The sequence below is a fragment of the Gopherus evgoodei genome, chromosome 3, assembly GCF_007399415.2.
Source record: "Gopherus evgoodei ecotype Sinaloan lineage chromosome 3, rGopEvg1_v1.p, whole genome shotgun sequence".
In the NCBI taxonomy this organism is placed as follows: Eukaryota; Metazoa; Chordata; order Testudines; family Testudinidae; genus Gopherus; species Gopherus evgoodei.
In genome coordinates this window covers 195,994,966-196,283,323 of record NC_044324.1, presented here as the reverse complement: position 1 = coordinate 196,283,323, position 288,358 = coordinate 195,994,966, and the positions used below count along the sequence as shown (strand labels likewise).

The window sequence follows — 288,358 nt, the reverse complement described above, 5'->3', positions numbered from 1 at the left end:
TCCCAATGAATGTAATAGACCTGAATCTGCAAAATAATGCGCAACTCCCGATGAGGTCATGAGTGCTCTCAAATTCCACTGGCTTTAATGGTAATTAAGGGTGCTCAGAACCCCAGAGAACTGAGCCCATATGAATTGGCAGTTCAGTTGTACTGCAGATTTGTTGTTGCTGAAATAGCATTAATTGATTTCTCATACTTTAGAGCATTAATTATGTTGTATAGGTTCAGCTTTGCCATTGCAGAGAAATACTTCTTTTTCCTTATGCACAGAAGTGATTGGTTTAGAAAAACCAAACCACCTTTACAATCTCAGGCCTCGCAATAAAAGTCTCTAGCTGGAAAAATTGTAGAGTACCCTTCCAGCTGATTTAAAATCAAAGCCTTAGATACCATTTTTGAGGGAATCATTTTACTTTAAAGTATCTTGCTTGTGGTACATATTAAAATATGTTTGCTATAATGTACCTTCTATACTTGCCAGCACAATCTAAAAGAAGGCATGATGCAACGAGTGCACTGACCCGATATATCTGCCATCACCTTACCATACTTGTAAAAGCCAAATGAAACAAGTGTTTTCAATACTATGTAAATAAATATGTATTTTAATAACACCTAATATCAGGAGAAAGCACAGACCTTCTTGAAGAAGAATAGTCTCAGTGCAATGGCCTTTGACAGCAAGGGCTCAAAAACAAAATAAAAAACTCAAAAAAAAAAAATTAAAAACAACCAAAAAAACCCAACATGCAAAATGCAGTCTGCAGTGTACAATAAAGTTCCCAGCTCCACTTTGCTCTTTCTCCCTTATGAAAGGTTGGAAGTGGAAAAGCATTATTATGGTATATAAATCACATTTTTGTGGGACCTTTATTGCATAATATTAGCATTTTATACAGTATTGGCAATTTCCCTTCATATTTGTTTATGTAGTGCATCAAACTAATGTCTGTTTTTCCCTATGTGAAAGGTATAATAATAATTTTTAAAAAGCGCAGGCCTTGAATAATGCATGTTCACAAAGGGCTTTCTGATACTTCAAAATTATCCACTTTTGGCAGACTTGTAGTTGTTAAATTTTCATCACAGAGAGATGGAGGAAGATCTTTTTCAGCATGTCTTTGGGATATACAGCCATTGGGAAGCATTTACGGACAGAAGACTGTTCTCTTGGGATGGACTTCACCTGAGCAAGGAGGGAAATAGACTTCTAGGATGGAGGCTCGCCGACCTGATTAAGAGAGCTTTAAACTAGAAATTTGGGGGAGATGGTTGGGAGACGTTCGGGAGATCTCCACGCCGGAATTTAACCTTGAGAGGGAATAAACGACGGTAAGAGGGGATGCAGCCATGGACGGAAGATTTGGCATAAGGAGGAAGGGTAGTGTAGATAATAGACTAACAGGTGATGTTGGTGGTAGAATGTCTGTGCCTAACAGGGTACAGAATGTGAGTGAAGCCAAACGGCAAAAATTATGATGTCTGTACACTAATGCGAGGAGCCGAGGGAACAAAATGGAGGAACTAGAGCTACTGTGCAGGAAGTGAAACCGGATATTATAGGGATAACAGAAACGTGGTGGAATAGTAGTCATGACTGGAGTACGGGTATTGAAGGCTATGTGCTGTTTAGGAAAGATAGAAATAAAGGCATAGGTGGTGGAGTAGCATTGTACATCAATGAGAAAGTTAACTGTAAAGAAATAAGAAGTGATGGAATGGACAAGACAGAGTCTGTCTGGGCAAAATCACACTGGGAAAGAAAGGTACTAGAGCCTCCCCTGAGATAGTGCTTGGGGTGTGCTACAGACCGTCGGGATCTGATTTGGAGATGGATATAGACCTCTCTAATGTTTTTAATGAAGTAAACACTAATGGGAAATGTGTGATCATGGGAGACTAACTTCCCAGATATAGACTGGAGGATAAGTGCTAGCAAGAATAGTAGGGCTCAGATTTTTCTGGATGTGATAGCTGATGGATTCCTTCACCAAGTAGTTGACCAACCAACAAGAGGGGATGCCATTTTAGATTTGGTTTTGGTGAGCAGTGAGGACCTCATAGAAGAAATGGTTGTAGGGGACAACCTTGGTTTGAGTGATCATGAGCTAATTCAGTTCAAACTAGATGGAAGGATAAACAAAAATAGATCTGGGACTAGGGTTTTTTATTTCAAAAGGGCTAACTTTAAAGAATTAAGGAAATTAGTTAGGGAAGTGGATTGGACTGAAGAACTTGTGGATCTAAATGCGGAAGAGGCCTGGAATTACTTTAAGTCGCAGCTGCAGAAACTATCGGAAGCCTGCATCCCACGAAAGGGGAAAAAAACCATAGGCAGGAGTTGTAGACCAAGCTGGATGAGCAAGCATCTCAGGGAGGTGATTAAGAAAAGGCAGAAAGCCTACAAGGAGTGGAAGAAGGGTGGGATTAGCAAGGAAAGCTATCTTAGTGAGGTCAGAACATGTAGGGATAAAATGAGAAAGGCTAAAAGCCAAGTAGAGTTGAACCTTGCAAAGCGAATTAAAACCAATAGTAAAAAGTTCTATAGCCATATAAATAAGAAGAAAACAAAGAAAGAAGAAGTGGGACTGCTACACACTGAGGATGGAAAGGAGGTTAAGGATAACCTAGGCATGGCCCAATATCTAAATAAGTACTTTGCCTCAGTCTTTAATAAAGCTAATGGGGAGCTTAGGGGTAATGGAAGAATGACGAATGGAAATGAGGATGTGGATATTACCACATCTGAGGTAGAAGCCTACCTTGAACAGCTTAATGGGACAAAATCAGAGGGCCCGGACAATCTTCATCCGAGAATATTAAAGGAACTGGCGCGTGAAATTGCAAGCCTGTTAGCAAACATTTTTAATGAATCGGTAAACTCAGGGGTTGTACCGTACGACTGGAGAATTGCTAACGTAGTTCCTATCTTTAAGAAAGGGAGAAAGAGTGATCCCAGTAACTATAGGCCTGTTAGTTTGACATCTGTAGTATGTAAGGTCTTGGAAAAAATTTTGAAGGAGAAAGTAGTTAAGGACATTGAGGTCAATGGTAATTGGGACAAAGTACAACATGGCTTTACTAAAGGTAGATCGTGCCAAACCAACCTGATCTCCTTCTTTGAGAAGGTGATAGACTATTTAGACAAAGGAAATGCGGTAGACCTAATTTACCTCGATTTCAGTAAAGCATTTGACACGGTTCCACATGCAGATTTATTAGTCAAATTGGAAAAGATGGGGATCAATATGAAAATTGAAAGGTGGATAAGGAACTGGTTAAAGGGGAGACTACAATGGGTCATACTGAAGGGTGAACTGTCAGGCTGGAAGGAGGTTACTAGTGGAGTTCCTCAAGGATCAGTTCTGGGACCAATCTTATTTAACCTTTTTATTACTGACCTTGGCACAAAAAGAGGGAATGTGCTAATAAAGTTCGCAGATGACACAAAGCTGGGGGGTATTGCTAACACGGAGAAGGACCGGGATATCATACAGGAAGATCTGGATGACCTTGTAAACTGGAGTAATAGTAATAGGATGAAATTTAATAGTGAAAAGTGCAAGGTCATGCACTTAGGGATTAATAATAAGAACTTTAGATATAGATTGGGGACACATCAGTTGGAAGCAACAGAGGAGGAGAAGGACCTTGGGGTATTGGTAGATCACAGGATGACTATGAGCTGCCAATGCGATATAGCCGTTAAAAAAGCTAATGCAGTTTTAGGATGCATCAGGCGAGGTATTTCCAGCAAAGATAAGGAGGTGTTAGTACCGTTATATAAGGCACTGGTGAGACCCCACCTGGAATACTGTGTGCAGTTCTGGTCTCCCATGTTTAAGGAGGATGAATTCAAACTGGAACAGGTTCAGAGGCTGGCTACTAAGATGATCCGAGGAATGGAAAACCTGCCTTATGAAAGGAGACTCAAAGAGCTTGGCTTGTTTAGCCTATCCAAAAGAAGGCTGAGGGGGGATATGCTTGCTCTTTATAAATATATCAGAGGGATTAATATTAGAGAGGGAGAGGAATTATTTAAGCTTAGTACCAATGTAGATACAAGAACAAATGGGTATAAACTGGACACTAGGAAGTTTAGACTTGAAATTAGACAAAGGTTTCTAACCATTAGAGGAGTGAAGTTCTGGAAAAGCCTTCCAAGGGGAGTAGTGGGGGCAAAAGACATATCTGGCTTTAAGATTAAGCTTGATAAGTTTATGGAAGGGATGGTAGGAGAGCCTAATTTCGGCAATTGATCTTTGATTATCGCCAGATAAGTATGCCCAGTGGTTGGTGATGGGATGGGATCTGAGTTACTGCAGAGAATTCTTTTCTGATTGCTGGCTGGTGAGTCTTGATCACATGCTCAGGGTTTAGCTGATTGCCATATGTGGGGTCGGGAAGGAATTTTCCTCTGGGGCAGATTGGCAGAGGCCCTGGAGGTTTTTCGCCTTCCCCTGCAGCGTGGGACATGGGTCACTTGCTGGTGGATTCTCTGCAACTTGAGGTCTTCAAACCACAATTTGAAGACTTCAGTAAATCAGGCATAGGTGAGGGGTTTGTTATAGAAGTGGATGGGTAGGGTTCTGTGGCCTGCTTTGTACAGGGGGTCGGACTAGATGATCACATTGGTCCCTTCTGACTCTAGAATCTATGAATCTATGAACCTTATGATTACTCTTGGTGAGCACTCCTCCCCACCCTTGTCCTGAAATTATACAGGCGCCTCTTGTGATGAATATATAGTGTAGAGGTGAATGTAGAACAAATTATAGGTACACAGATAACTAATGTGCAAAAAAGTCAAGACTGGTTGCACTTAGAGATTGGCCCGCATCACAAATTTCAGATCAAGATCTGATCAGTTGCAAAGTTCAGAAGTGTTTGGACCCTGGATTTTGATTCAGGTCATTATAGAGTTAGGGTCAACCCACAAAGTTTGGCTCCAGGACCCACCTTCTCCAAAATTGTTGTTATATTTATAATTTGCACAGCACCAAAAATATGCATAGTGAGTAAATGCATCATTATGCTGTGGTGTGTACTGTGACGTTACTGAAAAGGCCCTGCTAGCCAATCTAAACATTATTTTGGCTAATCCATGTCCTCACTTATTCTCTGATATGGGTTGACTACTGATATTGTGTTTCCATTTTTGGAACTTCAACTTCTTGGATGGTACTCCTGTAAGTCTCAGAAAACTTCTGTTAAAACATACCCACTCCATGTTAGAAGTGAACAGATGACATTATGTACTGAAGGGGAATGGAGGATTCAGGAGCAGTGAGCCCAATTTCCAGCTCAGCCACTGACTTCTTGTGTGATCTTGGGCAAGTTATTTAAGTTACTTGTACCCCTATTCACTATCTGTAAAATGGAGATATCCCTTCTCTGCTCTATAGGGATGCTGTGAGGATAAAGTCCATTAGTGATTGGGAGGTGTTCAGATATTAGGATGATGTAGGTCACAAAAATTCTACCTTGTTTGTAGTTTTGTGAGGCTAGACACTCCTCGCCATGGTTACCCACTAACCATCAGAAAACTCTCCAAAGAAATATGGAAAAATCAAATGTAAGACTATTTTTGAAAGAAAAATCCTTACATAACCTAAATATTCAGCACAAGCTTCCTGTGGCTACACTACCTCATCAATGTCAGAATACAACTCTGCATCCTGAGAAGAACAACAATCTTTGGTGCACTAATACATCATTAATGTGTCTGTTCCTCACTCAGTGAGATCACAGTTATCCTGCAGGGGGCCTCTGTCAGACCGTACAACAAGATTACTCTCCGAGAGGAAAAGCCTACTGCTTTATGGCTCTCTGGTATTGCAAAGCAGACTTAGGCTGGGCTAACATCTGTCCTAAAATAGTAGCTATTATATTGCATCATGTGTCATATATGAATGATATATATTTAAAAGATTTCTCTTGACATGACTCACTTAATGACATTGAGTCTTTGCAGCAATCTGGCAATGGCAGTGGTGGTGCTGGGGTGGGGGTTGGGGACTTGTAAAGGCTATTGCCACCTCAAAATTTGTCTTAGCCCCCCCACATACCCTCCTCCCAGTGCAAAGGCCAAACATTATGCAGAAGTAAGGGTGGTACTGCTACCCTTTCTTCTCCACTCTGCTGGAGGTAGCACTGCATTCAGAGCTGGGCAGCCAGCTCTAAAGGCAGCGCCGCTGCCAGTACCAGTGGAACCACCCTTACTTCTGTGCTGCTTCTGGTGGCAACGCTGCATTCAGAGCTGGGCGCTTGGCCAGCAGTCACTGCTCTCCAGCATTCAGCTCTGAAAGAAGAGTGGAGAGAACAGTGGCTGCTGGCTGGGCACCCAGCTCTGTAGGCAGCAGCACCATCACCAGCAGCACAGAAGTAAGGTTGGCAATGCCATACCATGCCATCCTTACATCTGCAGTTCTGACCTGCTGCTTTCAGAGCTGCCAGCAGCTATTGCTATTTGGCTGCCCAGTTCTGAATGTTGACAATGTCCAGGGCTGGCCTTAGGCGAAATGGTGCTTTGGGCAAACAGGGAATGGAAGGGGGAGCTCCCCATACAGTGACCCTTCCCCCGTTGGCTGAGGAGTGATGGGGAAAGGAAGCGGGGAGGGGCATGAGGAACTTCCTGCACTCAGGGGAGGTTCCCAGAAGTGGGTCTGACCTGGTCCAGGGAGTGGCAAATGTAGGGGAAGAGGAAGTCCCATCCTTCCCCAGCCTGACTGGGACTAGCAGCTGAAGCCTGGAAGAAAGTAGGAGCCTCTGGCTGGGGTATCCCCAGTCCTGACCCTCCCCAGCTATGGGCCCAGGACTCAGAGGTTAAAGGGCCTGTCAAAGATGCCAAGGATTGGCTGTCCTTAAGAGTGAGATTTACACCCCAAAGAGTGAGATTCAAGGGGTGAGTGAGACTTTCCAGGTGGAGTGTTAGGTCACTGCTTAAGACAGGGATTCTAATCTTTGGTCCTTGGTGACATCCAATAGTCCAGGTTTTTAAGTCAACTAGCACATAATATCAGAGGGGTAGCCGTGTTAGTCTGGTTCTGTAAAAGCAGCAAAGAATCCTATGGCACCTTATAGACTAACAGACGTTTTGGAGCATGAGCTTTCGTGGGTGAATACCCACTTCGTCAGATGCATGTAGTGGAAATTTCCAGGGGCAGGTATATATATGCAGGCAAGCTGGAGATAATGAGGTTAGTTCAATCAGGGGGGATGAGGCCCTGTTCTAGCAGTTGAGGTGTGAAAACCAAGGGAGAAGTAACTGGTTCTGTAGTTGGCAAGCCGTTCACAGTCTTTGTTTAATCCTGAGCTGATGGTATCAAATTTGCAGATGAACTGAAGCTCAGCAGTTTCTCTTTGAAGTCTGGTCCTGAAGTTTTTTTGCTGCAGGATGTCCACCTTAAGGTCTGCTATAGTGTGGCCAGGGAGGTTGAAGTGTTCTCCTATAGGTTTTTGTATATCCTAATATCTGATTTGTGTCCATTTATCCTTTTCTGTAGAGACTGTCCAGTTTGGCTGATGTACATAGCAGAGGGGCATTGCTGGCATATGATGGCATATATTACATTGGTGGACATGCAAGTGAATGAACCGGTGATGGTGTGGCTGATCTGGTTAGGTCCTGTGATGGTGTCGCTGGTGTAGATATGTGGGCAGAGTTGGCATCGAGGTTTGTTGCATGGAGTGGTTCCTGAGCTAGAGTTCCTATGGTGCAGTGTGCAGTTACTGGTGAGAATATGTTTCAGGTTGGCAGGTTGTCTGTGGGCGAGGACTGGCCTGCCACCCAAGGCCTGTGAAAGTGTGGGGTCATTGTCCAGGATGGGTTGTAGATCCCTGATGATGCATTGGAGGGGTTTTAGCTGGGGACTGTATGTGATGGCCAGTGGAGTCCTGTTGGCTTCGTTCTTGGGTTTGTCTTGCAGTAGGAGGCTTCTGGCTACACGTCTGGCTCTGTTGATCAGTTTCCTTATTTCCTCGTGCGGGTATTGTAGTTTTGAGAATGCTTGGTGGAGATTTTGTAGGTGTTGGTCTCTGTCTGAGGGGTTAGAGCAGATGTAATTGTACCTCAGTGCTTGATGATAATGTCAGGGTGGTTATCATTATCATCAAAGAGGCTGATAAAGGAGGTGCTGTTGTCATCATGAACAGGTCTGACTACCAAAAGGAGGCTGCCAGATAACTCTCCAATACCAAATTCTACAGGTCACTTCCCTCAGATCCCACTGAGGAATACACTAAGAAACTGCACCATCTACTCAGTACACTCCCTACACTAACACTGGAACAGATCAACATACCCTCAAAGCCCTGACCAGGGTTATTCTATCTACTACCCAAGATCCGCAAACCCGGAAATCCTGGATGCCCCATCATCTCGGGCATTGGCACTCTCACTGAAGAACTGTCTGGGTATGTGGACTCTCTACTCAGACCCTATGCCACCAGCACTCCCAGCTATCTCCGTGATATCATTGATTTCCTGAGGAAACTACAATGCATTGGTGACCTTCCAGAAAACACCATCCTAGCCACCATGGATGTAGAGACTCTTTACACAAACATCCCTCACACAGATGGAATACAAGCAGTCAGGAACAGTATCCCTGATGATGCCACAGCACAACTGGCTGCTGAGCTCTGTGCCTTTATCCTAACACACAACTATTTCAAATTTGATGACAATATATATCTCCAGATCAGTGGCACCGCTATGGGCACCGGCATGGCCCCACAATATGCCAATTTTTTATGGCTGACCTGGAACAACGCTTCCTCAGCTCTCGTCCACTCATGCCCCTTCTCTACCTACGCTACATTCAGGGCAGGCTTTAGGCTGATTTGCCCGATTCCCCCGAATCAGGCCCCGCTCCTGAAGGGGACCCCGCGCTGGCAAGCTGTCTCCTGGAAGCAAAGTTCTGCATCTCCTGGAAGCAGCAGCTGTTGCTGCTAGGCAACGAGGGACGCTGGCTGGCAGAAGGCTGAGGCAGAGACAGCCGCTGGGTGTTGCAGGTCAGGAGGGGGGAGAAGGCACACGTGCTTGCAGCCTTTCTCCCGTCCCCTCCCCTCTCCCTGTCATAAACAGATAGCTAAGGGTTAATGTCTTTTTCACCTATAAAAGGGTTAACAAACTGACCTGAAACACCTGACCAGAGGACCAATCAGGAGACAAAATACTTTCAAAACTGGGTGGAGGGAAGTTTGGGTGTGAGTTCTTTGTTCTTTGTCTTGGTTCAGTGACCCTCTCGGCTCTGAGAGTGATCTTTCTATCTCCAGGCTTTCTAATCTTCTGTTTCCAAGTTGTAAGTACAAAGATAGTAAGACAATAGGTTTATATTGTTTTTTTTTTTGTATTTACATGTGTGTAGTTGCTGGAATGTGTTAAATTGTATTCTTTTTGGATAAGGCTGTTTATTCATTTTTTCTTTTAAGCAGTTGATCCTGTATATTGTCACCTTGATACAGAGACCATTTTATGTCTTTTTCTTTCTTTTTATATAAAGCTTTCTTTTTAAGACCTGTTGGATTTTTTTTTTGTGGGGGCTCAAGGGGATTGAGTCTGCAGCTCACCAGGGAATTGGTGGCAGGAAGAAGACAGGAGGGAAGAGAGAATCTCTTTGTGTTAGATTTACTAAGCCTGAATTTGCATACCCTCTGGGTGAGGGGCGAGAGAGATTGATCTCTCGGTACTTGTGTTTCAAGGACTTGAAGCAGGGAATATTCTAGGGTCCCCAGGGCGGGGAAATCTGGGAGGAGGTAAAGTGGGAGAAGGGAAGTGGGTTATTTCCCTTTGTGGTGAGACTCAGGGCATCTGAGTCTTGGGGGTTTCCCAGGGAAGGTTTTGGGGAGACCAGAGTGAGCCAGACACTCGAATTCTGGCTGGTGGCAGTGATATCAGAACCAAGCTGGGAATTAAATTTGGAGGTTTCATGCTAGCTTCTCATGTTCTGAACTCTAAGGTTCAGATCTGAGTATGACAGTTATGACATCCCCCAGCAGTCACCTGGAGGAGACGCCGAGGGAGCTTCTGGTCCGGTGGGAGACACAGGAATCTCTGCAGTGGACCTCACTCACCTGAACAGCTGCTGGGACTTTGGTGTGGCAGAGGGCTTGGCTACACTTGCAAGTTAGAGAGCATTAAAGCAGCCCCACACACCCTAACTCCCAACACATCCACACTGGCAAGGCACTTAGAGCACCTGGATGCTGCAGCTGGAGCGCTTCTGGTAATCCACCTCCATAAGAAGCATAATGCTTGTTGTGCCTAAACTGAAATGCCCCAGCATCAGTGTGAATGAGGTGTTGCATTACTGCACTTTGATCGGCCTCCAGAAACATCCCATAATCCCCTTAAGTCAAGTGGCCACTCTTGTCATTGTTTTGGAATCAGCTGTAGGAATGCGGATATCCCATTTAAAGCTTTGTTTCTGACAATCGGCATGCTTATCTGCTCTGGGACAAAGCAAGCCATTAGTCTGGAATATTGCTTGCTGTAAGTGTGTGAGAGGGGGGTCTGAACTTACAAGACAGCATGCTGACACATTCTCAGCACCCCAAAAACCCACTCTCTCTCCCCTCACATACGCACAACACACTGTCTGTCACACTCCACCCCACCCCCCACATTTGAAAAGCACGTTGCAACCACTTGAACGCTGGGATAGCTACCACAATGCACTGCTCTTTGTGGCGTTGCAAGAGCTGCTAATGTGGCCATGCCAATGCGCTTCCAGCTGAGAGTGTAAACACTTGGCAGTGTTTTCCCTGCTGCGGTCTCTGAAGGTTGGTTTAACTCCCAGCACCCTTCATTTGCAAGTGTAGCCATGCCCACAGTATCGCTTACTTGTTTCAGGATAGATTCAAGCTTATGTTAAGACTATGTCTACACTAGAGAGTTTACAGCAGCACAATGTACAATACAGCGGCACCGCTGTAAGATCTTTTGTGTAGTTGCTCTATGCCAATGGGAGAGAGGTCTCTTGTCGACATAATTAAACCACCCCTAACAAGCAGTGGTAGCTATGTTGGTGGGAGAAGCTCTCCCACTGACATAGTGTAACTTCTAATTAGTTTTTACAAACAGAATTATTATTTTTGTAAATATCTAATGAAGCAATTAAAGAAGGAAGGAGGATTTTCTGAAAATTATTTCTGGCCTTAGTTGTAGGTTCAGCCAGTAATTTAACCTCTAGATAGAAAATGTAGTGGGAGAAGTACATTGTTTTTCATTTGTTTATAAAGCACCATAAACATAAGCAATATTAATAATATAGTACTTGACTGTGCTGTCCAGACTTCTCAGCTTATAATTAAGGCCTCAAACATAGTCGCAGCAGCAGAAGCTCTAAGACATTTTTATTCCATGTATACTGGCTAATGTTAACTTCATCTACAGTTCCATATGTACAATATCTTGCCAATCCACAAAACCTATTATTTTCACATAAATAAGCCCTTTTCCATATCTCAGGAAAGACTGAATAGCAAAGACAGTGTTGTACTGAGTTCCTGTATTACCAAATTTAATTATTTTTACAAAATTTAGGGCAGAGCATTTAGTAGGCAGTATTACCAAATAACAACCTGACCACTACTATTCAAAACAGAGCATATTTGGTGTTGCAGTTGTTAAACTGCTCCCTAATTCACAGAATTCCTCAATTTGCAATGCAATAGGTCTCCTACTCTAAGGAGCAGGGAACTGCTGTAATTTCATTTTGCAGGCCAGAATCCCCTGCCATTCAGGAAACACAGCAGGTGCTAAAGTAAGCAGCAGCAACAGCCCTATTTTCAATCCTCAGTGACCCTATAACTGGTTGTCTAGCTAATAATTGCATTTCTAAGTGGAAAATATTTTATTTTGCAGGCTAGAGTACCCTGCCTGCTGTCAGGTCACACATAAATAACTATTTAATAATACTTGCAAAACAATAATATTAGTAATAGATGGTCAGTAGCAATAATAGCAGAGTTAGCCTTTCAAGTTTAAAAAACCCTCACAGGCTATATTCCTCAGAAAGGGAACATGCCATGAAGCAGAGTTTGGGACTGTGACTTCATCATTGCCTTCCTCCCATTCATGCTGTTCTGCCTCCAAATGTCAGAAAATGTTGCATTAGCCTTAACATCTCTAAGGGTATGTCTACACTACGGGATTATTCCGATTTTACATAAACCAGTTTTGTAAAACAGATTGTATAAAGTCGAGTGCATGGGGCCACACTAAGCACATTAATTCGGCAGTGTGCGTCCATGTACCGAGACTAGCGTCAATTTCCAGAGAGTTGCACTGTGGGTACCTATCCCATAGTTATTTCATAGTTCCTGCAATCTCCCCCGCCCATTGGAATTCTGGGTTGAGACCCCAATGCATGATGGTGCAAAAACAGTGTCGTGGGTGATTCTGGGTAAATGTCGTCACTCATTCCTTCCTTCATGAAAGCAAAGTCAGACAATCATTTTGTGCCCTTTTTCCCTGGATTGCCCTGGCAGATGCCATAGCATGACAACTATGAAGCCCGTTCAGCTTTTTTTTACTGTCACCATATGTCTACTGGATGTTGCTAACAGACGCGGTACTGCAGCGCTACACAGCAGCATTCATTTGCCTTTGCAAGATAGAGATGGTTATCAATCGTTCTGTACCGTCTGCTGGGCCATTGTAAATTGGCAATGAGATGATGGTTATCAGTCGTTCTGTACCATCTGCTGCTGTCATGGGTACCCCTGGCTGAGGTCGGCTGGGGGCGCAAAGACAAAAATGGGAATGATGCCCCGAGTCAATCCCTCCTTTATGGTATCTAAAAATAGTCAGTCCTGCCTAGAATATGGGGCAAGTGTACCAGAGAGCACAGCTGCTGTGTGTCAGATCCTGCAGAAATGATGAGCTACATGCCATTCTAGGGGATGCCCCTGCAACAACCCCACCCTTTGCTTCCCTCCTCCCCCAACCCTGCTGAGCTACCATTGCAGTGTCCCCCCATTTGTGTGATGAAGTAATAAAGAATGCAGGAATAAGAAACACTGACTTGTTAGTAAGATAAAATGAGAGGGAGGCAGCCTCCAGCTGCTATGATAGTCCCGACAGGACATTAAACAGTTGTGGGGAGAGGAGCCTAGCATCCCGCTGCTATGATAGTCCAGGCAGTACAGAATCTTTTCTTTACACATGAAAGAGAGGGGGCTGATGGAGCTCAGCCCCCAGTTGCTATGATGAAGACAGTTACCAGCCATTCTGTACCATTGACTGGGAATGACCAGGAGTCATTCCTATTTTTACCCAGGCACCCCCAGCCAACCTCACCTGAGGCCAGCCAGGAGCACTCATGGGCTGATGACAAGGACAGTTACCAGTCCTACTGCACTGTACCATCTGCCGCCAGGGAAGGAAGGAGAGAGGATGCTGCTGTTCATTGCCCCAGCACCGTGTCTACCAGCAGCATGCAGTAGACATATGGTGACATTGAAAAAAGTCAAACAATGATTTTTTTCCCTTTTCTTTAACGGGGGGGAGAGGGGAGTAAATTGACGAGCTATACCCTGAACCAACCCAGACAATGTGTTTGACCCCACAGGCACTGGCAGCTCAGCCAAGAATGCAAATACTTTTGGAAGACTGCTGGGGACTGTGGATAGCTGGAGTCCTCAGTACCCCCTCCCTCCCTCCATGAGCGTCCATTTGATTCTTTGGCTTTCCGTTACGCTTGTCACGCAGTGCTGTGCTTTGGACTCTGTATCATAGCCTAGAGATTTTTTTCAAATGTTTTGGCATTTCGTCTTCTGTAACGGAGCTCTGATAGAACAGATTTGTCTCCCCATATGGCAGTCAGATCCAGTATCTCCCGTACGGTACATGCTGGAGCTCTTTTTGGATTTAGGACTGCATCGCCACCTGTGCTGATCAGAGCTCCATGCTGGGCAAACAGGAAATGCAATTCAAAAGTTCACGGGGCTTTTCCTGTCTACCTGGCCACTGCATCTGAGTTCAGATTGCTGTCCAGAGCGGTCACAATGGTGCACTGTTGGGATACTGCCCGGAGGCCAATGCTGTCTATTTGCGGTCACATTAACCCTAATCCGATATGGTAATACCGATTTCAGTGCTACTCCTCTCGTCAGGGAGGAGTACAGAAACCGGTTTAAAGAGCCCTTTATATCGATATAAAGGGCCTCGTTGTGTGGATGGGTGCTGCGTTAAATTGGTTTAATGCTGCTAAAATCAGTTTAAACGCATAGTGTAGACCAGGCCTAACTAGCCATTGAGGAAGCAGGAGTAAGATGCTGCTGAAGTGGCCAACAGAGTGATTCTGGTGATGTCTTTGTGTCACTGAATGAACAAGACATTACCTTGTATTACACAGGGAGGGTGTAACTTTGGGAAATAATACTGCAACAATGAGGACCCGCAGTGCACACCAGAGACAGAGGAAGGAGTACAAAATAGTACTGCACTGAAGGAACAGGCTGAAACCATGAACCATAATGACTTTCACTACTATACCACCAAATGCAAGGGAAGCGGCTGGCAGCCTTCTTTCCTGAAGACTACACCTGTGGATCTGAAGGGAGCAGGATGACCATGTAGGCCCACAAAGATTCCATATGTAAGTGGGCTGGCCAGCCAGCCTCCCACCACAAATATGTTGGAAAGGTTGTTATTATGATTTATTTTTTCTATTACTATAGTGCATATGATGATTGGGGGAGGGGATACAGACCTTCAAGTTTACCCAGAAGTCAGCCAAAGGTAATTGGGAGAACAATAAAGGCCTGGTGGTGGATAGTGGTCATGCTTTCGGGTTAAAACTAGTCCAAACTTAGCAATTTCAGCTGAATTTAACTTTGAATGCTTAGGCTCTTCTGAATCTGGAGCTTTAGGTATAACCAAAGGAAAACACAAGCACCTGCTATGAAATGAAACCAGCAAGGTAAGCATAGCTCTGTCTGCCAGTGAGACCTTTCCTGCTAACTGTCCTTACAGGGAATGGAAGAGTATCAGGAAATACCAGCAATGCCTTTTTCCTCTTGCTGTTGTATTTTACAGTTTGTTCCTTTGCTGAAAAAACAGCGCTATTTTTGCCAGTAACCTTGCAGCTGAGAGCTGTCAGTCTTGTACATTTTGCAGTGGAAGTAGCAGCATTTCGCTGAGCTTTGTCATTTTGGCTATCAAAAGATAAAAATATTTTCCAGAGGTTCTAGTAATTACACCTAACAAGCTGCATATTTTATGCTTTGTAATGCATCTCCCTTTTTTTGAATGTACTATTGCATTTAATTGAGCAATGTGAGAATGTTTCTGGTCTGTGTTGAAGAGAGAGCTTGCATACACTCCCTCCCAGGGATTTCACATAAAAATAATAAGCTCTCCAATAATAGCTCAAGGAACACTGGAGGGTTTGTTGGTTTCGTTGCTGTGACTGACCATGATTTTTTAAAAAATGTACCACCACCACTACCACCAACAAAAGCAGTGTTTTTATGTCAGGACATTTCTCAGAACACTCAGAGAAAGCATATCTATGCCCCACTATGGCTCATAAAATAAGAAACATGAGAATGCTGGGTGGATATATGATGCTTAAGCATTAAATTAATGCTGTTCTACTGGAGAATAATAAAGCATTTAAATGCTAGACTTATGTTGGAATGATATACATTAAGCATAAAATATTACTTTATTTTTAAGGAGGTTTCATCCTACTTCTCCCAAATTACCCCCATATACAATTTGATATCACTGAATCAAGCGTGTGAGGATAAATCTTCTTTAGAGAGGATTGGCTCTATGAGTGATGCACTACTGATTCTTGTAAAGTTCAACAAATATTTCCCTTCCTTTAAAGCATCTCTTCTGATCAGCACTCACACTGTAGACTACCAATTTTTGGCCGTGGAGAATTGGGTACAGCTCATTTCAGAACTCTCACAACAAAAGTTTTAAAGTCTTCTCTGTTCTTAAAGTGGCAGTTTGATATTGGTGGGAGTTGAGGGTACTAAGTACCTTGTAGGAGATGTTCAGCACCTCTTAGCACTGGATCCTTAAATGGGAGTAGTTCCGCTTGCAGATATAATGCCTGATGCAAAGCCATTGAAGTCAATGAGAGTCTTTCCATTTAATTAATTGGGCTATAAATCAACCACTCCCACAACCCCTAAAATGTTTGAAATAATTTGCATTCTAATTGAGAGGCAGAAAACTTTTGCAGCTCTTCACTGATCAACAGAGTTTTGCTGAGAATGTGGAAGTGCTCAAATTTCAATCTGAGCAAGAAATAAAATTACCTATTATCTTGAATTCTAATTTCATTTTTCCTTCTAATTTCATGCATGGTCTCCTTGCCTTCAGAGTCTCAGTTTCCTTGCTGATCCTCTGCTTGTGTCCCAGCATTTTCAATGCCTTTGCCTTCTTAGCTGCTGAGATTATCTGCAATATAAATTCTTCTAATTCTCATCGATGTTCTTGTTGACCTTATACTAGAGGTCCATTTCATTCACTTCCTGTGCACATGCCTTTTCACTGAAGTGCCATTTTGCTTCAGTTTCTGGCTTCTCTTGACTCAATCTTCGTAGACATTATCAGTGCATAGTTTTGAGTGCAACATATGATGGTCTGAGCCTGTGCAAATGATTTGTTCTCCTATTATCGCTACATTACTGAAGATTCTTGTATCCATCAATACATAAGCAATCTGATTCAGTGTGACTCCATGTGGGCTTTTCCATATCCACTGCCGACATTGGTTTTTATTTAAATATTGTGTTCATTATCTGGAGATGGTTTTCCTCTGCAAATGCAACCCAAGATGAAATTAGAATTTGCCTCATGATGAAATGTCTCCTTTTTTGGGTAGCAAACTGACAAATTTTAGGCTGTGGAAGCCAGAAAATATATTAAGGTGAATACACTTTCCAAAGTAAATAATTACAAGAAGAATGAGATGGCTGGTTTTGTTGGTAAGTGAGATTTTTCTGCCAGGCTCTTGTAAGAGTCATTGATATGTGGTGGTATAGGGCTCATTGTTACATCTGATAAGAAGCATATTGCTTACACAGATCTCCTAGTTCCTGCCAGCTCCAGGAAGGAGAGATACAGTACAGAAACAGAATCTGAGTATCTTTCACACAGCACAACAGAAACCACCACTCCCCACCTCAGCTGCACCGTGCTGTCTCAGTCTGGTCATTTATTTGTTCTTATTCACTTTTTTTATTCCTTTCAGATGATGTTAAAAGGTAGAAAACAAAAAATGCAGAATGTTTCCTATCCAGAGGGAATTAAATTAGTATATATAGAAAAAGGATTAGAATTAAAAAATACATATTGTCCAAAGTGTCAGTTGTTTTGCTGAGGAACGTATATGTCTTCTACTGCATTTGTAATGATTTACATATCTGCTCAGTTTTTTGTGAGTGCCCAAGGGAGAATGGGTGCAAAGAACTTCCCAAACTTACTCCCTTGAAAAAATCCAGGGCACTATGTCCTTTCCCTATCACCCATCAGTCAGAGTGGAACGTGTGCTGCGCCTTCTAACAAAATGCCACAGTGGCTGTTCTCCCTTTGCACTGGTCAGGCCTCTAGGAGACATTGCATACCCTTTTGTTTTTTTTCCAATTATCATGCACATTTTCACTCTGCTGGTCTGCTGAGCTACTATAGGTAGAAGTACTGGAAAATTCTGCAGGATAGTTCCTGGCTACTTACTGACTCTATAGAGCTTTGTTTTCAGTATACGGTAGTTTATTGATTCTCACCCATTCAAGGGAGAGTTCAGGGGAGACGGAGGCACCATGTAACTTCCCCCCAAGACACATATGCACACACCTGATGATTGATTTTGGAGGTTCCCATTGGCAGTAAGCAGAGAACAGTATGAGTAAGATCATTACCACTCTTATTGAAGGAACCCTTAGACATAAGAACTACCTATTGGTCTAGGTATATTTTTACCATATTTGTTGCAATAAGTTTTCTGTTGTTCTTCTTAACAAAGAAAGAAAGTGTCTCCATCTGGGCATTTAATTTTGCATTTTACACATAATAAAAATAGAGATTACAGTTTGCTCAAATAACAGCTATGTAGCTAAATTACGTGGCTCAGTCTGCAACTGTGCATGGGAGAGAGCAGTTTGGAATTTCATACTTCGAGTAATTCATTTTCAGGTTTGCCAGGAAACAGCACTGACAAGGAAACTCCCCATATTACTAAAGCAAAGGCCCCAGTGGCTGCACAGAAAGGCATGGGACTGACACTGGACTGTGATGGATAGCAACCACCCACAATGCCTGTTTATCTGGGCGATAGTGTCATGTCAAAGGTACTACCTATTAAATAGAGCCTTCAGCTGTGGTTCTTACTGGGACCATCCTGACCACTTCTGATGGCATAGGAGTTGATTCAGCATCCATCAGCAGCCCAGTGGATTAGCTCCTCTCCATTCCCCCCCAGTGCTTCCCACCCATCGATAGCCCTGCCGATAAACTCCTCCTGCTCCCGCTGTGTGCGTGCCATGAATCAGCTGCTCAGTGGCGTGCAGGAGGCACTGGAGGAGGGGGAAGGGGAAGAGCAGGGGCAGGAAGAGGAGGGAGGGGCAGGAAGAGGTGGGTTGTGGTGGAGTTGGGGTGGGGCCTGGGGTGGAGCAGAAGTTGAGCACCCCCCAGGAACAGAAGAAGTTGATGCCTCTGGCTGACGGCAATACCTAATAGGCTGATTTAAATGAAATGGCCAGACCACCTTGTACAGAGAAAGTGATGGGAATACCACACCAGGGCCATGGCACAGTGACACAGCCATGTTTACTATGTCCTGTTCCTTTTGCCTAAGCTCCCACATTTTCCTCCTGAGGCTAATGGAGTGGGACATCTCAGGAAAAGGGTTGAAGAGTGATTTATCCTACAGTCTCTGCATGTCCTTTTCTCCTACAGTTCCCCAGGGTTGGGGAACAGGCAGCACATGGGAGTCTTCAGCACCAAACCTCTGTCTGCTGGCTTACACCCCCATTTCTGCAGCTCAGACACACAAGCATGCCTGCATGCCTCTGTGCAATGGAAATGGTGTATTGGGCATGCTTCTCCTGGCTTCGGGCCATGGGGAATGGTGGGACAGATCCTAATCCCATTGAAGTCAATGGCAAATCTTCCATCAATTTTAAAGGGAGCTGTATCAGGCCCAATATATCCTGCAGACTTCCCCTGATGTTTGGGAGTGCGCTTTAGGCCTGATCATCTTAGGTTTGGAGCACTCACCTTATCCACTAACTTCAGTGGCAGTTGGGGGTATCTCTGACATCATGTCATTTATGAACAGATGGCCCAATAGACCGTGTGCTGCCAGGGCATGATTGGCATTTGCACTCAAATTTTCCTTGCCACGAACTCTGTTGTATTCCCAGAGGTAAAATCTTTGAATTTTATTTTAAATAATTTTGTTCATGCAAAATACATCTTATAAAAAGTTCTGAAGTTTTAACTAAAACTAAAAATTCTCTCATCTGCTACTGTCACAACCCTGGCTTCCATGTCCTTCTCTGAGCCTGAATCTCCAAAATGAAAGACTCACGTTGTGTTGCCAGAAAGAAAGCCTAGAATTTATGATTATTATTTTACAATTATAAAGTGACTCCTGTGAAAACCAATCATAATAAATTCCTCTGAGAGGTGATAGTCTGAATGTGATTAAAGAAACTTGGGAAGCACACCTGTGAGGGAACACTTTTAATTTGCTCACATGTGGAATCAATCACCATATCTCCAAGGACCATATTACTTCATCTGCATGGTCCTTCAGATAGAACAATAGACTTACAGCAATATACTGTCAGCATGCCTGCATCACAAGAGAGAAAGAGATGGTTGCTATGGAAAGGGCTGTAGTTTTGTAAGCACAGTACATAAAAGCACTGCAAAGTCAGAAGTTCTTCAGCATAATCAACATACACTTGAAGCATGAAAATGCATTGGCTATATAGAATCATAGAATATTAGGATTGGAAGAGACCTCAGAAGGTCATCTAGTCCAATTCCCTGCTCAAAGCAGGGCCAACACCAACTAAATCATCAAAGCCAGGGGTTTGTCAAGCTGGGCCTTAAAAAACCTCTAAGGATGGAGATTCCACCACCTCCCTACATAAGCCATTCCAGTGAGACACCACACTCCTAGTGAAATAGTGTTTCCTAATATTCAGTCTAGACCTCCCAAACTGCAACTTGAGACCATTACTCCTTGTTCTGTCATCTGCTATCACTGTGAACACCCTAGATCCATCCTCTATGGAACACCTGAAGGCTGCTATCAAATTCCCCCCTCAATCTTCTCTTCTCCAGACGAAATAACACCAGTTCCTTCAGCCTCTCCTCGTAAGTCATGTGACTCAGCCCTTTAATCATTTTTGTTGCCCTCCACTGGATTCTCAACAATCTGTCCACATCCCTTCTGTAGTGGGGGGACCAAAATTGGACACGATACTCCAGATGTGATCTCACCAGTGCTGAATAGAGGGGAATAAATACTTCCCTCAATCTGCTGGCAATGCTCCTACTAATACAGCATAATATGACATTAGCCTTTTGGGCAACAAGGGCACACTGCTGAATCATATCCAGCTTCTCATCCACTGTAATCCCTAGGTCCTTTTCTGCAGAACTGCTGCTTATCCAGTTGCTCCCCAGCCTGTAGCTGTTCATGGGATTCTTTCTTCCTAAGTGCAAGACTCTGCACTTGTCCTTGTTGAACCTCATCAGATTCCTTTTGGCCCAATCCTCTAATTTGTCTAGGTCACTCTGGATCCTATCCCCACACTCCAGCATATCTACCTCTCACCCCAGCTTAGTGTCATCTGGAAACTTGCTGAGGGTTCAATTCATCCCATCATCCAGATCATTAATAATGATATTGAACAAAACCAGCCCCAGGACTGACCCCTGGGCCACTCCGCTTGATACTGGCTGCCAAGTAGACATTGAGCCATTGATCACTACCCGTTGAGCCCAACAATCTAGCCAGTTTTCTATTCACCTTATAGTCCATTCATTTAATCCATACTTCTTTAACCTGCTGGCAAAAATACTGTGGTAGACTGTATCAAAAGCTTTGCTAAAGTCAAGATATATCATATCCACTGCTTTCCTTATATCCAGAGAGCCAGTTATCTCATCATAGAAGGCAATCAGTTTGGTCAGGTATGACTTGCCCTTGGTGAATCCATGTTGATTGTTGCTGATCACCTTCCTCTCCTCCAAGTGCTTCAAAATGGATTCCTTGAGGAACTGCTCCATGATTTTGCTGGCAACTGAAGTGAGGCTGACTGGTCTGTAGTTTCCTGAGTTCTCTTTCTTCCCTTTTTTAAAGATGGGCACTATGTTTGCCTTTTTTCAATAGTCTGGGACCTCCTCCGATCGCCACGTGTTTTCAAAGATATTGGCCAGTGGCTCTGTAATCACATCAGCCAACTCCCTCAGCACCCTTGGATGCATTCGATATGGACCAATGGACTTGTGCATGTCCAGCTTTTCTAAATAGTCCTTAACCTGTTCTTTCACCACTGAGGGTTGCTCACCTCCTCCCCATACCGTGTTGCCCAGTGCAGCAGTGTGGGAGTTGACCTCGCCTGTGAATAATGAGGCAAAAAAAGCATTGAGTACTTCAGCTTTTTCCACATTGTCTGTCACTGTGTTGCCTCCCCTCATTCGGTAAGAATCCCACACTTTCCCTGACCTTCTTCTTCTTTAAAAGCAGCAAAGAATCCTGTGGCACCTTATAGACTAACAGACGTTTTGGAGCATGAGCTTTCGTGGGTGAATACCCACTTCCTCAGATGCATCTGAGGAAGTGGGTATTCACCCACGAAAGCTCATGCTCCAAAACGTCTGTTAGTCTATAAGGTGCCACAGGATTCTTTGCTGCTTTTACAGATCCAGACTAACACGGCTACCCTCTGATACTTGATTTCTTCTTCTTGTTGTTAACATACCTGTAGAAACCCTTCTTGTTAGCCTTTACATCCCTTGCAACTCCAATTTTGTCTTGGCCTTCCTGGTTATACCCCTGCATACGCTAGCAATATTTTTATACTCCTCCCTATTCATCTGTCCAAATTTCCACTTATTGTAAGCTTCCTTTTTGAGTTTAAGCTCACCGAAGATTTCACTGTTAAGCCAAGCTGGTTGTCTGTCATATTTGCTATTCTTTCTGCACATTGGGATGGATTGTTCCTGCGCCCTCAATAAGGCTTTGTTAAAATATTGCTAGATCTCCTGGACTCCTTTTCCCCTCATATTAGCCTCCCAGGGGATCCTGCCCATCAGTTCCTTAAGGGAGTCTAAGTCTGCTTTTCTGAAGCCCAGGGTCCATTTTGTGCTACTCTCCTTTCTTCCTTTTGTCAGGCTCCTGAGCTCAACCATCTCACGGTCACTGCTGCCTAGGTTGCCACCCATTTCTACTTCCCTTACCAATTCTTCCCTGTTTGTAAAATTTATAAATGGCAACCATTAGCTGAGCACTTGGGAACCTTCTGTTTAAAGAACAAAAATATCATTAAGAAAATGGAGGTCAAAAGAGATCTTTGCCCCTCAGACACAGGAGAACAATTCTCAGTGGGACAAAAACTCCAAGGTCCTGAGTAGCTGCTTTTCCCACTGGCTTTTCTTTACATGGATCCTCAAGGCAGGAGCTCAGGAGCTCTTTCACTTATGGGACCACTGAGCCCAAGAATCTGAGTGCAGAACTGAGACTGCTCTGTAGAAATACCTGTATATCCTGTCCCTAAATTGCCCAGAGGTCTGTTAAGAGTTTGGCCCAAACAAATGCATTTTATGTTTCACCCTGAAATGTGCCAGACTTTATAGCTGTAAAGCAAATATAACTGCTACATGCTGATTATTAGTTTGCATGTTTTCATTGTGTATCACACAAATATCTTACCATTATTTTGTTATGAACAGGAAAAAAGAGTACAGGTGCAAGAGCTAGAGTGTGTTTGTCTTAATTCCCACCCTGAAGAGGAGTAGAGTGGAGAGGGGAGTCTCAGTCAAGGGAGAAAGAACGAGTAATCCATCACTGCATCCCAGGATGGAATACTTCAAGGGCAGAGGAGGAAAAATACCCAATACCTTTTTTTGGAACCTCAGAGAAGAAGGGATAAACCACTGAAGTTCCTCCCATGAAGACCTTGAGGTTGAGTCAAGAAAACTTAATGATCAGAGTATAAAAAATGCTGAAAGATGAAATAAAATCAGCATCATACCAAGATGTACTGTTAAACGGTGATAATCAGTTATAGATAACTCTACCATCTTTGACCCAGCACTGGATGCTATGGAAATCTAGGAAACCTGCTTCTTGCTTTAGGTGACCAAGCGAGAATTTCTTTTTATTCCTGTGATGGGTTGATGTTGGATCCTCCACATCACTATGGAATATTACTTTTACGGGACACAACTAGAAATCTGGGTGAGTGCTCACAAGTCAAATGCATTTGGTCATCTTATTTCCCTAGTTCTGAGGGGATACTGTTCCATACCACAAAATCACCACATAATATGTCAAAATTATTCATAACTGGAATCTGATTCAAGAAAGCCATAGGAAGAGAACAAATAGGAAATTCCCACTAAGTGGAATTTAGCTCACTTTACATACTGTACCATTCTCTAACTCTCATTTTTATATAGTTACCAAATTAACCACCAATTCTAAAGAAAATGTATAAGAGAAATAATAATTTCTGGAGAGAAAATTGGATCTTAACCCACTGCATCCCACACTTGGCGTTGCAGAAATATTTCTCATTTCCAGAAAAGCCTGTTAATAATAACAATTTATAAAGATTCCTTTCTAGAGTGTTCTGAGATACTCTACTTATTAATCCAGTGATGCTGAATTCAGGGAAGTATGTTGCCCTGTGGTGCTACTTTCTGAATATGATCATAAAACTTAGAAGATTATGGTACACTGGTATTTGTCTTTGTTAAAATTGGTAAATTACCATAATGTAATTAACAGTTTCAATAATAACTTATAATTACAGTAACTGGATTGGACTTAATCTCCATAAGCCGATGAACTCTTCCGGAGGAACCATATTCTTTGGTCACAAAAGTCCCTTCCAAATCAAGAGTCTAAACCCTGCAGGGTTTCTCTGTGCTAGACAAATGTGTCTCCATTTTGGTCTTCATTCTAACCTTCTGGATTGAGTTTCTCCATGCGTCCATCTCTTTGCTTCTGAATGGAACCATGAACAGGCTCCTGGTGAGGCATCCCTCCCAACAAACCTTCCTGACTCTGATTATTGTATCTATTTGAACACCATTAGCTCAGTGTTTGCTTTCAGAACTGAAGTGTCTCAAAGTTGGCACCGCTCCTCAAAGGTGAGTGTCTAAAAGTCACCACCGTCGTGGAAAAATGAGAGTGGTAGGAAAGTGAGGGATCAGAAAGGGAGAGAGAGCAGAGCTGCTCAGGAAATGAAAAAAACATTGCGTGAAATATTTGGAAATTTTGAATTTGTTCCCATTTCTCAAGGCTCATTTCTTGGCAGGTTTTGAGGTACATGAAAATGTATATCCATTTTTAAAAAATCCAAAATGTGATTGTTCTCATTATTAAAATGGTTATCAAAATATTTCACTTGCCGAAAAAGCCAGTTTGTGGTAACTGAAAAATGTCTAACCATTTCATAACAACTTCAAGGTAATTTTGGATAAAAATATTGATAAAAATCTTGCAAAAATTTCACAAAACCAAAAAATTGGGGAAAAGTCAAGTTTTTCATAAAAATGTTTTTGAAAAAAGATCATACTTCAATGAAAAGTTTTTCATTTGAAAAATTTCAGTCAGTTCTAAAAGATATAGATGGTCAGAAGGGAGAAAAAGTGTGCACTGGGGTCAGAGGAGAGCCCTGAAGCCAAATGTATCAGGAAGAGATTGGACCTGAAATGGGGACAAAAGGAAATGGAAAGGTTGGTGTGTAAAGGTTGGTGGAGTGAGGAGTATGAGAAAGAAAATATTGAGAGGAAGTACAGACAAAGGAGGTGGAGAGAAATTGGTTCTGAAAGTGGAGTGTGTGATGGACTATATGAGAAAGGAGGTCAAAAAAATGAGTGAAGTATCTGTACTAACTAGCAAAAAAATATTTTTTGCTGTTACTGACTCACATGGCTACCACTTTGAAACCTGTACTAACTAGATGACTTTAAAACCTTAGACATAACAATTCTCCAGCAATCAAGGCCCCTTTGTTCCTACTCTGCACAATAATAAATAAATGGAATAAAAAACTGTGTTGTTTTTAGCTCTCAAGATTCTTCCCCTACTACACACATATGTACAATGTACAAAACAGGCAGGAATGCATGGAGGACAGAGCCTGCAAATGCTACAGAGGTCAGGTTTCTGTGGGAAACTCTGACTCAGACCCTCAAATTCTAGGCCAAAATGTCCAGACGGTCTCTCATTCAAGAACTTTGATTGAGCAGCAGCAGTATAGTGGTCTCCTGCTTATATTAGCTTTGGCTACTAGCTACTTTCTGGGAGACTTCTAATTATAGAATAATGGAACTGTAGGGGTAGAAGGGACCTCAAGCAGTCATCTAATTCATCTCCCCATAACACAGTGCTGATCAAGTGCTATCTTAATTTTTTGTGTTTCAGCACTTAACAACACACAACAGTAGAGAACAAGCCACGTGGCAGGAATCCCTGGCTTCATCTTTGCTCCCTGGCCACATCTATGTAGATGTTAATATCCATGTAGATGTTTTGCAGAAAGACAGAGAAGGCTACATGGTGTTGGAGGAAATATTCAGCCTTCTGGCTTCTCTCCTCCTTGCAGTCCTTTGTACTCTATCAGACATTCCCTGGTTTTACTCCCTACGTACCGCATAGCAGAGGGCAGATTGCAGGCCCAATTATTTCACATTAATAATAGCTTACTCTCATACTTTGTATGGAGAAGACCAATTTTGTAAATACACTAAAGGCTTAGTCCTGTTTTCCAATATATAGAACATGTTGATAGATACCTTGGGAAATCATTTAGTACATTTCTATGCACAAGTTCAGGAGCTGATTTGCTAAGATACACAGCATTGATAACACTGAGGTTTGGAGACCAGAAATGAGATTTTAGTCTACAAACACATCTGTAATCAACCCCCATTCACCCACTAACATATACATGTTTAATAGCTACAACATTTTAATAAGGATCTACTGTATGTGGCAAAGTACCTGTTTCTCCTCTGCTGGCTCAGTCCCCTTTTTCCTTGGAGACATAGGTTTGGGCAAAGTAAAGTCCTTCCCAGTCACGCAGGGTCTGGCTGATCCTTTTCTCAGGCAGTCTCTTGCTCTGTTTTTCTCCCCTTCTGGGAAGAGTGCAAGTCTTCCTGGCTGGAAGAGTTCAGAATCTTGCTGCACCTACTCACTGGCAGCTTCTCTCACACCCCCTCCCCTGCTTCCCTGCCAGAGAGGGTTTAAAAAGGTCTCCAGCAATTTGGGCCAACTGAACCTAATTAGTTCCCTGGCAACCCCTGTTCCAGCTGAACCTGATTTCTCCATGGCTATCTCCCCTCAATGAATAGGGAGAGGCCTTTTAGCCCCTCTGGGACTAATTACTATCCCTCCTTTGGTAGCTATTTGTCCTGGGTTTGCCACATGTACAATGGCTACTTCTTCCAGTTCCTGGTCATTTTTCTCATCAGAGATGGGAAAGTGTGTGTTCCCTTAACTCCTCTCATAGAAAGTTGCAAAAAGCATCCCCAAACTCAAGGAGTTAAACATTCAATGACATCACTTACAAAGATTGTTAAAAACATTATGGTGTTCTGAACGATACAACAAGACATTTGTGCAAATCCCACTATCTATAAGAAAAATAACTTTTTTGCTTTGCTTTTAGGCAAAATGTATATATTTTCCTTGATTAAAATAGATTAGATTTTTCCAGTTATGACAATATAACAGTTCCATTCTAGGAACCTCACCTTCAGTTTGGCCTCTCTATTGGCTATGCACTTGCTCTGGGATGCCTCCTTTTCCATCAGATTAGCCAGTTTCCTGCTTGTACCTCTGATTTAAACAAAATGTGTTTACTTGGAAAGGCCAGAAAATGGTACAGTGGATTCTAACCTTCTGTTCTCTTACCCATGTTTTTATTGCTCTGTCTAGTTTGGCAGGCTGCAGGGCAATGTACAGGATTCATGGTGTCTGGCTGGCTTTTAACTGGAACTTTCAGCTCTGCCTGTTCTATGTTGGGGAGGTCACTAATGGTGTGCTAGTAGTGTAGCTTTTGTACAACAAAGATCTGATCCATCTTCCACTGAAGTCCATGGAAATACTCTGACTTCAATAAGAGATGGATAGGCCCTCAATTTAGTGAGTAGGTGTAACATTCCCCAGGATATAATCTGAACTACTGAAAGGCTGTGTCCCCTCAATTCTACAACCTGAGATGCCTTTTACACTGCTTCTCTGTGAGAGCTACCACTCCTGGCCTGCTCACACACAGCCTCTAGTATGTAAAGTAGTCCCTGTCTAGTTATATGAGTTCTCTTAGCCAGCTATTCATGAATTATATTTGAAGTGACACCAGCAAATTCCCAGTCCCAGACTTGTCCCCAAAAATGTGTGTCTTGTACTGCCCAGCTCTTTCCTTCTGGACACTATAAGCTCATAGAAAGTTCATCATTTTATTAATAGAAAATGATATGCATGAATCTTGTTATCCCAAATGAAGTTTCCCGAACACTTCAGTCCAAACACACACTGGTTTAGATTAAAAAAAACCCACAAGTTTATTAACTACAGAAAGATAGATTTTAAATGATTAAAAGTAACGAAGCATAAAAATTAGATTGGTTACAAAGAAATAAAAGGTAAAATGCAAGCTAATACCTAATTTAACAAGGTAAGTAAGCTTCAAGAAAAAGGGTTTCTCTTAGCACATGCTTACAGCAGCGTGGCCAGATACCTTCAGCTAGGACCCCTGGGTTGGAAGAGACCTCAGGAGGTCATATAGTTCAACCCCCTGCTCAACGCAGGACCAACACCAACTAAATCATCCCAGCCAGGGCTTTGTCAAGCTAGGCCTTAAAAACCTCCAAGGATGGAGATTCCACCACCTCCCTAGGTAATCCATTCCAGTGCTTCACCATCCTCCTAGTGTTTCCTAATATCCAACCTAAACCTCCCTCACTGCAACTTGAGACCATTGCTACTTGTTCTGTCATCTGCCACCACTGAGAACAGCCAAGCTCCATTCTATCTGGAACCTCCCTTCAGGTAGTTGAAGGCTGCTATCAAATCCCTCCCTTCCTCTTCTCTTCTGCAGACTAAACAAGCCCAGTTCCCTCAGCCTCTCCTCATAAGTCATGTGCTCCAGCCCCCTAATCATTTTCATTGCCCTCTGCTGGACTTTCTCCAATTTGTCCACATCCTTTCTGTAGTGGGGGGCCCAAAACTAGATGCAATACTCCAGATGTGGCCTTACCAGTGCTGAATAGAGGGGAATAATCACTTCTCTCGATCTGCTGGCAATGCTCCTACCAATGCAGAGCAATGTGCCATTAGACTTCTTGGCAACAAGGGCACACTGCTGACATATTCAGCTTCACTGTAATCCACTGTAATCCCGAGGTCCTTTTCTGCAGAACTGCTGCTTAGCCAGTCAGTCCCCAGCCTGTAGCATTCTTCCATCCTAAATGCAGAACTCTGCACTTGTCCTTGTTGAACCTCATCAGATTTCTTTTGGCCCAATCCTTCAATTTGTCTAGGTTCCTACCCTCCAGCATATCTACCACTCCCCCCAGTTTAGTGTAATCTGCGAACTTGCTGAGGGTGCAATTCATCCCATCATCCAGATCATTAATAGAGATGTTGAACAAAACCAGCCCTGGGACTGACTCCTGGCAGAGGCAGCTCTAGGTATTTTGCTGCCCCAAGCAAGGCAGGCAGGCTGCGTTCAGCGACTTGCCTGCGGGAGGTCCCCGGTCCAGCGGATTCGGCGGAATGACTGCGGGAGGTCCGCCAAAGCCACAGGACCAGTGCACCCTTCCCAGGCATGCCGCTGAAAGCAACCTGCCTGCCACCCTCACGGCCACTGGCAGAGAGACTCCCGTGGCTTGCTGCCCCAGGCATGCTCTTGGCATGCTGGTGCCTGGAGCTGCCCCTGACTCCTGGGGTACTACGCTTGATACCATTGGTACTACACTGCCAACAAACATCAAGCCGTTGATCATTACGTGTTGAGTCCAACAATCTAGCCAGCTTTCTATCCACTTTATAGTCCACCTTGTAGAGGAGGAAGGGGGAGTGCCTGTTTTCTTTGAAAAAATTTTAATAGGCCATAGGTATTTACTCTTGGAGACATTCACACTTGTGCACAGAGTCAACACATGGCTTGTGCATCACTTATGCCCTATTTTCAAAACCTTAAATGGTGCATAGGTCTTGTGCTAGCTCTCTGACTTTTACCTCCAGTGCAGAACATCACAAAAGTTCCTAAGCTCTACATTAACTTCGCTTAAGAAAAGTAGGGTTTAAGTGTTGCACTGAGGTCTTTGAAAGCCTTCTGCACAGGGGTGAGTTTTATTCTTCTTGAAAAATGGATTTCTTGAACTTGCTACTGTTTCATTTCAAATTGCAGAAAGTTGCAGAGAAATTTCAAATGATCTTTTTCCTCATTGATTCATTGTTTTCAAAATTACCCCAGTATTTAAAATAACAAATATTTTAAAAAAGATTTTAGAAGTCCCTATAGGATTGCCCCAAGATCCTCTCCTCCTCTTGACAAGCTGAGGTTCACAGCCCCTCCAGCTCATTCCCAACAATGTCTGTTGGGAAAGGAGATACTAGGTTAGGCACTGGAATTATCTCCTACCTACAGGATCTTTAATTGCCTACGGAGTAACTAAAAGCCATTTAGACTTGGCAAGAAACTCAAGACTAGAATTAACATGGGACAGTTATAAGACAAAAAATGTTTGCTAATGAATTATTTCTAAAGAAAGAGCAGATTGAGACATTCCTGAATAGTTCTCTCTCTGCTGGAAACTAGTGGACACTCTTGTTCATGCTGAGATATTTAGGGATCACTCCTTCCACTACTGAAATGCTGCCATTGCTCGGGTGAAAGATGGCTGGAGTGAAACAATGCAACACTTTACAAGAGCTTGGGGTTAGGGAGGTAGCAAAAGAGTAACAGATCCAGTTGAAACAATGGTGAGAATTTAGGGAAGTAAAACATAATTATACATCTTGTAATTTGGCAACTTTGCCCTTAGGATGACCCTGAGCAGTCAGGATCCTAGTCTTGTGTTTTCTGAAAGGCAGGACTTAAAACAGCAATGGGGCATTGCTTCAGTATGGAGGAGAGGAAGGAGTGTCTCTACTTTCTCATAACTGCCAAATAAAAGGAAGTAGTTCTTCACACAGTGCACAGTCAACCCGTGGAACTCCTTGCTTGAGGAGGTTGTGAAGGCTAGGACTATAACAGGGTTTAAAAGAAAAGAGAACTAGATAAATTCATGGAGGTTAAGTTCATTAATGGCTATTAGCCAGGATGGGTAAGGAATAGTGTCCCTAGCCTCTGTTTGTCAGAGGGTGGAGAAGGATGGCAGGATAGAGATCACTTGATCATTACCTGTTAGGTTTACTCCCTCTGGGGCACCTGGCATTGGCCACTGTTGGCAGACATGATACTGGGCTGGATGGACCTTTGGTCTGACTCAGCATGGCCATTGTTATGTTCTGATGTTCTTATGTAGTCCTTGTGTCATCTTTCTCAGGGACATAAGCAAGCCACACAGGGGTTGTTGCTGGGAGGATAGGGATGCCAGGGACAGAGTAGGGGCTGCTGGTTGAGTGGGGATGCCAAGAATAATGGATTGTCAAGGCTAACACTCCACTCTGGCACTTTAAGTGCAGAAGATGGGGGCCTGAAAGGATTCTAAAAATTAATACTGGCCACTCCAGGCTTGTATTAAACTCCCAAGGTTAGAGCTTTTTCCGGATCTTGGATTGGTAGATGCTGCCACTGCCCAAGTGCAGAACCACTTTGAGAGCCCAGGAAGGCACATTTGGAAATTCCTTCCTGTTGGCTACCTGCAAGCCCTTTCATCCCCCTCTAGGGAAGAGCTGAGAAAGAAAAAAAAAGGAAATCAGATGTTGCCACCAGCTAATTAAACAACATGCACAAACCTCTTAAGACACAAAAATCCAATTATGTTCTAAAAAAGGTAAATTTTATTAATAATAAAAAAGAAAGAAAATACATCTGGGAACTCAGGCTATTGCTAGATTTTAATAGAGCAATTACAAGGATTAAGCACCAAGAATAGCTTTCTTGAGGGCCAGCTTAAAGATGACAAGAAAAACAAAAGCACCTGGGGTTAGCACAGAGGAATCCACAAGCCATAATGAAATAAAAGAGATAAACCTAGTTGCATCTCTGTAGACATTTCCTGAACTACTTACATATCTGGGATAAAACAACGAGGAGTTCTTGTGGCACCCTACATACTAACAAATTTATTTGGGCACAAGCTTTCGTGGGCTAAAACCCACTTCATCAGATGCCTGGAGTGAAAAATACAGTAAGTAGTATATATATTACAGTATATGAAAAGATGGGAGTTGCCTTACCAAGTGGGGGGTCAACGACGTCAAATTCAATGTCAGCTGCAGCATTGAGGTGGTGAACAGAGCGGCTAACAGGGGAGTTTCAGTGGGAGTTTCCAGGGGGAGGTTACAGGGGAGACCAAGGCAGAGGAACCAGGAAGGCAGACTAGGGAAGAGGCAGGGGTCTGCCAGCAGCCCAACGCTTGTTGGTGACCTGCGGTGCGGTGTGAGGCGTGGATTGCCAGGCACAGAGTTGGAGCGCTACGATGGAGGCGGAGGTAGCAGGTGCAGACACACTGAGGATGACCGGATGCGGTAGCTGCGGCATGTACATGGTCCTAGAGGGAGCACCTGAAAGGAGTTTCATCTGCATGAAGTGCCGCCTGATAGAGCTGCTGGAGGAAAAGGTAAGGGGACTGGAGATGCAAGTGGAAACTCTGGCTGAGTTTAGAAGGGGATTTGAGCATATGATGGAACACAGACATGATGAGGCACAGGGGACAAGCTCAGACGAGCTGATAGAAGCAGGACCAAAGAACTCTGAGGAGGGGCTGCTGGGTGAGGAAAGTGGACGATGGAAGCAAGTGACTAGGAGAACCAGGCAGAGGAAAACACGGGCCAGCGATGGAGAAATAGAACTCATGAACAGGTTTGCTGAGTTGGGAAATGAAGATGGAGCACAGCAGGCTGCTGAAGGAGAAAGGGCGAGGAAGAAGAGGCGAGCAGCTAGTCCTGCAGAAGGAGGGGAGGAGTCAGTGGAGGCGACACCAAGTATGAGCCCTAGGAGGATTGTAAGGGCGAATACAAATCGAAAGGAATTGCGACCACCTGCTGTGGGGGATAGACCGCAGAATCGCACTGTCGCCAGGAAAAGGCAAGTCTACGTGATTGGAGACTCTTTACTGAGAAGAGTAGATAGGCCTGTAACTAGACCTGATCGGGAGAACAGAAGGGTGTGCTGTCTGCCAGGGGCTAAGATACAGGATGTGGACCTGAGGCTGAATATGATCTTAGCGGGAGCGGGAAAGAATCCGTTGATTATCCTTCATGTGGGAACGAATGATACGGCTAGTTACTCGCTGGACTGTATCAAGGAGGACTATGCCAGACTGGGGAAGAGGCTCAAAGACATCGAGGCTCAGGTGATCTTCAGTGGGATTCTGCCGGTTCCTAGAGCGGGGCGACGAAGGAGTGACAAGATTATGGCGATCAACAGATGGCTTAGGGAGTGGTGTTATAAGGAGGGCTTTGGGATGTACGGTCACTGGGAAGCGTTTACGGATAGACGACTGTTCGCTCAGGATGGATTTCATCTAAGCAAGGAGGGAAATAGAATTCTAGGATGGAGGCTCGCCGACCTCATCAAGAGAGCTTTAAACTAGGAAGTTGGGGGAGATGGTTGGGAGATGTTCGGGAGATCTCCACGCCGGCATATAACCTGGAGAGGAAAGTAAACAAAGTGAGAGGGGATACCCTTGCGGTCCCAAGATTTGATCCAAGGAGGAATAGTGGAGTAGAAACCAGAGTAACAGGTGATGCTGGTGGTAAAAGGTCTCTGCACGACGGGGGAAAGAATGTCACTGACGCCAAATGCCGAATATTAAAAGGTCTGTACACTAATGCGAGGAGCCTAGGTAACAAGATGGAGGAACTGGAGTTACTGGTGCAGGAAGTGAAACCGGATATTATAGGTATAACTGAAACCTGGTGGAATAGTACTCATGACTGGAGCACGGGTATTGAAGGCTATGTGCTGTTTAGAAAAGACAGGAAGAAAGGCAAAGGTGGTGGAGTAGCCTTGTACATCAATGATGAAATTAACTGTAGCGAAATAAGAAGCGATGGAATGGATAAGACAGAGTCTGTCTGGGCAAAAATCACACTGGGTAAAAAAGCAATTAGAGCTTCCCCTGAGATAGTGCTTGGCGTGTGCTACAGACCGCCGGGATCTGATTGGGATATGGACAGAGACCTCTTTAATGTCTTTAATGAAGTAAACACAAAGGGGAAATGTGTGATTATGGGGGACTTCAACTTCCCGGATATAGACTGGAGGACGAGTACTTGCAAGAATAATAGGGGTCAGATTTTTCTGGATGTGATAGCGGATGGATTTCTTCATCAAGTAGTTGAAGTACCTACGAGAGGAGATGCCATTTTAGATTTGGTGTTGGTGAGCAGTGAGGACCTCATAGAAGAAATGGTGGTAGGGGACAACCTTGGTTCGAGTGATCATGAGCTGATTCAGTTCAAACTAGATGGAAGGATAAACAAATGTAGATCTGGGATTAGGGTTTTTGACTTCTCGAGGGCTAATTTTAAAGAGTTAAGGAAATTAGTTAGGGAAGTGGATTGGACGGAGGAATTAGTGGACTTAAATGAGGAGGAGGCCTGGTATTACTTTAAGTCGCAACTGCGGAGACTATCGGAAGCCTGCATCCCAAGAAAGGGGAAAAAAACCATGGGCAGGAGTTGTAGGCCAAACTGGATGAGCAAGCAACTCAGAGAGGGGATTAGACAAAAGCAGAAAGCTTACAGGGAGTGGAAGAAAGGCAGGATCGGTAAGGAAAGCTACCTTGGTGAGGTCAGAACATGTAGGGATAAAGTGAGGAAGGCTAAAAGCCGCATTGAACTGGACCTTGCAAAGGGAATCAAAACCAATAGTAAAAGGTTCTACAGCCACATAAATAAGAAGAAAACAAAGAAAGAAGAAGTGGGGCCACTATACACTGAGGATGGAATGGAGGTTAAGGATAACCTAGGCATGGCCCAACATCTAAACAAGTACTTTGCCTCAGTTTTTAATAAGACTAGTGAGGAACCTTGCGATGATGGAGGGATGATAAACGGGAATGTGGATATGGAAGTGGATATTACCGCAACTGAGGTAGAGGCCATACTTGAACAGCTCGATGGGACGAAGTCGGAGGGCCTGGACAATCTCCATCCGAGGATATTAAAGGAACTGGCGCGTGAAATTGCGAGCCCGTTAGCGAGAATTTTTAAGCAATCGATAAACTCGGGGGTTGTGCCGTATGACTGGAGGATTGCTAATGTAGTTCCTATTTTTAAGAAAGGGAATAAAAGTGATCCGGGTAATTATAGGCCTGTTAGCTTGACGTCTGTAGTATGTAAGGTCTTGGAAAAAATTTTAAGGGAGAGAGTAGTTAAGGACATAGAGGTCAATGGTAATTGGGACGAATTGCAACACGGATTTAGTAAAGGTAGATCGTGTCAAACCAATCTGATCTCCTTCTTTGAGAAGACGACGGATTACTTAGATAAAGGAAATCCGGTAGATATAATTTACCTAGATTTCAGTAAGGCGTTCGACACAGTTCCGCACGGGGAACTGTTAGTCAAATTGGAAAAGATGGGAATGAATACGAAAGTTGTAAGGTGGATAAGGAACTGGTTAAAGGGGAGACTCCAGAGGATCGTATTGAAAGGTGAACTGTCAGGCTGGAAGGAGGTCACTAGCGGAGTCCCTCAAGGATCGGTTTTGGGACCGATCTTATTTAACCTTTTATTACTGACCTTGGCACAAAGAGCGGGAATGTGCTAATAAAGTTTGCGGATGACACGAAGCTGGGGGGTATTGCTAACATGGAGAAGGACAGGGATACTATTCAGGAAGATCTGAACCACCTTGTAAACTGGAGTAATAGAAATAGGATGAAATACAATAGTGAAAAGTGCAAGGTTATGCATTTAGGAATTAATAATAAGAATTTTGGATATACGTTGGGGGCGCATCAGTTGGAAGCGACGGAGGAGGAGAAGGACCTTGGGGTACTGGTTGATAGCAGGATGACTATGAGTCGCCAATGTGATACAGCTGTTAAAAAAGCAAATGCGATTTTGGGATGCATCAGGCGGGGTATTTCCTGCAAGGATAAGGAGGTGTTAGTACCGTTATACAAGGCGTTGGTGAGACCCCATCTGGAATACTGTGTGCAGTTCTGGTGTCCCATGTTCAAGAAGGATGAATTCAAACTGGAACAGGTTCAGAGACGGGCTACAAGGATGATCCGAGGAATGGAAAAACTGCCTTATGAAAGGAGACTCAAAGAGCTTGGCTTGTTTAGCCTGGCCAAAAGAAGGCTGCGGGGGGATATGCTTGCTCTATATAAATATATCAGGGGGGTTAACGTTAGGGAGGGAGAGGAATTATTTAAGTTTAGTACTAATGTAAGCACAAGGACGAATGGGTATAAACTGGATATTAGGAAGTTTAGACTTGAAATTAGACGAAGGTTTCTAACCATTAGGGGAGTGAAGTTCTGGAACAGCCTTCCGAGGGAAGTAGTGGGGGCAAAAGACTTTCCTGGCTTTAAGACAAAGCTTGATAAGTATATGGAGGGGATGTTATGATAGGATTGTTAATTTGGGCAATTGATCTTGGATTACCACCAGATAGGTCTGCTCAATGGTCTGCGGGGAGATGTTGGATGGAATGGGAACTGAGTTACTGCAGAGAATTCCTTCTTGGGTGCTGGCTGGTGACTCTTGCCCACATGCTCAGGGTTTAGCTGATCGCCATATTTGGGGTCGGGAAGGAATTTTCCTCCAGGGCGGATTGGCAGGGGCCCTGGAGGTTTTTCGCCTTCCCCTGCAGCGTGGGGCACGGGTCACTTGCTGGTGGTTTCTCTGCAGCTTGAGGTCTTCAAACCATTTTTGAGGATTTCAATAACTCGGTCCTGGGATAGGGGTTGTTATAAAATTGGATGGGTGGGGTTCTGTGGCCTGCCTTGTGCAGGAGGTCAGACTAGATGATCAGATTGGTCCCTTCTGACCTATGAGTCTATGAGTCTATGAGTCTATAATGACGTTCTATTTAGCAAGGCAATTCCCATCTTTTTGTGTGCTGTAATATATATCCTGCTTACTGTATTTTTCACTCCATGCATCTGATGAAGTGGGTTTTAGCCCACAAAAGCTTATGCCCAAATAAATTTGTTAGTCTCTAAGGTGCCACAAGGACTCTTCATTATTTTTGCTGATACAGACTAACATGGCTACCACTCTGAAACCTGTTACATATCTGGGGTTTTAAATGAGTAGGTTCTAGGTATGATACTGATGATTTTTTATCATACCTGACCCAAGCTTCTCACAGCATAGCTGCTGCCCCTGTCCCCTCTCCCCAGGAGAACAACCACAGACAGACAAAAAGGGAGTCCTTTTCAATTTTAAAAAGTTCTAGCCTTCCCATTGGCTCTTTTGGCCAGGTGCCCACTCACTTCCTTTTACCTATGCCTAGCAGTGAGACTTTTTAACCCTTTACAGGTAAAGCAATTAGAGATCAGCTACTAAGAGGGATTGTATAGCTACTGGCTGTCTGGGTGTCCATAAAATGGAGCTACCCCCCCATTCCATTTATCACAGTGTGCTAATGGTGAAACAGGGGTCTTGGGCTGTTGGATGGGTAGGGTTGGTAGCACCGTGCCTGGAGGGGGTTCCTGGGGCAGCTATGTGTTTGTGTGTGAGGAGAATAGTGGCTTGTGCTGTGTGTTTACAGCAGCTAAGTGGGGTGGTTGTCTGTGACCAGGTGGGGTTGGGAATAGTTGTGATGGGGGAATCTGTCACATAGGGGTTGGTGAGGGAGTGTTGCTGGGTGGGAGCTGGCTGGGTAGAGCAGCAGGACTGGAGGATTCCTAGGACAGCTGAGGCTAGTGCTCTCTCTTCACCTTCTGTCACTGCTGCTGTTGGTTCTACTGCCTCAGTGTTCCCCCTGCTTTACAGCTGGCAGTGGCGAAAGTGAACGTCAGAGGCATCCCCGGGCCTACCTACTGTTCTGATGGACATGGACGATCCCAGTGGGGAGGCAGGCAGGTGCGAGAGGGCTGGTAGGTATATGAATGCCCTGTAAGCTGCATGACCCTTGGCAATCATGGATCTTTTGAGGTGTTCCATTCAACCACTAACCTAGCCTAACCCTGTTTAGTTTGTCAGTTCAGAAGGAATCACACCACAGCTTAGTACTGGGGACAGAGGTGTCAGCTGTGTCACATACTGGTGTCTTTGCCTAGTTTAAACAGACTTTGTGTATGGCACCTAATCCTCCACCTGGATGGTTGCTAAAGGCACCTCTACTTACCACTTTGTCTGAAGGATGGGCCTCCCTATCTCCCTTCCCTGAAGTAGTAGCGTCAGAGATGAGATCCAGTTTCATTGTGGAACTTGAAGTTAAGGTTTCAGAATCTGAGATGCACAAAAACTATTTGGGAATATCCGTTGTGAGGTATGACCCTTTATCAGTAGGAGGCTTTGGTTTCCCTCTCTTAAGCCCTCTTTCTCTCTCTCTCTCTAATTCTAGCTATCAGAAAAATAATCACAAAAAATTAGCCTAAAAATGCACAGATCTGCAGGAACAAAAAGATTTTAGGGAGGCTAAGTAACAGTGGCATCCTGTTACTATAGCAATATTATAAACAGTATAAAGTTGCAGCAGAAATGGATATTTAACAAAGCAGGGTTATGAAAAAAATCTGCTTACTGAAGCAATTTATTAACTTCACTATTGCTGAATGTGCCAGGTAACCCTGGCAGCAAGCTGTGCTAATGCTGCTGGCTCTACAGTACTTGGCACTGTGGTAAGACCCAGGACTGGACATTATGACATTTGGGTTCTAGGACTGACTCTACCACACCCTTCTTATATGCCCTTGAGTAAATTATCTATATTTAAATTTTCAAAAGTCCTCTCTAATTTTGGGTAGTTCAGATTTTGGTGTCCAGTTTGACACATTTAGGTCTTGTCTGCTGTAGAGAAATTGGTCATGCTTACCACATTTGGCATACTGGTAACATGCCATGTGTCCTCATACATGAATGCTTCCAATGGGGACCAGGTGATCATACCAATGTTTACATTAGATTTTGAATAAGACTAAGTACCATGTGAACCTCCAACATTACAGCTTTCATTGGTATAGTATTGGTGTGGCTAGAAAGCACTGGCTTAAATGCCCCAACAGTGTAAATAGTCATTTCAGGACCAATCCCCAGGGCATAGTCACTGCCTAGGTGACCGGTCTGATTTGCCATCTGCACTCAAGTTTGGTGGAAGCCACTTATTTGCATAAATAGTGATGAACAAACTATGAAGATCATATGAGTGCCATTTTGCCTGCATTAGCATCTTCTGTATTGATGTCCATTCATAGCAAGCGTATCTCAGAGGAAGCAGGAAGCATGCTACCAGCTGGGGAGAGGCAGACATGTGGACACTCAAGATTTTTCCACGCTGATCAATTCTCTCAGCCTCATGGTCTGGTGTTGCAATGCCAGGGAAAGCTCACCAAAAAGGTACAGAAGAGGTTCCATCCCCATTCTAAAGTGATGCAGCTACTACTGGTGATTTCAGATTTTAAGATCAACTTGACCTCCATCACTCTGTGGTCATGTTTTGGACCCCAAAGTGTTGCTGCACCTCATGACACTAATCCTGAATCAGAATCAGTCAGTCCATGAAGGGGGATGACCCTTGCATCAATAAATCCTTTATTTGCTGGTCGCAGGCTCTGGCTTCTGCAGATACTATTGGAATACCTTCCACCATCTCTTTTTTTAAAGCTCTAGACTCTCTTTTCTTCCTGCATGACAGCTGAGCATTCATCCTGACCTCTATTTGAAAATAGAACTGGGCATGGTGCTTGTTCCTAGGATCCTAGGAATTGTGGGAGAGTTTGACCTCTTCTCCCACAATCTCTCTGGCCTCCCTGAAAACCTTCAGAAATATCCCACAAATGCTTATTGCAGGGAGCTGTGTTAGGACCTGTAGTCAGAGGACAGAGCAAACACAAGATGCAGTCAAGTGCTAGTGTGGACATGGCTGAGGTAGAACAGCACCATTAGAATTCACATCCCTGCAGTGTTTCTGGTTCAACTGCAACAGTTTCATTCTCTAGTGTAAAGAACTTTTGAGTGCCCAACTTAAAGCCTGAGTTTCAGAGAAGCAACAGCTCCTGTACAAGTCAATAAGAGCTTCTGAAAGTCAGGCCCTCACCATTTACATTTTTGCACCCCAAAATCATGACACCTAAAATTAGGGGCCAGTTTTGACATTCAGAGGATAATGATGCTTGCTCACAAACCCTTGCTCACAGGGTTTCTGAGGTATTGAGAAGCACAGAACAAAGGTGCTATCTAGGTGGCAAATTCATTTTTTAAATTGCACTATTAATAGAATGCAGCAGTGCAGACTCTGGACCTGAGGAGCAGCAGCAAATATATTAAATGAATGGAAATTGTTCTGTAGGCAATGTGCGACTGTGCAGTAAACAACACCTGAATGTGAAAAAATAGAACATGGCCTCCTTAAAAGCTTCTTCAGCAACAAATGAGTGTCTGTTGTGACCACATTGGAGTCATGGGATTAGAATACGTGAAAAGATGTCACCTGCCATGCAGCAATGACAACTGATATTGCTCTGGGTGTTAAAGGAAGGCTGGCACCAGGGCCGGTGCAAGGATATTTTGCGCCCTAGGCGAAACTTCCATCTAGCGCCCCCCCACTCCCCCAAAATCACATACATTATACACAATACACGGTCACAGAGTAACATGTTATAATTTAGAATTTATGTTTCCGTGCTTTAAGTTTAGCAAATTTAGAAACAAGTTCCTCCAAGTCAATGCTGTGAGCAATGTCATGTTCTATTGACAAGGTAGATAGCCCAACAAGTCTTTGTTGCAACATTGATGTTCGCATATATGTTTTCATCAACTTGAGCTTCGAGAAGCTTCGCTCACCAATGGCCACAGAAACTTGGAGAGTCAAGAGGACGCGAAGGGCAATAACTGTGTTAGGGACACTATCTGTCAGCTTATTTTCCCATATGAAGTTCAATACATCTTGCGGTGATGAACTCCTTTGGACTCGTCTTGCAATAGCTTTCAATTCACTGTACAAGTCAAAGGCATCAATATCTTTGGATTCATCATGTTGCAAAGCTTTCTCCAGATTCAAGCAATGTTCCATAATTTGCTTTGGTGTTTTATTTTGCAAACTGTAAACAACATATATGAAGCCAAATACTGAACTAATTTGCTGCATCAATGTGAATCTTTCTTCAACCGAATGTATTGCTGTGTCAATGACTGCAACGTAAAAGTTCACTTTGAATTTTTCTTTCGGATCATAAATAGGTTCGTCATCTGCTTCATATGTGAACTGCTTTCTCTTCTTTCTAATACGGATTGGATCTGGTTCAAAAAGTGCCGGTACATCCAACTCCTCCGCAAGTTCACCTGCATCTACCAATGTTTTCTCAAAGGCTGCGTCACTTCTGCGGCCCACAAGAAACTTCTTGGTTTCTCCAAGTTGATTAATGGCATCACATATATCAAATTCTTTTGCCTGAAGTTGTTTGCTAGTTATGTTGATCTCAAACAATATGTCATACCACAAAACAAGAGAAACAAGAAACTTGAAACTAGAAATGGCTTTTGTAAGAGCCTTTGCATCAACTCGTGACGTATTGCCAGATGATCCTGTCAGAGTATTGTCTTCATAGATGTCTACCAGAGCATCACAGATGTCACCAATGAAAGCAAGATGGAAAAGCTCCCCCCAAGAAGACTTAAGACATGATGGCTGGATACATAAACAGACACCTGTCCCTCACAGGCACTACCTCATAACATGCCAATTTTGCTCAGGACAGAACATCATAGAGGAATACTATGCATTCAGTGGTCTCTACACTGGCCAAGCAACAGCATGACAACTAACCTAACCAGTCCATCCAACTTTTTTGCTGCTTCTTGGGCACTGGTGAAGGGTAGCGGTGCCAGACTGAGCCCGGTGATGGGTGCACTACAAATCTACAAACTGAGGCAAGGTGCTGGGCCTAGAGTCCTGCTGAAACTGCTGTCCTGCACCAAGTGGAGCACAGCCTCCATGAGGAGAGAACTCAAACAAATATCACGCTCCTTCTGCATGATTCCCCCAAGCACTTCTTCAGGCAGCTGCTATGGGAGTCACTCACAGGCTTAGGCCTGCCTGTTGCAGGCAAAACACAGCAGCAGGGCTTAAAACTCAGACAGGGCCACCCAGAGGACTCAGGGGGCCTTGGGCAAAGAAAATCGGGGGCCCCTTCCATAAAACATTTGCAATACTATAGTAACATGTATTAGGAAATGTAAAAAATAACTAGTGAAATACATTCAAAAATTAATTTGTAATAATTTGAAAATAAGCTAAATACATTATTTAAAAACATTAAAAGCTGTAATGGTATGTATACATTTGCAATTACATAATGGGCAGTTGCTGGGTGATTGTGATAGTTGGTACCAATGGGCTGTCGTTGCCTGGGGGTGGTGCTGTTGTTGCCCATGGCTGGGTGGGGAGCTGGGCTCTGGGTTCAGGGGTGCCCAGCTCACAGGGGCTGGGCTCAGGGATGTGGGGAGATAGGGTCAGGAGGGTGTCCAGCTCAGAGAGGCTGGGCTCAGAGCTGGGGGTCAGGGCTGTTGGGGGGATGGGGTCAGGGGGTTTCCAGCTCAGAGGGACTGGGCTCGGAGCTGGGGGTCAGGGCTGTGGGGGGGGATGGGGTCGAGGGGGTTTCCAGCTCAGAAGGACTGGGCTCGGAGCTGGGGGTCAGGGCTGTGGGAGGGATGGGGTCAGGGGGGTGTCTGGGGGCACTGGGGCAGCTCAGCTCTGCAGGCTGCTGTTCTCTCCAGCTGTCCAGGCACAAGGGGAGCGGGAGCAGGAGCAGGGACCAGCCAAGGACCAAGGGGGCAGGAGCACAGGCACCTGAGGCCGACCTGTGGGGAGGCACTTGCTTACCTTGCCCAATGCATGAGCGTTGGGGTCCTCTTTCTTCCTCCGCTCCACCAGACCACTGCTGAGGCTCTTTTCTTCCCCGTGCCCCTCGCTGGGGCTGACGTGGAGGCTGAGCCAGGGGGTAGCTGTGGCTTTCCTCCAGAAGCGAAGCCCTGGTGTTGCGCCGCTGTCGCAGGGCCCCTGCCACGTGCCATAAGCAGAGCTGCGCAGCTCTGCCCAGCCGCCGGCGCCCCCGCCGGCAACTAGAAAAATTGCAGAGGCTGGAGCCCCTGCTTTGGGAGGGAGAGGGCTTCTGAGCCTCTGCCTGCAGCTCAGGGATTCCCCTGGGTCAGCGCAGCCGCTGTCAGCCCGAACCTCTGTGCTGCCGCGGCAGCGCCCTGACCCGGGGGACGTCGTGGGCTGCCGGGATGCCGCGGCGGCTCCCTGACCCCGGGGGGGCCCCGGGCTGCTGGGCTGCCGTGGCAACGCGCTGACCCCGGGGGCGCCCTGGGCTGCCAGGCTGCCGCAGCAGCTCCCTGACCCCGGGGGTGCCGTGGGCTGCCTGGCTGCCGCATCGGGTCCCTGACCCAGGGGGCGCAGTGGGCTGCCGGGCTGCCGTGGCAGCGTGTTGACCCCAGGAGCGCCCTGAGCTGCCGGGCTGCCGCTGCGGCGCGCTGACCCCGGGGGCGACCTGGGCTGTCGGCCACAGGGCGGCTCAGACTATCTCTCCAGGAGCAGCGGCTGCAACCATTTAAAAAATTTTGGGGGGTGCCGCTTTTTGGCGCCCTCAAATCTTGGCACCCTAGGCAACCACCTAGTTCACCTAAATGGTTGCACCGGCCCTGGCTGGCACAGAGTGAAAAACCAATTCAACACAGTGGTGTGGTGGAGAGAAGTACAGTAGAAGGAGACATAATGGAAGCAAATAGAAGAAACAATCAGACAGGGTTTATAGACTAGGGTAGAATTAATCCCTGGGCTAGTGCACAGCCTGACACAGGGGCTGAGAGGGGAGGATCTGTGTCTCCCCATAAGCTGCAGTCCCTAGAGCACATTGGTGCAGTTTGAGGGCTGATCTAACTTGCCCTTCCCCACCCCCGCCTCCTCCAGCAGCTGCCATAACCTTATGAGACTTGCAATGCAAAGGAAGCACTGGATGTAGAACCTCACTGGCTTTACCTCCTGACTGCTCCAAACCACCCCCAAACCTGCCTCTGGCACACTCTGGACTGCCCTATGCCTTGAGTGGGTCTATGGAGACAAAGCAGAGCCAGCAAGAGGCTGTTCCAGAGGCTATTTATTGGGTCGGGGCATGCAACTATTTGCATCCCCTTGCTGTTAGCTCTATGGGGATAAAAACTATTTAAATACTTAAAATAGACAAGGACAGACCATAAAAAGCTGGCACATACAGTCCAGTGCACATAGAAGCAAGAAGGGTATTCTGTATTGCCATTTAGTACTGAAGATCTGGGTGCATTTTGCATAGGAATGTTTTTGTCTGGAGCATAAACTAAGTACGGGGAGCATGTACCCCACCACCTGCTCACAGCTATATAGCTTGAATAGACTAAGATGAGATAAGCCTAACTTGGAGGTTAAATGCTAGGGGTGTCTGATTACAGCAAGAGCCTGGATAATGGGAATAGGGCCAAGCTTGAACTTGGATATAGCAAGAGTAAACTAATAACATGAGAACCACTCAACTCAAGCGCTGCCAACCTGCTTCCTCAAGCCTCTCCGAGCTAATTCATATAGCATGGCAGGGCAGAGGGAGCAGCAGACAGCTAACTGGGTTCTAGGCTATTTAGGGCTTTGTGGATTATTAGCAACACCTTGAATGGCACCCAAAAGACAATGTGGTAGCTAGTGCAGAATGTGGTGCAGATATATGCCAGTATATGGTGTTCCCATCCTTTAGCCAGATGTGGTATACGCACTCATCCACCTTCCTTCTTGGAGTTTGCCACTGTTGTTAACACACTAACAATGAAATAGAAATCTTGGCTTAAGCTTTTTCATGATGTTAAATGAAGGTCTCTGCGGGTTTCTTCTACATGTTTTCTGCCTCAGAAAGAGGCTCCAGTTCCTCTTATAGCCTTATATTAAGATAGACCAAATAGGGCCCTTCTGGTATGAGGCAGCAGAAACAGCTCCATGATACAGCATTATACCACAAGCCACTGGGATGACTAAGCAGAAAAGCCTCACATTCCTATATACAGTCATAGAATCATAGCATATCAGAATTGGAAGAGACCTCAGGAGGTCATCTAGTCCAACCCCCTGCTCAAAGCAGGACAATTAAATCATCCAAACCAGGGCTTTGTCAAGCCTGACCTTAAAAATCTCTAAGGAAGGAGATTCCACCACCTCCCTAGGTAACACATTCCAGTACTTCACCACCCTCCTAGTGAAAAAGTTTTTCCTAATATCTAACCTCCCCTACTGCAACTTGAGACCATTACCTCTTCTTCTGTCACCTGGTAACACTGATAACAGTCTAGATCCATCCTCTTTGAAACCCCCTTTCAGGTAGTTGAAAGCAGCTATCAAATCCCCCCCTCATTCTTCTCTTCTGCAGACTAAACAATCCCAGTTCTCTCAGCCTCTCCTCATAAGTCAGGTGCTCCAGCCCTGTAATCATTTTTGTTGCCCTCCACTGGACTCTTTCCAATTTTTCCACATCCTTCTTGTAGTGTGCGACCCAAACCTGGATGCAGCACCCGAGATGAGGCCTCACCAATGTGAAATTGGGAATGATCACATCCCTTGATCTGCTGGCAATGCCCCTACATATACAGCCCAAAATGTTAGCCTTCTTGGCAACAAAGGCACACTGTTGACTCATATCCAGCTTCTCATTCACTGTAACCCCTAGGTCCTTTTCTGCATAACTGCTGCCTAGCCATTCAGTCCCTAGGCTGTTGCAGTGCATGGGATTCTTCCGTCCTAAGTGCAGGACTCTGCACTTGTCCTTGTTGAACCTGATCAGGTTTCTTTTGGCCCAATCCTCTAATTTGCATAGGTCCCTCTGGATCCTATCCCTACCCCCCAGCATATCTACTATTCCTCCCAGTTTAGTGTCATCTGCAAACTTGTGGAGAGTTCAGTCCACGCCATCCTCCAGATCATTAATGAAGATATTGAACAAAACCGGCCCCCAGGACCGACCCTTGGGGTACTCCACTTGATACCGGCTGCCAACTAGACATGGAGCCATTGATCACTGCCCGTTGAGCCTGATGATTTAACCAGCTTTCTACCCACCTCATAGTCCATTCATCCAGCCCATACTTCTTTAACTTACTGGCAAGAATACTGTGAGAGACCGTATCAAAAGCTTTGCTAAAGTCAAGGAATAACATGTCCACTCCTTTCCCCTCATCCATAGAGACAGTTATCTAGTCACAGAAGGCAATTAGGTTAGTCAGGCATAAATTGCCCTTGGTGAATCCATGCTGACTGTTTCTGATCACTTTCCTCTCCTCTAAGTGCTTCAGGATTGATTCCTTGAGGACCTGCTCCATGATTTTTCCAGGGACTGCGGTGAGGCTGACTGGCCTGTAGTTCCCTGGATCCTCCTTCTTCCCTTTTTTAAAATATGGGCACTATGTTAGCCTTTTTCCAGTCATTCGGGACCTCTCCTGATTGTAAATGGCTCTGCAATCACATCCGATAATTCCTTTAGCACCCTTGGATGCAGTGCATCCGGCCCCAGGGACTTGTGCTCTTCCAGCTTTTCTAAATAGTCCTGAACCACTTCTTTCTCCACAGAGGGACGGTCACTTCCTCCCCATGTTGTGCTGCCAGGTGCAGCAGTCTGGGAGCTGACCTTGTTTGTGAAGACAGAGGCAAAAAAGCATTGAGTACATTAGCTTTTTCCATATTCTCTGTCACTAGGTTGCCTCCTTCATTCAGTAAGGGGCTCACACTTTCTTTGACTTTCTTTTTGTTGCTAACATACCTGAAGAACCCTTCTTGTTACTCTTAACATCTCTTGCTAGCTACAACTCCAAGTGTGATTTGGCCTTTCTGATTTCACTCCAGCATGCCTGATCAATATTTTTATACTCCTCCCTGGTCATTTTCATTGTTCAATCTTCCACTTCTTGTAAGCTTCTTTTTTGTGTTTAAGATCAGCAAGGATTTCACTGTTAAGCCAAGCTGGTCGCATGCCATTTTTACTATTCTTTCTACACATCGGGATGGTTTGTTCCTGCAACCTCAATAAGGTTTCTTTAAAATACAGCCACCTCTCCTGAACTCCTTTTCCCCTCATGTTATTCTCGCAGGAGATCCTGCCCATCAGTTCCCTGAGGGAGTCAAAATCTGCTTTTCTGAAGTCCAGGGTCCGTACTCTGGTGCTCTCCTTTCTTCCTTGTGTCAAAATCCTGAACTTGACCATCTCATGGTCACTGACTCCCAGGTTCCCATCCACTTTTGCTTCCCTACTAATTCTTCCATGTTTGTGAGCGTCAGGTGAAGAAGAGCTCTGCCTTGAGTTGGTTCCTCTAGCACTTGCACCAGGAAATTGTCCCCTACACTCTCCAAAAACTTCCTGGATTGCCTGTGCACTGCTGTATAGCTCTCCCAGCAGATATCAGGGTGATTGAAGTCCCTCATGAGAACCAGGGCCTGTGATCTAGTAACTTATGTTACTTGCCAGAAGAAAGCCTCGTCCACCTCATACCCCTGGTCTGGTGGTCTATAGCAGACTCCTACCACAACATCACCCTTGTTGCTAACACTTCTAAACTTAATCCAGAGACTCTCAGGTTTTTCTGCAGTTCCATACTTGACCTCTGAGCAGTCATACTACTCTCTTACATACAGTGCAACTCCCCCACCTTTTCTGCCCTGCCTGTCCTTCCTGAACAGTTTATATCCATCCATGACAGTACTCCAGTCATGTGAGTTATCTCACCAAGTCTTTGTTATTCCAATAGACACTTAAGATAACTCGCTGATTGTCCTGCTTTCTCAGTATGAGGCAGGACTCCTCCCCTCTTGTGCTCTCCTGGGCCTTTTCCTTCCAGTGGGAGGATGGACGAGAACACCACTTGCACCTCAAACTCCTTTATCCTTCTTCCCAGAGCCATGTAGTCTGCAGTGATCCGCTCAAGGTCATTCTTGGCTGTATCATTGATGCCCACGTGGAGAAGTAGGAAGAGGTAGAGATCTGAGGGCTTGATGAGTCTTGGTAGTCTCTCTGTCACTTCATGAATCTTAGCTCCTGGCAAGCAGCACACTTTTTGGTTTTCCCAGTTGGGATGGCAGAGAGATGACTCAGTCCCCCTGAGAAGGGACTCCCCGACCACCATCACCCACCTCCTTCTCTTGGGAGTGGTGGTTGTGGAACCTGCATCCCTAAGACAGTGCTTTTCATGCTTTCCAATTGGTGGAGTATCCTTCTGCTCCCTTCTCTCAGATATATCATCTAGTCCACTCTCCACATTAGCACCTGTGGAGAGAACATGAAAATGGTTGCTCACCTGTATCTGTATTGCTGGTACATAGATATTCCTATTTCTTCTTCTGAAGGTCACATACTGCCAAATTTCTTCACCGTCCTTCTGTTCCCACTGCGCAGCCTGCTCTGATTCTTCTTTTGTTCCCATAGAAACATATTTTGACATTTGTCCCAGAAATATTCATTTTCTCTTATGCAATGCAGGGTTGATACTTGTTTCTCCAGACCTTGAACCTTCTCTTCCAGTATGGAGACCAGCTTGCACTTTGTACAGAGGAAGTCACTTCTGTCCTGTGGAAGAAAGACAAACATGGCACATCCTGTGCAGGTCACAACAGCTGATCACTTACATCCATATTACCTTTCTTCTAAGAGCTTCCTCAGCTGTTGCAGTAACTACTCAGAGAAGCCTGCAAGATGAAAGCCTAAGTGGTCTCTCCCCAGGCAAACTCCCAGTAAAACTCCCTCTGTTAGCATCTTCACTGTTTGCCGCTCAGCTGGTTCGCTGCTGGCTGCCTTTTTATAACAGTCAGGCACACTCAAGGCCCACCTGGAACAAAGCACTCCCAATTCACACTTTTCAAACAATCAAGCACATGGTCAAACTGATAAACAGACAAACTATCCCCGCTACAGACACTCAGATACGCATCAACACAGCCCCCTAATGCAGCACTTAGTGTACCTCCTCTCAGACAGATCTCAGTCAAATTCCCTCTGTTAGCCTCTCCGCTGTTTGCCACTCAGCTGGTTCACAGCTGACTACCTTTTTATTACAGTCAGGCCCACTCAAGTCCTAGAATCTGCTACCCTTTTATGAAGTTTAGCATGTGCTTATCAGTGCACCTTGCTCCTTTTGCATTAGCTAACTCTTCCATGTGGCCTTTCCAGTTAGCCCCAGGTACAGCTTGTTGCAGTGATCCTTCCTGTGGGTACAATGTCATGGCTGACAAGTGACACGATCTTCATTAGACAGAAAAGGGTGCACTTTTTTGGTAAGCTGAAGTAAAGCACTTCTCAGTTTTTAGCTCAGAAAACATATTTTTAATCACATTTTGCATCAATTCCCTTGGAAAATCAATGTTTTCTGAAAAGGTGCTCCATTGATTTTTTTTTTGAAGAGTCCTCTGTAATTTCTTAAAGCTTAAAATCTTTTCTGAGTGTTTCTGTCCCTAATTAAAGGTCAGCTACTGGTTAGTGAACAATTGTTAATGAACAGTTTCATTATGCAGATGACAGCTCTAAAAATCTTGCTCCTATGCTTGAATGCTTTAAAGAGACAAGGCCTGAAATTTCATATAGGTACCTGGGCCCAAGTAGTATTAATTCTAAAGCCAGCTGCAGGTAGCTATATGTATGTGCAACCCAGCTTTTCATGCACAGTTCAATGGTGCATGCACTCACATTAAGAGCTGTGACATACTGGACCTCAGAATGACACCCTGCAACCCCCATATTCATCATTCATATATGGTTATGCTATTTCATACAAAACATGCCAGGTAAGGAATCATATGAAAGGTCATAATCTGCTGAAAAGCAGTTTTCTGTCCAAATATGTATATCATTAGTGTGCATAAAGTTATGAGATTGTGCTATGTGGTTATTACTGAAATATGCTGTAAGTTTGCTAGTGGCATGCAAAGGGTCCCTGCCCAGATGGGTGCTGAGCACCCATTAATCAACTGTGTGACTCAACTATGCAAGCACCACACACTGGGAACTGAGCGATCACGGTGACTCAAGGGCTGCTTGCTCACTGTGACTCAGCAAAGCCCCCTGCCCCAGACATCCTGGGGCTAGTGTCAGCGAGGCACATGGGCTAAGGGAATAAAACAAGGAACAGCTGCAGCATGAAGGGGCCTTTCTCCTCCCCGATCTACGCTGGAAACAACTGGGAAGCCGAGAAGATGGAGATCATCTGAGGATACTGGTCCAGACTTTAGAAGGGAAGTATGTTCAGTAAGGACTGTAGCATCCAGTGGGGTGAGAAAACTACTCGCTCTAAATACTGCCTAGTGTAATTAGGTTTAAGATTTAGATTGTGTGCTTATTTTTATTTTCTTTATTAACCATCTCTGTCCTTTTATACCTCGCACTTATAATCACTTAAAAGCTACCTTTCTGTAGTTAATAAACTTGTTTTATACTTTATCTAAAATAGTGTATTTTGCTTGAAGCACTTGGGAAATCTCTGCTCAGTGTACAAAAGTCAGTGGTTGTATAACTGTCCTCTCCTCATTGAGGGAGGGGTGGACCGGGTCAGGCTTCTGACTAGGGCAAGACAGTGCAGCTCTGGGGTCCTAGGCTGGGGAGCTGAAGGAAACTGGCTGGTGCCTTTATCTGTGTGATTCATGAGAGCCTTTGGGTGCCTTCATGCAATCTGGCTGGGTATGGGGCTTCACATGCTGTTGTGCTGAGTGATAACAGCTCCCAGAGGGGTTTGCTGCTTGTCACTAGCATAGCATTGTGAGAGTCAGCTCATACAGAAGAGTTAAGGGGAAACAGTGGTATCCCAGTTCCAAGTTGTATCCCGGGGATCCTATCACAAGAGTGTAAATAGCTGTGTCTGTGTGTGTACACACCTTTAAACATTTGAGCTTGAATCTCTTCTTGTGTACAGTACATTCTTTTTTTAGAATAATCACTTCTGAATATTATTGCCACCTCTTGAAAACAAAGCTGTCTAAATTACGAAGTAGGATTGTCTCCTAGGTCCACAACAGAATTATCAAGAGGGAGCCCACAGAAAGGAAGTGGAGTAAGATGATTTGGTATTGGGTTATGACACCTGACTTGCATTCAGATCATCAGTTCAGATCCAGACCACCTCTATAATGAATATACTTTTTCTGTACACACACACCCTCTCTCGGAAAATGTTTAAAAAAATGTTTTGTTAAAAGACATCTGCTAAAGAGCCAATGATATTTCATAGAGAATTCTGGAAAACATTCTTTTGTGTCAAACCGACCTAATAGCTTTCTTTGACAGGGTAAGAAACCTCAAGGATGGGGGGAAATGGTAGATGTGGGATATCTTGACTTTAGTAAGGCATTTGATAGTGTCTCACATGATCAGCTCATAAACAAACTAGGGAAATACAACCTGGATGGAGCTACTTTAAGGTGCGTTCATAACTGGTTGGAAAACCATTCCCACAGAAGAGTTATAAGTGGTTCATAGTCAAGCTGGAAAGGCATATCAAGTGGGGTGCCAAAGAGATCAGTCCTGGTTCTGGTTCTGTTCAATATCTTCATAATGATTTAGATGATGGCATAGAAAATACACTTACAAAGTTTGCAGACAATACCAAGCTGGGAGGGGTTGTAAGTGCTTTGGAGGATAAGCTTAACATTTAAAATGATCTGGACAAACTGGAGAAATGATCTGAAGTAAATAGGATGAAATTCTATAAAGACAAATACAAAGCACTCCATTTAGGAAGGCACAAACAGTTGTGCACATACAAAATGGGAAATTACTGCCTAGGAAGGAATATTGCAGAAAGGGATCAGGGTCCTCTCATAGTTAATCACAAACTAAATATGAGTGAACAGTGTAACACTGTTGTAAAAAAAGCAAACATCATTCTGGGATGTATTAGCAAGAGTGTTTTGGTAAGCAAGACATGGGAAGTAATTCTTCTGCTCTACTCCACGCTGATTAGGCCCCCAACTGGTATATTGTGTCCAGTTCTGGGTATAAGAAAATATGTGGATAAATTGGGGGACCATCCAGAAAAGAGCAACAAAAATGATTAAAGTTAAGAAAACATGACTTTTGAGGGAAGATTTTAAAATTTGGGTTTATTTAGTCTGAAGAAGAGAAAACCGAGAGGGGACATGATAACAGCTTTCAAGTACATAAAAGGTTGTTACAAAGAGAAGGGAGAATAATTGTTCTCTTTAACCTCTGAGGATAGGACAAAAAGTAATGGCTTAAATAGCAGCAAGGGAGGTTTAGGCTGAACATCTGGAAAAACTTTTTAACTGTCAGAGTGTTTAAGCACTGGAATAAATTGCTTAGGGAGGATGTGGAATCTCCATCATTGGAGATTTTTAAGAACAGATTAGACAAACGGCTGTCGAGGAGGGGGGGTGTTTTGGGTGAATACTTAGTCCTGCCTTGAGCGCAGGGGACTGGACTAGATGACCTCTTGAGATCCCTTCCAGTCCTATGATTCTATGCTGCTATGATTTGTGCTTGTAGACCATATTATGGGCAATATTGCTTCCTGAATTTTTTATTAATGAGAGTATGCCTGACTCAGAAAGACCTACTTTTAAAGAATCCAGCTGATCCCGCTATATATGTATTCATCTGAAATGTTTATTCATAAATTCTAAGTTAATTGTACAGAAAGTATATCCTCGCTTTCTTTTTAAAGTTAACTTGGTGCCAGTGAAAGGTGCTAGATTACCAACTGTGCTATAAAGACAGATATTCTACATTTATCCAGAGAAAAATGTCACATAAGAAGTGTGTACTGTGGTGCTCATGTTGCCCCAATGGTGTGTTTGAACCTTGTGTGACACTGAGTAATTTATCCTTCAAGTCCCTTCTTGGCTTTTGGTGACACTTCACGCCAATGGTTCCAATTGCCCTTAACAGTGCTTGTGTTTTTTTTATGTGGGCATTTGTCCACTGGAGCTGAAGCTACTAGTCCATTTCACATTGTCTACTAGAGTATGACAATGGTATATTAACTCATTACCAACTTGGATCATATCTGAACCTGTTGTTTCTCAAAGTAAGAGGTTCTATATCTTTTAACCAATCCCTTAAACATTCCACTCCTGAGGAAGTTATGTTGTCAAAAATACAAAGACAGTTTTATAATGATTTTAAAGGAGGCAGATTTGCTGCCCCTTCAGCCCCCTTTTGCCACTCAGCTGGTGAAAAGGGAATGGAGATTGACCACATCTAACTAACCGGGAATTCCCATGACATGGGGGAGTCTCCAGCAGGCATTGATCTGGCATAGCTGGCTCATATGCCCCAATCAGGGGACATGTCAGGGAAGGGAGGAAATGTAACCAGAAGGCACTGCAACTCTGGTCATCTTCAGCTGGCAGATGGTCTCTTGGGGCCCATTGCCAGCTGGCACAGGTTACAGCGGCCACTGGGCCCTTCTAACTTGAGCCAGAGATTGGCAGAGAATCAGGTCCATCATACCCCCCATCCCTTCTTCTCTGAGCTTAAACTAAGCAAAGCAGAGAATCTAGTCCCTTGTTTTTTAAAAAAGGAAGAAATATATATAAGTAGAACTGCTTTTAAGTAAAGCTCTTTTTAAAAGTTTTCCATGAGGAAAAAAATGTTCTTATTCCACAAATGAAAAGATTAAACCAACTAAAGTGAAGACATTTTGGTGCAACTAAGTCATCCGTTTCATAACTTTCTCATGTATGTTTCCATGTTTCCTTAGTGTTTCACAGCAACTATATAGAGAGTTATCTTCAGAAAGAAGCCTTTTGTAGAGTGAATTCTACAGTAGGTCCCAATTACCCTGCCTGTGGAGGATGTGATGGATAAATTGAGCTACAGATAAGTGATAACGTATATTATATCAGCATATCTGTCTTGAGTTGTGCGCTTCTTCTCATGACGTTTTGTTTTTTACATTAATTTTCATAAAATAGATTTCAGAAATAAAAGTGTAAAGTAATTTAAAGATGACCCATACAAGCAGATTATTCAGTGCTGAGAAAGTCTGCTCCAGGTACCAACAGGCTGTTGATATCATTCCTCACTGCTTGACTGAAATGTGTTCTATTATTTAGTCTTAGTTATTTTTCTTAAAATAAAATTTTTAAAATGTAGATTTTGTAATAACTACTATCAGGGTCAATGTTCCATACAGACAGGAAGACACAGAATATGACATCTCTGATCCATGTTCCAATTTCAGAAATCACTTAAAATTTAAATGCAAAGATTTGAAGTATGCCAAAAGGGATGGAGAGCTATGGGCTATACTGTGTGAGGTTCCAATTTTTTTTTCAGAGTTTCTTGTTTCTAAAGTCTATCTTTATGTTGTCTAGATGGACCCTGATCCTGCGAACATGTATGCAAGTCCTTAACATGAAACATGTAAACAGTCCTACTGAAGTCAAAGGGACTACCCAGGGGCTTAAAGTATATGTATCAGAGTTTGCAGACCTGGGACCCTAGAATGTATATTTGCCTGTTTAGAGTTTTTTTTGGAGGAAGGAACCTTGCATTTATTCTTGTCTTAAAGTCAATACTGTTGGCACAATACAAAGGGGGCCAGATTCAGGCTCAATGGTACCTTACTCCCTGGGTGGTCCTGTTGATTTCAATAAGGCTGTTCATGGACTAACATATAGTCCAACATACGTGTATTAGAATCTGGCCCAAAATAATTATTAACAACTACTTCCAAACCAAGGCTGTATGAAATAGTCACAACAAAACACAATGTGTTGTGAAAATTGTCTAGTTTAGCTAAAAATGTGCAATATTCTGCAGGATATTTGCTTCAGAAGTAGGATTTATTAATAAAAATAGGCCAATATGTGCCAAAAATCATCATATTTTTAAAAACCACAATCTTACATTTTCAAAATCTCAAAACTCAATACACCTCTATCCCAATATAACTTGGTCCTCGGGAGCTCACCACCTTATAGGTGAGACCATGCTATATCGGGTTTGGACCGGTACGGTGTACCAGCAAGAGCCAGTGTGCTGTGCCGGACTGGACCAGCTTCCCCGGTGATGATATAAAGGGCTCTGGCTGCTGCGGGGAGCCCCTGGCCCTTTAAATCACCACCGAAGCCCAGCTGCCAGAGGCCTGGGGGGTGGGGGTTAAAGGGCCTGGTGCTCCAGCTGCTGTAGGGAGCCCCGGGCCCTTTAAATCACCACCTGAGCCCAGCTGCCAGAGCCCTGGGGGGGATTAAAGGGCCTGGTGCTCCAGCTGCTGTGGGGAGCCCTGGGCCCTTTAAATCACCGCCGGAGCTCTGGCAGTGGGGCTCGGGTGGTGATTTAAATGGCCCAAGGCTCCCCATGAATTCGGATATAACACGATAAAGCAGTGGGGCTTGGGTGGCGCTTTAAAGGGCCCAGGGCTCCCTGCTGCTTTATCGCTTTATATCTGAATTTGTGTTATATCGGTTCGTGTTCTATTGGGGTAGAGGTGTATTTGCATTGAAATATGGGGAAATCAAAATCTTGTGAAGACAGCCAATTCATGACAGGAAGACTTCTGGCCCCAAAAATGGCTTAGAAAGAATTGCAAATATAGTGTTAAGCTAGGCCTCTTCAAGGCAATTAGATTATAACATTTAAAAAGGCTGATTGGTCTAACCTCAGAAATTCATACATATTTTGAAAAAATGCTGTAAGGACTATGGTTTTATTGTGGGTCTACTGCGTGTGAAACGTGATGGAACTGTTCTTTATAGCTAACTTTGGATTATTAATATTACTGCTTAGCACTTATATAGAACCTTCTGTCAGAGGATATCAAAATAATTTACAAACATTAATTTACTCTCACTACATACCTGTTGACATAGGAATTTTCTCCATTGCACAGCTGAGAAAACTAAGACACAAATGTGAAAGAGACTTGCCCAAGATCACACAATCTAAGACAGAAAAGAAAATTCAGCTTTCTTGTTTTCTTGTCTTGTGCTTTAAACACAAGACCATTCTTTTATTATGAGAATTCTGATTATATAGTCAATGAAGTTCCTAGTGGACAGTATGTGCACGTGAAGCATTGACCAGTCAAGCTGACTATTCTGCAAAATTTGATTAATTTTCCTTTCTAGATAATTTAGATACATTATATAAAATATGATATATATAAATGGAAGGAAAAAAAGTAAACTTCTATCCTACTCACAGACGTGTTGGGATCCCCTGATACCGTCTTCCACTCAATTCCCAAAAAGTCTGTTTGACTGTGGAATTCATGACTTGGGTACTATTATTTGGCATGCAGCAACATTATGGCCTGTCAAGGTTCTGTCCCCACTCTGGACTTTAGAGTACAGATATGAGGACCTGCATGTGAACTTCTGAACTGAATTACCAGCTTAGATTTGGTTTTGCTGCCACCACTCCCAAATACTAACTCCCTTCCCTGGATAGTCTTGAGAGACTTCTTCTCCAAGTTCCTGGTGAACACCGATCCAACCCCTTGGATCTTAAAACAAGGAGAATATAACCATCCCCCTTCCTTCCCCCACCAATTCCTGGTGAGTCCAGATCCAATCACCTTAGATCTTAAAAGAAGGAAAAATTAATCAGGTGCTTAAAAAGAAGGCTTTTAATTAAAGAAAGAAAGATAAAAATCATCTCTGTAAAATCAGGATGGAAAATAACTTTACAGGGTAATCAGATTCATAGAGCCCAGAGGAACCCTTCCTAGCCTTAGGTTCAAAGTTACAGCAAACAGAGGTAAATCCTCTTAGCAAAAAGGAACATTTACAAGTTGAGAAAACAAAGATAAAACTAACATGCCTTGCCTGGTTGTTACTTACAAGTTTGAAATATGAGAGACTGGTTCAGAAAGATTTGGAGTACATGGATTGATATCTGGTCCCTCTTAGTCCCAAGAGTGAACAACCCCCAAAACAAAGAGCACACAAACAAAAGCCTTCCCCCCACCAAGATTTGAAAGTATCTTGTCCCCTTATTGGTCCTTTGGGTCAGATGTCAGTCAGGTTACCTGAGCTTCTTAACCCTTTACAGGTAAAAAGATTTTGGTGTCTCTGGCCAGGAGGGATTTTATAGTATTGTACACAGAAGGGCTGTTCCCTTCCCTTTATAGCAGTGGTCCCCAACATGGTGCCCATGGACGCCATGGCGCCCACTGGGGTATTTATGTGTGCCCGCCTAGTGCCCAGCAGGGAACCTGCCGGGGACAGAGAACTCAGGCTGCGAGAGTGGCTTTCTCTGTTCCCAGCAGGTCCGGGGCCTGCCTAGTTCCCAGCAGGGGAGAGAAGTTGCGGCCCCACGCCTTCCAGGGACAGAGAACTCTGGGGCTGTAGATTGCAGGCACCAGTGTTCTCGGTCCCTGAAGGTGCGGGGCCGCAGCTTAAGCCGGAGAGAAGCCATGGCCCTATGCCTGCCAGGGACAGAGAACTCTGGGGCTGCAGGCGCTGGTGTTCTCGGTCCCCCACCTAGTGCCCAGCAGAGAAGAGAACCTGGGGCCCCGCGCCTGCTGGGGACAGAGTACTCCAGGGCTGCAGGCACTGGTGTTCTCTGTCCTCATGGCTTTTCTCCAGCTTCTCTCTTCTCTCTGGATTCATATATAATGTAATATTAAATTTTTTTTGTATTATTTAATGTACAAATACAAAATAAGCCTTGAAAAATTGTTGGCGCCTGCCACACTCTTCTGAAAACATGAATGTCCTACTGGTCACAAAAAGGTTGGGGATCACTGCTTTATAGTTATGACATGGCCAAACTGGCCAGCCTGAGACGCAGGAGGTGGATACAGGTCTGTCATGTCCTCCATCATGATCGCCTTGTTCCTCACATTTGGCCACAGGGCATGGGTCCCAATCCGAGTCAAGGAAATGAAGTTCGGACTCGCCTGACACAGTGCTGTCCTAACCAAAAAGTTGTGGTTTCTCAAAGCACATACTGCATCTCCAAGTTGTACCGCTTCTTTCATTTGCTCCTTAATGACTAATAGGGCCCAACCTCCCTTGCCTGTGGACCAGTTCATTTGTGCTGAGCACGACCCATCTGTGCTTTATTTCTTTACAACAAGATGTGTTTATGTAATCTCCTCCTTGCATTGCTGTTTTCACACTGGGATAATGCTATTTATACATCCCATTCTCCATCGTATCCAGACTGTTAACATATGCCAATTTTTTTTAGGATTCCCTGTCCATCTAGGAAGAGCAATCATTATTGACACAGTCAAATTATTAATTTCATGTGGTGCCCAAGGTCCAGGACCTTCTAGCTTTGCAAATTGCAAATTTTCTTCCCCAGTGTGGTCCAGATCAGCGTGCTGTTTAATAGTCTTGACCATTCCCTCCCCCCGTCCTATCCCCTGGAATCTCTTGCCTCTGAGGTTGGATTCCACTCAAAGAATCTTGGCTTCTGGCATTAAGACTGATGTCTTATTTGACCCCCACCATTGCTCGACTCTTGCTAACAAATCCTCCAAATCATGGGGACTAGGTGGCCAATAGTAGAATGTACTGTTTGCATTCTAGGGGCAGCACAACTAACGATATTTCAATATGCATTCAGTCTTCTCTCATTAATTTATTAAGTGCATTTTGCTCTTGCAGATTCCACCTATGAAGGAGACAATCTGCTAGTTCGCGCAGACCCTCAAATTATACAGCACCCTTGATTAAAGCTGAGTCTTCAAGGGTGTGCCCTAAAACCCACCACATACTTCCCCAGAATCTCTGCAATAACTTGTCTCAGTCTTTCATAACCATGAGTTCATTTCCTTCAAAGTCATTCTGTGACATTGTCTAATTAAATATGATCATGTATTTCATTGTAGCTACCACTAAAATAATGAGGAGTCCGGTGGCACCTTAAAGACTAACAAATTTATTTGGACATAAGCTTTTGTAGGTAAAAAACCCACTTCTTCAGATGCATGGAGTGAAAATTACAGATACAGGCATAAATATATATTGGCACATGAAGAGAAGGGAGTTACCTTACCAGTGGCGAACCAATGTTGAAGACCAATTTAGTCAGGGTGGATGTAGTCCACTCCCAATAATTGATGAGGAGGTGTCAATACCAGGAAAGGGAAGATTGCTTTTGTAGTGAGCAGCCACTCCCAGTGCCTATTCAAACCCAAATTGATGGTGTTAAGTTTGCAAATGAATTGTAGCTCAGCAGTTTCTCTTTGAAGTCTATTTTTGATTTATTTTGTTGAAGTATGGCTACTTTTAAATCTGTTATTGAGATTGAAGTGTTCTACTTGATTTTGTATGTTATCATTCCTGATGTCAGATTTGTGTCCATTTATCCTTTTAGGTAGAGACTTTCTGGTTTGGCCAATGTACATGGCAGAGAGGCATTGCTGGCACATAATGGCATATATCACATTAGTAGATGTGCAAGTGAATGAGCCTTTGATGGTGTGGCTGTTGTGGTTGGGTCCTATGATGGTGTCGCTAGAGTAGATATGGGGACAGAGAAGGCAACGAGGTTTGTTACAGGTATTGGTTCCTGGGTTAGTGTTTCTGTGGTGTGATGTGCAGTTGCTGGTGAGTATTTGCTTCAGGTTGAGGGTTTGTATGTAAGTGAGGATTGGCCTGCCTCCCAAGGCTTGTGAGAGTGGGGGATTGTTTTCCAGGATAGGTTGTAGATCGCTGATGATGCGCTGAACAGGTTTTAGCTGGGGGCTGTATGTGATGGCCAGTGGTGTTCTGTTATTTTCCTTATTGGGCTGTCCTGTAGTAGGTGATCTCTGGGTATCAGTCTCGCTTTGTCAGTCTGTTTCCTCACTTCCCTAGGTGGGTATTGTAGTTTTAAGAATGTTTGATAGAGATCGTGTAAGTGTTTGTCTCTGTCTGAGGGATTGGAGCAAATGCAGTTGTATCCTAAGACTTTTCTGTAGATGTGTCCTGGATGGAAGCTGGAGGTTTGTAGATAAGTATAGCTGTCAGTAGGTTTCTGATATAGGGTGGTGTTTATGTGGCCGTCACTTATTTTCACTGTAGTGTCCAGGTAGTGGATCTTTTGTGTGGACTGGTCTACCACTATAATTGCAACAAATCTTGCACAAAGTATGTCAAGTAATATATCTATGAAAAGGTTATGATTTGCTAAATATGGTTATGCTGGGAAACTTTTGCAAAAGGAGGAGCCTATAAGGAAGGATGGGCTCCACCTAAACCAAAATGGAACCAGATTGCTGGCACTTAACATTAAAAAGTTCGTAGAGCAGTTTTTAAACTAAGGTCTGGGAGAAAGCCAACAGGTGTGGAGGAGCACATGGTTTGAACATCCCTTAGAGGAGGATCTATTAATAAAGAATCTCTACGTCCTAGTGAGGACAAGAGGATGGAAAATGATAAATACAGGCAAGGTCTGATCAGAAACTGTCAAATAAAAAAAAGCCCCATTCAGTTACATAGTGTAATGGCAGACAGCTAAAAGGAGACAAGTTTTTAAAGTGTTTATATACCAATACTAGAAGTCTAAATAATAAAGTGAGTGAACTAGAGTGTCTCGTATTAAATGAGGATATTGATATAATAGGCATCACAGAAACATGGTGTAATGAAGATAATCAATGGGATACAGTAATACCAGGGCACAAAATATATTGGAAGGGCAGAACAGGTCATGCTGGTGGGGGAGTGGCATTATATGTGAAAGAAAGCATAGAATCAAATGAAGTAAAAATTGTAAATGAATCAACTGTACCATAGAATCTCCATGGATAGAAAATCCATGCTCTAATAATAAGAATATAGCAGTAGGGATATATTACCGACCACCTGACCAGGATGGTGATAGAGAATGTGAAATGCTCAGGGAGATTAGAGAGGCTATAAAAATAAAAAGCTCAATAATAGTAATGGGGGATTTCAATTATCTCCATATTGACTGGGTACATGTTACCACAGGACAGGATGCAGAGATAAAGTTCTTGACACCTTAAATGACTGCTTCTTGGAGCAGCTGGTCCTGGAACCCGCCAGCGGAGAGGCAATTCTTGATTTATTTCTAAGTGGAGAACAGAATCTGGTCCAAGAGGTCAATATAGCTGGACCGCTTGGTAATAGTGACCATAGTATAATTAAATTTAATATCCCTGTGGCAGGAAAAACACCACAGCAGCCCAACACTAGCATTTAATTTCAGAAAGGGGAACTACACAAAAATGAGAAGGTTATTTAAACAGAAATTATAGGGTACAGTGCCAAAAATGAAATCTCTGCAAACTGCGTGGAAACTTTTTAAAGACATCATAATAGAGGCTTAACTTAAATGTATACTCCAAAAGAAAAAATATAGTAAGAGAACCAAAAAAGAGCCACCGTGGCTAAACAACAAAGTAAAAGAAGCAGTGAGAGGCAAAAAGGCATCCTTTAAAAAGTGGAAGTTGAATTCTAGAGAGGAAAATAGAGATGGGCATAAACACTGGCAAACGAAGTGTAAAAATGCAATTAAGAAGGCCAGAAAAGAATTTGAGGAACAATTAGCCAAAGAGTCAAAAGGTAATAGCAAAAATTTGTTTTAAGGACATCATCAGCAGGAAGCCTGCTAAACAACCAGTGAGGCCACTGGATGATCGAGTTGCCAAAGGGAGCACTCAAGGACGCTAAGGCCATTAGGAGAAACTAAATATTTTTTTGCAATCGTGCCTTCATGGCTGAGGATGTGAGTGAGATTCCCAAACTTGAGCCATTCTTTTTAGGTGACAGATCTGAGGAACTGGCCTAGATTGAGGTACTCCATTAGAAGAGGTGTTGGAACACTTGATAAATTAAATAACAATAAGTCACCAGGATGACACAGATGTTATTCCACCCAAGAGTTCTGAAGGACTCTAAAAGTGAAATCTGCAGAACTACTACTGTAATCTGTAACCTATCATTTAAATCACTTCTGTACCAGATGACTGGAGGATAGCTAATGTGACTCCAATTTTTAAAAAGGGCTCCAGAGGTGATCCTGGCATTACAGCCTGTAAACCTGACTTCAGTACTGGGCAAACGGGTTGAAACTATAATTGTCAGAGTATATAGATGAACATAATTTGTTGCGGAAGAGTCAACATGGTTTTAGTAAAGGGAAATCATGCCTCACCAATCTACTAGAATTCTCTGAGAGGGTCAACAGCTTATGGACCAAGGGGATCCAGTGGATAGAGTGTACTTAGATTTTCAGAAAGCCTTTGACGAAAGTCCCTCACCAAAGGCTCTTATTTAAAGTAAGCTGCCATCGGATAAGAGGGAAGGTGCTCTCATGGATTGGTAAGTGGTTAAAAGATAGGAAACAAAGGGTAGAGTATAAATGGTCAGTTTCAGAATGGACAGAGGTAAATAGTGGTATCCCTCAGGGGTCTGTTCTGGGACCAGTCCCGTTCAATATATTCATAGATGATCTGGAAGAAGAGGTAAACAGTGAGGTGGTAACATTTGCAGATGATACAAAATTAGTATCTGTATCTGAGTGTCTGTAGCGGGGACAGTTTGTCAGTTTAGCAGTTTGATCATGTGCTTGATTGTTTGAAAAGTGTGAATTGGGGGTGCTTTGTTTCAGGTGGGCTCTGAGTAGACCTGATTGTTTATAAAAAGGCAGCCAGTTGTGATACCAGCTGAGCAGCAAACAGCGAAGAGACTACAGAGGGAGTTTTACTGGGAGTTTTGCCTGGGGAGAGCCCACTTAGGGCTTTCATATTGCAGGGCTTTTCTGGGTTAGTGACTGCAACAGCTGAGGAAGCTCTTAGAAGAAAGGTAATATGGATGGTGAGCGATAGACTGTGTGTGACTTGCACATGATGTGCCATATTTGTCTTTCTTCCACAGGACAGAAGGTGACTTTGGACTGTACAAAGTGCAAGTTGGTCTCCATATTGGAAAAGAAGGTTCAAGGTCTGGAGAAACAAGTATGCAACCCTGCATTGCATAAGAGAAAATAAATATTTCCTGGACAGATGTCAGGATATGTTTCTATGGGCACAACATTCTGAAGAATCCAGAGCAGGCCGTGCAGTGGGGACAGAAGGATGGTGAGGAAAATTGGAAGTATGTAGTCTCAGAAGAAGAAAGAGGAGCATCCATGTACCAGCCATGCAGATACAGTTGAGCAACCATTTTCATGTTCTCTCCACAGGTACTAATGCGGAGAGTGGACTAGATGATACATCTGAAGGAAGGGAGCAGAAGGAGACTCCACTGATTGGAAGGCAGGGATGGGGGTTCCACAACCACCACTCCCAAGAGAAGGTGGTGGGTGGTGGTGGTCGGGGAGTCCCTTCTCAGAGGGATTGAGTCATCTCTCTGCTGTCCCAATTGAGAAAACCAAGGAGTGTGCTGTTTGCCAGGAGCTAGGATTCACGATGTGACGGAGAGACTGATGAGACTCATCAAGCCCTTGTATCACTACCTCTTCCTACTTCTCCACGTGGGCACCAATGATACAGCCAAGAATGACCTTGAGCGGGTCACTACAGACTACATGGCTCTGGGAAGAAGGATAATGGAGTTTGAGGCGCAAATGGTGTTCTCGTCCATCCTCCCACTGGAAGAAAAAGGCCCAGGTTGAGACTGTAGAATTGTGGAAGTCAAAGAATGGCTATGCAGGTGGTGTCAGAGAGAAGGCTTTGGAGTGGTTCCAAGAAGAAAGAGTGCTAGGTCGAGATGGGCTCCACCTAATGAAGAGAGGGAGAAGCATCTTTGCCAGAAAGCTGTCTAACCTTGTGAGGAGGGCTTAAACTAGGTTCACTGGGGTAAAGAGAACCAAAGCCCTGAGGTAAATGCGGAAGTGGGATACCAGGATTAGAGTACAAGCAGGAGAGCGCAAGTGGGGAGGAGTCTTGCCTCATGACTGAGAAAGCAGGATGATCAGCAAGTTATCTTAAGTGCCTGTTCACAAATGCAAGAAGCCTGGTAAACAAGAAAGGAGAACTGGAAGTCCTGGCACAGTCAAGGAATTATGGTGTGACTGGAATAACAGAGTCTTGGTGGCATAACTCACGTGACTGGAGTACTGTCACGAAGGCTATAAACTGTTCAGGGAAGGACCAGCAGGACAGAAAAGGTGAGGAGTTGCATTGTATATAGAGAAACAGTCTGACTGCTGAGAAACTCCAGCATGAACCTGCAGAAAAACCTGAGAGTCTCTGGATTAATTTAGAAGTGTGAGCAACAAGGGTGATGTCATGGTGGGAGTCTGCTATAGACCACCAGATCAGGGGGATAAGGTGGACAGCCCTGGTTTTCATGGGAGACTTCAATCACCCTCATATCTGCAGGGAGAGCAATACAGTAGTGCATAGACAATCCAGGAAGTTTTTTGGAAAGTTGTAAGGGACAATTTCCTGGTGCAAGTGCTAGAGGAACCAACTAAGGGCAGATCTCTTATTGACCTGCTGCTCACAAACAGAGAAGAGTTAGTAGGGGAAGCAAAAGTAGATGGAACCTAGGGGGCAGTGACCATGAGATGGTCAAGTTCAGGATCCTGACAAAAGGAAGAAAGGAGAGCAGCAGAATATGGACCTTGGACTTCAGAAAAGCAGACTTTGGACTCCTTCAGGGAACTGATGGCAGGAACCCCCCACGAGAACAACATGAGGGGGAAAGGAGTACAGGAAAGCTGGCTGTATTTAAAGAATCCTTATTGAGGTTGCAGGAACAAACCACCCCCGATGTGTAGAAGGAATAGTAAATAGGCAGGTAACCAGCTTGACTTAACAGTGAAATCCTTGCTGATCTTAAACACAAAAGAAAGGCTTACAAGAAAGTGGAAGATTGGTACTGAAATGAACCAGAGAGGAGTCCTAAAAAATATTGGTTCAGGACCATGCAGCGGTGAAATCAGGGAAGGCCAAAGCATTCACAACTTGGAGTGCAACTAGCAAGAGATGTTAAGAAGTAACAAGAAGGGTATTCTTCCGGTATGGTAGTAACAAAGGAAGAAGGTCAGGGAACGTGTGAGCCTCTTACTGAATGCAGCAGGGAAACCTCATGGACAGAGGATATGGAAAAAGCTAATGTAGCTCAAGCTTTTTTTGCCTCTGTCTTCACAACCAAAGTCAACCTCCCAGACTACTGCAGTTGGCAGCACTAGCATGGGGAGGGAGGTGATCAGCCCTCTGTGGAGACAAAGAAGTGGTTCGAGACTATTTAGAAAAGCTGGACAGCCAGCAAGTCCATGGGCCCAAATGCACTGCATCTGAAGGTGCTACAGGAGCTGGTGTATGCGATTGCAGAGCCAATGTCAATTATTTTGAAAACTCATGGTGATTGGGGGAGGTCCTAGATGATTGGAAAAAGGCTTCTGTAGTGCCCATCTTTAAAAAAAACGTAAGAAGGAGGATCCTGGGGAACTACAGGCCAGCCAGCCTCAACCTCAGTCCGTGGAAAAATCATGGCGCAGGGCCTCAGGAATTACAATTCTGAAGCATTGGAGAGTAGAAAGTGATCAGGAACAATCAGCATTATATTCACCAAGGGCGAGTCATGCCTCATCAACCTAATTGTCCTCTATGACGATATGGATATGGGGAAAGCGTGAACGTGTTATTCCTCAAATTGAGCAAAGCTTTTGATATGGTCTCCCACAGTATACTTGCAGCAAGTTAAAGAAGTATGGGCTGGATGAATGGACTATGAAGGTGGATCAAAAGCTGGCTAGATTGTCAGGCTCAATGGGGTCACAGAATGATCACGGCTCCATGTCTAGTTGGCAGCCGGTATGAAGCAGAGTGCTCCAAGTCAGTCCCTGGAGCTGGTTTTGTTCAATATCTCCATTAATGATCTGGAGGATGGCATGGACTGCACTCTCAGCAGGTTTGCAGATGACACTAAACGGGAGGAGTGGTAGATATGCTGGAGTGTAGGGACAGGATACAGAGAGACCTAGGCAAATTAGAGGATTGGGCCAAAAGAAATCTGATGTGGTTCAACAAGGACCAAGTGCAGGAGTCCCTGCACTTAGGATGAAAGAATCCCGTTGCACTGCCTCAGACTAGAAACCAAGTGGCTAGGCAGCAGTTCTGCAGAAAAAGACCTAGCTGGATATGAGTCAACAGTGTGCCCTTGTTGCCAAGAAAGCTAAAGGCATTTTGAGTTGTATAAGTAGGAGATTGTCAGCAGATCTAGCGATGTGATCATTCCCCTCTATTCGGACATTGGTGAGGCCTCATCTGGAGTAATGTGTCGAGTTTTGGGCCGCACGCTACAAAAAGGATGTGGAAAAATTGGAAAGAGTCCAGCAGAGGGCAACAAAAATGATTAGGGAGCTGTAGCGGATGACTTATGAGGAGAGGCTGAGGGAACTGGGATTGTTTTGTCTGCAGAAGAGAAGAATGAGGGGGGATTTGATAGCTGCTTTCAACTACCTGAAAGGAGGTTCCAAAGGACGATAGAACTAGACTGTTGTCAGTGGTACCAGATGACAGACCAGGAGTAATGGTCTCAAGTTGCAGTGGGGGAGATTTAGATTGGATATTAGGAAAAACTTTTTCACTTAGAGAGTGGTGAAGCACTGGGAATGGGTTGCCTAGGGAACTGGTGCAATCTCCATCCTTAGAGGGTTTTTAAGGTCAGGCTTGACAAAGCCTGGCTGGGGACTGTTTTAGTTGGGAATTGGTCCTGCTTTGAGCAGGGGGTTGGACTAGATGACCTCCTGAGGTCCCTTCCAACCCTGATATTCTATGATTCTATATTCTGTGATACTAAAGGACAATTAAAAACCCAGGGAGACTGAAAAGAGCTACAAAAGGATCTTCAAAACGGGTGACTGGGCAATAAATTGGCAAATGAAACTTAATGTTGATAAATGCAAAGTAATGCACACTGGAAGGATTATCCACAAGTATACATATAAAATTATGGAGTCTAAATTAGCTGTTACCACTCAAGAAAGAGAGTCTTGGATCATGTGGATAGTTTTCTGAAAACATCCACTCACTGTGTGCAGCGGCAGTCAAAAAAGCAACACGAAATACTGGGAATAATTAAGAAAGGGACAGATAATAGGACAGAAAATATCAAGTTGCCTCTATATCGATCAATGTACACCCACATCTTGAATATTTGTGCAGATATGGTCGCCCCATTTTCAAAAGAGATATTTGGAATTGGTTAAGGTACAGAGATAGGGCAACAAAAATGATTAGGGTATGGAACGGCTTCTGTATGAGGAGAGATTAATAATACTGGGACTTTTCAGCTTGGAAAGAAACTGGTAAGGGGAGATATGATTGAGGTCATACAATCAGACTGGTGTAGAGAAAGTAGTTAAGAAAGTGTTGTTTACTAGTTCTCATAACACAAGAACTGGGGGCACAAAATGAAATTAATAGGCCAGCAGGTTTAAAACAAATAAAGGAAGTATTTCTTCGCACAATGCACAGTCAACCTGTGGAACTCCTTGCCAGAGGATGTTGTGAAGGCCAAGACCATAACAGGGTTCAAAAAAGAAACTAGATAAATTCATGGAGGATAGATCTGTCAATGGCTGTTAGAGAGGATGGGCAGGAATGGGTCCCTAGCCTCTGTTTGCCAGAAGCTGGGAATGAGTGACAGGGATGGATCACTTGATGATTACCTGTCCTGTTCATTTCCTAAGGGCACCTGGCACTGGCCACTGTCAGAAGACAAGATAGTGGGCTAGATGGCCCTTTGGTCTGACTTATAGGGCAATTCATTTTGTTATGTTAAGCATGCATGGACATGCGACTTGCCCATATAACTCCAAACACCATCTTGTTTCCTTGTAATTCTCCACAGTGAGAACAATGTGTTTAGCTTCACTTGGCAGAAGCTATAAAAGGCCCTGGAAACATCTCCATTTTGCCTCTTTCCTGCTTAAATTTCTGGCTATGGGCTAATACTAATGGGAGCATTCTACCCACAGGACTGAGGACCTTCCCAATGATTTGGAAGCAACCAGGAGACTTAACAAGCCAGTAGCTTATTCCATTGCTCCTACAAGCCTGATCCAAGAACTTTACAATTACTGTACGTATTTGATTCCTTTAACTAATTTAACTCCCACTTTTTTTTCTTTCTATACATAAATCTTTAGATATTAGATCTAAAGGATTGGCACAGCGTGATTATTGCATAAGGTCTGAGTTATATATTGACCTGGGTATGTGGCTGGTTCTTTGAGATCAGGAGCACCCTCTTGTTTTGATTAATTTTGTTTTTAAATAACCACTCATCAAGTCTAGGGTCTGGTATTGAATCCAGGACTGGAATACCTACGGAAGCTGCATTTCTGACTTCTGTTAGCCAGTGCGGTGAGCCAGAAGTTTACTTTTGTGCTGGTTTGGTATACTCATGAAAAATAACCACTAGTTTTGGGGGTGTGTCTGCCTTTTTTCCCCAGCAGCTTGTCCTGAATTTGGTATTCTCAGTTGTGACCCACAGAGGCCACAGTGACACACTCCCTCCAAACATCCACTGAGTAAATCTATTCCATCTAGCACGAGGAGGGTGTCCGAAGCGACCTTACAAGGGATTCCAGCTTCTAGATGCAAAGGGAAGGGTCTCAGTAGTAACCTTGTAGGAACCTGCATGGGCCCTGCTGCACAATTACATCCCCTAGTTATGAGATATAACTGTGGGAAACCCGCTAGGATCCCCTGCCTCCCATCATGCTGGCATTTCTACAACTGGTCCTTGTAAGTTTGCCACTTGTTTTACAAGCTGGTCGCATTCCTCTCTGATTGCCTCACAGCCTATCATTCTTTTCCAAAAATGTCTCATTAGGTTATATTAGATGTAGTTTGTATATCTCCTTTTGCTTCTTCCAGACAATTTCTTGCCTTTCTAATTTGTGGACCCTGACTATCACAGTCTTATCTGCTGACTTAAGGCTCCAATTCCCAATAGTAAGCTTTGTAAATAACAGCTTTTGTTTTCCCCTTTTTAATTTTCTATCCAGCACTACTTGTTGGAGTTCCTTTTAATGGAACCTTCCTTGCTGTCACACTCTTGGGAGAGGGCTGGAATTCAGCTTCCATTTTTAGGACAACAGTTTAATCAACCTTGGAAATAATGTAGCTGAAACTGAATGAAATCTAAATACTTTTTGCACCAAATGATATCAATTTTATCTGTGGCCATTACACAAAATACTGTAAAAGATGTTCATTTGGAAAAAAAACATATAGTTTGAATACATACTTCTGGTCCAATAACCTTAAATGATAGTGTAACACCTCTCTGGGAAAAATGTATTTTATCTCATGTGTTAACTTCTGGCAGTTTAAGCTCCTTGGTAGTTTTTTCTGAAATGCCATGAGAAAGGAAATACCCGGAAATTAGTTAACGCTAATCACTATAGTTTTCTGAACAGTCAAACATATATTACTTTCGGCTTAATAATCCTACTGGGCAGATGAGAAGGCAGGATGAGGACAGCAGCTTCGTGCTCTCTGAAAGGTGAAAAATACCTAGCAAAAAATAGAATGTTTTATGAAGATCAAATGAAAAGGTTTTTTAAAATATTCAAATCTTTGTCTCTGCTATTAAACAGAATAATAAAGCAGAGAAACACTTTTCCATGGCTGGAGATGGAATGCTGGACAGTGTGGGCCAGGGCTCTGAGTGGCACTGAGGCATTCTCTCTCTCTCCTGTCCTTGCTGCTGGTTTTTGCTCACATGCTCAGGATCTAAGTGATCACAGTATGTAGGGTAAGGGAGGAATTTTCCTCCAGGACAGATTGGTAGTGATTTTAATCTTCCTCTGCTGCATAGAGTGCAAGTCTCTTGCCAGGATTATCTGAGTATAGCTCACTTAATCATTTTGCTGCCATTGCAGGAGCCTTGGGCACTGATGTACCTTGGTCCCTCAGAGTCTCTCTATCTGTGGCAAATAATAGCTTGGTGTCTTGTCGACTTTTGTCTAATTTTGGTTGTGAGATTTAGTGTGTGGGTTCTGGGTGGTGTCGGTGGCCTGTGAAACACAGGAAGTCCGATTAGATGGTGAGGCGTCATCTGGAGTACTGTGTCCAGTTTTGGGCTGCACAGTACAAGAAGGTTGTGGAAAAATTGGAAAGAGTCCAGCGGAGGGCAATAAAAATGATTAGGGGGCTGGAGCACATGACTTATGAGGAGAGGCTGAGGGAACTGGGGTTGTTTAGTCTGCAGAAAAGAAGAATGATGGGGGGGTTCCAAAGAGGATGATCTAGACTTTTCTCAGTGGTACCAGATGACAGAACAAGGAGTAATGATCTCAAGTTGCAGTGGGGGAGGTTTAGTTTGGATATTAGGAAAAACTTTTCACTAGGAGGGTGGTGAAGCACTGGAATGAGTTATCTAGGGAGGTGGTGGAATCTCCTTTCTTAGAGGTTTTTAAGGTCAGGCTTGACAGAGCCCTGGCTAGGATGATTTAGTTGAGAATTGATCCTGCTTTGAGCAGGAGGTTGGACTAGTTGACCTCCTAAGGTCCCTTCCAACCCTGATAGTCTATGGTTCTACAGATATTCTGGGGTGGTCCCTTCTGGCCTTAAATTCTATGAACTCTGGGCAAGTTATAATCTCAGAAAGACTAAAGTGTTGAACCTGCACTACACAGGTATAAAGTTTTGCAGTTATAAAGCAGGACTTGGTGCATGAGGGGAACTTGCTCTTACATTAATGAGAATACTGATGTGTGGCTGCTAAATTACTCTTGCCAAGTAGCAGGGGTATGGTTTAAGAAGAAAAGTAGAATTAACCATCTCAATAACAAGATGAGGATTGCACCTAAGTGTAGGTCTCTGTCCAGTTTCCCTTATTGACATTTCACACTTGTGAGTAAGGAACCAAGTGCACAGTGGACTTGAGACTAACTACAGCTCAGTGTGGAAGATAGCAGACTTACTGCTGAGAAAATTTTCAAAAGGGATCTGTAATTCTGAGTATGTCAAGACACCTTAAAGAGCCTGATTTTCAGATGGCAGATACCCAGCACTTTCTGAAAATCATATCCTTTTAAGGTTTCTTAAATTGGGAGTCAAAAATGAAAACACCTAAAAGCACTAATCACTTTTGAAAATGTAGGTTCTAGTGTTTAACTTAGCTTGTACCTTTAGCTTCTCATTGAACTTGTGCTGGAGAACAACCATCTTGCATTCACTCTTGAGCACTGTTTCATGTACTAAGTGCTGAATAATAACATGAGAGGACTCCATGTTTCTAAAACAAAATTGGCTCTTTATTAAGAGAAGTATGTACAGTGATGCTGCAATTGCAGCTTGCATTCAAATCACATGCATACAGATTGGCTGTTGCCTCCTCCAAACTCTGTCTTCCTGCAGCCTGTGCTCTTCCCTCCAAGTTCAATGCAGCTTGCTACAGGTGCCCACAGGGACTTGAAGGATCAAGGTGTTTGTTCATTCACGTTAGAACCTCGTGGTACAAGGTCACAAATACTCTTAATCACCAGATTCACCCAATGTTGTTTTGAAATGAGAAGTACTTCTGCAACTACATTCAGCTCACTAACGAAAAGTGTATCAACCATTTGCTAGTGGACTTCTATGTACACACCAGGACACTTCCCACCATATGGATTTGAGTCAGAAATGGACCAGTACTGATTTAAAGGTGACTTTTAGCCCCCTGCTTTGGTGATGGAAACAAAAACAATGTGGACCAAAATCTCCTCTTCCGATACCATTGTGTGGGGGTAAGTGAAAATAATCTTGCACTTTAGCTTATGTCAGCTGAATGTGTAGTAATATTACTACTTTGTCAAGTTATTGTACCCTTAACAAGATCTCTAGTATGTTTCACAGCAAAACATTTTAAATTCTGTATTTTTTTCTTTCAGCCATTGATAGTCAACACTGAATTCTCAAACACATGCATTATATAGCCTAGGATAACTTTAGAAAAGTGTGGGGGAGAGAATACATTCTCCAGAGTTATGTAATTCTTGAGAAATTTTTCAAAGAATGTTAACTGAAGTTTTGTGGTTGTCCTTCAAAAACTGAAGATAGATGTCACTTTTGCTGGCTGTTCATAAAAATAAAATGTACAGCAGAAATAAAAATGTTTCTCCATTGAAAATATAACTTTACATGTTATGTTAAAATCATTTTACAAATTCACAGTTAAAAATAACCATGCTGCCCTATACGTAAATCCACACAAATATTTCAGTTCAAGTGATTCAGAGGAACTAATGAATAAATAGTTCCATCACTGGTTTTAGAAGCTGGAGTACAATGGCCATTTCTCATATGGGAATTATGAACAGATGAGGAAGTCTCTGTTCTATAAATTTGGGCTTGCATTTCGCAGCAACCAAACTTGCTCAGTAAAATGAAGAAATCTCTGCGGAAGGTCTTTGTGAAAATTGCATACAAGAAGGGATTGGCACATGAATTGATAGGGTAGAACAAAACCAGGAGGATCTTGGATTTGGACACAGTGATGAGAGGAAGCTTGAGTGATGCCGATATTGCAAAAAAAGATATTGGTGCCATGCACAGAAAATCGGTGAAGATCAGTATAGCCATGCGCTTGGCAATTTTGGTGTCACTGTTTGAAGCGATAACATTAGGGTTTCTCACTGTAAAGTAGATGCAGATGTAACAGGCACAGATGATCATAAATGCAAGGACATTCAGTACTAAAAGGAATATGATATAAGCCTGGGAAAAGGGTGTTTCTATATCCATGGGCAAGCAAATGCTGACTTTCATGTAGCTGCTGACTCCAAATATGGGAAGAAGGGCCACAGTGAAGGCAAACATCCAACCAAAAATCATAATAACCATGGCGTGCCGAAATCGAACCTTGCGGTCCAGTTGCATGGCATAGGTGATTGTATGCCATCTTTCCAGAGTGATCACAGTCAGTGTGTAAACTGAAAGTTCGCTCGCAAACACAGTGAAAAACCCTGCAGCACTGCATCCTGCACCAGTTTGCCAGTCTATGGCATAGTTGTAATACTGGCTTTTAGTCTGTATATCTACAGATGCAATCAACAACAGGTAGATGCCTATACATAGGTCCGCAAATGCAAGATTACACATTAGAAACCGAGGGACAGTGAGTTTATACTGACTGCTTATTAAAATAACCAACACAATGATGTTCCCAGTGATAGCTAGAATGTTGATAAACCATATCAGGACTCTGAGGATATTGTAGCCCATGATATCTTCACAAGGATTGAAGGCATCAGGCTTAGGAGAGCAAGCCACATGTACTACTTCATTACATAAGCCATAGTCAAAGTCAAATTCATTTTCTAATGAGTCAAAATCCATGTAGCTGTTGGGAAAGTAATCCTCAACTACAGATCTTCTGTGCACCCTGTCCGCAGGCTGCTCATCAGCGTCTTGCATGACATCAGATTTATTACATATTGGATGCAACGCAGAACTGGAATGGAAGAACAGAACATAGTTAGTGCCTAAAAAATATAGCAGAAGAAATACAATAAATAAGGTTTCAGAGTAGCAGCCATGTTAGTCTGTATCCGCAAAAAGAACAGGCGTACTTGTGGCACCTTAGAGACTAACACATTTATTTGAGTATAAGCTTTCATGGGCCCACTTCATCACTTCTTTTTACAATACATAAGAGCTATCATGCAGTTCCCATTAACATCTCTGCCCCTCTTGTTAACTGATTATTTACCCCAAGTCAAGATTTGAGGCCCCAGTCCTGCAAATCTTATGCACATGCTTAGCTTTACAGAGATGATTAATCCTATTGGTTTCAACAGTGTTATTGTCATGCATAAAGTTAAGCACATGTATAAGGGTTTGCAGAGTTAGGGCCTATAGGTGCTAAAGTATAGCTTGGGGTGAAATCACATAAACAATGATAAAATATCATTGCAAAACATACAGCTTGTTGAAAAATGGGGCGGGGCAGAGAGAATGCAAAAAAAATTGAGAATGTTTTAGTTTTTCATTGACATTTTCCAATCATCACTTTTTATGCAAAGGGACTGAAATATGTATTCTCTTCCCAGAATTTGGTGTGCATCTCAAGAAACAAACCAAGGAAGCAAAGGGGTAGGGAAGGTGTATAATGATCCAAAAGATGGTGCCAAAAGTAGACAAATGAGACAAGATGCTCCAGATAAGCAAATTACATTCACTGCCATCTTTTCCTCAATTTATGCAGGTGAATTACTTCCTATGCTTACAGATAGCAGATTTGCATGTCTGCTAGTAAATCATGTTGCTTGTATTTTCTGAATACAACTGATTATAAAACTTGTTCTAGCACCCAGTAAGATTATTTATGTGGTTAAACATATTTCTGAATCAGGGCCTTAGATATCCCCATTAAAGTACATGTTACTGTTCTATTGATGATTAGCAAGTCTTCCTTTATTTTATACAATTAATCAATCTGCTTTCCTTGTCTCAAAATATATTCTGAATCCACTCCAGAGACTTATCTGTACAGTAATATTCTGTTAATTATTTATGTACCAGTAGATGAAATCTATGAAAGAGTATGGAAAAATGTAAGAGTGTGGGCTCAGTTATTTGTTTTCCTCTCAGTCTGTCTCAACACGCAGATACACAATTTTATCTTATGGTTCTTTTCACAACGGGATGGGCAAAATTTGAAGAATGCTGTGCAAACAACATTCAAATTACATGATTTCATGCTGGCCTTTGAGGAGTGTTTCATCAACCAAGTATTGAATCCTTCTTTTTTTTTTTTTGGTTATTATTATTATTATTATATATTGTAAGGGATCCATTCTAGTTTCCAGTGTGAAGAGGGGGCACATGTTAGCTCTGCATATCTCAATTTTAATTTTTTTTCCTAAAAACAAAACTTATTTAGCATGAGAAAAGATCAAATAAGACTGCCAGCACTCTGTAAGACTGGAATCACAGACATTACATCTGAGGGTAAAAAGTTCAAGTGCCTATTGACGTTGGCAACTAAGTATCATTTTCAAAGTGACTTCGGGATGGCCTAAGGGCCATGGGACTTAGGAACTTAAGTCACTTAGGCATTTTGAAAAAAAAATTACCCTGTGTCTGGAATTATTTTCTGTACTTTTCATCATTGCAGTGCCATAGAGTAACTGATCATTTTAGTTCTCTTTCATGGTAATAAAAATCTGCTTTTTAAAGGAAAGGGATTTGACTCGTTCTCTGAATTGCTCTTCCTTAAGTATTCAGGGGCATTTCCATAGTGAAATAGTTTATAAAGTCAACAATATCTTGAAAGACTTAACTATAATTACAGAATCAGTAATTTTCCCTTCCACAGTACATTCATAGCTACCTGTTCCTGTACAATAAAGAGCAAGAGTAAGTTTCTCTTAGAAGACACAGGATCCTTTAAGGAAACGTGAATTGAGCACAGTCAGATTAATATTTGCTCAAGGTCACAAAGCCAGCATCAGAACTTAGAATGAGAACTCAGAAGTCTTGTACTAAATTGGCTCATGCCAACATAATGTCTCTCTATGTCCCTTTAGTACACCACCTTCCTGAGCATCAGGGTAGATACTTTGTTTCTTACGTTGACTGTTATTGGTCTTCAGAAGCCATCTCACAGTGCCCCACACGAACAAGTACAATCAATATAAGTGCTCCTGGTGTGGACACACATTGTGACACAAGGACCCAAGTGTGCACACACACAAGTGATTTAATAACTGCGATGTGCTGTAAGTTAGGTCAACATAATTTCATAGCGTAGACAATTTCAAAATGTAAGAAGAAAGGACATAGCATCATGATTCTTTGAGGATAGAAGCTAATCTTTATATCATAACGGAATCAAAAACGATTGAAGTTCCTGCTGTGGAATTGTCAGCTTCAGGACATGTAGGACAGGAGGAAATTATTTTTTGAATCACAAATGAAGGAGGTCCTCAACATAGCCTGCAAGCAAACTCTATACCAAGTTAGTATAAAATGTAGTGTATCTTTTAACTAGATCAACATCAGACTTGTTAGGAGGATTTCGATAGACCAATGTTATAACCATAAGCTCTAAAAAATTAGATCGTAGGGCCAGAGCTTATGGGCCAACTGAGCCATGTTTTGTGCAAGACCAGGAGCGTTGGGTGGGAAGGACAAAGCTGATTATCTTTAATGTCATCTTGACCAAGTCCTGGAATCCTGAGGTTGGTCCATTTTGACCAGGATCAAGGAACACAAGTTAGAAACAGCCACAGGGCTCCTGTAACTTACATTGGTTGCCCATGGCCCCAAGGGGTTATTCTGGGAGCCAGGGATCACTGACATGTACGGGTGCTTTGCTGTGAGAAGGATAGCCTAGAGCCACTGTGGCAGTTTTCACCACCTAAAGATTCTCCAGTAGAGCAGAGATTTCTCAGAGTGTTGCTTAACTGCTGTTAGGTAGTTTGAATCACTGGAGCAGCCAGATAGGCTGAGGATCTGACCCTGAACATCCTCTGAGAGTTTTGTGTGTGACACCATAAGGCACAAACATCCGTAAAAATGGATAATCCAGGTATGAGTAGATAATTTTTATGTCCCCTAGACAAATCACATTCTAGATCGATCTTGAAAGGAGAAATAATAGTCTTTGGATAATGTATGATTAAGTCAAGTGACACCAGTAACGCTCATGATGATGATAATGATGAACAATCTCTCTTCTACTTATCAAGGTGTGTCCTTGATCAGACAATCATCACAGTGGGGGTTAACACGTCATTAAGTACTCTTCAAAACAATTGAACAGTCTTGAGTACACACAGAGCTTGTGTCAGACACAGAAAATGCTGTGACATGGAAGCAGGTGTATCTACTACATCCTATATCCTATATCTAAGCTAACATGCATGCAAATGACTTTGAGGTTTAGATTCAAAGTATATCACTACTTTCCTGAATTAAAACTTTTCTGTTATTTCAATCTAAGGCTTGACTTCAATAGAATCCCTTCTCCGTGTTGTCTCTGCTTGAATGACTTGCTCCAGATAAGCGTTCTTGACTTCTCAGTAGCTTAATTAAAAATAACAATTTGGAGAAAGTTTGAAAATTAATGTTGTGTTCCATTTTTTTTAAAATTATAAGCGTCTTGATTATGAAAGAAGGAATAGATCCTAGAAAGACGCTAATGCCACTATCCACTCATCACCCTCTGCTGCTAGGAGCTGTGGGAATGGATTGTGGTGCATTATGGGGGCATCCTCACTGTACCATGATAAACTTCTTTCTGTTCCATCATTTCATTGGTTAGTTTCACGCTGTTTTTAACAGTCCATGTAAACTGTGTGCCCGCCAACTCTGCCTGAAAGCATGGATTCTGAACTGCTGACCATCTGGTGATGAGCATGATGAACACAGTGTGACTGGTCCTGAAGTATTTCATGAGCTCCGAATCAAAAACTTAATCAGTAGTGCCTGCCCTACTGTGTACCACTGAAAGAAATAATTCAAGATTGCTTATGGCATTCAGAGAGTAGCTGGACTGTCAGAACTGGGCTCAGGAGACAAGCACTGAATGGTGGCATTGTGATGCATATATGGGATGATGAGCAGTGGCTGTAGAACTTTTGGATGTGCAAATGCATCATCCTGGAACCGTGTGCAGAGCTTTCCCCAGCACTGCAGTGCAAGGACACCAGAACAAGAGCTGTTTTACTGTGGAAAAATGAGTGGTGATCGCTGTGTGGAAGCTGGCAACTCTGGAAAGTACATTGTGGGGGCTATGATGATGCAAGTGTGCAGGGCTACTAATCAACTCCTGCTATGAAGGACTGTGACTCTGGGTAATGTGTAGGAAATAAAAGATGGCATTGAGGCAATGGGATTCCCAAACTGCGGCTGGGTGACAGATGGAACGCATACCCAATTATGGCCCCAAACCATCTTGCAATGGAGAACATAAACCAGAAGGGTTACTTCTCCATGGTCTTGCGGGCACTGGTGGATCACCAGGGCCATTTCACTGACATCAGTGCAGGGAGGTCAGGGAATGTGCATGTGTGCATCTTTAGGAACACTGGACTGTATAGAAATCTGCATGCTGTGACTTTATTTCCAGACCAGAACATTCAAACTGGGGATGTGGAAATGCCCATAGTGATCCTTGCTCCTGCATACGCCTTCCTCCCATGGCTCATAAAGCCTTACAATCAGGAACTAGATAGCAGCAAGGAGTGCTTCAACAACAGGCTCAGCAGGTGCTGAATGATCATTGAATATGCCTTTCACAGATTATAAGGTCACTAGCCCTGCCTTTTTGGCAGGTTAGAGCTCAATGAGGAAAATATTCGGATGGTCACAGCAGCCTGCTGTTTTCTGTATAACACTTGCGAAGTGAAGAGGGAAAAGTTTCCCCAGGGATGAAGCACTGAGGTAGATTGGCTGGCTGCTGATTTTGAGCAGCTGGATACCATGGCAATTAGAGGGGCACAGTGGGAGATTATTAGAATTAGGAAGGCTTTGAAGGAGCATTTTGACAATTCTCAGTAATGTGTCTTTATGTGATGCATTCAGCCAGGCAATGTTAGCTTGCTCCCTTGAATGACCCCTGTAGTGCCTACTTCCTGAGCGTTAATTGTACTGAGAAAACATTCCTGCCTATAGCCACTGTGTTTGAATGTCAGCACCAACTAATATGTGTATGACACAAATAAAGACTCATTTTATTTCAAACTAAAGTTTAATAGCAGGACAATACAGAAACATTTTATCAGATGGGACATGGTAATGAGGAAAGTCTCTCGGTTACTGTTCTCACAGCTGCTTGTAACTCCAGGGATGGAGTGCACAGAGTACTGCAAGGGACTGGGAACATGTGAGGAATGTGGTGGGGGAGTTTGAGGAGGGCCTAGAATCATCTAGACCAACCCCCTGCTCAAAGCAGGGCCAATCCCCAACTAAATCATCCCAGCCCGGGCTTTGTCAAGCCTGACCTTAAAAACTTCTAAGGAAGGAGATTCTACCACCGCCCTAGTTAACCCATTCCAGTGCTTCACCACCCTCCTAGTGAAAAATATCCAACTTAAACCTCCCCCACTGCCACTTGAGACCTCCTTGTTCTGTCATTTGGTACCAGTGACAACAGTCTAGATCAGTGGTTCGCAAACTTCTGTACTGGTGAGCTCTTTCACACAGCAAGCCTCTAAGTGTGATCCCCCCCCCCTATAAATTAAAAATACATTTTTATATATTTAAGACCATTATAAATGCTGAAGGCAGACTGGAGTTCGAGATGGAGGGGTGACAGCTTGTGACACCCCGTGTAATAACCTCATGACCCCCTGAGGAGTCCTGACCCCCAGTCTGAGAACCCCTGGTCTAGATCCATCCTCTTTGAAACCCCCTTTCAGGTAGTTGAAAGAAGCTATCAAATCCCCCCTCACTCTTCTCTTCCACAGACTAAACAATCCCAGTTCCCTCAGCCTCTCCTCATAAGTCATGTGCTCCAGCTCCCTAATCATTTTTGTTGCCCTCTGCTGGAATCTTTCCAATTTTTCCTCATCCTTCTTGTAGTTTGGGGCCCAAAACTGGACACAGTACTCCAGATAAAGTCTCACCAATGCAGAAGAGGGGAATGATCACGTCCCTTGATCTGCCAGCAATCCTCCCACTTATACAGCCCAAAATGCAGTTAGCCTTCTTGGCAACAAGGGCCCACTGTCAACTCAAATCTAGCTTCTTGTCCACTGTAACCCCTAGGTCCTTCTTTGCTGCCTAGCCATTTGGTCCCTAGTCTGTAGCAGTGCATGGGATTCTTCCATCCAAAGTGCAGGACTCCGTACTCATCCTTGCTGAACCGCATCAGATTTCTTTTGGTCCAATCCTCTAATTTGTATAGGTTCCTCTGTATCCTAACCCTACTCTCCAGTGTATCTACCACTCCCAGTTTAACGTCATCTGCAAACTTGCTGAGGGTGCAATCCACGCTGTCCTACAGATCATTAATGAAGATACTGAACAAAACTGGCCCCAGGACAGACCCTTGGGGTACTCCGCTTGATACCGACTGCCAGCTAGACATGGAGCCATTGATCACTACCTGTTGAGCCCGACGATCTAGCCAGCTTTCTATTCACCTTATAGTCCATTCATCCAGCCCATACTTCTTTAACTTGCTGGCAAGAATACTGTGGGAGACCATATCAAAAGCTTTGCTAAAGTCAAGGAATAACATGTCCACTGCTTTCCCCTCATCCATAGAGACAGTTATCTCGTCATAGAAGGCAATTAGTTTAGTCAGACATAACTTGCCCTTGGTGAATCCATGCTGATTGTTCCTGATCACTTTCCTCTCCTCTAAGTGCTTCAGAATTAATTCCTTGAGGCCCTGCTCTATGATTTTTCTAGGACTGAGGTGAGGCTGACTGGCCTGTAGTTCCCCAGATCCTCCTTCTTCACTTTTTTAAAGATGGGCACCACATTAGCCTTTTTCCAGTCATCCGGGACCTCCCCTGATCGCCATGAGTTTTCAAAGATAATGGCCAATGGCTCTGCAATCACATCCACTAACTCCTTTAGCACCCACAGATGTAGCTCCCAATGGACTTGTGGTTGTCCAGCTTTTTTAAATAGTCCTGAACCACTTCCTTCTCCACAGAAGGTTGGTCACCTCCTCCCCATGCTGTGGTTCCGAGTGCAGAAGTCTGGGAGCTGGCCTTGTTTTTGAAGACAGAGGCAAAAAAAGCATTGAGTACATTAGCTTTTACCACATCTTCTGTCACTAAGTTGCCTCCCCCATTCAGTAAGGGGCCCACACTTTCCTTGATCTTCTTCTTGTTGCTAACATACCTGAAGAAACCTTCTTGTTATTCTTAACATCTCTTGCATCTCGAAGTGTGATTTCACTGATTTCACTCCTGTATGCCTGAGCAATATTTTTATACTCTTCCCTTGTCATTTATCTTACTTCTTATAAGCTTCTTTTTTGCGTTTAAGATTAGCAAGGATTTCACTGTTAAGCCAAGCTGGTCGCCTGCCATATTTACTTTTCTTTCTACACATCGGGATGGTTTGTTCCTGCAACCTCAATAAGGATTCTTTAAAATACATGGAAGAGAGTTCTGTATTGGGTGCAGGGGGATTCATGAACGGATGTGCTAAGACTGCAGCGTAATAGGGGACTTGAGCACCTCTCTCTGGCCCTTCTTTCCAGGCTATCCAGCCTGAGTCTTTCATTGATTGTATCCCTCCAAGTTCTTGTTTCACTATCTGCTACATCTGTTGACTGCAGCAGTTTGCAAAACATATCCTCCTTATTTCTAATGGTTCGCCACCTTATCTGGTGGAGGAACTCCGTCAATGTGGGGGACTGGGTCCTCAAAGATAATCTGCTGAAGCCAAAGATACAATGAACAGAGACAGTATTGTGAGTTCTCTCACAGCTGTGAATCACAAAAGTTACATTTCTCATTGTCCCTTTTCTAGCACACAGCTTGGTGAGAGTCTGAAATATGGTGAGTTTGGCTGGGGGGGCGAGTTGGGAAGGGGGAATGGGCAAGAACGGACAAAAGGTTGTTTGCAAAGAGAGACATTACACACGCCTAGGGAGAGTATTCTGAATATTGGCACTGTTGCGGGATGGTTACCTGCTCCTGGCCTGAAAGGGGTTAAAAGCTAGCCCTTGGAGAGGGCTGAGGCTGGGAACCTTAGGCTGGGCTGATTGGGAGGCAGTCTCAACTGTGGCCATGCTCCCAAAAGACTCAGCTGGCCCTATGAAGGCAGGGAAGCCGGGGCAGACACATACTCTCTCTCTGCATTCAGAGTGAGAAGGGCCTGTCTGCAAGGAGCTTAACTAGGTACCTGGAGGGGAGCAGGGCTGGGGACAGGCCAAGGGATCCGGGGAGGTTCCAGCCTAGGAAAGCCCCAGGCTGCAGGCCTGGTGAAGCCTATTAGATACCGGGGTTGCAAAGGGGCAACCCACAAGCAGGCAAAGGCAGCAGGTCCAACCCTCCTTGCCTATGATGAGTGGCTGATACACTGCAGTCTGCCCCAGTGAACGGGGGCTAGATGAGGACTGGCAGTAGCCAAGACTGAGGCGAAGTGGGGATCATGGGTGGGGGTTCCTCTGGAAGGGGGAGACCCAGAGCTGTGAGGGGTTACTGCCAGGGGGGCAGCACCCTAGACAACAGGGCACTGGGTCCGGGAGGGACACAGGGACCAGAGTGAGGTAATGCGGATCACTGGCCTGCAGAGAGTGCTCCTGGCTGGAAAATGAGCTAATTCCTGAGGACAACCAGCAGGAGGCACCGCAGGAGTGAGTCTGCACCCTTACAGGCACCCTTTTCCCGGTGCCAATTAGGGTAATCAAATCAATATCTCACTCTTGAGGGAACCCAGAATGCAAAAGTGCATCTCCTGCACATGTGCAGCTTCTGACCAGGTCTGTATGCTGTTTGGTCCCTGCAGAAATATTGCTGGTTGCCATGGCAAAGTTTCTTTCAGGGAAGAAACAAAGCAGCTCTGCCAACGGACCTTTGGCATCGGATTGCAGAATACCTATAGGAAAGTTTCCTAGATATCACTTTGGAGGATTCCCGAGACATCCCAGTGTACATTAACAAACTTTTCCACTGCATAGCTGCATAGGATTATTTGTTAATTTCTGTTTCTTATCCCTCCTCTGTCATATAACAAAGTACATGGAGCTCAATCTCCCCTCACCGTGCAGCATCAAAGCAAAATGCATGCTTACCAGAGCTTGCCTCCCTTGCTTCATGTACACCAGAGCTGGACTGCTGGGACTGGCTAGACCCCTCCGGAGTCAAAAAGAGGTCCTGATGCACCATAACAATGAACGACCCTCTCATGTGTTCCACCACCTCCTCCAACTCGATTTCCTCATCTATTACTTTGTCCTTGGGGTTGACTCCACTGCCGCTACCTCTAGTGCCTCCCAAAGTGTCCACAGCGCTCTTGGTGGTCAAGATTGGGTCACCACCAAAGATGACAGGCACTTCCTTGTGGAAACACCATGTCTTCGGCACCACACCAGATCAACGGTTGGCCTCCCTTGCCTTCTGGTACGCCTGCCTCAGCTCCTTGATCTTAGCACAATACTGCTGTGTGACCCTTTTTATGCCCCTTTTCTTGCATCCCACTATCGATGAGCCTGTAGCTATCAAATTTCCTACAGCTTGAGTGAAGCTGTGACTGCACAGCCTCCTCTTCCCACAGACCCAGCAGATCCAGGTGAAAAGGCGTCCACTGCTGAAAGTTGGCATGGTTAGCTGGGAAGATGCAGTGTGAACGGTCCATGCTGAGCAAACAGAAAGAAGAATTTTTAAAATTCCCAGGCCTTTAAATGGGGGAGGGGTACATGGCTGTGTAACTTCAGGGCAGCGATTTCAAACTGCTGACCAGAGTGGTTATGATGGGCATTGTGGGACACCTCCTGGAGGCTAATTAGAGTGACATAAGCAAGCGCACTATTTACACTGACACTGCATCTATCAAACTTTGTTGCAAAAAACTCTATACCTCTCATTCGGGTGGTTTTATTTTGTTGGTGTAGCAGGAGAGTTAAATCAGTGGGAGGAGCATTGTAGTCTGTACACCTCCACTGTTTTGTTGACGAAAGCTGACTTTTGTAAGAAAAAATGTGTAGTGTAGACAAAGGCCTTAATAACACCAACTTCCTGAGGTGATATGAAGGGTTTTGAGCTGCTGTATTTTGTTGCCAAGCACAGCAGTCAAAAATTAAAAAAAAAACTGCTTTGCCATCATTAACTGAAAAGGGGAAAAATCAAAATAGGGTGGCAACAGAAGACCGTAACAGTAAGAGTTAATAAATTCAGTAACTCCTCACCTAACATCATCCCGGTTAATGTTGTTTCATTGTTACGTTGCTGATCAATTAGAGAACATACTCATTTAAAGTTGTGCAATGATCCCTTATAACGTTGTTTGGCAGCCGCCTACTTTGTCCACTGCTTGCAGAAAAAGCAGCTCATTGGAGCTAGCTGGTGGGGGCTTGGAACCAGGGTGGACCAGCAGCCCTCCCCATCAGGTCCCCAAAGTTCCCTGTGCGGTAGCTGCCCAGCAGGCTATCAGTTGCCGGGTAGTTCAGCTGTCCCTTCCTCCACTGCCGTGTGTTTCTCCTGCCCTCTGTCTTGGAGCTGCTCCCATGAGCCTCCTGCTTGCTGTGCAATGGAGTGGGGGAAGAGGGGAGCTAATATCAGGGTGTCCCCCTCCCCAGCACTCCTCCCCCCTATTCCTGCACCCCATCTCCACAGAGCTGGGGAAGGGGAGGGACACAGGTCAGGGCTCAGGGAGCTTGCTGGGAGTAGTTGCTGTCTCAACTTGCTGATCTACTTAAAAAGGCAGTGTACTTAGAGTGCAGTCAGCATACTTAAAGGGGTAATGGACGTCTCTCTCTCACACACATATGGTCTTTCTTTCTCTCTCTCTCTCTCTCTCTCTCTCTCTCTCTCTCTCTCTCTGCCATGCTGTGTATCCTCCCTCCATTGGTGCTGCCTTGTAGAGTGTGATGCTACATTCATAACGTGTTAACCCTTGAGGGCTCAGCAGAGTGCTAATTCATCATTCAGCAATAAGGCATTCCCTAGGAAATATCTACCCTCTTCCACCCTCTGACTGCACCACTTCAACCAAGCTTAAAAAATTTCCCTGGAACCTAATCTCCCCAATTTACATTAATTCTTATAGGGAAATTGGATTTGCTTAACATTGTTTTGATTAAAGTGGCATTTTTTCTGGAATATAACCACAACATTAAGCAAGGAATTACTGTAAGTATATATTAAAGAAATAAGGTGATGATTTATAGTTTTATAAGTCTGGTAATTTTAAGGGTGCAGTCAATGTTGACATACAGCCAAGGACAGTGAGCTGGTAGTTTTGAACAGTTCTGCCAGTGACTGGTGTGTTGGTAGGCAGGGTGTGGACTGAGGTTAGGTAAAAGTCACTCCAAAACCTGAAGGGAGGGGTCAGTCAAGCATGGTGCAGGTTTTCAGTCAAGTCCGGCTTTCACTGACAGATGAGTTCAACGGCTGTGATTGCTTCATAAGAACACGGAAGGCTTAAAGATGACTGATGGATAGGTTTGCTAATCATAATGACTGAGTAAACAACCAATCAGAATAGCCCAAGGGATTGAGAAGACAACCTGTATATAAAGATTGAGGAAGCAACCAATCTGAATATACCAAAACCTGTATATAAGACAGAGAGCTGACAGGCTTGAGTCACTCAAGATAATAGCCTGCACAGAAGCAGGAGAGGAAGAAGAAAGATCAGAAATGTGCTGAAATCACTGAAAAAGGGAGGAGCTGCAGCAGCAGTAATAGTTCAGAAGTAGCCGTGACAGAGCAAAAGGACTATAAACAGATGAGAGGGAAAGAAGATTGCGGATAAGTAAGCATGATGACCATAGTATAAGGAACCAATAGGATGTATGAGTGTGTATGCTTGAGATAATAAAGTTGGAAGTTTGTGCATGTATGTTTGTTATAGGGCTGTCGATTAATAACAGTCAACTCACGTTATTAAGTCAAAAAAATAATTACGATTAAAAAAATATTTTTTGTGATTAATTTTTTTAATTGCTTTACAGCCCTCGTTTGTTACTCTGTATACAGTTTTAACATTTAAGTAAGAACTTGCTGTCAGCATTCTACATGTGACTGATAATTGTACATAGAATGTAACCACCTGAAAGCCATTTCCAACTCTGTGGTATTGCAATATTGGGTACTTTGATATGCATACCTGTGCTAACAGAATTGCTTCTTGATATATGCTTTTAAGGTTTATTGTACTGGGGAATATAGGTATATTGAATAAAAATTATTTTGTTTTTTGAAGAGTTAATGCCTGTGTGTCAATACTTTGTTTGGAATGCTCTATCTGTGTCCTCCTAAGGTTCATCAGAGTTAGTATATCCTGGGGAAGTTTTCCAAAGGTCAGAGGAAAACCCTCAATAAAACCCTGGCAATTTCCCTAGGGCAGGCCATCCTCTTTCACCTGCTGTGACGTTATTGATATAATCTGGGACCATAAAGAATATGGTTGTAACCAAGGTCCTGTAGTGGCACCAAATCTTATGTAAAAGGAGTTCAGAATTTCACTTTGTTGTCTCTCTGGATGCCTCTCACAACAGGTTAGAAAGTTGTCTCCCCTGCAAGGGCTTCAATGTGGCTCCTGAAGGGCCCACCTGAGCAAAGCCCATTGGGCCTTATTGCATGTACTGCAACTAACTACTGTTAATGCAGGTGTCATAAACAGATAGTTAAGGGTTAATGTCTCTTTTACCTGTAAAGGGTTAACAAGCTCAGTGAACCTGGCTGACATCTGACCAAAGCACCAATCGGGGGACAAGATACTTTCAAATCTTGGTGGAGGGAAGTCTTTGTTTTGTGCTGTTTTTTTTTCTTTGTTCTCTCTTGGAGCTAAGAGGGGCCAGATGTGCAACCAGATCTTTCTCTAATCTTTCTGAAATAGTCTCTCATGTTCAAAATAGCAAGTACTAGATAGATGGCGGATTAGTCTTTATGGTTGTTTTCTTTATTTGCAAATGTGTATTTTGCTGGAAGGATATTTTACCTCTGTTTGCTATAACTTGTATCTTAGGCTAAGGGAGAGGGAGTCCCTCTAGTCTATATAAGCTGAAGACCCTGTAAACATTTTCCATCTTGATTTTACAGCGGTAATTTTTATTTTTTCTTTCTTTAATTAAAAGCTTTCTTTTTTCAGAACCTGATTGATTTTTTCCTTGGGTAAAACTCAAGAGGATTGGGTCAGAACTCACCAGGGAGTGGTGGGGGGAGAGAAGGGGGGGGAAAGGTTAATTCCTCTTTGTTTTAGGATCCAAGGAGTTTGGATCAGTGCATCTCTCAGGGAAAGTCTGGGAGGGGGAAAGAAGCGGGGGAGGTTAATTCCTCTCTGTTTTAGGATCCAAGGAGTTTGGATCAGTGTTTCTCTCAGGGAAAGTCTGGGAGGGGGAAAGGAGGGGGAATGGTTTATCTCTCTCTGTTTTAAGACCCAAGGGATTTGGGTCTTGGGTCCCCCAGAGAAGGTTTTTGGGGGACAGAAAGTGTACCAAAACACAATATTTTTGGTTGGTGGCAGCACTATCAGATCTAAGCTAGGAATTAAGTTTAGAGGGGTACATGCAGGTCCCCACTTTCTGGACGCTAAAGTTCAAAGTGGGAATAATACCTTGACATGCTGTGCAGCAGTGGGTTTAAAAACTAAAGCCAGTGAATTTTTTTTTCTCTCCTTCCTGGCTGATCGGATGACAGCCTGAGGGCAGAGGTGTTAAAGTTCTTTAACAAGGGTCTTTGTTAAAGAGGCGGCAAGCTGTGAGCCAGCAGACACCAACAAAAGGCATTTGCAAATGAATTGTTAACAAAGCAGCCTGGGTTGCAGCATTCTAGGCAGTAAGCAGCAGAGGGCACAGCCAGCACAAGAAAGCAGGAACAATGAGTTCCAAGGAACGGGCAAGACTGGCTACAGAAGAACAAGCCAAAGAGGCAGCCCACAAGAGAGACATGGAGAGGAAACAAAAAGAGATAGAAATGAGAGAAAAAGAGATGGAGATAAAACAAAAAGTGATAGAAATGACAGGAAAAGAGATGGAGATAAGAGAAAGAGAAGAACAAGCCAAAGAGGCAGCCCACAAAAGAGAACAAGAAGCCAAAGAAGGCCCACAGAAGAGAGATAGAGATCTAAAGGGAGGCCCACCAGCAGGCCATGGAATTAGCAAAGACTAAGCCAGATGTTCCAGCCAACCCTAACAACCCTTCTCCAGGTACTGTTCCCCATCCCAGGAAATTTCCCACCTACAAGGCAGGTGATGACACTGAGGCCTTCTTAGAAAATTTTGAAAGGACCTTCCATGGGTACAACATCTCTATAGACCAGTACATGATAGAGCTGAGGCCACAGCTCAGTGGACCCTTAGCAGAGGTGGCAGCTGAAATGCCTAAGGAACACATGAAAGATTATAAACTTTTTCAAACCAAGGCCAGAATCAGAATGGGGCTAACACCTGAGCATGCCCGTCGGCGGTTCAGAGCCCTAAGGTGGAAACCAGATGTGTCATTCACCCGACACGCCTACCACATTGGAAAGAATTATGATGCCTGGATATCAGGAGCAAATGTTAACTCTCTGGAAGAGCTGTCCCTCCTAATGCAAATGGAGCAGTTCTTAGAGGGTGTTCCTGAGGAAATAGAAAGGTACATACTAGATGAAAAGCCCAAAACTGTAATTGAGGCGGGGGAGATTGGAGCCAGATGGGAGGAAGTAGCAGAAAAGAAAAAAGCTACTAGCAAGGGGAGCGAATGTCACAGGGGGCAAACAGACAATAAACCCTATCACTGAGGGCAACCCAAGACCCCACCTACAACCCAAGGAAGGCCCCAGACTCCCTATTGTCCCACCTCACCAGTCTCCAGCAACCCACCTCGGCCCAGTGACCAGTCAGCTGGGCGATGCTTTAAATGTAATGAACTGGGACACATAAAGACCAACTGCCCCAAGAACCCCAACTGAATGCAGTTCATTACACCACCATCACACCAAAGATCGCCAGGCCCAGATGCCTCTCAAATACCCTCGAAGCGAAGGGAAACTTTGAGAGTGGGCGGAAAGAAGGTTATCGCGTGGAGAGACACGGGGGCCCAAGTGTCAGCTATCCACCAATTCTTAGTGGACCCCAAATTCATCAGCCAAGAGGCCCAAGTGACAATTTACTCCTTCATGTCAAAATCTGTAGACTTGCCTACAGCTGAACTGCCTGTCCAGTACAAAGGCTGGTCAGGAATGTGGACTTTTGCAGTCTATGACAATTATCCCATCCCCATGCTACTGGGGGAAGACTTGGCCAACCAGGTGAAGCGGGCCAAGAGGGTGGGAATGGTTACAAGCAGCCAAACCAGGCAAGCTTCCAGATCCATCCCTGTTCCTGAGCCGTCCACAAGAGCCCCGTCTGTGTTACTAGAGACCCAGAGAGAGGTGGTGGACCCGGATCCCCTGCCAATGACTGAAACAGCCACAGTGCCTCCAGTCCCAGACCCGGAACGGGAAAAGCAACCAGCACCAGAACCGTTGCCAGCATTGATGCCAGCGCTTGCAAACCCGTCTCCAACCCCAATGCCAGAGGGCGCCAGCGGGTCTGAACTGGCAGAAGCAGCAGACAACCCTACCAAAGAGGCTCAGCCAGAGCCCGAAATATCACATAGTGCACCAGCGGAAAGCAGTTCCCCATCCACGAACACAACCCCATCACCTACCTCACTTCCAGAGGGACCAAGCCCAAGTCCACAGTCTAAGGAGGAACTAGTGTCTCCAGCCTCAAGGGAAGAGTTCCAGACTGAGCAGAAAGAAGATGACAGCCTTCAGAAAGCTTGGGTGGCAGTACGGAGCACCCCACTGCCTCTCAGCTCTTCTAACCGATCCCGGTTTGTTGTAGAACAAGGACTTTTATACAAGGAGACTCTTTCTGGTGGACACCAGGAAGACTGGCATCCTTAAAAGCAGTTGGTAGTTCCAACTAAGTACCGGGGAAAGCTCTTAAGCTTAGCCCATGATCATCCCAGTGGCCATGCTGGGGTGAACAGAACCAAAGACCGGTTGGGGAAGTCCTTCCTCTGGGAGGGGATGGGCAAGGACGTTGCCAATTATGTCCGGTCTTGTGAGGTGTGCCAAAAAGTGGGAAAGCCCCAAGACCAGGTCAAGGCCCCTCTCCAGCCACTCCCCATAATTGAGGTCCCATTTCAGCGAGTAGCTGTGGATATTCTGGGTCCTTTCCCAAAAAAGGCCCCCAGAGGAAAGCAGTACATACTGACTTTCGTGGACTTTGCTACCCGATGGCTGGAAGCAGTAGCTCTAAGCAACACCAGGGCTAAAACTGTGTGCCAGGCCTTAACAGACATTTTTGCCAGGGTAGGTTGGCCCTCCGACATCCTTACAGATTCAGGAACTAATTTCCTGGCAGGGACCATGAAAGATCTGCGGGGAGCTCATGGGGTGAATCACTTGGTTGCCACCCCTTACCACCATCAAACCAATGGCCTGGTGGAGAGATTTAATGGAACTTTGGGGGCCATAATACGTAAATTCCTCAATGAACACGCCAATGATTGGGACCTAGTGTTGCAGCAGTTGCTTTTTGCCTACAGGGCTGTACCACATCCCAGTTTAGGGTTTTCACCATTCAAACTTGTATATGGCCACGAGGTTAAGGAGCCATTACAGCTGGTGAAGCAGCAATGGGAGGGGTTTATGCCTTCTCCAAGAACTAACATTCTAGACTTTGTAAGCAGCCTACAAAGCACCCTCCAACACTCTTTAGCCCTTGCTAAAGAAAACCTAAAGGATGCTCAGAAAGAGCAAAAGGCCTGGTATGACAGACGTACCAGAGAGCTTTCCTTCAAGGTAGGAGACCAGGTTATGGTCTTGAAGGCGCAACAGGCCCATAAGATGGAAGCGTCATGGGAAGGGCCATTCACGGTCAAAGAGCGCCTGGGAGCTGTTAACTATCTCATAACATTTCCCAATTCCTCCCTAAAGCCTAAAGTGGACCATGTTAATTCTCTCAAGCCCTTCTATTCCAGAGACTTAACAGTTTCTCAGTTTAAAGCCCAGGGAGAAGATGACGCTAAGTGGCCTGAAGGTGTCTACTATGAAGGAAAGAGTGACGGTGGCATGGAAGAGGTGACCCTCTCCACAACCTTGGAACATCTGCAGCGGCAACAGATCAAGAAGCTGTGCACTAGCTTCGCCCCATTGTTCTCAGCCACCTCAGGATGGACTGAACGGGCATACCACTCCATTGACACAGGTAATGCTCACCCAATTAGAACCCCACCCTACCGGGTGTTTCCTCATGCCCAAGCTGCTATAGAATGGGAGATCCAAAACATGCTAAGGGCTTCAATGTGGCTCCTGAAGGGCCCACCTGAGCAAAGCCCATTGCGCCTTATTGAATGTACTGCAACTAACTACTGTTAATGCAGGTATGACCATTTACAGCAGCAGATTATCTGGCTCCTAATATGTACTTTGCTCTCCGTATATACAAATGTATTTGTATTATAAATACTTGGGAAAAAACTCCATACCTAGCTTTAATCTCTTTTCCATGAATTAAGTTTAATTATTTGATTCACCATCAACAGTCAGAAATGCAAAGAAAAATGAAATTACTCACATTTGTCTTTTCCAATTTGTGAATGCACAGCAATGGCTAGGATAGGTGAGGTTAGCCTCAATCAGTGCAACAAACTTCTCTAAGGCAGGCAGCTTTTTTAAATTGTAGGTAGATCGTGCTCTTAGCTTCTTAATATTTTCTAATCCAGAGGCAGGCAGGAAACTGATTCTTGTCTTTGAAATATCCCTTTAAGACATATAATAATCTCAGCAAAGAGGTAAGTTAACAACCCTCTCCCACCCCTCAATTTAGAGACATTTTTGACTCCTGCACATTGTAAGAGGCTAGTGATTGGAAAGAAGCTGTCTGGATAGCCACATTGAAAACAGGATCAGAGGATGACGTTGTACTTTCTCATTTTGTACATCTGATGTCTGCTTTGGAAAGATTCTAAAAATCACTGATGTGAAACAAAATAAGAGAAGATTTGGACAGGTACAGACATCAAAGACAGTCATGGCTTGGTCTTTGAAGGGGGAAAGCATGCTTAACAAACAGGATTAATTTCCTTGAGATGGTGACAATAAGAGTCAACAAGTGTGAAACAAAAGACCATATAACTGGGCTTAAAGAAGGGTTGCAACAGAGCAGTACATAAAAAAAAGAATGAAAGAAACTGCTTATAACATTAGAAAGCAGCTATTGATGGTGAAATTCTAGCCTGGATAAAAAAATTGCTTTAGTAACCAAAGTTGAAATATATCAGCACATAGATACAAATCAGGTGAAAGGAAAATGCTGAGAAGGGAAGATCAGTAGCAGACATTAAGTCCAATCTTTTTGAAACTATAAATCAATGAAAAGGAAGAGGAAACAAACCCAAAAGTGTGCCTGCTTGTAGATGATGAAAAAATTATTCAGTGGGTCAGTATCAAAGAAAAAAGAGAGACTGGGCTTAAAGTGGGAGAGCCGAGTTGATGTTCATTGAAGACTATTGTTGAGTATTATAGATTCATTAAAAATAGAAGACAAATAATCTACACTCTCTAGTAGCAATAAAGGATCTGGTACATAACAACTGAAAACCATTAGCTCTTTGTGAGGCAGGGTTTAGGAAATACTGAAATGCACCAATCAGTGAGGAAGATTATTATGGCACTGTAAAAAGGGCTGATGAAATCACACCTGAATTAGTATTATGGACAATCCTGGACACCTTATTATGGGAAGGAAAATGAGGAACTGGAACAAAATGCAGAAGGCAACAGATAGGTACATGCAGGGTAACAACTGTGTGGAAAGGTTGGGAAAATTATGTTTTTGTTCATTAAAAAAATGAGCTTTAAATTTCTAGGTGTGAAAACAACAAAACATTTCCAGAGGGTAACAGGTTCAAAAAGGAGAGAGAGAAGAGACTGAAGGTAAGAAGAGAGCAAGCATTACAGAAGGTGCAAATAAATGTATTTATGTGGAAGGCAGTTACTTTGTGAAATAGACTATCAAAGGTAGTGATGGAGGCTGCAACTATAAAGTTATTATAAAAAGAACTAGACTGGCAATGAAAGGGAAAATATCCTGTGATGCAAATACAAAATCCTTCCTCATGCTGCACAGATACTGGAAGGAGGCCAGTGGCCCTTCACCTGCTGTCAAGGAGCAGTGCAGGATTTCTCCTCTGTTCTAGAGAATTATAGTTGGCATAACACATCTCATATAAGGCACTGTCTGCTAATGAGGGGGCATGCCCGGCTGGGCCATCTGCCTACTGTATATGCTGTGTCCATCAACATGGGAAAGCAGAGAAGCGTGCTGCTTCCTTTAACAATAGGAGTAAAATGAACCAAGCAACATGTTGCCCAGTTCTTCCTGCAGTGTCAGATATGTGCCCCACATTGTTATGTTCTCTGTCTTGTGTTATCAAAGAAAAGAGCTTGCCCTAATAAAGTAGATGAGTTGACCTAATTTGGAAGAATAGCTTTTCTCCATCCTCAAAACATTCAGTCTCTATTTTATTGATAACTTTCCTATACCATGGCAATATTTCATTTGATATAAATTACACAATAAGCACAAGTTATTTTTATTATGAGATACATCTAGTGGCCACCAACTGTTGGGGAGATCAAATGTCATACAATTGGTGTGAATGACATTCACACTTAGAGTCAAATAATCTGTGAAAGGCAAAACAAACACACCTGTAAAAGAATCATGGCCAGAAAAGTTTGCATCTGAGCTCACAAACAGCGATTTGTATGCACCCACTAGGTAACCACACCCCTAACTACATTTCCTCAAGCAATTACCCAAGTTGCATGAGCAAATATGGTTTTTGGTGGTAGCAATTTTTGTGTCCAGATTGCACCTATGGCTGGAAATGTAGAATGACAGCAATGAAGACACTTGATACTGAGTGTTGCAGAACCTAACTTTTAAGCACATAACTTTTAGGCATAAGACACAATGCAATCAACAAAGTCTGTGATAGGCACCCAAGCTCCTGTATGGTGAATGGGATAGGTGCCTTGGAATAGGATTAGCAAAGCCAGAATGGTAGGCAGCGAACCACCTAAACTAGATGACAATCAAAATGGTGTGCGCTAATCCCCTTATCCCCCATGGAGATAAGATTGCATCATTACCGCCTGAACTATCTCCGCTTCACAGTGCACAAACTGGGGAAGATAGGTGTTTGGCAACCTATATTGAGCATGGGATCCAAATCAAAACAACTGGGGTGGAGCAGGATCTCCTTCATTATCTTTAGCCCAAAGATTAGGGTACTCATTCAGGATGTGGGAAATCCCCAGTTGAAGTCCCTCCTCCACCTGAGGGGGAGAAGAAATCTGAATAGGGAGCAGCCACTTCTCAGATGAGTGCCCTAGTCACTGGGCTATGTGATATTCTGATATGGGGCTCCCTCAGTCTCTTGTATTGAAGTTGTTCCACTTTAATTAAATAATTGGGCCAGAGAAAGCATTATCACTCTTTAGTTCAGTGGTTAGAGCACTCATGGGAAATGTTTCAAATCAATTCTCCCACTCTCAGGTGAGACACCTAGCACTGTGCTAAAAGTTATAGGGAAGGCCTTCTCTTTCCCAGCTGTTGTGTGAAGTTGTTTCAGGTGTCTGACCTGGTAGGTGGCATATGAGCATGCCTACCTGAGTGGCTCCCACATGCAAGTTAGGTGGCTGAATTATTATCTTTCCTTGTTTGTGAATCGCTCCTTGAGTGAGGCAGCAGTGAGCATGCCCAGAGGCAAAAACATACATGGTTAGGGAAATTTTATTGCAAACATTTAAGGGTGAGTGAGTTTCGGAACCTACACTATTAGGTGGCACCCAAGTGTGAGTTTTGTGGATCACAGTAGTGCCTAAAATGGGACTTAGGGGCCTAAATACCTTCCTAGATTTCACCCTTAGTCCTTAATGTAACAGGTAACAAAAGCTGTTATCATGAGTAATTTACTGATCAAACAGGAAACTTGTAGGTTTCTGCTCAAACCCATATGCAGTATCTTTCATTGCATTATTGAGATCCACAGCACTTCATAGTGCGTCATAACAAGGATAGGAAAAATATCTTTCTTTGGCTTGAAAATCTTTAGCGAGACCAATCAGTTATTATCCTGGTTAGAAAATGACAGAGAAACATGAATTAGAATGCTGCCTATACTTACAAGTGGCAAAAATATCACTGTGTTTTTCATAAAACAAAATGATTTCATAACCATTTAAACATCTCCTTGTGGATGCAAGGAAGACCTTTTAAATAACTTTATATTGATTATGATCATTAATGCACATGAACATAAGCAAATTCAAGATCAGGGAAAGTTGTATTCCATAGTAACAGAATATTTATTTGAATGATCTGTCTCAGAGACCGCTCCCTTGACAGCAGACACTGACAAGATGCAAATGGTTCATTCAGTTAGTTAGGCCTTCAGTTACCAGCTAGGAAATTCAGGTTCAGAATTTCCTTGGGAGTTGGTTCTCTAGTGTAGGGGTTTTAGTGAAAAACAAAAAGCAACTGACTAGGCTAAAATGCCCATGAAAACAAAAAGGCAGTAAGAAACTTATCTAGAGAGCATATGGTGACTAATCAATTGGAATGGATAGCTACTGTCCTGTTCCTGTTTGCCTGCAGACCTTAAGAGAACCATTGGGGCAGCTCTGCATCAGGCTTAGGCTTTGTCTACACTGGCACCTCCCTAAACGACAAAAGTTTTAATGACGAAAAGTGCTGGTGTGGACAGGGTTTCGTCAGTAGGAGCCATGCTCCCAGAGATGAAGCTACTACCCTGCATTGGAAGTGGAGCTCTCTCCTAGCAATGAAGAGCAACTACACAATGCACCTTACAACAGCGTGGCTGCAGCAGCGTAACCGCACCATTGTAAGGCCTGTCAGGACTCAGGAGCCAATGTAGAAATTGCAGGAATAGCTTGTCCCTTCCCCCTTGGTTTCTTATTCTGCTCAGCAAAACCTGATGAAAGAAATAGTGCTGTCAGCTGATTATCCTTTTCAGATCTAAATAAGATTACCCCACCCCACCTTCAGAATTGTAGTTAGGGATTGGAGTAGGGCGTAAGAGGGGAGTATGTGGTTGATCTATGGCTCATAGAGAGGTAGGGATTGGGATACCCCTCAAGAGCCTCCTGTGACTCATCAACCTGGTAGCAAGAAAGCTTCACTGCTAATGCCATGAATTGGGTGAATGTTGATGCTGGAAGCATTCAACTGGAAATAAAGTGCACATTTTTAACAGTAAGGGTGATTATTCATTGGAACTTACTTAAGGATGTGGGGGATTATCTATCACTTGAAGTCTCAACATTGGATGTATTTTTAAAAGATATGCTCGTGCAACCAGACATTGTGGGCTTGATGCTGGAATTATTGGGTGAAATTCTATGGCCTGTACTATACAGGAGCTCAGATTAGATGATCACAATGGTCCCTTCTGATCTTAACATCCTATGACTCTATGAACCTTTTACGTTATTGCAATATTTTGAGATGTAAGATACAAGGAGATGCTAATTGCCAACTAGATACTGGTTCAGGAAGAACAAGAGATAAGACAACTAGATGTACCATCTAATAAAATATTGCAGTCTTCACCACAAATTTGATATGAACAATTCTGTTTTTCCCAGCATAGATGTTATTACAGGTCAATCATTTCCATAAGTGAAAATGCATGTCTGGTGTACACTATGGTGACAGATGACGTGAAGACCTTTCTTTCATGATTCTCAGTCAGGATAAAAAGGCAATATACCATTCATATAATTGTGGATGCATTATTAATAGAACAGAATAATTCCTACACAAATAATTCAGTGTCTGAATTTGAACTATCAAATGAATCCGAACTACAGCAAATCAATTTGATAAACCATCAGAATATGATTGTATTGGCTTCAGCTTGCAAAGGAAACATTATCTTTTCCCCCAAAGAAAGAGCAATTGTGTTGGTGCCAAAAAGATGCTTCAATAAGAAGTTTATCCAAAGGTTAAAGGCATGTATAGGGACTGGTAGCTATCCAGTGTTGAAAGTGGGAGGAAAAAATATGGAGGAACTCCTAAGGTAGTACTTTATACTAGATCTTCATTGAGCATCCCAGCATGGAGGGAGGGTATGGCAAGCACAGATATAAGCACTACAGAAGAGTTCTTATCTGATTCTGAAGTTAAATGTTCTATTTTTCTCTCTCTTTTTATGTTTTCTAGCCACACTAAAATCTTTCGTGACACTGAAATAATAAAATTTCCTTCCCCCAATTCTAAGGGCAGCTGTTGCTAATATGGGCTAGGGCAGGGCACAAGGAGCTTGGCAGCACCCATGAGCATTGCCAGCCACAATTGCAGCCCTTCGACCCCGTTTCACTCACTTGAGTAACCTATGCCTCTCTCCTGCCAGCCTGAAGTATGCCTCTCTCCTGCCAGCCTGAAGCATGCTGGATGTGAGCCCTGAGGGAAGAGAGTCCGATACATAGATGGGCTGGTGCTGAAAAAGGAATCATGCACCTTTTGTTGCTGGTCACATGAAATTGTGAATAGAAGCATGAGCAACGGCTCACACTTGCAAATAAGTCTCAGATCTGTACTAAAACTGGGTCTGAGCTAATGTTACCAGCTTCCCTCTGCTTCTCAGTGTCAGCCATGTATATGACAATTAATAATATAAAGTGTTACAATAAGAAGTAAAAGCAGTTGAGCACAATGTTTTAGGGGTCACACAAAGAGTTGATAAAACAGTGAGTACTGCTGCAGGACACTTGATGACAGTTTTGGGGTTGCAGAAAATTTAGAAGAAGTGCATTGTTAAATGCATTAAAAAGAATGGACAGAGATCTATGAGAATTCTACTGCTATGGAATCTTTCTGCATGTGTTACTTTTCCCTAAATAACATGTGCAGAGAAGAAAAGATTAGTGAAATTGTGCAAGGTACGATTTTCAGCTTTAGATACAGGTTCCAAAGATGTAAGGGTAGATTCTCAACTGGTTCAAGTTATCCAAGCTCCATTCAAGTTAACGGATTAGGACAGTGTCCAACAGCTGATGATCTTCTCACTTTGGATTGGATCAAAACAATAAAGGAAAATAAGTAGTGTCTCCTTTTGCATAAAGTGTATTATAGCCACTTTCTAACAGAGCTTAATAAAAAGTGAAGATAAACATTAAACAAAACTCTGGATTCAAACTCTCCTAAACTTTGTGGAGGAATATGAAATCTGAACCTCATCCATATCTAAAAAATCTGAACTGGGATCCAGATCCACATTTTACATCAGGAAACAAACCTTCAAACCTGAACACTCCTGAATTTTTGGATATTTGAAATTCAGATCTGTCATATGAGGAAAAGAACATCTGACTGTTACTTACAGAACAACTGGGCCATTGGCTCCTTGGAAAACCTCATTAGGTAATTTTTCTAGATTGTGATTATCACTAAGATTTCTGTAAAACATAACAATAAGACAATCAGGGATAAATAACTTTGCTACGGTTACTATTTCCCAGTAATTGTTGTGCTGAATACCAAATAATAAGAATAGTTACAGCTCATCCAAGTAGGTTCCATTAAATGCATGATTCTGAATTTCCCGAATTCCATTTTTATTCAGCCGTCTGCAACAAAAAGACACATTTTAAAACACTGATTACAGAAAACTATGTTTGTGCATATTAGGTCAGATGCTCCAAATTCTGAAGCATCAGTAGAATTACTGGGTGATATAAAATTAGTTAAATAAATGGTGATCTCTAGGATTAACAGAAAGCTATTATAAAATCCCAGCCACTGTTGTTTGGGATAAATTGCATTAAAAGTGCTGGGCCAGGTTCTGCTTTCACTAATACTGATGTTAAACCAGATTAGTTGCAATGAAGTCAAAGGTGGCTCTCCAGATTTACACCAGAGTAAGTGAGATCAGAATCTTTCTGACTGTTAGTGTTAATTCCATACAAACTTTGCATTTGCAAAGTGCTGTTCAAACCTTTTGCTAACTGCTGCTAATTACCACAGAGAGGAGCAAAATGCAACAGGAAAGACTCCAAAGAGGTGGAAGGGGAAGAGCGGGAGCTTCTCTGAAAGCACTCACCTGCCTCTAGAAACTGTGAAGGTCTCCCTGCCCCAGTGCTGCAAGATTGGGGTTCAGAGGCTTTGGCATGGAGAAATAGCTGGGGAATGAAAAAGGGGACTCCTAGGAGCCATCAGACTTTTTAGCATTCTCCTCTAACAGGCAAACTTCTCATGAAAATCTGCTGGCACATTAGTGCTGCTGGGACCAGCAGTAACTCCCCATCTGTGCCCTCTCTTCCCCTCTGAGAGAGAAGACCCTGGCAAAGGAGTGGGACTGGCTCCACATCAAGGCAGTGGGAGGGTGCTGGGTGGAAATAGTGCAGAAGTTGCCAAGATAGCTGCTGAGTTTCTAATGCATCTGCTGCCTTCACAGACTACACCCCCTATATACTCCACAGATCCCCTACTCGCTCATGTTCTCCCCTCTGAGAAAAGAATTAGGCAGCAATTCTATGAGTTTAAATTCATGGAGCTCTCTGCTGAGTTTTAACTGTGGTGCTTTAACAAATTAATGTTTAATGTCCCTATCCCAAGCTCCCTCTATGATCCAAAAAACTGACATTCGGGTCAGTTATATTTATCATTTATACAGTATAGTTTTTCATCTCCTTTATTCTTACTCTGTACCACTCACCCCCTCTGGCACTGAATGACAGGCCTGACTGATGGCATGAAACAAACAATTAAATTAAACTTTCAGAAAACCTACACATTTTACTTCTTGTTCACAGCAAAAGCATGCAAGTGAGCCACTAATCTAAGGTCCAAGATGGTGGACTTAGGTTAACATGAAAATCAAGTATAGGCTTGACTGGAAAGATTACCCCTTTGACCATGAAAAACAGATGTACATGGCTCAACGTCTGTAATGTGTGTCAGATCAGATCATGGAAACTGTTTCCGATCCCATCCACTCACAGGTACTATTAGAAATGAGTGAGCCAACACAGAAAGACAAAGCAATCAGAGGCTGTTTTTACCATCTGACACATTTATTATGTTACATCATTCATATTATTTAGCAACTGCCACTCTGATTTTTTTTTAAATCATAATATTGGCACTCATTGTGTTTTATCACTGCACATCATGCTAAGATTCTGATACTACCCTGCTGAGTATGGATCCAGCTGCCATACAATCCTGACTATGCATGGCAATCACCTGGAGGAAAAATACAGCCATCACTTTCAAGCAAAAAATATATAAAAATTATACATTTACCTTTGAGCTAAACCCTGGAGTCCTCAGTCACTTTTCACTCAACTTTCACATAGCCAACCTCCCTTTGGCCCAAATTCTTCTCTTATTTAAACCAGCACATAGCCCGAGTAACTTCAGACTAAAATGGAGTTTGCCTGAGTATGCTGAGTAAAAATGACATGAGAGCTCCAGAATTTGGCTTCTTGTGTTTATATTTGATCACTGTATTGGTACATTTACAAAATAAGGGTGAAATCCACTCCTGTGCAGAAGGCCAGCACAAAGGCTATAGAACCATTTACGTCTCATTTATGCTGAATTCTGAATGTTTAAGGTGAGGCATAGACTTTGCTTTGGGGTGAATTTCAATCTTTTATATATTTTTAGGAGTTCATAACTGAATTTACATAAAACTTCAGTTTGCCCTCCCCCACACATCTTCAGATGTGGTTTGACTTTCAGCTCTAAACACACTATTAACCTCTGGGGAGAAATCCTGAAACAATGAAATCAATAGTGTTTAGTGCGTATTTAAAAGGATCTGACTGAGAAAGCTGTTGAAGCATAAAACTGACTGGAGAGTGGAAGTGAGAGTGCAAGTGACTCACATTATGCCTTTCCTTTTTTAAAACATTCTTCTGAGAATATATTTTTGGGTTTTTTCCTTTGTGAAGCATTTCCTCAACAACAGTGCAGAACGTTCTTTTTAGTTGGTCTATATTGGCTAAAATGTACAGCAATGAGCAGATATGCCTGCCAAGGCTAGAATATGGAACACAAATAACATAGTGATGCTGGGGCTTTACATGATTTGGGATCTATTTTTTTAACATAATAAATTTAGTTCCACGGATTACTATTTCTGATATAAATATTTCACAATAGTGCATGTGAAGGAACATTAGGGTTATGTGGGGATGGAGGCAAATTTGGGTTTAAAATGAGGTATTTCCTTCCTATGGAAGTACTGAGAGATATACCAAAATGAGATCTTATTCAAGGTATACCAGAAACTGAATAAACTAAATACTGTACTTCATTCCTGGAAGAAATTAGCTCTACTTTCTGTGTAAAAGCAGAGTAGTTGCAATGAAGTCAAAGGTGTGTAAAAGCAGCTTTGTCCTATTTTTCTATAACCCATCCATTATAGTCCCTGTGGGTCAAATTCACCTGTGTAGATGGCAAACACAGAGCTATGCACAATTTTAGAGGATATTGATATGAATATTTAGTTTGTGGCAAGCTGCAGTGTAATCTACTCTGTTCTATCCTCAGGGCTGGTGCAACCATTTAGGTGACCTAGGCCATCGCCTAGGATGCTAGGATTTGGGGGGCGCCATTTTCTTCGGCAGCGACCATGGTGGCTGGATCTTTGGCTGCCCTGGTCGCTGCCAGCATTTAGGTGGAGGGAGCTGGGACAGGGGAGCATGGGGAGAGCCGCCTGCAGTAAGCAAGGGGGTGGGGGCGGCACGCAGGGGAACTCCCCGCCCCAGTCTATCCTGCTACACACTAACTGTCTGTGTGGACTCTCCGGCCATGCAATAATAGTTCTATAGTGCACTTATAATCTATTCTCATTTCAAAGCAGGGAAGATCAAAGTGCACTATGAATCTTTTAGTGCACTGCAGCAGGGTCCACATGGACACTCAGTATACAGGAGAGATTTATACCCCAGTTTTCTGCAAACTGTTTGTGTAGACAAACCCTGAGGGCTACCTCAGAATTCCATCTGCCTCATATCCCAAAATCATCCCATGCAGCAGCATGAGACTATCTTACCCCTCTTGTCTTCATTTTATGGGTAACAGTCCAAAAAAAATTTAAAAAAAGACTGAGATCCACTGATCTAGTTAAGTCAGAATGGGGCTGGGAGTCACGGACTCTTGAATTCTAATCCTAGCTGTGTCATTGGTTTACTTTGTGGCCTTGGATAGATCACCTAACCTTTGTGCCTCTTTTCTCTCTATAAAATAAAAATAATGGGCTGGATTTTCAGCTGCACCCATTGTCCATTGGATGCAGTTTTTTGGTATGGCAACTTGAAAAGGAACATTAAAGGTTGATGTCCAGGTTTGTCATCCACTCTATGGCTTCTAGTGACATGGAATGAATCAAAGCTGTCCCGCTCGAGAAGGATCTTGGAGGGAAGCAGTCCATTAGATATTCCATAATTTGGAATAGGCTGTCCTTCATTTTCAGTGGATGTAGTTGATATGGATCCTGTTAATGTGGGGGCAGAGAGGAGCTAGTTGTGACTCCTTGATTCTGGGGCTAGTTCTATACCAAACCCAACCCTCATGTAGTTTACTGCAGCCTAAGGTCTGCTCTAAAGTTAGCTGGCTTTGACCCCAAGGGACCATTACACCAGTAAAGAATAGCTGGAGTGCAATAGCACTCAGGTCTCACTCCTCCCCAGAATGACCACTATACCATGGAATGGGTGGCACAAGAGCCTCGGTACTCCTACAAGCTTGGGGAATCCCCAGCTAGGGAGATGAGGCATTTTTCTGGTCCCTTCATGTTGCTAGGGTGGGTTTGTAGAAATTAAGAAAGTGCTGTTTGTACAGTGCTTAGAAGATGCAAAGTGCTATATCTAGATGCTAAGTATTATCATTATGATTAAATAAGACAGAAAAGGTAAATGAATGATATTTAGGGTCTTATTCTCTGGGTATCTATTCCACATAACAATGGGACTATCCCTGATAATACTTTTTCACTCTTCAGAGAATATTAGCCACACCTGGTAGATTTTCAGGGAGATGGGATGGATAAATGGTAGGGTAGACCAGTGGTTCTCAACCAGGGGTGCGGGGCTCCCTAGGGGGCCTCGAGCAGGTTTCAGAGGAGCCTCCAAGCAGAGCCAGGATTAGACTTGCTGGGGCACGAGCAGAAAGCCGAAGCCCCATCACATGGGGCTGAAGCCCAGGACCCTGAGTCTTGCCACCCAGGGCTGAAGCTGAAGCCTGAGCAATGTAGTTTCATGAGTGCCCCTGTGGCATGGAGCCCCAGGCAATTGCCCTGCTTGCTACCTACTAACCCCAGCCCTGGCTTTTATATGCTGAAAACCAGTTACTGTGGCACAGATGGACCGGTGAGTTTTATAGCATGTTGGGGGAGCAGGGGGCACTCAGGAAGAAAAAGGTTGAGAACCACTGGGATAGACAAATGAGGGGTGATAGTAGTTAACCTTGCTATAACTCTATCTTCAAATATTGAGGGTCTGATCCTGCTTCCATCCAGTAAGATCAGAATTGGTCCCTTGCTGCATATCCCCTGTTCCCTGTATCTGAGTCAAGCTGCAGGGAGTAATGATAAATTTTCCAAACTAGGCACTGGCCTAGGTGGAATGAAAGCAGATTTTTAGTACAGCAAACAAACATTCAATGTTCCTATAAAAGGGATCTGGAAACCCAGCTAGTTCATTAAAAAACATGATTGTTAAGTCAAATGAGAAGTCGTCTAACTACACAGCATGAAACTGCATTGTGAACTGGCCTGTAACAATACATTAGTGTTATGTACAAGTCTACTATATTTTACACATATTTACATGTTATTTGCTTGAATAATGAATGTCTTTGAATGATGTATCTGATTGCAAATATGTATGAGGTATTCGTCCTTTGGAACACAATTTGTACTATGTGGAACCATCATGGTCTTTAAATTTGATACCATTAATTGTTAAATTTTCTCTATGCTCTGCTAGGGTTCTAAAATACAGAGCTGAAATGAAAAGGCAGGAGGGAGAGAGAGATTACTGAATATTGAAAGTATAAAAGAAGACAAGAGATATTTCTTAGTTAGGGGCTTTGCCCATTTGCAAACCCATTTAAATGTGGTGGGGGTTTTAAAGTGGGTTCTGGGTTCAATTTCTACTTAGGAAAAACTGGAGGGAAAAGGAGCAGAAAAGGGTCAGAGAGAAGAAACCCAGTGAAAATGAGAGTGACAAATGAAGTAGAGCACAGACAGAGTGAAGAATAAACAAAGGTTGTATAGAAAGAGCAGTGATAATGGGGGGCTACCATTCTGATAGAAAAAAAGAGGATATCTAATGATTCTCTGCTGCCCTGAGTTTATACTTGGAGGAGACAGCCAACAGGCTTATTGGCTCCATGATGCTCTGCTGGGCCCATTTGTATGCTTGCCTGCCTAACTTTTGAAGGTCAGTTCTACCCCTGATACACAGCACATACATAGCTCTCACTGTTGCCCCATGCCATTGGCTTCCTCCCTTCTGTTTCCCGTATCTATATATTGTCTTTTGTTACATACTTCAACAAATGTGTGTGACAAGAATTGTCTTTTTGTTTTGTGTGTGTTGCACTGGGGTTCCAATCCCTGCCTGGTGTCTTGAGGGGCTGTACAATACAAGTATTTAACAAAAAGACAGGTTTCTTCCAGCCAGAATTTGTTATAAATGAATTCAATCTTCATGGGGTAAAAAAACCCACATGTTTGAATTACAGGGTAAAATTAGTTTTGAAAACCTATAAAATAGCACCCAGCGAGGTTTCTCAGGCTCTATTCTAGAGAAGATGTGAACTAAGATGTGGTATTTGCTAATTCTTACTCACATAATGACACTTTCAGAACTCAGGCCCATGAAGGAATTCCTTTCAATTGTACGTATATTTATATTATCTTGAATATCTCTGAAAAAGAAAGTAAAGTAAAAATTAAACAGTTTTGTAGCTCTGTGATCCTTTCATCTCTTTGACAGGAAATAACGCTTCAAACACCAAAGAAATTTTTCTTTACATTAGATCTGAGAAAATATTTTACATGTAGGTTTCCTGAACGATATCACTAAGTTTGTCCAAGTACTGTTGGGGAGTGAAATGAGAGCAATCACTTCCAAACTTTTGCTTTTTGCTTTCTAGAGCATGCATCTTAAGCAAGGCAAGATCAACAGTACGCACTTAGGGCCGGATTCTTCGAGCAGGATTGGCCCCCAAACTAATGCAGAGAAGGGTGGTCTTTTTTGGCCCTGATTCATCAAGGTACTTAAGCATGCAACTAATTCCTCCACTAATGTCAACTACTCATGTGCTTAAAACTAGGCACAGGCTAAACTGGGGCCTCTGACAGTTTATTGCATTGACAAGTATTCATTTCAGTCAGTTCCACAGTAAACTGTTATATATAAAAGGATAAAGGATGACTGATATATAAAAGGATATACTCATACACATTTCTGTTACTTGCTCAAAATACAGCTCCAAGAAGTTAAACAGTATTACTCATAATTTAGACTGGGAGAATTGTTGTTTTCATGCTGTTTTTTACTGGAAATCAGGGAACATAATGAATTACTTGCAATGCCTGAAACCTAATGCAGCTCTAAAGTTGTCTCATTCTGAGTGCTATATATGGCCATGATACTGAATTATCTGACAGTTAAACAGGGGCCTCATTCTTCAAGTGTAACGCCGATTTAAATCAACAGGTGCATCAGTAAGTGAAATTCAAACCTGTACAAAGAGCCAGGACAAGGCCTTCTAACATTTATACATACCTGCACACACACATCCTCATGCGCACACACAGACTATTAAATTCCTAATTATGGAATGAAATACTGCCCCTCTGAAGTCAACAGGAGCTTTGTAATTGACTTTAAGAGGGCCAGGACTTCAACCAACATCTATTTTGGGATTTAAATGGTGTGGCCTTCTGCAAGCAGAGGAATTTTATTTCAGGCAAATAACCCGTGATTCTCTAGCACAGATCGATCCAGAGTAACTAAGTCTGAAGATGATTACAAAGCTGGCTAGAAAAAAGTTTACATGGGTCCTTGCATGTTGTACCTACTATATGGATTCACTAAGAGCTAGAGTGAAATTCCAGAAACTCCATACTTGACAAAACACAGTACCTATATATTTGAATAGCAGTACCCAAGATAGGTGGTGGATTAATATTCTTGAAGATTAATGTCATATAAGATTTAAATCTAAGGACGAGTAGTGGAAACATACCCCAATTTTCTGTTAATATACCTCAACACCGGACACCTGTAAGGATGAAACAAGAGTGCCTATTCATTCCCTGGCTGCTCTGCTTGTGACTGCCAGGTGGGGCTGTTGAAAAATTTCTATCAAAACTAGTGAATAGTGAATTCCTGACCCTATTAAAGTCCATTGCAAAATTCCTACTGACTTCCAGGGGTCAGGATTATCAAAGCCGGTTTTTGATGAAAAAATTAGGTTTTTGACTAAATGAAAATTTTCACAGAGAGTGCCTGCTTTAGATGTAAAGTGTTGACTTTTTGTTGAAAAAAACCAACAACCTGAAAAATGTTTATGTTTTTCAACAAAAAGTCAAAAATTTCCATGGAAAATTTTAAATTAATGATTTGTTCTCCATTTTTGTTGAAAATTTCTAAGGGAAAAATTACCTTATTTTTTAACCACCTCTGTTGCCAACACGGGTGCTGACTGCAGTGTTTTTTTTTGTGTCCTGTCCACTGGGATGTGAATTGAGACCAACTCATTTCACACAGACCATAGAATAGTCACCAGATGACAACACATTTCTGTCTCTACCAGCCTGGTTTGAATTTAAATTGGTGACTTAGAAGTTAAAAGGTTATTGTAGGTCCCATTAACCAAATAAAAAGTTCTCTGTCACATGCCATATATAACATTTTGTATAGAGAAGTCACAGGAACACTCAAATAAAGTAAAACAAATTATCAATGCACACAAGATTACAAGTGGTGATGAAGTGACAAAGTCACTAAACAAATGCAAAGGGAAATGTGTCAAAGATCTTATTAGAAGAGCAGACCATTTGAATGGAAATAACAAAACGTTAAAAGCAGCCAATATAAACTTACAATAAAACTTTCTGGAGAGATTGTAGCTTATGTACAGTAGGTAAAAACTTAATGCCAGTGTTTGATATTGACCTAAAGAGGAAGAGAACAAATCAAGATTATTTTCTGTAGCTCACAAGTAAAATAAAACTAACAAAGAAATACTAGAATAAAATTGGCAATTGTTTAGGGTGAAATTGAGCCATGTGCAGAAGGCCTGCACACCAGGGAAACCAAACTTACGTTGTATAGTATGGGTGTATAGTATAGGAAAGGAGTGGCCTACCTCTGCTTCCCCTGAAGTCAGGAGTAAAACTCTCATTGATTTCAATGGGAGAGGAGTAAGGGCATTGCTGAATGCTTTCTGAAATGCTACCCCTCAGGACTTAAACTGGTGTTGCCTAAGGGGCCTTTCACTGACCCCCAGCACAGGGGTGCATTTGAGCCTTCATTTGTTACGTTTCAGAAATGAATTTGCTTAGATGTTAGTTCATCAGTAGTTTGTTGATTCAGCAACTGAAGGACCCAGATTAGGGATTGATTTTAGGGTGCCAAAAATAAAATGAAAGAAGGGCATGCCAATTACACAAATTGGGGGAACCTCAGAATCAAGAGTAGAAAGCATTCAATTTCTAATTTTACACCTTTTATTAACTTAATAAAGACATGAATTTCCAGACTGAGAATAATTAAAGTACCTGACCTTCTGGACTGAAGGAAGGTTCTGTTATGATGTTTGATTCTCCACTATCCTTTAAACTGATTAATCACAGTGATAAAGAATAACATATTTTTATAATATATATTTGTAAATATGAACCCATTTTTAACCTCCACTTTAGTGGAAATGCATTTCCATTGGAAAATGACAGCACTTCACAAAGTAGGAAAAACCAAACTGTTTGTTTCCTAATGTGTTGGGTATTTATGATTTGAACATACATTAGCTATGTAGCAATTAGTCCCACTTGAGATGAAGCTGAGTTTCAAAAATTGGAATCAGAACTAAGTCCAAACTTCTCCCACAATAAGGGTTTCTTGCATCAGGGATTGTGGTTGAGGTGTGTGACCATGCTCTTCACTGTCCAAGAAAAATTACCTGGCACACTTGAGTAGGACTCAAGGGCTTGTCTATAATTATGGCTAAATCAGCACTGCCATGATTGGTGGCAGAGTGCTCTCCCGGTGACTCCTGTATTCCAGGTCCCCAAGAAGAGTAAGGTAAGCAGGCAGGAGAGCATCTCCCGTTGACACAGTGCAGTGTAGATACCGCTCTAAGTCAACCTAACTTAAGTCGACTTATGTAACTGAAGTAGCGTAACTTAGGATGACTTACAGCTGTAGTGTAGACCAGTCCCCAGAAATCCACAGGGTTTATTTGGCAAGGGTTACCCTGCCACAGTCTCCTTAGATCCCTCAGGCTAGTCCCAGGTGGCACTGTAAAACCCTATTTTGCAGCAGAGCAAAGAACTAGTCCCGTAGAGAAAAAACCCCCACAATAATCCTGTCCCAGGCCTACCCTGCCTCTGGGGAGACTCTGGCAATCAGTCTTGGGAGAGGTACTGAGCATGCCCTTTCCTCAGAGAGCAAAGGATAGGAGGGCTGCTCTTACTGAGCTTTCCTCTTTCCTTTTTAACTGCCCTCGCTCCCCCCCTTACTATCTGACAGCAAGAGCAAATGTGGCAGGGCAGGGCTGAGTCGGCTCCTAACAGCTGGTTAACTGTAGGGATATTAAAGAAGGTACTAACAGTGATTTCCCCAAGTGACAGTGACACCCCCCCCCAGGTTCACCAAGTACAAAAATCCCCCCAGGTTCACCAAGTACAAAAATCTTTTAAGTTCTTATGTTAAAACTTGTAAGCTCCTGTCTGCAGAAAACACTGATTGTATCTGTTCTGTGAAAGGTACCCTATTACTATGTAAAACTTACAAACAAGTTAATTGACTTTGTTCTTGAAGTAAACACTATGCTAGCCTTCAGCTGTAATTGATAAATGGTTAAGATATGGAATGTATGTTGATGAATGTTTGATGTACGTGAATGGTTAGGGAGGTGCCAGCCTGGAAAGGATCCATTGGCCGAAGAATGTGTCAAGTGGACCACCAGACAATCCCCAGAGGGTAAACTGGGATCCACCCCAAACACTTGGAAGGAATGTGCCACTTTAGACAGTGTGGAGCCACCAGGAATGTGCCATCTGCTAGTTGAGCCAACAACAGCAGGATGAAACGGTTCCCATAGACTAACATAGGAATTAATTCCTATAAAAATGGACTCTAATAACTGAGGATTTTGAGTCCCTGATTCTGCTGCCAACTTCCAGGAGCATCAGGTGCATCTGACACAGACTCGGCTCCATCCTCATGACCAAGATACCTGGCCAGTAACTTGGCATGAGCAACTTCTAGGCTGGTAACTATAATACCTATACAGAACCTGAATGAATGATTGTGTGAATGAATGTGTGTGTGTGTGTGTGTGTGTGTGTGTGTGTGTGTGTGTGTGTGTGTGTGTGTGTGTGTGTGTGTGTGTGTGTGTGTGTGTAAGGAATAAGTAGTAATAGGAGTAAGTAGTAAAACAACATTGTTTGCTTTTATCTTTTGCCTTATTATTATATTTACAATAAATGTGGCATCTTTGCCTTATCCCTCTTAATAAGATCCTGCTGGTTTTTATTATATTGGCATAACATAACCCTTGCTGGCCCAGGATAGGGATGACACACCCCAAACACAAGGCCTAAACAGAGTATTACAGAACACAATACCTTTTTTGGCTCATAAAATTTTATCCAATTTGATAACATTGATGATATATTGATTACCTATATACAGCGAAAGCACAGTGCCACAGGAATCAGCAAAGCTGCCTGTGCTTCTGGCTTAGACCAGTTGGATTACCAGACAAAGAGAAGAGTAGGCTTCAGTTAAGGCAAATTGCCTGTATGTATATACTGTGTGAGGTGGTATTGGAGGTAACCTTGAACTGAGAATACTGGTTTCTTTTTTTCTTTTTTTTCAAGAAATATATTAGTGGTATATCAAAGGTTTGGGTATGTCTACATTAGACACTTCAGGAACAGAAGGGGTTATTCTATCACTGTAGTAAATCTACCTCTCTGTGTGGCAGTAGCTAGGCTCATGGAAAACTTCTTAGGTTTAGGCTGGCTTAATTACATTGCACAGCACATGACATTTTTCAGAGTCCTGAGCAATGTAGTTAAGCCGACCTAATGTTGTAGGGTAGACCAGGCCTTTGTATTACCATCTACACAGAATAGTGGTCTTCTGTTATTAGATTTATTATTATTATTATTGTTTTGCACACTTACATTCTTGAATAATTACATGATGGTGAAAAACTCTGGCTGAGACTCTGGAAAATATAATGAGCATTCATATAATATTCAATGCGAACCTGAAGCGTTCCAGAAAAGTTGTTAAAAGACCCTTCAGGTATTCATGACCAAATGTGGAAATCTAAACAGGACATCCAAATCCCACATTTGGGCATTTAAATTCAGTTAGGTCCATAAAATGGCCATTCACGTGCCTAAATGTTGATTCAAGTTCTCAAATGTGGAATCTGGATACACTATTTACCCACGATGAAAAATGGGTTTTTTGGTGGTTTCATTTTATAACCACAAGCCTTTGCATTACATGAAAGACTATTAAAAGGGAAGGCAGTGAATATTCAAGAATACACCTTGGGGACAATTTATTAAATGTCATGATTACTTTGTCTTGGGAACAGGCATGCTTGTACTGGATAAAAACAATTCCAACTTGTCACAAGTGACCAAGAAAGTGCAACAAAATGTACTTTGCAAAACTAACACAGAAAAATCAAAAGGCATTATTAATGCTGCAGGTGGGTCATCACAAGATTTTTATTTTTAATGTACATCTTGCAGTGCTGCATCCTGAATAGAGTTAGCAAAACAACCATTAAAAGAGGTAGAAAGACAGTGCCTGCATCACCTTCCTTACACTACTTAAAGTTCAATCCCTAAATTAGCTGAGAATTGTGTGGGGTTTGAGCTCCACAACTGCCTTTGATTTTCAATGAGCATCGTATGGCTACAGTTCCATGCAATTCTTTAAAGGAGTTAAATGTGAGAGTCATTTATATTTAAATATAAATTATACCATGCATTTGTTTTAATAGCATCTGTGCTGAGGTAGATAACAATTGTTGCTAGATCGTGGGCGGGGAGGAGTATAGTAGGGCAGAGGGGAGGGAATTAATAGCTTTCCTCCCCACATCACTTCCCAGAGTTAAGGTTGGTTCTTGTGTTCAGACAGTGCAAGAACTATAGTACTCTTGCACCACCACCATCAACACTAGGTCCCCCAAAGAGTGAGTCATGTTGGTCAGCAAAGCTTGCACGCCACAGGTGGGAAGAGGAACTTGTAATGTCTGCATGATGCAGCAGTCACTATCCTTCTGTTCTCCCAGAGGTATTGGACAGGATTCTGTTCTCACATCTGGTCTGTGTAACTAGACTGGCTTTTATGGCATGGGATTATGGAGTGTACAATTTAGAAAATCATAACACTTTTATTAAATCTGCAGGTGGTGCAGTGGAGTGCATTGGTGGACAGGATGATGATTAGAAACAGGTGAGACTGTTTTTTTAGCAAGTCATGTGGCACTGGTTAAACCATGGTCCTGTCTGGCCTCCCTCTCTCTTTTTTACTCAACCAACAAATCTCTAGAATGGATAATCTTGTAATCTTGTTAAAATGCAGATAATCCCATTTACTGGATATCATTCCTGCAGGACAGTTTTGTCAGTTTTGGCAAGGGTTACCCTGCCACTGTTTCCTTAGATCCTTAAGGCTAGTCTGAGGTGGTACAGAAAAACCCTATGGTCTTTTGCAGCAGAGCAAAGAACTAGTCCCATGGAGAAAACATATATGTTCTGTGTATGGTACCTTTAAACATGTGTCTCCTTTAATCTACATTATAACTGAATCCCATCTACCATACATATAAATAGCTCTGTAGCAGCTCACTTCTCCTCAGATTGCTGATGACTGCATTCCAAAGTCATAATTGTCTTTTAAAAAAGGTTACACAGGATGGAGAATGTTTTCCAAAAAACAAAACACCCACCCACCCACACGTATGTTGGATTTTCTGGTGCTTATTTGCAGATATTGAGCCAAATTCTACTCTTATTTACGCAATCATAGGAGATGCCTCATAAAATTGATAGCATGGTTTAACTTATTAACTTATTGTACATATTTGTTAAATAAACCAAATACATAAGTCAGAGATAAAGATGAGATTTCTAAATATTTCATACTGGTTTATATATATATATATATATATACACACACACACATCCTAATAAAATAAACAAACTAAGATCAGAAGTTAGTTTTAAATATAGAAGCCATTTGAGATATAAGTCAAGAATTCAGGAGTTAAGAACACACTCAAATAACTTTTCAGAACAAAAAGCCATACCCTGTCGGCCAGATCCTCAGCGGAAGTAAATGAACATAGCTCCAGATCTGGCCCTGTATGCTACATGCAAATCCCAAAAGATATTTACATATAATGCGGATGAAGAATTCTAAACAAACCAGGAAATATTTTGGTTTTGGAGTGTTTCAATTCTAATTCTTGAAAATGATCCAGTGGAATGTCAGTTCTGTAGTGAAGCGCTAGTAGGCAAACACTAACCGAGTAATTCAGTATATGCTAATATTCCACAGGAAGGTGTGTAGTGTGTAGGGGAGATTACCATAAAACTCTTAGGAGCAGACTGAGCCACTTAGCCACAGTCCTGAGCTGGAAGAATTGTAGCGTCACCATCCCTCAGTGAGAGCTTGTGAAAGAGATTGTACCTCGGGGAAACATAACTAATTTCTTTTGAAGCTCCTTAAGGTATCTTTCGGGTGGTGCAGCCTGCTCCTTTACAGTGTGCCCAGCCCAGTCCATGGACTGGTACAGAAGTAGTCAGAGCTATCTAGTCAAAGTGCACTCCCAAGTGCAATGGCTACAAATGATCTTGACCCTAGAGCAGAGCATGCATATAGGCGGGGAACGTCTCTTTGTGCCCACCTGCATTCCCTTCCTCCCCTGAGGACAGACTCAAGGACCAGGGGCTACATGGAATTTAGTGTTAATCATCATTATGTTATACTGTATCCTTGTAGCAAGGCCAAAGATCTCTGTATTTAGGAAGCATGCTATTAATTGTGTGTGCCAGCCAGCTCTTCCAAGAAGTCATATCCTGCATGCACAAACACAGTGATGGAAAGCCTGTGACAATAGGTTTGCCATCCACAAAGCAAACTAATTTACACATAACATGAACATTATTTTCACTATTTCTTGAAACCTAGTTATATAGCCACAATAATGTTCTGAAAATGTTATATTTAAATACTCTTTTCCTTTTAAATTGAAATAATTCAAGGTGGGAGCTGGACATACCCACTGTACCAGCATCATAGAACCTAGATTACAAATGTGAACTAATTTTGGAAAGAAAAGAGAGGTTTGAAAAGGCATTGCTACATGTCAATGTACAATACTTCAGCTAACTATCCTTTCCCTAATGAGAGTGAGATAAATGAACTTGTACCTGTGAAAAGGTCAACAAGTTACCATTTTGAAACAGACTCTTTCGTTGGCATATACCCAAGAAAGCCAATTAACAATTCTGTCTCTGCTTGAAAAAGACTGGTGAAGTAGTTTATGGTGTGTTTTTTAGTTTGATGATATCTGACCCAGAAAAGTTTATTATATTTTAGTACAAGATTTTTTCTCAGACTTTTTTCCAATGATAACATAGGATGTTAGTGGGCTGCAGTGGACTCCATTACTTCATATGGGGATGTACTTCTATCAGAGCTGACATGCAATACCATATTAATATTCAGTACTTAGAAAATGTAATTGTCCCATAGGTTGATGGGTGTACTGAGAAATCTAGCCATCACTTCTTCCCTAGCCATAATAAAGAGCTAGTAATAGTGTTCATATGTTTGAAGAATCTTATAGAAAATCCCTTAAGCATGCTGCAAAGTTCATTAAATTGATGGGCTACTGATATTTTAATACTTTACCCAGTGTGTCTCCATCTAATGCATTGACGATATTCTATGTTTTGTATTGTCTTCTGCAAACTGACAATATGTACGTATTTTTGCTTTAGTTTTTTTGAACTGAGTTTTGACTATCCTATTACAGACAATGTACTGGCTGTGGATCTTAGAAAATACGATTTGCCATACTGGGCCAGGCCAGCAACCCATCTAGTCTGATATCTTGTCATTCACACTGACCAATATCAGAACCTTCAAAAGAAGGTGCAAGACTCGTAGTAATGGGCAATTATATAACAACCTACAATTGCCTCCTAGCTTCGGATGGTTAGTCTGAGTTATGTTGTGGTGCATGAGGGTTTGTTACTCCCCGTACCATTTTTATCCTATTTTATGAGTTGTGGATGTTCTCCACATATATAGCCATATACATACCTAATCCTTTTCTGATTCCTACGAAGCACTTAGTTTGAATAGAATCATGTGGGAGGGAGTCCCATAAATTAATTATACAGTGACTAAAAAGAGTATTCCCTTGTCTCAGTTTTAAATTTCTTGCCTTCCATTTTCATTGGCTATCCCCTTGATCTTGTATTATGAGAAAGGGTAAACAGGAGAACCCGATTTACCTTCTTTCTAGCAATTATTCTTTTGTACATTTTTATTGTGTCTTCTCTGAGCAATTTCCTCCCTAAACAAAACTATCCCAATCTTTTCATCACTGAAATAAATATATCTCTGTCCTCTAAAGAGAGATTGAAAAAAAAGCAAATGGTAGCCTGTGAAACAGTCAAAAGCATGGAGAACATTGCAGTATTTCATCTAGAAATGTGCCAAGGAAGGACGTCTAGGTATCATTGTCGGCATAGGAGGGTATAAACAGCTTGAAAGGACAAGGGTCTGTCACCATTACAGCACTCATTCTTTCTCTTTCTCTTTCCCAACCAATGACTATTCCAGGATGGATATATATTAAATAGTCACTGGGCTAGAGAGAGGAAGTGGGAAGCCTTGAATCCAGTGTTCTGAGGCCACCTACCAGATCAGGCCCCACATCAACTTAGGTACCTGAATGTCTATCTTCCCCAGGTTTGCAAATTGCTCAGAGATTTAAGGGGAGATAGGCCTACAGTGGGGCAGAAGTGTGCATGCCCCACAGGCCAAAACTTCAGTACTGAGGGAACTTTGACAGCAGAAAGTTAGGCTGAGTGAGTTTAGGCACCTAAAGGGCTAGACAGAAGCCATCTGGGAGTTTTGTGGATTGCAGTGGTGCTGTGCATAGGTACTCAGCTGTCTACCTCTGGAGTTTAGGTGCCCAGGGTGCTTTGTGAATTGTACCCATGGAATTAGAAATTATCAGAGCTGGTTGAACAAATTGTTATGTAAATCAGCACAGCTCCATGCTGCTACAGTGATTTAGACCAGCTGAGAATCTGGACCAACACTCATACCAACTTTTGGCAATTGCTACTGAGTAATTATTCAAGTTTATAACTGAATAATACTGCAAGGTTTGGCATTTTATCAGTCAAATAACTGTTCAGAAATATCTTTGCCCCCATTAAACTGCAGTAAGCACTGTCCCAAAGGTGCTATGGAGGGGAACTTTAAGGAGAAATCAAATATAGGTTTAGAGAAAATAAGGGAAAGGAACACAAAGAAATAGAAAGGAAAAAAGGAACCAGAATGTGAAAGAGCTGTTGATGGGATTAATACTGGTGACATGTCAGGCTATGACAGCTAAGTGGGAAGAGAAGTAGTATATCAGTCAATGCCCTATAGTGAGCAGAGAATTGGGTGTGGTTTGATATCTTGGAGTTTGGTTTCCATGCATTTAAAAGTGTGGATGTTTTCTTTGTTACATACAACTGTCTTGTAGCTATCTCACTTGGGCCATAATTCAGCACCCTTTGAAGTCAATGGAAAGACTCCCAATGGCGCCAACATATAACCGGGCTGGGCAGGCTTACCCTTTCCATGAGCATCCTATTCCATGCATTCCCACTTGGAAAATGAGTGATATCTATGCAAAGACAGAACTCCAGCAACACACAACTCACAATAGAGGATTTTTTTTTTAAATATCTTGGGTCAGATCAGATCTATAAGATGTCTAGTGAACTGAAATGCACAGAATAGACAAACTTCATTAGCATTATACAAAGGTCCAAGATCTTAATTAGCAGACAATTGTGATGACATTGCTCCTTAATGACAAGAAGCTTGCAACAAATTATTAGTGTTATGGCTGATGTTTATAGGAGAAGCAACAAAGAGTCCTGTGGCACCTTATAGATTAACAGATGTTTTGGAGCATGAGCTTTTGTGGGTGAATACCTACTTCGCCAGATGCATGTTTAGAGGAAAGGATTCTGAAGCTCTAGTGGCAGAATTATGGCATCTGATTCCTTTCTCACACCATTGATTCCTATAGAGTTATTACTGATTTACACCTCTGTGACTGGTGGCTCAGGGCCCATTATTTTGTTAAATTATTGGTGAATCCCAGCAGGTGAAGATGCCTCACAATCACAAAAAACACAAAAGGTGTTTATTTAGGGCTGTCGATTAATCACAGTTAACTCACATGATTAACTCAAAAAAATTAATAGTGATTAAAAAAATAATAGCGATTAAGCACACAGCGAAACAATAGAATACCAATTTAAATGTATAACATATTTTGAATGTTTTGCTATAATTTCATATATATTGTATTCTGTGTTATAATCAAAATCAAAGTGTATATTATTTTTATTACAAATATTTGTATTGTAAAAATGATAAACAAAAGAAATAGTATTTTTCAATTCACCTCATACAAGTACTCTAGTGCAAGCTCTTTGTGGTGAAAGTGCAACTTACAAATGAAGATTTTTTTTGTTACATAACTGCACTCAGAAACAAAACAACGTAAAACTTCTGAGCCTACAAGTCCACTCAATCCTACTTCTTGTTCAGCTAATTGCTAAGACAAGTTTGTTTACATTTACGGGAGATAATGCTGCCCACTTTTTATTTACAGTGTAACCAGTAAGTGAGAACAGGCATTTGCATGGCACTTTTGTATCCGCTAATCCACACCCGAGCTTTCCTGGGAATGTTCGAACTAACATGTAAACAATGGTGTCGGCCTGCAAAAAGCTGAATCATTCATGGACATGTGACTTGCCCAGGTGGCTACAAACTCCATCTTATTGCTGTGATTTTGCACAGGAGAACAAAGGGGTTTTCACCCACAAGAGAAAGAATATAAAAGGCCCTGGAAACTCCTTCATTTTATCTTCAACTGGCTCAAGAGATGGCCTCTCCACCCCAAAGAGATGCCTAAAAGAAACTAGAACAAATGACAGTAACTATGGAGGTGTGAGTAATTGCTACACCCAGTCTAGGAAGGAGTCCAGTCTGTGAAAGAATCTTATTGGAACATCTCTGGGGGTGAGATTTCATCTGTAATCAGTTTCTTAATGAATTAGGCTCAGACTTGTGTGTTTTGTTTCATATTGCTTGGTAACTTATTTTGTTCTGTCTTTTATTACTTGGAACCACTTAAATACTACCTTTTATATTTAATAAAATCACTTTTGCTTATTAATTAACCCAGAGTAAGTAATTAATTCCTGGGGGAGCAAAAAGCTGTGCATCTCTCTGTATCAGTGTTATAGAGGGCAGACAATTTATGAGCTTACCCTGTATAAGCTTTTATACAGAGCAGAAAGGAATTATTTGGGGTTGGATCCCATTGGGAGCTGGGTGTCTGGGTGCTAGAGACAAGAGCACTTACTAAGTAGTTTTCAGTTAAGTCTGCAGCTTTGAGGATGTGGTTCAGACCTGGGTCTGTGTTTTCAGCAGGCTAATGTGTCTGGCTCAACAAGACAGGTTATCTAATCCAATCCTATGCTCAAATCAGGACCAACACCAACTAAATCATCTCAGCCAGGGCTTTGTCAAGCCAGGCCTTAAAAACCTCTAAAGATAGATATTCCACCACCTCCCTAGGTAACCCATTCCACTGCTTCACCACCCTCCTAGTGAAATAGTGTTTCCTAATATCCAGCCTAGACCTCCCAAACTGCAACTTGGGACCATTGCTGCTTCTTTTGCCATGTGAACCACTGAGAACAGCCTAGCTCCATCCTCTTTGGAACCTCCCTTCAGGTGGTTGAAGGCTGCTATCAAATCCCCCCTCCATCTTCTCTTCTGCAGCCTAAACAAGCCCACTTCCCTCAGCCGCTCCTCGTAAGTCATGTGGCCCAGCCCCCTTATCATTTTCGTTGCCCTCCTCTGGTCTATCTCCAATTCATCCACATTCTTTCTGTAGTAGGTTGCCCAAAACTGGACGCAGTACTCCAGATGTGGCCTCATCAATGCTGAATAGAGGGGAACAATCTCTTCCCTCGATCTGCTGGCAATGCTCCTACTAATGCAGCCCAATGTGCCATTAGCCTTCATGGCAACAAGGGCACATTGTCAACTCAGATTCTTGTCCACTGTAATCCCCAGGTCCTTTTCTAGTCAGTCCCCAGCCTGTAGCAGTGCCTGGGATTCTTCCATTGTAAGAGCATGACTCTGCACTTGTCCTTGTTGAACCTCATCAGATTTCTTTTGGCCCAATCCTTCAATTTGTCTAGGTCACTCTGGACCCTATCTCTACCATCCAGCATATCTACCTGTGCCCTCATCTTAGTATCATCTGTGAACTTGCTGAGGGTGCAATCCATCCCATCACCCAGATCATTAATGAAGATGTTGAACAAAACCAGCCCCAGGACCAACTCCTGGGGTACTTTACTTGATACTGGCTGCCAACTAGACAGCAAGCCATTGATCACTACCCTTTGAGCCCGATGATCTAGCCAGCTTTCTATCCACCCTATAATCCATTCATCTTGGACGTGGACCATACTTCTTTAACTTGTTGGCAAGAATACTGTGGGAGACTGTATAAAAAACTTTGCTAAAGTCAAGATATATCACATCCACCACATTCCCATATCCAATCAGGTTGGTCAGGCATGACTTGGGTGATCACTTCTTCGTCCCTTCCTTAGCTGAAAATGTTTGTTTTGTCTTAATAACAAAATTGAGTACAGTGGCAGAAGATGATTTCATACCACATTTTAATGAAATCAGTGAAAAAAATAAAATTTACTAATTTCTGTTCTACTCGTGAAACTTCTCACAATCTTTATTGACTGGAAGCACAGCTGCAATTTGTGTGCAAAAATTGTGCTGTGCCAAGAGGAGACAAGGTAATTTTTACAACAAATAATAGAGTTACTGGTGATAAACCCTTCTCTTTTTATGTTCCTGAACATTCTGGCACTTAATGAGATTATTTCCTCTTGTCAATTACAGCAGTTATTTGATTAGGTATTGTGAGGGGGTCAGGCCAGATGGCTAAGAGTGATAGAAGGTAGATACATCAGCCCCAGATTAAGCAGGTCCCTTTTCCTTGAGAAAGATAATGGGCTGTTCCAGAACAATCAGGAAGTTGCTGGAACCAATTATGGCAGGCTGGCTAATTAGGACACCTGGAGACCATTAAGAAGCTACTAGAATCAAATAGGACAGGCAGGCTAATCAGGGCACCTGGTTTAAAAAGGACCTCACTTCAGTTAGTGATGTGCATGCAAGGAGCTTGGAGCAAGAGGCGCGCAAGGAACTGAGAGTGAGAAGGGGTACTGCTGGAGGACTGAGTAGTACAAGCATCATCAGGCATCAGGAAGAATGACCTGTGGTGAGGATAAAGAAGGTATTGGGAGGAGGCCATGGGGAAGTAGTCCCGGGAGTTGTAGCTGTCACACAGCTGTTACAGGAAACACTGAGACAGCTGTGATCCACAGGGCCCTGGGCTGGAACCCAGAGTAGAGAGGGGGTCCGGGTTCTCCCCTTCCCCCCAACTCCCTATCTGATACAAAAGGAGTTAACCTGCACTGTGGGTTCCACCAGAGTGGGTCAGCAGAGACTGCAGGGATTGTTCTCCTCCTTTTCCCTATGCTGGCCAGTGATAAGGTTAGCTGAGTGAATGGCAGGTTTGAGCTACTAGCAAAAGTGGTCAAACTGAGGGCTGCCATGAATCTCTGAGGCAAGCAAATCTGCCAATAAGTGCAGGACCCACCAAGGCAGAGGAGGAACTTTGTCACAAATGGTATCTAGGGGTGGGATTTGGTGTGCACAGAGCAGCGGAAGAAGGCAGGTATTACAAAAAAAAAAAAAAAAGAATTTTTTTTTCCCCCCTCACCACAATGGATGAAGTAGTGCGGGCACTGATACAAGCAACGGTTGCCCAGCAGAAGGCTACCTGTGTCCAGGTAGCCGCTCAACAGGAGGCAGTACAGCTGCAGCAGAAGACCAAATGCCTGTTGATGGCCCAGGCTGCTCAAGACCGTGCTGTGTTGCAAGAACTGGTAAAGCAGGTGAAGGCCTTTACAGAGCTGAACCACAGCCATGATGGGACGTGGATCATATGGGCCAGAAATTGCTTGCAGAAAATGACACAGGAGAAAGACGTAGAGGCATACTTCTTGGCCTTTGAGGGGACAGCCCTACGGGAGGCTTGGCCTTGAGATCAGTGGTCTGGCATCCTAGCCCCATTCCTGTTTGGGGAGGCCCAGAGGACCTATTATGATATGTCTGAAGAGGCTGCGGCAGATTACCCCAGCTGAAAGCAGAGATCCTGGCCAGATCTGGGGTAACGACCAAAGAGCAGGCCCAATGATATCATGAGTGGAGGTACCAGGAAAACAAAACCCCACAGTCCCAATTATATGACCTCATCCATCTCTCATGAAAGTGGTTACGAACTGAGTCCTGGAGTCCAGAAGAGATACTAGAGATACATCTACCGGTACATGAGAGGACTACTGCCAGACCTTCGTGCCTGCGTAAGTCAGAACAAACCCTTCTCCTATGATGGGGTCGTTGCACTGCTAGAGAGGCAAAGGACAGCAAGGGAACTGTCCCGACCACTTAAGGAAGAGGTACTCCGGGTTAAACTAGCAGCACCAAGCCCCAGACCTCGGACGACTGGGCCCCTAGGAGGGCCCAGGTGGAAAAAGAGAGAGGCTGAAGGCCCATAAGAGGCCCCAAAGAGTCAGAGCACTGAGGGGGAAGAGGGACCCAGGGAATGCCTAGGGCCCCATATAGATGTTATGCCTGTGGGCAGCGGGGACACATAGCTGCACAGTGTCCCAATGCTGAGGAGCCTATGAAGTATAGCCTGGGGAACTAGGCAGACCCATGCTCCCTAGTCCACCTGGTGAGGGTCGCACTAACCCCCCCAGTATGTACACCAGACCAGGAAAACTAAATGGGGCACAGACCAAGGCACTGGTTGATTTTGGGAGTGCTATCATGCTTATTTCAGGGAAGCTTGTGAAGCATAGTCAGCTGCTGCACGAAAAGCACATGGGGCAACATGTGTCCATGGGACAGTTAGTTACTACCCCACTATCCCAGTAAAAATTGAAATCCAGGGGAACACTACTGAGGTAGCAGCATGTGTGGTCCTTAAACTCCGATACCTGTGCTCATAGGGAGGGACTGGGAGACAAGGGGGAAACCTTGAAGTTAGTGAAGCATCCACGGTGAAAGAAAGGCAGCTACAGCCTTGGGGACGTGGATCCTAACCCAGGGACAGAGGGTTGCACTTGTGTGCAGGCAGACCAGAGTAGCTGGAAAGGAGGCTGCCCCGGAGGAGGAAATTTTGGATGGGACCAAGATGAGGACCGAAGGTATGACAATATTAGGAAGGTGACAGAAATAGATGGGGTCCCTGTGGAAGGGAAAACCCAGGCACCAGGACCCTACATCATAATGAATAAAGAAGGTGACGGATTACTTAGATAAAGGAAATGCGGTAGATATAATTTACCTAGATTTCAGTAAGGCGTTCGACACGGTTCCGCATGGGGAACTGTTAGTCAAATTGGAAAAGATGGGAATGAATATGAAAGTTGTAAGTTGGATAAGGAACTGGTTAAAGGGGAGACTCCAGAGGGTCGTATTGAAAGGTGAATTGTCAGGCTGGAAGGAGGTCACTAGTGGAGTCCCTCAAGGATCGGTTTTGGGACCGATCTTATTTAACCTTTTTATTACTGACCTTGGCACAAAGAGCGGGAATGTGCTAATAAAGTTTGCGGATGACACGAAGCTGGGGGGTATTGCTAACACGGAGAAGGACAGGGATACTATTCAGGAAGATCTGAACCACCTTGTAAACTGGAGTAATAGAAATAGGATGAAATACAATAGTGAAAAGTGCAAGGTTATGCATTTAGGAATTAATAATAAGAATTTTGGATATACGTTGGGGGCGCATCAGTTGGAAGCGACGGAGGAGGAGAAGGACCTTGGGGTGCTGGTTGATAGCAGGATGACTATGAGTCGCCAATGTGATACGGCTGTTAAAAAAGCAAATGCGATTTTGGGATGCATCAGGCGGGGTATTTCCTGCAAGGATAAGGAGGTGTTAGTACCGTTATACAAGGCGTTGGTGAGACCCCATCTGGAATACTGTGTGCAGTTCTGGTGTCCCATGTTCAAGAAGGATGAATTCAAACTGGAACAGGTTCAGAGACGGGCTACAAGGATGATCCGAGGAATGGAAAAACTGCCTTATGAAAGGAGACTCAAAGAGCTTGGCTTGTTTAGCCTGGCCAAAAGAAGGCTGCGGGGGGATATGCTTGCTCTATATAAATATATCAGGGGGGTTAACGTTAGGGAGGGAGAGGAATTATTTAAGTTTAGTACTAATGTAGGCACGAGGACGAATGGGTATAAACTGGATATTAGGAAGTTTAGACTTGAAATTAGACGAAGGTTTCTAACCATTAGGGGAGTGAAGTTCTGGAACAGCCTTCCGAGGGAAGTAGTGGGGGCACAAGACTTTCCTGGCTTTAAGACAAAGCTTGATAAGTATATGGAGGGGATGTTATGATAGGATTGTTAATTTGGGCAATTGATCTTGGATTACCACCAGATAGGTCTGCTCAATGATCTGCGGGGAGATGTTGGATGGCATGGGAACTGAGTTACTGCAGAGAATTCCTTCTTGGGTGCTGGCTGGTGACTCTTGCCCACATGCTCAGGGTTTAGCTGATCGCCATATTTGGGGTCGGGAAGGAATTTTCCTCCAGGGCGGATTGGCAGGGGCCCTGGAGGTTTTTCGCCTTCCCCTGCATGGTGGGGCACGGGTCGCTTGCTGGTGGTTTCTCTGCAGCTTGAGGTCTTCAAACCAATTTTGAAGATTTCAATAACTCGATCCTGGGATAGGGGTTGTTATAAAATTGGATGGGTGGGGTTCTGTGGCCTGCCTTGTGCAGGAGGTCAGACTAGATGATCAGATTGGTCCCTTCTGACCTATGAGTCTATGAGTCTATGAGGTTGCACCAGTGCAGAGGCAGAAGTACCTCAAAAACACCATAACTCTGTATTAAGCCTTGCCCATAGTCATCTTTTTTGGGGGAAATTGGGGATAGAAAAGACCCTGACATGGGTCCTACAATGGTTCTTCTGTCTCGGAGTACATGAAGAAATGCAGAGGTGGTGTTCCTCCTGCCAGAGTGTCAGCTGCACAGTCCCCGTCCTCACTTGAGGGCTCCTTTAGTACACCTTCCCATCATAGTGGTGCCCTTCGAGCTAATAGCCATGGACCTAGTGGGACCCCTGGAGAAGACGGCCTGGGGCCACCAATATACACTTGTCATTCTGGACTATGCTACTCGCTACCCAGATGTCATCCCCCTGCGGACCACGACCTCTAAAATGATAGCCAAAGAGCTGGTGGGGTCTTTGCCCGAGTGGGGCTACCAAAGGAGATATTAACAGACCAAGGAACCACATTTATGTCAAAGCTATTGAAGGACCTCTGTACACTGCTCCATATACATACCCTGAGAACTTCAGTCTATCATCCGCAGACCTGGCTACCAGCTACCTGGGCTGGTAGAAAGGTTTAACTGAACCCTCAAGGCTATGATAAGGAAGGTGGTAAATTGGGATGGAAAGGATTGGGACACCCTACTATCTTACCTTATATTCACCATCCGGAGGGTACCTCAGGCCTCAACTGGGTTTTCCCCCTTTGAATTATTTATGGATACCACCCCCGTGGCATACTAGTTATCGCCAAAGAGATCTGGGAAGAGGAACCCAATGTGGGAAGAAGTACAATTGAACACATCAAATAATTCCAACCAGGGGATAGGGTGATGGTGTTAGTACCCAGGGCAGAAAGCAAGCTTTTGGCCCAATGGCAGGGGCCTTATGAGGTAGTTGAACCCGTGGGGGAAGTAACCTACAAGGTGCAGCAGCCAGGACGCCGGAAACAAGAACAGATTTATCACATTAACCTCTTAAAACCTTGGCACCAGCAAGAGGCTCATGTAGTTGCCCAAGAGACCCCGATCCAGGGAAATAACCTGCAGGAGCAAATCAGGATATCCACTGATCTGACACCAAACCAGAAGAAGGAGGTAACTGAGATGATCAACCTGTAGCAGGATGTGTTTTCAACCAAAGCAGACTGGACCACCAAAGCATATCAGCACATTATTACAGACCCTAGGGCAAAGGTAACTTTAAGGCCCTATTGGGTTCCAGCAGCAAAAAGGGAGGAGATCAAGGCAGAGGTAAAAAGGATGTTGGAGCTGGGAGTCAAAGAATCCCACAGTCAATGGTCGAGCCAGATTGTGTTGGTGCCCAAACCCGATGGCACCACTAGGTTTTGTAATGACTTTCGGTGGCTGAACAAGATATTCAAATTTGATGCATACCCCATACCTCATATCAATGAGTTAGTTGATCGCCCGGGCAATGCCTGATTTTTGACCACCCTTGATTTAACAAAGGGATACTGGGAGATTCTCCTTGCCAAAGATGGGAAAGAAAAGACAGCATTCTCTAAACCAGAGAGTGTCTTTCAATATACTGTTCTTCCTTTTGGACTGCATGGGGCACCTGCCACCTTCCAGCATCTTATGGACAAGCTACTGTGGCCCCATGCCAGTTATGCCGCTGTGTACCTGGACGACGTGATTATTCATACCCCCGACTGGGAGACTCACTTGGGAGAGGTGGAAGCAGTTCTGGACACACTAAGATAGGTTGGCCTCACAGCCAACCCAACCAAGTGTGCTATAGCTGAGGCTAAATACCTTGGCTGCATTGTAGGAAGGGGCATGGTCAAGCCCCAACTGAACAAACTGGAGGCTATCCAAAATTGCCCTGGCCAAATCGGAAAAAGAATGTCCGGGCATTCCTGGGTGTGGTGGGGTACTACCGGTGATTTATTTCCCATTTCAGCACCTGATGGACCTGATAAAAGCCAGGGGTCTGGACATGGTGAAGTGGACAGACACTACAGAGAAAGCATTCATGGATCTATGGACAGTCCTCTACAGTAACCCCATGCTTATAGTCCTGGACTTCAATGATGATTTCATTTTACAAATAGATGCATCTGAAGTAGGATTGGGAGCTGTCCTATCGCAGATGGTCAGAGACAAAGAACACTTGATCCTCTACCTCAACAGGAAACTCCTCCTGAGAGAGCAGAAGTATGCAGTGGTTGAGAGAGAGTGCCTTGCTGTGAAATGGGCCGTGGAAACACTTTGTTATTACCTACTGGGAGGACAGTTTACCCTTGTGACTGATCATTCACCACTCCAATGAATGCAGCTCCTCTTCCTACCAAAAATTAGCATAGGGCCTGAAGTATGAGGTTTTATATCCCTTCCAGAGTTTAGCAGTAATTATGACAACTCTGGATATTCTTGTTATTCATATACGTTTCCAGCCTGCCTTTGACTTATCCTAAATTCTTGAATATACCCACATCATGTGGCAATGAGTTCTGCAGTCTAATTAGGCACTGCATGAAAAAAGTATTTTCTTTTATCAGTTTTGAATTTGCCACCTTTCAATTTCATGGCATGGCCTCCTGTCCTTGCTGTCTCATAACAAAAGAACAAAAGGGAGGACAGATGCTCCCCATTCACCTCCTCCAAAACTTCAGCATTTTAGATACTTTTATCATGTTCCCTATGTCTCTCTTTTCTGAGGTGAATACTGTCAGAGCCAGAGAATGAGGGGTCCTAGCTGGCAGGGCCTGGGAAAGAAGCAGAACCAGAAGCTGTGAAGAAGCTTCCCTTGGGCAAGCACATCAGCTTGGGTTTTGGCTTCAGGAGTGATGGAGACAACAGCTCTAGTGGCACCAGCAGCAAGGTGTGCCTGTTTTCCAGCTTCCTTAGCATCTGGAGGGGGCCAAACGTGAACTGTACTCTCAGTACTGGCTACTGCTGTGCCATGCACCACAGAATGGCCACAGGAAGATAGCGGAAGTTTTGGGAGGAATGATGCACTAACCAACCTGGCAGGTGGCAAACTCTTTTCTGTTCTATGTAGGTTCTTATAGCCACCCCCTCATCATCATTGCAGGGCCGCCCAGAGGGGGAGAAGTGGGGCAATTTGCCCCAGACTCTGGGCTTTGCAAGGGCCCCCATGAGAACGGGGGGATGCTCCCTCCCTGGCCCCGGCCAGACCCCGCCTCTGCCCCCCTCTCCGAGACTCAGCACATCCCTGAACAGTGCTGCAGCATGGCTCCGGCAGGGCCTGAGCTCCTCCCCACTCAGAGCCGCATGGTAAGGGGGCAGGGCTGCGAGCTCCAGCGGGGCCTGAGCTCCCTCCTCTCCACCTGGAGCTCGCAGCCCCGCCCCCTTACCATGCAGCTCTGAGCGGGAAGGAGCTCAGGCCCCGTCGGAGCCATGCTGCATCGCTGTTCAGGGACGCTCCTGGATGCGGCACATTGAGGCTCCAGGTGAGGGGGGAGCTGAGGGTAAGGGGCTGGGAGGATTGGATAAAGGGCAGGGAGTCCTGGGGACAGGGAGGGGGCAGAGGTTGGGGTGGCGAGGTCGGGGACAGGGAATGGGGGGGTTTGGATTGTGGGCATTCCAGGGGTCTGTCAGGATTCAGTGGGGGGAGTGGATAGGGTTGGGGCAGTCAGGGGACAGGGAGCAGGGGTGGGGTCTCAGGGTGGTGGTTGGGGGGGTCTCTGAGGGATGGTGAGGTGAAAAGGAGCAGGATGGATGGGGGATTCTGAGGGAGGCGGGCAGTTGGGGGGGCAGAAAGTGGGTGGGGGTTGGATAGGGGGCAGGGCCAAGCTGTTTGGGAGGCACAACCTTCCCTTCCCTAAAACTCATTTAGCAGTTTGAGGCTTGCAGAAGAGCCAAGCTGTTAGCTTTTCCATTAGGGCTACCATCCCTTTCACTTCTCAAATGCCAAATTATAGTCTATATTTAATTTCAGTGCCATAGGGAGATTCATGTCAGGGGAGGGTAGCTTCATTTAAAATTAGCCACTGGGGGAGGGATCACATGAGAAGAGCAATATCCTACACCATCTATCTCCTTCCCAACCCTACCAAGGGAGACCCCCCTCCCCTGCATTCCCTGAGGCTTCAGAGGGGTTAATTCAGTGGTTCTCAAACTTTTGTACTGGTGACCCCTTTCGCATAGGAAATCTCTGAGTGTGACCCCCCCCTTATAAATTAAAAATACTTTTTTATATATTTAACACTATTATAAATGCTGGAGGCAAAGCGGGGTTTGAGGTGGAGGCTGACAGCTCATGACCCCCAGTAATAACCTTGTGACCCCCTGAGGGGTCCCGACCCCCCAGTTTGAGAACCCCTGGGTTAATTTAATTTTAGCAACCTGTGTCCTTTCACATGCATGTGCTATTTTGAGCATTTCAGTTTTCACAACATAGGCTCATCCCAGATTCTGGAACAAGCTCAAATGCTCAGTTCGTGGAGTATGTACATAAGCTATACTAAAGACAAACCCACAGTAACCCTCTCCAGTTTGTGAGGGACCCCATAGAGCCAGTCTCTAGGAAACAGATAAATGTATGGAGGTTAAGTCCATGAATGGCTATTAGCCAGGATGGGTAACGAATGGGATCCCTAGCCTCTGTTTGTCAGAGGGTGGAGATGGATGGCAGGAGAGAGATCACTTGATCATTACCTGTTAGGTTCACTCCCTCTGGGGCACTTGGCATTGGCCATTGTCGGTAGACAGGATACTGGGCTGGATGGACCTTTGTTTTGACCCAGTATGGCTGTTCTTATGTTCTAAGCTAAATGAACCCAAAGTTATGGAGACAGATATGAATCAAGGAAGCCAGCAGAGTATCAGAAACCTGGAAAAATCTCTGACTGGATGGGCTCAGGTGTTTGGTCACAAGCTGAGGTGGTTCAAAAGTTTTGGATTTTTTTTAAGCAGAATTTTTTTTATTGTTTCTTTAAACAATCAAACACAGCAAACAGCAAATATTTGGCCACACACTTCTGAAACCCCAAACCATATTTAGGTTTTGGCAGACTAATTTCAGATTTACAATTAAAAGAACCACAACAAATTTTGAAGGAAAGCAGACATTGTCCGTGATTTTTTTCTGCTTTTTTAAAAAAACTAGTTTTCGATCCAAAAAAAGTTTTGACGGAAAATATTTGTCCAACCTTTTTAATGAGTTTTAGTGCCTTTTAGCACTAGCTGATGCTGAAAACCAGTGATATCTTGTAAAGAAGTTTTCTGAAAACTGGGTTTGTGCTGAGATGCGGAAGGTTTATTTTTCCCAGGGCTGCCCATGGCAGGGGAGCAAGTGGGGCAACTTGCACCAGGTCCCACAGGGGCCCCCACGAGAATATGGTATTGTATAGTATTGCAATTTTTTTATGGAAGGGGTCCCTGAAATTGCTTTGCCCCAGGCCCCCTGAATCTTCTGGGCAGCCCTGCATCATTGTCCCTGAGAACCTAAAAGGGTGTTACACTCTTCACTTGGCATTCCAAAGGAAGGTATTGAGATTGTGAAACTGCTCAGCCCCCAGGGACCCTCAGACTGTAAAGTGAAGAGAATGCTCTTGAAAGCAGAGAACTCAAACAATACTGCTCCTTAAATCCCTACATCAATCCCAAGAATAAAGGCAATGAGAGCACACTGCCACATGCTGCCCAGCATGGCCATACAGGTGAAGAGTCTCCTGAAGGAGCTGATTGACTCAACTGATTCTGAAGTAAAAATATCACTGCCTGAAGTGTTATCTTAGAGGTTTCCCATTCAACTGTCAGCCAAGACAAAACAGCGTTAGCTTGAGAGATAAAATGATATCATAGTACAAGCAAGCTGATGTCCTAGATTTCTTCTATATATGTTTCATATGAACACTATACCACTAATCATAATCAATAAGTGCAGTGAATTACTTTTTAGTGAAAACAAATATTCTTATTGTAAAAGAAACATAGAATAAATTACGATAAATTAAATAGATTATTCCAGAAGCCTGTGATTTCTTTTCCATTTTGAAAATTTTAGTGGAAAATTTTCAACTGGTTTCAATTGGCACAATAATTTATACTAAAGGAGTAGCTAGATTTTGAATTAGAGGAGTGAAATCTGGGATCATGTGGTCAGTGACACAACTCCCTTTGACTTCAGTGGAGCCAGATTTTCACCGTAAATAGTTAAATTCTGCATTCAAGAGATGCAAATGGGTTCCAAACAAATAACTGTGCATGCAAAATATGCAGTGGATAGTGGTATGTGCAGTTACTGGTTTTGTGTGTGCAACTGTATGTTTTTGGAATAACTATCACTTTGCACCTCCATTTGCATGTTTTGGCCTAAGGTGCACTTTTGAGGTACAGCCATGAATGCAGGGGGTGGTATGTGTTGGGGGGTGGTATGGAGCCATACTGACCTAGTGGGACTTCAGGGATGCACAATACTCCTCTGAGCTTTCTGATGCATACTGGTAGGAGAAGGGGGTATTTAGCGTGATGCAACCCATTCTCCCTGTTTTTTCCAGTGCAAGTGAGGGAGCATAGCAATGGCCTTGCCTCCCTAGATTCTAAGCAATTCAGACAAAGGCTTCCCTACGTCCAAGGGGTCAGGGAATGCAGCTGTGAAGGGTTTTTTTTAAAACTACAATCTGCCAGTTATGGTGCAACACACAACAAGACACAGGTGTTCCACATTTCAGCCAGTTATTACAGTGTGGTAGGTGTGAAAAGTTACAACTATACTTCAGGGCAGACGGCAGAAACATTCAGTGGCTACAACTGTGGCTGAATTTATGGGGGCTGAAAAGAAGTATGTAAATGTTCACTGCACTCTTCTTTGTGCAAGAGACAGCCACAGTCTGTTTTGTAAAGGGACTGTACGGTGCAAAAGAAATACACTCTTCTTACAGCACTGCAGGTTTGGGACGTGTTGCTTTGTCTGACTGCATTAACTAAAAGGAAGTAAGAGAGGGGCAGAACATGGCTCCAATCCTTTATATACTGAGTAACTCAGATAAACTCTTGATGATCACTTTACTACAATCTGTGTGATCAAAATATAGGCTCACGTCCTTCAAAATGTAATCCTAAATGTTTACATAAAAGCAACTACATTTTGTCCAGTTGGGTTTTTTCTAAATGCTGGCCAGTCAATGCTATCTGTCTTTTTCCCTGCCTTGCTCTCATGTCTCTCTTTCTCCTCTCCCATATTGCCTCCATCTAACACATGTTTAGTAGAAAGAGGAATCTTAAGATCTCTTCTAGTTCTCCAGTGAAAGGTCCTTGTAGAGTGAAAATAAAATCCAAATTTGGCAGCAATACCAGAAACAACCTCTTCTAACAAGTAAAAGGTATTTGGAAATGTCAGAAAGATGTTCTAGTCTGATACTTTGCTTACTAAACAACAGTTTGTCCTTCCCAGATCACTCTGGACCACACAATCTGCTAAAATACTTAACAAAGTATCTGGTAAGAAGAGACATCTCCTTTGCTAAGCTCCTCAGCTGGGAGTTTGTAGACACAACACAGACTGAGATGAAACACAGAATTACGTTGAAAGACAGCAGACTGACAATGTTTCCTTTTCACACTCCATAATGTAGGCTTGTGATTCCAGGTGACTGCTAAGCTTGTACTAACACCCTTAAATTCCACATACTGCAGTTGTCTCATGATTCCTTCCTATTGCTATTCACAGGCTGAGATGCCAGAACCTCAAATAGACAAGAGAAACCACAAAATTACTAAAGAGGGAAAAATGACTAAATTCCATCAGGATTGCACTGAATAAATGACAGCAAAGAAAAGTGGTGTCATCTTCTGTCTCCAGATTCCTCTATCAAGCTGACATACACCGCTGCTGCTGGATATGCTAGCTAGCTCATTTATTACACTGTACTCCTGTGGCTAAGGCATGGGTCCTGGTTAGATGAGTGAGAGGCACAATGTAACTTCCACTATTAGTTGAAGAGTGTACTGAAGTCTTAGAAATGTGAGACTCTGGGTCTGTCACTTTGCTGGATGAACTAGATGAGAAAGTATTCTACAAAGGAGATCCACTGAAGCAAATGATGTTTAGAAAAGTGCAGTCCTCTGAGACTTGTACTGTTTAAAATGCTTTCCCAAGCTTTAACTCACATGGAAATGAGTTTAAATATGACTTGGGTCTTGGAAGTTGAAAAGGAAAGCACAGCTGGAGGACAGCATTCAATTGACTAATCATACAAGTATGGCTAATGCTTTCTCTACTACCCATGACTCTTTTGACCTTTCTTCTATGCAAAGTCTGCCCCACCAACCCCCAGCATCCATTTTCTCAGCTCCTGTTCCATGTCACTGAATGCCTCTGCAGAAAGTCCCATGAGCAGGTGGATTTTCTCCACAAATCTGTTTTTTTATTTTTAAGTTGTGCAGTCTTCCATATCACCCTCATTCTCCTATGCCCACAAGCACTATCATCTTTTGGTTACTTCTGACTCCAGTTTCAACCATCCTTCCTTGCTTTCTGTGCAAGATCTTAAAAACATAAGAATGGCCATACTGCGTGAGACCAAAGGTCCATCCAGCCTAGTATCTTGTCTACTGACAGTGACCAATGCCAGGTGTCCCAAAGGGAGTGAATCTAACAGGTAATGATCAAGTGATCTCTATCCCACCATCCATCTCCACCATCTGACAAACAAATAGAGGGTAGGGACACCATTCCTTACCCATCCTGGCTAATAGTCATTAATGGACTTAACCTCCATGAATTTATCTAGCTCTCTTTTAAACCCCGTTATAGTCCTAGCCTTCACAACCTCCTCAGGCAAGGAGTTCCACAGGTTGACTGTGCACTGTGTGAAGAACTTCCTTTTATCTGTTTTAAACCTGCTGCCCATTAATTTCATTTGGTGGCCCCTAGTTCTTATATTATGGGAACAAGTAAATAACTTTTCCTTATTCACTTTCTCCACACCACTCATGATTTTATATACCTCTATCATATTCCCCTTAGTATCCTCTTTTCTAAGATGAAAAGTCCTAGCCTCTTTAATCTCTCCTCATATGGGACCCATTCCAAACCCCTAATCATTTTAGTTGCCTTTCTCTGAACCTTTTCTAGTGCCAGTATATCTTTTTTGAGATGAGGGGCCCACATCTGTACACAGTATTCAAGTATCTTCTCTTGAGGGAGTCAGGAAAATAAAAATCTGCTATAGCCTTCCTCTTGTTCCCCTTCCCCTTGAATACTCTCCCCTTTCTTCTGTCTTACTGCCATTGACATTTCTTGTCAGGTTTCCACCATCTCTGATTCCTTTATCCATTCCAAAGACTCCTTCCCCTTCTGTCTCTTAACCTCCCTTGCTAACATCCTCTCCCTTACCTTCCTTCTTAACCTCTGGTTCCTGTAAAAAAAATACAAGTGTTTTTGTTCTCCCCACTTCTGAAAAACCTACCTCTCCAACTACCATCTCCACCTCCCCTTCATCCTTGAGTTCATAGTCATTTTTTGCCCCCCCCCCTCTTCTCACTTTACACCTTTTTGGGGGCAGTGCCTTGTATCATTCCCCTCCTGACTGCTGTCTATGGTGGAAAGGGCAGCCCTTCACTCCAATGCTCTGGCTGCAATAATGGCCCCCAAGGATAGCTGTGTGAAAGTTAGAGCAGCCACCAGGGAATTGAATTGGGCCAGGGACTGGAGGTGCACAATTAGGAAAGAAATACCTTCAGCTGTATTTGCATTATTGTAGTGTGACAAAAACAGGACTGGTTTTCCTTTCATTTGCACCAGTTTCACGCTAGCTAAAGGTAGCATAAAATCCCTCTTTACCCTATGAGGGGTTAATTCCTCTTTTACCTGTAAAGGGTTAAGAACCTAGCTGACACCTGACCAAAAGGACCAATAAGGGGACAAGATACTTTCAAATGGGGGGGGGGGGCTTTGTCTATCTGTTCCGTGTGGCTTTGGCCAGAAACAGGTCAAGAAAGCAAGCAATCCAACTCCATTAGTATTAGTAAGTACTAGCGAAGGACTGCATTAGCTTACTTTTATTTTGGCTTGTGATTTCTTTTGTAGGCGGAGGGAGGTTTATCCCTGGTTTTGTAACTTTAAGTTTTTGTCTAGAGGGAGGTTTATCCCTGGTTTTGTAACTTTAAGTTTTTGTCTAGAGGGAGGTTTATCTCAGGTTTTGTAACTTTAAGGTTTTTCCTAGAGGGGAAATCCTCTATGTTCTTGAGTCTTTTGTTATTCTGTAAAGTACTTACCATCTTGATTTTACAGAGGTGATTCCTTTACCTTTTCTTTAAGTAAAATTCTTCTTTTAAGAACCTGATTGATTTTTCATTGTTTTAAGATCCAAGGGTTTGGGTCTGTGTTCACCTGTACCAATTGGTGAGGGGATTATTCTCAAGCCTGCCCAGGAAAAGGGGTGTAGTGGCTTGGGGGGATATTTAGGGAAGGTAGGGCTCCAAGTGGCCCTCCCTAAATGTTTGTTTAAATCACTTGGTGGTGGCAACATTACTTAATCCAAGGTACAAGAAAGAATTTGTGCTTTGGGGAGTTTTTAATCTAAGTTGGTAGAAATAAACATAGGGGAGTCTTCATGAGGGTCCCTTCATCTGTACACTAAAGTTCAGAATGGGGAGGGAACCCTGACAACACCTTTTTTGGGTAGTGCCTTGTATCATTCCCCTCCTGACTGCTGTCTGTGGGAGCAGGGCAGCCCTTCACTCCAATGCTCTGGCTGCAATAATGGCCCCCGAGGATAGCTGTGTGAAATTTAGAGCAGCCACCAGGGAACTGAATTGGCCCCAGGACTCGGAGAGCACAATTGGAAAGAAATACCTTCAGCTGTATTTGCATTATTATAGTGTAACAAAAAGAGGACTGGTTTTCCTTTCATTTGCACCAGTTTCATGCTGGTCCAACTCCATTACAGTTACCCCTGATTAACACCACTAGGAGAGAAGAATCAGGCTCTTTGCGTGCACATTAAGGTTGATATAATTTATGCTGACTATCATCAGTTACAAGGAGATGTTTTGGCAGTTGGGAATCACTGGACATACAGGAATTCTGGCCAACCTCCTTTTCCACACCTGTTGTCCCAACTGCCAGGAGTGAGAGGTGAAGCAGGAGATACCCAAAGAGTCCTCTACCCAGGGAATCCTCTGGTGGGTGGCTATACTGCCTCCAGGGCAGGATCTGGGCCAGGAAATAAGTGGGAGGGGCTGATTCCACAAAGAGTGACACTAGGTCAAGGTGGAATTAATAAAAGAATACTCTCTTTTCAGGGAAACACAGTGACGAGCTTCTTCTGAGTCACTAGCTAGGCTGCAGGCATTGGAGGTTAGGTGGGAGCAGGGCATGGGGTGTGAATGAGGAAGAGATTTAGATGATGGTGTTGCCTGTGACTCAGGGGTTCAACTCTTGCCTCATTCATTTGGATATTCCTGATGCTATACCTGATGGAGTAAGAGGCAGGTGTCCTATTCATCTTATTAATAGCACACCATAATAGTAGAGATGGAACTTTGGCTACTGAAACTTGAAAAGTAAAATGCTCTGACCTGAGTATAAATGTTTTTAGCAACTGAAACTATATGCCAGAGCAAAGCCTTCTAATTTCTTATCTTAAGAAAAAAAATCAAATTACCGATTTAATTCAAAACTCTGAACAAAATGAAAAGTGTGGGGAGCTTGCCAGTAGGAATCCGAGCTAGTAAAGGTTCCCTGGATTCTGTAGATTAGATAAACCTGACAGAATAACTGATATTAGCAGAATGAAGCAATATCATAACAAGGTCTAAAAGCTACAGAATGGAACTGGAAGATTACACTTATTAGGGGTGGGGAGCAGCAGGGTATGTGAAAGGGTTGCAGAAATTAAACTATAATTTACTGCCAGCTGACTGACAATTACAGCAACTGGACACGATGGGAAGGGAATGTAGTGTAAACCTTATTTAAAAATCAATAGATAATTTTTCCCATGTTGCAATATGAAAGGCCAGAAGTTAAGGTAAAGGAGAAAAGTACCCGCCATCAAACAATATTTGGAGAAAATAAAAATCAGATCAACAAATTTACACTTAGTTCTTAGTTCTATAGTTTAAGCACATTTCATGATTTTTTTTAAATCACTCTTGTTTTCTCAGTGAAGTGTTTCACATTCTGATGAACTACACTAGTTTTTCATCTATGCCATCAGCAGATCAGCGTGAAATAAAATCACAGCCAAGACTATATTGGTGCAATATTTGTAAATATATAACTACATTGCAATAAAGATAATACAGAAATCACACAATACAGCAGCTCAAGCCATGTATTTCAGTTTACCAGGGTTTAAATAATGAATGTTTGTGCAGCTTTAAATTGCCACAACTCTAAAATCCAAACTCAGCCCAAAATCTATGATATCTGCTGACATAGAATTTAGCTGTGATCTGTGATGCAGAAAGTCCATTAAGGGTGAGACTACTGCTGCCTCAAATGTCCACAATTACTTCTCTGTTCAGGAGGCCAATGTAGCCACCAGAAAATGAGCATAAAAAAAGATCTGTCCAGGGGTATGTTGATTCAGCTGTCAGCAGATATCTAAAGTGATATCCGCATAAACAGGGATCAATTTTGAACATGTGATGGTGCTGTCCCGAGAGGCAGCAAATACCCAAGTTCCCATAAAGAGGAGAAAATTGAGTAGGTGTAGAGAGATTATATTATTCAGTGCTTAAGATGCTAGCAAGAGCTCTTCTTCATTATGTGTCTAGTTCCAATTGGCTGTGCATAACAAGAGCTTCATACCAGATCATAATTAGGATCAGGGACAAACAACTCAGAGAGAGACTACTGGAAGATCCCAAATTAACTCCTGAGAAAGCAAATTAGAATTGCCAAGCAAAGGAAGTCACCCAGTTCAGACTGGAGTTTATGGAGGGTATACACTGCTCTGACACGGTGGACATGGTAAAGAATCCATAATACAACAAGACAAGAGACCTAAAGCAGAAAGGCATGTGGAGCTCAAAGCTGGAATCCACCAAAGACAGAACAGGGCACTACACACACTGTGGCAAACAACACAAGCCACGAAAACCCATGGCATATGGAAAAAGATGCAAGAACTACAATGGATTACAACACTTTGCAAAAGCTTTGCTTTATTCTAAGTCCAGTCCCAACTGGCTGTGCTAAACAACAAAAGGGGCTTCTCAGAATCCTGCCCAGACTCTCTTTACGGGCTGAGCTTCCCACACAGACAGGGCCGGCTCTAGGCACCAGCGTTCCAAGCATGTGCTTGGGGCAGCACTTTAGAGGGGCGTCATTTTGGCCCTTTGGGGTCTTTTTTTTTTTTGCTTCGGCAGTGGCACTCCAACTTTATTTATTTATTTATTTTGCTTGGGGCAGCAAAAAACCTGGAACAGGCCCTGCACGCAGACCCCCAATCCCGCAACTATAAGAATGATTTGATATCTGCTAAATATGTCCTTCAGTGTCTTCTGGGGATCAATACATTTTGCTTATGACAAAGCAAGTTAAGAGGTGTCTTATCAGGGTAATGATGAGCTACCTACTGGTACCTTTCAAGGTCCACAGCACTTGGAGTCTGATCCAAATCCCACTGAAGTCAAAGAAAGTATTTCCACTGACATCAGTGGGCATTGAATCAGGCCCTTCATTGATCAGGTAATTTTAATCGCCTGTCCATACTGCACATTATATTTTTCTGGTTGCAAAAAAGTGACCTAAACCATTCAGGAGAGCCAACCTGACAAGGAAATGGCAACTTTTCATGTATCTTTGTGCATGAAAATCATTAAGGATTTTTTCTGTCTAGTAACCAGCTGTAATACAGAACTTAGTGTCCTTGGATTTCTAAAATTAGCTCGCTAGCTCCCTATTTAGACACTTAACTAAAAGCGGTCTCAGTTGCAGATGTGTTGTGCATCCACAATGTTTATCGAAGTAAATGGGAAATGTGCCTGCTCAGTTTCTGAAAGTAAGTCCACTTGTAGTTAGGAGCCTAAACAATGATTTAGGTGTCTAAACTTAGATACCCATATCTGAAAACTGGCCAGTGGGACTGCTTCCATGTGTAAGGGAAGCAATATTTGGGCTTTTATCTTTAGGGCATGAAAAAAATTAATGTGATATCCTGGACTATCTATGGCTGTACATCAAAGATGACCCAGGAAGCTTATTTAAGTTTGCAGCCACTAAACACAATTACTGTTAAATAGGGCTTGGCTACACTGGAGAGTTGCAGCGCTGGTGAGGGGGTTACAGTGCTGCAACTCAGGATATGGCCACACTTGCAAAGCACAGCCAGCACTGCAACTCCCTGGTTGCAGCGCTGGCTGTACACCTGGTCTGCCTCGGGTGTAGCGATTCCAGCGCCGGTGATGCAGCGCTGGTCATCAAGTGTGGACACCAACAGCGCTTTTATTGGCCTCTGGGGTATAAGGAGGTATCCCAGCATACCTTTTCAGCCACTCTGGTAATCGTTTCACACTCCACTGCCCTGGGCTCAGCTGACCCCCCCTTTAAATGTCCCGGGAATTTTAAAAATCCCCTTCCTGTTTGCACAGCCAGGTGTGGAGTGCAATCAATCAATCAATCAATCAGCGACCATGCCTCCACGCCCCAAACGAGCCCCAGCATGGAACAGTTCCGAGCTGCAGGACCTCATCAGTGTTTGGGGTGAGGAAGTTGTGCAATCACAGCTGCGCTCCAGCTGGAGAAATTATGATACCTATGGGCAGATATCAAAGTCCTTGCTGCTAAGGGGCCATGAACGGGACGTGTTGCAGTGCAGGGTAAAAATAAAGGAGCTGCGCAGTGCCTACTGCAAAGCCCGTGAGGGAAATCGCCGCTCAGGAGCTGCCCCCACGACCTGCCGTTTTTACAAGGAGCTGGATGCCATACTTGGGTGTGACCCCACTGCCAATCCGAGGAGCACGATGGAGAGTTCAGAGCAGGGAGAAGTGGGGGAGGGTGTAGAGGAAGCGGAGAGTGAGGCTAACGGGGTGGAGGGAGACACCCCAGAGTCCCAGGAGGCATGCAGCCAGGAGCTCTTCTCAAGCCAGGAGGAGGCTAGCCAGTTGCAGCAGCTGGAAGTTGTTGGTGAAGAAGAAGCAGAGGAGCGTGCTCGGGGTAAGCAGATTTTATGTTTTGGGAGAGGACGGTTTGGGTTATGGCTGTCTGCATGCATGCCTAAATGTGGAATAGCCCATGGATTTGCTCTATCACGTCTCTGTAATCGGCCTCGGTAATCTCTTGAAAACTTGCAGCCAGAGTGTGGGCAATGTGCTTGCGCAAGTTTATAGGGAGAGCCACCGTGGTCCTTGTCCTGGTCAGGCTAACTCATCCGAGCCACTATGCTGCGAAGGGTGGGGGGACCATTGCTGCACACAGGCAAGCTGCATAGGGACCAGGGCGGAATCCACATTGCTGTAGAAGACCCTCCCTCTCTTCCCAGGTAACACGCAGCAGTGATATATCTGGCAGTAGGAAACCCTGTTGAGAATGTAGGGATACTGCTCAGTGCAGGGCGCCAGGTTCGCGGTCCTCCCCCATGCAGGTTGGCAGTTCCTCGGCCCCCCCCCCCCTTGCAGGTCGGCAGCTTCCCGGTCCGCCCCTCCTTGCAGGTCGGCAGCTTCACGGTCCCCCCCCCCCTTGCAGGTCGGCAGCTTCGCGGTCCCCCCCCTTTGCAGGTCAGCAGCTTCGCGGTCCCCCCCTTGCAGGTTCGCAGTTTCGCGGTCCGCCTCCTCCTTGCAGGTCAGCAGCTTCGCGGTCCCCCCCCCTGCAGGTCGCCAGCTTCCTGTTCCCTCCTGTCCCCTGTGCAGGCCCCCAGCTCCCTCCTCTACCCAGTGCAGAGAAACCCCAGTGAGCCATCAGGCAGTTCCCCTTCCCGGGTGAAGTCGGGGCAGAAACACTCACCCCATTGCTCGCCATGCCTTTGCTTCCGTGGCCTCTCTGTGCTATGTTAGGTATGTGGGAATGATGCTACAAAAAGTCTACAAACTCCTTCACTGTGTGATAATAAACAATGTACCCTCTGTGTATTACATGTTTCTATCTATGTTTTTTTAAGTGACCTTGAATAATGCAGCCGGATCACCGCCTGCCCGTCACTTGCAGAACTTGAGGAAAAATCCGCGAAAATCAAAAGAAGAATTGATCAAAGCAGTTATGAATCAGTACGCCAGAGAAAGTAGGAAGACGCAGGAATGGAGAGAGAAAATGCATGAGTGGAGGCAAACACAAAGCAGGAGAAAGAATTGGCTACCAGAAAAACCTCGAAGCAGTTGATAAGCCTCCTGGCTTGCCAAACTGACTCTTTCCAGTCTCTCATAGCCATGCAGGCATATCTGTACCGTGGTAACCCACACCCCTCCCAAAGCTCTCTTTCTTGTTCCCCAGTATTTGCACAAAACATCCTTCTCCAGCAGCCTGTTTCTTACTTCCCCCAGCTGCCCCCAACACCTGTATGATCACCTACCAGCCCTGATAACTACAATCCTTAACCTGTGCACTCCACCCCCATGACGCTGCAGCATATTAATCCTGAAGTGCAGCAGACATTGAACAGCAATCCAAACAGGACATATTCAAACCTCTGAATGTACAGTCCACCACCCTACCCCCCTGCCCTTTTATGTACTGTATTTTGAATAAAGGATTTCATGGCTTTTACAATAGTTTTTATTATTGCAGAAAGTGGTAAATACTGTACCCCAAGGGAAAAACGAGCACAGCAAAGGCACCAAACATTACTGTTGGCTCTCAGCATCAAATTGTCCCTTAAGGCATCCCTAATCCTTGAAGCCCTTTGCTGGGCCTCTCTAGTAGCCCTGCTCTCTGGCTGTGCAAATTCAGCCTCTAGGCGTCGAACCTCGGAGGTCCATTCCTCACTGAATCTTTCACCCTTCCCTTCACAAATATTATGGAGGGTACAGCACGCGGATATAACAGCGGAGATGCTGCTTTCCCCCAAATCTAGCTTCCCATAAAGACAACGCCAGCGGGCTTTCAAACGGCCAAAAGCACACTCCACAGTCATTCTGCACCGGCTCAGCCTGTAGTTGAACCAGTCCTTGCTCCTGTCAAGCTTCCCTGTATACGGTTTCATGAGCCATGGCATTAAGGGGTAAGCGGGGTCTCCAAGGATCACAGTGGGCATTTCGACATCCCCTACTGTGATCTTGCGGTCTGGGAAAAAAGTCCCAGCCATCAGCTTCCTGAACAGGGCACTGTTCCGAAAGATGCGTGCATCATGCACCTTTCCAGGCCATCTTGAGTAAATGTCAGTGAAACGCCCACGGTGATCCACAAGTGCTTGGAGAACCACGGAGAAATACCCCTTGCGATTAATGTACTCTGATGCCAGGTGAGGTGGTGCCAGAATAGGAATATGCGTCCCATCTATTGCCCCTCCACAGTTAGGGAAACCCATTTGTGCAAAGCCATCCACAATGTCCTGCACGTTCCCCAGAGTCACAGTTCTTCTTAGCAGGGTGCGATTAATGGCTGTGCAAACTTGCATCAGCACTATTCCAACGGTGGACTTTCCCACTCCAAACTGGTTCGCCACCGATCGGTAGCTGTCTGGAGTTGCCAGCTTCCAGATTGCAATAGCCACCCGCTTCTCCACTGGCAGGGCAGCTCTCAATCTCGTGTCCCTGCGCTGCAGGATAGGGGCGAGCTCAGCACACAGTCCCATGAAAGTGGCTTTTCTCATCCGAAAGTTCTGCAGCCACTGCTCGTCATCCCAGGCTTGCAGGACGATGTGATCCCACCACTCAGTGCTCGTTTCCCGAGCCCAAAGGCGCCGTTCCACGGTGCTGAGCACGTCTGTTACTGACACAAGCAATTTACTGTCTTGAGCATCAGGCGAATCAATATCATCGTCTGACTCCTCACTGTCACTTTGCAGCTGAAGGAATAGCTCCACTGCCATGCATGATGTGCTGGCAACATTCATCAGCAAGGTCCTCAGCAGCTCGGGCTCCATTTGTAACAGAAATCGCGCTGCAGACTCACAATGCCGCCAAACTGCTCGGAATGTGTAGCAAAGCACCACGGGGCGTTGGAACAGGAAGCGGAAAGACCCGCACCTTTCTGTCCCCTTCCCACAAGCCACAGCGCCAAAATGGGACGAGGTGCTCTGTGGGATAGCTGCCCACAATGCACCACTCCCAACAGCGCTGCAAGTGCTGCAAATGTGGCCACACTGCAGCGCTGGTAGCTGTCAGAGTGGCCACACTGCAGCGCTGGCCCTACACAGCTGTACGAACACAGCTGTAACTACCAGCGCTGCAGAACTGTAAGTGTAGCCATGGCCATAGAGTCCATTGGATTTCATTTGTTTTTTTAATACACAGCTGAAGAGAGATTATCAGTCAGTTTAAGGCTGCGTGCTATAAGATGCAAGAATATTTTTGGATTGTACTTTATTTTAAGGACAAATTTAATTATCACTGAATTATGATGGCATCCCCATGGGAGCAGATATGGCAACTGCAATAGTGCAAGCGACATTCACAATGAGGAGCGCTATTTAAATGAAACTAAAATTAAGCTGAATACCAAATGAGCTCATATTAAAAGGATTTAATCATCCAATGAGTATAAATGAAGTATAAATGAAAGCCATTGCTGAAACACTGCAATTGTTGAAAGGAAGCAGAGTGAAAATGTTTATGAATATTTGTATGAAAGATAATTGAAATTCATTCACATTGTTTCAAACAATTATCATAATTGCAAGTGTAAAAATTCTTACAGATATTTGAGGCTAGGAAGATTCTGGAAGGCATCTTGGTCAATGTACACAAGGTTATTTGCTTTCTCAATTCTTCTGCAAAAGGAGAAAATAAAACATTACAGCAAATGGATCAGTGCCTTTTTAAATAGATCCAGGACTTCTCTTAGATAGAAAATAGAGGAGAGCAATACATTTGGAGGCTTTTCTGACAGCGGATAACTCTACATGACTCCAAAGGAGCAATTAGCCCAAACCTAGCAGAGTCAGAATTCCTCCACCTATTTTACCATATTGCTAATAGTTGAGGAAGTGTTTTAGATCAAAGAGTGAGAGTGTTGAGGGCAAACGACCAGGGAAGCATCTGGTTGAGAAAGGAAAGGGTGGGTGGGAAGAGAAGGAAATAGATGAAAAGAGAGATCCCAATACATGTACGTATTTGAATTTTTAAAGTACATCTGAACCAAACCCTTTGATAGCTGGCCACCACTAGTCCTTAGATTTCTATCCTATGATCTTATGTTGCTTGCTTACTTACATTTCATGTAGTTTGGGAAGGTTGGAAAACACATTAGCTTCTATGACTTCCAAGGCATCATTCTGGGAGATCTCTCTGTGGAGAAAAGAAGTTGAAATATTTCATGCCATGGTACAAGTGAAAAAATAAGCCAAAGAAGTATGGGTATTTGGTGAAGAATGATATCTAGAATTTATAGGGCACCTTTTATCCATAGGCCTCAAAGTTCTTTATGAAGGAGGTAAGTATCATTAGTCCCATTTTACAGATGAGGAAACAGGGGCCCAGAGAGGTGAAGCAGGCCTGTGACAGAGCTGGGAATAGAATGTAGGTCTGCTGAGTCTCAGTCGTGTGCTCTATTCACTAGATCACATTGCCTCCCAAAGGTCTTATAAATTACAACAGGTGCCTGAACATATGAAATTATAGTGCATGATCTATGGGCCACAGACTGTTTATTGGATCTCAGACATCACTGAATGTTAATATAGATTTAGCCAAGACTTTCATAACCCCATGATGGGGAGAAGGGGAACTTTAAATGTAACAGCTCTGAAGAGGCAGGATTTTTGGTTCCACAGTAACACATATTATGATTTTGTCCTAGTGTAAAATGTTGAGCTTAATTTAAAAATTTTATAGCAAATTTCAAGAGTTCTACTGTCAGAAGGCAGGAAGACACAGAGGTGGTACAGCTCTCCTGTCCCCAGCAAAAAAAATTGAAGAAAGCTCCATTTAATCTAGCTCATGATATTTATATGTGATTAATGCCTTTTATGTATAGTTTCAAAACTGCAAAACAAAAATGGGTACAGTTTTCTTTTATGAGCTGAAACCCCAGCTCTGCCAGAATACATGCAGCTGCATACCACCCTTTGCTCCACTTGTCTCTGGGGGAGTTTCAGCCCATGGTGTAACTTAGAGTAGCCACAGGACTGCTTTACATTACACCAGTTTGGTATGGTCACCAAAGGGCTATCAGAGAGAAATTGCTCTGGCCAAACCCTCTGCGGTGAGGGGTACCAGGAGACGCAGGCTAGAGCTGGCTATTCCAGAGGGTTACCCATCTGCCAATTTAGAGATCAGAACAAAGTATCCATTTCTCAGGCTTGAATCCGGTCCATGAAGTATATTTTGAGATTTGGATGCAACTCACTAATGGGAGGACACATCAGCACACAGCTGCCAAATGAAGCCCTGTCAAATGGGTCATACTGTGTATCGGGCACCCCTTACTTAAGGTTATTTTGTTTTTTTGAAATTGAGGTAGCTACTGCAAATGGATTCAGACAAGGCCCAAAGTAAAATAGTAAGAGACAGTCACTACAGGAAGAGATCAATTATAAAAAAAGTTAAAAATTAATATATATGAAATATCCCTCTTTGTTTTGAGCAGCCACTGAACTATGCCTGCCAAGTAGAATGCCCATTTAAAAAACAACCTTGCCTACCTCTTTATTATGTATAAAAATCCTATAAGCATTTTGTTTGTTTGTATTTAAATAAAAAACCACTGCTTTTTTTAAACATTAGCAATTCTGATCTTGTCTACTCTCAAAAACTCTACAGTGACTGGAGAACAAATGAATTTATGATATCCCAAGAGACTGACTGATGAGCAATTGAGAAAGACATGATTTTACCTTTAAATGGGAATTGCATTTATTTAGCTGAAGGCTGTGTTGCTATAGAATCCACATATTCCAGCTTCTCTTTAAAATTTGTTTATATTACGGTAGCACCAATATGACTCAGCTGAGTTTGGGGCTCCACTGTAGTATGACTTATAGGAACACAAAGTATGAGACCCTGCCCCAAAGTTCCTACAATCCAAATAGACAAAACTTGGGAGGGAAGACAGAGGCACAGAAAGGTTAAATGGCCATGAAGGGTTAAAATGATATAGCTGGGAATAGAAACCTGGTCAGTCCCAATCCACTGTCCTAACCATTGGATCATGCTGCCTCCACAGTTTACTATAGTGCACAGAATTAAATCCAAGGCCTTAACCAAAATATTTTCCATTCCATTCCCATCTTATCATGATGACATAAGATATGCTTTATGAGTAATCACCTTTTATTGTATATTTATATGATAGTGCAAACTGCTTGCTCAAGTACACTTTAAAAGATTGAATGAAATCAATGTTGTTTGAAGCAGCCTTTTAAGAGTTCATTTATTTTTATTATTTTATATGAACAGCACATTTGCTGTTTCCTGCAATCTAAAAATCTGTCATCTAGAAAAAGGCAAATCCACAGAAAATGCAGACCATTTTATACCTCCAAATGAGATTAGTTAGGAGAGAGTCCATGCTGCAAAACAGCACAGGGAAAAAGGTTTATTTGCTCTTTGTGATGTAGGTTTTTTGCAGGCCACAATAAAGGCACCAAGATACAGTAAACTATACTGTATGAGCTCCCCAACAGATGGCGTTGCTGAGGTTAATAATGTTTCATGAGTTGACCCAACAAAATGTGTGAATCCAGTGCTGTGACAGGGTTGGAAAGTCTTATCTGACATATAATTTGGGTATGTTTTCAGAAGGATGCTTATTTATTAAATGGTTCTGTGTCAGAAGTATGCTTTTTACTTTGGGAAATTATAGAGGGTTATGTGTTACTTTTAAGAAAAGTGTTTAAAGGAGGTCAGCCTAAAGCTTGGCCTAAGCAGTCCACAATGTTTTCGAAAGAGAAGAGGAGAATAAATGATTAAAAAAGAAAGGAAAGGAAGGAAGATAGAAATCTCTGGTTTTCTTTTAAAAGATTATTTAAAAAAATCTAACCATACCATTTGCATAAAATGGGTTTTTATTCACCCAAATATTTGGAGAATAAATATTCGTGTTCACATGCATACAAGGGTGTTTGTGTGCAAGCAAGAATATTTATTATTCGTTATCCACTGTCTGTAATTTGTTATTCTCCTGTTTAAATTTTAATTCAAACAGGTAAGAATGAGAAACAACAGCATGATTTAGGTGATCAGCCACACCCCCGAATAGGAAATGGAAATGAGCAGTTTGCAAACAGCGCATCTGATGATGTTTTATTTTCTTTAGTTGTTTGAACAATTTTGAATAGTGATTAAATTAGCCATACTCCTAGTCTGTTGATGGACAAAACACAAACACAAACATGTGACAGTTGTTCTCTTGGCTGACACAGGGGATCTCAAGAACTAAGAGTACAAAGCGCTAGACCTTAAGTGAAGGGATCAGCTCAAAACAACCACCTCCTTTGTAGGTTAGGCATTGATGAGAACAGATAATATGCTAATAGCATGTAATAGTGAGCTATAAACAGAAAAACAGACTACATTTACTGGATAATTTATGTGCAATGAATAATACTATCTGCTTTAGTACCCGCTATCATTGCAAATTCAGATAGAAATTGAGGCATCATTTCTTATTTCTTCAATTTTTTGCACAGGTATGTGCAGACAATCAGGAGCAATTTCCAAAATATCAACGAGGAAAAAACTAAAGTCCTATTCTTGCAAAGCACCTACATGCGTGCTTAACTTTAAGTACATGAGTTGTTTCATTGAAATCAATAGCACTAGTCATATTCTCCAAATTAAGCATGTGCATTAACTGCTCTGTTGAATCAGGGTCTACACCAAGAAAGAGAATACAAAACAGATGTTTGTCAGAAGACATAATGCAAGTTTGTTTCTATGATTCTATTACTCGGGTACTTTGCTATGATTCTACTATTCTATGTTACCAACTAGGATCAAAGTTTATGATACTAGCCATGGACTATTACATGCAAGCTGGCAAGAAGAAAAGCGCTCTCTCAGCTGAAAGACTATCTTTATCTGTCAGCAGGGCTGGTGCAAGGATATTTTGCGCCCTAGGCGAACCTTCCATCTTGCGCCCCCCCCCACCCTCCAAAAATCACATACATTATACACAATACACGGTCACAGAGTAACATGTTATAATTTAGAATTTATGTTTCCGTGCTTTAAGTTTAGCAAATTTAGAAACAAGTTCCTCCAAGTCAATGCTGTGAGCAATGTCATGTTCTATTGACAAGGTAGATAGCCCAACAAGTCTTTGTTGCAACACTGATGTTCGCATATCTGTTTTTATCAACTTGAGCTTCGAGAAGCTTCGCTCACCACTGGCCACAGAAACTGGGAGAGTTAAGAGGATGCGAAGAGCAATAACTGTGTTAGGGACACTATCTGTCAGCTTATTTTCCCATATGAAGTTCAATACATCTTGCGGTGATGAACTCCTTTGGACTCGTCTTGCAATAGCTTGCAATTCACTGCACAAGTCAAAGGCTTCAATATCTTTGGATTCATCATGTTGCAAAGCTTTCTCCAGATTCAAGCAATGTTCCATAATTTGCTTTGGTGTTTTATTTTGCAAACTGTAAACATCATAGATGAAGCCAAATACTGAACTAATTTGCTGCATCAATATGAATCTTTCTTCAACCGAATGTATTGCTGTGTCAATGACTGCAAAGTAAAAGTTCACTTTGAATTTTTCTTTCGGATCATAAATAGGTTCATCATCTGCTTCTATGTGAACTGCTTCCTCTTCTTTCTAATACGGATTGGATCTGGTTCAAAAAGTGCCGGTACATCCAACTCCTCCGCAAGTTCACCTGCATCTACCAATGTTTTCTCAAAGGCTGCGTCACTTCTGCGGCCCACAAGAAACTTCTTGGTTTCTCCAAGTTGATTAATGGCATCACATATATCAAATTCTTTTGCCTGAAGTTGTTTGCTAGTTATGTTGATCTCAAACAATATGTCATACCACAAAACAAGAGAAACAAGAAACTTGAAACTAGAAATGGCTTTTGTAAGAGCCTTTGCATCAACTCGTGACGTATTGCCAGATGATCCTGTCAGAGTATTGTCTTCATAGATGTCTACCAGAGCATCACAGACGTCACCAATGAAAACAGGATGGAAAAGCTCCCCCCCCAACAAGACCTAAGACATGATGGCTGGATACATAAACAGACACCTGTCCCTCACAGGCACTACCTCATAACATGCCAATTTTGCTCAGGACAGAACATCCTAGAGGAATACTATGCATTCAGTGGTCTCTACATTGGCCAAGCAACAGCATGACAACTAACCTAACCAGTCCATCCAACTTTTTTGACTGCTTCTTGGGCACTGGTGAGGGGTAGCGGTGCCAGACTGAGCCCGGTGATGGGTGCACTACAAATCTACAAACTGAGGGAAGGTGCTGGGCCTAGAGTCCTGCTGAGACTGCTGTCCTGCATCAAGTGGAGCACAGCCTCCATGAGGAGAGAACTCAAACAAATATCACGCTCCTTCTGCATGATTCCCCCAAGCACTTCTTCAGGCAGCTGCTATGGGGGTCACTCACAGGCTTAGGCCTGCCTGTTGCAGGCAAAACACAGCAGCAGGGCTTAAAACTCAGACAGGGCCGCCCAGAGGACTCAGGGGGCCTTGGGCAAAGCAAAATCAGGGGCCCCTTCCATAAAACATTTGCAATACTATAGTAACATGTATTAGGAAATGTAAAAAATAACTAGTGAAATACATTCAAAAATTAATTTGTAATAATTTGAAAATAAACTAAATACATTATTTAAAAACTGTAATGGTATGTATACATTTGCAATTACATAATGGGCAGTTGCTGGGTGATTGTGATAGTTGGTACCAATGGGCTGTCGTTGCCTGGGGGTGGTGCTGTTGTTGCCCACGGCTGGGTGGGAGCTGGGCTCTGGGTTCAGGGGTGCCCAGCTCACAGGGGCTGGGCTCAGGGATGTGGGGAGATAGGGTCAGGGGGGTGTCCAGCTCAGAGGGGCTGGGCTCAGAGCTGGGGGTCAGGGCTGTGGGGGGGATGGGGTCGAGGGGGTTTCCAGCTCAGAAGGACTAGGCTCGGAGCTGGGGTCAGGGCTGTGGGAGGGATGGGGTCAGGGGGGTGCCTGGGGGCACTGGGGCAGCTCAGCTCTGCAGGCTGCTGTTCTCTCCAGCCGTCCAGGCACAAGGGAAGCGGGAGCAGGAGCAGGGACCAACCAAGGACCAAGGGGGCAGGAGCACAGGCACCTGAGGCCGACCTGTGGGGAGGCACTTGCTTACTTTGCCCAATGCATGAGCGTTGGGGTCCTCTTTCTTCCTCCGCTCCACCAGACCAGTGCTGAGGCTCTTTTCGTTTACGTGCCCCTCGCTGGGGCTGACGTGGAGGCTGAGCCAGGGGGTAGCTGCGGCTTTCCTCCAGAAGCGAAGACCTGGTGTTGCGCCGCTGTCGCAGGGCCCCTGCCACGTGCCCTAAGCAGAGCTGCGCAGCTCTGCCCAGCCGCCGGTGCCCCCGCCGGCAACTAGAAAAATTGCAGAGGCTGGAGCCCCTGCTTTGGGAGGGAGAGGGATTCTGAGCCTCTGCCTGCAGCTCAGGGATTCCCCTGGGTCAGCACAGCCGCCGTCAGCCCGAACCTCTGGGCTGCCGCGGCAGCGCCCTGACCCGGGGGGCGTCGTGGGCTGCCGGGCTGCCGCGTCTGCTCCCTGACTCCAGGGGGGGGGGCCGGGCTGACGGGCTGCGTGGCAATGCGCTGAACCCGATGGCGCCCTGGGCTGCAGAGCTTCCGCGATGGCGCGCTGACCCGGGGGGCGCCCTGGGCTGCCAGGCTGCCGCAGTGGCTCCCTGACCTGGGGGGCGCCGTGGGCTGCCGGGCTGCTGCAGCGGGTCCCTGACCCGGGGGGCGCCATGGGTTGCCGGGCTGCCGCGGTGATGTGTTGACCTTGGGGGCGCCGTGGGCTGCTGGGCTGCCGCGGCAGCACGCTGACCCCGGGGGCGCCCTGGGCTGCTGGGCTGCCATGGCTGCGTGCTGAACCCGGGGGCGCCCTGGGCTGCTGGGCTGCCGCGGCGGTGCGCTGACCCCGGGGGCGCCCTGGGCTGCCGGCCGCAGGGCAGCTCAGACTACCTCTCCAGCAGCAGCGGCTGCAACCATTTTAAAAAATTTTGGGGGGTGTCGCTTTTTGGCGCCCTCAAATCTTGGCACGCTAGGCAACCACCTAGTTAGCCTAAATGGTTGCACCGGCCCTGTCTGTCAGGTTAAAGCCTCAAAATTCTCCCAATTCCGTCATGTTTCAAGAAATAAGTGTGTCTTCTATGGTGGATGTTTGTATTTTGTAGGAAACTGGTTTTACTTGCCTTTCCCAAAAGTCCACATCTTCATAATCATCTTCCCAAAACCAATTAATAGAATCATAGAAGATTAGGGTTAGAAGAGACCTCAGGATGTTTTCTAGTGCAACCTCCCAGCTCAAAGAAGGACCAACTGCAACTAAATCATCCCAGCCAGGGCTTTGTCAAACCGGGCCTTAAAAACCAATAAGGATGGAGATTCCACCACCTTCCTAGGTAACCCATTGAAGTGCTTCACTACCTTCCTAGTGAAATAGTTTTTCCTAATATTCAACCTAGACCTTACCCACTGCAACTTGAGACCATTGCTCCTTGTTCTGTCATCTGCCACCACTGAGAACAGTCGAGCTCCATCCTCTTTGAAACCCCCCTTCAGGTAGTTGAAGGCTGCTATCAAATCTCCCCTCACTCTTCTCTTCTGCAGACTAAGTAAATCCAATTGCCTCAAGCTCTCCTTATAAGTCATGTGCCCCAACCTACTAATCATTTTTGTTGACCTCTGCTGGACTCTTGCCAATTTGTCCACATCCTTTCTGTAGTGGGGGGCTCAAAACTGGATGCAATACTCCAGATGTGGCCTCACCAGTGCCGAATAGAGGGGAAAAATCACTTTCCTCGATCTGCTGGCAATGTGCCTACTAATGCATTTCAGAGTATGTGACTAGATTAATTTATTGCCACTTATCTTTTGTTTTGTTACTTTTCCTCTTTGTTTTGATGGTTTGTCAATAATAATGTAGAAAATTTTGATCAGAACAAAACCAGGAGGGGAGGGATAGCTTGGTGGTTTGAGCATGGGCCTGCTAAACCCAGGGTTGTGAGTTCAAACCTTGAGGAGGCCATTTGGGAATTGGTCCTCCTTTGAGCAGGGGGTTGGACAAGATGATCTCCTAAGGTCCCTTCCAACCCTAATAACCTATGATTCATATTTCAAATTATTGAAATCCTCCATGAAATGAAATTATCTTACTCTTGTATAGAGTCAGATTTCAGATTACATTGTGATGGCTTCACTCTTTATAATCACATAATTACCGCTTGCATCACATTCCCTTTTCCCATCCTGTCCCAATATTTCATCATTCAATTCTCAAATAACAGGATATTGCCAAACATTCAAAAATCATGAGTCAGACTTGCTCACCCTCTCCCACAAAAGAATAATGAGGTTAATGTTTAAAAAAGAAAGTTATATATGGTTCTTTTTATTTGCAATCTGGTTGTTGAGCTGCTAGGGTTCACTCAGGTCACATTTTCCAGTTATTCTCTACAACAGGGATCGGCAACCTTTCAGAAGTGGTGTGCTGAATCTTCATTTATTCACTCTAATTTAAGGTTTCATGTGCCAGTAATACATTTTAACAAGGTCTCTTTCTATAAGTCTATAATATATAACTAAACTATTGTTGTACGTAAAGTAAATACGGCTTTTAAAATGTTGAAGAAGCTTCATTTAAAATTAAATTAAAATGCAGAGCCCTCCGGACTGGTGGTCAGGACCCAGACAGTGTAAGTGCCACTGAAAATCAGCTTGCGTACCGCATTCAGCACGTGTGCCATAGGTTGCCTATCCCTGCTCTACAACTATGAGAGCTGAGATTCTTATGAATGCTCCAGGAGCTGTGGCTTTTGTAAGAACACCAACTATCATGAGACTCAGGATAGAATCACAAGAGTAGGCAATACTGACTTAATCAGGAGATTGTCAATGATCTAAAAATAAAAAAAATAAAAAGAGTTCTACAAAAATTGAAACTAGGTCAAATGACAAAGGATGAATAAACACAACACAAGTATATGGGGACAAAATCAGAAAGGCCAAGGCAAAAAAACGAGATCAAACTAGCTAGAGACATAAAGGGTAAACACTTTAGAAGCAAGAGGAAGATCAAGGATGGGGTAGGACCATTACTCAATGAGGGGGAAAGTATTAACAGAAAATGTGGAAATGGCAGAGGTGTTTAAGACTTCTTTGTTTCAGTTTTTACCAAGTAGGTTGGTGGTGATTTGATGTCTAACATAGTGAATGCCAGTGAAAATGAGGTAGGATCACAGGCTAATATAGGAAAAGAACAAGTTAAAAATTACTTAGACAAATTAGATGTCTTCAGGTCCCTTGGCCTGATTAAATGAATCCTGGAATACTCAAGAAGCTGACTGAGAAGATATCTGAGCGATTAGTGATTATCTTTGAAAAGTCATGGAAGATGGGAGAGATTCCAGAAGACTGGAAAAAGGCAAATATAGAGCCAATCTATAAAAAGGGAAATAAGGCTAACCCAGGGAATTACAGACTAGTCAGCTTAAGTTCTGTATCCAGAAAGATAATTGAGCAAATAATTAAGAAATCATTTTGCAAACATCTAGAAGATAAGGTGATAAGTAACAGTCCACATGGATTTGTCAAAAACAAATCATGTCAAACCAACCTGACAGCTTTCTTTGGCAGGGTAACAAGCCTTGTGGATAGGGGGAGAGTGGTAGATGTGGTATATCTTGACTTTAGTAAAGCTTTTGATACTGTTTCTCATGACTGTCTCATAAACAAATGAGGGAAATGCAACCTAGATGGACCTACTATAAGGTGGGTGCAAAACTGGTTGGAAAACCATTCCCAGAGAGTAGTTATCAGTGGTTCACAGTCATGCTGGAAGGGCATAATGAGTGAGGTCAGTTCTGGGTCCAGTTCTGTTCAATATCTTTATCAATGATTTTGATAATGGCATACAGAATATACTTATAAAGTTTGCAGATGATACTAAGCTGGGAGGGTAGTGCTTTGGAGAATAGGATTAAAATTCAAAATGATCTGGACAAACTGGAGAAATGGTCTGAAATAAATAGGATGAAATTCAATAAGGACAAATACAAAATACTCCATTTAGGAAGGAACAATCAGTTGCACACGTACAAAATGGAAAATGACTGCCTCAGAAGGAGTACTGTGGAAAGGGATCTGGGGGTCATAGTGTACCACAAGCTAAATATGAGTCAACAGTGTAACACAAAAAACCCAAAAAACTCACAAAAAAAATAGACATCTTTCTGGGATGTATTAGCAGGAGTATTGTAAGCAAGACACAAGAAGTAATTCTTCTGCCTCTACTCCACACTGATTAGGCCTCAACTGGAGTATTGTGTCCTGGTGCCACATTTCAGGAAATATGTGGACAAATTGAAGAAAGTAAAGAGAAGAGCAACAAAAAAGAATAAAGGTCAAGAAAACATGTCCTATGAGGGAAGATTGAAAAAATTGGATTTGTTTAGTCTGGAAAAGAGGAGACTGAGAGGGGACATGATAACAGTTTTCAAGTAAATAAAAGGTTGTTACAGGGAAGAGGGAGAAGAATTGTTCTTCCTAATCTCTGAGGATGGGACAAAAAGTAATGGCCTTAAATTGCAGCAAGGGAGGTTTAGGTTGGACATTAGGAAAAACTTCCTAACTGTCAGGGTGGTTAAGCACTGGAATAAATTGCCTAGGGAGGTTGTGGAATCTCCATCATTGGAAGTTTTTAAGAGCGGGTTAGACAAACAGCTATCAGGAATGGTCTAGATAATACTTAGTCCCGCCATGAGTGTAGGGAACTGGACTAGATGACCTCTTGAGAGCCCTTCTAGTTCTATGAGTCTATGATCATATAGGAAGAACAGTACACAAGAATGGCCTCTAGTTTTCTATAGCAGTATACAGACATACAAACACCATTAGGGGAAAATTCTATTTCTAATTCTAATACATTAAATGTAGTAGTGAAGCTGAGAACAGCAGGTGCCTCATATTGGCACAGTACACTCTCAGAAGGAAAACTGAAAACCTCTCACTCTTCTGATTTGGCTGTAAAACTAAGTTCCCAAGTTTCTGAGCAGACTTTGAATATTCACCAAAGCTGAACATATACATGTGTCACTCCTATATCAGCGAAAATAAATCACAAGAGATTTTATTTTTACCATCTTAGACATTAGTTCATGTTTTCTTACCTATTTATTGTGATATAAAAGAAGGAGTTGATTAAGAGTGACTGGTCTGGTGCTTCTTAAACCAAGCATGGGAAAAGCAATAATAATATATTATTATTATTATTAATATATTAACAACAACAATTACAAACTTATTGCACAAAGATTTTCTGTCAGTTCCCAACCTTATGTTCTTTCTACAAACATCTGTAAAGCATTTCTCTAAAGCAGTGGTTTTCAGCCTGTGGTACGTAGACCCTGGGAGTCTGTAGATCATGCCTAATATTTCCAAAGGGGTCTACACCTCCCTTTGACATTTTTTAGGGATCTACAAATGAAAAAAAACATTGAAAACCACTGCTTTAAAAAGCTTTCAGCCTCCCCTAGGCCTGGTCTACACTACGCGTTTAAACCGATTTTAGCAGGGTTAAACCGATTTAACGCTGTACCCGTCCACACAACGAGGCCCTTTATATCGATATAAAGGGCTCTTTAAATCGGTTTCTATACTCTTCCCCAATGAGAGGAGTAGTGCTAAAGTCGGTATTACCATATCGGATTAGGGTTAGTGTGGCCGCAAATCTATGGTATTGGCCTCCGGGCGGTATTCCACAGTGCTCCACTGTGACCGCTCTGGACAGCAATTTGAACTCGGATGCAGTAGCCAGGTAGACAGGAAAAGCCCCGTGAACTTTTGAATTTCATTTTCTGTTTGCCCAGCATGGAGCTTTGATCAACACAGGTGGCGATGCAGTCCCAAATCCAAAAAAAGCTCCAGCATGGACCGTATGGGAGATACTGGATCTGATTGCTGTATGGGGAGACAAATCTGTTCTATCAGAGCTCCGTTACAGAAGATGAAATGACAAAGCATTTTAAAAAAATCTCCAGGCTATGATACAGAGTCCACAGCACAGTGCTGCGTGACATGCGTAAAGGAAAGCCAAAGAATCAAATGGACGCTCATGGAGGGAGGGAGGGGGTACCGAAAACTCCAGCTATCCCACAGTCTCCGCAGTCTCCAAAAACCATTTGCATTCTTGGCTGAGCTCCCAATGCCTGTAGGGTCAAACACATTGTCTGGGGTGGTTCAGGGTCTATCTCGTCAATTTACCCCCCGTCCCCCTCCAAGATAGAAAAGGGGAAAAATCATTTCTTGTCTTTTTTATATGTCACCCTATGTATACTGTATGCTGCTGGTAGACACGGTGCTGCAGCAGTAAACAGTAGCATCCTCTCTTCACCTCTCCCCGGTGGCAGATGGTACAGTGCAAAAGGACTGATAGCTGTCCTTGTTATGAGCCCATGAGTGCTCCTGGTTGGCCTCAGGTGAGGCTGGCTGGGGGTGTCTGGGTAAAAATAGGAATGATTCAGGGTCATTCCCAGTCGATGGTATGGAACAGCTGGTAACCATCCTCACCATAGCAACTGGGGGCTGAGCTCCATCAGCCCCTCTCCCTTTCATGTATAAAGAAAAGATTCTGTACTGCCTGGACTATCATAGCAGTGGGATGCTAGGCTCCTCTCCCCCCGACTGTTTAATGTCCTGCCTGGATTATCATAGCAGCTGGAGGCTGCCTCCTCCTGATTTTATCTCATTAACAAGTCAGTATTCCTGCACTCTTTATTACTTCATCACACAAATGGGAGGGACACTGCCACGGTAGCCCAGGAAGGTTGGGGGAGGAGGGAAGCAACGGGTGGGGTTGTTGCAGGGGCACCCCCTGTGAATGGCATGCAGCTCATCATTTCTGAGGGCTCTGACATGGAGTGGCTGTACTCTCTGGTTCTCTGGTACACTTGCCCCATATTCTAGGCAGGACTGACTCTATTTTTAGATACCATAAAGGAGGGATTGACTCAGGGAGTCATTCCCATTTTTGTCTTTGCGCCCCCGGCCGACCTCAGCCAGGGGCACCCCTGACAGCAGCAGACAGTACAGAACAACAGATAACTGTCATCTCATTGCCAATTTACAATGGCACAGCAGACGGTACAGAACAACTGATAACCGTCTCTACTATCATGCAAAGGCAAATGAATGCTGCTGTGTAGTGCTGCAGTACCGCATCTGTTAGCAACATCCAGTAGATATACGGTGACAGTAAAAAAAAGCTTAACGGGCTCCATGGTTGCCATGCTATGGCATCTCCCAGGGCAATCCAGGGAAAAAGGGCACGAAATGATTGTCTGCCGTTGCTTTCCCGGACGAAGGAATGACTGACGACATTTACCCATTTACCTGCGATAATGATTTTTGCCCCATCAGGCACTGGGATCTCAATCCAGAATTCCAAGGGGCGGGGGAGACTGCAGGAACTATGAGATAGCTACGGAATAGCTACCCACAATGCAATGCTCCAGAAATCGACGCTAGCCTCGGACCATGGACGCACACCACCGAATTAATGTGCTTAGTGTGGCCGCGTGCACTCGACTTTATACAATCTGTTTTACAAAACTGGTTTATGTAAAATCGGAATAATCCCGTAATGTAGACATACCCTTAGCCTGAGTACCACTTTCTCTGCACAGTGCCTATTTCTGGCACAAAGATTCCCGTGTTTTTTTTTTTCTCTTCGGACTCATTTTCTCCCTCTACAATAATAAGTAATTATTCTGGTCTTTACGGCCAAATTTAGGATTTTTTTTCCTGCAAACATTTATACTCAAGCTTAACATTAGGCATATGAGTTATCTCACAGAAATCCTATTGAACCGGTATCGACAGAATTGGGGCCTTTGGCTTGTAAAGTGACTTCCACATTTATGCCATAGCCATAGAAAGAATAAAATCATAGCAAAGAGCTAGTGTGCATTTCAAAGACTTTGGGAAGAAGGAGGGCATACGAACTGCAACACTGCAATTAGGACAAAACTGTGTGCAGCCCTCACCCAGAAACCTGGAACATCTAAACACACCTTGTACAACATGCCTTTTACAGGCAGAACTTCCCCATTCACAAGCACTCAGACTTCATACAAACACAGAAACCTTTATTTAAGGAAAGGGGACATAATCAAAACCTGGGAAAAACACAGTAACAGAAATATATATGTAATGAAAGAGGAAAATACATCCCTCCCTCCCCGTAACTTGGCAGTATCTAACTCCCTTCCCTTCTGTCAGAGAGAATATCCGAAAGGTAACAGTCCATTGTCTCCTTAGGGGTGTCTCCTATCTCAAGGGAGCTGCTTGCCCGATGGCACCACTACCACATAGCCTAGTGTGCAAACTTTATTATGGTGCTGGGTGGGCAGGAATTCACCAGAGACCACTGAGCTCTGCTGCTGTCCTCTGCATCTCTTGCTACAGGACCTCTGTGCTGTCTCCATAGCAAAGTCCTCATTCTTCGTGGTCTTCCACAACACAGTACATATGTGAAAACACTTAGAAACACTTAGGCTCTTTGAACAGAATCCTCCCTGCTTAGAAGTGGGTGCTTTGCCACAAAGCAAGAACTCTTTCCCTTCTCTGGGAGCACACTACCCCCCAGAATCCAGGTTTATACCTAGCTATGGTGACTCCCAAAATGTCACAAGAGGAATTGTGGGTAGGTAGCTTATACAAGGTAAGTTCTCCATGGCAGCACTTTTCTCTTTTCAAGACTAGAGGGAGTAGAAAGCTCTTTCCTATCTGGAGCTTCTGGCAATAGGATTTACAGAAAGAGTTGCTTGCTTATAGCACTGCACAAGGAGCTTTATTAGAATACAGAAGAGAGCACTGTCCCCAATGTTGTCATGTCTCATTCCCTGCTGCATAGGACATTTTCCAATCCTCTCCTACCTGACTTCTTGCTACAGATATAAAGAGAGACTCCAATTACGGTATCCTTACACCACACCAACTTGGTACAACAATGAGGTTTTCTATGACATTTTGGAAAAAAAAATTAAAAGAAACATTTTTCATGAGAAACCGATAAATTTGATGTCAACAATTTTGAGAAAATTTTAATAAAGCCATTTTTAATCAAAAATAGTTTTTGTTTAAAAAAAATTCCAGTTAGCACTAATAAATAACTGAGTGTCTGTGTTGGAGGAAGTAAAATCAGCGCTTAATTTGGGCTGTGGGAGATTTTACATGCTGTGGTAGCACACATGGAGCCCAACTGATTTCAGTGGATTGGAGTCTGTACTTACACTGACATTCTTAACTTTAGAAAATGTCACTCTGTTTGGAACATGCCCGCCCTCACTTTAGAAAAAATAAATAAGTGAAAGCTGCTGCATTGTGTTTGTGGAGAATCCCTGGATATTTAGGCTGCGTCTACACTAGATACCTTACTGCAGCGCAGCTATATCGATTCAACAACAGTGCTCTAAGATCTCACGTATAGCCACTCTATACTGACGGGTGAGAGCTCTCCCATCAACATAATTAAACCACTGCCAATGAGCAGTGGGAGCTATGTCAATGGGACAAGCTAAGAAATGATCTTAGTAAAGTTCAGTTACCCAAAGTACGATACACACACACACACATTCAGAAAAGCAAAATACAACTCAGTAGCTGAACTATGGGAGCAGCTGATTTTTCAGATTCTCAGGAATGTTTTATGCATGCCTAATTAAATAAATAAAACACTACATACCTAATTAAAAAATAAAGGCTAATTGCTACATCAACCATCCATGTCATCGAAAATAGCGATACTTTCCACACACAAAAAGCAACTCATATACTTTGAGACTACGTAATTTATTTTAGATAAGGAAAACAAAGAACAAATATAAAACTCCATGAATGAAATATAGTACATTTCTCATTCTGTAAGATCATTTTCAATTAACCCCCCCCCCCCAGAAAAATAGTCCTTTTACATTTAAAGTGTACATACACAAAAGACAGAAACAGAAATAGCTACATACTTTATTTTATCAAAGAATGAAGAGTAAGGTTTAAAGTCTTTATGCTGCTAATCAATTAGCTATGGGGACATTAGGCTTTTTTAGAAGCTTGGTTCCCATTCAATATTAACATACAGCAGAGCTCCAAAATGGTGCAAAACCCTAAACGGTGCTCTTCTTTTGGGGTAAGAGTGACTTGATTTTGATTTAGCTTAAACATAGTCCTAATTGATTTAAGCTAAAAAAATCAATATGAATCGGTCCTATATTGAAGTGTGTCCAGACAACCTTTTGTAGTGATTTAACTAAATCAATTTTAAATCCCACCTTTAGTTAAACCAGTGAAATTTCGCATGTATGCAAGCCCTGAATTGAAAAAAAAGGGCATCTAAGGTATTTAATTCTGAAAATACATTAAAGGCAATTTTATGTTGACAACAGTGGCTTCATTTTTGCTCACCTACTGCTGTAAATTCTGCTAGTCTACAAGTGTATTTAAGGACTTGAGTGGTGCATAGGACTTTATGTGAACTTTCTGCAACAGAGTACAGTAAATTCAAGTACTTCTGCTGTTCAGTACAATACCATCTACCATACAGACATGTGATCCTGATGAATGCATTTAATTTCTCAGTTCTCTCCACTTCAAGGAGAGCAGCAAGCTCATATACCATGTGAGACCATTAACTTGTTATCATTTGCTTTTTCTTATGAACATGTGCTCACATACATATCATGAGTGGCATGTTTTTTGTGTGCATTTATTTTTAAAAAAATTTTTGCAAGGGAAGGAAGTGGCAGTTCTGTGTTCAACAGTGACAGAAATGACTTGTTTGTTTGTGGCTCATATTTAAAAAATAATGTGAAGTGAAGGTATTACTTATGACAGGAACTGGACCAGCAGGCCTGAAGACTGAAGTCCTCCATTTATCCCCAGAAGAGGTAAGGCCGAGCCAGTGACAGGGCATGCTTCCTGCAATGCCTCACAAGTGTGACTGGATCACCCTCTAGGGTGAGAGGCTAGCCTTTCAATCTTTGGCCAACAAAGTTGCCAATTCGTGTCAGTGGTGGTGGTGGGTTTAAATAAGGACAACTGCTCACTAGGCATTCCTGCTTTGAGCAGGGGGTAGGACTAGATGATCTCCTGAGGTCTCTTCCAACCCTAATCTTCTATGATTCTATGATTTGGACTGAGATCATCAATTCATTTTACACAGGTCACTGTGTAATTTTCCATCAAAAAATAAACTTTGCAGCCCAGCAACCTGAGCTGTATTTAAGAAGGTGACCTAGAAATGCAAGACTCTGTATTCCATTATCTCTTACCTGACTTATCTGTCATTTATAGAATTTATTCTAACATGTTTTGTGTGTTTTTTTTAAACCCTTTTTTATCCCTTAGCTCTAAAATTATACATAATTTAGAGAACAGAAAAATAAGAGAGTAAAAATGAGGGAAAATGTGGTAGCAAAGGAAAAACTTCCTTGCTGCATATTACAACTTCATATGAATATGAATGAATTATATTTTTAATTTGTATAATCTAGCTGCATAAGTGGTTTTCTAGCAGTATTGTCTCTTTAAATATATGACTCAGGAATTACCACAGTAACTTGCTTTCTAATTAGCCTTCACTTGCTAACCATCAATACAATTAGACAAGGTCAGCTCTAGAGTAAGCTCTATAGATTTTTTTAAAAGGCCATAGAGAATCAGTAACAGCAAGAAAGAAACAGACTATTGAACAATCTCTACCCAAGGCTGGATGCTATTCCTGTATTACTTGCTGCCTATGTAAACAAAAAGACATGTCCAATGGCAAAAAGCTTTTAACCTGCCAACAACTACCTGAGATATGAAGATGAGAAGTGTATTTAAGATTTGTACTTTTTAAAGAAGACATCTCTCTTTCATTATGCTGGGCCTGATTCTGATCTCACAGTAGCATAACTCAGCAGTAACAACTAAAATCAGTGGAGTTACACTGTGTAAATCGAGTGCAATCAAATCCTGTGTGTCTGGAGGATTTCACTCTAGGGAGTGTGACACGGGAGAGCTTCTGTCCTCGCTGCATTACAGCACTTAAGTATTTCTTCTCTTCAATATCGACCACTTTGGGGGGCTTTCCTTTTTGTGACCAGGAGCAGTTGCTATCACTGGCATAATTTTCTATTAACTTTATCTATTATCTAATTTTCTATTAACTTTATCTATTATCCTTCCTGTTGCTGATATGCTATGTCTCATCCTGAAAGTACAGCACCTGGTAACACAGTAGTCTGAAAACATAGTATGTTTCTTAACGTATGTCTACATTGCAATTGGGGTATGTTTTTGCAGCATGTGTAGACACATGAGAGCTACCTAGTTTAATCTACCTAGTTTAGGTACCAACATCTGTAAAGTTGTAACAGCATGGGCTTCAGGGCAGGCTGTACAAGTTTGCCTGGGACCCTGTCAGTGTTCCCTCTAAGTTTTCCTACGCATGTGTGGAATTAATTTTGTTATATGCACCAATATGGAGGTTATGTGTCAGACATCACCTCCATATTGGTGCACATAACAAAATTCATAAGGTGGAGGTGAAGCTGAGGGGTTTGGAGTGTGGGAGGGAGCTCAGGACTGAGGCAGAGGGTTGGGGTGAAGAGGAAGTGAAGGCTCTGGCTGGGGATGTTGGGTTTGGGGTGCAGGCTTCCCTGGGGCTATGGGGGGGAGAGAGGACTCTCTCCATCTCTCTCTCCCTGCAGCAGCAACTGGGCTGCGGGGGTTGGGATGGGGAAGAGAGGCACCTTTCCCCACTGTGGCAGCTTTGGGGCTGGGGCCATGGGATAGGTGCCTCTTTCCCAGCGGCAGCAGGTCTGGGGCTGAGTACAGCATCTCTCCTAGCCATGGCAGCTCCAGGGTTGGGACCATAATAGGCTGCTGTGCGGCCGCACAGCTTAGAGGGAACTTAGCCCTGAGTACTTACTCAGGTAGGTAACTCACACTACTGAGGCTTTGCTGCTATTGGTTTCTCAACTAGCTCAAATCTTGCTAACTTGTTTATATTTACATGCACTGCAATCAGGCCAGTGATTATAATATAGCTACACTGGTAGAGGCTCTTCTTCTACTCTGGGTTCCATTAATATGAAAGAGGCAACTTGTACATTCAGATATCAGGAATAAATATGGTAGCTGGGAACACATGAAAAAATAGACTTGCTTTTAAAAAGTGAGGTGGATGATAGGTTCAGACTTTAAACACTGGGAAGAGTTCAATTGAGTTTCTTTCAAGAAACATCTTATAATATGAAAAGAGAGCAATACTGCATTTTGCTTCTATAATCTTTTGTTTCGGTGATTAACAATTTGGGAACAATTCAACAGGAGCCGTAGAATGGCCAGATTTAAGAAATTCTAGTTAGTTTTCCAGTGCTTGAAAGATTTTTCACAGCTGGCTTTAAAGAGTCACCCAGTTCTACAAACACGTGTGCTTAACTTTAAAGATACAGGTAGTCCCTCTATATTCAGTGTGCTGTTAGAATGCTTAAGCACATGCGTAAATATTTGCAGGATTGGGGCTTAAAAGACTGAGGCTTGAATCTCCTCTTACCTATATCAGTTACATATTGGTGTAAGTGAGTTCAGAGTAAGGGAATTCACTGACAAGAAGTATTAGCTAAAGATTTCATGAAGGACATTTCATAACTAATTATAATATAATGTACCTACCTTTAAAGAAGTAGCTAGAAAAAGGCTTGGAATTGTGGACTGTTAAACCTCACTTCAATTCCAGGAAAATTCAGAAAACTGATAATTAAAAATAAATTTATAAAACATCTAGATGAAGATGATGGGGGTAAGGCAGCATGACATCTGTAAAGGAAAATCGGGTCACCCAAATTCTGGAGAAAAGAGAACAAACTGATATATTTTATATGGACTTTCAGAAAACTTTAGAGAGACTCCTTCAAAAGAGGGTAAGAGATAAGAAACAGTAGAGGTAAATGAAGATTTTTCAACATGATCAATGTTTAACAGAATTGGTACTTGTAGTAATTTATATATTTATTAATGATCAGGGAAAGATAGAATGCACACTGAATTAGCAAAATATGCAGGGGACATAAAATTATTTAGGTAAGCCAAGTATAAAATTCAGAAGGATGTAACTAAGAGAGTGGATGAAATTCAGTGTCAATAAATGCAACTTAATGGATACTGGAAAGAATGACTTAGACTATAATATTCATGTACGTTGATGGGGTCTGAATTAACCGTATCTACTGACGAAAAAATATGCCTTTCACAGTGGACAGAAAACTGAAACCCTCTGCTCAACATGCAGAAGTGGGCAATATTTAACAATGTTAGGATGTATAAAGAATAGAAAATAATTCTCAAAATATTCTAATACCACTATGTAAATCAATTGTATGCCACTCTGTTTAGTTTTGGTCACTATCTCAGAAAGGTTTTAGCAGAAAAAGCAGAAGTTCAGAGAAGTCTAACAAAAACGACTAGGGGTCTGGAGAGACCTTTGTATAAGGCAAGATTGAAAAGATTTGTGAGTGTGTGTGTTTAGTTTAGGACCTGATTCAGCAAGATATTTAAGCACATTCCTAACTTCACGTATGTGAGTAGGACCAGTGACTTCAGTGGGGGGGTCCTAAGGCTTGAGTCTGTAAAAAAAAACCAAGCAGTCTGACCCCAGTCCAGCAAAGCATTTTATCATATACTTAAAGCATGTGAGTAGGCCACTGAGGTCAACAACAGTACTTAAACATGTACTTAAAGTATTTTGCTGGATCAGAGCTAGAGTGCATGCTCAGTACCTGGCAGAATGCTGCCCTTATAAGAAGGGACACACAACATAATAAAAAAAAGGCTAGAGAAGGAAATTGTGATTCTCCTATTTATCTTTTCTCATAATAAACTATTTTTATAAATATATAAATCTTCATGCTTCAGGATACAAACCAGCCACTAAATGATGGGGAGTTAGAGGAAAAAACCTCTCTTCTGGACAGGTAATTCCCTAATGGTTCAATACAAGGCCTCCTTTCTCATGCCTATTTTTCTCAGAAGCAACTGGTATTACACATTGTCAGAGACAAGATCCTAGACTAGACAGACTGCTGGTCTGTTACTGTATAGCAATTCCTAAGTCCTAATAAGCTGTTGAATATATTTTAAAATGCACAGCCACCAGTATGTGTCAATAATTTACATTGTTCTCTTGTTAATTTGTAATTTCAAAATGATTTGTTTGCCTTGTTAAACATGTCAAACTGCTTTCATAGGTTAGGGGTTTGTTATAGAAGTGGATGGGTACGGTTCTGTGGCCTGCTTTGTGCAGGGGGTCGGACTAGATGATCACATTGGTCCCTTCTGATCCTAGAATCTATGAGTCTATGAGTCTATTCTTTCATTCTAAACCATAACAACTAGAATTTGTGCAAGCCAGCCAAGTAAACCTTAAACATATTCTATTCATAAATGTACTTTTTATATATTATTATTAATTAGGTACAGATTACCAGCAATGTGCCTGGTGTTTTACAGACAAACAAAACATAATGTACCTGTCCCACATGGACTATATATGTAGGCTGTAAGGAGACTGAACAGTTACCATCAGTGATGTCTAAACCGGATCCTGAAAATAAAGTGGGAAGACAAAATACCAAACACAGAGGTTCTGGAGAACACAAGGCTGACATTTAGAAACCACTATTAAGCAGAGGAGGTTGCAATGGTTTGATCATATCAGAACAATGGGAGGAGACAATATCCCCAACAATATTTATACAGTGAGATTTGTGATGGCTCTAGAAAGCAGGGTCACCCTTTATGGCGGTACCACAATGTGTGTAAAAATGATATGAAGTTGTCCAACATCAGTGTAGAAGCTGGGAGGAGTGTGCAGAATACTGTCCAATCTAGAGGCAGCATCTGGCACTGAGTGCAGTTCAACATGAAGCAGCTTTGATCCAGAGGATGGAAGCAAAGTGAGAAAGAGAAGAGCAGCATGCTATAATCTTGGATTCCATCTCAGACAATACACAGATCTGTGAAACTTGTAACAAGCTGTGTCGCTCTCAAATGGGGCTTGTCAGGCACAAGCGGATTCATCAGATACCTTACTAGACCTCTTATACGTACACCATGATCTAGGGTACACCTAGGCCTGTCCCAAAAATCTAAGCAAACTATTTCATGAGTAAGTTGTTCTGAGATTGGCTAAAGTGCACAGTGGGCTAACTTCCTTCTTGCTGTACACTCATTGAAGTCAGTGGATTTACACCTAGAATGAATTTGGTCCAGTGAGTCTCTTTTATAGAACAATCAGAATACGCCTTACTAGTAATGGTAGAATAATCACCCGCCACTCCACTTAATCAGGTCAGAATTGAGAACTGCTACTGCTCTGATCATCAGAGAATTAAGTTCTGGAACAGCCTTCCAAGGAGAGCAGTGGGGGAAAGACATATCTGGCTTCAAGACTAAGCTTGAGAAGTTTATGGAGGGGATGGTATGATGGGATAGCCTAATTTTGGCAATTAACTGATCTTTCACTATTAGCAGTTGTCAAGGTTCCTTCCCCACTCTGAACTTTAGGGTACAGATGTGGGGACCTGCATGGACACTTCTAAGCTTAATTACTAGCTTAGATCTGGTATCACTGCCACCACCCCCAAGTACCCCCTTTTTCCCTGGGTAGTCTTGAGGGACTTCACCAATTCCCTGGTGAACACAGATCCAAACCCCTAGGATCTTAAAACAAGGAGAAATTAACCATCCTCCCTCCTTTCTCCCACCAACTCCTGGTGGATCCAGATCCAACCCACTTGGATCTAAAAAAACAAGGAAAAATCAATTAGGTATTAAGAAAAGGGCTTTTAATTAAAGAAAAGAAAGGTAAAAGAAAACCCTCTCGGAGAGATTAGCATACCAGCTACTCTCATAGACAACAGATTTAAAACACAGAGGATGTTCCCCTGGGCACAAATTTAGTTACACAAAAAAATACCCAAATACCCATTTTTGATAATTCCCTTAATGATACCAAGACAAGTTACAAAGAAAATAAACATAAACCTATTTATCCCTTTCTAAAACTTACTGCTCTGACAAGAGGCTGGTTCCTTGATCTTTTTCACTCTGGCTGAAACTGAAACTCTCAACAAAGGAAAACTTCCCTCCTTCCTTTTGAAACATCTTTTTTCCCCCATTGGTTCCTCTGGTCAGGTGTCAGCTAGGCTAGGTGAACTTCTTAACCCTTTACAGGTAAAAGAGGCATTAACCCTTAACTATCTGTTTATGACAGCGGTAAATATACCCAATGGCCTGTGATAGGCTATTGGATGGGGTGGGATCTGACTTACTACAGAGCACTCTTTCCTGGGTGTCTGGCTGGTGAGTCTTGCCCACGTGCTCAGGGTATAGCTGATTGCCATGGGAAGGAATTTTCCTCCAGGGCAGATTGGCAGAGGCCCTGGGGTTTTTTTGCCTTCCTCTGCAGTGTCAGGCACAGGTCACTTGCTGGAGGATTCTCTGCATCTTGAAGTCTTTAAACCATGATCTGAGGACTTCAGTGGCTCAGATATAGGTTAGGGGTTTGTTGCAGGAGTGGGTGGGTGAGATTCTGCAGCCTGCGTTGTGCAGAAGGTCAGACTAGACCAAGTATCGGCAACCTATGGCACGTGTGCCAAAGACAGCAAGCAAGCCAATTTTAATGGCACGCTGGATCCTGCCGGGACTCCAGCATGCCATTAAAAATCCTGGCCAGCCCAGTCCACTCTCCTCTGCCCTCTGCTCTCCCCACGGGGGCAGGGAGCAGAAGCATAGCCATGCGCACGGGGTGGGCAAATGGCCCCACTCTCTCGGCACAGCAAGCCACGGGGTCTGCACTCCCCAGCCGGAGTGCCAGGCGGAGCGCAGCAAGTTTCTGGCCCCCCCCCCTTGCCTTCTCCCCTCCCCTGGAGCCCTGCTGCTGCATGCAGCGCTCTGGGGGTTGGGGCTGCGCGCTCCCATGGGACAGCGTTTGGCTCTGTGGGAAGACAGACACGCTCCCCCCTGCCCTGGAGCCATGCCGCCCTGCGCACTCTCGCAGGGCAGCATTTGGCTCCACGGGAAGGCAGACATGCTCCCCCCTCCCCTGGAGACATGCTGCCCTGCGCACTCCCGGGGGGCAGCATTTGGCTCCATGGGAAGGCAGACATGCTCCCCACTCAACAGGAGGGGTGGAGCTGTGTTCTCCTGCAGAGCAGCGTATCTAGCTCTGTGTGGAGCCTCATGGTAAGGGGCCCAGGGCTTGGGGGGGTTGGATAAGGGTGGGGGCAGTCAGGGGACAGGAAGCAGGGTGGGTTGGATGGGGGGGTGGGATCCCGGGGGAGGTTAGAGGCGGGGGGGTTGGATGGGTCCTGGGAGTCCCGGGGTTTATCAGGGGGCAGATAAGGGTCAGGGCAGTCCGGGGACTGGGAGCAAGGAGGGTCCTGGGGTGGCAGTTAGGGTGGGGGGTCTCTGGAGGGGGTAGTCAGGGGACAAGGAGCTGGGGGGGTTGTATGAGTTGGGAGTTCTGGGGGGTCCTGTCAGGAGGCAAGGATGTGAAGAGGGGTTGGGGCAGGCAGGGAGCGAAGGGGGGTTGGATGGGTTGGCAGTTCTGGGGGTCCTGTCAGGGGACAGGGAGTGGTTGGATAGGCATGGGAGTCCCGGGGGTCTGGCTGGGGATGAGGGTGTGGATAAGGGTTGGGGAAGTCAGGGGACAGGTAGGGGGTAGGGTCCAGGAACAAGGAACAGGGAGGCTTAGATAGTGGGTGGGATCCTGGGGGGCAGTTGGGGGCCGGGGTCCTAGGAGGGGGTAGTCAGGGGACAAGGAGTGAGGGGATTGGGAGTTCTTAGGGGGGCAGTCACCCAGCCCTCTCCCCTGAGCCCCGACCCCCCCCCCCCACACCACACACTCTGCACTGAGCCCCGCACACACCCCAGGCCCTTGCCTTGAGCCCTGTAGTCCCTCATACACACACAGCCCTCTGCTTGACTCCTTCATCCCCTCCCACAACCCTAGCCCTGACTCTGGCATCCCCACCCATCCCCAGCCCCCCCATCTTCTCTGACACCACACCCCCCCACATACCCAGCCCCCAGCCCTGACTCCAGCCCTCTGCCCCCAGCCCTCTGGGTCCCGACTGCCGGCCCCGCACAGCCTGCTGCTGGTCTGGGGTTCTGGCTGACAGACCCTTGCCAGCTGGGGTCCTGGCCACAGGCCCCACTCAGCCCACTGCCGGCCTAGGTGAACAGAATCCCAGACCAGCAGCGGGCTGAGTGGGCCGGCAATGTAAGATCAACATTTTAATTTCATTTTAAATGAAGTTTCTTAAACATTTTGAAAACCTCGTTTATTTTATAATACAACACTAATTTAGTTATATAATATATTGACTTATAGAGAGAGACCTTCTAAAAAACATTAAAATGTATTACCGGCAGGCAAAACCTTAAATTAGAGTGAATAAATGAAGACTTGGCACACCGCTTCTGAAAGGTTGCCGATCCCTGGACTAGACAATCAGTTGGTTCCTTCTGACATTGAAGTCTATGAGTCTGAGTCTATACGCCAGAGTCTATAAGCAGTACAACCTCTATTGGTCAATGCTGAGTGCTGAGTGGTGGTTAATTAACTCAGAAACCTAATTCACCCAGTGTATTTGCCAATGGCATCCACACAGGTCAGACTGGGCCCTTCAGCTGTGGCTGACAACCAATCTAGGAGTGGAGCCCTGAAAGGCAGGCAGATGGAAGATCTCCTCTGCACTGGCAATGACTTCAGCACAGCTGGTTCCAAATGTATCAACTCCCATCCTTCCATTGGTCCAAACCAGTGAAGTCAAGAGGGGAACACTGACACATGGGCAAAGCAGCACCTCCATATTAATTGCCAGGCTATTGAAGCCACATTACATGAAGAGGGCACTTCAGTCTTTCTGGTAGCATGGACACAACATGGAAGATGGCAGTTACAGGTTATAAAGCTCTCACTTGATTGGCACAGAGGAGGGTCACCTTGGATGGTGGGAAAAATCATAGCGATCTACTGGGTCAGCCATGGCCTGCCACAAAGCTGGGCAGACCCTGGACAGTTAGGTGCTGACCCACCACAGCTGTCTGCCTCAAGGGGTGCATGGGGCTAGACCAAAAGTTGAAAGGCAAACAGAAACCTTGCACCTGGCAAAAATAAGAAACCAAGAACTTTCTGGCTGGGAAGCTGGAATATCAGGACCATGTGCCCAGGATTGATAGATGTTGATGACCTACAATATACAAGTAGCATATGGGAAGTTAGCTTTAATAGACTGCGAGCTATACAGACTCAACATTGACATTGCAGCACTCCAGGAAACAAGACTGGCAAATGCTGGTTCTGTCCAAGAGGCCAATTATACCTTCTTTTGGCAAAGTAAAAGTAGCAAAGAAAATCGTCTGCATGGTGTTGGTTTCACTGTGAGAAACAAATGGACAAAGCTCCTACAAACATCCATTGGGAACTCAGAGCCCATTATCTCACTTAAATTTCAGGCGAACATCAGCTCTGTGATCATCATCAGTGCTTAACTCAAATCTAGCCCTGAGAGGAAGGATACATTTTACAACTCTCTGCATCAACTCATTCAAAGGAACACCATCAACTGCCACAAATTTTCCTCCTCAGTGACTTCAATGCAAGGATCAGCACAGACAACAACTCACGGCAAGATGCCTAGGACATTTTGGCATCGGCAAGATAAATGAGAATGGGCAACGACTTCTTGAATTCTGCGCTCAAAATCAAATGTGCCTTACCATTTAATATTTTACAGGAAAAGTGTCATGGCAAAATCCATGATCAGGCCACTAGCACCAGCTAGACCTTGTTATTGTCAGGAGGAAAGATCTACCCTCAGCGCAGAACACTTGCACGTTCCACAGTGCTGACTGTGACACTGACCATTCTTTGATTATTAGCAAAGTGAAGATTACAGCCAAGAAATTACATACAGCAAAACCTAGGAGCAAACCCAAAATCAACACTATTAACACCAAAAATCAGAGGAAATGCCAGGAGTTTGTGAAGGCTTTTGAACTCAGTTGCATAGGAAGTCACTACCAGAGAAGGAAGAGGAATTTTGGGAAGATTTAAAAACAATAATCCGTGAAACAGCTTTAGCTAGTTTGGGGGAAGAGACGTTCAAAAAGGTCTGGTTTGAAGAAAATGAAGCGGGACTGTTACCTCTTATCAACATAAGAACATAGCCTATATGGAAACATCAAGATGCCAACAGAGAGCACCAAAGTGAGACTTTGACCTGCAAAAAACCGAGATGAAGTTAGCAAGCAAATGCTGTGCAAATCATTACTGGACCAAGCTCTGTGAAAAAATACAGACAGCCTCAAACACAGGAAACCTCAAAGTCATGTATAACGGGCCCCAAGAAAGCTCTAGTCCCACTCAACAAGATTGCCACTCTCAAATTGCATAGCGGTGAAATCATTACAGATACAAGTAAACTGTTTTCTTGTGGGGTTGAACACTATTCAGAGCTATATGCACAAGAAACATCACCAATGAATCACTGAACCAAATACCAACTCTACAGGGCACGCCAGAGCTAGATGTGGAGCCCACTGTGGAAGAGTTAAACAAGGCCATTGATTTACTATCAAGTGGCAAGGCTCCTGGAAAAGATGGCATCCCAGCAGAAATCCTCAAGTCAGGGAAAGAAAGCCTATTAGCTGCTACTGAAATGTTGGAAAGAGGGTGAGGTACACAAGAGATGCATGATGCAAACATCATCACATTGTATAAAAAATAAAGGTGAAAAGAGTGAATGCAACAACTACAGTGGTATCTCATAACTAAGTGTAGCAGGAAAAGCTTTTGAGAAAGTCATCTTAGTGCACCTACAATAGCTGGCGAATTGTGTCTAACCCAAATCACAGTGTGGATTCATGTCAACTACAGACATGATATTTTCTTTGCATCAACTCCAAGAAAACTGCGGAGAGCACTGTCCGGTTCAATTGGTCCACTTTGGACAGCTTTGAGATGAGAAGTGGAGTGAAGCAAGGATGTGTTCTTGCCCCTACACTCTGAAATCTTCTTCTCAGTACTCCTGAACTGCATGTTTAAGGACTGCGAAAGATAAAGTGCATCTCCACACAAGATAGGTTGAAGAGTTTCCATCCAGTCACAACTTAAGGCAAAGATTAATGTAAAAAAGGTGCTATTCACTGATGATCCTGTCCTCATAGCCCACAATGAAGATCTACTACAAGAACTCATGGATTGCCTTTTAAGTGTTTGTTAGGCATTTGCTCTCCCTATTCTTCAATCACCTTAAATGCAAACCAGCTAGAAATAGTCCAAAAGTTCAGCTACTTAGGCTTTACAGTGACCACCAACCTCTCACTGGATGAAGAACTAAATATTCTCATTGAAAGGCTGCCACCATCTTTAGCAGACTCACCAAAAGAGCATGGAACAGTTCAATGCTTACCATCAAGACCAAAATGCTGGGGTATCAAGCTTGCATTCTCAGCACTCTCATCTATAGTGGGGAAACATGAACAACTTATGCTCAAGAGGAGAAAAGGTTAAACAGTTTCCATGTACACTGCTAATGCCACATACTTAACAGCAAAAGGCAAGATAAAGTTATCAGCTTCTTCCTTCTACCTTCTTCAAAGGGCAAATTTACCAAGTGTGATACCCTTGCTCAAGCAAAGATGACTGAACTAGCTGGGTCATCTGGACCTTAGACCAATACCCCAGGACATGCTATATGGGGAGCTATCAGAGGGACAAGAACAACAGGATGCCCCAGCTTAGCTATAAAAACACGTGCAAGCAAGATATGAAGGAATTTGGAATTGCTCCTGACCCAATGGGAAACCTTGGCAAATGATTGTAACAAGTAGCACCATCATCTCCATCAGCGCATTAAAGCCCGTGACAGGAGCTGGCTCCTACAGTCTGAAGAGAAAAGAACTAGCAGAAGCAAGCAGCTCCCAACCAAGATACATGCATTTGCAACAACTGCCAAAAACATGCAAATCTCGGATTGGACTATTCAGGTCACATGAGATATTGTAAACAAGCTACATCATAGGTTGCAATTTCTACTGTCTCTTGCGGATGAAAGGATGCCAACAACTTCACTGAACAAAACAGTCATCAAACTAATGATTATATCAATCATTTGGTATAATAGAAATAAAAGCAGTGAAATATAAAACGTTACTGCAGAATCAATGTCTCCTGCTTGAAAAATAAACATCTTGATTTCCCCTCAACATTTATGTTATACAAATGCTCAGGTCTGCATCTGTAGTTGTGAGATAGCAGGAAATGAGCCTTCATAGCAACATGCCAATTCCACTGGCATTATTTATCAAATATAAACACCTTCCCCTTCTCAGAAAAGCTAAATAAAATTAGTAATGTAGAATGTTCCTAAAATCCTCCTGAAGTTGAACTGTGGTTCTAACATCAACTTCCTCTTATTAATAAATTAATATTAAAGAAAATCCTACTAAAAAACAAAAATTCTGGCATAATGATGCCTTCCATCATACAGTGATATAGTTAAAATTACATAATAGAGTTGGTCAAAAAATGTCTATCCTAATTGGTTTGACAGAAAATTGGATTTTTGATCATACAAATTTTTTAGTGACAAATATTTGCTCTCTGTGGAAATGTTTTTATTTTGTGTCAAACAACCAAAGGCACCAAAACTGGAATATTTTGTTTTTGATATCCTGCTGCCGTGACTCATGCGAATTATAGTACAGTTTCTTCATGTCCCCAATCTTCTCTACTGCCAGGGCTCCTCAGCTATCCCCAGGATGCACCATAGCAAAGGACTTCCATGAAGCAAATGCCTCCTCTCAGCATGAAGGGAGACTATGGTGCATCATAAGATATATGCTCCAACCAGGGACCATGGCCTAGAGAGGAAGGGGAGAATGAGGCTTCTGAACTACAACATCTATGAGGCAACATTTACAAATCAAAATATTTTGATTTTCAATGGAAATATTTCCAGTGTTCAATTTTGTGCCGAAAAAGTAGTAGTTTTTTCCACAGAAAAAAGCCCATTTTATGACATCTCTAATTCACAACCTTAACATTTTTTTAATTTTTGATTTTTTGTGCCTCAGTTTCTCAACCTTAACTTTGTATTAACTTTAGATTTTGCTTTAATATATTTATTCTGAATGTTTTACAGAATTGTTTGGGGTTGTTAATGGTAGGTGCATAAATGATACAAATTCATTCATTTTAATCAAGCAGCTTTTGAAAGGACACATGACAACAGCTGCCCTTTGCCATGCTTAAGCTGTGAATTGCATTAGGAAATGTAAAATATAATTATAGAATAGGTAGTTCTGAGTGTCCATCTCATTTCCTGGAACTTGTATGTCAAATAAGGATTTCTAATTTTCATCAAGAAATCTTTGAGCCAACATAAATTACAGTAGACTGCTTAGCAAGGACATTTCCCCCCACTCTTTCCAAAGAAACTTAGAAAGGCTTTGGCTCTACTTAGAAAATACTTAAACACAGAAATAGCCTAACTGTGCCTCAAAATGGGGGAAGAAAAAATGAAAGGAAGAAAATTAAAAGGTGGATCTTTAGGAAACAATGAAGTTTTGAATAACTTTACTCCATCAGGAATGGTCTATCTTAAAACAGGTAAAATATAAAAAGATAGTCCCTCCCAAGAGGAAACTCTAAGCAGCTCTGAGACCTACCTGGGAAAGCAGATAAACCAGTACCTAACGGTGTTCATGTACCATGACATAAAAGGTTAAACTAGGGATAGGTGAACCTCAGAAGTTTTTACATGAATTTTGAGTCATAGTGTTGTCTTAAGCAAATCTAGGTTTTTCTGCACAGCAATTCAGCAGGGGGCAGCTCTAAGGTGGAAGATTCAGACTCTCTCCTTCAAAACTTTTGGGAGATTTAGTCATTCAGGTTTAGGGAAAGTTGCAATGTGTCCAGAACTGGTATGTTTGGCAGGCAAAGTTGGGGAAATACTGGATTTAAGGTTCCTGCTAAAGAAGAGGATGGGTAATGTATGAGCTGCCTTTAACTAAGTTTCTTCTTTCTGAATTCAAACAAGTCTGAACTATTTGACACATTAGTGGTACGCTGTAAGGTATTCACCATACACACAGGAAGCTGCGTGCCTCTATTCTGGCTACCTGTTTTTGTATCTTGAAGTTTGTAAAATAGGAACCATAAATGATGTTCTGGATGATTTTTCTGTCAAACACACTTCAATTTTTACTGTCGGCTTTGTATTAGAACAATTAAATTATGACACTACTAAAAATTAAAACAAAACAGTCATTCTTGCTAAATAAAGGAAAACAATAGCAAAACATGTTCTTTCTAAATATATTTTATCCAGGTAGCAAACAGTAGCAAAATACATAATCATACAGAAGTAACCATGAAATTAAAATTAAAAAAAATGGAAATTTGTGCTTTACTTTACATATGCAAATACAAACATCATATTGCTTTCAGGGCTTTCTTGTAGTTTTTTTAAAGTAAAAAATGGAAAAAACAATAGCATTGACATTGGGAACTGATTTTACATTTACTCTATTCAACTCTATTTTTAAGGAACATTATTTTAATACTGCTCAGTCCAAAAATTAGCAAAAGCATGGAGATCAGGTTAGGTGGAGATGTTTATGTATTTACTGAAACAACGAGGAGTCCTGTGGCACTTTAAAGATTAACAGATTTATTTGGGCATAAGCTTTCATGGGTAAAAACCCCTACATCTTCAGATGCATGGAGTGAAAATTACAGATACTTATGTATTTATGGGAATATTATAATACTCTGACTGAAATATCTGCTCTTGGACATCAGTTGTGACTTGCTGGCAGTGGCAATTAAAGAGCAGTTCACTTTTCTGTATGTATGTGAGGAATGACAAGAGTAACACAAACTTCAAGGTCTCTCCACAGACAGGCCGTGGCAAGAAAAGGTAGAATACCAGGTGGCGTTGTAGCACAAGCATTCTACAGATTAAAATTTTTAAAAGATAGTCTTAATCCATTATTGATTACATTTAGAATACAGCACATATCCTTTATTCCCAGACAATAAACTTAATTAAGATAACAATATGCCACCTGTGTTCTTACATGCAGAAAATTTAAGATAACTATCCTAAATGGAGTATTGGCAGGAGCTGGAGACAGAGCATATTTGGTAGTGAGCCCACATCTTGAGAATTTAAGCTGGACTGAAATACAACTCAGCCAAATCCAATCACATTGAGAAGCGGCAGCAAAATGAATCCCAGGATGGAAGTGACTAAGAGTTCTTAGTACTGTACAACTGCTTGGTTCCTTATATAAAATAAATTGGTGGTCTCAGTCATGTCTTGTTCCTAGTAGATCAATATAAACCACCATCAGATATGGCACTAATTGTCACTTTGTTAGTAGTCTCAGTAGGGAAGCTGAATAGTGACAAAATTAGTCTCTTATCCACAGATTTCATAGTAGCAGCCATGTTAGTTACTGTATCCGTAAAAAGAACAGGAGTACTTGTGGCACCTTAGAGACTAACAAATTTATCTGAGCATAAGCTTTCGTGGGCTACAGCCCACTTCATTGGATGCATAAAATGGAACATAGAAGAAGAGTATATATATATATATACACACATACATACAGAGAAGATGCCATACCAGCTCTAAGAGGCTAATTAATTAAGATGACCTATTAGCAGCAGGAAAAACACTTCTGTAGTTTATGCTCAAATCAATGTTAGTTTCTAAGGTGCCACAAGTATTCCTGTTCTTATCCACAGATGGTACCTCTAGACTACAGGTGAAGGACATTAGTGGGGAAATGAAGAGAAACTAGTGCTTGTGAGAAGATCATCTGTTTCCAAGTTGGTTAGGCTGCTGTTTAGATCTCTCATTCTTTGAAATAGCCTTCTGTGACAAAATAAATTCCCTTATATCCCTAATTTCCCACTAAATACAGGTCTGATGGCCCTAACAAAAACTTTTTTGAGTTTGATGACAGCATGAGACTTCAGATTCTTATCCAGATTTTTCCCCCATCCTAGTTTCCCAGAATACTTCAATATACTGGCAGGCCATCTCTCTGTAACAGCTCCACTACCAATAGCAGGTAAGCTGGTGTCCAAGGTAGGTAATTGCCTGCTAAATTATGGGCCTTAAAGCCAACTCCAAAGCACAGTTACAAATGGTTCTGACCCCTCTCTCTAACAGACACATTGTAAATAAAATAATAATGGTCTTTTGGCTTTGGGAAATCTGATTTTTCCCTTACATGTCTCATTCACTAATATACTCAGCACATTTAGTCAGTCTCCTGATTTTTAATCTTTCAGTTCTATGCAAGCACAGTATGTACAGTATAGTAAAGTATCTAATTTGTATATATCAGGCAAACCAAATTTGACCACATTGAGATATCACATTATTAATAGCTGTTTCCTTTAAATAGCCTTCAGTTTGCTTTAATCTTTTTTGTGCATGATCTTGTGTGAGAAAAAAGGCTTTCATTCAGGGTTCTATTTTTATATGCAAATATATCATTTGATTATATCCTTTTTTGTCCCTGTATTATCATGAATATTTCCAGTGAATGATATATGGGTTATATCTATGATTTGTGAGCTATATCATATTATAACTGCTTGCCTGCTCATCTGCATCACAACATCCCTATTGATGTTTATTTGTCTCATTTATATATTAATCACACTTCTATTTTCAAAGATATTTTGTTAAACAGTTTTCCCCCTAGAGTTATAATAGCACAAAGATGTATTTTCAAACTGAGCTCATCTCCATATATCATTTTTTGTTAACAATAAATCATCATTTTGTCACAGACACCATATTCAATATCGTCACACTTTATATAGTTCTGATATATGGCTTCTGAGTAATTAAAGACCATGTAAACAGTTTACAACCCACTTTGCAAGCCACTTCACTGTCCAATGACTTTAATAATGTTCTGCAAATACCAAACAAAAAAGGAAACCAGCAGAGTCTGTCAGAAGCGAGTGCCAGCAAAACTAACTGCATGATCAAAGCTGTTTTATTCCTAACTGGTGAATTACATGACCATACAAAATGACTGTTCGCTGCATTCAGTTCATGAGCAACTAAATAGTGCAGAAAATCCTTTGAAATAAAATTTAGTAGGTCAGATCAGCCATTGTGTTAATCCAATTTAATGCTCATTGAGTTCAATGCACTCATGTAAAGCAGCTGGAGTAAAGCAGGGGAGAATCAGGCCCTCTAACTTGGGTGAACAGATGTCTCAGGGCTGGTCTACACTAGGGAGGGGATCGATCTAAGATACGCACTTCAGGTACGTGAAGTCGAAGTATCTTAGATTGAATTACCTACGTTCCTCACAGCGCGGGATCGACGTCCGCGGCTCCCCGTCGATTCCGCTATGCTGTTCACATGGTGGTGGTTCCAGAGTCAACAGGAGTGCGTTCAGGGATCGATATATCGCGTCTAGATGAGATGTGATATATTGATCCCCAAAAAATTGATTGCTACCCGCCGATACGGCCGGTAGTGAAGACATACCCTCAGAATATTGATATAAGGTTCCCTTTTATGGGCCCATCTGCACCAATAACTTCTGCATAGATGCCCCTTGACAGCAATACGGTTTTCCTCCCAACATGGTTTAAACATGGTTTGATCTTGCTGTGTAAGTGGACCAAATTGTGTTTTAACTAGGGCTGTCAAGTGATTTTAAAAAATTAAGCATGATTAGTCACACTGTTAAACAATAACAGAATACCATTTATTTAAATATTTTGGGGGTGTTTTCTACATTTTCAAATATATTTATTTCAATTACAACACAGAATACAAAGTGTACAGTGCTCACTTTGTATTATTTTATTACAAATATTTGCACTATAAAAAACAAAGAAATAGTATTTTTCAGTTCACCTATACAAGTACTGCTGTGCAATCTCTTATCATGAATGCTGAACTTACAAATGTAGAACTATGTACAAAAAATAACTGCATTCAAAAATAAAACAATGTAAAACTTTAGAACCTACAAGTCTACTCAGTCCTATTTCTTGTTCAGACAATAGCTAAGACAAAGAAGTTTGTTTAAATTTGCAGGAGATAATGCTTCCTGCTTCTTGTTTACAATGTCACCTGAGAGTGAGAACAGGCATTCATATGGCACTGTCACAGCTGGCATTGCAAAATATTTATGTCAGCTGCACTAAAGATTTATATGTCCCTTCATACTTCATCCACTATTCCAGAGGACATGTGTCCATGCTGATGGCAGTTTCTCATAGAATCATAGGTTTGGAAGGGACCTCTGAAGGTCATCTAGTCCAACTCCCTGCTCAAAGCAGGATCAATCCCCAGACAGATTTTTACCCCAGTTCCCTAAATGCCCCCCCCCAAGAATTGAACTCACAACTGTGGGTTTAGCAGGCCAGCACTCAAATCATAGAGCTATCCCCCCCTGCTTCATAACAATCCAAAACACATATTCATTTTCATAAGTTGAGTCATGCCACTAGCAGAAGGTTGGTTTTCTTTTTTGGTGGTTCGGGTTCTGTAGTTTCCACATCGGAGTGTTCCTCTTTTAAGACTTCTGAAAGCATGCTCCACACCTCCTCCCCAACAGATTTTGGAAGGCACTTTAGATTCTTAAACCTTGTGTCGAGTGCTGTAGTGATCTTGAAAAATCTCATATTGGTACCTTCTTTGCATTTTGTCACATCTGCAGTGAAAGTGTTCTTAAAATTAACATGTGCTGAGTCATCATCCGAGACTACTATAACATGAAATATATGGCAGAATGCGGGTAAAACAGCCAGAGACATACAATTCTCCCCCAAGGAGTTCAGTCACAAATTTAATTATCACTTTTTTTTAAATGAGCATCATCAGCATGGAAGCACGTCCTCTGGAATGGTGGCTGAAACATGAAGGGGCATATAAAGCATTAGCAGCATTATCTCCCATAAATTTAAACAAACTTGTTTGTCTTAGTGATTGGCTGAACAAGTAGTAGTTCTGAGTGGACTTGTAGGTTCTAAAGTTTTTCATTGTTTTGTTTTTGAGTGCAGTTATGTAACAAAAAAAATCTACATTTGTAAGTTCCATTTTAACGACAAAGAGATTGCACTATAGTACTTGTATGAGGTGAACTGAAAAATACTATTTCTTTTATCATTTTTACAATGCAAATATTAGTAATAAAAATAATATAAAGTGAGCAGTGTACACTTCCTATTCTATGTTGTAATTGAAATCAATATATTTGAAAATGTAGAAAAACATCCCAAAATATTTAATACATTTCAATTGGTATTCTATTGTTTAACAGTGTAATTAAAACTGCAATTAATCATGAGTAATTTTTTTAACCACAATTAATTTTTTGAGGTAATTGCATGAGTTACTGTGATTAAATTGGCAGCCCTAGTTTTAACTATGTTCCTGAACCATGAGCATGAGCACTGATGGGGATCTCATCTAAAGCTAAAAGACCAAAGAGTATTTTAAATGTGTTAAGAACTACTGAGTTATAATCAGGTACCCCAATATGGCGGTAGTTACATGTTATGGTGCAGATGAGACATATAGTATCAGTTCAAATTCAGCCCTTTTTGTTCATGACTGAAAGCTGTTAATTTGTGACCACTGTTCAGTGACGTCCGTTGAAATGTGCTGATGTTCTGTGTGCAGGTGCACACATGTCCACTTCCACAAAAGCACTTCTGGCATTAGTTGGTATCCACACTGGCAGTGTAAAAAGAAAGACGAACACTGAATGGGCTATGGAGTCTGGGCTACACTATCACCCTTAAAGGTAGTCCCTCTACTACTTCATACCTGAGGCTGCGCTGGTGGGTTGTTATAGAGAGATGTGTAACTGCTTCCTAGTCAAAAAGTCAATTCATTATTTCATCCTCTTTTAAAAGAAAAAAAGGTTATTTTCATGAAGAGCCCAGTCTAATTGCATGAGGTGAATTGGAAGCTTTTATATTGACTTCATTGGGAGTTAAATTGGAAATAAGAGGGGAAAACACATTTAATCGAAATCAAACGTTATTTTGCTAAGGGTCTGAAGTTACATTACAGTGTGTAACAGAAAATTCACAGCTGCCAGTCAAATAGGCTTTTTTTTCTTCCAGTGGAACTTAAACATGCACTTGAAATTAAGCATATTCTTTAAGTGTTTTGCTAAATTGGGATGGTACCACAACATGCTTACAGTTAAGCAAATGCTTAAGTCCCTTGATGAATCAGGGAGTCTGCCATCATAGGCTCTGTGATGCTTAGTGAAACTGGACGAACAAAATGATACTACTGGGCAGAGGGATTTAGGGCTTGGCTACACTCAAAACTTCAAAGTGCTTGACGCGGCAGCGCTTTGAAGTGTGAGTGTAGTTGCAGCGCCAGCGCTGGGAGACAGCTCTCCAGTGCTGCACGTACTCCACCTCCTCATGGGGATTAGCTTGCAGCGCTGGGAGCCGCGCTCCCAGCGCTGCGGCACTGTTTACACTGGCGCTTTACAGCGCTGTATCTTGCAGCGCTCAGGGGGGGGTGTTTTTTCACATCCCCTGAGCGAGAAAGTTGCAGTGCTGTAAAGCGCCAGTGTAGCCAAGGCCTTAGTCGCAAGAGAAAGTTCAAGGATTGCATATAAGAATGAACAGCATGCTGGAGGCAACATTCTGGGAGCTGGGGCAAGGAGGGTGGTGAGAAGCCAGGAGCCAAGTAGGGAAACAAAACAGATGATCACAATAGTCCCTTCTGGTCTTATAAGCTGAGTCTATGACTTTCTACAGCAAACGAACACTAGACAGACTACTTGTTCCTAGGCGCACTAGGAACAAGGCTGTTGCCACAGAAATAGTACAGAAATGGGTGCATTACGCACCTGTTATCAGATTAATTACACTTATAATTAATCATACCAATTAATAACAGCTCAGCCCTCTGTAATTATATGTACTTATTCATCATGGTATCTGAGCCACTACAATTAATAGGAAGTGGATGTCTCTATCCGGTGAGTAAAATCTCAGCACAAATCAGTAACTCCCCTTGCTCTCCATAAAACATACAGCAAACTAGTCCAATTATTGGAAACAGAAACCTGGGTTGACCCATAGTTGTGAATAGTGGTGCTGAGTCTGAGCTGACATACTGTAATGAAGCACAGAATCTTCAGATTGTTCGGATTCCCATGGACTTTTGCATGACATTTTACTCGTTAATTATACTGACGTGTGCTGATCTCAACCCTTGCCCCAAATGCTATTTCTTGCAGATGTATTTGTGACAATGTGTTTTTCAATGCTGGTTTATCCGTATTGTTTCAATTTTCACAGATCTGTAACTAGATGAAAAACATATTCTGCAGTGCAGAGAGAAAGTGGCTTGTTTGCAGAACGAGGCAGTAAAAGGATCTGCAACCCCCAAATCACTGTTTAAAATAACAGTTTGGTTCCTAGTGAATGCAATACGTACATTTTCTCTAGGTCACCAAGTCCTGAGAAAGCTCCTTTTGCAATGACTCTCACCTTGGTGAGGACAAATCTCCTGAAAATAAAGAAAATTCATGCTGATTATTTATTATATATATTACAATACTGCCCAGTGGACTGTCAGGATTGCAGATCCACTGTTTTCTGGATGGCACAAACACAGAGGCAGAGAAGATTTTTGTTCTGAAGAATTTACAGTTTAAGATGTTGAACTGTCATTGTCATAATATTTAAGAGTAGGTTAGATAAATGTCTATCAGGGATGGTCTAGACAGTATTTGGTCCTGCCATGAGGGCAGGGGACTTGACTCGATGACCTCCGAGGTCCCTTCCAGTCCTAGGGTACGCCTACACTACAGCATAATTTCGAATTAACTAAAACCGGTTTTATAATACCATATTATAAAGTTGATTTTATGCATCCACACTAGGGCCACGTCCAGACTACCCGCCGTATGGGCGGGTTTAAATCGATTGCTCGGGGATCGATATATCGCGTCTAATCTAGAGCGATATATCGATCCCCGTAACGTGCTTATATCGATTCCGGAACTCCATCAACCCAACGGAGTTCCGGAATCGACACGGAGAGCTGCGAACCTCGATCCCGCGCGGTGTGGACGGGTGAGTACATTCCGATCTTGATATTGACTTCAGCTACGTTATTCACGTAGCTGAAGTTGCGTATCTAAGATCGATTTCCCCCCCAGTGTGGACCAGCCCTAGGGCACATTCATTCAGCGGTGTGTGTCCATGGTCCTAGGCTAGCGTCGATTTCTGGAACGGTGCACTGTGGGTAGCTACTGTAAAAGAATGAGGCCAATAATGTCGATTTGCGTCCACACTAACCCTAAATCGATATAGTAATATCGATTTTAGCGTTACTCCCTCTTGTTGGGGAGGGAGTAAAGAAATCGATTTTAGAGCCCTTAAAATTGATTTAAAGTGCATTGTAGTGTGGACGGGTACAGCGTTAAATCGATTTAACGCTGTTTTAAATCGATTTAACTGCTAGTGTGGACCAGGCCCTAGAGTCTATGAATCTATGAACCTATAATCAATCCTGTAGGCCTTATGCCTTAACAGTAGCCCTGAGCAAAGGGCAACATGCTGTTGTGCTGCCACTGAAACATCCCAGGAGGCCAAATGTCACTTAATGAGTCACAATTTCCCGTGGTCCTCCACTGCTTTGGCAGGGAGTAAAACAGTTCTGGGTCCATATCTGGGACAGCTATACTGGCCAATGCATGTGAGGCAGGGGCTGGAGACATTCCCATCCCTCCAGCCCTCTCTCACCCACCTGCATGTGGGGGTGGATGAGATGGTTCGTGGGGCCTGATCATCTTCTGCGCTGTGAGTGGTGGGATGGGTCACTGACACAAAGCACTAACGAGTTGTCTTGTACTCCCTGTATTTGCATAGCCGCACAAGTCAGGCCACAATCTGACCACTAAATAACAGTAGTGCCAGACAACAGCATGTCAGGTAATATCTGCTGTGGATGTACGTTAGGACTCTATACGGAATACTGTGTTTGACAGTTTGTGCTGATAATTATGCACAATATTCCACAGAATGGTTGTGGAACTAATGAAAACTTTAGAAGTGCTGGATGGTTCATGGAAGACTCTTTCCCACATTGACCAGAGAATGTTTTAATTAGATTTTTTTTAACAGACCTCCGTAGTGCTTGACCTGTTGTAGTGCTTGACAAACAAAAGGAGGGGTATCTATTGGTCCTTGGATAAATAACATTATCTAATTAATTGGCTTTTCCCCACAAATTTAATTATTTATAGAGATAAACAAAAGAATTATTTATGCTAAAATTACCTATTTATCAGGTTACATAATACTACCCTATAGGTCATTATGCATTAGAAGCCAGGACAAGAAGCTGTGATAGGGAGGGAATGATACATTCAACAGTGTGTTGGTAAAGGTTTCAGAGTGGTAGCCCTGTTAGTTCTGTATCAGCAAAACGAGGAGTCAGATGTGGACAGAGATGGCAACGGGAATTTGTTGCAGGGACTGGTTCCTGGGACTAACCCATATCTATTCAAGGGACACCATCATAGGACCTAACCACATCAGTCACCCCATCAAGTGCTCATTCAGCTGCACCTCTACCAATGTGATATATGACACATCGTGCCAGCAATGCCTCTCTGCCATGTACATTGCCAAACCAGACAGTTTCTACACAAAAGAATAAATGGACACAAATGAGACATCAAGAACTGTAACATTCAAAAACCAGTATGAGAGCACTTCAGTCTCCCATGACACTCAATAACAGACTTAAAGTGGCAATTCTTCCACAAAAAAACCTTCAAAAACAGACTTGATGAGAAAACTGCAGAAACTGAATTAATTTTCAAACTGGGCACCATCAAATTAGGCCTAAATAAAGACTGGGAGTGGCTGGGTCACTACAAAAAGTAATTTTCCCTCTGTTGATACTCACACCTTCTTGTCAACTGTTGGAAATAGGTGACATCCACCTTGACTGCATTGGCCTTGTTAGCACTGACCCCCCACTTGGTAAGGCAACTCCCACCTTTTTGTGTACTGTAATATATATACTGCTTACTGTATTTTTCACTCCATGAATCTGATGAAGTAGGTTTTAGCCCATGAAAGCTTATGCCCAAATAAATTTGTTAGTCCCTAAGGTGCCACAAGGACTTCTTGTTGTTTTTGTGTTGGTAAGGGAATTTATCCTTATTTCTACAACTGCTGTTGACAGCTGAAGTCACACTCATATCCTTTCAGGTACAAAGACAGACACTGGCCATAAAAGGAAAAAAAGGGACCTTTTTAAATCAAAAAGCTACACACAGGTGTGTCCACTATGCAATTCTCTCGCTCAGTCTATTTTCCTCCAGGATTGACATCTAATTATTTCTTGAATTACCACAGAGGTTTTGCCTCAACAGTGTTGCCTAATAGCAATTCCTTGCTTTTATCGTCTCAAGGTGAAGAACTGTTTCTGGTTTTTTAAATGGTTTTTTAAAATCTGTTATCGTTTCATTTCTATTGATGTTGCCTTATTTTAACATCTGTACAGGGCTGGAAACAAAAATTAGATTGATATTACCTACTGTACACCATTGCAGTTTATACCTATCTTTTAACAATCTGCACTTCAAGGCTAGAGAGACTTTCTATCCCATTGTTCACATCAAGTATTCATAGAATCTACTGTCCTCATTATGCTATGTAATTAGTCTAGAATTTCCATATTATGATCATATTTTAATCAAAATCTCGGGTAAGGGTATTATCTTGCTGGAATTCCACTATAATGAATTCTTACTATTTAGATGCATATCTTTGGTGGAATATGGTTCCTCATTTAGATCTCTGAATTTAAGTAGTTCAGTATTTAAATACCTTGGGTGAAATTCATGTCTGGTTTAACTCCATTAACTTCCATGGGGTTATACCAGGAATGAATTGGCCCTCTCAAATTTTCATTTAGTGAAAGATGATTGATTTTGGACTTCATCATTCTCCTATTATTATTAATTGAAACTGTTCCGAAATAGCTGCCATACACAGTGTCACATAAGAATTGCAGCACTGAGATCATTATGCAATGTTGAAGGATTAAAGAGTTTCCAGGAAAGGCCTAACCTGGATTAGGCAATTTGTAAAGATTACCCCAAAACATGGTGAAGGAAGGTAGTTCATCCAAAGCTATGTCTGGACTTTCATTGTTCAGCTAAATACAATGGAGGCCTTCAAAATACTCAGTAGGCCTAGTGTTACAAAGCTGAACCAATTAGGGAACTGCTTGCCTTTGATCTACTTTGAAACCTGTTCCAAACTCCCTTTTGTAGCAATAAATCCTTGGCTAGAGAGCCCTAGCAGGCATGCTCAGTATGAACAGCCATATGGATGTAAGCAGTCAGGATGAGCCCTACCCTGACATCTGGTGGTGAATTATGGGAAGTGAGGAAAGAATGTCAAGAAGTGTGATATCTCAGATATTTGCATGGGCACACCCAGCAAGGCAGCCTCGGATGGTTATTTTGACAGCTCTGGGATCCTCAATTTCTTTGGTATTGGGGCAGGATAAATAAAGTGTTGCCGCCTGATTATGTGAATGAGGAACTACAAGACTGCTTTATGACAGAGATGTCTCAATATAAATTAAAGGACACTTGCTAGACAAGGGACATGGGTTCCAAAACCTAGTGAATTGAGAGAGGTTGGGGGATTGGTGTGTGTGTATCTGATGGTATGGGCTCCTTTGAGGGCCTGGAACACCAATTGCACATCCTTCTCTAGTCACTGTTAAAGAGTAGAGCTAATTTTGATTCTGTTAGGAGTCCATCTAGAGACTGCTGAGCTGAATTCATGTTGGGCCAATAGTGCATCAGGACTCCCCTACTAAGAGCTGAGATCACTGAGTGCTGTGTTAACTAGTGGGGGATCCTGAAGACCTATCGTTAAGCAGCTGGCAGAGTGGAGCCATTTGCAGCGTGTTAGAGCGACCCATGAAACAGTGAGCGGAGTGAAGAGGTTTGCAGGGACAGCTGGAGGAGTGACACAGCTGGTGTGGTGGAGCTGGTCGTGGTGAAGGCTGCAGCAGAACTCCACGGAGAGGCAGAGCAGTTGCCCTGGCCCACATAAGGTGCCCCTTAACACCCTGTGTGGACTCCTCCCTTACCCTCCCACTTCCACCCAGGCTGGGGGGCGGTAAAACTCTGCAGATAAACTCTTGAATTCTGGGGTGGCATTGACCAGAGACTTTTGGGTTGTTGGACTTTGGGGTGATTGGACTTAAGACCCTAAGGGGGAAAGGACTTTGCCAAATGTACTTGGAGGTGGGTTTTTGTTTATGGTTTGTGTTATAATCCTGTTTGTGGTGTTTCTCCAATGGGATGCCGCATTGTTTCCTTCCTTTATTAAAAGGATTTTGCTACACTCAGACTCCGTGCTTGCGAGAGGGGAAGTATTGCCTCCCAGAGGCACCCAGGGGGTGCGGTATGTAAGTGTCATAGGTCACTGGGTGAGGGCTCGAGCCGGTTATGCATTGTGTTATTGAAACGAAACCCCTGGATACTGAACCCGGCCCTTGTTGCTGCCAACTCAGAGGGGCAGAAGGGTTACATATATTTTTGCCAATGTATAGAAATACTCTAAATCAAATCCTGTTGATATGGATGCAGAGCAGCAAGATGTGTATATATCTTGAATTAAGAGCTGGATTCTGCTACCCTTTAGTTACCCATGGTGCATACAATTACACACGAGTAACTACATTCATGTGAGTAGACCCACTGAACTCGGTGACACTACTCATATGAGTAAAGCTACTTGTGTGTATATAAGTGTTTGCAGAATAATAACCTTACTTTGCAACTTTGATTTGAACAAGTCATTTTGTAGAGTAAAGTGCTACTCAGTCTGAGTAAGGATGCCAGTTGGAGCAGTTAAAATTTAATTGGTGTTCAATAGCTAAATCTTGCACACCACTTAGAAAAAAATAGGACTAATTATTCTAAAAAACCCTATGCCTAACTGGGCTGTAATAAAGACAGTCCTATTGTTGCAAATAACATTGAAGGTATGTCTATACTGCAATAAAACACACATGGATGGCCAATGTCAGCTGGCTTGGCTCCTGCTACAGAGCTAGAAAATTGCAGTGTAGATGCTTGGGCTGCAGCCCAGGCGCTGGGACCCCCTCCCATCACAGGGTCCCAGCGCCTGGGCTCTAGTCCAAGCCCAGGTGTCTACACTGCAATTTATAGCCCTGCAGCCTGAGCCTGAGCCAGCTGACATGGGCCAGCCAGAGGTGTTTTCTTGCAGTGTAGATATACCCTACAAATCTAATTTAATCTAAAGAGGCTACTTGTTGAAATTGTCAACTATATAATGGATATGTATCTATTACAACCAGTGAAGTGATGTAGAGTTTATAAATCTCAAGAATTAGATTTTAACAATTAGCCTATATTTAAATAATTTAAATAATAAAGTAGCAATTCCCTGTTTGAGGCATCTACCATAAAATATAACCGACAACCACTTCTTTAGTTTTGTTTTTAGAGTTATTTTACTATGGTCACATCTGAATAATAAGTATTTGTGCTTAAGCATTTTTATGCCAAAACAAAGAATAAGTCACAAGGGTCAAACTAAAATATTTGAAAGGTTTACATACAATGGAAAGAAGCACATCTCTAATCACTGTACAACAGCCCTGGCTTGTGGGTGTTTTGGTTTTTTGCACGTATTTTTAGTAGCTGTATGTTTTTTTCAATACTTAGTTGATTTTAATTAATTGCATTTTACAATAGTTGTGTGTGCAAATTTGATTATATATTTGTTTAGTGAAGTGTCTAATTTGCAATTTAAAAGTTTATATGAATAGAGTCTACACACTAATGGCCTTAGCTCAAGCCCATTGAAGTGAATGGAAAGACTCCCAATGACTTCAAAGAATTTTTGCATCAGAAAAGAAATGGAACAAAATAAAACAAAATAAAACTTCAATCATGGGGACAATGAAAGAACAAATAGCTCAAGCAGACAGCTACTGGAACCAGAGGATCTGGTATAAGCAAAATGCCAAAGCTACAGGCAAACCACCCAGCCAATGAAAAAGATACCTGACACAGAAGATGGGAATTAAAAGGAGGCAGTAGTAAAATGATCATGAATAAGCTCACCTAAACACATGGGGCATGCCTCATGCTCTGAAGTCAGCAATCAAAGGATTCTATTGAACCTTCTCCAGGAGAAAGTTTTACAGCTGGAAATCCTCAGGCATGACAGACAAGAGATAGATGGTGTCATGGTCTAGGGAAGGGCAGTATTTCCTAATGGTTAGAGCTGAGAACAGGAACTGGGAGTCAGAGCCGGAGTCAGAAGCCAGGCAAGGGCACAGGACCGGAACAGATGGGAACGGAACAGGAACAAGCATAGGAACAAGACAGGCATAGGTGAGATCACAGCCAAGGTATAAGTGTTGAGTAGTTGCTGAGCTTAAATGCAGACCTGTTGGCTCCTTAAGCCAGTTGGGTGGGCCAGTTCATCAGGCAATTCTGCCACAGTCCACCTGGGCTCATTAACCGGTCGGAGAGTGGAGCTGACTAGCCCCAGGCTCAACTGAGAGAACTCAAGTCCACAGTTCTTAACAGAAGGAGAAGCAGAGGCACAGAGAAGAAAAGTGTATGTCCTGACGTCTACCTGGTCCAAACTGAACTAATGATGGAAAGCAGACCCATCCCAGCATATAACAACTCTCAAGAAGGAACAGAGGGCAAGAAGTAATCACGCAAACACCTGGGACCTAGATTATAAATCTTTTAAAAGCAGATAAATCAGAATGCAACAAAAATTGCATTTCAGGGCCAATTTTTTTTTTTAAGTACCAAAGTTGGATATGCAAACCATGCAAGGGTGGATAGACAAGTATTTGTGTATGCAAAACACGTAGTTTATGCACCAATAGGCATTTACACATGCAGATATATGTTTTGTGTGAACTGTTAACTGTTTATAACAGAATACAAATATATTTTGCGTGTATAATATAGACACCTAGTTTGGAAGACTTGGTCTTAATATGTCTTCTTGGCTGCACTTGGAAGGATATTATGGCAAAGGCCTTTACCTATCCATGAGCTAGATTCTTATCCTTACTTCACAAAGTAGCTAAACTGAAATCAAACTACCAAATCCTACAGCAAGTATTTCCAACAGCTGCCAATAACCTTGTAAAACAAAGGATTTTCGATGATTATCATAAGTTATATTAGCAAGAAAAGATTAATCTCTGCATCATAAAGCAAAGATGAATTTCAGTCTTTCAAAATACTCTTTAAAACTTATTTCGCTGACCTATTTAAAAGTCACACACAGTTAATCAGAAAGCACATGTATTGTAGAATTATCTTCTTTGGCTCATGTAAAATGCAAATTCATGACGTTAAAATGAACTACATAAAGTATGTACCCTAAACTTTATAATTTAACATAAAGTACCACAATAAAAAAAAGGCAAGACTCAGTGGCCATAATGCCAAATCACCAAATTCTGTTCCAAAGAAATAAATATGATAGGATTTGAAGAACATTTTATTTGAATCTCTGAGGTAATAGACTGATGTTATCACCTTCTAATCCTCTGTAGCAATGTATATTTTGTCAGAAGGAAACATTTACTGAGAAATTTAATTTCCTCTCTTTGCTATTTTTTCCCCTGCTTTGTGCTCCAGCACAAACAGCAAATGAGTGTCTGCTTTACAACAAAAGCCATGAACCTTTTTGTGTACGCTATTTCTTTCTCTTTCTTGTAGGCAAAAAATAAAAACCAAACCTGTTCCAAATTATTTTTTTTCTTGATTGACCAGTGGAACACTTTACTTTTTATGTAACAACATTAGGAAAATAAACGTGATAGACAAGAGCCACAGGTGATGTAATTCAATGTAGCTTCATTGATCTGGCTCTAAGCTTATGCTCTTATTTCCATTGGAGTCAATGGAAAATTCCTTTGGGCCCAATTCTGATCTCACTTAAACTTGTGAAAGTCATGAGTAACTCTACTGCATTAAATGGAACGATATCAGAACCAGTCCTATTGACATCAGTGAGATTAAGGTGAGGGCAATAAACAGAATTTTGCTAGAAAGGCCTATAAGCACAAATATATTAGCATAAGGATATTTTCCTCAACAGTATGGGAAAGGATCAGTATTTTCAGAAAGAAAAAGATCTTATTAATAAATGTAGTGTGACAAGTCCTGCTGCTCCTATGGTGAAGTAAGTTTTCATGTCCAAGAAGCCAGAGCTATGATTTTGGATTGGAAAGTCATGTGATCAGTTTAGAGGTCTTTATTAGAGAGTGTTTGTTGTTTTTGGCAATGCCTATTAATATTAAAAAAATCGTTCAGCACGTGTTCTAAGTTTCCCTTTAAACCAACCGTACAAACCTAACAGGAGTCTCTGAACTTCATCAGACCACCAGTTTTTAAGCAGAACTCAACACTGATTTGCAAATCCTGTTTAGTGGCTTAGCAGTGGTCCCTCCCCTTCTGGGTCACTGGGAGGCCACTCCACCTCACTACATAACTGGGTATCACCCACAGGCAGGGAGTTAGCAGAGTCCTGCATCGACAATGGTTCAAGCCTGCAGTCCAGGCAGAGTTGCAAGTGAGTCCCTGAGCCCAGGCCCTCAGTCAGGGCAGGGCAGCAAAAAGTTTATGGCTCTGGCCTACAGTCAGGGCAGAGCAGCACAGGGGTCTGGCATCCTAGCTCCAGCAGATGGCTGACAAACACAGGCCTCTTGGCCTAGAGAGGGGAGGCTGCCACCCCAAGGGTGGGGTGACCAAGGAGCCTGGTCCCACCTGACTCCTCCGGATCCCAAACGAGGGCCAACGGTGGCAGAGTATTTTGCTACTGGGGAATCCAGCCACAACACACTGACTGCAGACATCCAGCTCAGGAGCAGGCAGGAAGTATCTATCTCTTTCAGCAGCTGCAGTCCAACTGAGCTCCAGGGCTTGCCCTTTATACTTCCAGTCCCGCCTCTTGACTTCTGGTGGGAGGGGTGAGGATGGTCTGGTTCCACTTATTTGCGTTCAGAGCTTGGTCTCTCCCCTTCTTGTTCAGTAGAAGGCCACTCCACCTCAGTGCATCCTGTATTCCCATTTTTCTTCCTAGAAAGCTTATTTTATTGTAGCCATCTCATGCCTCAGTCCTCCACGGTCAAATTGCTCAACCCAAGGAAGGGCTTCAGGAAGCCCTGAACACAGAAGAACCAACATCCTTCTCTTGCAGAGAGAGGAGAGAGTAGCATGTAGCATGTGCCTGGTGGGTCCACAATCTTGCACATCCTGAAGCACTGGTTGCAATTAGGAGAGCTACTAAAAACTAATGGCATGCTATTGCCCTGTAATTTCTAATTCTGAAAGGTTCCAAGATATTGATATAATTTTCCAAGAGGGAAATAGCTCCGAATGGTTGTTTCTGATGTATTGCTAATGTTTGTCACCAGAAATTAGCTTCCTGGAAACAATCTGATTTATGTAAACTGGTTTCAGTGGGTGCTGACGGCACTTAGCATTTTGCAGAAGAGAGGGTAGCACTTGCTAGTATCAGGCTCCCAGTTGGCCATTTTTCAAAATATGTGTTTTATTTTTCTTTTCCTAACAAATGCCATTTATTTATTTATTTTTATGTGTAGGTCAGTAGAGAGTTTCCCAAACTGTGGTGTACAAAGCACTTGCTGGTTATTTGCAGACCCAGAGTTGCTAGCCTCCCAAGCATCCAAATATCATTAATTAGGTCCTAAGAACCCCTGAGACTAGCTTTAAAATGATGAGTTTTTTTAAAATAATACATGTTGAGGTTTGTGACAGGGTGTATCAGGCCTGCTGAGGCCCCCTGCTGGAGGCCTTATGGCCCTGCCACACCTTGCCCCAGAAAAGGGCCATGGGAAGGGTCCTCTAAGCTGCCTAGAATGGGTGTGTAGGACACAGCCAATGGGAGCCCAGCAGGCTAGTGTAAGAACAGCTGCAGGGCCAGACTGAGAGCAGTTCCTTGCGGGAGCTAGAAGAGTGTAGACAGTGTGCCTGTCTGGCAGGACCTTGGACAGAGAAGTTCTGGAAGAAGCTGGAGGGAGCGAGGAGACCTGGGTTGGTTGCTGAGACCCCATTAGTAGAGTCCTGTGTGGATACAAAAATGTGTATCCGCATCCAATTCACGATCTGCAAAGTGGAAGGTCCATAACTCCATGCTGGCTCCCCACAACTACCAGTGCAGCCCTCCCTGACCCAGCTCCCCAGACACCCCCACTTCTCCCCAAGGACCTCCTGCCCTACCCCCTGCTCCACCCCCACCATACCTCATTTCCTGCTCTGGGTAGGAAGGCTACAATCCTGGGCAGTCACTCCCTTTCGGAGTGGGGAACAGCTCAGACATCCCTATGCAGCTGCAGGGGGCTGTAATGCATGCAGACCTGGCCCAGGCAGAGAGTGGCAATAATTACTCTCCCTTCATAGAGCAGGCCCTTGCCAACCCCCTAGTTTAAATTATAACACCACTCCTCTTTCAAAATGGGGCTTGGGTCACTCCCTTCTGGAAGTTGTAGTTTACCTCCTCTGTCCATGCAAGCTGGGGCCTCCAACTCCCAGAATGCCCAGCAGACTATCTGCTTGATGCCAGGGCCGAGTCCATTGCTAGACTACAGGACTAACTAAGGACCTAAGCCCAAGGAGGTCTACAGCAACAGAAAGTGCACACAAACACACACACACACTCAACCAGGGGCACTCACAAGAGGTAAGTGCGCCCCATCACAGGGTATTTTTATTTGCCTGCTGGCTTCAGAGCCTACAGGTGCACTCATGTGTACAAGCTTTTTTCCAAAATTATGAAGGATGGAAACTTACTTTAAAAAAAAAAAGAGAGCTGAGAGTCTCATTAAACCTCTTGATTCCAGGAGCTAGAACGGGAAAAAAATACCAAATGTTACACGGCTCATGATAAAATTACAAGAATTGTCAACACCACTGATAGCTGGAAGCTCTGTATTCTAGGCTTGTTTCAGCTCTAAATGGTCTGAAAGTAAAGTCCTACGTACAGCACATTATAGTAGCTTGACTTCAGAATGACAGATGTGTGGACTAGAGCCAAAGAGAAGAAAAAAAAAACACCAGCAGCTTTACAAAGCAGGATGATAATCTACTGAGGTCACAGTAGTGTGCGGAAGTCAGTGTTTCAAGGAGAAAAATAGATAATACAATTTTTATGGAGAAGAGTGAAAAATATTTCTTCAGTGAACTTTCCAAAGATGGACTGAGAGAGCAAATAAATGTCTTGCTCTTACATATTGTTTTTAAATGAGCAAGACAAGGTAGGTCAGATAATACCTTTTATTGGACCAACTTCTGTGTTTAGAAGGTACAAGCTTTCAAGCTACACAAAGCACTTCTTTAGGTCTAGGGATGGAAGCAGACCATCTGAGCTAAATACAAATTGGGAGAGATTGTTAAGCAGAAGGGGTTACACTTGTTGGAGGCAGTCACCTGAAATGAAGTGGGCAATCAGATTAGATTGTTATACATAAGGGATCTGAAGCAGACAATTAATGGTAGTAGGCAAGGTGGTGTTGTAATGAGTCATAAAACCAATGTAGCTGTTAAATCTTTGTTTTTGGTGTCTAGGAAAATTATGAATTTAAGTCGCCAGGCTTGCCTTTTCAAGGGATTGTACAGGTTTTCCTTGAAGATAAGTATTGAAAGATCAGACGGAGTGATCACTTTGAGAAAAGTGTTCACCCCTGGGTGATATGGTGTTATTCCTCTTACCATTTTTTCCTGTGGAGATTAATTTGAGAGCATGATGATAATCTTGTTTCACCCACATAGTTATTGGGGCATTTGATGCACTGGAGTTATGCCATATGTTGGGATAACCATGTGTAAGCCCCGTGAATCTTGCAAGGAGAATTGTATGGGATATTCGTCATCATAGCAGTAGAGATAATGTCTGCAAGTTTTGCATCTGTTCTGGTAGGGTTTAGTGCTGCTTTGAATTGGTCTGAAGTTTGCTTCTGATGATGAGTTTTGCGAGGACAGAGGGTTGCTTGAAGGCCAGAAGAGTGGGTTCATGAATGATTTCTTTCAATATATGGCCCCATCAAGTACAGGTTGTATATATTTGATGATACACCATATGGGTTCCAGGGTGGGGTGGTAGGTGAGATGTAAGTTCAGTTAGTGGGTTTCTTTTTCCCTGTATTGAAGCAGGTTCTTTTGGGGTATTTGAGTGGCCCTTTCCATGATGTGATCTACTTCTCTGGAGTGTTCTTGTTTAGCAAAGGCAGTTTTACTTGTGTTAGCTGTGTAACCTGGATTTCCTCTTTGGAGCAAAGTCTTTGGTATCTGAGTGCAGGGCTGTAGATAACAGATTCTTGTGGTGTGCCTGGGGTGTTTGCTGGTCTGTGGACGTAAATGCAGTGATTGGTGGGTTTCTCATATATAGTTGTTTGTTGGGTTCCATTGTTTAAGCTAAACATGGTGTCCAGGAAGTTTACCCTGGTGTGGAAGTGTTCTAGAGACAGTTTGATGGTTGTTGAAGGTGTGGTTAAAAAAAAATCTATGAAGAAGTATAGCTCTTCTATCGAGAGGATGAAAATATCATTGTATCTCAGGTATGTCTTTGATTTGTGGTGCATTTTTCCATAAATTCTGCATTAATATGGCCAATGAAGCCATGGTATTTTGGGGAGCCATCCTAGTGCCCATGGCTGTTCCCATGATTTTGACAAATTGTTTGTTGTTAAATGTAATGTTGTTGTGGGTAAGGATAAAATGAATGAGTTTGGCAATGTATTTTGGGTAGATTTCTGAGTGCTGTGCATTACGTTGTATGTGTTTGAGGCAATTAATGATGCCTTCCCAGTGAGGGACACTAGAGTACAGGAAGGTGACATCCATGGTAGCAAGGATGCTGTTCTGAGGGAGGTTGTTAATGAAGGAAATCAATGTCTTGCAGGAAGTTGGCCCTTTTTGTGGTAAGTTGGGCTGTTGATTAATCACAGTTAACTCATGCTATTAACTCAAATTAATTGTGATTAATCACAGTTTTAATCGCACTGTTAAACAACACCAATTGAAATTTATTAAATATTTTGGATTTTTCTACATTTTCATATATATCATATTAGGCGTAGCAATTGAAATCAACTTACAAATGTAGATTGTTACATAACTGCACTCAAAACAAAAGTAAAAGTTCAGCGCCTACAAGTCCATTCAGTCCTACTTCTTGTTCAGCCAATCACTAAGACAAACAAGTTTGTTTACATTTATAGGAGATAATGCTGCACTCTTCTTATTCACAATATCACCAGAAAGTGAACAGGCATTTGCACAGCACTTGTGTACCTGGTATTGCAAGGTATTTACATGCCAGCTATGCTAAACATTAATCCGCCCCTTCATGCTTCGGCCACCATTCTGTAGGACATGCTTCCATCTGATAACATTTTTTTTTTAACAAATGCGTTAAATTAATTTGCGACTGAACTCCTCGGGAGAGAATTCTATGTCTCCTTGTCAAGGTTCCCCCACACTCTGAACTCTGGGGTACAGATGTGGGTATCCGCATGAAAGACCTCCCCCCAAGCTTATATTCTACCAGCTTAGGTTAAAACTTTCCCAAGGCACAAATTCCTTTCCTTTGTCCTTGGAGGGCATTGCTGCCAGCACCAAGTGATTTACACAAAAATTTAGGGAAGGCTCATTTGGAATCTCTATCCTCTCAAATATCCCCCCAAGCCTCTTCACCTCCTTTCTCGGACAAAGCCCTGGCTGGGATGATTTAGTTGGGAATTGGTCCTGCCTTGAGCAGGGGGTTGGACTAGATGACCTCCTGAGGTCCCTGTCTGCGATTTGGGGTGTGTGTCATAAACAGATAGTTACGGGTTAATGTCTCTTTTACCTGTAAAGGGTTAACAAACAGGGACCCAAACATCTGACTAGAGGACCAATCAGGAAACAAGATACTTTCAAATCTAGGTGGAGGGAAGCCTTTGTTTGTAGTTTTTGGGTTTTGCTTTGTTCTCTCTAGGCTCTGAGAGTGACCACACATACCTACAGGCTCTCTAATCTTCTGTTCCAATTTTGTAAGTACAAAAGTAGAAAGACAGGTTAGTCTTTTTAATTGTTTTTCTGTATTTGCAATTGTGTATCTGGCTGGTAGAGTTTTACTGTGTATTTGGGTGAAAGTATTCTAAATTGTATTTCTGCCGGAGAAAGCTTTCTTTCTATTGTCTTTAAGCTGAAAGACCCTGTAACTTTTTACCATCTAAATTGCAGAGATAAACCTTTTACTTTTTTCTTTCTTTTTTATTAAAAGTTTTGCTTTAAGACCTGTCTGATTTTTTTCTCCTAGTTAAGGCTCAAAGGAATTGAGTCTGTACTTAACAGGGAAGGAGAAGGGAGGGGAAGGGTGGAATCTCTTTGTTTTTGATTCACGGAGCTTGAATCTGTATATTTCTCCAGGAGCCGAGGGAGGGAACACCTGGAGGGGAGGAGGGGGAAGGGAAATGGTTTATTCCCCTTTGTTGTGAGACTCAAGGAATTTGGGTCTTGGGGCCCCCAGGGAAGGGTTTTGGGGAGACCAGAGTCTATCAGGCACTCTACTTTAAGTCCTGATTGGCGACAGCAGTACAGGATCTAAGCTGGTAATTAAGCTTAGGGGAATTTATGCTAGTACCCATATCCTGGATGCTAAGGTCCAGATTTGGGAATTATACTATGACACCTTCCAACCCTGATAGTCTATGATTCTATGGGGAGGCTTGAGAATAATATACCAACCAATTGCCTTAGCAATGTGAGCACAGACCAGACCCTTTGATTTCTATGTCCTAAAGACAATCTGGTTCTTAAAAGAAGAAATTTATTTATAAATAAAAAAAAATCACACCTGCAAAATCAGGCTAGACAGTAACTTTACAGCATAATAAAAAGGTTTAAAAACACAGAGGATTCCCCTCTGGGCTCAGCTTCACAGTTACAAAAACACAAATAAAACTAGCATAGGAAAATTCACAAGCCAAAACAAAAATATAACCTAACATATTTCCTTGCCCTACTTACAATTTCTATGATTTTAGATGGATTATTCCAGATATATTTTCAGGAGATGTTGTACCTGCTTGGCTTCTCCCTCTGTCCATAGAGGGAATAATCACAGAACAAACAAACAAATCCTTCCCCCCACCATTTGAAAGTATCTTCTTTCTTCATTGGTCCTTCTGGTCAGGTGCCAACTAGGTTATTTGAACTGCTTAACGCCTTACAGGTAAGGCAATCCAGTACAGCTGCCAAAGAGGGATTTTTATGCTACTGCATATATAAAGGTTGCTACCCTTCCCCCTATATTCATGACACTCCTGCTCTGTGTTTTACCCGCATTCTGCCATATATTTCAGTTTATAGCAGTCTCAGATGATGACCCAGCATATGTTGTTCATTTTAAGAACACTTTCACTGCAGATCTGACAAAACGCAAAAACAGGTACCAATGTGAGATTTCTAAAGATAACTACAGCATTCGATCCAAGATTTAAGAAGCTGAAGTGCCTTCCAAAATCTGAGAGGGATGAGGCGTGGAGCGTGCTTTCAGAAGTCTTAGAAGAGCAACTCTCCAATGTAGAAATTACAGAACCCAAACAACCAAAAAAGAAAATCAACTTTCTGCTGGTGCCATCTGACTCAGATAATGACAATGAACCCCTGGAATGGTGGTTGAAGCATGAAGGGACATATGAATCTTTACCGCATCTGACACGTAAATATCTTGTGATGCCGGCTATAACAGTGCCATGAGGACGCCTATTCTCACTTTCATGTGACACTGTAAACAAGAAGCAGGCAGCATTATCTCCTGCAAATGTAAACGAACTTGTTTGTGTGAGTGATTTGGCTGAACAAGAAGTAGGACTGAGTGGACTTGCAGGCTCTAAAATTTTACATTGTTTTCTTTCTGAATGCAGTTTTTTTGTACATAATTCTACATTTGTAAATTCACCTTTCATGATAAAGAGATTTCACTACAGTACTTGCATTAGGTGAATTGAAAATTATTTCTTTTGTTTTTTTACAGTGCAAATGCTTGTAATAAAAAATATAAAGTGAGCACTTTACACTTTATATTCTGTGTTGTAATTGAAATCAATATATTGACTTACGCTAGGTGAGAATCTGGCCTGAAGAATTTAGATCCATTCAATCATCCTTTGCCACTAAAGCATTAGAAAGTGATCCAGGCATCCTAAACATTGTCTGCCTAGAGTAGTTGAGAATATTTTATGCAAGCACTAACAATCCTGCGATTTTCACAATAAAGTCCACACAAATGCTGAAAATCTACTCTAAAATTTTTTAAGTGGGAATTAGGCACCTAATCTGATTAAGTGCTTTTGTAAATCCCACTAGGCACATACCTGTATATGTAGGCATCAAAATCCTTTGCTGATCTGGCCCCAAAAGCATCCAGTTCTGCCATGTTGAACAGTACCTAAACTAGGAGGAGTGGTAGATATGGTGGAGGGTAGGGATAGGATACAGAGACACCTAGACAAATTAGAGGATTGGGCCAAAAGAAATCTGAGGAGGTTCAAGAAGGACAAGTGCAGAGTCCTGCACTTAGGACGAAAGAGTCCCATGCACTGTTACAGACTAGGGACCAAGTGGCTAGGCAGCAGTTCTGCAGAAAAGGACCTCGCAGTTACAGTGGATGAGAAGCTGGATATGAGTCAGTGTTCCCTTGTTGCCAAGAAGGCTGTCATAACAGATAGTTAAGAGTTAATGCTTCTTTTACCTGTAAAGGGTTAAGAAGTTCACCTAGCCTAGCTGACACCTGACCAGAGGAAACCAATGGGGGAACAAAATGTTTCAAAGGGAAGGAGGGAAGTTTTCCCTTGTTAGTCAATTTTCAGTTTCAGCCGGAGTGGAAAAGATCAAGGAACCAGCCTCTTATCAGAGTAGTAAGTTTTAGAAAGAAAGAAATAGGTTTATGTTTATTTCTTGTAACCTGTCTTGTGCAGTTAGAGGTAGAATCGAATTGGGTTTTGGGGTATTTTCATTGGTGTATTAAGTTTTTGCCAGGGGAACATCCTCTGTGTTTTGAATCTGTTGTCTGTGAGAGTAGCTGGTATGCTAATCTCTCCCAGAGGGTTTTCTCTTACCTTTCTTTTCTTTAATTAAAAGCCTTTTTTCTTAATACCTGATGGATCTAAAAACAAGGAAAAATCAAAGTGGGTTGGATCTGGATCCACCAGGAGTTGGTGGGAGAAAGGAAGGGGGATGGTTAATTTCTCCTTGTTTTAAGATCCAAGGGGGTTGGATCTGTGTTCACCAGAAAATTGGTGAAGTTTCTCAAGGCTATCCAAGGAAAGGAGTGCTTGTGAATGGTGGCAGCCAGACCAGATCTAAGCTGGTAATTGAGCTTAGAGCTTCTCATGCAGGTCCCCCACATCTGTACCCTAAAGTTCAGAGTAGGGAAGGAACCTTGACAAAGGCTAACAGCATTTTAGGCTGTACAAGTAGGAGCATTGCCAGCAGATTGAAGGATGTGATCATTCCCCTCTATTCAGCATTGGTGAGGCCTCATCTGGAGTATGATGATCAGTTTTGGGCCCCACACTACAAGAAGGATGTGAAAAAATTGGAAAGAGTCCAGCGGAGGGGAACAAAAATGATTAGGGAGCTGGAGCACATGACTTATGAGGGAACTGGGACTGTTTTGTCTGCAGAAGAGAAGAATGAGGGGGGGATTTGATAGCTGCTTTCAACTACCTGAAAGGGGGTTCCAAAGAGCATGGCGAGCGCCTCACTTAAGGAAGCCCTGGCCGCCTCTCTTCTCTCCCCCGCCCTGCTAGCTGGGGTGTGCACTCCGCTGCCCGGGGTCTGCAGGGCTGGGAGTCCCCATGCACCCACGCTCCCATTGCCCCGCAGGTATTTTTTTGTTTTGTTTTTCTTCCCTTTGCTGCTCTGGCTGGGCGGTTTGTTTCCCTCCCCTTTTGCTGCTCCGGCCAGTTGGCAAGTTGGTTTCCCACTCCCCCCGCCCTTTGCTGTTTCCGCTGGCTGGCAGGTTTGTTCCCCCCCACCGCTCCAGCTCCCGGGCAGGTTTTTTTTTTTTTTGCACTTAGGGCAGCAAAAAAGCCAGAGCTGGCCCTGGAGATTGTCCTGCTTGCGCAGGGGGTTGGACCTAAATGACCTCATGAAGTCCCTTCCAACCCTGATAGTCAATGATTCTCAAGTAATCCCACTGAACTCCACAATCCTACTCACTGAGTACTACTCAGTGGGATCAATGGCGGTAGAATCTGACCCTAAATGTTAAAGCTCCTCCACATGATTCCTTCCCCCCACACCTCTTTTTAATTTCAATATATTATTTTTATTCCTGTAGCACTTAGAGGCCCCAGCTGAGATCAGGGACCCATTGTGACAGTTACTATACAATCACATAGTCAGAAACCGTTCCTTCCCCAACAGTCTAAATAGACAAGACAGTCAAAGAGTTGAAGAAATTATCCCCCATATTGCAGATGGGCAACTGATACGGAAGAGAAAATCCTTGTCCCATGAACGTCAATGCTCCCATTTACTTCAATGAGACCTTGACTTCACCCACCAAGATTAAGTGATTTACTAAAGTGTCAATCCCCACTCTGTCACTCCCAAGTGCAGAAAGTGGGGGCCCACAATGATTCTAAAAATTAATACTTGCCACTCCAGGCTTGTATTAAACTCACAATATTACAGTTTTTCTCTGACTTTGGCTTGGTAGCTCCTGCCACTAGTCAGGTGCCCACTCCTTTTCTTTCACCTGTAGACTTGTTAACCCTTTACAGGGAAAGCAAGCAGAGAACAAACCAAGAGAGATTTTACAGCTGGCTAGGTGTCCATCAAGGGAGCTACTCCTCTTCCCCTCCCCGCTCCCCTTCATGTATCACAAAGCCCCCAAAGCACAGATGGTGCTGGCCAGCCTGGTTGAGGTTGGGTCCACACTGGCTGGGATTTCTTCCTGGCATTTCAGCAAACAGACTTAAGATACATGCACCTCTAATTTTACTAATAATTACATGAAGAACTAAACAGTACTTTTTACATTTCAAGGATTACAATGACTTAGAATACAGGGACATTTTCATCCAGCTGATTCTGGGAAACCTTCCTGGAAGAGAGCATCAGTTAAAGGCTCCTGAAATGTATTCTATTTTAAAATCAAAGTCTTGGAGAGCTAAACTCCACCAAAGAAGTTTTTTGTTAGTCTCTTTGACTGTGTGAAGCCACTTCAGTGCAGCAGCATCATGTTATAGGTGGAACTACCAACTCCAAATATATGGGCATAGCTTCTCCAGAGAATACACAACAACATAACTTCTTTTTCTGAGACTGACCAGTGGCTTTCCCTCTCAAAGTTTTTTGCTGAAAAACATGACAGGATGGAAGTGTTATTCGGTCCTTCATGTATTAAAACTGCTCCTACACCACACTCGGATGCATCTGTGGTTAAGATGAATGGGTTGGTCAAAGTCCAGGGCCCTCAGTACATGGTCAGACGTAAGGGCTGCCTTAAGCTGGTTAAAGGTTGTCTGACATTTCTCAGTCTGTGACTGGCATTTGTCTTTTTTTTCCTGGTCAGACCCGTCAGTGGGGTGACAATTTGGCTGTTGTACAAATCATCGGTAATACCTGGCAAAGCCCAAGAAGGATTAAACCTGTTTTTTTGTCTTAGGAACAGGCCAATTTTGGATAGTAATTACTTTAGCCTGTAGGGGGTTGATAGTCCCTTAACCCACCTGGTGTCCAAGGTATGTCACCCTGTTTAGGCCTATTTGACACTTTTTGGCCTTAACAGTTAATCCTGCTTCCCTTGTGTGCTGGAAGACAGCTTGGAGGTCTTCCAGGTGTTCTGCTCATGAATCTGAGTATATAGCCACATCATCGAGGTAGACGACTGCAAATTCCCCAAGTCCAGCCAATATCTGGAAGGTGACTGGTGCATTTTGCAGTCCGAAAGGTAGCGCATTCAATTCATGATGAAGGCTGACCTTTCCTTGGCTGGGTCATCTAGCAGCACTTGCCAGTACCCCTTAGTTAAGTCTACGGGGGGGGAGGGATAGCTCAGGGGTTTGAGCATGGCCTACTAAACCCAGGGTTGTGAGTTCAATCCCTGAGGGGGCCATTAAGGGAACTGGGGTAAAAATCTGGGGATGGTCCTGCTTGGAGCAGGGGGTTGGACTAGATGACCTCCTGAGGTCCCTTCTAACCCTAATAGTCTATGATCCTGTGAAGATGAACTGGGCACCTCCCAGTTTCTCCAATAGCTCATCAGTACATTGGCAGTGATAGCTTTCTGGGTGAGTTACCAGCATTTAGTTTATGGTAGTCCAAACAAAAGTGGATTTCCTCATCTGGTTTGGGAACCAGAACCACTGGAGAGGCCCATGCACTCTCAGAGGGGCAGATTACACCTATCTGTAACATGTCCTTGATCTCCCTTTCTATTGCAGTTTTGGCTTGAGAAGACATCTGGTAGGGTTGGACTCTAACTGGGCAAGCATCACCTGTGTCAATGGAGTGGTAAGCCCGTTCTGTCCATCCTGGAGTGGCTGAAAACATTGGCATAAAGCTGATGCACAGCTCCTGGATTACTGGCACTGCTTTGCCCAAGGGTCATAGAAAGGCTCACCACTTCCACGCCACCATTGCATTTTCCATATAGTAGACTCCTTCAGGCCACTCAGCATCATCTCCCTCCTGGGCTGTAAGCTGGAGGAACCTTGATTTTTTGGGAATGAAATGGCTTTAGAGAATTAACATGGTATACTTTAGGTTTTAGGGTAGGGTCTGGGAACGCTATGAGGTAATTAACAGCTCCCAAGCTCACCTCATAAGACTGGACATAAATAAATAAATAAATCCTTGCCCATTCCCTCCGTGAAATGATTTCCCCCAACAGTCCTTGGTCCTGTTCACCCCAGCATGGCCAGTAAGGTGATCATGGGCTAAGCTCAAGAGCTTTCCCCTATACTTAATAGGAACTACCAACTGTCTGAGGATGCCAGTCCTCCTTGTGCCCACTAGAAAGGGCCTTCTTGTATAAGAGTCCTCCTTCTATAACCTGACCTGGACCTATTAGAATAGCTGACTGGCAGTGCGTCACTCCATGCCACTGTCCAAGTTCCCTTGAGTCTCTCATCCACTTCCTGATCTGCCTGGAACTGCTCCCGTGATGCTGGAGACATTAGTTCCTCGTTGGGTTGTGGACTTGGGCTTGGTTCCACTGGAAGCGATGCAGATGATGGGGTTGTTTCTGTTGACTATGAACTGCTCTCTGCTGGTGCACTAGGTTGTATTTTAGGCTTCAGCTAAGCCTCTTGTGCCGGTCTAGCTGCTGCTGCAAGTGCAGGCTCCATGGCGCCCCTTGGTGCTGGCTCGTCTGACTCTGAGGGGGGTGCAAGCACAGGCTTTGGTGCTTACTGCTCCACCTGTTTCGATTCTTGGGCTGGTTCTGGCTGGGTCCCAGGAACTGGATCTACAACTGCTGCAATAGACTGTGGTCTGGAGTCTTGTTCTCCACCTCTGGCTGGGTTCTTGTAGGAAGCTCAGGAATGGAGTTAGGGGTGGAGGCCTCTTTATCCTGGCTGCGGGTGACCATCTCCACCTGTTTTGTTAGCCTCGTATGGTTGGCTAAGTTTTCTCTTAGCACCATGGGAATGGGATAATCAGAGACATCAAAAGTCCGTATTCCTGACCAGCCCTTGTACTGGGCAGGCAACCTGGCTGTAGGCAAGTTAAAAGAGTTGACCTTAAAGGGTTGCACTTTCACTTGGACCCCAAATTCATTGACTCAGGGACCCACCAGGGATTGGTGGATAGCTGACTCCTGTGCTCCAGTGTCCCTCCACGCACTAATCTTCCTCCTGCCCACATCCAGTTTCCCTTCGCTCTGGGGGCATTTGCAAGACATCTGGGCCTGAAGGCTCTTGGTGGGACTCCAGGGTGATGAGTTGCTGGTAGCTGGTGCTCTTGGGGCAGTTGGCCTTCACATGCCTCAGTTCATTACATTTGAAGCATTGCCTAGCTGACTGTGGGCTGGGGCAAGGTGGTTGGTTGGAGAGTGAAATGATGGGGCGAGAGGGCATCTGGTGTCTCCCTGGCTGTGTGGAGGGCTCCTCCTTGCAAGGAGGGACTTTGGGCTCACCCCGCTGGTGGAATGTCATCTCGGGTTGCCCCTTCTGGTATCCGCTCCAACTGCTACTAGGTTTCTTCTTCTCTGCCACCTCTACCCATTTGGTTCTGATCTTCCCCGACTCAATTACAATTTTGGGCTTCTCATCTAGGATATAGCATTCTATTTCCTCAGGAACACCCTTTAAGAACTGCTCCATTTGCATTAGGAGAGACAGATCGTCCTGAGATTTAACATTTGTTCCTGATATCCAGGCATCCCAATTTTTTAACAATGTGGTAGGCATGTCAGGAAAGTGACACGTCTGGTTTCCACCTCAGGGCTCTGAACCACTGACAGGCATGCTCGGGCGTTAGCCCCATTCTAATTCTGCCCTTTGTTTAAAAAGTTCTTACTTGTTCCTGTGTTCTTTAGGCATTTCAGCTGTCACTTCTGCTAAGGGGCCACTGAGTTGTGGCCTCAGCTCCATCATATACTGGTCTATAGGGGTGCTGTACCCAAGACAGGCCCTTTCGAAATTTTCTGAGAAGGCCTCTGTATCATCACCTACCGTGAATATGGGGAAATTCTTGGAATGGGGGGCGGTACCTGCAGAAGGACTGTTGGGTTACCTAGTGGATCCAGCGTAGTCCTTTCCAGATCTAAGCGCTTCAGCTTGCTCTCTGCCTCCAAGTGCTTTGCCTGCATTTCCACCTCCAAGCGCTTTGCCTCTTTCCATTTCTGCCTTGAAGCACTTTGCCTGTTTCCCCCTCCTCCACTTCTAACTCCAAGCACTTTGCCTCTCTATTGTCCTCCGCTTCCAAGCGCATCATCTGTAGGAAGAAATTCCTGTCTTCCACAGTCAGAACACAGTCTGGGTTAAGGGCATCCCTCCTGCTTGGCACCGGGATCTCAGATTGTGGAGGGCTGAACCTTCCCCCCCCGGGAAGTCTCCTTGGTGCCTCCCACCTCCATCTGCTCCCTTCATTTCTGTCATGGATCCAGATGTCTGGGCTTGATCTGGGTCTGTCTTCTCCGTGGCTTGCTGCTTTGAGAAGACTGTTTTTTCTAAGGTTTCAGTGCCTGGCCTCAGCCCATGTACAGGCTGCCTTACTCTAGCCTAGCTATCTTGTTGCCACGAAGCTAGAAAAGAAAAGGAAAAAAAATAAACTGCTTGTCAGACTCCCTGGTGTGGCAGACTGAACCCTCTGCTTGCCTGTTCCCCCTCAGGCAGCAAAGAAAAGAAGAAAAAAGAAAAATCCCTGGCTTTCAAGCAGTCAAAAGGAAAAATGTGCCCTTTTAAAATCCTGAGGTCTGTGCTTCCGGTTCAAAGTGATCCCACCGTTCTGCCATCATGTCAAGGCAGAATCACCACTCTGTCACTCCAAGTGCAGAAAGTTGGGGTTCACAAGGATTCTAAAAATTAATACTGGCCACTCCAGGCTTTTGTTAAACTCCCCAAGTTACAGCTTTTATCTGACCTTGGCTTGGTAAATGCTGCCACCACCCAAATGCAAAACACCCCCTTGGACCCAGAAAGGAGCATTTGGGAACTCCTCCTTGTGGGGTACCCTCAAACTTTTTCACTCCCCCCTGGGAAGAGCTGAGAAAGAAAACAAAGGAAATTAGCTGTGGCCACCAGCTTATTAAACCACATATGCACAAACCTTGTAGGACGCCAAAAATCCAATCCTGTTCTTAAAAAAGGTAAATTTGATTAAAAACAAAATTAAAGAAAATACATCTGGAATATAGGCTTTTGCTAGATTTTAAATGAGCAATTCCAGAAATTAAGCACCCAAAATAGCTTTCTTGGGGGTTCAGCTTAAAGGTTACAATCAAACAAAAGCATCTGGGGTTAGCACAGAGAAGAGCCACAAGCCTTAATAAACAAACAGAAAGAAACCTGATTGTGTCTAGCTAAACATTCTGATCTACTTACACCTTTGGGTTGTTAAAATAGCTCTAGATATGATCTGATGATTTTCATATCTGGTTCAAACTTTACACAGCAGTCCTAATGCCTGGTCTCTTCAGCCCAGAGAGCAACAGACAAAGGGAAAGTTTCTTTCCCAATTTATAAAAAAAAAAAGTTTTACCTTCCCATTGGCTCTTTTGGTCAGGTGCCCACTCTTTCTTTTACCTGTGGGCTTGTTAACCCTTTACAGGTAAAGCAAGGTAAGAACAGACCAAGAGGGATTTTACAGCTAATTGGCTGGCTAGGTGTCCATCAAAGGGAGCTACTCCCCTCACCTTCATGTATCACACAAGGTCACAAAGGAAGTTCACAGCAGAGCCAAGAGTTGAGCCCAGATTTCCTAAGTCTCAGTCCAGCGCTGAAATCACTAGACCATTCTGCCTCTCTATTGTACCTTCTTTCTGCTCTTCTTAATTCCATCAAAATGCAAGCAATTTGTTTACAGTTTTAGCAACCCAGAAAGGAAATACAAACTATTGAAAACATTAAACTTTTACAAGCTCTACTGTAGTATAATTCATAAAATACAAGGCATTACACAGACGTGCTAACTTATATGCTCATGTTTTAATAAATAGATACCTCTTCAGATCTGGGAGTTATAGAAATAGAAATCTCCTACAGTAATTAAAATGTTTCTCTATATGCTTTATTAAATGAAGCATTATAAAGAAAAAGCAGATTTTTAGAGATGAGATTAAGCCATTCCTACTTCTTTGCAGATCTGAATGTAATGAGGACAATTTGTGCAGTTCTTTTTAAACTTATTGGGATGATCATTTAGCTTGTGAAGACTGCTATTGAACCTTCACCAGTGGCCCCTGTTGCACAGCATGCATACTGTCCTATTTCAGGGTGAGTGGGGGTTGTAATATCACCATGACTACGGTCTATCAGATGATCCTTAGACTGAAGGCAGCATGTCTCAGTGGTCAGGGTCAAGATAGTTGCCCCCCAAGCAAAGGGCCATGTGGCCTAGTGGCTGGAATCAGTATGACTGCTCTTGAGTTCGGGGTTGTGTGCCTAGTGGCTAGAGTCCACAGAGACCCAGGCCCTGCCTCTCCACTGGGACCTGTCGGCAGCAAGTGTGGTCACCACCCAGTTAACGAGGATCCTACCACAACACTGACTTTCTTCAGGTGGGAGATACCACTCACCCAACCTCCCTGGGCCACTTCCTACTCTGCATCTTGAAGCTGGGGTCTGTTTGTTGTTGGAGTCTCAGAGTCCCAACAAGCTACCTGTGCTGTGGAGCTTGGACTCCTGTTGGCCGCCTGTAGGCAACCGGTCTCCTGTCTGGGCCTCAGGATCTCTGGTTCCTGCAGTCAGGGGCTGAAGCAGCTCCTGGGCTGAAGCCTCCACTGAGTGTCCTTCCTTCCCAGTGGTAAGCCTAGAATGAGCTGGGCTGCTCCCTCTTATACTGAGGCAGCAGTTGGAGTATGCCCAGCATGGTCTGAGGGACTTCTTCTGCCCATTTAACCATATCTCAGCATAGGGCAAGGAATGCCCACCCTATCATAACACCCTTAAAAACTTTCATTTAACAAGTAGATAGAGATATTAATAGCACCAGTGGTATTCCCAGTTTAAGTGTGATGAATATTGACTCTCACCAACAGCGAACCACTAAAAGGAAACTTTAAGGGCATTCAGTGTACATGGAACATAATGGATGTATGTCTTTAGTTTAGTTTTAGTTTTAATGAGCTGGTATTTCATCAGCACAGTGTGCCTTAGAGATCAACATTATAGTATCAGGATATGCAACAGAACAAATCTACACTAAGATGACAAATTCAATCCTATCCTGCACTGGTGTCCATAGTATTTTCTTCCAGAAATAACATTTTTTCCTTTTCGAGAAACCTGCTTAAGTCAGCTAACTCATTACCCAAGTTTCCCTGTCACAGGGCATCTCAGGAAGACTGAGTGGATAGGCTGAGAAAAAAAGGATAATATTGCTGTGAATGAGTGCCATGGCATCTCTGGTAAAAAGCTGTGCTGCACAAGTCATCGATCAAGCAACACGGCTTTGAGCAACAAAGTTCTGTGGCACCTTATAGACTAACAGACATATTGGAGCATAAGCTTTTGTGGGTGAATACTCACTTCGTCAGATGCACGACTTTAAGCTTATTCTTTGTTTTTTCCCAAAACATGGTCTGTTCAGTCTCAACACTGATACACTTTTAATTTCAGGACAAAGCGTCCACTGTCCTTAATAACAATCACTCATCTACCATTGCACTCCAGATAGCCTCTGTTCAAGGCCACACATGCAGGCAGTTAAAAATAAAGCTATAAAAAGTTTTCAAATACCTTAACTTGAATTTACCCACTTGGGGGGAGGGGGGAAGAGACTTTTTTTTTTTTTTAAGGAAAGGAAAAACAAAAGTTGCAAAATCTTAGTCAGAAAAGGAATTATGTGATCCTGCTGATTTAGCTCCATCTGGGCTGACTCAGAGTGAGTGCAGCAGGGCAGATCCTCAGCAGATGTAAACTGTCCAAGCTCTGAGGGTCTGTCCTACTGTACTTGTTTTGAGTTGGCTGAGACTGAGGTAAAGATGAAAAGAAATTGACTTCAATGGAGCTATGACAATTTACACCATCTGAGGCTCTGGGTCAACTCAAGTGGGTTAATTCATCTCACAAAGAAAACATCTGACAAGTGATTTTTTGCTCTAGATTTAGTTATAGCGAGGCCCAACATTGTAATCTACTATCTACCTGTGTTATATTTGTTAAATTTGTGATGTAGGTTACAACCTTGGGCCTTGCTGTATCTAAATCTAGAGCAAAAAATCATTCATTAGAGGTTTTCTTTGTGAGATGAGTTGAGTGACTCCAGAGAGGTGATGAGAATCGTTCACCACCTATCAAAATCCTCCTCCTATCTGTGTTTCTGACCTAAATGCTAAGGCCTGTATTTTAAATGGCTACAATTGGTAATTTTATTCCAATTCTTCTGATATTTGATCTCATTCAAACTTGGTTCTTTTATCTAAAATTATGTTTATTTTTTTACCTTGGTTTCCCTGTGTAACTCATTGGAATCAACAGGCTTTGCTCAAGAGTTATGCAGTTCTCAAGGCATCAGAATCCTCCCTTCTTGGCTCCCAGGTGGCAGCACAGGCATTCTGTTCTTATCCTCTAGAGCCACTGCACCCATTCACTCCCTGATGAAGGACTGGAAATTGGCCAGCGGATTCCTGTAGTTGCAGGTCAACTAGCCAAACCCCCACATTGCTCCCAATACTGCCTGCACCATTACAGTAGATTGAACCCACTACAGTGCAATGCTTAAACTGTCAGCACTTGGGGGGAAGGAACGCTGCTGTGTTTCCACAGTGCCTAGCACCATGGGACTGAGGCCTCTTACTGCTTCAATAAATGATCAAGTGCTTCTGTGGGTAGAAGAACTGTAGAGACCTTATCCAGTTCTACATCTACAAAGAAGAATCACAATGGTTCTTCTGTAGCTGAGGTCTCCTGGAGAAGATGGTTTGGCCCTTTGACAATGATATGCCTATAAAAAGGTGCACAGCAAACTGAAAATGTAGTTATCAATTTCATGTACTATTTTCAGAGCCATGCTCAGAAAAGTGTTTTGTATAAAATAAGAAGCACAAGTGACTGAAACTATCTTATATTTGTTACTGAGAACCAGAAAGCAGGGAGTGCTGGCTGTATAGCAAATAATATGAACACTAATTAAAGAATGGTGTCTTGGGTGGTAATCAAACAACAACAAAAAAATCATCCTCTTCAAGGTTTCTTTACATGGCCCTCCTAGAAATATGAGGCTGTTGATAAGAGAGAATCATCCTTGACAACAGCTCTTGTTGTCTGCAGCCCTCTTAGTGTTGGGCCATTAAAAACTTGAGATTCATTTACCACGAACAAGTGTTCTCACACACACACACACAAATACTTCCCTGACAGACAAAAGGAGCCTTACATAACCACTAGGTATTTTATTCTTTCACAGTGTGTTTTTACCTAGTGTTCTTTTTGGTAACCTGTGCTGACCCTATGAATCCAAACAGGGTTATGGAAAATGTCTAAAAATTCAGCTGACCATTCTTCTTTCCAGGTATTGTCTTTGCCAAAACTCCCCACACACACACCTTTGATGCCAAGCAAGAATAGTCATCCACCTCAAACACAGCTGGTCACTTTGACTCTTTCACTATCCCAAGAATGTGCGAGGAAAATCTTCTCCTTCCACATGAGGAAGAGAGCAGTGGTGTGTCTATCGGTTCAGGACCTCAAAGGAAAGTGAAGAATGCATTGTGCTTAGAGTTTCTACATCTAAGGACTTGGGGACCTTCCATGTTGGCTCATCCTTCATCCAAAATGCTATTTTTATTGATTTCAGGAAAAGCTGTCCAATTACAAAACTCTGAAGTTTGTGTATGTTACTGTATGTAAAGCTTCCTTTAGGAAGTAAAGCCACAGGGATAAGTTATTGTTGACCTCTACAATGATCACTACTGGGCAAAATACCAAGTATCTCCTCTATATCACTTTATTTTGTTGGACAAAATTAGAGAATTAGGTTTACTCTTTACATTCTTTTTCACCTGGGCAGAAGGTATCCCCACACAGCCACGTGTGGCCCCGCCTCCCCCTCCTACCTTCCACTCTGTGGCTCCCCCTGTGTGGTGGCCCCTGTTCAGCCCACCACTGTTGGGCTGGAGCTGCACTGCCCGCCTGGCACTCCAGGGCTGGGGGCGCATGGGCCATGCTGCCTGCCCTCCCAGTGCTTTGGAGCTGGGAAGATAGCCTGGGGCAGAGGCCATCATCCACAATGAGGAGGCTCTGGGTTTCAGCAGGGGTGAGGGGAGCAGAAGGGGTGGGGCTAGGGGGCTACCTTCCCCCAGCTGGCAGTTCATGCTCCACCCATGCTTTTTCCATCTATATCCTCACAGGTCCTATATCAGAGCTGTTTAATGAGACAACCCTGTTAAAGTAGATGAAAAAAGAAAGATACTCCCTGTCAATTAGCACGCAGATGATAATCAGCACTCAGAGGCTCACAGGATGTTTGTTTTCATTTGGATAAGCAGCCACAGTCCAGATGTTTGTTTCCTGCTTTAGCAGGATATCCAATGCTCCAAATGATATAGGAAAGGTTTTTGGTCTCAATTACTGACTGAACCCAGAAAATTCAGAAGCTCATGCTTAAAAATCAATATCCCTGTTGTTCCCTTCTAGTTCTGCTGCAGAAGAGGCATAAATCTGGTATAGGGTCTCACAAGTGGAAGATAAGCAGTTCTGTGGCATGCACCACCCTTCCTTCAAACCATTTCACACCAGGTACATCAGAAGGCTGGGATTCTGCAGATTTGACATAGCTGGTGGGAAGTGTCAGGGGATGGACATACTCTGAGGCCATCATCCCATGGGTGTTTTCAGAATAAGTCCATAATAGCCATGTATATATTTTATGTTGCTTCCTTTTCTGCACAGTAAAGCCTCATTGAGGGGAGGGGTTTAGAGTGGGCACTGAAAAGGAGACTAAGGGAGCATAGCACAGTACTAACAAGGAGCCATATTACCATAAGATAGGCCCTGAGAAGAGCAACAAAGCACTAGGCCTCTATATCCAGTACTCCAGGCCATTATGTTTTTCCCCCCACACAGGTTAGGCCATCTGGGGATTTGGAGAGTCAATGCCATTGTCATCTTTTATCTCCTATAGAAAAGGCAATCTGTTCAAAACTTCAAGTGTTTCCTGATTTGCTACCATGTAGTCTTTCCTGCACTGTGAATGGTATGGCCCAAAGACTTTTATGCAACTTTTTTTCAGAATCTCAGAAATTCAATCCACACTTTGGGCAAAAATCTAGCATGGTTCTTTCTTTAACCAAAGATGTCCCATCAGAGCTGGCTCCAGCGGTTTTGCTGCCCCAAGAAGCAAAAAAAAAGAAAGCCACGATTGCGATCTGCAGCAATTGAGCGGGAGTGAGGGACCCTTTGCTGAATTGCAGTCGAATCCCCGAAAGTGCCGCCTCACTCTCGAGTTGCCGCCCCAAGCACCTGCTTGATAAGCTGGTGCCTGGAGCCGGCCCTGTGTCCCATACCTGCTGAGCAAGTCACAGTCCTCCTATCCATAAATCCTTACCACTGGGGCTTTTCTCCTTGTTGTTCAATGAGTTAAAGAATATATAGGTATAGATTTTCCTTTGCTTCATAATCGGTTAATTATGTGACGAGCAACACGTGTTGGGATTAAGTGTGGGGAGGAGGTCTGGGATGGAGCAGTGCCCCATCTGAGAGAGTATGCAGATACTCAGCTGAGGGGGCGCTCATGAGAGACGAGTTTACCCTGCTACATTGGTACCAGATTTCGGGGCCAACCCCTGAAACAAGGGGACAATGGAGGAGTTGGTAAGGCTGCTGGCCCAGCAGCAGCACAGCTCTATTGCAACCCAGATGGCACTAAGTGAAGTGCAGCATGAAGCTCAGCAACAGCAGGTTGTGCTGCAGGTGCTTCAGCTCCAGGAGCGGGAGCAGAAATTCCAGGAGGCATTGTTGCAGTGACTAACTCAGCTCAGCAACCTTCTCAAATCAGTTGAGCTCTGGGCCAGGGAGACCACTGGCCAAGTTCGAGATGTATCATGATCCAGAGGCCTACTTAGCCACCTTTGAGTGGGTAGTTACAACCACTGCTTGAGATAAAGACACCTGGGCCACTTACCTCGCCCTATTCCTGTCCAGGGAAGTTCAGGCAGCTTACTGGGCCCTGGATGACAAAGTGGCAAGAGATTATTGGACAATGAAGACTGCCATACGTGACTGTCTGGGACTATCCTCAGAAACCTACTGGTGCAGGTTCTGCTTGGAGCTTTTTGCCTCAGGGACTTGTCCCCGGGCCATAGCCCAAAGCTTTAAAGACTGCACCACCCGATGGCTATGCCCTAAGGTCTAAACAACTGCCTCAGCTGATGGATGACACCCAATCTGGAGGGGCAGAAACACCTTCTGATCCAGAAGACCCTCTCCAGCAGGTTCATCCTCCTGACATAGACTTATCCCATTTAACCCAGACCTATGACTTCATACATGGGCAAAAGGAAGACGACACAGAGAGACGTATGCCTGGATAGTGGTGATTGACGGGATGGTTACCAAGGAGGCCCAAGCTGCTCAATTTCCCCATTTTGAACTAAAGAATTATATGCTCTATCGAGTTGATCATGACTCCAAATCAAGGGAAGCCTGCTGCCAACTCCTGGTGCCCCAGGAAGCCAGGAGTGAGGTCTTACGGCTGGCTCATTCAATACCATCAGCCAGCCATCTTGGCTGGGAAAACAACATTAGCCCACTTATTGGCTCAGTTCTTTTGGCTGGCGATCTCTAAGGAGGCTGCTAATTTCTGTATATCCTATCCAGACTGTCAGCAAATTGCATCAAAAGGTTCATGGTGAGCGCCTCTAATACCCCTACCTCTAGCAGGAATGCCCTTTGAGAAGATAGGCATCAAGATTGTGGGCCTTCTAGAGAAAAGTGCCTGGGGCCACCAACATATACTGGGCATGGTTGACTGACAATATCCAGAAGTGGTTTCCATGTGCTCAATAACAGCATGAACAGAGCTAGTTTGACTTTTCTCTTCAGTAGGTAAGCCCACCCAAATCCTGACTGATCAAGGGTCAAATTTCATGTCCTGGTTGTTAAAGGAGGTATCAACACTCTTCTCAAGATTAAGCCTCTCAGGACCTCCATGTACTACCCCCAAATGGATGGCCTGGTGGAGAGGTACAATGAAACCTTGAAAAACCATGTTGAAAAAAATTTGTAAACACCGATCCTCACAACTGTGACCAACTCCTGCCCTATCTTATGTTCACAGTACAAGAGGTACTGCAGGCATCAATGGGATTTTCCCCATTTGAGCCGCTTTATGGCTGATGACCCCAAGGGATATCGGGTCTTCTTAAGGAAACGTGGGAAGAGCAACCTTCCTGAGCCCAAAATGTAATTCAATTGTGTTACAAATGCGTGAATGATTAGATCAGGTGGCCAGGTTTACCAGAGAGAATCTGGAGTGGGCCCAACAAACCCAGGCTCACCACTATAATAAGGAACCCAGGAGGATGTCTACCAACCCAGTGACCAGGTCTTGCTATCATTACCCAGCTCCGAGAGTAAGCTCTTGGCTAAGTGGCAAGCGCCCTATAAGGTCAGAGGACAAATAGGGGACATGGACTATGAGATCCATTGCCCAGATAAGAGGAGGGAAAAACAAATTTTCCATGTAAGCCGGTTCTGTGTGGATTTCAGGGCCCTAAATGCAGCCTCATCATTTGATGCTTATCCCAGACCCTGAGTTGAACTCTTGCATCGGCTTGGACAGATATAACATTGGATTTAACCAAGGGGTATTTGGCAAATACCCCTTACAAATGACTCCTAGGGAAAAAACTGCATTTGCCACCTGCCACCTCCCCCACCCCCCCAGGGAGTTCTATTTTATAACTATGTCCCTTGGATTACATGGGGCACCAGCCACCTTCCAATGCCTGATGAAACAGGTACTGCATCACCATAGGTAATTTGCACTTGCCTATTTAGACAGTGTAATGATCTTCAGTGAAGATTGGTGGTCACACAATGCACGTAGCATCCGTTCTGCAGTCAGAAGCTGGGCTCACAGCAAACCCAAAGAAATGTAAGTTTGGCTTGCAAGAGACCAAATACCTTGGATATCTAGTAGGAAATGGGAAGATACAGCACCTACAAGATAAAAACTGAAGCTCTAGAAAAAGCTCCAGTTCCAGAAACAAAAAACAAAAAAACCCAACACACACTAAGTCTGGACCTTTTTAGGCCTGGCCAGTTATTACTGTCGGTTTATCCTCCATTTTGTGACACTAGCAGTACCATTGACAGACTGGACCAAGATGTTGGCACCAAATATGGTACTGTGGACATAGGAATGCCGAGTGGCGTTTCAAATCATAAAAGACATTTTTGGGCAGCAGCCAGTGCTCCTACGCCCTGACTTTTCCTTACCATTTATCCCACACACAGATGCATCCAAAGCAGGGTTGGGGGCTGTACTGTCCCAGAAATTCCGAGAGACAGAATACTCAACCATCTACCTGAGCAAAAAAACTTCAGCCGTGGGAGACTAGGTACTCCATCATAAATTGAGAGTGCTTGACTATCTGCCGGGCAGTGGTGATGCTGCCTTACTACCTACTGGGACCTGCATTCAAACTCCTCACTGACCATGTTCCTTTGAAGTGGATGCAGGCCATGAAAGACAATCCCCCAGATTACACTATGGTATCTGGCATTGCAACCTTAAGCTTTCAAAATAGGACTTCGCCTAGGATCCCAACATGAGAATACATATTTCTTCTCCTGAACAGAGGCTGACATTGTTTTCAGGGAGACAACCCAACCCCAATCTTTTCTGTGGGGGGAGGTATGTGATGGGGTATACTAGACCCTCTGAGGTCCCCTGCTTGGCCTTGGGCCCTGCCACACCTAGCCCAAAAGAGAGGCAGTTGAAAGGGTCCTCCAAGCTGCCTAGAGCAGCTGTGTGGGACACAGCCACTTTGGGGCCCAGCAGCCTAGTATAAGAAGAGCTGCACGGCCAGAGGCAGTTCAGTTCTGTGCTAGAGCTGTAAGTGTGTGTCTGGCTGATGGAGCTACAGAACATGGACAAGGCAGCACTGCCAGAAGCCAGGGAGAGTGAGAAGGACCTGTGAACTGGTTGCTGGGACTTTGTCAGGACGAGGCCCTGAGGTAAGGGTGAAGACACATGGGGCCATGGAGAAATGGCCCAGGGAATTAGAGAAGCCGTGCGACATAGTTGAAGGGACACAGCAGACAGCTGCTACGTACAGGCCTTTGGGCTTGGGTCCCCACCCCCCCATTAGCCACTGGGCCTACACCCTGAGGCACCCTAGAGAGGAACTGAGCTATAGTGGCCCAGCTGGAGGGCTATAGCCCAGTGCCCAAGAAGGTGAAGACATTGTCTCCAGGGAGGGAGCCCTGGGGCACTGCTCATCTGAGTGCCAAGGGGGCGCTCATGAGAGGTGAGTGTACCCTGTTATAGTACATTTTTTAATGCTCAGAAAGATGATGGCTTGGCAACACAAGGGACTGAATCATCAGTTTATGTGCAGAGCAAATGTATACTTAGCACTGTTCCTCTTCAGAGTGCTTCACAAACATGAACCAATTAATCCTCTGAACACCTTCCTCACGGAATAGGTGAACAACCATTAGTCAATATTTTACAGACTAGTGAAACAGAGGGGCCAGGGGATCTGCACAGGCCCCAAAAGAGGTCTAAATCATAGCTGGGAGTCTGAGAAGGGAGTTATGCTTCCACTTTTTTGCTCATACCTCAGTTCTCTCCCAAGTACAGCACTGGGGCATTAGCATTCTTAAATCCCTGCTGGTGGGAATATCTCAAGGGGAGGTGGTGGGTCAGTTTTTCCAGGGATAGTCCTGAAGAGATAAAAATCCATATGAGTTTATTTATCAGAACTAAACTTTATTAAAAGAAAACAGTCTCTCCCTCCTCTTCTTCTTACATCCCTCTTTGGTTTTGCCTCTCCCTGTCCCTTTTCTGATCCTTCCCTACAAATTCCTTTACCTCTGTTGATGTGAGACTTTTCCCATTTTTGTGTCTGTTTCTTGCAGAGTCTAATTGCTCCTTTCCTCTCCCTAGTGGAGTTCTTTCCCTCCTGATCCTCCACTATTTTCTTATTCCTTCTTTCATCTTTCTCATTCTCAGACTCTCGCCCTACACTGTCTTCAATACTCCCTCCTCAGTTTGCTCTCCTGATAATCTCTTGTTCTTTCCCTCACTTTAATTCCATTCCTTCTCTCATTCATTATTCACTTCTACCCATACCACATGTATACACCTAGTCTCTCCAATTCACAAAATTCCCTCTCTCCCATTCACATATAGTTGTACGTGCCAGTGCTTTCTCTGTTGGGACTGTGACAAAGTTCCTCCTCTCCTTTCGTGGGTCCTGCACTTACCGGTGGATTTGCTCACCTCACAGATTCACCTTGTGGGTCAGGAAACAGCCTAGAAACCTTCTCCTTCTGGTAGAAGCCACAGTCCAGGTCAATTCCTCCTATGTTTGATCAGAAGTTGGGAGGTTTAGGGGGACCCAGGCCCACCCTCTACTCCGGGTTCCAGCCCAGGGCCCTGTGGACTGCAGCTGTCTAGAGTGCCTCCTGATACTGTTGCGCAACAGCTACAACTCCCTGGGCTACTTCCCCATGGCCTTCTCCCAACACCTTCTTTGTCCTCACCACTGGACTTTCTTTCTGATGTCCGATAACACTTGTACTTCTCAGTCCTCCAATCAGCTTCTTGCACACCTCTTGCTGCCAGTTCCTTGCATGCACTTCCTCTCCTCTGGCTCCCTTTGGCCTGACTGGAGTAAGCCCTTTTATAGCATCAGAGGGGCCTTAGAGTTAGGAGCTGGAGCTGGTTCCCAGACACCAGTTGCTAAAATTAGACTCTGTGAAGAACTGGTTGTTAAAAGGCCAAGGAGTGGACAAAGAACTCCGGTCCCGGGGCCAGACCATCCTGTTGCTCCCAGGATTCCCAGCTGGGGAGGCTGAAGCTCCCCCGGCCCTTCCCCCACTTCCCCCACAGCATCAGCTGAGCAGCTCAGCTGAGCTCCAGAGTAGTCCTGCTGTTTGAGCTTGCTGGCAAAGGTAAGGGGGGAGGGGGCTGCAAGCTCTAGGGCTGCTGGGCGGGAGGGAAGTGGGGCAATTTGCCCCAGGCCCTGCAGGGGCCCCCCAGCCCCATGAGTATGTTTCCCTCTGCCCCGGCCCCTCCCCCACTCCTCCCCCTTAAATCAGCACTTTTTATAGGGAATGTGTTAAGATTCTGGCAGCTCATCACTGCTTAACAGCCTCACCTGACTCTTAGCAGGTTAATTGGAGTCAAGTGTTCTCATTAGCCTGGAGCAGGCCCTGCTTTGGTCACTCAGGGAACACAAAACTGCTTATCCAGTGGCCAGTATATCTCCCTTCTACTACTCTGCTGTTCCCAACTGGCCTGGGTCTATCATAGGACACACACAGGCATGCCCCTCCAGCCCAAACACTAACACTGACTCCTAGTATACATACATGTGAGTACATATGCATGCTTCTACACACACACACACACACACACACACACAAGTTCTACCCTGCATTGCAGCCCCTTTATACTGGCTAAACAGTACAAAGGCCTCCATGGAGAATAGCCAGGGGGCAGAAGTCTCTTACAGGAATTGGCTTTATGCCTCTCCATTCACAGGCCCTATTGCAGAAGGTATTTCCAGACCAAGAGTTCTAGAGCGGGGTCCTGCCTCCTGGTTATTCTGCATCATTGCAATGGCCCATAGAAGCCACTTTAGAGAGGTGCTACCCTCACCATACTGAGGAAGGGAAGCGGTGTTTTTGAATAAGGGCTCAGAAGCACAGTTCTCCCTTTAAACACCTTACAGATGGGACTGCTGTATAGAACCTTGCACTTTCTCTGAAAGCAAAGCTGACAGAATGATTTTATCATTTACAAACACAAATCAGGGGTGAAGCTTTCAATTATATATTTGTATCCAGGCTCCACTCCAAAGGTTCTCCTGAAATGTCCTCAAGAGGAACCTTTCTTAGTAAAAAATGGATGCCACAACATCAAAGACTTGCTTTACTTTAATAAAAAATTATAAAAGAATATTTCAGTGTACCACATCCATCCTGCTAGGTCCTTTATATGATCTAGTCCAGAACATTTTTTAATTCAGCTGTTTTTTCACCAAAATCACTTTCATCAAAACCCAGTTCTCTTCTGAATGTCTGCTTTACTCTGGATACATCAAACTCCAGTACATGAGCCACTGCAAATTGCTGTAACCAGAGAATCAGACATGGCCAGCAGTTTCTTTTATCATGCATTAGGTGCTTAAAAGTCAGGTATTGACTGCATGAAAGGCAATCCCCTGCTCAGTTCATAGCTTGTAGATAGTGTGAACTCAGCCTCTCATCTCACACACATGCAAAATGCACCCCAATCCAAAAACTCTGCACCCAAAGAGAAAATATAGGAGTAAATTTCTCTCTAGTACTGTAAGGAAGACTTTAACGTAAGAAATTCTGGGAGATTTGTGCTCCCGCTGGAGCACAATCTTCTTCAATCCTTACCAACAAGTGGTGAGAACTGAGATTATGCCTAGATTTGAGTGTGCACAGATATTCCACATTAAGGCAGTTAGGGATGGGTTTAGCTGTATACCAAGAGAAGTAGGCAGAGAACCTGCCCCAGCTTGTAGAAGCTGTGCAACCTGCCCTCTGGAGGTTGGGGGGAGCCAGGCCTTAGGCCCAGGGAAGACACAAGGTCAGGATGCAAGCCCAAACTGGAATCAGGAAACAAGGAGAAACTAGGAATGTGACTGTCTTGCTGGCACACTAAAGAGTGCATTACTTACCAGAGACTAGGGCTTGTCTACATGAACATTTAGTTAACAGCAAGGTGGGGTGTGCATCTGCCCCACATGAGCTGGTGGTGTACTAATCATCCACGTGGACCCTGCTGACCTGCTGTAACAATTCCTTGAGGGACTCTGATATAGTCCCATTGCCAAGCACAAATCAAAGCACACTAAGGAACTGTTAGTGAGTGTCAGCAAGCTCCACATGGACAGTTAATGAGGTGCAGGCTAATGCGGGGCAGATTCACACCCCAGCTTGCTGTTCATGTAGACAAGTCCTGACTTAAGGCTGTTTATTCTCTTCTCCTACCAGTCTAGCTGAAGAAATTTGTTCTTCGTTCAGCATTTTACTCTCTTTTGAACCATGCTGAGGAAAAAAGCCATAGTTTAGACTCTGTACTCTGGAGCAGGATCTGGAACTCTGTGCAGAAGGCTGAATGCCTTAAAGTGGTGGAAATGCAATGTTCACGCCCCTCCCACCCTTCCCTTTGTTTTTGCTGGTAAGGGAGGCTATGGCCTCCTTATAACAGTTCTAAATTTTACTCCAATTTCAGCAGAGCTTCTGATTTGCACCAAAGGTTCCATTAGCAATTGAGAGTGAATTCAGTTTCCATGAAAGTGAACCACTGACAAGCACTAGCTTAAAGCAGGCAGAGCATGCCACAAGGTGGTATGGGTGCCTGTAGATGAATGGACTCATCCCTGCGGTGCCTCCTGCTGGTGACTCCTGGGAATTAGCTTGTTCCAGCTCTGGAGCGCCCTCTGCAGGCCGGTGATCCACCTGTCCTCTGGCCCCCCCATGTCCCTCCCTAGACCCAGTGCACTTTTACATTGGGTGCTACCCCCTGGCAGTAACCTCTTTCCTCTTTGGATCTCCCTCCCCAGGGAACCCCCACCCTCTATCCCACCTTGCCTCAGTATATGGCTACTGCCAGTCATTGTCTAGCCCCACACCCTGGAGCAGACTGCAGTATCAGCCTACTCATTACTGGTAAGGTTGGGGTTGGGTTTGGGCCTGCTGCCTTGGCCTACCCCTAGGCTTCCCTCTGCAACCCCCGTACCTGTTAGCCCAATGCTAGGCCCCAGCCTGGAGCTTTCCAGGCTAGAGCTCCCCAGCCCTGCTTCACTCAGGTACCTTATGTCCAGTTCCCTGCAGCCAGGACCATCTCCCTCTACAGACAGAGGAACACTGTTCTGGGTTTCTGGCTCACTGCCTCTTATAGGGGCCAGCTGGAGCATGGCCACTTTCCCTAATCAGCCCAGGCTTCTTGCCCCAGCCTAAAGGCTGCTTTCTCCAGCCACAACCCCTTCCAGGGCTGTTTTTAACCCTTTCAGGGCAGGAGCAGGGGTCCACCCTGCTACAGTGCCCTATAAACTTCTGCCAATAGAACTCAATCCTGATCTCCAGCACCCATTCCAGGCTTGTAGCCTAGTCCCAAAGGGAATGCAGGGCAAAGTTCGCAACACTCCAAGAATTTCAACTCATTGAGCGTGCCTACCAAAAAAAGTAAGGTTTAAGAAAATCTGGATCTATAAGCAAAGATCTGGATGCATGTTACAGCACTGGTCTACTAAAGCAATATAGTGTGAACTAATAAATTACTGTATATTTGTATATCCATCTACAACTGTGATACCTTTTTGTTTTGCAAGGAGTGCCCTGTACCTCTTGTTTTGGGCAGGATCCCATTCTTGCTGCTTTTGGGCAGGATCCCACTGTAAACAAGCTGAAATGCTTCAGCTTCATTTCATATCCTAGATACATTTTACAATAGTTGCTATCAACATATATTTAAATATGATCAAGGGCTATGTCTGTGCTACCCAGGTATGACAGAAGCAAAGAAGTGCTAACAGCCTAAATCCTCATTGGGATCCTTATTGGCATAGCTCAAATATTCATGATATCTTCCTTGCCTGTAACACATTGACTAGTATCAAGTTTAAAATACAAAGTGTAATGTTTGAGGGCTTGCTAGTTTAAGAAGAGTTTTATCAACTTGTGTTTAGTAAAGGAAGAAATCTAGCCTTATTTTCTGTACAATCAGCATGTGATTGTGGCACTTTTCATGGGAAATCAGAGCCTGAAGTCTTTTTAAGGAGAAAGTCACAGAGCAAATTGGTCTGCAGTATATCACAAGAAGCAGATGGTATTAATCCAAGAATTCTTCTTATGGAAAGAAGATGTGACATTGTGGGAGACACAAGTCAAGAGATGAATTAGAAGCAGACCCCAACCCTGATATCCTCTCTCAAGCAGAAAACTCTCAATAAACTTTTAACTGACCAATGCATTTGGAATTTGTCCAATAGGATGAAGATTAGAAAAGACACTAATGCAGTACCTACTATATATTTATGAGTGAATGGAGATATCAGGAAGCAAGACATCAAACCTCACCTCAGTTACAAGAAAATGGCCTAATAATTTAAATCAAGGGTACAATGCTTAGCTAAGAGTTGTATAGGGGTCAGAGTATTATGTACTATTTTATTTCAGTAACACCTAGATATACTAATCATGATCAATTCTCCATTGTACTATGTGTTCTACATAATAACAGCCAGTCAGAATTCTGCCCATAGTTATACAGCTATGGATTCCATTGAAATAAATGGGCATGTAAATACCTTGCAATGCCAAATACAAAGTGCCTTGTAAATGCCTACACTCACTTCTGGTGACACTGTAAATATAGGAGATAATGGTCCCTCTTCTTAAATGTCTTAATGATTGGCTGAACAAGAAGTAGGACTAAGTGGACTTGTAGACTTCAGGGCCTACATTGTTTTGTTTTGAGTGCTGTTATGCAACAAACAAACAAACAAACAAACAAACAAACTACATTTGTAAGTTGCACTTTCACTACAGAGAGACTGCACTATGGTACTTGTATGAGGTGAACTGAAAATACTATTTCGTGTGTTTTCCATTTTTACAGTGCAAATATTTGTAATAAAAATATCATTGATTTCAATTATGACACAGCAGAGTCCTGTGGCACCTTATAGATTAACAGACGTATTGGCGCATGAGCTTTCGTGGGTGAATATCCGCTTCGTTGGATGCATGTCGCAGAATACAATATATGAAAATGTAGAAATAAATCCAAATATGTATTAAATTTCAATTATTTAGCAGTGCAATAAAAGTACAATTAACCAAGATTGTTTTTTATTGCAATTAATTTGAGTTAATCACATGAGTTAACTGATTAATCAGTCCTAATTTATTTATTTTTACTTCAAGAGCCTTATCTGTTTATCAGTTTTGAAAAATGTTTATTTTTAGATCAGTAATCTCCAGCCCTTGCTTGCAGTAGTGGAATTCCTCTACTGAGAAACTTCAGCCCAAGAAAGCATCTTCAGTATATGCACAAGTCCCTAATTCAAATAAGGGCTAATTTTAATAGGATTTAGGCACATGTTTAGGTGCTTTCCTGAATAGGGACACTACCCCAATAGAGGGTAGAGAAAATCAATAATGGGCCACATTCTGCTGGTGACCTCAGTGCAAATGTGTATTAACTTCACTGACTTGAATGTAGTTATGCCCTCATCGTTAAGTTTAGAACTTGGCCCAGTGTCATCAGTTAAAGATATGTGGAGGTGGGAGGGAATCCAGAAGACCAGCAATGGGATGTGCAAGAAGAGAAAGGTGTAGGAATCAGGCTAGTGCCACAGGGCACAGTTGTCAATCTTGGGTTTCTGTAATAAGCTCACTGGAAGAACCAGCAGAAGGGGTCCATACTCTTTCAGATCCAATGAAGGTGTAAGATTCAAGATTTTTCTCTAAGAGACAAACAACAAAAATCAATTTGACAACAAAGTGAAATAAATCAGAAGAAAATGGATTAGCTTCAGATCAGTTGCCTACAGCTACTAGGTCTGGAAGAAAAAAAATAGAGTAGTATACAGAATGTGGTTTATCAAGTTTACCTCAATAATATAATCAGTAACCTCAAATTATGGAGAAGAGCTGAAGCACAGATACCAAAATGATCAAGGCCTTAGCTTTGATGTCAAGGAGTACAAGCCTATCATTTGGAGAATGAGGTGCCATGAAGGTCCCCCTTGCAGCTTGTGGGTGTTTCAAGAGGATGTTGTATGTGGACTTGGGTAGACAACTGGTGGGACTGTGTGCTGAACAGGAGTGCATGCATGAGGATTGAATAAACACAAAGCACAGGGATTAAATCCCTAAAGAAGTTTTTTTTCCCTCCGTTATAGAATAATCAACATTCAATCCTTTGCCCTGAAGGAAAATTCAGAATCATTACTAAGAGTAAAGGGAAAAAAATCAGAACTAAACACTAAAATGTGTCCTGGATTACATATGTGAATAGATGCTCAGAAGTGCTGATTCTTGCTCACATACTTAGACTAAACAATTAAGCACATACCAGTTTGGAAAAAGAACACTGAAGGAGGCAGGTCAAGAGGAGAGGTGAGCAGAGATTATCTTTTGAAACTACTGGAAGAATGTGTGTGTGTGTGTGTGTGTGTGTGTGTGTGTGTGTGTGTGTGTGTGTGTTTGTAAATAAATAAAATATGATCAATTCTCTGTAAGGAGCAGAGCTTGCAGGCATCAGTCTTTCTTGTTTTCTATGTTTTCGTGTGCAGAGATTTCAAACTAGGGATGAGTCACTAGGGTTGCCAGCTTTCTATTGGCACAAAACTGAACAACCTAGCCTCGACCCTTCACCGAGGTCCCACCCCTTCCCCAAGGCCCAACCCCCACTCACTACATTCCCCTTCCCTCAGTGGCTCGCTCTCCCCCACCCTCACTCACTTTCACTGGGCTGGGATAGGGGGTTGGGGTGGGGGTGAGGGCTCTAAATGGGGGTGCAGGCTCAGGCTGAGGGCCAGAAATGTAGGGTTCAGAGTGTGGGAGCGGGCTCTAGGCTGGGGAAGGGAGTTGAGGTGCAAGAGGGGTGAGAGTTCCAGTGGGGGTGTGGGCTCTGGGGTGGGCCAGAGATGAGGGGTTTGGAGTGTAGGAGAGTGCTCCAGGCTGGGGTGTGGGACTGAGGGATTTGGAATGTGGCAGGGGGCTGCAGGTTGAGGCAGGGGGTTGGGGTGCAGGAGGGGGTGAGGACTCTGGGGTGGGGATGGGGGATGAGCTGTTCAGGATGTGGGAGGGGGCTCTGGGCTGGGTCAGGGGGTTGAGGTGCAGGAGGAGGTACAGACTCTGGGGTGGGGCCAGGGATGATGGGTTTGGGGTGCAGGCTTACCTAAGGCAGCTCCCGGTCAGCAGCGAGGCAAGGCTAAGGCAAGCTGCCTGCCTGTCCTGGGGCACTGTGCTGCATCCTGGAAGTGGCCAGCAGATTCGGCTCCTATGCAAGGGGTGGGGGGCAGGAGGCTTTGCGCACGCTGCTCTCGCCACCCCAGCTCCCAGCCAATGGGAGTCCAGAGCTGGTGCCGGGGCACGGGCAGCACATGTGCCCCTGTACCCCCTGCCTAGGAACCAGACCTGCTGGTCACTTCCAGGGCAAATCACAGTGCTCTAGGACAGGTAGAGACTAGCCTGCTTTAGCTCCACAGCACCACCAACCAGACATTTAACAGCCTGGTCAGCGGTGCTGACTGGAGCCACCAGGGTCCTTTTTTTGAAAACCAGACACCTGGTCACCCTAGATGGGTCCCCAGGTAAATTTGTAGAGCTAGCTCAAGTTCTTTTGCACATAAGTTTCATTTGTTGCGAAGGTGAAGGGGGGGCAGGGGGAACCTTTTTTTCAAAGTGACATTTTGTGGGAAAAAAAAACTTTTATACTGAAGTTTCCAAGTTTTTGATCTGTTAAAAAAAAAAAATTCTGTATCCAGATTACAAACACTTTGAAACTAGAGGTTGTATAGATCAGGAGGTTTAGTTTGGTCCACTGTAGGAAAACTCTGAAATCTGGATCCTTTTTTATTACTACTGGTGTTTTGGTTCAGGCCCCTCATTTGTTACAAACACACTGATCATTTGCTTTGTAACACATACACAGTACACGACATTAATTTTATTATGAAATACTATATGAAACAACCAAATATTTTTTAAAAAATAAAATATTTATAGCTGCCTCCCCAAACAAAATGGTAAACTGCCAGCCCTGAATACATTTCAACAATCAAATATAGTATAAATGCAGAGATTTTGGCAGGCCTCATGCTATCCCAGAGGTGGACGAACTGTGCAAGACACTGATCACCACTATTAGCTTCTAGTCAGTCTCTGGTTAAATGGCTGGCATGAATTATGTGGATTTGTGCCCCATAAATAGTACATAAGATACTCTATCATTGTTGTGGCTGAATTATAGATAAACAGTGAAGGGTGAATAATACCCTTACAATAACAGAACAAACACGTGACAGATGAAGTTACATTGTATAATATACTACTAGAAAGTGCTCAGATACTATGATGATGAACCTGTATAGGAACCTACATACAACTGTAGAATGTCCTTCATTCTTCCCAGTAGCTATCCAGAAGCCTTTCACATAACAGGCTTCTTTCTTATATATCTTCAAGGACATAATATTGAACATTTGACAGAAAATTAAGTTTAAATCATAATGGTTTCTATTGTGATCCAATCTGAGGCAGATTTCATAAAGTTTTATGGCAAGCAGTGGCTTTGCCAGCAGATATAGAACTCACTCAACTACAGCAGAAACAAGAGGTTAACTATATTCTGGCTAAAACTCCAGCAAAATAAGCAAAATAACAATTATAATTCAAGTGCAGTGTAAATTATTTCATATTCAGACAGGAAGAATTGATTTTCCCAGCAGTGTCACTTACACTGTAATAATTATTGGATGCAAGACAACAAAAATGATGGGAAAAAAACAAATTGGATGGGCTGGAGATCAGTGGCTTATCTGGGCTGCTCAGCTGGAAGGCAGTTAGTAAAACATAATATTCTGTATTAAGTATTGTGATATTTGGAACTTCCCCTTTCCTCCCCAATATTTCTTATTAGAATTTCAAAACACAAAAAACCCACACATGTTACCAGCAGGAATAGAAATATAGGGCTGTAAATCTTGCCATTCAAAAGAAGGTTGTTTAATTAAAAAAGCAATAACTTGCTGAGATAGAGAATAATTAAAGGGGTCTAATTTGTATAAGAATTTAGCTTCATCTAATGTTTTCTTCAGCCTATAGACAAAACCATTGATGACTCATGTGAGAACAATGCTGGCACAACTCAGCCTCTTGTGTTAGCCTAGATGTCAGTGCTGATTACCAAACCTTAAGATTACAGTAAAAGTAATAGCCCTCTATTAGGGCCTGATCCCAATAGAATCAATAGGAGACCTTGCCTTCAATGCAATAAGTTTTGGATAACTCTATGCACTGTATGCGAGATTGAATAATAGACACAGAGCTTAGCCATTTAATGACATAAAGATAAACCTTTCTACCTAAACATCCTGAGCTGGAATATTTTAACTTGAACATCACTTTATATCAACAGTTTATACCAAAAACTGTTGACCTTACATACTTATTGGAATGTATCCACAATCAGCAAATGAACTGTACATTAGGTACTGTACATATTATCTAACTGATAGTCTTTGGTGCAAAATGCTCATACTCAACAGGGCCTCGTTTTGCATTGGGAATTCTGGTTTTTCATTAATACCTGCAAAAAGGAAAGGCTACATCACTACCATTCTTGAAATTTCTTTGTGAAGTTTCATGTATAAATACATATTTCAAGAAACAAACTTTCTTCAGAGATGTTATGAAATTTCATACCATGTCTGAATTTCTGTATATTTTTGCCCTGTTTTGTGAGATGAATAGTTTGCTCAAGAGTTAAATGATTAGCTGGATTTGCAAAAAGAATGAGAGCGCTGTGGATTTATGTAGTTGATTACTCACTTGAGAAAATGTACTGTTTGGTTAGTAGCTAGAGTTTTCTGAATACATTAAGTAGAATTAATTTACCATCTCTGAAGCATTGGGGTAGTTTTAGTGCTCAGCAATTCACTACTTTTATCTAAGTATCTTTTTTATTTTACAGCTATATGCAATTTGTTGCTGGAAATACTTTAGTCAAATGGTAGCAACAGTAAATATCACTGGAGAAGGTCATTCCGTCTCTTGACTATCACAAAAGAAAACAAGCTATACTTTGCTGTACTAAGAAACTGAACATAGCACTGTGAGTCTGTCACTTATAAAGGATGTTTATTTCCTAGTGTCTTGCTTATCACACTGCAGTGTTTAAGAGATTGTTACTATTGCAGCAGTTCAGTAGTCTGATTGTGTGAGTGCCATTGTTATTACAATTCACCAACCCAATATTTAGGTCACCTGTTCTGAATTATTTAAGACTAAGAGTACTCAGAGGAAACACTGAAGTAAAGAACAGAAAGAGAATAAACTTAATTGTCTAAGCTGGCTTTGTAGGTGTTCTTTTAACTGTTATACTTCTGCATTGCTCTCCTTCATTCAAGGTCAACCCTACAAATACACAGACTGCATCTGCCTACCCAATTCTGCTGGCAAAGCTAGCATCTGATCTAATGAGTCTTACTGTTTCAGTATTTGGAACAGGGATAGGGAGAGAACAGTGCTTATTGGCTGATTGGGCACCTTTTTGATAGCGTGTTTCAAATCACCATCATCTTAATTTAAGACTGAGTTTTTAAATGAGTGACAAAGAAAAACAACCCCAAGAATTCTAGGATTAATTTGCACCAGCTGAATGTATCTTGGAAATGTGTGGTGTTAGTCTGATTGGTATGAGAGGTGCGACTATGAATTCAATACAAAGCTACATTATATAAAAAAGGGACTTGTCAGCTGTCTTGACCTTGACCTTATACTTTGAAAGTGGCTGCAGTGACACAGTAAAGCCAAAACCCTACTTGGAAGGACCATATTTAGGCCAGCATGGAGTCTGGGTGCTCTGCCTTCATGTGATTCTACAGAGTGCATATGCAAAAATAGTATATACTGTACAGAAAATTAAGGCCTGATCCAAAGCCCACTGAAGTCAACTTTTAAGCAGAAGGGACTGAGAATTTAATCTATTGCTAATAGATGTTTGAAACCAGCATGTTGTAGTTTAGGATAGTTTCTAAAATGAGCATGGTGGAGGCACTAAAGCTAAAGAGCGAGGCACTGGCAGTGAAAGGAAAAGACTCCCATCTCTCCAAAGTAAATGTTAACAAGCACTTCATGGACTGTAGAAAATCTTCAAGGAGACTCCTGGTGGAGCTCTGAAGCACCCCCTGCCTTATTCCCTATTTCTGCTGATAACCACCACTGCGTTCCTTCAACTTGGAGGACATTAAGCAGCTGAATCTATACTAGAACCAAGGCCATTCCTTGGCAGCTTGAAGGGGAAAAAAAGATTCAAAACCTTGAACAAAAATGTGGCCTCTCTGTTTACCAGTGTGTGAAAGCATTTCTTCAAGACTGCGTTCATGTCTCTGCCAGACAAACATAATGGCAAGCATAAAGTGTTGGGACTCCACAATCCTTAAACTACAGGGCAGTTCCCTTCTATACTATGCCAGTGGTTGGAGTGGAGGTCTTTAAAACTATTGATTGATAGGCATTTTCAATGAGACTGAGTGTTGAGGTTGCACTCTATTTCTGTAAAGCACTCAAACCAAGTCTCTGGATCCAAAGACCCTCTAACTCTGCAGGTGCGGTGTTCAAAAACCCAATCTAAATTTTGCAGATTGGTCCCATATATGTTCTTTGCACACATGTAAAACAGCAGTAGCTGGTGTAAGAGTGACATGAGCTAGAGAAAAATTAGATTTACTATGTTATATAAATATACTGTAGATATCTATTTCCACATACAGTTCATCTATTTATGAAGGGATATAGCAGAGGAGAGAGAGGCACAGAGAGATAAAAGCTAAACTTATGCAAAAAGTATCTCCTATACAACAGCTAAATCCGTCAACTTAGTAAGCTATCCGCAGTCCTGGTGACCATAACTGATCTATCAGTTATCTGTAATTGAAATGCCTTGAAAAAAAAAATCTCTGCCTCAGCTGTCTTTCAATTTACTAACTTTAACAGTACTCTGAAATGTTGCTCTTCTAATAAACTGACAGAAGCCGATATAAGAAAAAGTATAGAAATGACGAAGGTGGAAAAGGTGATGATGCAGAATTATGTCAATAAAAATAAATTTTAGGAAAAAAGAGCAGAAGAATATATGCATCACTTGGATATTACAAATTTAAGCTATGACTTTGTACTATATTATTTAGGATACACATGACAGCAAGTATGCATTCCATGCTACTAAGTATAAAGCTTTTCTATGACGAAAAGAGTTATTATAAAGGTATATAAAGGTACAAGAGGTACTTTAAAAAGCCCTACAAATATATTGCAAAGGGAGTGTAGACTAGAGATTAGTGCACTGACTGGGTTTTTATTTCACCTCCGCCATTGATCTGTGACTGTGTGCGTACCCTCATGAAAGTCATTTCTCCTTTGACTGTAGGGTAACCAGGTGTCCGGTTTTCAACCGGAACATCCAGTCAGAAAAGGGATCCTGGTGGTCCTGATGTCTAGGGGCAGCCAGGGGGCTCCACATGCTCCTATCCACAGTTCTCGGCCAATGGGAGCTGTGGGGTGGTGCTTGGGGAAGGGACAGCTTGTAGAGCCCCCTGGCTGCCACTATGCATAGGAGTCAGAGAGGGGACATATTGCTGCTTCCAGGAGCCACCAGAGGTAAGCACCTCCCAGAGTCTGCACTCCTCAGCCCCTCCCATTCCCCAATCCCCTGCCCCAGTCCTGATTTTCCCCCTCCCTCCTCCCCCTGCTGCCCTCAGTCCCATCCTGGAGCACCCTCCTACACCGCAAATCCCTCATCTCCAGTCAGGAGCACCCTTCTGCACCCCAAACCCTCATCTGCAGCCCCACCCCATAGCCCACAACCCCAGCCAGAGCCCTCTCCTCATTCTCACAGACCTTGGGAGACAGGCCAGTCCTCGCTTACAGACTGCCTCCCAACCTGAAGCAAATACTCACCAGCAACTACACACCACACCACAGAAACACTAACCCAGGAACCAAATCCTGTAACAAGCTTTGTTGCCTACTCTATCCCCACATCTACTCTAGTGACACCATTAGAGGACCGAACCACATGAGTCACACCATCAGGGGCTCATTCACCTGTATCTACTAATGTGATATATGCCATCATGTGCCAGCAATGCCCCTCTGCCATGTACATTGGCAGGGCTGCCCAGAGGATTCAGGGGGCCTGGAGTCTTCGGTGCTGGGGGACCCCTGCTTCAGCGGTAATTCGGCAGCGGGAGGGTCTTTCTGCTCCGGGACCCGCCGCCGAAGTGTCCCAAAGACCCGGCACTTCAGCAGCGGGTTCTGCTTCAGCAGTAATTCAGCAGCGGGGGGGGGGGGGGAGGGCAGTCCTTCCGCCCCGGGCAGAAGGACCCCCTGCCACCAAAGACCTGGAGCGGAAGAAGCTCTGGGGGCCCCGGCCCCACGAGAGTTTTTCGGGGCCCCCAGAGCGAGTGAAGGACCCCGCTCCAGGGGCCCCGAAAAACTCTCGTGGAGGCCTCTGCGGGGCCCGGGGCAAATTGCCCCACTTATCCCCCCCTCTGGGCGGCCCTGTACATTGGTCAAACCAGACAGTCTCTACAAAAAAGACTAAATGGACACAAATCAGACATCAGGAATGGTAACATGCAAAAGCCAGTAGGAGAACACTTCAATCTCACTTCAATCTCACTTCAATTGGGGCACTTTGGCTGCGGGTCCCGGACCAGAAGGACCCCCCCACTGCCAATTTAAAAAGACCTATCCTTCAACAAAAGGACTTCAAAAACAGACTTCATAGATAAACTGCAGAGCTACAATTCATTTGCAAATTTAGCACCATTAATTTGGGCTTGAATAGGGACGGAGTGGCTAGCTCACTACAAAAGCAATTTTTCCTCTCTTGGATTGACACCTCCTCACAAGTTATTGGGACTAGACCACATTCACCCTGACTGAATTGGCCTTGTTAACACTGATTCTTCACTTGTAAGGTCTCTTTATGTGTCAGTATATTGATGCCTACATCTGTAATTTTCACTCCATGCATCTGAAGAAGTGTTTGTTCCCCCCCACACACACACAAGCGTATGTCCAAATAAATTTGTTAGTCTTTAAGGTGCCACTGGACTCTTCATTATTTTTGTGAATACAGACTAACACGGCTACCCCTCTGATATCTTTCCAAGTATATTTGCTGGAGCCCTGAAAGCAATAATGCACGTATCTGTCACAGGATGAAATGGGAGGCAAGGAATCAGATGAATCCAAAGTTTGAAGTTAAGATCCAGATCCTAATTTTGCCAAGCTATGTGGTGTGGGGGAGAGGGAGAGTAAAACAGTGAGAGGACCAGGCCCATCTCCAGATAAATATCAGGAGTTGTTACAGAGGGCAAGTATGACATGGACTTCAAAGAGGTATATAAAGAAAGCCGGTCACATTCTTAACCTGCCAGCTTGACAGTCTTCCTCTAAATTAATTTTTAAAATGGTATTTTTAACTATTTTCCTTTCTCCACCCATTTTCTAAAGAGAATATTTCAGTTACAAAAAAAGACAGCACCCCTCTCCTCTCCTTGCACTCTCCCTTGGTGACTTTATCAAATATGAAAACAAAAAAAGTTCAATATAATTGTTCTTCTATCTCCCTTGCCTACCTCCTAGGTCATCAGCTTAAAAACAAAACAAAAAAAACAAGCCACCCTCTTCCCCACTTCCCAAAAGAAACCAAAATGCAAAGCATTTGCCTCGTCCTCTTCTTGCAGGATCCTCACTTTCATGCTATGTTTGGAATGTGCATATAGTACATCAGAAGCCCTTTTATCTAGCTCTGAACAAAACTGTGTCTTCCTCTTTCTCCCGCATTCCTCTCAATAACATTTTCATTCCTTAACACCACTTGTTCTCAAACCGAAAGTTTCCTGAGCTTCATTTAAAAACATTTCAAAGCATTACAGTAAATAGTGTTCCCTCCCCCATCCCTGCCTCCCTCCTCCTTCTCCAGAGAATTTGAGCAGAGAGTTCTGTTTCCAGAAACATTTTGTGATGTTTCTTTCTGAGTTTAATTACTGACTGTTCTATCTGTCTGGAGCATTTGTTTTTGGGGAAATTGAATGAGATACACAGCATTCATCCCATTAGAAAATAGCATGCTTTCTGAGTCTGAACTTGAGAAACATCGTTATTGGGCCAGGAATTCTTTAGGCATTTTTGATATTCCAAATTTTTTTCTGGAATTGGAAGATTCTTCTAACACTTCTGTCAGCATTTGTACAGAATAGGTTGCGATGCTTTTTGGCCACATACATAAATTGAGAGTTCTTCTGCTCTTGATTCCACGAGCAATGGACCTGAATTCTACTGGAGACTGGGAAGACAAATATTGGAAGAGATTGAAAGGAAAAGAGATCAAGTAAATCTTGAACTCCATGCTCCTGCAACTCTTACTCATGCATGGATTTCAGTGAGGCAATGAGTATAAGAACAAAGGCCAAGGTGTTGCTATGCTCCATATTACAATGGCTATCTGATTTAGGATTATCAATGGGATTTAGGTTGCCAAGGGCCTAAATCCCTTTTGAAAATGAGATTGAGGCTTCTAAATCAGTTAGGATTGCAATGCTGAGTTCCAATGGCTAAATATGTTTTTTTAAATCTGGCCCTTAGCAAGGATTGCAGGATTGGATTCAAATTTATATGCTTGAGTACAGATGGCTCAATAAGACTCCTTATTAAAGCTAACGTAATTGCAAAGCAATTAGGAAGAATAATTTTCTATATTCTCAGAACTTGTGTGAAATCCAGGCTTGAATCTGACATATGACTTGATATTTTAATGACCTAAATTTTACCGCTACAGAGAGCAGTCTAATCAAATCAGAGGAAAAAAATGTAAAATAATTTACATGTTTTGTCTGGAAAGGTCAAGTTCTGAAAAAGAATGTGACCATTTCTACTACAGTGTTTACCCATCAAAGGCAAAATCAATATACACCATTATGAAAAATAGCACATACCTTTTATACGATTATTTTGGCACAAAGATTAATCATTACCAACAGCTGCTGTTAAGAGTTAGCGGTCTCCCACAATGAACAGCTGACAGGGGGCCTGATCCTCAGCTGGTGAAAATGTCAATTTAAGTTAACTGTGGACATGTCCCAAGTACTTCAGATTTTCAAAGCTGTTACGCAGTTCACTATTTAGTGTTTCTACTTTAGCTAGTTTTCCTAGAAACTGTTTGTTTTTTCCTTTTCTTAGAAATAAGAAAAATAGATGAAAGATGGTAAATATTTAATTTGCTGATACTTTTCCAATGCACTTCTAAGGGCCCCTACAACATGTCAAAATAATGTGAATGCTTCAGCATCGCAACTTAAACTAAAGGAATAACTCCATAGTTTGCTGCAGTAGTAGGTGATTATCCTGCATGGATTAGCCACAACTATGACACTTACTTTTCAAGAGCGTTTCAGTGGGCACCTTTAAAAATTTGTACCATTTCAAAAGATTCTACCCTGTCTGAGGGATTCCCATGTATCTAGTTTCAGAAATATTGCTGGAAATAGTAAAATATTTCAAAACATTAAGGTAAAACTTTAAAGAGCACAAAAGGACCAGTGTTGCAAGCCCTAAAGTCCAGATACATACCTTTTGAGTAGATGCCTAACTCCTACTAAAATCAATGAGATGACCAAATCCCATGTTAAAAAGGGAATTAGGCACCTAGGTCTCATTGAAGGTGAATGGATTTAGGCTTCTATGTACCTAAGTCATTTTTGAAAATGAGACTCATATTTTAAAGTTATTTAGGGGTGGATATAGGGTTGCCAACTTTCTAATCACACAAAACCGAGCATCTTCACCCTGTCTCCTGCCCCGCACCTTCCCTGAGGCCCTACCACTGCCCTGTCCACCCCCGTCTGTTGCTCGGTCTCCTCCACCCTCACTCACTTTCACCAGGCTGGGATGGGGATTAGGGTGTGGGAAGGAGGCCTGAGAGCTCTGGCTGGGGCTGCAGGCTCTAGGGTGGGGACAGAGATGAGGGTTTTAGGGTGCAGGAGAGGGCTCCAGGCTGGTGCAGGGCTATATGCACTCTAGGCTGGTGGAATGGGCTCTGGATGGGGCCAAAAATGGGGTTATGGGTGTGGGAGATGGCTCCAGGCTGGGGTAGGTGGTTGGGGTGCAGGCAGGGATGCGGGGTCTCAGCAGCACTTATAGCAGCTCCCAGGAAGCAGCCACCAGGTCCCTGCAGCCCTTAGGTGCATGGGCAGCCAGAGAGGCTCCATGCACAGCCCCCATGCCCACAGGCACTGCCCCCACAGCTCCCATTGGCTGTGATTCCCAGATAATGGGAGCTGCAGTGCCGGCACTCAGGCAGAAGCAGCACACAGGGCCTCCCTGGCCGCCCATGTGCTTAGGGGCTACAGGGACTTGGTTGCCCCTTCTGGGAGTCACACTGAGCCACAGCAGGTAGGGAGTATGCCTTAACCCCAGGCCACCACTGTGCCACCGACCAGACTTTTAATGGCCTGGTCAGCAGTGCCAACCGGAACCCTTTCTGACCTGGCATTCTAGTAAAAAAACTGGACACCTGAAAACCCTAGGTGGTCCTAAAGATTCATAGAGGTGCCTAGTGGGATTTTCCAAATCATGTAGGCCCAAATCCTTCAAGGTATGTAGGTTCCTATCAGCCTTTTTAGGTTCTAAGTGCATCATTTAGGCACCCACTGCCATTTTCAAAACTGCTTCTCAGATGCCTGCTCACCCTGCAGGTGCCTAAGTCCCCAAGGCACCAAGGTTTCTGATCATCTACATTTGAAAGCCTTGACACCTTCCACCCCAGCTAATGAGCAGCTCTGATGCCTAGCTCAAGCCAAAGCCCCGGAACTCCCAAAGCGAGATATTCAAACTAAGCAGGGAGCACCTATCTCACCAGCCAGGCCCCGCTCATACAGGCATGTTCTGAGCGTGCCTAAGACCCAGTCCTGCTACCTCCCACATCAGGAGGGCCCAGTGTAGGTCACCAATAGGTTCGGAGGCAGCACAACACCTGCACAAAAGACAGATGGGGCACAGGGAAATATATGACTAGCGTAAAAGGTATCAGGCATGAGCAGAAGACAAACAGAGGGTTTTGGCTGCTAAGGCAAGGGCTACCTAAGTGGCTGATTGAGGTTAGGTGCCTAACTCCAGGAGAGAGTTCACAGCTGAGGATCCTGAGCAGAGGGAGTTGCCTCTTTCTAGTCCATCAGCCAGGTGCACCAGGTCAGCTAGTTAAGTACTTAAGACCCAGGATAGGGAGACTCAGGATCAAATCCACACTCTGTCCAAGAGGAGCAGGAACTTGGGAGACCTTGGGTTGAGTTCTTGCTTCTCTTGATCAGAGTGGGGATTTGAATTTGTCTTCCACATCCTGTGAGAGTGCTCTAGGGCTACTGGCTATAAAAGACCACCACCTGTAGGTACGGCATCCTCAAAACATACCTACTGGATCAAGCCCCAGAGGCTTGATAGGCAGATGAATGCCTAATTTGTGAATCTGCTGGGGCTTACGTGTGAGCTAGGCATCCGGTGGCAGCATGCATGCCCCCTGATGGACACTTGGGTGCTTAAGAAATAAAGGTGCCTACAGGGTTAAGCAGAATGGTTTGTGAAGATTTAAATGTTGGATTTTGGAGCCTAAAATAGTATTTAGGCATCTGAATCTCTTTGTGAATCTAGCCTAGAGTGCCTAGCTTGGCACCATTAGATGGTAGGCTACCCCAGGGTTAGATGTTGCAATGCTGAGTGGCACAATGCCTGAGTAATTTTGAGGATCTGGGACCTAAATCCCATTGATAGCAATGGAAGCTGGGAATTGAGGTGCTTTTAAAAATCTCACTAGTGCCTATCTGCATTTTTAGGTGCCTAAATATTTTTTTTAAAATGTGGTCCTTAGGTCTTGCAATGCTGACAATCAAGTCCTGAGTCCTATTGTCCACACCTGAAAGTTAGTCTAGTTTAGTTGTGTGTGAATTTAAAGTGAGATAGCTATGCCAGAGAAGACTCCATGTATGGACACTTATTCCACATTAAGAGTGCCTTTTGCTGCTTTTGCTTAGTCCACTTCCAAAAGAGATCAAGCTAATTCAGAACAAGGCACTCTTATTCCAGAAAAGTTATTCCAGAATAGCTGTTCCCGTATAACTCTACGGGCTTGTCTACACTTACCAGGGGATCAATGCATGGCGAGCGATGCATCGGTAGTCAAAGACCCGCTAAATGGTCTGCAGATTGCTTTCCCATTGACTCCTGTACTCCATGGGAATGAAAAGAGTAAGGGGAGTCAACAGGAGAGCATCTCCAATTGATATAGCGCTGTGTGCACCCTGCAGTAAGTAGATCTAAGCTATGTCGACTTGAGTAACGCTATTCATGCAACTCAAATTACGTAGCTTAGATTGATTTGCTCCTGTAGAGTAGATAAGGTCTCAATGAAGATACATCTTAAGGCTTCTGAGGCTATGTCTACACTTACAGTGCTGCAGCTATGCAGCTGTAGCACTTCAGTCTAGACACCCACTACAGCAATGGGAGGGGGTTATTCTGTTGACATATTTTCTACATTGGGGGTTAGGTCAGCATAGCTATAACTTTCCGGCATATGTATTTCTCACACCTCTGAGAGACAAAGCAGATGTAAGTTGTCAGTGTAGTTGCAGCGCTCAGTCTCTTTTGACAATGCGACTTAAGGTAACACTGTCAAAAGTACCTAGAACTTTACATGCCCCCATTCTAACTACTAACAAAGTTCACATTTTGATATCATCAGGATTTCTTTTGTCAAAGTATCTTGGCTACCTCTGAGGGCATGACAGATGTGATTAATGAAATTTAACATTAAACAAGAACAGTCAATAAATGCTAAGACATGCTGTTTTGATTTCCATAGGATCCTTTATGTTGCTGACTCATTGAGTCAGGAGAAGTTGCAAAAATAATACATATTGTTGAAGATTATGTGTGGAAAATGAATTCTGAGTGCATGGTTCTTCGCCATCTGGGTATGAATTAATTTTCTACTCAGACTCCAACCTCCAATTCATCTATCTTCCATCTTGCCCTTGCAAGTCTCTCAGGCTTCCTGCTCCCTTTCCCCTCACCACAACTTACTCCATCTACCTTTGATCTCATAGGTCTCTCATCCTGGCTGTGTTTCTGCATTGGACCTTGGTATTGTATACTCACATCTCATACACTATGTATTCTGGGAAACTCCTCTTTGGTACAACTTCTCGTGTCATGTTTGACTGGAGTAGCACCAGGGTTCAGGGTAGAGATGAAGACATGCCTGACTCATTAAGATAATAAAATGTAGCACCTGCATGTGGCTTTTCACCTTACAAACAATAACTAGTTAATACAACATTGTGCAATAGGCAACTTACTATGATGATCACCATTGTACAACTGAAGAAACTGAAGCAGGGTATGTAGGTGAGTGGCCCAGGGCCACAGATGGAATCAGCATTGGAGCCAAGATTAGATATTCTAGACCATGCTTCTCTTTACACCCCTAGGAATTCAATGAGTGATGGAACCTGATTGTGGTAGAATGCTGGGATGAAAGGAATTAGAAGGTGAAAGGGAATTGTAGGGTGAAATCCTCGCTCCACTGAAGTCAATAGCAAAACTCCCATTGACTTCAGTGGGACCAGGGTTTCATCTATAGAATTTAGAAGTTAGATCATCTACTCCATTCCCCTGACAAATCTGAATTGTCTATTTTCTAAGGCTCAGTCCAGTTAATTTTTAGATATTCCAAGGTAGACAAAGGTCAAAAGCATGGGGGTGAGAGTGACTCCAAGAGCAACTTTGTGTGGAGGAGGGAGATGAAAGGAGCTAAAAGGCTGAGGCAAGGACTCAGGCCATCAGAAAAGAGGAAGAGCAGGGAACTGAGTGTTCCGAATTAGAACCATTATGAGATTTGGTATTTTTCATACACATCCTTGCTACTGAGAAATCTGAACTTGATTTCCAGACTGGGCTCTGATTGATTTCAGGGATAGTGGAAAATGAAAAAAATGTAAGTTTACCACTAACATGAAATTAGACACACACAAAAAACCCTATTTTCCTATTTTTTGTGTGCAAATTTCTTGCTTCTTTATTTTTTCAGACTCCATCTGATTTTTCGTGTTTAAAATTTTCCACCCCAACTCCCTCTATTTCCCTAGACTTTCATTTTTTCTATCCTTTGTACTAATTCTATTCTTTTTTTTGACCTTCTGAATTTATTTAATTTCTTTCTCTTATTGGTTACTGAATGTCTCTACTTCTGATGTTACTGCTCCTGCACATACTTCTCCCTTCTTTGCCTTTTTCCTCTGCCTGGGCCTGTTGGCCTTTCCTTTCATCTTCTCCTTTGTTCTATCTGTTTCATTCTCTCTTCCTCCCATGGTACCTTCTGCTTATATGACTGTATTTCTTGTTTAGTACTCTGTTCAGTTCTCTCCTCTTTTCCATGGATAGTATCTAGTTCCTCTAGGTCTCTCAGAAGGACTTTGGAAGAGCCCAAGATGACCAGCCCTGGATGATCTAGTCCAGGTTTTACACTGAGTCTAGTGCGTGCTGGGACAGGACTCAGGAGACCCGATTCTCCTCTCACAAGCTTTACATCTGTGTAATTTGATTGACTTCACTAGAGATAGTTATAATTTATACCAATGCAAGACAGAAGAGAATCAAGCTGTTGGGGGCTAGTCAGTTCTGTTTTAGGAGCCCTATTGATATTTGCACACAACTACATTTCTCATTATTGAATCTCAGTAACCTGGCACAAGACACTTTGTTTTTAATGCAACTGACCAACACTGTTGAAAATATGGGAACAGCTAAATCCTATGATAATTACCTAATGACAGTGTAAGCCTTTATTTTATAAATTTTGCAACACTAAAGATTGAGATAATACTATAGCAAATCCTGATGCAAACAATAGGATTTGTAGCTGTTGTTCAAGTTGTTAGATTGTACATATAGATTGTTTGTGCTTGATCCAGAATCTGCTATTTCAAGGTGTCTGACCATTGAATAGTCAGCCACCTACCCGAGCTTGACATGATAGTCTAAAAATAAATAGCTTTGAGTAACAGTACAAAGACTCCTGTGTAGAAAGCAAGAAAAATCCAATGTTTGTGGTTTGCAAATGTTTGAGAAAAAATGGTCAAAATATGTTCCTTACCAGTGGTGATTCATCCTAAACCACTTAGTGAAACTGGAATGCTGATTTTCAAAATGTATACAATACATGTGGTGAAATCTTGAGATGGGGTGATCAGAACTGCCCATGATATTAAAGGTGTGGGGCATATTGTGGAACTATATAGTGGCATTATGATATTTTCTGTCTTATCTGTCCCTTTCCTAATGGTTCCTAACAGTCCGTTAGCTTTTTTGACTGCCACTGCACATTGAGCAGATGTTTTCAGGGAACTATCCACAATGATTCCAAGAGCTCTTTCTTGAATGGTAACAGCTAATTTAGAGCCCATCATTTTGAATGTATAGTTGAAATTATGTTTTCCAATGTGCATTACTTTGCATTTATCAACACTGAATTTCATCTGTCATTTTGCTGCCCAGTTACCCAGTTTTGTGAGATACCACCTCCCCTCAGATGAAAGGTCCTATAGAAGAACCATGTATTGTTATAAGAGTAACTTCTTTCATTATATTTCTACTTCCACTCCCAGATGAAAACTTGAAGTACAGTGGTTCAGACCTTTTTATTAAGTGTATTTTGTCAAATCTCAAGAAGGATCTGTTTAAAAAAAACAAAGAAAAAAAAAACTAAAGAGTTTACCCACACTTAATTTTAATGTCAACAAAGAACAGGAAGAAGAGAGACAAACGTTAAATATGACTTCAAAAGAACTTTTAGATCCTCAATAAGCATAACGTCCTATATTTAAGAGTTCTTTTCATTGACACCACTGGTTTTTAGAGATGTCTCCCAACTGGCTAACCAACTCTTTGATACAATAACCTAAAACTTTCTATCTGAAGTCTCCACCTTTGGTTTCTTGTGGTTATCACCAGAAACACACAGCTGGCAACATTCTGGACAGACTTTTCAGCTGGATGAGACATAAGAAATGCAAGAATCATCTTTTTGTCCTGAACAGAGTACCTTCTCTCTCAGGTAAGAATAAGAAACCATCATGGAGGTCTGCTTCTTGAAATCTGGACCCTGCCAAATTTCATCCAGGCAGGCCTCCTAAGCCAGCAAGAAAACAACTGGAAACAGAACATTCTCCTTCCAATAATTTGGTCTATGCACACAAGAATTAGTCGTGGAAACAATAACTACAATGAGGGCCACCACCTGTGACTCAGACCTCTACATCATTTCTGGATGGTAAGAAAAAGCAGAACCCCTGTGAACTCTCCTGACAGATTGTCAACACTTCCTTTGATGAGATGAATCAGCACCTGCAATAGCCCAAACAATAATGAGGAAGCCATTGTGCAATGCTGGAGAGCCCACAATCAACTCCTAATGTCTGAGCTCCCATTTCTCAATAAGGTAATCAAGAAATCAGAAAAAAAAAAGACTTATGTCACTTGTCAGCAGCCAGTGTCTGAGATTTTCCTCTCAGTCAAACTTCAGGTCAGGGCATGATTCCAAAATACCACATGTTGCTCTTGAGGAGGTGACCCCTTTCTGCCAGAGTAAAGGGAAACATCCATACTGATCCTGCATTACTTCTCTGGTTTAACTGCTAGAACAAATCACCTGGTACGTCTGTGCTGATTCTAAGAAACTGCTGGGGTAGAACAGAGACACCTTGAAATGGCTCACGTCCTTTCTTTTGGACCAACCCCACAGGTTTGCAGTGAGCACGTCTCCCTCCATTTCTAAAGCTTTCACATATAGAGGCCCAGGGCTCATCATATTATTTAGCATCTATATGAATCCATTAGGATAGCGAGTGAAACAACAGAGTGAAATGCCAGAAGTATTCTGAAGACACCCAGATCCTCTGTCTCATAAAGACTTAAAGATCATAAGGGACTATTGTGATCAACTAGTCTAACCAGCTGCATATTACAGGCCACAGAACCTCACCCACTCCTGAAATCATCCTTTACCTTCTGGCCGAGATACCCAAGTCCTCAAATCACGGTTTAAATACTTCAAGTTACAGAGAATCCACCATTTACACTAGTTTAAACCTGCAAGTGACCTGTGGCCATGCTGCAGAGGAAAATGGAAAACAATTAACAGTACTGTATTTCTGCTCTCTCTCACACAGTCAGCACTTGAGTGAAAAGCAGCTGGCAGAAGCTGAACCCAGGCAAAAAGAAATGATGTCAGCAGAAAGAGGAAAGCATTTGCCTCTTTTATAGCACCCCTCATTACTGATTATTCAGATTATTGAAGTGGACCCCAAACTGTGGATCCTTTTGGACTCCTACATGCTGTTGAAGAAATGCAAGGTTAGAAAAGAATCTAGCTATGTTGAGATTCTGCAGTGCTAGTTGGAGTTCACAGTTAAATCAGTACCTCTGACCCACAGCAAAGAGTGCCTTGAGTAAGAAGGTGCCATTTTTACAGTCCCTTTACTGACACAGCATGGACCTTTAAGGCTTGCGCATCACTAGTTCTGACACAGTTCATGATGAGGGTCTAGTTCTATTTTCATTTACACAGATGTATATTAGGGATGACTATGGGTAAAATCCCGACCTTACTGAAATCAATGAAAATTTTGTCATTGACTACAATGGGTACAAGATTTCATCAAGGGATGTAAAACTGGTGTAAGTGAGAAGACAGTCTGGCCTGTGTTTCTAACTCTCATGGCTATAATTAGATACATAATATTTCAAGAAGAAAGCATTTATTTACTGTTTTTAAACATACATAGGTTTTCTCCAAATAGCCTGTTTCAGTAATTACATCCCACAAGGTCAATAGTCATTCTGAGAAGCTGGCTAATTAGCTATTCCATGATAACTCCTTAAATGGCTGACCACTCCTTACTAAGCCTCCACTTTAACAGGTGCCTATGTTTTAGAGTTCCATTTCCTTATAAAAACAAGGATATAAGGATTTGTGTAGTCTCTAGATGGCAGATTCTAACACTGTAATCTAAAGAAACAAATCACAATTAGCTATCTATGCTTGGAGTGTGGTTCATTAAGGATTTAGACCACCCAAATTGTACATGGATTATTTTCCCTCTAGTTGGTGTGTATAATGATTTAAATATTCACTGCCTTCCTGTAGTTAATTTAGTCATTTTTTCCAAGAGTTTCACTGCAGTCAATTGCTTTTACTTAAGCTGCGCGCCTAACACAAATTTTGACCACCCCTTCTGTTGATTAAAAATAAAATCCTTTGTGCTCAAAAGCTGTGGGATAATTTTAGTATAACAGATGTAAAATGGTTTGTAAGATCTAGCTAGCGAACGATCAGCTGTGTTATTCTGCCTTGGTTCTTCCATCCAAATTGGCTGCTATAATTACTATTAAAGGATTTACCCATGTATGCTTATTTTACCTTAGGTTGTGGTATTAGTTGATTATGGTGCAGCTGCTTTAAAGCAAAGAAAGAGAGAACACTCTTTGGCTTATTTTAATGATCAATATTGGCTTTTGGGTGCATTATCTCATTAGCCTTGTCACCAAATTAGAAAATATCTGATGTCTAGTACTGTACATGTTATCCTATGGGGAAGCAACTAGAAATTCTAAGAACTATAAAGCAATTAGCTGAGACAACATTAAATCTTTGCTTTATTTATCATCATTAATGCAGTCAGTGTTTCAATGAATGATGGGAATCACCTTTTTATTCAGAAATTTTTGGGGGGTGTGGATGGAAGGGACTGATAACCCTGTAAAGTGCTGCATGACTACACACGAAAACCACAAATTCCTTTTTGGCAAATCAACAATTCTCTAGAGAGTTACTACTGTACAAACAAAATGTTTCCAAAGTTCCTTATGGCAAGCAAAACATGGTACATATTCCACTCATTTTCAGTTATGCTAAAGCTGGTTGTAAGGAAAACTTAGCTTCCTAGATACTAGGATAATACAAATAATAAAAAATAGATTCCCTTTGAAGCAATATTTGCAAACTTTGCAATATTTAACTCATCTTTTCTCAGCTAAGATGTTAAAATAGAGATTAGAGTAACAGAGGCTCTTATTATACAGAGTATTAAGGTTTTGAGGGGGATATGGTGATTTAATGAATGCGACAGAGTGCTCTGCTTTTAAAATAGCTGGTATTAGTCTCTTACATGAACCCCTGGACTCCTCCAAAACTGAGCATGTTGGCTTGCCAAGCAGCAGTTTATTTTGCAAGATAACAGCAAAGCTGCTGCTTGAAAATTACAACAGCTCTCTTTCCTTACTTACAGTTCAGTGGAGTTCCTGGGAATGTCCCGAGGAATCTGGATCACTTTGCTCTCCTGACAGATGAATATCCTGTCAGAGCATTGACAGAGATGATGCTGACATCCAAAGCAATCACCCAGGAAAACCACCAAACAGATTAAAAAAAAAGACATGTTTGTCTTTACATCTGTGCTCCTGTCCCTAGTTTAAAAGGAAGGCTCTACAGCCTTCTACTGCATGACTAGGAATGACTCCTCTAACTGAAGATCCGCCTTAAAAGCTGAAGCAAATCATGTGATTCTTAGGGGATGACTTGTTTGCAAGTTTCATTACATGGCCTATGCTCCATAAGCATTTTAGGGAAGGTGTGGAGAGGAGCTGTATGCTAACAGGAACTTGTTATGTGATAAAATGTTATTTTATGTTTCAAGTGGTGTGGATGAAGCCACAGAACTTTAATTAGATGATTGAAGTGTTTTAAATCTTTTGCATATTTACACTGCAAAAAGTTCTCTTTCTATAGCTGTGTTTTGCATGTACAATATTAAACAATAACTAGTAGGGACCAAGAACTTGTGCCTGTTATTGCTGGATCCCTCTCACCTTACAAATGCTGCGGTGTTTATATTAGTATGGTGGCTTTTCTAGTCAAGGACTTGAATTCTTTGATAGTACTTTGTGACTTCCTGTGGCAAGCACACAAGAATTCTATGATGGATTTTCCTGAATAGGGTCTTGACTTAAAAAGGATGCAGCCTCCAAAACCAAAGCAAAATACACATTTTTAATTAACATTTCTCACGCTCTTAGAGCACAATTTGAGCACATTTGTTGGCTTGTGTCTTTGGAGAAACCCTGGTGAGAGAGCATGCAGGGGCAGTAAATGGTTTCTGATGAGCAAGGAGTTAATTTAATCTCCACTCCCATGTGAAGGAACGGGGAAGGGCTACAAGAACAGTTATCTGAGAGACAGAGGAGGAAATGTTTTCAGGAAGGCAAGACTCCATAAAGACAAGTCACAGGACTCTATCTTGTGGAGTTTATCCATTTACGTTACACTCACAAAATAAGAATCCTTGAGAAAGAAACCCTGCTAACTACAACTGTTTCATTTCACTGAGTCATTCTAGCAACTTACACCAGCTCATGTCCACAAGAAATAGGAATTTAGACCTCTTCCTCATTTTCTAATTGATGCTTTGGAACTAAAATTAAAAGGCCACATCCTATGGTCTCGTTCTCAGTCCTCTCTCAGACAACCTGCCATTGATTTCAATGGTAAATTCCATATTACTTCACTGAAGCTGGCTTGAGTAAAGACTTTGGGATTTGGCCAAAACTCAACAGGACTAACTAAGATTAGTAAGATTTTTCTGTGTTGAATCTCTAGTTCTTGAAGCATTTTAACTGAAATTGCTGTTGAAAGTACCAGGATATCAGAGTTTTACGTGGGGCAGAAGAACATTTAGCCAAAGAGAAAAGTCTTAATCTTTTATGTTGGAACTTATTTATATAAATGATCAATATATTCACTACATGAGTATGCAAAATATTTTGTAAAATGCAATAACACTATGTGAACATGTCCATTAATTAGTACCCATAAGAAAGGATAGCAATACAGGTCTCAATCTGATTAATTTTGGGTCCATAAACCCAATTACATCTATTGTTCTGTCATGGTAGAAGCCATATATGAAAGAATTGGGATGCAGGAAATTAAATTTAAACCATCATCATGGGACACACAAGCATTTTCCCAATTATTGAGTTTTAAAGCTATATCAATCAAGATTGAAATAAGTGTTGCTTTACCAGGATTACCAACTTCAACCATTTACAAATCATAGGGTTGTAAGGTCATCTAGTCTAACCCCCTGCTCAAAGCAGAAGCAATCCCCCAAAACTCCAAAGGTAATAACAAAATTTTTTTTAAGTACATCAGAAGCAGGAAGCCTGCTAAACAACCAGTGGGGCCCCTTGACGATCAAAATACAAAAGGAGCGCTTAAAGACGATGGGGTCATTGCGGAGAAACTAACTGGATTCCTTGCTTCAGTCTTCACAGCTGAGGATGTTAGGGAGATTCCCAAACCTGAGCCGGCTTTTGTAGGTGACAAATCTGAGGAACTGTCACAGATTGAAGTGTCACTAGAGAAGGTTCTGGAATTAATTGATAAACTCAACATTAACAAGTCACTGGGACCAGATGGCATTCACCCAAGAGTTCTGAAGGAACTCAAATGTGAAGTTGCAGAACTATTAACTAAGGTTTGTAACCTGTCCTTTAAATCGGCTTCGGTGCCCAATGACTGGAAGTTAGCTAATGTAACACCAATATTTAAAAAGGGCTCTAGAGGTGATCCCGGCAATTACAGACCAGTAGGTCTGACGTCAGAACTGGGCAAATTAGTCGAAACAATAGTTAAGAATAAAATTGTCAGACACATAGGAAAACATAAACTGTTGAGCAATAGTTGGCATGGTTTCTGTGAAGGGAAATCGTGTCTTACTAATCTATTAGAGTTCTTTGAAGGGGTCAACAAACATGTGGACAAGGGGGATCCAGTGAACATAGTGTACTTAGATTTCCAGAAAGCCTTTGACAAGGTCCCTCACCAAAGGTTCTTACGTAAATTAAGCTGTCATGGGATAAAAGGGAAGGTCCTTTCATGGACTGAGAACTGGGTAAAAGACAGGGAACAAAGGGTAGGAATTAATGGTAAATTCTCAGAATGGAGAGGGGTAACTAGTGGTGTTCCCCAGGGCTCAGTCCTAGGACCAATCCTATTCAATTTATTCATAAATGATTTGGAGAAAGGGGTAAACAGTGAGGTGGCAAAGTTTGCAGATGATACTAAACTACTCAAGATAGTTAAGACCAAAGCAGATTGTGAAGAACTTCAAAAAGATCTCACAAAACTAAGTGATTGGGCAACAAAATGGCAAATGAAATTTAATGTGGATAAACGTAAAGTAATGCACATTTTAAAAAATAACCCCAACTATACATACAATATGATGGGGGCTAATTTAGCTACAACAAATCAGGAAAAAGATCTTGGCGTCATCGTGGATAGTTCTCTGAAGATGTCCACGCAGTGCACAGAGGCGGTCAAAAAAGCAAACAGGATGTTAGGAATCATTAAAAAGGGGATAGAGAATAAGACTGAGAATATATTATTGCCCCTATATAAATCCATGGTACGCCCACATCTCGAATACTGTGTACAGATGTGGTCTCCTCAGCTCAAAAAAGATATTCTAGCACTAGAAAAGGTTCAGAAAAGGGCAACTAAAATGATTAGGGGTTTGGAGAGGGTCCCATATGAGGAAAGATTAAAGAGGCTAGGCCTCTTCAGCTTGGAAAAGAGGAGACTAAGGGGGGATATGATAGAAGTATATAAAATCATGAATGATGTGGAGAAAGTGGATAAGGAAAAGTTATTTACTTATTCCCATAATACAAGAACTAGGGGGTCACCAAATGAAATTAATAGGTAGCAGGTTTAAAACAAATAAAAGGGAGTTCTTCTTCACACAGCGCTCAGTCAACTTATGGAACTCCTTACCTGAGGAGGTTGTGAAGGCTGGGACTATAACAATGTTTAAAAGGGAACTGGATAAATTAATGGTGGCTAAGTCCATAAATGGCTATTAGCCAGGAAGAGTAAAAAATGGTGTCCCTAGCCTCTGTTCATCAGAGGATGGAGATGGATGGCAGGAGAGAGATCACTTGATCATTGCCTGTTAGCTTCACTTCCTCTGGGGCACCTGGCATTGGCCACTTTTGGTAGACAGATACTGGACTAGATGGACCTTTGATCTGACCTGGTATGGCAGTTCTTATGTTCTTATTATGTTCCCAGACAGATTTTTACTCCAGTTCCCTAAATGGCCCCTCTCAAGGATTGCGCATACAGCCCTGGGTTTAGTAGGCTAATGCTCAAACCACCAAACTATCCTTCCCCCCCAAGTGAGCCCTCAAGCCTACAAAATCATCAGAGTTTTTAAAGTGATGGATTCACGCTTTTCTTTGCAATCACGAAGGCTAGCCTTTTTTAGTAAAATAAAATAAAAGCTATGATTTTCATGAAATAGTATGAGTCTAGGAGCCAGGGCTTTAAGAAAAAACATCATGTGTAGTGAGATTCAATAAAATGATGGGAGCTTGCAACACGAGATTACCCGCTGCATTAGAGCCAGTCACTGATTCACAACTCACAACTATCACTATCAACCTTTTCTCTTAAGGGACAAACTCTGCTCTCCAATGCAACTTTGAAGTGGGAGTTGCTCCATTGACTTCAGCCAAATTATTCACAAATTACATCAGTGAAGGCCACTGACTACATTAGTTTACATCAGCTGAAGATCTGGCTCTATAATACTAGTACAAGAACACAAAAAATATAATCACTGACTTTTAATACAGTCCCAACATCAATTAGACTCGTTAACCCAGGCCTGTGCAACATACTGCCCGCAGGCTGCATGCGGCCCGCGGAGATTCACTGTGCAGCCTGCAGCCGGGATTCAAAAGGCTCTGGGCTGCCGGCAGCGGTGGGGAGCCCTGAGCACTTTAAATCTCAGCCGCGGCCAGGATTCAAAAGGCTCTGGGCTGCCGGCAGCAGCGGGGAGCCCAGAGCCCTTTAAATCTGAGCTGCGGCTGGGATTCAAAAGGCTCTGGGCTGCCCAGCGGCGGGGAGCCCAGAGACCTTTAAATCCTAGCCGTGGTCACAATTCAAAGGGCTCTGGGCTGCCGGCAGCGGCGGGGAACTCGGAGCTTTTTAAATCTCAGCTGCAGCCAGGATTCAAAGGGCTCTGGGCTGCCCGCAGTGTTGGGGAGCCCAGAGCCCTTTAAATCCCAGCGCCAGGGCCGGTTTTAGGCCAATTCAACCAATTCCCCTGAATCGGCGCCACTCCTAAGAGGGCCCCACACCCAAGCCCCAGTACGGTGTACTGGCAAAAGCCAGTGCGCTGTATTGGGGTGACCTAGCTTCCCCAGGGGGCAATTTAAAAGGCCTGAGGCTCCCAGCAGGGGCTGGAGCCCCAGGCCCTTTAAATTGCCACCAGAGCACCACTGCTGGAGCCCTGGGGTAGGGGCTGTGGGGCTCTGGGGGCTATTTAAAAAGTCTGGGGCTCCCGTCGCTTCTACCGCCCCAGCCCTTTAAATAGCCCCTGGAGTCCCGCAGCTTCCCCAGGGTTCCCATGGCTATTTAAAGGGCTGGGGCGGTAGAAGAAGGGGAGCCCCAGGCCCATTAAATACCCCCAGAGCCCTGGGGTAGCGGGGGGCTCTGGGGGCTATTTAAAGTGCCGGGGCTCCAGCTGCCTCTGCCACCCCGGTCCTTTAAATAGCCATGGAAGCCACACCGCTTCCCCAGGGCTCCCTCAGCTATTTAAAGGGTTGGGGCAGTAGAAGAAGGGGAGCCCTGGCCTCTTTAAATAGCCCCCAGAGCCCTGAGGTAGCGGAGGGGGGTCTCCAGCTGCCTCGGCTGCCCTGGTCCTTTAAATAGCCCCTGGAGCCCCACCACTTCCCCAGGGCTCCCGCAGCTATTTACAGGGCTGGGCAGTGGAAGTAGGGGAGCCCCGGGCTGCTGCTGCTACCCTGATGGGGGAGGGAGGAGGAGGGGGCACTCACCATACAGGATGGGCTGTACACCCTGTACCTGCACCAGCTGCCCACAGCCAACCCCTGCTGCACCCGCTGCCTGCACCAGCCCCGCACCCCCTGCCCTGCCTGCAGCAGTTCCTGTCTGCAGCCAGCCCTGCACCCGCTGCCCGCAGCCAGCCCATCTCCAGCCAGCCCTGCATCCCCTGCCTTGCCTCCAGCCCTGCACCAGCCCCTGTCTCCAGCCAGCCCTGCACCCCCTGCCCTGTCTCCAGCCAGCCCCTGCCGCACCGCCGGGTCTCCACTGAAAATGTTCGAATTGGGCCCCACACTTCTTAAAGCCGGCCCTGCCAGTTGCAGACGGAATTCAAAGGCTCTGGGGAGCCTGCTGCCCTTTAAATCTCAGCCGTGGCCAGGATTCATAGGGCTCTGGGCTGCCCGCAGAGATTCCCAACCGCAGCTGAGGTTTAAAGGGCTCAGGGCTCCCCGCAGCCACGGGCAGCCCAGAGCCCTTTGAATCTCGGCAGCTGCTGAGATTTAAACAGCTCAGGGCTCCCCGCAGTTGTAGGCAGCCCAGAGCACTTTGAATCCTGGCTGCGGCTCCAGTGGATGGGCTGGGACTGGGATTTCAAGGGCTCGGGCTCCCCTCAGCAGCAGGAGCTCTGGGCCCTTTAAATCCCTGCCCCAGCCCCGCAAAGCTCTGGGTTCCTCAGCCGCCGGAGCCCCAGGCCCTTTAATTTGACCCTGAGGGCTCCCAGCCACCTCTTCAGCTGGGAGCCCCTGATTGATTTAAAATCAAGTATCACCTCCCCACTCCCAACCTTCCTTTTTGGCCCACAGCTGTTTTGGTGGGGCAGCGCTGGGGAAGGAGGGTTTGTTTCTGCAGGATTGGGCGGTACTGGGGCGGGGTGTTTCCGCCGGGCCGGGAGGTCCTGGGGGTGGGTGTTTCCGCGGGGCCGGGGAGTTTCGGCCCTCAGGTGTTTTCTTTGGAGTAATGTGGCCCTCACCATTTTACGAGTTGTGCAGGCCTGCGTTAACCATTGCCTTAAAATAGTAATCTGTGACCAAGCAACTGTGTATGAAAAAAGAGTAAGGTCTGAGAAAAAGCAGCAAACTAAGTAGGAGAATAAAGCTGTTTATAGCTCTTCTAAATATCTTCCCTAATCATCATGGCTAGAGCTAGAGCTACCCTCCACCTCAGAATCTATGGCGTTGTTGCTTTCAATAGTTATTTCTGATTTACAGTTATCCACCACTGACATGGAGTTAAGATTCTTCCAATATTTTGGGGCTGTTTAATGCAAACACTCAAAAAAAATTGCATAGTTCTTTAAGGCTCTTGGAATTTTGAACATTTTGTTCCCCTTTTAAAAGACACACTAGAGTGCTATCTACCAAATTTTAGGTCTCCCTCAACAGAAGAGTGATTCGCCAGTCAGTGTACCCCCTCATGGCTGTGTATGACACAGCAGACTCCTCTTCCCTGTTGCTCCCTCTCTTCAGCCACTCCAAACTTGTGGTGACCCCAGTGTGACTCAGCCTCTGTTCAGTCCCATCCCTTAAAGGGTAACAGAATTCCATAAACAACAGTCCAGTGACATCATGCCAGGTCTTCAGCCTGACTCTGGGATCAGTGGTTTTATAGCTCTTATTTCAGGTGCTTTCATGCCACCTTCCTTGGTGGTTGGTACGGGAACACAGGCCCTCCCGCTACGCTAGAGACACTATAGCAAGCAGTTAAGGCAGGGGTGGGCAAATGTTTTGGCCCGAGGGTCACATCTGGGTATGGAAATTGTATGGCGGGCCATGAATGCTCACAAAATTGGGGGTTGGAGTACAGGAGGGGGTGAGGGCTCCAATTGGGGGTTTGGGCTCTGGGGTGGGGCCAGAAATGAGGAGTTTAGGGTGCGGGAGGGGGCTCAGGGCTGGGGGTTGGGGTGCAGGTGGGGGGTTGAGGGCTCCAGCTGGGGGTGCAGGCTTTGGGGTGCAGGAGGGTGGGATCGAGGGGTTCAGAGGGTGGGAGGTGGGTCAGGGCTGGGGCAGGGGGTTGGGGTGCTGGAGGTGGGTCAGGTGTGCAAGCTCCAGGCGGCACTTACCTCAAGTAGCTTCCGGAAGTTGTGGCATGTCCCCACTCTGGCTCCTATGCGGAAGCATAGCCAGGCAGCTCTGCACACTGCCCCGTCCGCAGGTACTGCCTCTGCAGCTCCCATTGGCCATGGTTACCAGCCAATGGGAGCTGCGGGAGTGGCACTCAGGGTGGGGGCAGCATGCGGAGCCCCCTGGCTGTCCCTACACGTGGGAGCCAGAGGGGGGACATGCTGCTGCTTGTGGGAGCCACGTGGAGCCATAGCACACGGGGAGCGGGGAAAGCCCTGGAACCTGGTGCCTGGCAGGAGCTCGAGGGCCAGATTAAAATGTCTGAAGGGCTGTAAGCGGCCCTGGAGCCATAGTTTGCCCACCCCTGAACTAAGGCCTACTTCCTCAGACTGCCTGTGACTCCCTGGACTACTTTCTACCTCAACACCTTCTTGGGCTCACTCCTCTACAAACTCTTCACCCCTTCACAGACTCTGCAGAAGTCTTTCCTGCTCCTTTAACAAGCAGCATCTCCCAGAATTTCTCCCTGGAGGCTTGGCTTCTGTCTGCCTCTCTCAAAGTTCTTTGTGTGTAATTCTCTTTTTCCATAGGAAAACAACCCAAGGCTGCCTCCCTGCGGCCTTACCCATTTGTCAAGGCTCACTTCATACAGGAACTTGCTCCCTGTGGCTCCCAGTGTTTCTCATGGCCCTTTGCCACCACTCCTTGAGAAAGAAGCCCAAGGCCTACTCTCCCATGGGCCTCCTGCCTCTCTTCTACTGCCCTGAAGTCCTTCCTCTATAAGTCACCTTGCTCCTCTCAGCTAGGACTCCTCCTTAATTCTGCCATGCAGCAGGTCTTATTCCTAAATTGTATTTGGCCCATATTCCAGGTGCACAAATTGCTCTCTGACTCTAGTTGACTCTCTGCAAGTGAAGGATATATAGCCTTTTTTTTTCCCCATGGCAAAATATTACAGTGCTAATTAGTTTATTTTAAAAGGAAGATTTGTAGAATTATAGATTATTAGGGTTGGAAGAGACCTCAGGAGGTCATCTAGTCCAACCCCCTGCTCAAAACAGGACCAACAACTAATTATCCCAGCCAAGGCTTTGTCAAGCCAGGCCTTAAAAACTTTTAAGGATGGAGATTCCATCACCTCCTTAGGTAACGCATTCCAGGGCTTCACCACCCTCCTTGTGAAATAGCATTTCCTAATATCCAAAAAGTTATGAGACCAGGCAAAACTACAGATGCCTTATGCCAGCTAAGTTCCCAATGACTCCTTATGCGCTTTGTGCTAGCTTACCTCCAGCAGAGGAAGGATAATATACATTCAATCCTTATCAAGTCTGCTCCCACCACTCACAGAGCTACCTCTGCAGAGTCTTGAGGAGGAGCAGGGAATTATACTGTGGAGATGGCTGACTCACAATAGACTAGATAGCAACAAAACCTAACCCAGGATTTGGCATCTATATAATAAGTGAAGGGAAATCTTCCTCAATAAATGTAGACACTAATTGTCTCTTAATTTCTATTTTACCATTAATGTTTTAATATATATATTTTAAAATTTCCTTAACTCTGTCTCCTTTCCTAGGAGCTGGCTCCTTCATTTATTTACTGATGGATTTGCACATTTGGTGGCCAAATTCTCAGCTAGTGTGAACAGGCATGCACCAATATGCACCAGCTATGGATCTGGCCCTAGGAGTGTGAACTGTCTTCCCTGGTGAGCAAAGAGAAGTTGCCAAAAACTGAAACAGCTTGGCAACAAACAAGGAGATTAATAGTTTAATTAAATATGACAGCTAAGCTAAATATTTATATGGGTTACATAATTAGATTTCTGCTGGGGTAGGCAGAAGTTAAGGAGAGGGCTCGGCACTGGCCTAACTGCTCTGATTGACTACAGAGGAAACAGTTGGGCCAACATAGAATGTTTTTGCAAATCTCACCCTACCTGTACGTATGTTCGTACATACAAATATAAACCTGTCCCTGAACTCTCCCCTCCAGTCTCTAAAACTGCAATAAGTACTCTTAGCCAATTCTGCATGGAGGAGGCCCTACTTCCACATAGAAGGGGGACTTAGTCATTGGTCTGAAATAAATGGGATGTCTTGCTCCAGCACAGACTATGCAGACAGACCTTCAAGGGCCTGACAAGGTGGGAATTATGCTGCAGTGGTGGCTGAACCCTCTTCTATGTGGAAGTGAGGAGACCCATACATGGATGGCCATGATTTGCCTCACAATAACTGTAGATCCCATGGCATTTTTTTCAGGAGTAAGCAAGCAAAATATATGACCTTCTAAATTAATCCTCAGTTTCAGATCGCTACCCTAATTCACTCATTTTACACTGGAGTGTAGCCGCTGCATTGTTCCACAGAGATGACTGCACATCAATAGTGCTAAAGTGATTGCTGTAGAGTATACTAAGACTCTGATTCAGGAAGCATTCCTCTACATGAAAGCACTTTTAAGCACATTCTTAATTGTAAACATGTGCTTAAGTACTTTCCTGAATCAAGGTCATAGTTTGTAAAGCACTTTAAAATCCTTCTTGCTGAGGGGTACTATATAATTATACTCTTAGACGAAACTTCTGTTTTCTGTTTTAGGCACAAAAACTGTCAGGTACTTAAGCATGTAAACAAGCAAGCAAGCACAAAACAGTTCCTGCTTCTGTCTCTCTGTTCTAAGAGCAGAATATTATGGCTAATTAAGTAAACATTCTTACTGAATCAGGGGTGGCTCTAGGCATTTTGCCGCCCCAAGCACGGCAGGCAGGCTGCCTCCTGTGGTTTGCCTGCGAACGGTCCACTGGTCCCGCGGCTTTGGAGGACTTCCTGCAGCCTGCAGGAGGTCCTCCAAAGCCGCGGGACCAGCAGATCCTCCGCAGACAAGCCACAGGAGGTAGCCTGCATGCCGCCCTCGCAGCGCCGGCAGAGTGCCCCCCGCGGCTTGCCGCCCCAAGCACGTGCTTGGCATGGTGGGGTCTGGAGCCGCCTCTGTACTGAATGCAGGTTCCAAGGCTTCAGTCCTTGAATGGGGCTGCTTAGCTGCTAAAAGCCACTGTACAGTTTAGCTTTATTCTAACCACAAAATATTCAATACAACATCTTGTTGAGTCAAGAAATATGTCACCTACATAAAGACATAATGTGATATGATATGCAGAACAAATCAGAAAAGAGAACATGGAGTCCTTGTGGCACCTTAGACTAATAAATGTATTTGGGCATAAGCTTTCATGGGCTAAAACTCACTTCAACAGATGCATGGAGTAAAAAATACAGTAAGCAGTATATATATTCCATCACATGAAAAGATGGGCATTGCCTTATGAAGTAGGGAGTCATTGCTAATGAGACCAATTCAGTCAAGGTGGAAGTGGCCTGTTCTCAACAGTTAACAAGAAGGTGTGAGTATCAACAGAGGGAAAATTACTTTTTGTAGTGACGCAGCCACTTACAGTATTTATTCAGGCTTAATTTGATGGTGTCCAGTTTGCAAATTAATTCCAGTTCTGCTGCTTTTCGTTGAAGTCTGTTTTTGAAGATTTTTTTTGAAGAATTGCCACTTTTAAGTCTGTTATTGAGCGTCAAGGGAGATTGAAGTGCTCTTCTACTGGTTTTTTAATGTTACAATTTTTCATGTCTGATTTGTGTCCATTTATTCTTTTGCGTAGAGACTGATTGGTTTGACCAACGTACATGGCAGAGAGGCATTGCTGGCATATGATGAGATATATTACATTGGTAGATGTGCAAGTGAACGAGCCCCTGATGATGTGGCCAATGTGGTTAGGTCCTATGATGGTGTCCCCTGAATAGTTATGTGGACAGAGTATGCAACAGGGTTTGTTGCAGGGATTGGTTCCTGGGTTAGTGTTTTTGTTTTGTGGTGTGTAGTTTCTGGTGAGTATTTGTTCAGATTGGGGGCCTGTCTCCCAAGGTCTGTGAGAAAGAGGGATCGTCCTTCAGGATAGGTTGTAGATCCTTGATGATGTACTGGAGAGGTTTTAGTAGGGGGCTGTAGGTGATGGCTAGTGGCATTCTGTTACTTTCTTTGTTGGACCTGTCCTGTAGTAGGTGACTTCTGGGTACTCTTCTGGCTCTGTCAGTCTGTTTCTTCACTTCACCAGGTGGGTATTGTAGTTTTAAGAATGCTTGGTAGAGATCATATAGGTGTTTGTCTCTGTCTGAGGGATTGGAGCAAATGCAGTTGTATCTCAGAGCTTGGCTGTAGACAATGGATCATGTAATGTGGTCTGGACGAAAGATGGAGGCATGCAGGTAAGTATAGCGGTCAGTAGGTTTCCCGTATAGGGTGGTGTTTAGGTGACCGTTGCTTGTCTGCACTGTAGTGTACAGGAAGTGGATCTCTTGTGTGGACTGGTCCAGGCTGAGGTTGATGGTGGGATGGAAATTGTTGAACTCCTGGTGGAATTCCTCAAGAGCCTCCTTCCCATGGGTCCAGATGATGAAGATGTCATCAATGTAGCGCAAGTAGAGTAGGGGCTGTTTTAACCTTATTCCCAGATTCTGGACCTTAGCGTCCAAAATTTGGGGGTTAGCATGAAAACCTCCAAGCTTAGTTACCAGCTTGGACCTGGTACTGCTGCCACCACCCAAAAAATTAGAGTGTTTTGGGGCACTCTGGTCCCACTGAAAAACCTTCCCTAGGGACCCCAAGACCCAAATCCCTTGAGTCTCACAACAAAGGGAAATAATCCTTTTTCCCTTCCCCCCTCCAGATGCTCCTGGAGAGATACCCAGACACAAGCTCTGTGAAACTACGCAGAGTGATTCCCCCTCTCCGTTCCCAATCCTGGAACAAAAGCACTTTCCTCTTCACCCAGAGGAAATGCCAAATCAGGCTAGCAATCCAACACACAGCTCTCCCCTTGATTTCTTCCTCCCACCAATTCCCTGGTGAGTACAGACTTAATTTCCCTGAAGTAAAGAAAAACTCCAACAGGTCTTAAAAGAAAACTTTATATAAAAAAGAAAGAAAAAAATACAAATGTTCTCTCTGTATTAAGATGATACAACACAGGGTCAATTGCTTAAAAGAATATTGAATAAACAGCCTTATTCAAAAGAATACAAATCAAAGCACTCCAGCACTTATATTCATGCAATTACCAAAGAAAAGAAACCATAGAACTTACTATCTGATCTTTTTGTCCTTACACTTAGAAACAGAAGACTAGAAAATAGAACTACTTCTCCAAAGCTCAGAGGAAACAGGCAGACAGACAAAAGACTCAGACACCCACTTCCCTCCACCCAAAGTTGAAAAAATCCGGTTTCCTGATTGGTTTTCTGGTCAGGTGTTTCAGGTGAAAGAGACATTAACCCTTAGCTATCTGTTTATGACAGGGGCGCTAGGGGACAAGAGCTGAGGAAGCGTTGTTCTAAGTCAGCCATAAAAACGTTGGCATACTCTGGGGCCATGAGGGTACCTATAGCAGTGCCGCTGACTTGAAGGTATAAATTGTCACCACATCTGAAATAGTTGTGGGCAAGGACAAAGTCACAAAGTTCAGCCACCAGGTTTGCTGTGACATTATCAGGAATACTGTTCCTAATGGCTTGTAGTCTCATCTTTGTGTGGAATGTTAGTCCATAGTGGCTAGGATGATGCTTTCTTGAAGATCACCAATGGATTGTAGTTTCTTTAGGAAGTCAGTGGTGTCTTGAAGATAGCTTGGAGTGCTGGTAGCGTAGAGCCTCAGGAGAGAGTCCACATAGCCAGACAATCCTGCTGGCAGGGTGCCAATGCCTGAGATGATGGGGCGTCCAGGATTTCCGGGTTAATGGATCTTGGGTAGCAGATAGAACACCCCTGATTAGGGCTCTAGGGGTGTGTCTGGGTAGATTTGTTCCTGTGTGGGTTTTAGCTCATGAAAGCTTATGCCCAAATAAATGTGTTAGTCTCTAAGGTGTCACAAAGACTCCTCAATGTTTTTCCTTATACAGAATAACCTGGCTACCCCTCTGAAACAAATCAGAAAAGAGTTCTTTATTCAAAGAATGGAGGTATCTCATTCACAACCCCTAGCTCCAAGATGCAGGACCCATGCATGGCTTTATTTATTATTTGATCTGAGATAGTACCTAGAGACCCCAGCCTCCCTGTGCTAGGCCAGTAGTGGGCAACCTGGGGCCCATGGGCTACTCGCAGCCTGTCAGGGTAATCCACTGGCGGGCCCCAGACAGTTTGTTTACATTTTCACGGCCACCCACAGCTCCTAGTTCACCATATAAAACACATCCCTTTTTATACCCCTGAGTAATGTAGTTATTCAAAAGTAAGCTGTGTAGACCAAGCCTATGTCTATTCTGAAGGTATAAAAATATCTTTAAAGGCATTTTCTAGTTTGGCCTTGTCATAAACAGATAGCTAAGGGTTAATGTCTCTTTCACCTGTAAAGAGTTAACAAACAGTGACCTGCAACACCTAACCAGAGGAGCAATCAGGAGACAAGATACTTTCAAATCTCAATGGAGGGAAGCCTTTGTTTGTGGTTTTTGGTTTTGGCTTTGTTCTCCCTGGGTCCTGGAAGGGACTAGCCATGCAACCAGTTTTCTTGCCAATCTCCCTGCTACAGTCTCTTATATATTCAGAAGAGTGAGTATTTTTAGTAAGGAAGGCGGTTACAGTCTTTTGATTGTTTCTGTATTTGCAAATGTGTAGTTTGCTGGAAGTATTTTAAATTGTATTTTGCTGGGGGGAGGCTTCTTTCTAGTTTCTATAAGCTGACAGACCCTGTAACCTTTTACCATCTAAATTGCAGAGATAACCTTTTACTTTTCTTTCTTTCTTTTTATTAAAAGTTTTGCTTTTTAAGACCTGTCTGATTTTTTCCCCTTGTTGAGGCTCAAGGGAATTGAGTCTGTACTTAACAGGGAAGGAGAAGGGTGGAATCCCTTTGTTTTAGATTCACGGAGCTTGAATCTCTATTGCCTCTGGGTGAGGGGAAAGTGGTGGGGGGAGGTAACATTCCTCTGTGTGTGGTGATTCAAGGAGTTTGAATCACGGTGATCTCCTAGTGTACCCAGGACGGGAAAGACCTGGGAGGAAGAAAGGAGGGGGAAGGGAAATGGTTTATTCCCCTTTGTTGTGAGACTCAAGGAATCTGGGTCTTGAGGTCCCCAGAAAAGGTTTTTGGGGGGACAAGAGTGCCCCAAAACACTATATATTTTTGGGTGGTGGCAGCTTAACAGATCTAAGCTGGTAATTAAGCTTAGAGAAATTCATGCTGGTACCCCATATTTTTGGACTCTAAGGTCCAGATTTGGGAATTATACCATGACAGGCCTTTTTCATGCATGTTGAAAATTACTATTGTTAATATATATTTTTGATGTATAAGTAAATCACTCAGGTGTGTGGATTTTTTATACCCCTGAGTGATGTAGTTATTCCAAAGTATGCAGTGTAGACCAAGCCTATGTCTATTCTGAAGGTGTAAAAATATCTTTAAAGACATTTTCTAGTTTGGCCTTTTTCATGCATGCTAAAATTAATATTTTTAAATACATTTAAATGGTCAGACATTGTACCTCCACCCCCAGTGTTTTGCTTACAAATAAAAGAACCCCTCAACCCCACGGATGCTGGACTGATTAATGAAAGCACTGATTTCCCACCCAATCAGATCTCTTAGCTACCAGCTTGCACATAGCCTTTTGTCAAACAGCAAAAATGTTAACTTATACACTAGAGGGAGCTCATTCACCCTCAGGAACAGAAATATTGAAACCAGCAAAGAAAAAAATAACAGATTAAAAAAATTATTAAATTATATCGAGTTGCACAGACATGTCCAGTATTAGAGATCAAATTTACTTCATTGTGATTGTCGAGCTTTTGATTACATAATTGTCTGTGACTAGCCTGCCTGTTAAATAGCGGTTTTGCAGATGATGGAATAGTGAACAGATCTACAGGAATACACACACTAAGGCAGGGGTGGGCAAACTTTTTGGCCTGAGGGCTGCATTGGGTTTGAGAAATTGTATGGAGGGCCAGTTAGGGGAAGCTGTGCCTCCACAAACAGCCAGGCGTAGACAGGCCCCCACCCCCTATCTGACTCCCCCTGCTTCTCGCCCCGACAGCCCCCCTAGAACCCCTGCTCCATCCACCCGCCCTGCTGTCTGTCCCCTGACCGCCCCCAGACCCCCTACCCTAACTGTCCCCCGCTGCCCCATCCAACCCCACCCTCCTGACTGCCCCCCCCAGGGACCCCTGGCCCATCCAACCATCCCTTCTCTCTGACCGCTCCTGGGACCCCTGCCCCCATTCAACCCCCTGTTCCCCGTCCTCTGACTGCCCCTGCTCCTATTCACACCTCTAGCCCCTGCCCACGCCCTGCCTTCTATCCAACCCCCCTCCACCGTTCCCTGCCCCCTTACCGCTCTGCTTGGAGCACTGGTGGCTGACAGCATGGCTGCACCAGGACAGGCAGCCACACCGCCCAGCTGAAGCCAGCCACGCACCATGCAGCGCAGAGCACCGGGTCAGGCCAGGCTCTGCAGCTGCGCTACCCCAGGAGCTTGCAGCCCCGCTGCCCAAAGCATTGCGCCCGCAGTGCAGTGAGCTGAGGCTGCAGGGGAAGGGGAACAGCAGGGGAAGGGCTAGGGGCTAGCCGCCAGGGCAAGCAGCCCAGGGGCCGGGCAGAACAGTCCCGCAAGCCGGATGTGGTCTGCAGGCCATAGTTTGTCCACCTCTGGACTAAGAGAGTTACATTTATGTTGTCAAAACCCTACATTTCTCTCCCCACTCTTCCAGCTTCTTATGGCTTAATTACGAGCTGATATAAATGGCCCTCCCTAAATGTTGAGAACAGAGCTATCAGCTTGGCTGTGTCCCCCTTCAAATGTTTTCCCTGACTGACTCTCTCAGCCAGGGTAGAGCCTGCTCTCATGTTAGAGAATTCTCTAAAATTCTGACTCTGCTTAGTGGATTTCCCTAACGTTATTCTCAGGAGTGGGATTCAGGATTTAAGCAGGTGAAATGCACCAGGGCTAAGAGAGACTAAATTCACATCCTCAACCCAGAACCACAGAACAGGATCAGTGCCCCCTCCAGTGCTATCTCAACTCTTAGCTGATACCCAGACTATGAGCTGGAAAAGCAGCCACAACCCTTCTGCTCATCTCTACCAAATGTTTCTACATAAACACTTTTTTCATTTCCCTGCCCTCAAAAATGGGTTGTGCTGAGGCCCCACAGAATGACATAGGGATGTGTGGAAGCATTTCCATAGCCCTATCAAGTTCCTCTCAGTGCCCTCCCAAGGGTTTTTCCACAGGATGTGGTGATCTGGCACAATTTAAGGACAGGCTGCAGGATTGGGCCATAAAGGTATGAAGCAATAGATAAAGAGGAGATTTTTAGAGACTTTCAGCACCTAATTCCCACTGGAAGTCAATGGGGATTAGGCACCTACCTGCCATATGTCCTTCAGAAATTTCCCCTACAATGTTTAAAATGACAACATAGACCATACCGTTTCTCAAAAGTCTACATTCCCAGATTCTTTAGAGCACGCTTACAATATTTAACTCAGCTAATATTCCAAGTCAGGAACAATCTTTTAACACACAAGTAAAACATTCATTTTCATCATAATGATAAGAATAGGCTAGTAACATTTCCCTGACAATCTCACACAACCTCCTGAGGTTCACACACCTAATATCCAGGAAGCTTTGCAGCATAATATCCACTTTAAACCTCTTATTTATTGAAATGTAAGAGATCTTAGATGCACTAGAGAACAATTCATTATGAAATAAAGTAAATTAGATTAAAGAAACAGTCTAATAAAACCTTCAAAACATGTAGAATCTTCTTCTAAGCAGAGATGCAAGACTGAAAAAGCATTAATACTTTCTGTCAATCACTGAAATGCATCAAAGAAAATTTGCCTTATGCCTCTGGCCCAACAGACTGGCTATAAACTATATAAACAACACACAACTTGGCCAGTGAAACTAAAGTCCATTGAATTCCTCTCAAATTGGATGAATGTCAAGCATTAAAATATATCAAAGATGCGTCAATGGAGATATTTTAACAGCATGACATATGTCATTTAAACTTTCTACTTCTTACATCTTTATCCTCAAGATACCCTGCAATGTGCAAAAAATGTCTCACCTCTTTTCTTGACCTCTTACTGCTTAGTAGAAACCAGCTCTGCATGAGAAAAGGAAGAGCTCTTCACTGACTGATACATGAAAGACACTGAATAGCCTTCCGGAAATGCATTTGATCCTGACACTTAATGAAATAAATAGAGAGGTAAAAATGACAAATTAACATTTGTTAAATGCTCCAAAGAAGATGCCAATGATTAACTAATCCCAGTAGCGGATTGAAGGAAGGGGGGGAAATGAAAGAACCATGCAATAAGTTCAGGTTATTTATAATGATAGAGGATGGTTAAAAATGACCCAATTGCTTTGTAAAGTGTTGCAGGGTGTTGAACACTTTTTACTATCATGATAAGTGAGCTAAATAAACCACATAAGTGCTAACCAGGGCACTAACTGCCACCAGCTATTTTGCAACATTATGGAAAGAGAAACTGAATGTCAACTATTTGTTTTAAAGCAAACCCCAGAAAAGCAGCTGATTATTATTTTGCTCTCGGGTTTTTGCTGTGAAACAGGAATTTTTAAATTTTTTCAATATAATCAATAGTTTCCGTGAAGTAATAATAGGATCTAAATAGCTTATCTCTAAGGCATCCATCCCCATGTTATATCACTGCTATCCTACCATTCAGGGACAGATTTGGATCTCTGCTACTTATGTTGATTAGTACTTTATTCCATGAGTAGATCCACTGAAGTCAATGGGATTATTTGTGGAATATGGGGCTATCAAACATGAATAAGGGTATCAGAATCTGGCCCTTAGCATACATAATAGAACATGCTTATAGACCCCAATCCTGCAAGTACATGCTTAGCTTTGCCTTCACTACCCATTTGCTTAAAGTTAAACACTTGTAAGTCTTTGAAGGATTGGGGTCATAGAGAAATAAATTTTCCAAGTGGCTTTAATAAACTTTAATTCCTGTAATATTTCATGCTCCAATGTGGGGGAAGGATAGCTGAGTGGTTTGAGCTTTGGCCTACGAACTCCAGGGTTATGAGTTCAATCTCTGAGGGGGCCATTTGGGAAACTGGGGCAAGAAATCTTGGGATTTGGTCCTGCTTAGAGCAGGGGGTTGGACTGGATGACCTCCTGAGGTCCCTTCTAATTCTACTATACTATTCTTCCCTGCTGAGGGCTTGTTGGGGAAAAGAAGTTGCCACTATTCTATGAAAGGAGGCATAGGAAAGAATCTCTGGCTCCTGTTCTTCCTGCACATATTCCCATCATGGAGGAAAAAAGAGCCAGGTCAATCTGGTGGTGGTGGTGTGCTCCCTTGTGAGAGTGAAGACATGGTTTTTCAACCCTTCTTCTTACCCAACATTCCTGTGTCCCCTCTAACTGATTGGGGGTGAAGTGAGGTCCTTCCATCAGTTCCAATGCAAAGAGAGAAGTGCTAGTAAAACTCTACATAGAGTGAAGGAGAAGCTTCACATTCTCAAGACCTTCTATGGTTTTCATTATTGTAATATTGAGAACCTTTTAATTTTTAATGGATGTTTTCCTCATAATACTCTTGTGTGGTAGAGAAGTGTTTTATCCCCATTTTACAGAAGCACCAAATTGAGGGACTAATTGACTTAACCAAGGTCAAACAGGAAGTCTGTGGCAAAGCAGGGGATTGAAGCCAGTTCTCCTCAGACTCATGCTAATTTCCTAACCACTGGACTACCCTTCCTCTCTCTCTAAGGCCTAGTCTGCACTAGCCTGTTATTTCAGAATTAGCTGAGTTATTTCGAAAAAAAATATGATTCTGTCCACATGACCAAAGGGGTTTTTTCAATTTAAAGGGCTCTTTAATTCAATTTCTGTACTCCACCTCGGCAAGTGGAGTAGCGCTTAAATCGAGATTGCAATCCCGGGTTAAAGGTATTGTGGACACAAATTGACGTTATTGGCCTTTGGGGGCTATCCCAGGATGCTCTCTTGTGACCACTCTGGTCAACACTCTGAACTCCAATGCACTAGCCAGGTGGCCAGAAAAAGCCCCAGGAACTTTTGAATTTCATTTCCTGTTTGGTCACCATCAGCACAAGTGACCATCAGCACAGTCCACCATTACAGGAGATTACGCAGTCCCAGTTTCGCAGATGAGCCCCAGCATGGTCTGAATGGGAGGTACGGGATCTCATCGCATGCTGGGAAGATGAGTCTGGTATGGTAGAACTACGTTCCAAAAAAAGGAACAGAAATACCTACGCTAACGTCTCCAGGGTCATGACGGAAAGAAGCTACTCCAGGGACACAAAGCAGTGTCATACAAAAACCAAGGAGCTGAGGCAAGCATACCAAAAAGCCAGAGAGGCAAACAGGAGCTCTGGGTCACATCCCCATACATTCCGCTTTTCCTGTGAGCTCCAAGTATGGGGGGTGATGCCACCAATACCCCACCACTGTCCGTGGACACCTGCAAGGTGGGAGTTGCACAGAGCGAGGAGGAAGAGACATTGGAGGATGAAGAGGAGGAGGAGGAGGAGGACAGTGCACAGGTGGCAAGTGGGGAATCCACTTCCCCCCTAGTCAGGAACTAATCTTAACGCTGGATCCAATAGCCTCTCCTCACTCCCAAGGCAGGCTCCTGTTCCATGACCCTGGAGAAGGTACTTCTGGTGAGTGAGAACCTGATCGGAAACACGCGGTGGGGGGCAGGGAGGGGGGAACCCAGCCGTGCTCTGAGCCTGATTGGAGCCACGCGGTGGGTGACAGTTGTTGTATGCAGTGATCATCCCAGAGAGCCCACAGGCCCTCCTTTTATATGGCAAACCCACCAGGCACTGCTTGCTGTGGGAAAGGGGGCCCAGCAGTTTGAAAGCATTGAAATGAATGTAGAAGAAGAAGAACCCTGTGTGCCCCTAGGGGCTGCCTGCAAGATTAATTCTGTTGCCCAGCCGTGTGTGATGGCTTACTCATACCAAAGTGCCCCCTTTGTTCTCTGCAATGTATTTTTTAAAATACTACCCTCCCTTTTTCTCCTCCCGCAGGTGCAAATGTTTCAACGCGGCCCCTATCTACTCCATCCCAGAGGCTGGCCCAGATTAGAAGGTGGAAAAAACGAACTCGGGACGACATGTTCGTTGATAGCTGATTATAACTATAGGCATTTCAACATCCCCAACAGTAATTTTCTGGTCTGGGAAATAAGTCCCTTCCTGCAGTTGTTCAAACAGATGTTCTTGAAGATGCAAGCGTCATGCACCTTTCCTGGCCATCCCATGCTGATGTCGGTGAAACGTCCCTTGTGATCCACCAGTGCTTGCAGCACCATGGGAAAGTACCCCTTGCGGTTTACGTACTGGCCGTCCCGGTGTGCCAGGGCCAAGATAGTGATATGCATTCCGTCTATCTCCCCACCGCAGTTAAGGAACCCCAGCGCATTAAAGCCATCCACAGTGGGGTCTGCACATTTCCCAAAGTCACTACCCTTGATAGCAGTTGCTCAATGATTGCGTTGGCTACTTGCAGCACAGCAGCCCCTATAGTAGATTTGCCCACTCCAAACTGATTCCCAACTGACCGGTAGCTGTTGGGTGTTGCAAGCTTCCACAGTGCTATGGCCACTCGCTTCTCAATGGTGAGGGATGCTCTCATTTTGGTGTCTTTGCACTTCAGGGCAGGGGACAGCAAGTCACAAAGTTCCATGAAAGTGGTCCTACACATACGAAAGTTTCGCAGCCACTGGGAATCATCCCAGACCTGCAACACAGTGCGATCCCACCAGTCAGTGCTTGTTAGATGAAAGAGTAGATAGAAAGAGGAGCGGACATTCGAAGTGGATTCAACATATCAGGAAACAGGCGGTGCACCGTGCTGCAGTGTTTGCTGGCAGCATGGCATCTGCCTTAGCTTTCCCGTAGGGAGGAGCGAGTGACAGCACACACCTAGAAAAACCTGCAAGAATGTTTTTGCCCCATCATGCCCTGGGAGCTTAACCCACAATTCCAATGGGTGGCAGAGACTGCAGGAACTGTGGAATAGCTACCACAGTGCAACGTTCTGCCATTCAATGCTAGCCTCGGTACTGTGGACACACTCCGGCGAATTCACACGCTTTACTGGGGACACATAACATTGAATGTATGAACTCGATTCAGCAAATTCGAATAAAAGAACTTTGAATTAATTTTGTACTGTAGACATACCCTAAGATTCCATTATTCCTAAAATTTATATGGTACTTGTTATTCAAAAGGATCCCAATGAACTTAAGAGACCAGATGTAAAAGGAATCTTTTCATCTAGCAAAGAAATGTAATTACTTTAATTGAAATTTAGTCAGGGCACCAAAATACCCTGACTGCTACAAAAAATATCACAACATTTTAAGGTATTGTATGTGGTCAGAACTTAAGGTTTACATGTGCTCCCAAAAAGATAGTCCTCCAGCATTCCCTGGCCCCCAGGGCAATGCTGGAGCCTTGATTCACTGCTGGATTAGAGGAAAGTGCTAAATATCTGAAGAGATTGAAAGATACTGAACATTTTAAATATAAAAGCAGACAAAATACAAAAAAAAAAGCCACCCTCAAAAAAACAAAACAAAAAAACCCCAAACCCACTATGACATTCTATACCTTGCGGGGAGTGTCCTGGAACCTATATACTTCTCATTTTTATATAATCGTGATCTTATATACAAAGCTTGCCCTGTAAAGTATCAGGGGAATATTTCATCTTTCTGTGCCCCTCATGGAATTTTCTTTATCCTTTGACTTACAGGCTATGTTTTGGTATGACACAATTTATCAACTAATGACATATCCTATTGTGTTATGTCTAGCTATGAAGAAAATAAAAATGCCTTTTGGATCAAGCTGACAATAACAATTCAAGCCATAACATGCCAAACCCAAAATTGTATGTGGATGGCTGTAAACTATTTTTACAAACCTGGATCACGTTTTCTTGCCCTTTGTGAGTCACACAGCACAAAAGGAGAATAAGTGCTATTAAGAGATTTTAAAACCTCCACCAGAAGTGAAGGTCAAACTTCAAAACATTTGAAGGCTCAATTGAGCCCCAACAGATTGTAGAGATTCATTGCTGCGCCTGTTGGAAAGACAGCCCAGAGCACATAGGCTGGGGGAAGATTTAAACCACCTTTCCACCATCCCAATCCTTGGCTGCTCTGTGGGCTGGCGAGGACCCTTTCTAAGTTATGGCAGCTTCCCTCTTGGGTTACAGTATAGATCACTACACTTCCTGGTATCTCCTTGTCCTCAGCATTGTTCTTCAGCCCTGATCCTGACATGCCCCTCGCACCCTCTACACCTGGGACTGTAATGAAGTCCTCAGGATATCCCCTGCAGCACCTATGCCAGGTGATTTCTTCTCATCCAGATAGGGCCACCCAGCACCACTCCATCCCTTTTACACAGTGTAATGTGGTGTAGATCCAATCCCAGATTGTTCTCTGAAATTTATCCAAATTTTCAGAGAATGTGAAGAGGAAATACTTCCAATGCTCTCCATAATCCTCTTGATGTCTCAGCACAAAGCCCTAAGCAGTCCTAACTCCTATAGTCAAATCTATACAGGCCAGATCCTCAACTGGTATTAATCATCATAGCACCATTTAAGGAGCTACATCAATTTACAGCAGCTGAGGATTTGGTTCTTGTGAATCTCTACACCTCTACCCTGATATAACGCAACATAAATTCAGATATAATGCGGTAAAGCAGAGCTCCGGGGGGGCTGTGCATTCCAGCGGATCAAAGCAAGTTCGATATAACGCGGCTTCATCTATAATGGTGTAAGATTTTTTTGGCTTCTGAGAACAGCGTTATATCAGGGTAGAGGTGTACCATTACAAAAATAAGCTATAAAGCCCACAAACCTACAAGGAACTCAAATAAAGGGGACCAGATCCTCAGAGGGTGTAAACTGGAATTACTCTATTGACTAATGGAGCTATTCCAGCTTTCCTCCGCTGAGGATGTGGCCCCTACTAGTAGGGATATGCTATTAGTGGTCTCATGATCAGAATACTGAGAGTGAGTATGATATTTAAAGAGATCAAAGAGTCAAAGATCTAATAAAACAGTAAATGTAGACTAATTCATGTAATCTAATATTGAACTACCTTATATCATCAGTTTTTATATGGAACTTTCCATTGGCTTCTCTTAAAGGCTAACTGCATGGCATGGCCCATTATCTGATCTTGTAAACTGGAGTAAAAGTAATAGGGTAAAATGTAATACTGAAAAGTGCAAGGTCATGCATTGAGGGAGTAATAACAAGAATTTTGGCTATAAGCTAGCGATGTATCAGTTGGAAGTAACAGAGGAGGAGAAGGACCTCGGAGTGTTGGTTGATCACAGGATGACTATGAGTTGCCAATGTGATATGGATGTGAAAAAAGCTAATGTGGTCTTGGGATGCATCAGGCGAGGTATTTCCAGTAGAGATAAGGAGGTGTTAGTACCGTTATACAAGGCACTGGTGAGACCTCATCTGGAATACTGTGTGCAGTTCTGGTCTCCCATGTTTAAGAAGGATGAATTCAAATTGGAACAGGTACAGAGACGGGTTACTAGGATGATCCGAGGAATGGAAAACCTGTCTTATGAAAGAAGACTCAAAGAGCTCGGCTTGTTTAGCCTAACCAAAAGAAAGCTGAGGGGAGATATGATTGCTCTCTATAATTATATCAGAGGAATAAATACCAGGGAGGGAGAGGAATTATTTAAGATCAGTACCAATATGGACACAAGAACAAATAGATATAAACTGGCCATCGGGAAGTTTAGCCTTGAAATTAGATGAAGGTTTCTAACCATCAGAGGAGTGAAGTTCTGGAACAGTCTGCCAAGGGGAGTAGCGGGTGCAAAAGACATATCTGGCTTCAAGACTAAGCTTGATAAATTTATGGAGGGGATGGTGTGATGGGATAGCCTAATTTGGGCAATTAATTGGTCTTTGACTATTAGCAGTAAATATGCCCAATGGCTTGTAATGGGCTATTAGATGCAGTGGGATCTTTCCTGGTGTCTGGCTGGTGAGTCTTGCTTATATGCTCAGGGTTTATCACCATATTTGGGATCGGGAACAAATTTCCCCCCAAGGCAGATTGGCAGAGGCCCTGGGTCTTTTTTGCCTTCCTCTGTAGCGTGGGGCATGGGCCACTTGCTCCAGGATTCTCTGCACCTTAATGTCTTTAAACCATGATTTGAGAACCTCAGTGGCTCAGATATAGGTTAGGGGTTTGATACAGGAGTGAGTGGGTGAGATTTTGTGGCCTGCGTTGTGCAGGAGCTTGGACTAGATGATTATAACAGTCACTTCTGACCTTAAAGTCTATGATCTGGTCCAATGTCTTATCAAGACTGTATTGGCACAATACTGATTTCTTCTAGGAACATCTGGTATGGAGAAGAAGAGGAAAATCTATTCTTACCTTGCTTCTAAGTAATAAGTGCTGATGCAAGAAGTAGCTGTAGTTAAGCATCTAGTCACTATTATTAAATTCAACATCCTTAGAGGAGTAATTTTACTGAAAACTAGCACTGTGACACTGAACTGTAGAAAAACAAAATTTTTAATTTTAAATGAGGAAGATGGTGAGAAAAAAATCTATGGACAAAACATTAAGAAATTAAAATCTTTAGCATCAGCATGGCTGTTATTTAGGGCAGGTTTGCACTTAAAATGCTGCATCAGTGCAGCTGTAGTGCTTAAATGAAGCTGCTCCTACACTGATGGAAGAACTTTTTCCACTGGTGTAATTAATCCACTTCCATGAGAGGGAGAAGCTCTCCCACTAATGTAGCCCTGTTTACACTGGGAGTTAGGTTGGGATAAATACATCGCTCAGGGATGTGGATTTTTCACACCCCTGAGCAACATAGGCCTGTAGTATAGACCTGACCTTAAGCATTCCATGGTCTAGATAATACTTAGCCCTGCCTCGAGTGCAAGGGACTGGACTAGATGACCTCTTGAAGTCCATTCCAGTTCTATGATTCTATGATCTGTGTGCTTGATTGTTTCAAAAGTGTGAATTGGGAGTGCTTTGTTCCAGGTGGGCCTGATTAATTGAGTGGAGGTTAAGGCTTTGAGCTGGGACAACTGCTTCAAGCCAGCAGCCTTATAAAAAGGCAGCCAGTTGCAAACCAGCTGGGCAATGAACAGTGGAGAGACTAACAGATTGAGTTTGCCTGGGAGTTCACCTGGGGAGAGCCCACTGAGGATTTCATTTTACAGGTTTTTCTGAGTAGTAACTGAAACAGCTGAGGAAGCTCTTGGAAGGAAGGTAATATGGATGGTGAGCGATCAGCTGTTGTAACCTGCACAGGATGTGCCATGTTTGTCTTTCTTCCACAGGACAGACGTGACTTTGTCTGTACAAAGTACAAGCTGGTCTCCACACTGGAAGAGAAGGTTCAAAGCCTGGAGAAACAAGTATCAACCCTGTGTTGCATAAGAAAAAATGAAGATTTCCTGGACAGATGTCAGGATATGCTTCTGCGGGCACAACATTCTGAAGAATCAGAGCAGGCTGTGCAGTGGGGACAGAAGGACAGTGAAGAAATTTGGCAGCATGTGACCTCCAGAAGAAGAAAGAGGATCATTCATGTACCAGCAATGCAGCCACAGAAGAGCAACCATTTTCATGTTCTCTCCACAGGTCCTAATGTGGAGAGTGGACTAGATGGTATATCTGAGGGAAGGAAGCAGAAGGAGACTCCACTGATTGGAAGGCATGAGATGCACTGTCCTAGAGATGGGGGTTCCATGACCACCGCTCCCAAGAGAAGGAGGTGGGTGGTGGTGGTTGGGGACTCCCTCCCTAAGGAGGACTGAGTCATCTATCTGCCATCCCAACTGGGAAAACCGAGAAATGTTCTGCTTGCCAGGAGCTAAGATTCACAATGTGATGGAGAGACTGCCAGACTCATCAAACCCTTGGATCACTACTCCTTCCTGCTTCTCCACATGGGCACCAATGGTACTTCCAAGAATGACCTTGAGTGGATCACTGCAGACTACGTGGCTCTGGGAAGAAGGATAAAGGAGTTTGAGGCGCAAGTGGTGTCTCGGCCATCCTCCCACTGGAAGGAAAAGACCCAGGTAGAGACCATCGAATCGTGGAAGTCAGTGAATGGCTACACAGATAGTGTCGGAGAGAAGGCTTTGGATTCTTTGACCATGGGATGGTGTTCCAAGAAGAAGGAGTGCTAGGTAGAGACGGGCTCCACCTAACAAAGAGAGGGAAGAGCATCTTCCCAAGTAGGCTGGCTAACCTAGTGAGGAGGGCTTTAAACTAGGTTCATCGGGGAAACCTAGGAAACAAGCAGGGAAAACTGCAAGTCCTGGCACAGTCAAGGAATTATGATGTGATTGGAATAACAAAGACTTTGTGGGATAACTCACATGACTGGAGTACTGTCATGGATAGATATAACTGTTCAGGAAGAAAAGGCAGGGAAGAAAAGGTGGGGGAGTTGCATTGTATATAAGAGAGCAGTATGACTGCTCAGAGGTCCAGTATGGAACTGCAGAAAAACCTGAGAGTCTCTGGATTAAGTTTAGAAGTGTGAGCATGATGGTAGTCCGCTATAGGCCACCAGACCAGGGGGATGAGGTGGAGGAGGCTTTCTTCAGGCGACTAACAGAAGTTACTAGATCACAGACCCTGGTTCTCATGGGGAACTTCAGTCACCCCGATATCTGCAGGGAGACCAATACAGCAGTGCACAGACAACCCAGGAAGTTTTTGGAAAGTGTAGGGGACAATTAACTGGTGCAAGTGCTAGAGGAACCAACTAGGGGTAGAGCTCTTCTAGACCTGCTGCTCACAAACAGGGAAGAATTAGTAAGGGAAGCAAAAGTGTATGGGAACCTGGGAGGCACTGACCATGAGATGGTCGAGTTCAGGATCATGACAAAAGGAAGAAAGGAAAGCAGCAGAATATGGACCCTGGACTTCAGAAAAGCAGACTTTGACTCCCTCAGGGAACTGATGGGCAGGATCCCCTGGGAGAATAATATGAGGGGGAAAAGGAGTCCAGGAGAGGTGGCTGTATTTTAAAGAATCCTCATTGAGGTTGCAGGAACGAACCATCCCAATGTGTAGAAGAATAGTAAATATGGCAGGCGACCAGTTTGGCTTAACAGTGAAATCCTTGCTGATCTTAAAGACAAAAAAGAAGCTTACAAGAAGTGGAGGACTGGATAAATGACCAGGGAGGAGTATAAAAATATTGATCAGGCATGCAGGAGTGAAATCAGGAAGACCAAATCACAATTGGAGTTGCAGCTAGCAAGAGATGTTAAGAATAACAAGAAGGGTTTCTTCAGGTATGTTAGCAACAAGAAGAAGGTCAGGGAAAGTGTGTCCCCCTTACTGAATGGGGGAGGCAACCTAGTGACAGAGGATGTGGAAAAAGCTATTGTACTCAATGCTTTTTTTGCCTCCGTCTTCACAAACAAGGTCAGCTCCCAGATTACTGCACTGGGCAGCACAGCATGGGGAGAAGGTGACCAGCCCTCTGTGGAGAAAGAAGTGGTTCAGGATTATTTAGAAAAGCTGGATGAGCACAAGTCCATGGGTTTGGATGCACTGCATCAGAGGGTGCTGAGAGAATTGGTTGATGTGATTGCAGAGCCATTGGCCATTATCTTTGAAAACTCATAATGCCTTACTAGGAGTGAAGAATGTGGTCATTTTAGGGAAATTGAATAAGGCCTTGATTCAGCAAGGTCCTTAAGCAAGTGCCAAACTTACATATGTCAGTAGTTTCATTTATGTCAGTGGGACTACTTATATGCTTTTAATTAGGCACAAGCGTAAGGATGTTGCTGAATCAGGGCCTCATTTCTTCTTCAACGCTTAGCCAGACAGTCGGCCATAGCGATAGTTCACCATTTGGTATGTTCCTTCACAGCCGCAAAGGCTTGACAGCCTGAGAGTCCAACATCAGAACAAATTTAATGAACCCATGTAATAGGGAGTCTGCCTCTGGGCTGCCTCCACCCTGTGGTGGTAGAATTTTATCCCAGATGTTACAAGCCACCTGGAGAACTGTATTCGCTGGAATGTCTTGTGGAACCCCTTGCGACATGTCCGAAAAGCGTAAGGCACAGCCTGCAGACAATGGCCCCAGTAGTCTGTAGACCCTTACAATCATAAACATCTGCATTACAGATGAAGTTATTCCACTTTATGCCCAGTATACAACACTGACATTTTGTGTGGAAAGCCTCCAGCTTTGTCCAGCCTGTGCGTCATAGCGTCTGTGTTTTGCAGCTATACAACAGTCTGGGAAGAATACAGCTTGAATAAATCCTGAACTTGGTTGTCATACTAAGACAATGTTGATTCCATATCTGTTATAAACAGCCCATGGCAGATGCTGCAATGCCAATCTGATGGAGAACCTCCATATGAGAATTGGAGGAGCTGATATGTATAGAACCTAGATAGCAAAAGCTGGAAACTGATTCCATGGTTTTGTTGTTCAAAGAGATTGGAGTCACAGGTGGACCTGGTCCTGGATTTTTCAGTTTTGTCTTTGACCACGAAACATGGAGACCAATCTTAGCTGACTCCTCCTTCATATCCTGTAGTACCTCATGAAAACTGTTGGGGCTCTGTACTAGAAGAACAATATCATCAGCGTAGTCAAGGTCTGCGAGCGAGAGATCACCGATCTCAGTGCCTATGGACCTGACTGAATGCTGCATTATGAAATCCATCACCTGACAAAAGAGTGCAGGGGCCAGACCACAACCCTGCCTAATACCAGATACTGATTTAAAAGGCGCTGACATCTGGTTCCCCAGATGAACCACAGGCAGTGGTTCCATTATGCATCTCTCTAATCAAGTCCAGCGAAGCAGTAGGGACACCTACGCCCTTTAAGACCTTCCATAATGCGACATGGTCTACTGAATCAAATGTAGCCTTAAGATCAACATACAGTACATGCAAGGGCTTCCTGAGCTCACAATGTATCTCCAACAACAAGCAAAGGGCCAAAATGGCATCTAACGTAGACCTGTTCCTCATAAAGCCTGACTGTTGGGGAAGATGCTTCCAATGTAGCAAATGCTCAAAGCATGCCAGCAAAACATGTGCAAATACCTTTCCTGGAACGGAGAGCAAGACGATCAGCCTGTAGCACTTACATTCACTGCAAGGTCTCTTGCCCTTATAGAGTGAGATCACAATACCATCCTCCCAGGCATTTGGCAGCATTCCAGTTCTCCACACCAGACGAAAGATGGCCCAGAAGTGATTCTGCTACAGGATCAATAGCACATCTTAGCAGCTCTGTGGGAATGCCATCAACATCAGCTGCATATCCGTTTTTCAGTTTAGAGATGGCACACGTCACTTCATCCAATGTTGGTGCATCAGAACAAATGTCTGGATCCGAAACCGCAGTGACTGGCAAATCATCCAGCTCTGAATAAATGGCTGCTGGAGGATGGTTCAGGACTGTGCAAATGTTCCACCCAGCGTGAGAGAATATCATCATCTGATTTACATGGATGGCTTTGGCTGTCATTTGTAGTGACTACCTCTTGACCACTGAGCTTGCAAATGGCGCAGAATGCTGGCTTCAAATACCCCTGGCTAAGGCAACTTTGACATCATCTGCCACTTGGTTATAATATGCCTCGAGATTGTATAGTGCCAGTGTGTTAAATTTTCACTTTAGTTGATTACGAGTGTGCTTATCACCGTGCTGGCAGGCTGCAGCCTCCAATTTAATTATCTGGAAGGCCTCCTCCAATAGCCATGGTCGGCATGCTGGATGCCTATAGCCAATCATCTGCTCAGCAGATTGATTGAGGGTAGAAGTGAACAGGCACCAGGCAACCTCCAAGTCATCTGGCAGATTAGCTAGCACCAAGAATCTGTTGCCGTCTTTGATACAAAACCTGTTGGCTAAACTTGGCATACTGAGTGCATCAATGTCAAATTTCTTCATCATCGCAGAGGTCTTACCTGCTCGTTGGAGCATCAATACCATATGTGCGACCACTAGATCGTGATCTGTGTTCACTGCGCATTTCACACCATGATATACCCTATAGAGGCGAAGAGATTCCTATTGCATGTAATGACGTGGTCCAACTTCTGAGTGACACCATCATGAGAGATTGGTGACATCTGGTGTATGCATCGCCGCTTGAATTATGACCCAAGAATGGAAAGATTCTGGGAGGCACAGAATGTGAACCATAATGACCAATGACCTGTTCAAACCCAGTTCACAGGGTTTGATGCAGTCACTGCATTTAGGTCACCCATGATCATGAGATTATCATTTGGAGAGACTGTGCATAAGATGTTCCAATTGATTGTAGAAATGATCTTTAACTCAGTCAACAGATTCCTCTGTCAGCGCATAGACTACTATAACAGTGAGGTAACTGTGCTGATTTTTAAGACGTGCAGTAAGTAAATGAGGAGACACGGGTGTCCAGGTTGTCAGGGAGGACTTGGCCTCATTTTATAGTAGTAGTGCTACCGCATATAAATGGTAGGGGCCACCAGAATACAGAAGTAAAGAATCTTCCATCTCATGACGTCCGTGATCTATCAGCCTGGCTTCTGTTAGTCCTGAGATTGATATACCAAGACACTCCATTTCACATGAGACAGTGACCTGATGACCATGCCTGTGAGGAGTTGCAACATTGCAAGTTGTAATTTTGGTGGACTGTTGGAGATCCCAGATACAATTGGATGCATTGTTACAATGTACTGCAGACATGCCTGCCAACATCAGAGGACGCGCATCCCCAGCTTTGGCACGAACCCGTCATGTTTGCACCGAGGGGAGATGGCACCAACAAGGCACCTACAGCTGAAAGTAAGGCAGGGGCTTTGTAACGATGTGGCCTCTGGCAGGACACAACTGAGAGTATCCATTCAGGATAAATTGCTTGGAGTGGGGCAGTTACAACCCAAAGCTGGGTGTCCTTTACTATTAAGGCACACCAAACCAGCCAAACAGAGAGGACTTTGGTTTTACCCCACTAGCTAACCAGAAGGCATACAAGCAATTCCATCATATACTCCAGTTTCCTTGTATCACTGCCAGCACCACTCCTTATGGGGATGAATGGTTATGAAAATCAATACCCCAGTAAAAGAAAAAAAGGTTCTCCCGATCCCAAAGGACCAAGTCCCAGACCCAGGTCAATATATAAGTCAGATCTTACCCACAAATCACACTGTCACCAATCATTTAGAATCTAAAATCTAAAGGTTTATTTATAAAAAGAAAGAAATATGGATGAGAACTAAAATTGGTTGAATGGAATCAATTACATACAGTAATGGCAAATTTCTTGGCTTAGGCTTGTAGCAGGGATGGAATAAACTGCAGGCTCAAATCAAGTCTCTGGAGTAATCCACAGTTTGGATGGGTCATTCAGTTCTTTGTTCAGAGCTTCAGTTTGTAGCAAATTTCCTCCAGAGGTAAGAAGCACGGGGATGGAGGTGCAGTAACTTGATCCTTTTCCTGGTCTACCAGTACTGGCTTCACGCTGTGCGACCCAAGCCATTAAGTCTTTCTCAGTGACTTCCTTCACCTTGGTTAGCTATGTGCAGCTGCTGCCCTGCATCTTTGCTGCTTGTGTTAGCCATCATTTTCAAGGTTCACATTGGATCTGTCCACCTCGCATAATACCCCAGGCAATAGTTCGGACAAGCCTTCATTGCTGATGGCATAGCTCCAATGAGCAATTCCCTACTTCAGATGTTACACCCCCTCCACCATGATGAGGTACAGGTCAGACTTGAGGGGAGGGGGCTCAGTTGGTAAAGACATTTTTTTCCCCATTTTGGAGAAAACGAACACTTCATTGTCTTTCCTTTTCACCTTATCAAGCGGAAGTCGCTTCTGAGTTTCTCTAGATAAGTTAGGGGGACAAAATGTGACCTTTTTTCATCTCCTTTCATATGGACTTTGCTGGGAGCGAGGGGGGCGGGAGGGACGGACAGCCATTTTCTGTGTCATTGTTTTCCTGATAAAGGAACCATAGCTACTTAAATTATAATGCAAAACAACAAAACAGGCTGAATGTTGGTGGCAAACTAGGAGTATTCAAATCAACAAAACACACTACAGCCATTGTCAAAGTTAGACTCAGGACTCACAGTTTGTCAGACCACTCTGTTTTATTAGCACAGCGCTCTGCTAATAACACCCAGATAACATGAGCACCATGCAAGACACAAACTATCTTATTTATACAAATAAAAGGGCGAGCACTTAACAAGATAACAAAGGAAGCAGAATCTGATAAGTTTACCTGGGCTAGGCATGCATATCTTATTTCCTTACTAACTATTACCGATCTTCTGTTAATGTTTTGCCATTAGCACCCTTGTTTATGCCTAATGTTTCTTTTCCTGGCACCTGTATTTCAACATTTCTTATTTCTGCTTAAAGGCACATACACATTTCTTTAATCCATTCTTATTTTTACAATATAATTCATTCTACTTTCACAATCACTCCTTTGGTCAAGCTCACTCCATGACCAACATTTTACTGGGTTCCACATATTAACCGTTCTTTACTCTTTGTTCATCAGGAATATTCAAAATCATCATATTAGCACTCTGTTTTGGGACAGTCACCTGAGTGGCATGCCTTACACGATTTTGGATACAACAGGAGACTAACTGAAAACATACAAAAATTATTAAGATTCCAAACAGGATAGTCAGGGCTCCCTGAAACAAACAGTTTCCTATGCCAGAGAAATTGAACAGGTTACTTAGCCACTTCTATAAAGAACTCGGCTCTTCATGAGGAAGATATGAGATTTGTTCTAAGTGGCTACAGCGATCTATTACCTCATTGGTATCATCAGGTATAAACACACAACATTGTTTTCCAATGAGAGCACAGGTCCCTCCTTTGGCCGCCAGCACTATGTCCAATGCCTGACGGTTTTGGAGGGCCACCTGTCGGGTCACCCCTGTTTCTTTGGCCAGGGCTCTTAAACTTTTTCCAGCTTTATTTGCCATTATTTTAACTACTGCTTGTAACCTCAGGAGGCTTTTTGACAGGTGTATTACTCGCTCAAGTGGGATAAAGGAACTGCCAATAGCCTTTTCCCAGGTGTCATTACTGTTCCATATTGTGTTAAATGGACAAGGTCCTCCAGTGAGGTCTGGGGAATTGAGTGGGATAGCCAGGACAGGAACACTAGTTTGAAAGTGGGCTGGGATGTGGCTGCAGACCCAGCATTTCGAAATATTAAGGGTCTGAGCTATCCACACTTGCTGCTGGATAAAAGAATTGTCATTGTGGACTCCCCAGACCTTAAGACACCAGCAGCCAAGGAACAAGCACCACCAGAGACGCATGTTGGAGGCAGGGCCCTTCTGGTTCTGACAACCTCAACTGAGGAAACCGCAGTCACGGTTTTATGTCCGCCAGGCAGCAGGCACTAGGCTCGCTACTGCTTCTTCTTGGGCCTTGCTTTAGGTTGTCGTCCGCTTCTGGCAACCCATACGGCAGCGTAGATTGTAAGGTATTGCAGGCTGTTCCTCTATGTCTTCTTCTGGAGTCACAATTGACTCTGTGTGGTCCTGAGGTGATGATTGGTTCGCTGGGGGTGATGCATTCTTACACTGCGAAGCATGTATCCACTCTGAGATGCCAGACAGTTTAACAGCCATCTGGGTAGTAAGCAGTGCCTGATGATTCTTTGATCTTCTTTAAGTCTCTTTACTACTTCTTCCTTGACTCTGGCTATAACAATGGCCTTCACACCTTATCTTTTCCTGATGCATACATTCCTCATTCACACAAACAGATTGAGAATACAAACAGTATTTTATATCGAGCTAAAAAGCATTGCAAATTAAACCTTGCCAACTTTTACAAATAATAACCAAGACAATTTACATTGAGACCCAGGCCTTCAATGTTTCTCTAATTTACTTAACATGGACACAATAGAGAATCTTGTCTCTTACTACCTAAATCTTAAAACAAAGAGTTAGAGAGGGCCAAATTTGTAATGCATATGGGAAAACAGAATCTTATAGTCCCAGAGGGTCATTTCTTTCTGCTATTTAAAAAGGGTGGCTAGCAGGATGAAATCAAATTATACTTTAATTCTTATGGGACATTATAAAATCCTGCTCCTACATATACCCCTTTTGACACTAAGATTATTAATCGCCAGTGTCACTTCTTATTTAGTCCACATAATAGAAAATACTGGGAGGTGATTTGGGCCTGTGGCTTTAGCTTTGCATGCATTTGTTTTATCCACCAGCACATTTTAAACTTTTCAATTAAACACATACAATTTAAAATAAAAAACAATTATGGGTAGTAACATTAGTATGCCAGTGGTTGTGGGAGACCATCCAGAAAATATGTTATACCAATGGTAAGCTGTTATGTTTTACTGCAGTGGCAATTCTTAACGTCCCCATTTGTGTGTATAATATGAATGGTCCAGTTTTCCACATTTTTTTTTTCTAGGAACTATGTTACCTTTTTACCTTTTAACAGATGATTGGTAACTGTTTGCCATTCAATGCCAAGATTGATAGAGAACTCAGCTAAATCAGTGCTTTCAGTAAGCTGAAACTTTCTTTTGTTGTTGTTGTTGTGCCAAATAGTAAATGTGATTATTGGTAAACACAGTACTTATATTACATTTACATTTGTCTTCTGGTGGGTTACTAACACTTTTTAAACAATTTTCCCAAAGAATTAACACATACACATCGCCCATTATACAGTACTTTGGTCTCATTATTAATTTTATTTCACATACAGGATTCTAGTGAGATGCCTTTACTACAGGGCTTTGGAGCAACAGGCATGGATAAGCATACCCACTTTTGAGGAGTCCACTTGGTACAACCTCTGGTGTGCAATAGTTTCCCTTTCTCCACAGCCCACTGGCTTGAGGTCCAGGACAGCCAGAAAGATCCCAGGTGCAATCTGGGGAGTGGGCTAACCTTCCATATCTTTGCTTCCAGAGCCTGTTGGTGTGAGATTTTAACAACAATTTCTTCACTTAAATTTTGTCTCACCGTACTGGAGACATACTGCATTTATTTATATTGATAGGTATCAAACAATGATTTTTCCTTTGCTTTAACAGATGCATCAAAACCTTAATATTTTCTGATATTACCCCAAACATCTTATGTTCTAAATATCTGCATTTCAGTACATTCCATAGCTATCGCAGTGTGTTTTTTTACTTTCATTTGTTTTTGTAATAGGTTGTTCTGTAGCTGGTATTAGCTTTTTTTGATTTTCTGAAAGACAAAAATAACATTTTTCTACCCCTTTCGGGGTGGCATTGATTATCGCTTAAAAGATTCCTTTCTTTTACAAATACCCTTGCTGATTGCAGGCAAAAAAGAGGAGTTACACCCATAGTTTCCTGTGTTTTTTGTTCTATAGGCAGGCCAGGTTTTAATTGGTTCTACTTTTTAAGGGTTATGGGGAAATTATTCCACTGTTTAGTTATTAAATTCATGAAGAGGTGTACCTCAAGTTTTTCTTCTTATATAGCAGACCAAGTTTGTAATGTTTTTCCTGCTGTGTTAAGCTTTAAGTTTATTCACAGGTTATAGCTGAGAAGCATCATTACCATACTACCTTCAAGGATTTTTCCAAAAATCATACACACTATACGTTGTTACAGGGATACTTACTAACATTACATTTATTTCAATGTTTAATATTAACAATAACATTTAGCATCAAATCTCTTAAAGGGATCTTGTTATACCATGTCTTTTATTTAGGCAATTTCTTTTGTGCTGGCAGTTCTCACCTTCCTTTATCAGTTAGGTAATTTGCATCAAGTGAATTTGCATCAACACAGGCTTGGCTTTTGGATTCAAAGCCATCAGCAGAGCCCAGAGACTGTCTTAAAAGGGACACAATCAACTTCCACCTGAGTTTTGATTTCTTTCCACTTTCAACTCCTGCTTACAAAACACAGAGATCTGAAAAATAAAACATAGTCTATTGTGGCTCTTTTCGGAGCCCTAATAGGATTTTAATTCAGTAGCACGTTTCATTTGCATTTCTTTTACCCCCTTCTACAATATATACTGCACATGTCCTAGGGAAAATGCACATTCCTTCTATACTACAATTTTTTTTAAACATTAGCCATATCAATTTTTACATAAGGTGTAACTGTTTCTTTTGTTCTTACAGAGTTTTCATGTACCCTTATCAAAGTGACAGTCTGATTATACAGAGCCATTTTAAGGCTCAATGTTTTAAGGCTTCTTTTTGTTTTGTGCACCTCACCTCTGCTGTTGCTTCAGAGGGTCACTGTTAATTTCTTATTCTTTCACTACAGCTCTTATCTGCTATTGTCACAAAAAGAACCAAACAAACAAACAAAAAGACTTCAGAATCTCTCCCTATTCTCCTGATTTTGACTGCCATGACTTGGTCTTTATTTAAAAACATTTTAAATTTTGTAAAGAATGAAGTTATGCGTTAAGGGTTAATGCTAAATCCCAAAGCCAAACAACACTTATTACCTGTGTCTGGCAAAAAGGTCTGTCAGTTTTGCAACTTTGAATTAAAGAGTCAAATGAATTTTTAGTGGCATTAAAAACACAAACAAAACCAATTTATCTCACACCTAGAAAACAAGAGTTTTACAAACCAGATATGTTGGTTTAGATTCTTAGAACTGTACATATTTTCACAAACAAATAGACACATTTTCTTTTCCTTAACATTCCTTTACACTGCTTTGTTTTTACATAGCTGTATATATATTTGGGTTATTTACAGGCATTCTTCTGGAAAAGGGCCCATTCTACCTTCAGAATGGCTGCAAAGAAACCAAGAATTCTCTCTCTTTAACATGGTCCTTTTTAACATTTTCACAAAGTTTAACTGCTGAATTCTCTCTAGCCTCTGTAAAGTTAACTTTTCACTCTCTTTCCTTAAATCACCTGTTTATCTCCCAAAATGACACCTTTATCGCCTCAGATTTCACCATTTTAAGTATTGTTCCAGGGGTTCATGCCTGCACTTACTGCTTTTCTTAGGCCTTGGCTACACTGGCGCTTTACAGTGCTGCAACTTTCTCGCTCAGGGGTGTGAAAAAAACACACCCGAGTGCTGCAAGATACAGCGCTGTAAAGCACCAGTGTAAACAGAGCCGCAGCGCTGGAAGCGTGGCTCCCAGCGCTGCAAGCTAATCCCCATGGGAAGGTGGAGTACATGCAGTGCTGAGAGAGCTCTCTCCCAGGGCTGGCGCTGCGACCACACTCACACTTCAAAGTGCTGCCGCGCAATGCTCCCACGGCAGCACTTTGAAGTTTCGAGTGTAGCCAAGCCCTTATTCCTGACACTATTCCCTTAGGGCTTTCAACCTGTTTTTCTTTATCTGTTGCTTGCCTGCTTGTCTGGGCCCAATCCTGCTTTTTTCCAATGAACCGTTTGTGAGTGCTATTGTGGTCACTTCACAATTTTTAAAGAAATGTTCAAGGAAAGGGACCAGGAAGGGTGGGGGCTAGTTGAGGAGCCCCCCCCCCCGCCACTTGTTGAATTGGTAGTGGAACACTAAAGAATCAGTTTCTGAGGCAGACAACAAAGGGGAACAGAACAAGGCTTGTTGTCCTTTTTACAATGAGATGGGAGTATGAAGGGGGTTGGATCGATCCGGGGTGGAGTTTTTTTGAGAACGGGGTAAAGGGGAGTGCTCAGTCTGGTGGTGGGAGAGGAGGCTTTTAATAAAGGTTTTAACTTGTTATTTGAATAATTGAGAGAGGCAAGTTTTGATTTTCTCCACCTACGATTTGCCTCTTCCCACCACTGCATGAAACAATTAACCTCTCCTTTAGCCAATTTAGTTTTAGGTTGGTTGAGTTTGTCCTTTAAGACGTCCACTCGGTCTTTGTTCCAAGATTTTAACAGTGGTCACTGAGTTTTGGGATCCCCCTGAGTTAGCCTAGACCATTTTTCCAGAAATTTACAGGAGTCTGGACCCTTTTTACAGGAGTCTGGACCGATCCTAAAATACATAAAATGAGCCGGCATTCGTTTAGGGAACTGTCCCGACTTAGACGTCTGGTTACCTATACAGGAGGACTTCACACACCAATCGCACAAGAAGGAAATTCGGGTTCGTCAAAGCGATGCCCAGTGCAACACACAAAAGGAGCCCACGGGCTACTGCCTCAATCGAGCTTGCTTTCACACCAAGGGTTTTACCCAAAGTGCGGTGCGGCTGCGATTGTGCAGATTCCACTCACTCAGACCGCGGGGACAGGAACCCCTTGGTCAGCTGATCCCCAGACGGAGACGGCACCCAGACTCAAACACTCAACAGGAGGACAGATAGACACAGATACAAGACAGTCCTCAGTCCGGACAAAACACAGAAATAATTACCTGACTAGATTCCTGATGTCAGATCCCGGGATCCCTACCAGAACAGTGTGGGAACCAACAGGTTCAATGGTGTAGACTTCACTATGGTCGTGCACATTTCTGTTCTGGTGGAGGACCGCTCGGGCCAAACGCCCAGGTGCCGGCTCCCCCGGTCGTCCTACAAAAATGGTCAGGAATCACACAGCCCCAGTGAAGATGGTTGCCATCTCGGTGGAAACTCCAAATTGTCAAAGTTAGACTCAGGACTCACAGTTTGTCAGATCACCAGGGCCAGTGCAAGGATATTTTGTGCCCTAGGTGAAACTTCCATCTTGCGCCCCCACCTCCCCCCAAAAATCACATACATTATACACAATACACGGTCACAGAGTAACATGTTATAATTTAGAATTTATGTTTCCGCACTTTAAGTTTAGCAAATTTAGAAACAAGTTCCTCCAAGTCAATGCTGTGAGCAATGTCATGTTCTATTGACAAGGTAGATAGCCCAACAAGTCTTTGTCGCAACATTGATGTTCGCATATATGTTTTTATCAACTTGAGCTTCGAGAAGCTTCGCTCACCACTGGCCACAGAAACTGGGAGAGTCAAGAGGATGCGAAGAGCAATAACTGTGTTAGGGACACTATCTGTCAGCTTATTTTCCCATATGAAGTTCAATACATCTTGCAGTGATGAACTCCTTTGGACTCGTCTTGCAATAGCTTGCAATTCACTGCACAAGTCAAAGGCATCAATATCTTTGGATTCACCATGTTGCAAAGCTTTCTCCAGATTCAAGCAATGTTCCATAATTTGCTTTGGTGTTTTATTTTGCAAACTGTAAACATCATAGATGAAGCCAAATACTGAACTAATTTGCTGCATCAATGTGAATCTTTCTTCAACCGAACGTATTGCTGTGTCAATGACTGCAAAGTAAAAGTTCACTTTGAATTTTTCTTTCGGCTCATAAATAGGTTCGTCATCTGCTTCATATGTGAACTGCTTCCTCTTCTTTCTAATACGGATTGGATCTGGTTCAAAAAGTGCCGGTACATCCAACTCCTCCGCAAGTTGACCTGCATCTACCAATGTTTTCTCAAAGGCTGCGTCACTTCTGCGGCCCACAAGAAACTTCTTGGTTTCTCCAAGTTGATTAATGGCATCACATATATCAAATTCTTTTGCCTGAAGTTGTTTGCTAGTTATGTTGATCTCAAACAATATGTCATACCACAAAAAGAGAAACAAGAAACTTGAAACTAGAAATGGCTTTTGTAAGAGCCTTTGCATCAACTCGTGACGTATTGCCAGATGATCCTGTCAGAGTATTGTCTTCATAGATGTCTACCAGAGCATCACAGATGTCACCAATGAAAGCAGGATGGAAAAGCTCCCCCCCCCAAGAAGACCTAAGACATGATGGCTGGATACATAAACAGACACCTGTCCCTCATGGGCACTACCTCATAACATGCCAATTTTGCTCAGGACAGAACATCCTAGAGGAATACTATGCATTCAGTGGTCTCTACACAGGCCAAGCAACAGCATGACAACTAACCTAACCAGTCCATGCAACTTTTTTGACTGCTTCTTGGGCACAGGTGAGGGGTAGCTGTGCCAGACTGAGCCCGGTGATGGGTGCACTACAAATCTACAAACTGAGGCAAGGTGCTGGGCCTAGAGTCCTGCTGAGACTGCTGTCCTGCACCAAGTGGAACACAGCCTCCATGAGGAGAGAACTCAAACAAATATCACGCTCCTTCTGCATGATTCCCCCAAGCACTTCTTCAGGCAGCTGCTATGGGGGTCACTCACAGGCTTAGGCCTGCCTGTTGCAGGCAAAACACAGCAGCAGGGCTTAAAACTCAGACAGGGCCGCCCAGAGGACTCAGGGGGCCTTGGGCAAAGCAAAATCGGGGGCCCCTTCCATAAAACATTTGCAATACTATAGTAACATGTATTAGGAAATGTAAAAAATAACTAGTGAAATACATTCAAAAATTAATTTGTAATAATTTGAAAATAAACTAAATACATTATTTAAAAACATTAAAAGCTATAATGGTATGTATACATTTGCAATTACATAATGGTCAGTTGCTGGGTGATTGTGATAGTTGGTACCAATGGGCTGTCGTTGCCTGCGGGTGGTGCTGTTGTTGCCCACGGCTGGGTGGGGAGCTGGGCTCTGGGTTCAGCGGTGCCCAGCTCACAGGGGCTGGGCTCAGGGATGTGGGGAGATAGGGTCAGGGGGGTGTCCAGCTCAGAGGAGCTGGGCTCAGAGCTGGGGGTCAGGGCTGTGGGGGGGATGGGGTCAGGGGGTTTCCAGCTCAGAGGGACTGGGCTCGAAGCTGGGGGTCAGGGTTGTGGGAGGGATGGGGTCAGGGTGGTGCCTGGGGGCACTGGGGCAGCTCAGCTCTGCAGGCTGCTGTTCTCTCCAGCCGTCCAGGCACAAGGGGAGCGGGAGCAGGAGCAGGAACCAGCCAAGGACCAAGGGGGCAGGAGCACAGGCACCTGAGGCCGACCTGTGGGGAGGCACTTGCTTACCTTGTCCAATGCATGAGCGTTGGGGTCCTCTTTCTTCCTCCGCTCCACCAGACCACTGCTGAGGCTCTTTTCTTCTCCATACCCCTCGCTGGGGCTGACGTGGAGGCTGAGCCAGGGGGTAGTTGCACCTTTCCTCCAGAAGAAAAGCCCTGGTGTTGCGCTGTTATCGCAGGGCCCCTGCCACGTGCCCTAAGCAGAGTTGCGCAGCTCTGCCCAGCGGCAGGCACCCCCGCTGGCAACTAGAAAATTTGCAGAGGCTGGAGCCCCTGCTCTGGGAGGGAGAGGGATTCTGAGCCTCTGCCTGCAGCTCAGGGATTCCCCTGGGTCAGTGCAGCCGCCGTCAGCCCGAACCTCTGGGTTGCCACAGCGGCGCACTGACCCCAGGGGCGCCCTGGGCTGCTGGGCTGCCGTGGCAACGCGCTGACCCCGGGGGCGCCCTGGCCTGCCAGGCTGCCGCGGCGGCTCCCTGACCCGGGGGGCGCCCTGTGCTGCCGGGCTGCTGCGGCAGCACATTGACCCCGGGGGCGCCCTGGGATCAGGGCTGGTCCAACCATTTAGGCGAACTAGGCGGTTGCCTAGGGTGCCAAGATTTGAGGGCGCCAAATAGTGTTGCCCCCCGAAAATTTTTTAAATGGTTGCACCCGCTGCTGCTGGAGAGATAGTCTGAGCTGCCCGCAGCCGGCAGCCCAGGGCGCCCCCGGGGTCAACGCGCCACCGCGGCAGCCCGGCAGCCCAGGGCACCCCCAGGGTCAGGGGGCTGCCCAGGGACGGTGCACCATTTAGGTGAACTAGGCGGTTGCCTGGGGCGCCAAGATTTGAGGGCACCAAAAAGCGGCGCCGCCAAAACATTTTTTAAATGGTTGCAGCCACTGCTGCTGGAGAGGTAGGCTGAGCTGCCCGCGGCCTGCAGCCCAGGGCGCCTCCCGGGTCAGGGAGCCTCTGAGGCAGCCCAGCAACCCACGGAGCCCCCGGGCTCAACGCACCACCCCGGCAGCCCAGGGCGCCCACCAGGTCAGGGAGCCGTTGCGACAGCCCAGCAGCCCAGGGCGCCCTCGGGGTCAGCACGCTGCCGCGGCAGCCCGGCAGCCCAGGGCGCCCCCTGGGTTAGGGAGCCGCCACGGCAGCCCGGCAGCCCAGGGCGCCCCCCGGGTTGGGGAGCCGCCACGGCAGCCCAGCAGGCCAGGGCGCACCCGGAGTCAGCGCGCCGCCGCGGCAGCCCAGTGGTTCGGGCTGACGGCGGCTGCGCTGACCCAGGGGAATCCCTGAGCTGCAGGCAGAGGCTCAGAATCCCTCTCCCTCCCAGAGCAGGGGCTCCAGCCTCTGCAATTTTTCTAGTTGCCGGCGGGGGCGCCGGCCGCTGGGCACAGCTGCGCAGCTCTGCTTAGGGCACGTGGCAGGGACCCTGCGACAGCGGCACAACACCAGGGCTTCGCTTCTGGAGGAAAGCCGCAGCTACCCCCTGGCTCAGCCTCCATGTCAGCCCCAGCGAGGGGTACGGAGAAGAAAAGAACCTCAGCAGTCGTCTGGTGGAGCGGAGGAAGAAAGAGGACCCCAACGCTCATGCATTAGGCAAGGTAAGCAAGTGCTTCCCCACAGGTCGGCCTCAGGTGCCTGTGCTCCTGCCCCCCTGGTCCTAGGCTGGTCCCTGCTCCTGCTCCCGCTCCCCTTGTGCCTGGACGGCTGGAGAGAACAGCAGCCTGCAGAGCTGAGCTGCCCCAGTGCCCCCAGGCACCTGCCTGACCCCATCCCCCCCAGCCCTGACCCCCAGCTCCGAGCCTAGTCCTTCTGAGCTGGAAACCCCATCGACCTCATCCCCCCACAGCCCTTACCCCCAGCTCCAAGCCCAGTCCCTCTGAGCTGGAAACCCCCTGACCCCATCCCCCCAACAGCCCTGACCCCCAGCTCTGAGCCCAGCCCCTCTGAGCTGGACACCCCCCTGACCCTATCTCCCCACATCCCTGAGCCCAGCCCCTGTGAGCTGGGCACCCCTGAACCCAGAGCCCAGCTCCCCATCCAGCCGTGGGCAACAACAGCACCACCCGCAGGCAACGACAGCCCATTGGTACCAACTATCACAATCACCTAGCAACTGACCATTATGTAATTGCAAATGTATACATACCATTACAGCTTTTAATGTTTTTAAATAATGTATTTAGTTTATTTTCAAATTATTACAAATTAATTTTTGAATGTATTTCACTAGTTATTTTTTACATTTCCTAATACATGTTACTATAGTATTGCAAATGTTTTATGGAAGGGGCCCCCGATTTTGCTTTGCCCAAGGCCCCCTGAGTCCTCTGGGCGGCCCTGTCTGAGTTTTAAGCCCTGCTGCTGTGTTTTGCCTGCAACAGGCAGGCCTAAGCCTGTGAGTGACCCCCATAGCAGCTGCCTGAAGAAGTGCTTGGGGGAATCATGCAGAAGGAGCGTGATATTTGTTTGAGTTCTCTCCTCATGGAGTCTGTGCTCCACTTGGTGCAGGACAGCAGTCTCAGCAGGACTCTAGGCCCAGCACCTTGCCTCAGTTTGTAGATTTGTAGTGCACCCATCACTGGGCTCAGTCTGGCACCGCTACCCCTCACCAGTGCCCAAGAAGCAGTCAAAAAAGTTGGATGGGCTGGTTAAGTTAGTTGTCATGCTGTTGCTTGGCCAGTGTAGAGACCACTGAATGCATAGTATTCCTCTAGGATGTTCTGTCCTGAGCAAAATTGGCATGTTATGAGGTAGTGCCCGTGAGGAACAGGTGTCTGTTTATATATCCAGCCATCATGTCTTAGGTCTTCTTGGGGGGGGGAGCTTTTCCATCCTGATTTCATTGGTGATGTCTGTGATGTTCTGGTAGACATCTATGAAGACAATACTCTGACAGGATCATCTGGCAATACGTCACGAGTTGATGCAAAGGCTCTTACAAAAGCCATTTCTAGTTTCAAGTTTCTTGTTTCTCTTTTTTGTGGTATGACATATTGTTTGAGATCAACATAACTAGCAAACAACTTCAGACAAAAGAATTTGATACATGTGATGCCATTAATCAACTTGGAGAAACCAAGAAGTTTCTTGTGGGCCGCAGAAGTGACGCAGCCTTTGAGAAAACATTGGTAGATGCAGGTCAACTTGCGGAGGAGTTGGATGTACCAGCAGTTTTTGAATCAGATCCAATCCGTATTAGAAAGAAGAGGAAGCAGTTCACATATGAAGCAGATGACGAACCTATTTATGAGCCGAAAGAAAAATTCAAAGTGAACTTTTACTTTGCAGTCATTGACACAGCAATACGTTCAGTTGAAGAAAGATTCACATTGATGCAGCAAATTAGTTCAGTATTTGGCTTCATCTATGATGTTTACAGTTTGCAAAATAAAACACCAAAGCAAATTATGGAACATTGCTTGAATCTGGAGAAAGCTTTGCAACATGGTGAATCCAAAGATATTGATGCCTTTGACTTGTGCAGTGAATTGCAAGCTATTGCAAGACGAGTCCAAAGGAGTTCATCACCGCAAGATGTATTGAACTTCAT

At 43.6% G+C, this 288,358-nt stretch overlaps 1 protein-coding gene across 2 annotated transcripts; it reads right to left on the bottom strand.

The window, feature by feature from the left end:
• Positions 1 to 71,599: 71,599 nt before the first annotated feature.
• LOC115647596 (follicle-stimulating hormone receptor) lies at positions 71,600 to 243,237 on the bottom strand. Of its 2 annotated transcripts, XM_030554307.1 has the most exons (10): positions 243,062 to 243,237; positions 180,416 to 180,487; positions 141,892 to 141,966; positions 141,375 to 141,449; positions 106,211 to 106,282; positions 103,947 to 104,024; positions 97,640 to 97,708; positions 97,463 to 97,537; positions 90,627 to 90,812; positions 71,600 to 72,890 (listed from the first exon to the last, which is right to left on the bottom strand). In XM_030554307.1, the coding sequence occupies exons 1-10, from the start codon at positions 243,211 to 243,213 to the stop codon at positions 71,657 to 71,659; spliced, it is 2,088 nt and encodes a 695-aa protein (XP_030410167.1). In that variant the 5' UTR covers positions 243,214 to 243,237; the 3' UTR covers positions 71,600 to 71,656. The 2 variants fall into 2 exon arrangements, with proteins under 2 accessions (XP_030410167.1, XP_030410166.1); XM_030554306.1 differs by lacking the exon at positions 103,947 to 104,024 and having other exon boundaries at positions 243,062 to 243,213.
• Between the last annotated feature and the right edge of the window lie 45,121 nt (positions 243,238 to 288,358).

What these genes read in the sequence shown, in the direction of transcription:
- LOC115647596 (XM_030554307.1), bottom strand. Translation starts at nt 243,213, where the DNA reads ATGTCTTTTTTTTTAATCTGTTTGGTGGTTTTCCTGGGTGATTGCTTT. An exon ending in CCCAGGAACTCCACTGAACT is followed by an intron (nt 180,488 to 243,061) that starts GTAAGTAAGGAA and finishes CTTTATTTTCAG; the next exon opens with GAGATTTGTCCTCACCAAGG. An exon ending in CTTCCCAAACTACATGAAAT is followed by an intron (nt 141,450 to 141,891) that starts GTAAGTAAGCAA and finishes CTCCTTTTGCAG; the next exon opens with AAGAATTGAGAAAGCAAATA.